Source organism: Scyliorhinus canicula, chromosome 6 (assembly GCF_902713615.1).
Source record: "Scyliorhinus canicula chromosome 6, sScyCan1.1, whole genome shotgun sequence".
NCBI classification, from domain to species: domain Eukaryota; kingdom Metazoa; phylum Chordata; class Chondrichthyes; order Carcharhiniformes; family Scyliorhinidae; genus Scyliorhinus; species Scyliorhinus canicula.
This window is the reverse complement of record NC_052151.1, coordinates 18,895,074-19,183,431: the sequence shown is the minus strand read 5'-3', so window position 1 is coordinate 19,183,431 and position 288,358 is coordinate 18,895,074. Positions and strand designations below refer to the sequence as shown.

Genomic DNA, 288,358 nt, shown 5'->3' with positions numbered 1-288,358 from the left:
ATCGCTTATTGTCACGAGTAGGCTTCAATGAAGTTACTGTGAAAAGCCCCTAGTCGCCACATTCCGGCGCCTGTCCGGGGAGGCTGGTACGGGAATCGAACCGTGCTGCTGGCCTGCTTGGTCTGCTTTAAAAGCCAGCGATTTAGCCTTGTGAGCTAAACCAGCCCCTGTTCTGCCCTACCCGGCGGGGCGGGGGGTCCCGGTGTGATGGAGTGGCGTGAACCACTCCGGCGTCGGGCCGCCCCAAAGGTACGGAGGTCTCCGCACCTTTAGGGGCCAGGCCCTTACCTTGAGGGGCTAGGCCCGCGCCGGAGCGGTTGACGCTCCGCCGGCTGGCGTGGACGGCCTTCGCCGGCCGACGTAAGTCCGCGCATGCGCCGGAGCATCAGCGGCTGCTGATGTCATCCCAGCGCTTGCGCAGGGGAGGGGGCGCAGGGGAAGGAAAAGAGTGCCCCCACGGCACAGGTCCGCCCACCGATCGGTGGGCCCCGATCGTGGGCCAGGCTACAGTGGGGGCCCCCCCCCGGGGCCAGATCGCCCCACGCCACCGCCCCCCACCACCCCCCAGGACCCCGGAGCCCGCCCGCGCCGCCTGCTCCTGCCGGTAAGGTAGGTGGTTTGATCCACGCCGGCGAGAGAGGCTTGACAGCGGCAGGACTTCGGCCCATCGCGGGCCGGAGAAACGCCGTGGGGGGGGGACACCGACCGGCACATCTGCACTGGCCCTTGGAAAGAGCACCCTACCTCCACGCTATGCTCCATGCCCATACCTCCACCCGATCCCCGTAACCCAGTAACCCCACCTAAGGGGACACTAAGGGGCAATTTAGCATGGCCAATCCACCTAACCTGCACATCTTTGGACTGTGGGAGGAAACTGGAGCACCCGGAGGAAACCCAGGCAGACACGGGGAGAAAGTACAAACTCCACACAGGCAGCCATCCGATGCTGGAATTGAACCCAGGGCCCTGGAGCTATGAGGTAGCAGTGCTAACACTGTGCCATCATGCCATCCCAGGACATCACTGCAGGAGTTCCTCGAGGTAGTGTCTTCGGCCCAACCAACTTCAGCTGCTTCATCAATGACCTGCCTTCCATCATAAGGTCAAAGTGGAGATGTTCACTGATAACTGCACGATATTCAGCACCATTCACGACTTCACAGATACCTTTTTTTTTTTTTTATAAATTTAGAGTACCCAATTATTTTTTCCAATTAAGGGGCAATTTAGCGTGGCCGATCCACCTATCCTGCACATCTTTGGGTTGTGGGGGTGAAACCCACGCAGACACGGGGAGAATGTGCAAACTCCTCACGGACAGTGACCCAGGGCCGGGATTCGAACCCGGGTCCTCAGCGCCGTAGGCAGCAATGCTAACCACTGTGCCACCGTGCTGCCCCACTTCACAGATACCTAAGCAGAGTGTGCCCATATGCAGCTTGACCTGGGCAAAATTCTGCTTTAGGCTGATAAGTGGCAAGTAACATACCTGCCACGCAGGTATGGCCATCTACAACAAGACAGTATCTAACTATCTCCCCTTGACATTCAATGATGTGGAGCAGCACCGGTGAGGGGGCGACGCCAATATTTTCCATGTAAAGCGCCACGGATCCTCCGCACTTAGTCTCAGAATCTGGCCCTATGTTTTCACACCCTTTGAGAAATAGACTTTCACAGACTCACAACTCTCTAAGAGATATAAAAAAAATGGCTCCTCATCCCTGTCTTAAATGGGTGACCCCTTATTTTTAATAGTTGTGGTAGTCACCACTGATGTATATATTGTATATATATGTGTTTTACGGTAAGGCCTCTGTACTACAGGTACAGGGGTAGATCCCTGCCTGCTGGCTCCGCCCAGTAGGCAGAGTATAAATATGTGTGCTCTCCGTACAGCAGCCATTTCGTCAGCTGCTGCAGGAGGCCACACATCTCTGTGTAATAAAGCCTTGATTACATTCTACTCTCGTCTCGTCGTGATTGATAGTGCCTCAATAGTGATCCCTAGTTCTAGATTCTCCCACAAGGGGAAACATTCTCTCCACACCCATCCTGTCAATACCCCTCGGGATCTTATGTTTCATCGAATCATAGAATCCTACAGTACAGCAGGAGGTCGGTGGGTGCACAGTGGGTAGCACTGTTGCTTCACAGCGCCAGGGTCCCAGGTTCGAATCCCGGCTTGGGTCACTGTCTGTGTGGAGTCTGCACGTTCCCCCCATGTCTGCGTGGGTTTCCTCCGGGTGCTCCGGTTTCCTCCCACAAGTAACCAAAAGACGTGCTGTTAGGTAATTTGGACATTCTGAATTCTCCCTCTGTATTCCCGAACAGACGCCGGAATGTGGCAACTAGGGGCTTTTCACAGCAACTTAATTGCAGTGTTAATGTAAGCCCACTTGTGACACTCATGAAGATTATTATTATTGTTATTATTTGGCCCACAATGTCAGCACCGACCCTCCTAAAGAGCACTCTACCTAGGACCACTCCCCACTTCTCCTCCTACCCCGACCTAACCTGCACATCTTTGGATACTAAGGGGTAACTTTGCATGGCCAATCCACCTAGCCTGCACACCTGTAGAGGAAACCGGAACACCCGGAGGAAACCCACACAGACAAAAGGAGGACGTGCAGACTCCACAAGGACAGTCATTCAAGGCCAGATTCAAACCTGGGTCCCTGGCTCTGTGAGGCAGTAGAGCTGACCACTGTGCCGTCACTTACTCAAGTCATCTCTGACTTTGCTAAACTTCAGTAGATACAAGCCTAGACTTTCCACAAATGGTGAAATTAGTCTAAAAAACCTTACCTGATCTGCTTCCAATGCATTTACATAGTTCCTAAAATAAGGACACCAATACTGTACACAATACTCCAAATGAGGTCTCACCATTGTCCTGTATAACAAGCATAACATACCTAACTGTATAATTGATTCGCCTCGCAATAACCAATGACATTCTATTAACTTCTAGGCTCTTTGAACAGCAACCTAAAACCCGCAAATACCACTTATAGTGACAGATGGAAGTCAAAAATGTGATGGACTACTCTCCACTTGCCTGGATGAGTGTAACTTGGACAAAACTCAAGAAGATTGACACCATCCAGGACAAAGCGGCCCATTTGATTGGCACCTCATCCACCATCTTCCACATTCACTCCTTTCACCACTGGCACACAGTGACAGCAATGTGTACAAGACTCACCAAAACTTCTTCAGCAGCACCTACCAAGCCTGTGACCTCTACCACCTCGAAGAACAAGGGCGGCAAATGCATGGGAATGCCCGCTTCCTGCAAGGTCCCCTTCAAGCTACTCACCATTCTAACGGGACTACGTCGCTGTTCTTTCACTGTCGCTGGGTCAAATTCCTGGAACTCCCTTCCTAAAAGCACAAGGGATGTACCTACCAGATGGGCGGTTCAAGAAATGACTCTCACTCTCACCTTCTCAAGGACATTTGGGGATGGGCAATAAATGCTGGTCATCCCAGCGACACCCAAATCCCATGAAAGAGAAAGAAAACCTGTGAATCGTGCCGGACAGTTGAGATTAACAATGTTGGACCCCAGCGAGAGCAGCAGGGTCTCGAGTGAGTGGTCAGCTAGTTCAGGATGGAGTTTGGGAAGTGGCATGTGGAGACGTGGGCAAAGCTGGTGAGTGATTGGAGGTTGGGTAAGGACATGGGAGCTGGAGGCAGTCCAGGGTGACATAAACAAACCAAGAGAATGCTGCCAATAAACCAAAGGGCTGTCAACATCATGTAAGAGAAATAGGCAGGTTAATATTGCTGCAGGTCAGCTGGAATTAAAAGCAGTTCAGGGAAGGTTCGCACGTCTGATTCCTGGAATGGAGTGGGATTATCTTATGAGGATCGTTTGGACAGCATAGCAGAGAACATACAGTGCAGAAGGAGGCCATTTGGCCCATCGAGTCTGCACCGACCCACTTAAGCCCTCACTTCCACCCTATTCCCGTAACCCAATAACACCTCCAACCTTTTGGGACACTAAGGGCAATTTAGCATGCCTAATACACCTAACCTGCACGTCTTTGGACTGTGGGAGGAAACCGGAGCACCCGGAGGAAACCCACGCAGACACGAGGAGAATGTGCAGACTCCGCACAGACAATGACCCAGCGGGGAATCGAACCTGGGACCCTGGCGCTGTGAAGCCACAGTGCTATCCATTTGTGCTACCGTGCTGCCCTGAGGTTGGCCCTTTATCCATTGGATGTGCGAAGAATGAAAGGTGATGTAATTGAAATCGATGAAATGCTGAGGGGGCTTGAAGAGGGGACACTGGAAAGACGTTTCCTCTTGTGGAAGATTCTAGAACGAGGAGACACGGTTTAACAATTAGGAGAGTTTTTTCTCTCAGGGGGTCATCAGGCCGAGGGTAGAGACTATAAGCAGACTGTTAGATTTAGCAAAAACATTGCAGTTAACATTACCTGACAAAATGCGAAAAGATGAGGTAATTGTGGCGGTGGGTAAGCATTTAAAGTTGCCTGAGATACAGTTTAACTAATTGGAAATGGCAAAAATTCAGTTACAATATAAACAAATGGAACATGAGAAAGAATTAAAGCAGCTTGAATACGAAAGAGATAGAGAGGAAAAAGAAAAGGAGAGAGAAAGAAGAAAAGAAAGAATAGCCCTAGCAGAACAAAAGGAAAGAGAAAGGGAGATACAGATCAGGGAAAAAGATAAAGAGAGAGAGTTTGAACTTCAGAAAATGGCCATGAAACATGACAGTCAGTTAAAATTGGCAGACGTAAAGGGAAAGGTACAGTTTGGTGATAGTGATGAGGATAGTGAGAAAGAGCGTCAAAGTCGAAGGCTTGGTTGGGATCTATTTAAATATGTCCAAGCATTGCCAAGATTTGACGAGAAGGAGGTAGAAGCCTTTTTCATTTAATTTGAAATGGCCACAGGACATGTGAGTATTACTGACTCAAACAAAGCTGGTAGGTAGAGCTAGTGAAGTGTTTGCATCACTACCGGAGGAGGTATCTGAACATATGAGGAGGTGAAAAAATCCATTTTAGGTGCATATGAACTAGTGCCTGAAGCTTACAGACAAAGGTTTAGAAATTTAAGGAAATAATTTGGTCAAACATACATGGAGTTTGAAAGGCCCAAACAGAGTAATTTTGATAGGTGGATAAGGGCTTTGCAAATAGACCAAACGTATGAAGGTCTCAGAGAAATTATACTTTTGGAGGAGTTTAAAAATTAAATTCCTGATGTAGTGAGAACTCAGGGGATTAAAAATGCGAGATTATCAACAGAAATGGCAGATGATTATGAATTAGTTCATAAATCAAAGCTTGGTTTCCGACATCAGTTTCAGGCTGTGAGAGATAGAAACTGGGGATATGAGAAATACTCAAGTGGTAAAAGTAAAGGTGATCTGATGGGAGATAATAAGGAGAGTGTACCTCAGACTAAAAAAGAAATCCAGGAGGGTGGAAAAGAAATGAAAAGTTTCAAATGTTTGAAATAAACTAGGCCATGTCAAGTCAGTGTTAGTGGTTGAAGAAAAGTACTGGGAAGGCTGATGTGGTAAAACAGGATAAGACAGTGGGGTTTATTAAAGTGGGAAAGGAAAGCCCAAGTGAAGCGAAAGAGGTGTAAAAGATTGTGCAGCCTGATCAAGAGGTGATTGATAAGAAGGTGCCAGATCTCTTTAAAGAATTTACTTGTGTGGGTAAAGTTTACTCATGTGTATCAGGAGGAGCAGATAAAGAAGTCACAATTTTAAGAGATACGGGAGCTAGTCAATCTTTAATGGTAAGAGATGAGGAGTTATGTAGTTTGGGAAGAATATTGCCAGAAAAGGTGGTAATATGTGGAATTCAGGGGGAGAAGAGTAGTGTTCAATTATATAAGGTAAGGTTGGAAAGTCCAGTGAAGAGTGGTGAAGTGGTAGTAGGAGTAATAGAGAAACTACCTTGTCCAGGAATGCAGTTTATCTTGGGTAATGATATAGCTGGATCACAGGTGGGATGCCTTCTGTGGTTGATAAGCCAGTGGAAAATCAGACAACTGAAGTGTTGAAGGACGAATATCCTGGGATTGTTCTGGATTGTGTAGTAACAAGGTCGCAAAGTCACAGGTTAAGACAAGAGAAGAAATCAAAGAGTGAAGATGAAGTTAAAGTGCAATTATCAGAAACAATTTTTGATCAGATGGTTGAAAAAAAACAAGAACAGGTGGAGGATGAAGTGGATATTTTTAGTTCAGGAAAATTGGCAGAGTTACAACAGAAAGATTTAGAAATAAAACGGATGTATCAGAAAACATACACGGAAGTGGAGTCTGAGTATATACCAGAGTGTTATTACCGCAAAAGTAATGTCTTGATGAGAAAATGGAGACCTTTACATATGCAGGCGGTTGAAAAGTGGGCAGAAGGCCGATAGGGTATAGAAATGAAATGTTGCGAGTTGCACATGAGGTACCAGTGAGAGGTCATTTTGGAATAAGGAAAACTCAAGCTAAAATCCAGAAACATTTTTATTGGCCTGGACTACATAAAGATGTAATTAAATTTTGTCAATCATGTCACACATGTCAAGTGATATGGAAACCTGAAGCAGTGATAAAACCAGCACCCTTAATACCCAGTCCAGCATTTGAAGAACCTTTTACAAGAGTCCTAATTGATTGCGTAGGACAGCTTCCTAAAACGAAAAGTGGGAATCAATATCTTTTGACTATAATGGATGTGTCTACTAGGTTTCCAGAGGCTATTCCAGTACGTAATATTACAGCTAAAAAGATTGTGGAAAAGTTATTTAAATTCTTTACTAGATATGGACTACCCACAGTAAATACAATCGGATCAAGGATCGAATTTTACTTCAAGGTTATTCGAAGAAGTTATGGATAGCTTAGGAATAAAACAATTTAACTCAACTGCGTACCATCCAGAATCGCAGGAAGCGTTAGAATTGCATTGAGAAAATGGAACAATCTGCTTTTATTTCCAAACTGGGTTTACTTAAAGGTTACTGGCAGGTACCTTTATCCGAAAGGGCGAAGATTTTAGCTTTTGTGACTCCAGATGGTCTATACCAATTCAAAGTTATGCCATTTGGCATGAAAAATGCTCGTTTCAGATTACCCAATTGTGCGGTATACATCGACGATCTGGTAATTTTCAGCCAGACACGGAAAGAACATTTAAAACATCGGATAGAGTTATTCGATCAACTTCAGGAGGCGGGTTTGGTGGTAAACCTAGCCAAAAGTGAATTTGGAAAAGCCCAAGTCACTTTCCTTGGCCTTATAATCGAACAGGATCAAATGGTCCAACGGGATGTGAAAACAAGTTATTGGGGAGTTTTCAATACCCTCAAGACATGTCGAAAATTTCAGTAGACTGCGGCATTTCAACAGGCATTTGACTGCCTGAAAGCTGTGATACCCAATGCTCCTGTGTTGGAGACTTACAAGGAACTCTGTGATCAGATAAAACTGAAGTATCTGACTTTGAAGAGACATGCCGAGGCGTAGAAAATGGATGGATTGTGCAGAGACCTTCGTGTTCAAAGAGGGTGTCAATCGCGAAGGATTCCAGTTGGAGGAAGAAGAACAAAAAAAAAATGGACTATATTATTATACCTGTTTGCGTGTGTTGTTTTTTTAAACTAAAACGTATATTTACTGTGTGCATTTCTTAAAGGATATAGAGAAGGTGAAAAATGTAACCATCTTGAAGTTGATGGTTTATTTTTTTTCTTGGGGGGAGGTGTCATGAGAATGTCACTTTAAGAAATGTTAGGCTGCTCATGTTACTGCAGTGATGTCAGAGTGTGGGTGGAGCTGAGCTCTGGCTCTGCTTTTTAGTTTCACTTTGAGAAAAGCTTGGGTGTGTCTGTGTCTTTTTGGTTTTGTTTCAGTGTTGGAGCTGAAGCCAGACAAAGCCGGTGTACTGCTGTTCTGTCTGCCATGAAAAGACTATCTCTTGATCATTTGGTGAATTCAAAATCATAAATGTTCTCAGTAGTGAATTTAAACCTGATGTGCTTCTGTTAAAAGGTGTTTCTTTTGTCTTCTGGATGTTGTTTGGGAATTTATTAAGGATTACTTCATGTTGTATCCTTTGGGGGTTGTATTTGAATTAATGGTTGCTAAGATGTTCACTGTATGTTTTAAAAAGGTTAACGTGAGTTCATAGACTAAACATTGTTTTGCTTTAAAATATATTTTTCCATTTCTGCTGCACCACACCTGTAGAGTGGACCATGTGCTCCCCATACCACAACCTATTAAAAGTTGTGGGTCAGGTGAACTCCATGATACACTTTGGGGTTCTCTAAACCCTGGCCCATAACAATTGCGATGTGTTGGAAGATAATGGTGTGGTGGGTGAGAAACGGGTGGGAATGCAGCAAGAGGCATTCAGGATAAGGTATCCCCCATGAGGACCACGGGGAAACGGTCATTGATCGCCCACGGGACTCATGGAGTCCTGGTTCTCCAGATAGAAGTTGGAGGCCAACCACATGGGGATCATTGTGAGCTACCATAAAAGCAGGCCCAAAACAGGGCCTGGTGTGGCTAGTCCTCTAAGCTAGAATTGTACTGGGAGTGATAAGCTATGTTATGCAGACCTTTGTCAATAAATCTATGTTTGGTTACCGCCAATCTCCTCTGAGTCATTACACTGGCGATGGGGCAGGAACCAGAGGAAGCACTTTAACCATTTGGTGAAGCGTGAACCCGCCCTTCAGGACGCCAATGGCAGTGGTGCCTTCGCCACACCAGGAACTACCCCTCGGTCTGGGGGCCCAGTTGACCGTCTCGCCATGTCCAGTCCAATAAGAGGAGGATGATTCTGGATCCGAGATGGACACAGAGGAGACCATGCCAGTGGACGATGGCGTTTCTGGAACTGAGGTCCCAGCAGCGACCATCGGCTAATCAATACACTCCACCTGACCCAAGGTGGAAACAGAGCCATGGATGACAGGGCGCAGAAGGCCTCCACTGTTGGCAGCTGAAGGGGAGCATTTGGCGGGGAGGGGTGTCATGACCCCCCACCAGGACCATTGATCTCCCCGTGGGACTCGTGGAAAATGAGGTCGGGGGCGGAGGTCAACCACCTGGGGCTTGTTGTGAGCTAACATAAAAGCAGGCCGAAAACGGCCTGGTGTAGTTAGTCCTCCCAGCAAGGATTGTACTAGGAGCGGTATTCTGACTTTTGTAAATAGTGTAAATAAATGCGGTGATTCATGAAGGCTCCGCCTTCGCAACCTTGCCCCTTGCCTGAGGTGTGGTGATCCTCAGGTTAAATCACCACCAGTCAGCTCTCCCCCTTAAAGGGGAAAGCAGCCTATGATCATCTGAAATTTTACCTTTACCTTTAAATAGATGTATGTTGATTTACCAGTCTCCTCTGAGCCACTAGAAGCACAAAGGAAACAAATAGAAATGCTGGAAATCTATAGTAACAACGGAATCTGTCTCTTAAGGCTAACTCTGCCTTTTCAGGGGATGTTAACTCTATCGTGTGTGGGACTAAAATGCAATGTGTTCATGCTTTTGAATGGGAGTCATATCCATTGGAGTAAACATTGGGAAATCCAGGGACACATGGCCTACCATTTTCCCACAGATACAAGTGGCATGGCGTCTGACAAAATTTACTTCATAGCCATAGTAAGGGGGTCTCCACACATAGGAGTAATGAAGGACTGAGTACAGTGCCACCCACACAGCATTGTAAGAAGGCACGTGACCTAGATCTAGGGCCAGTGAAGTGTTGCCAGAGACATGCTAAGACCCAGGCTGGAGATAGCTGTTTGCCTATGTCCTTTGCTGTATAACTGTGCATAATTACGAGTCTTTAGCATACGGAAGAAAATAAATTCGTCAACCAACGGCATTCCAACATGGTGCTAGCTGTGGGATCAAAAATCCTCATCCTCACAGAATTGCTGAAAGATAAGGGAAAGGACATTTTCAGCAGATTCAAAACTGAAAGAAGCTCCCAACTGAAGCTACCGATGCTGAGAACATCTGTTGGAAGTAAGCTTCAGAGAAAAGAGCCTGGAAGCTAAGAGCAGAGTGTGTTAGTCTAGTTAGAGGTATTACGGTACCTAGCAAAACTGGAACACCATTGGTGGATAATGCATGTTGTCTATTGGTCGAGACTGTATAGTAACTCCGCCCTGCAAGGCGGAGTATAAGAGCCCGTGCAGCCCCAGCAGCTCCCTTTCTGTACCTGAGCTGCTGGGGGAAACATCTACCTTATTAAAGCCTTCAGTTGTACTACAACCTCGCTTTAGTAGTCATTGATAGTGCATCACAGAGGTTTTGTTACAGTAAGAGAGTAAGTACAGTAAGTAGGGGCTGGTTTAGCTCACTGAGCTAAATCGCTGGCTTTTAAAGCAGACCAAGCAGGCCAGCAGCACGGTTCGATTCCCGTACCAGCCTCCCCGGACAGGCGCCGGAATGTGGCGACTAGGGGCTTTTCACAGTAACTTCATTGAAGCCTACTCGTGACAATAAGCGATTTTCATTTCATTCATTTCATCTTTACCATGTCTAGTTCAGAGCCCGAAATGGTGAGCTAAATCCTTTTCACTTCCAGGCTGCAGCCAGTCTTGAGAAACCCTTTTACTAATTCAGTCAGAAGCACTATTTGAACGAAACCTGTTGCTGATCCCAATCGCCTGATCCTGACCCTCAGCATGTGGCCTCCGAATTGAACAGAAAATAAAAATAAATAATGAACTTACTCAGCTATTGAGGGCCTTGCCACCATTGGAACCCTTAAACAGCAAGCCTGCTGTTCATTCAAATCTATTGCTACTCGGAACATCACATCGCTGAGTAAATCAAGTTGGCAGGCCACCTATCAACATAGCCATTTTTGAAAATTCTTCTCCACTGCCATCAAAATCCACTCCACTCCAAGCACTCCACTGCCGTCAACATCGGTCAGCACAGGAAATCCATTGTTCTGCATTGAACGGCGACACCATCTTGGAAGCTTATAGGTTCTTAAAGCTGTAACTGCACTTTTAAAATCTTCAACATGGACCACAATTCCACACTTCCAACTCCACTGGGGCTCACCCAAGGCCCAACCTAATCACCAGATTTGAGTCTTTGGAGTGCAATATTCTGATGGGGCAACATTGACCCAGACCTTCGTTAAAAAGTCTGTAGACCTGCAAGTGAAAGGCTATCTTACCCGAGACAAAGTAATCCAACTAGTTAGACTGGCTGAGCTTTGTGTACAACACAAGATAATCCGATGGGTGATTTACAAGTTGGGGCAGAAGCGAATCTTCAGTCCAGCTTATCAGGTCACAAAAATGCAGGGGAAGTCAGGAAAAGCAATTCCTAAACCACACAGTAGAGCCAGGGAGACAAATCATTCTCCTGTTTTCGGGCCCCTAATTTGAGCCCCCATCCCCTCCCCCACCCCATGCCGTCCCTTTAATCCTCCCCTTCAATCATGCATGATATATTTTCCCCTTTCCAGATCCACCAATCAATTCGCCAATCCTCGGACAGGAAGGTCCTCGGAAAGGGATAACGCCCATTCTTGGCACCTGATTGCAAATAATGGATCATTAAAATTAAGAGTTGCAACAATGCAGTGGTTAGTTTGTGTGTGCTATGTTGGTGATTCCTCCATGATGATTAAACAAACTAGAGAGTGCAAATTTTACTTTAACAGCATGGTACAATATTGTTATTTTGACAGGAAAATATCTGGTTATTTTAAACACTGTGCAGATGATAACACTGATTTTGGTCAGTCCTCCTTAATATGTTCTGCAAATTGCACCATATGGACACAGTAATGGGGTTTGCCAGTAAATGAGGAAGATTAATATTTTCGACCCAAATTAACGACACAAGGGGCGAAATTCTCTGCAACGGCTGACGCCGGCTTGGAACCTGGAGTGTTTCACGCTGGCGTTGGAGGCCGCTCCTCGCCCCCTATTCCACCCCCCCCCCCCCCCCCCCCGGTGGATAGGAGCGGCGTTGGGAGAAACTCGGCCGCCAGTCCTTGACACTTGCGTCAAGGCAGCGCGCCGAGAATGACGTGGCCAGCGGCGCCTAAGTGACGTCAGCCGCGCATGTGCAGGTTGGCCAGTGCCAACCCGCGCATGCGCGGTTGCCGTCTTCCCCTCCGCTGTCCTGCAAGATGTGGCGGCTTGATCTTGCGGAGCGGCGGAGGGGAAAGAGTACGTCTCTTAGAGACGCCGGCCTGACGATCGGTGGGCACCGATCGCGGGCCAGTCCCATCACGAGCACGCCTGTGATGCTCGTTCTTCTCTCCGCCCCCCCCCCCCTCCCATAGGCCTCACACTTACCTGTCATGCGTTGTTCACGCCGGCAGCGACCAGGTGTGGCCGCCGCCGGCGTGAACAGGTCGGGATCGTCAGGCCGCTCGGCCCATCCGGGTCAGAGAATCGCGGGTCACCGGGAAAAACGGCGACTGGCAATTCTCCGAGCGGTGTGTCGCATTTTGTGGGGGGGTGGTGGGAGAATTGCGGGGGGTGCCAGAGCGGCCCTCCCGCAATTCTCCCACCCGGCCTGAGGAGCGGAGAATCGCGCCCAAGATCTTTTATATTCTGATGAAGAAGTCGAAAACTTTCTCCTGCCTGGGTGCATCATATTATTCAACATAAGCATTTCATGTAAGGCAGGTAATTGGATTCTATTTCATTTGTGATCTCACAGGGTAGAAAGTCAAATGAAAATCGCTTATTGTCACGAGTAGGCTTCAAATGAAGTTACTGCGAAAAGCCCCTAGTCGCCACATTCCGGCACCTGTTTGGGGAGGCTGATACTGGAAATGAACCGTGCTGCTGGCCTGCCTGTGTCTGCTTTAAAAGTCAGCGATTTAGCCCAGTGTGCTAAACCAGCCCCAAATGAGTCCTGAGCAAAAAAAGTGGGATAATTGCACAACGTGGATCATCACTGTCAGTGAGAAGTGTTGGAGCCCACAGGTATCACCGTGTAACACAACCTTTAAGAGGCGAGAAGACAAGCACTGAATGGTTCTCAATTGAATCTGTGTTTTCTTGATCAGCAAGTCTGAAGACTCTGCTAATTATTGTTTCACACTGTGATACATTGTCAATATCTAATATGTAACATAATTTCATAGTTGCCGACCATATCGGGGATAGTGATCACCATAAGACCATAAGACATCGGAGCAGAATTAGGCCATTCAGCCCATCGAGTATGCTCCGCCATTCAATCATGGTGGATATTAATCATCCCCATTCTCCTGCCTTCTCCCCATAACCCCTGATCCCCTTATTAATGAGTAATTCAATTCAATTAAGATTTGCCAGGGAAAAGGACAGCGATAAAGCAGGAGTGAGCATTTTGAACTGGGGAAAGACAAATTTTGCAGAAATGAGAATGGACTTGGTTGAAGCGGACTGGGCCAGCACAGCGAGAGGATAAATCAGTGGAAAACCAGTGGGAAGCAATGAAAGGAGAATCTTAAAAGTACAAAGTAGACATGTCCCCACCAAAAATAAGAGTGGGACTGCCAAATCTAGACCCCCCCCCCCCGGTTGTTTGGAGGAATACAGGTGAAGATCAAACAGAAAAGGAAAGTGTATGATAGGCACAAAGAACTAACCACTGCAGATAGCCTAGACAGGTACAGGAAGTGCAGGGATGAAGTCAAAAAGGAAATAAGGAAATCAAAGAAAGGGCATGAGAAAAGATTAAGCAAGTAATGTTAAAGATGTTTTATCAATACATCAATGGTGAAAGGTTAGTTAAGGACACAGTGGGACCTATCAGGGATGAAGTGCAGAGGCTGTGGGAGAGGTTTGAAGTGAATATTTTGTCTCCGTGTTTGCAAAGGAAATAGATGATGCAGATATAGTAGTCCAGAAGGAACATGGTGAGGTATTGGCTGCGATAAGAACAAGGAGAGAGGAAGTATTCAAAGGGTTGGAATCCTTGAAAGTTGATAAGTTGCCAGGGCCAGATGGATTGTTTCCAAGGCTACTGAAGGAGGTCAGGGAGGAGTTAGCAGATGCTCTGAGGATGATTTTCCAATCTTCATTAGATAGAGGGGAGGTACGGGAGGACTGCAGAAATTAAAATGTAGTATTATTGGTTAAAAAGGGATCAAAGGAAATGCTAAACAATTATAGGCCAGTTAGTCTGACGTCAGTAGTGGGAGAATTAGTATAATCAATCCTGAGAGATAGGGGTAACTGTCACATAGAAAAGCATGGACTAGTTAGGGATGGTCAGCATGGATTTGTTAAAGGAACTTCTTGCCTCACAAATCTGATTGAATTCTTTGAGGAAGTGATAAGAAGGGTTGATGAAGGAAGTGCAGTAGATGTGGTGTACATGGATTTTAACAAGCTGATTGACAAAGTCCCTCATGGCAGATTGGTCAAGAAATTGAAAGCCCACGGAATACAGGGAAGTGTGGCAAACTGGGTAAAATGTTGGCTTTGTAACAGGAAACAAAGGGTGATGGTCGATGGCTGTCCTTGCAAATGGAAAGTTGTTGCAAGTGGTGTTCCACAGCGCTCGGTGTTGTGGCCCTTACTGTTCGTGTTATATATTAACGATTTGGAGTGTTAAATATTAATGATTGGACGTAAATGTGGGGAGCATGATTGGGAAATTTGCAGACGACACAAAGATTGGCCGAGTGATGGACAATGTAGAGGATAGCTATGATCTCCATAATTATGCAGATGGATTGGTGGAGTGGGCGATAATGTGGCAGATGGAATTTAACACAGAGAAGTGTGAGGTCATGCATTTAGGGAGGTCAAACAGTTGTAGGGAATATACAATAAATGGGAATAAACTAAGAGGGATAGATGAAGTGAGAGCTCTTGATGTACAGGTACACAGGTCCCTAAAGGTAGCAGTTCGAGTAGATAAGGTTGTACAGAAGGTAAATAGAATGCTGTCCGTCACTGGCAGAGGTAAAGAATATAAAAGTAAGGATATATTGTTGGAACTGTATAAGACACTGGTGAGGCCACAACTGGGGTTTTGTGGGCAGTTCTGGTCACCACATTACAGGAAGGATGTAATTGCTCTGGGGAGAGTGCAGAGGAGGTTTACAAGAATGTGTTCTAGTCAAGTACACTCTCCGTCACCTGACAGCACAGTCTAGAATGTTCCACGCTGGCAGACATTGAGCATGACCTCAGATGCGTAAGAACGTTTGGCAAAGCAAATCTCAATTTACACGCCTGGATGAAGATCCAGGTTTAAGGGACACCACACCTGGTGTCCGTTTATTTTATTAAACTTCCATGAGTGTTTAATAAAAATTTCCTATTTCCAATTCCAAGAACAGTCAACCTTCATTTGCAGCCTCACTCACTTCAGTCGAAAAGACAAAAGGCATATTTTTACACAACGTTGTTTGTGATGGACTCTCAAGGCGATTCCTGGTCCAACGTTGTCTCCGCTAAGACTGGTGTCAGCGATAAAATTCAACCTCAGCTTTCCAAAGTCAATTCCATTGAATTACTTTTGCATTAAACTGTTTGGATTCTAAACCTCTTCCATGAGGTAATCTGGAAGAACGCGGCCCAAAATTGAGAGGTCCACTGTGTCTATGCTTTAAAGAGACGACACCATCTATCAGATCCCTCCTTATCAAAGAAGTATTATCACCATGGGGACCCCTTCCCAAATGCTGACATTGCCCGGACGTTGAACAGGGTTGGCCTGGAGTCTCTCGAAATTTGAAGATTGAACTCCAAGGCACTGCCACGAGCAAGTCACAGGACCCTTTAAAAGAAATGGACGTGTGGATGGCACGCATCGCAGTGGTTAGCACTGAGACTACGGCGCTGAGGACCCAGGTTCGAATCCCGGCCCTGGGTCACTGTTCGTGTGGAGTTTACACTTTCTTCCCGTGCCTGCGTGGGTTTCACCGCATCAACCCAAAGATGTGCAGGTAAGGTGGATTGACGACGCTAAATTGCCGCTTAATTGGAAAAACAAAATTGGGTACTGTAAATTTATATTTTTTTTAAATGGTCATTTTTTTTCATTGGGCGCGATCTAATGGAAAGGTTTCTAAATGTGATGATGAACGGGAATTGCTGCAGGCTTCTTGAAGGCCAACCCGCCGACACCTCAATTAGGGCCTGTAGGGCAGCATGGTAGCACAGTGGTTAGCACTCTGGCTTCACAGCACCAGGGTCCCAGGTTCGATTCCTGGCTGGGACACTGTCCGTGCAGAGTCTGCACGTTCTCCCCGTGTCTGCGTGCTGTTAGGTAATTTGGACATTCTGAATTCGCCCTCTGTACCTGACCAAGCGCCAGAATGTGGTGACCAGGGGCTTTTCACAGTAATTTCATTGTAATGTAAGCCTACTTGTGACAATAAAGATTATTATTATAGGGGCTGGTTTAGCTCACTCGGCTAAATCGCTGGCTTTTAAAGCAGACCAAATAGGCCAGCAGCACGGTTCGATTCCCGTACCAGCCTCCCCGGACAGGGGCCGGAATGTGGCGACTAGGGACTTTTCACAGTAACTTCATTTTTTTTTTACATAGAAGTTACAGTGCAGAAGGAGGCCATTCGGCCCATCGAGTCTGCACCGGCTCCTGGAAAGAGCACCCTACCCAAGGTTAACACCTCCACCCGATCCCCATAGCCCAGTAACCCCACCCAACAGTAAGGGCAATTTTGGACACTAGGGGCAATTTATCATGGCCAATCCACCTAACCTGCACCACTTTGGACTGTGGGAGGAAACCGGAGCACCCGGAGGAAACCCACGCAGACACGGGGAGGATGTGCAGACTCCGCACAGACAGTGACCCAAGCTGGAATCGAACCTGGGACCCTGGAGCTGTGAGGCGATTGTGCTATCCACAATGCTACCGTGCTGCCCCATTCGTGACAATAAACGATTTTCATTTCATGTAATGATGCCCCGTGAGCTTCATGCCAGAAATGATTGTCCCGCCAGCTGATTCACACGGGCTGCGCCCGGCAACCCTCTGCTAAGGAGGGGGAGCAACACTTAAATCAATCCCGCGGAGCAAACCTCAGACAGCACGCAGTCATGCCACCAAGGAGATCTGCACCACGATTCGGCAACCTGGCCAGACTATTGGATGCAGTGGAGTCCATATACAATACCCTGTCTGCCAGTGCTGCCTGTGAGGTAATGGCAGCCGCCGTCAGCGCAGAGTGTGTCACCAGGAGGACTGCAACCCAGTGCCGTAAGAAGCTCAATGTTCTCCGCCAGACAACACGGGTGAGTTGGCATCAGTGCCCTGGCACCGGTTCCACCTGCCACCCCTGGTCGCCACCCCCCCCGACAACCCGGAGGTTGGCACCACACCACCTCCCTACCCCCCTACATCCCTTCCCCCCAGCACAATAACGCTCCTGCGCCCCAGCACACCCTAACAGGCACCTGCACACCCCACCCATCACCAGGCTGCCCCCTGCCATGCCCCTCCCCCCACCCCTTGATGCATGGTGTGCAGTAACAATGCCCTCTCTTTGTCCCCGCAGGAGAAGTTGGCCCAGACGGGCAGCAGGGTGCCGGATATTAGAGTCCTCACCCCTTTACGACAAATGGGCCCTGGAGGTCCTGGGGGGGGGTGGCCAAGGACAGATCTATCACCGACGTCCAGCTTGGCCTGCATCACAGAGGTGAGTGTCCACAGGCCCTCATCCAGATGACCTTTTGCACGTGTGTTGTTCATGTCAGAATAATGATCCTCCCCTCCCACTGACCACAAGTCCATTCATCTGCAGTATTTCCACCCGATAGCGCCGACCCATCCAAGCTGCACCTCTCCTCACAACCCCCCCCCACCCCCCCCCTCACAACCCCCTCTCCCCCCCCCCCCCCCCCCCCCCATCTCCTCCTTCCAAGAGAACACCGCATCCAGAGTGAAACTCATCCAGAGTGGGGTTTGAAACTTGGTAATTTGGTGCAGTGAGGTAATTCGGTGCAGAGTGTGAGGAGGTGCTTTTCAACCCTGGTAAGTGACTGGTAAGTTGTCTCTCTTTTTCTTTTCATTGTCTAATTTAATTATTTTTATTTTGAAATTCTAGTTGTTTAAGTTTACCAAGGGTTTAAGACATGGCAGGAGATCCCAGACCCGTGTCATGCTCCTCGTGTGCGATGTGGGAGCTCAGGGACACGTCCACTGTCCCTGGCTCCTTCACGTGCAAGAAGTGTGTTCAGTTGCAGCTCCTGTTAGACCGCTTGACGGCTCTGGAGCTGCGGATGGACTCACTTTGGAGCAACCGCGATGCTGAGGAGGTCGTGGATAGCACGTTTAGCGAGTTGGTCACACCGCAGGTGAAGGTTACTGAGGGAGATAGAAAATGGGTGACCAAAAGAAAGAGCAAGAGTAAGAAGGCAGTGCAGGTGTCCCCTGCGGTCATCTCCCTGCAAAACAGATATACCGCTTTGGATACTGTTGAGGGAGATGGCTCACCAGGGGAAGGCAGCAGCAGCAAGGTTCATGGCACCGTGGCTGGCTCTGCTGCGCAGCAGGGCAGGAAGAAAAATGGCAGGGCTATCGTGATAGGGGACTCGATCGTAAGGGGAATAGACAGGCGGTTCTGTGGACACAATCGAGACTCCAGGATGGTATGTTGCCTCCCTGGTGCAAGGGTCAAGGATGTCTCGGAGCGGCTGCAGGACATTCTGGGGGGGGGGGGAGGGTGAACAGCCAGCTTTCGTGGTGCACATAGGCACCAACGATATAGGTAAAAAACGGGATGAGGTCCTACAAGCCGAATTCAGGGAGTTAGGAGTTAAACTAAAAAGTAGGACCTCAAAGGTAGTAATCTCAGGATTGCTACCAGTGCCACGAGCTAGTCAGAGTAGGAATGTCAGGATAGATAGGATGAATGCGTGGCTCGAGAGATGGTGCAAGAGGGAGGGATTCAAATTCCTGGGGCATTGGGACCGGTTCTGGGGGAGGTGGGACCAGTACAAACCGGACGGTCTGCACCTGGGCAGGACTGGAACCGATGTCCTAGGGGGGTGTTTTCGAGAGCTGTTGGGAGGGTTTAAACTAATGTGGCAGGGGGATGGGAACCGATGCAGGAAGTTGGAAGGTAGAAAAACAGGGACAGAAGCAAAAGGAAGTAAGGGGAAAAGTGCAAGGCAGAGAAGACATCGTCAAAAATCTAAAAGGGCGACAGTACAAGGTACAGTGACTGAGGGGAGCTCAGTGAATAGGCCCAGTAATAACAAAATGAATAAAACTGGAGATGTTAAGATTCAAAACAGAGGTAAAAAACCAACATAAGTGTACTTTACCTGAATGCTCGTAGTATTCGGAATAAAGTAAATGAGTTGATGGCACAAATCATCGTAAATGACTATGATTTAGTGGCCATTACTGAAACATGGTTAAAGGATGGTCACGACTGGGAGTTAAATATCCGAGGGTATCAAACTATTCGGAAGGACAGAGTGGATGGTAAGGGAGGTGGTGTTGCTCTGTTATTTAAGGATGACATCCGGGCAATAGTAAGGGATGACATCGGTGCTATGGAGGATAAGGTTGAATCCATTTGGGTGGAAATCAGGAATAGTAAGGCGACAAAGTCACTGATAGGAGTAGTCTATCGGCCACCAAATAGTAACGATATGGTGGGGCAGGAAATAAACAAAGAAATAACTGATGCATGTAGAAATGGTACAGCAGTTATCATGGGGGATTTTAATCTACATGTCGATTGGTTTAACCAGGTCGGTCAAGGCAACCTTGAGGAGGAGTTTATAGAATGTATCCGCGATAGTTTCCTAGAACAGTATGTAATGGAACCCACGAGGGAACAAGCGGTCCTAGATCTTGTCCTGTGTAATGAGACAGGATTGATTCATGATCTCTTAGTTAGGGATCCTCTCGGAAGGAGCGATCACAATATGGTGGAATTTAAAATACAAATGGAGGGTGAGAAAGTAAAATCAAATACTAGTGTTTTGTGTTTAAACAAAGGAGATTACAAGGGGATGAGAGAAGAACTAGCTAAGGTAGACTGGGAGCTAAGACTTTATGGTGGAACAGTTGAAGAACAGTGGAGAACCTTCCAAGCGATTTTTCACAGTGCTCAGCAAAGGTTTATACCAACAAAAAGGAAGGACGGAAGAAAGAGGGAAAATCGACCGTGGATATCTAAGGAAATAAGGGAGAGTATCAAATTGATGGAAAAAGCATATAAAGTGGCAAAGATTGCTGGGAGATTAGAGGACTGGGAAATCTTTAGGGGGCAACAGAAAGCTACTAAAAAAGCTATAAAGAAGAGTAAGATAGAGTATGAGAGTAAACTTGCTCAGAATATAAAAACAGACAGTAAACGTTTTAACAAATATATAAGAGAAAAAAAGAGTGGCTAAGGTAAATATTGGTCCTTTAAAGGATGAGAAGGGAGTTTTAATAATGGGAAATGAGGAAATGGCTGAGGAACTGAACAGGTTTTTTGGGTCGGTCTTCACAGTGGAAGACACAAATAACATGCCAGCGACTGATAGAAATGAGGCTATGACAGGTGAGGACCTTGAGAGGATTGTTATCACTAAGGCGGGAGTGATGGGCAAGCTAATGGGGCTAAAGGTAGACAAGTCTCCTGGCCCTGATGGAATGCATCCCAGAGTGCTAAAAGAGATGGCTAGGGAAATTGCAGATGCACTAGTGATAATTTACCGAAATTCACTAAACTCTGGGATGGTCCCGGTGGATTGGAAATTAGCAAACGTGACGCCACTGTTTAAAAAAGGAGGTAGGCAGAAAGCAGGAAATTATAGGCCAGTGAGCTTAACTTCGGTAGTAGGGAAGATGCTGGAATCTATCATCAAGGAAGAAATTGCGAGGCATCTGGATAGAAATTGTCCCATTGGGCAGACGCAGCATAGGTTCGTAAAGGGCAGGTCATGCCTAACTAATATAGTGGAATTTTTTGAGGACATTACCAGTGCAGTAGATAACGGGGAGCCGATGGATGTGGTATATCTGGATTTCCAGAAAGCCTTTGACAAGGTGCCACACAAAAGGTTGCTGCATAAGATAAAGATGCATGGCATTAAGGGTAAAGTAGTAACATGGATAGAGGATTGGTTAATTAATAGAAAGCAAAGAGTTGGGATAAATGGGTGTTTCTCTGGTTGGCAATCAGTAGCTAGTGGTGTCCCTCAGGGATCCGTGTTGGGCCCACAATTGTTCACAATTTACATAGATGATTTGGAGTTGGGGACCAAGGGCAATGTGTCCAAGTTTGCAGATGGCACTAAGATGAGTGGTAAAGCGAAAAGTGCAGAGGATACTGGAAGTCTGCAGAGGGATTTGGATAGGTTAAGTGAATGGGCTAGGGTCTGGCAGATGGAATACAATGTTGACAAATGTGAGGTTATCCATTTTGGTAGGAATAACAGCAAACGGGATTATTATTTAAACGATAAAATATTAAAGCATGCCGCTGTTCAGAGAGACTTGAGTGTGCTAGTGCATGAGTCACAGAAGGTTGGTTTACAAGTGCAACAGGTGATTAAGAAGGCAAATGGAATTTTGTCCTTCATTGCTAGAGGGATGGAGTTTAAGACTAGGGAGGTTATGTTGCAATTGTATAAGGTGTTAGTGCGGCCACACCTGGAGTATTGTGTTCAGTTTTGGTCTCCTTACTTGAGAAAGGACGTACTGGCGCTGGAGGGTGTGCAGAGGAGATTCACTAGGTTAATCCCAGAGCTGAAGGGGTTGGATTATGAGGAGAGGTTGAGTAGACTGGGACTGTACTCGTTGGAATTTAGAAGGATGAGGGGGGATCTTATAGAAACATTTAAAATTATGAAGGGAATAGATAAGATAGATGTGGGCAGGTTGTTTCCACTGGCGGGTGACAGCAGAACTAGGGAAAATAGCCTCAAAATAAGGGGAAGTAGATTTAGGACTGAGTTTAGGAGGAACTTCTTCACCCAAAGGGTTGTGAATCTATGGAATTCCTTGCCCAGTGAAGCAGTTGAGGCTCCTTCATTACATGTTTTTAAGGTAAAGATAGATAGTTTTTTGAAGAATAAAGGGATTAAGGGATATGGTGTTCGGGCCGGAAAGTGGAGCTGAGTCCACAAAAGAGCAGCCATGATCTCATTGAATGGCGGAGCAGGCTCGAGGGGCCAGATGGCCTACTCCTGCTCCTAGTTCTTATGTTCTTATGAGAGCTCCAAAAATACCACTGTCGATGCATCACAACTGTCACCTCCACCCTCCGCCAGCGCACAGACACACATCTCGGTGGGCGACAGTAGTGATCAGGCTTCTGGGGCACAACCTGGTGAACACCACACAGTTGCTGATGCACATCAGGCCGAGGCAAGAACGTGCAGGAGGACATCGGTCGGAGGTCTGCCGGACCCCAGGACCCAGTTGGGTCCCGGTCAACCCGGGCAACCCGGCTAGCTCAGTCAGTAGCGCTCGGGTTTCTTAATCCCAGTGCCATGGGTTCGAGCCCCACATTGGGCGATTCAGTTAATAGCAGGGCAGCACGGTGGCACAGTGGTTAGCACTGTTGCTTCTAGGTTCCTAGGTTCGATTCCTGGCTTGGGTCTGTTCGGAATCTTCACATTCTCCCTGTGTCTGCGTGGGTTTCCCTCCGGATGCTCCGGTTTCCTCCCACAAGTCCCGAAAGACGTGCTGTTAGGTGAATTGGACATTCTGAATTCTCCCTCTGTGACCCGAACATGTGCCGGAATGTGGGGACTAGGGGCTTTTCACAGTAACTTCATTGCAGTGTTAATGTAAGCCTACTTGTGACAATGAAGATTATTATAAAAGTCTGGCTGCTCCTCGTCCTGCTCCTCAGACGAGGCCGCATGTTCCACCTCCAGCACGTCACCCCGCTGCTGTGCCAGGTTGTAAAGGGCACAGCAGACCACCGCAAAGCGTGTGGTTGTATTGCACCACCAGGAAGGTCAAGGCATTGGAACTGCATTTTAATCTGACCAATGCCCCACTCAATGATAGCCCGTGTGGCCATGTGAGCCCCGTTATAGCGGGTCCCTGCATTGGTCACCAGTCTCCGCACTTGTATCATTATCCAGGATCTAAGCGGACATCAACCTTATCAACCAAGAGCCATCTGCTTATCCTGGGGTGGCATTCAAAGATACCGGGGATCTCCGAATGCCCCAGGATGTAGCTGCCAGACACACTCCCTGGGAAAGGTGAATCCATGAGCTTGATGTTGGGGTGGTCGCACACAAGTTGAACGTTCAGAGAGTGGAACCCCTTCCTGCGAATGAAGGGCCACTCGGTGCAGGCAAGGCGACGTGTGCCATCTATTACCTCCGGACCTGGGCATCCTGGTGGAGAATCCTGCTAACCGGGCATCTTGATATGCCTGGTCCAGGTCAGAGTTTGTACAGTCACCTGCCGGCAAACAGGGCACCCGTGACTTGCCGTGAAGTGCCGCACAATTCCCTGTAGCAGTCCTGGAATGATCCGGAGGTGTAAAGGTTCCGGGCTGCGGTGACATTGATGGAGACCAGGAGCGGGTATCCTCCTCCTCCACCTGGTACCAAGTCCGTAAGGACACGGCACAGATACCGCGTCGTCCCCTTGTTGAGGCGGAGCCTCCTGTGGCATAGGCTGTCCGACATCTGCAACCTAGCCCAGCTCTTGGCTGTTTGATTATTGGTTGCTGCCCCTGCGGTGTTGAAGCCTCCAGGGTCCAGGCCTCACAGTCTGACCGGGATGCTGGGCAATAGAACCCACTGCCCCATGGCACATCTGACCATGTGATTCCATTGGGAAATGTGAAATGCTCACATTACTACCCTATTAGCGATAGCCAGAGACCACCGTGGTCGGTGGGGGCTAAAGTGGACTTCACGATCTTACCACAGACGGGGCTCTGTCCTGGGGCTGTTCGGTAAGATGACAGGCAGAAGCTGAAGTTGCTCCGGGGGGCCATGTTAGACCCACAGGCGATGGGCCCCTCTCCTCCCAACCCAGAGGCAACCCCCCACCTGCTCCAACGACTGGGACAGCAGCCCCGATGACCCCCCCCCTCCAATTTCCAAGATGGCTACTCACCTCCTCCACTCCCCGCAGCAGCAATTGCACTGGCTTCACGTTTTTAAATAGGTGCCCGCATGACCGCTCGGTGGGGAGCCGGTCAGTGCATTGTGGGGTCGGCCATGTCAGGTGACCAATAGTGTGAACCTGGGGCAGGGAGTCCACCAGGAATGTATTCAACTAGAGCTGGCAGTCACCGGCTCACCTTTGCCACTCCTGCCTTCCCTGAACTTTCAACCCAGTCAAAAAACACCAGAAAAGATGAAGCCCGTCCAAAGGTGTGAGGACTGTCAACCTGCCTTTGTATCAGTCTTGCCCTCATGGTCCTCAGCGAGGTTTATGATGAGTAGCTCGCGCAACACCAAATCCAGCTTTCAGCCTGGCCCCTCACAGAGCACATTCCCACTTTGAGATGCCATTCAAATTCCTCTCTCCCCATCTGCATCTGCAGAATCTCCTGGCCTTCGATACAAACCGAATGTGCTGAGTTAAAACTCAACACATTTCCAAAGGCCGTGATTGTGAACCTTAGCAATGCCCTCGGCCCTCTGCACTGAACACAGATTATCCGATCGTTTATCTCACTGCGGCTTGCGGAACATTGCCCAATGCAAAATGCTGCTGCACTTCCCACGTTACAACTGTGACTATCCTTCAGAAAGTACTTCATTGCCTCTGTGTTGTTGTGAAACACATTAAATTATGAGTAGTTTCTTCTCTTTTATAGTCTATCGGCTTTCTTTGTTTGGTTACGCAACCACATCTGGTAGATTCTTGGCCTGGCCCTGGTCCCTGCCCACTGCATGTTCGCCTATCATTCCATCTTTAGATAATAAACACTCAGGCATTTTTTTCTTTTACAAAAGGCCTGGGTCTAGAGTTGCCTCCTACGCCAGGAGTTAGATATGCACTTTCCCACAATGTGGCCAGGCTACAGAGCCAGTGAGTAGGCTCTTCATCAAAGGCCAAGTCGGGGTCCTCTTCAGATAAGGCGACTGAGGCGTCTTGCTATTGCCTGCCGGTTGCCAAGCAAGGCAAGGCAGAGCCAGCTGACGCAGGAGCAGCTGGGACTTGATCCAGTTGCCCCTCCATTCCGAGGAGAGCCCCATGGCCCTATGGGCACTGGTCAGGAGGAGGGGCACTGGGTGCCAACCCGGAGCGAACCTATGGAATGACGACAGCGGCCACCAGCTCCCCCGAGACCCACCCCCCTGAAAATGGTACATCTTGGAGTTAGAACCCGGAACAAGGTGGCACAGCAGAGCATGTGCCGACAGCAAGTGGGCCAGGGCCTTCGATGCCTCAAGGCCCCCTGAGGATGCCCGTCAGGAGCATCGAAGGCCACAGGATGTGGTAGGCAGCAGGCTGCCTCCTCCTCTGATGTGCATCCTGGGGACACACGTAGACACAGCGGTAGAACATGGGTAGGTCAGTGAGAGGGCACTGGGGTGAGGGGGTTTGGAGGCAAGGGGGGGAGGGTGCAATGGGAAAGGTGTTGGGAGGAGTGGGGAAGCTGGGCACCACTATCGGGAAATTTGGGCAGTCGGGGACACATATTTATAGCATTAACACTGCATTCGAGAAATATGATGCCTCTGGCACTTGGTTCCGCAATGCGGGCGAGCAACACTCGCCTGTCCCAGCGCCCAAGCCCGTGCGCCCCCCCCCCCCCCCCCCCCCCCCCCCCCCCCCAGTACACCACGTGTAGGCGATGGCTGAAAAGGAGCAGAGGCGGACAGGCAGGAGTCAGACTATGTCAGAGATTGAGGAGCATGAGCGCCCAGCTCTCCATGGGTTACCACCACCCCACTGCCCTCGATAGTGACCCTCTGACAGTGACGACTCAGTCCCAGCACCCTGGAGTGATGCTACACACTGACCCTGTGAGGGCGGAACAGTGTGTGGAGGGTTAAAGGGGGGAGAGGAGTGAGGGAATGGGAGGGGGAAGAGAGGGGGGAAGAGGTAGGGACAGGTAGGGGGAAGCCTGAGGGATGGGTGAGGAAGTGGGCGAGGGGGAAGGGGGTGGGGGAGGAGGGGAATGACGGATGAGGACATGTCTTACCTGAAGGGGGCCGAGGATGAGGGCCTCCTTTGCCCTCCGGACCCTCGTCACTGCCGCCTCGCCGCTTCATCCTCCGGACTCGTCCTCACCGGTCTCGGCCTCCAGCCCCTCCTGGTCCGGTGCCTCCTCTGAGGTGGTCACGTGTCCTCCCCCTTCACCTCCAGCATGTCGCCCCGCTGCTGTGTGAGATTATGGAGGGCACCGCAGACCACCGCAGAGCAGGTGACACCCTGGGGGGTGCAGGGGTGGGGGTGTACTGCAGGGCACCATCAGAGTGGTCAAGGCATCGGAACCACATCCTGAGGAGTCCAATGTACTGCTCAATGGCAGCCCAAGTGGCCACATGGGCCTCGTTGTACCAGGTCCCTGCTCAGACTCCGGCCTCCTTACGGCATCTTTAGCCAGGTCCTCAGAATGTATCCCTTATCCCCCAAGAACCAGCCGCCCATCCTGGGCTGGTCCTCGAAGAGGCCGGGGATGTCTGACTGCCCCAGGATGTAGCTGTCGTTCACACTCCCTGGGAAGCACGAACACACGTACGTGATCTGCACACGAACTGGATGTCCAGGGAGTGGAACCCCTTCCTGTTAATACAGGGCACTCCAGATTGCCCATTGAGTGCAAGGTGACCTGCGTGCCATCCACTGCCCCCTGGACCCGGGGCACCCTGGCGAAGGCGGAGAATCATGCTACCCTGGCGAAGGCGGAGAATCATGCTACCCTGGCGAAGGCGGAGAATCATGCTACCCTGGCGAAGGCGGAGAATCATGCTACCCTGGTGAAGGCGGAGAATCATGCTACCCTGGCGAAGGCGGAGAATCATGCTACCCTGGCGAAGGCGGAGAATCATGCTGCCCTGGCGAAGGCGGAGAATCATGCTGCCCGGGCGAAGGCGGAAAATCATGCTACCCTGGCGAAGGCGGAGAATCATGCTACCCTGGCGAAGGCGGAGAATCATGCTACCCTGGCGAAGGCGGAGAATCATGCTACCCTGGCGAAGGCGGAGAATCATGCTACCCTGGCGAAGGCGGAGAATCATGCTACCCTGGCGAAGGCGGAGAATCATGCTACCCTGGTGAAGGCGGAGAATCATGCTACCCTGGCATCCTGTTGGGCTTGTGCCAGGTTAAGTGAACATAGCTCGCTGCCCGGGCAAACAGGATATCCATGACCTCGCATTTGTGAGATGCCGTACACGTCCCCGCTCGGGCCCTGGAATGATGCAGAAGGTGCAGAAGTTCAGAGCTGCGGTGACCTTGACGGCCACTAGGAGCGGGTACCCACCTGCTCTGTTGCCAGGTCCGCGGGTACCCACCTGCTCTGTTGCCAGGTCCGTGGGTACCCACCTGCTCTGTTGCCAGGTCCGTGGGTACCCACCTGCTCTGTTACCAGGTCCGATGAGTACCCACCTGCTCTGTTGCCAGGTCCGTGGGTACCCACCTGCTCTGTTGCCAGGTCCGCGGGTACCCACATGCTCTGTTGCCAGGTCCGCGGGTACCCACCTGCTCTGTTGCCAGGTCCGTGGGTACCCACCTGCTCTGTTGCCAGGTCCGCGGGTACCCACCTGCTCTGTTGCCAGGTCCGCGGGTACCCACTTGCTCTGTTGCCAGGTCCGCGGGTACCCACCTGCTCTGTTGCCAGGTCCGCGGGTACCCACCTGCTCTGTTGCCAGGTCCGCGGGTACCCACCTGCTCTGTTGCCAGGTCCGCGGGTACCCACCTGCTCTGTTGCCAGGTCTGCGAGGACATGGCAAAGGTGCCGGACAGTCTCCTTGTTCGGGCGGAGCCTCCTGTGGCACCTGCCGTCCATTATCTGTTCGAAACACCAGCAACACCTGTACACCCTGGGCCATCGCAGGGCTTCCCCTTTGGGTCCCTCCCTGGCCTGATCGGCGGCTGGGTCCTCAGTGTGTGGGGTGGGGCTCTGTTGTGATGCTGGGCAATAACCCGCACATGGTACAGCTACCCACGGGGATCTATTTGGTATGTGTGAAGTGCTCACTTAATTACGATTGCCAATTCCCAATTAGCGACAGCCTTCAGCCGCACAGCCAGGGGCTCCACAGCACCCCCCCCCCCCACCACCACCATCACGCTGCCCTGACCAACACTGCCCCCCCCCCCTCCCCCCCAGGAGCTCCCACATCCCCCTCCGAGCACCAGGTTAGCAACCCCATTGCCCTCGGGCTCATTGCCTGTGAGTGAAGATGGCTACTCACCTCCTCGGATCCCATAGCAACCCTTCCGTCAGCTTCACGTTTCTATGGAGTACTAATCGGTACCTGCATGGCCACTTTCTGGGGAGAGGGTTAGATCATAGGAGGCCGTTAGATAGAGAGTCACTCCCGTTAATTGTATCGAGATTGGCTAAGTGGCCAAGTCTCCATGCTACGGCAGCATCCTGATTCTGGCCATCGGGAGCGGCCGGTTTGATTGCAATCGGCGGCCGGCGCAGTTCTCGATTTTGGCCTCTCCCACGATCTAACAGCCTCATCGCATTGGTGTCTGTAGGTATGGCCTCCTTCTGTGCTGTACCAATTCTGTGATCTTGTGATCTCTCAGCGAGGCATTCTTTGAGGTTGGCGATGAGCGTTCTTTCTTTACCACTGACCACAAAGCCTGGACCATATAGAGACAGAAGATAAAACTGCTCAGAGCAGCAGTGAGGTGCAGTGCCTCATTGTGGAAGAGAGAGGGCGACATTAACCATGTTTTGTTTTGCCCTCATTGCTGAACCCTGGGGCCTTGTCTAACTTCCACCAATGTACAAGTTCCGTATCTGGATTAAATTCACTTCAGCAAACGAGCATTAAATGCCACAGAAACACCCAACTAGAACGTGCTTATGGGGAAGGAATGTGTACTTATACAGAATCTTTCATGACCAAAGGACATCACAAAACAATTCACAGTCAGTGAAGTGCTTTTGAAATCCTGCCAGCCCGGTAGTGTGGCAGGTGATTTGTACACAACTAATAAACGGGAAGGTGATAATTGACCAGATTAGCGGGGGAAGTGATGATGATAGAGGGGTAGACATTGGCTCGGACATTGAACAGAGCTCACTAGCTGCTCTTCTGGGCGGGATTCTCTGACCCCCCCGCCGGGTGGGAAAATCTTCGGGGGACGGCGTGAATTCTGCCCCCGCCGTCCTCCTAATTCTCCCACGCCCCAAAAACCCGCCCGGCGTGAGTCGCGCCGCCCGCCTCTGAGAATGGCGGGGACCAGCGAGACTCAATGGCTGCTGGGGTCGCCCGGATTCTCCGACCCGCGATCGGGGCCCACCGATCCACGGGCGGGCCTGTGCCGTGGGGGCACGCTAGCCTTCTGCACCGGAGGCCGTGGTCCTCCACCATTCCCGGTGCGGAAGCTAATCCCTTTGCACATATGCGAGGGGATGACGCCAGCACGCGCTGGCGCACCTGCGCATGCGCCGACTCGTGCCGGTCGGTGGAGGCCCTTCGGCACCGTTTGGCGTGGTGCCAACCCCCTTTCCCGCCAGCTGGAGGGGCGCCAACCACTCCGGGGTGGGCCTAGGCCCTGAAGGTGCAGAGGATTCCGCACCTTTGGGGCTGCCCGACGCCAGAATGTTTCACGCCACTCCGTCCCGCCGGGACCCCCCGCCCCACCGGGTAGGGGTGAATCCCACCTATAGCGCCTTGGAGCATTGATGCCCGCTTGAGAGAGCGATCCCATCTAAACAACATCGCCTCACAGCACAGTGATCCTTCAATATTGGGCTGAGTGTGACAGCATGGATTGCTCAAATCTCTGGAGTGGAGTAAAATCATGACCTTCGGATTCAGAGACTGGAGTGCCGACGCTGCTGACAGTTTATACTGAGATTCCTCCCTTCCCCCAGCTGGAACCATTTTTTATTTGTTACTTCCACCACCAACTACCCCCCCTACCCTACTTAAGTACCATAATCCCACAAAACAGCAATGATGCCAACTCCCACAGTGCTGAGTGAGGGAGAGGGGAAGAGGGTCCGAGCGAGGGGCCCCGACCCTGGGCTAGGAGATTGACAATCCTTCCCAGTCACTGCGCCAAGGCACTGCTCAACGTCCCAGCGTCCATCACTTCATCTGCTGAAATGTAAAAACCACAGCTTGCACATCTCCAGTGCCGTTCCTGTCATCAATGTTGGTTCACAGGTGAGCTATCAAGCAAAGTTTGGCACCAAGCCATAATTGGAACAATTAGATCAAACGACTTAAAGGTTTGTTTAGGAGGCAGAGTTTAAGGGGCGTTTTAAAGAAGGAAAGTAAGTCAGAGAGTCAGCGGGGTGGAATTAAGTTTTGTAACACTTGCGCTCCACACAGTAAAACGTCCCACGGCGATGCACATGGACGTAACTTTCTTCAATGCCCTGCATGCTTTACCTTCGATCACCACCTGTGGCAGTGTTGTCCATATTCTGACAACATACTTCCAATATTGCCTTTTACATTTAAGGTCTGTGACCTCTTGTTAACAATTCACTCCTTTGTAATAATAATCTATATTATTGTCACAAGTAGGTTTACATAAACTGAACAAAGAACAAACAAGAACAAAGAGAAATAGAGCACAGGAACAGGCCCTTCGGCCCTCCAAGCCTGTCCTAGGCCAAAACCTTCAGCACTTCCTTGTGCCGTATCCCTCTATACCCATCCTATCCATGTGTTTGTCAAGATGCCTTTTGAACACTGTTAATGTATCTGCTTCCACAACCTCCCCTGGCAATGCGTTCCAGGCACTCACAACCCTCTGTGTAAAAAATGCAATGAAGTTACACATTCCGCCCCCTGTTCGGGTACACTGAGGGAGAATTCAGAATGTCCGATTCACCTAACAAGCACATCTTTCGGGACTTGTGAGAGGAAACCGGAGCAGCCAGAGGAAACCCTCGTAGACACTGGGATAGCGTACAGACTCCGCACAGACAGTGACCCAAGTCGGGTATCGAACCTGGGACCCTGACGCCGTGAAGCAACAGTGCTAACCACTCTGCTACCGTGCCACCCATTTTTAACATGTCTGCTAGATTCTTCCTAATCCCTCTCAGCTGCAGTAAATGCAGCCCCGACTTTTTTTGTTCAAATCTCTCCTCATAGTTTTTTGTCCTGTCAAACTTTGCAGAATCGCACTGGATCTAGATTATGCCTTTTCCACATCCTTGCTAAGATAGATGTCAGGACACTCGAACTGTGGTCTAACTAACATCTCACATACATCTCTTTTGATGCCTGTAAGGTGCAATGTTTTAGATTCCAACGGGCACTTTTAATGCCTTTTTCTACCTGCAAACTGCTATTAAACATCTATGTCCCTAGATGGCTCTCCTTCTCCATTGAGAACTTCACTGCCTGTTTACATGACTGTTCTCTGTACTTTCTGACAAAAACCTGCTCCTTTATGGTTAACTACAGTGGATTGCATTTGTCAGATATCTGTCCAATTCCTGAATTGCTGTATGCTCAAACACCTCTGCTGCCTCAGACTTCTCTGTAACCTCCTCCACCCCTCCAAACGTTCGAGATCTCCGCATTCTTCTGGATACCTCCACACTCATAGAACATAGAACATTACAGCGCAGTACCGGCTCATAGAACATAGAACATTACAGCGCAGTACAGGCTCTTCAGCCCGCGATGTTGCGCCGACCTGTGAAACCCCTCTAAAGCCCATCTACACTATTCCCTTATTGTCTATATGCCTATCCAATGACCAGTTGAATGCCCTTAGTGTTGGCGAGTCCACTACTGTTGCAGCCAGGGCATTCCACGCCCTTACTACTCTCTGAGTAAAGAACCTACCTCTGATATCTGTCCTATATCTATCTCCCCTCAATTTAAAGCTATGTCCCCTCGAGCTGGACCTCACCATCCGAGGAAAAAGGCTCTCACTGTCCACCCTATCTAATCCTCTGATCATTTTGTATGCCTCAATTAAGTCCCCTCTTAACCGTCTTCTCGAAGAGGTCACAAAGATGATTGATGCAGGTCGGGCAGTCAATGTTGTCTATCTGGACTTCAGTAAGGCCTTTGACAAGGTCACTCATGGTAGACTGGTACAAAAGGTGAAGTCACACAGGATCAGAGGTGAGCTGGCAAGGTGGATACAGAACTGGCTAGGTCATAGAAGGCAGAGAGTAGCAATGGAAGGGTGCTTTTCTGATTGGAGGGCTGTGACTAGTGGTGTTCCGCAGGGATCAGTGCTGGGACCTTTGCTGTTCGTAGTATATATAAATGATTTGGAGGAAAATGTAACAGGTCTGATTAGTAAGTTTGCGGATGACACAAAGGTTGGTGGAATTGCAGATAGCGATGAGGACTGTCAGAGGATACAGCAGGATTTAGATCATTTGGAGACTTGGGCGGAGAGATGGCAGATGGAGTTTAATCTGGACAAATGTGAGGTAATGCATTTTGGAAGGTCTAATGCAGGTAGGGAATATACAGGGAATGGTAGAACCCTCAAGAGTATTGACAGTCTGCGAGATCTTGGTGTCCAGATCTACAGGTCACTGAACGGGGCAACACGGGTGGAGAAGGTAGTCAAGAAGGCATACGGCATGCTTGCCTTCATTGGCCGGGGCATTGAATATAAAAAATGGCAAGTCATGTTGCAGCTGTATAGAACCTTAGTTAGACCACACTTGGAGTATAGTGTTCAATTCTGGTCACCACACTACCAGAAGGATGTGGAGGCTTTAGAGAGGGTGCAGAAGAGATTTACCAGGATGTTGCCTGGTATGGAGGGCATTAGCTATGAGGAGCGATTGAATAAACTCGGTTTGTTCTCACTGGAACAACTGAGGTTGAGGGGCGACCTGATAGAGGACTACAAACTTATAGGGGGCATAGACCGAGTGGATAGTCAGAGGCTTTTCCCCAGGGTAGAGGGGTCAATTACTAGAGGACATAGGTTTAAGGTGTGAGGGGCAAGGTTTAGAGTAGATGTGCAAGGCAAGTCTTTTACACAGAGGGTAGTGGGTGCCTGGAACCCGCTGCCGGAGGAGGTGGTTGAAGCAGGGACAATAGTGACATTTAAGGGGCATCTTGACAAATGCATGAATAGGATGGGAATAGAGGGATACGGACCCAGGAAGTGTAAAAGATTGTAGTTTAGTCAGGCAGCATGGTCGGCCCGGGCTTCGAGGGCCGAAGGGCCTGTTCCTGTGCTGTACTTTTCTTTGTTCTTTGTTCTTTGTTTTCTTTGAAAACAGCCTTAAGTCCCTCAACGTTTCCACAAAAGATCTTCCCTCCATACCAGGCAACATCCTAGTTAATCTCCTCTGCACCCTTTCCAATGCTTCCACATCCTTCCTTTAATGCAGCAACCAGAACTGTACGCAATACTCCAAATGTGGCCACACCAGAGTTTGGTACAGCTGCAACATGACCTCATGGCTCCAAAACTCAATCCCTCTACCAATAAAAGCTCACACACTGTACGCCTTCTTAACAACCCTCTCAACCTGGGTGGCAACTTTCAGGGATCTATGTACATGGGCACCGAGATCTCTCTGCTCCTCCACACTACCAAGAATCTTACCATTAGCCAAGTACTCTGTATTCCTGTTACTCCTTCCAAAATGAATCACCTCACACTTTTCTGCATTAAACTCCATTTGCCACCTCTCAGCCCAGCTCTGCAGCTTATCTATGTCCCTCTGTCACCTGCAACATCCTTCCGCACTGTCCACAACTCCACCGACTTTAGTGTCATCTGCAAATTTACTCACCCATCCTTCTACGTCCTCCTCCAGGTCATTTATAAAAATAACAAACAGCAGTGGCCCCAAAGCAGATCCTTGCGCGACCACTTCCTCCCTCCTGACAGGTACATACTTATCAAGGACACGCAGTAGCTGTTCCTTGAACAAGCTCCATATTTTAATTGTGCCCATCCCCTGCAGTTTCCTTCCCCAGCCTATGCATCCTAGTCTTGCCTCATCGCATCATAATTGCCTTTCCCCCAGCTATAACTCTTCCCCTGCGATATTTCCCTATCCCTTTCCATCGCTAAAGTAAACGTAACTGAATTGTGGTCACTATCACCAAAGTGCTCACCTACCTCCAAATCTAACACCTGTCCTGGTTCATTATCCAGTACCAAATCCAATGTGGCCTCGCCTCGCGTTGGCCTATCTACATACTGTGTCAGGAAACCCTCCTGCACACATTGGACAAAAACGGACCAATCAAAAGTACTCGATCTATACCGTTTCCAGTCAATATTTGGAAAGTTAAAGTCCCCCATAACAACTACCCTATTACTTTCGCTCCTAACCAGAATCATCTTTGCAATCCTTTTCTCCACAACGCTGGAACTTTTCGGAGGCCTATAGAAAACCCCTAACAGGGTAACCTCTCCTTTCCTGTTTCTTAACTCAGCCCATACTACCTCAGTAGACGAGTCCTCATCAAATGTCCTTTCTGCCACCGTAGTACTGTCCTTGACTAACAATGCCACCCCTCTCCCTCTTTTACCACCTTCCCAGAGCTTACTGAAACATATAAACCCCGGAACCTGCAACAACCATTCCTGTCCCTGCTCTATCCATGTCTCCGAAATGGCCACAACATCGAAGTCCCAGGTACCAACCCATGCCGCAAGCTCACCCACCTTATTCCGGATGCTCCTGGCATTGAAGCAGACACACTTTAAACCACCTTCCTGCCTGCTGGTGCACTCCTGCAAGCTTGAAACCTTACTCATGACCTCCCTACTCTCAACCTCCTGTATACTGGAGCTACAATTCAGGTTCCCACCCCCCTGCTGAATTCGTTTAAACTACTCACTACTCACTCGCCACTCATTCCCTTCATTCCACCATTGATGTCAGAGGTCTGAAGCCTGCAGGCTAGTCCAGGCCCGCCTTTCCCGCCTTTCACCAGCGGTGGATGGTGTTGAAGGTTTTGGTCAAGTAATAATAATAATAATCTTTATTAGTGTCACAAGTAGGCTTACATTAACATTGCAATGAAGTTACTGTGAAAAGCCCCCACACTCCGGCGCCTGTTCGGGTCACAGAGGGAGAATTCAGAATGTCCAATTCACGTAACAAGCACGTCTTTCGGGATTTTGTAGGAGGAAACCGGAGCAGCCGGAGGAAACCCACGCAGACACGGAGAGAACGTGCAGACTCCGCACAGACAGTGACCCAAGCCGGGAATCGAACCCGGGTCCCTGGGGCTGTGAAGCAACAGTGTTAACCACTGCTGTGGTGGGGAAGTGACGATGGGGGGGCAAGAATGGAAGGCGAGGTCTGCGGTGTGGGGGACAGTGGGAGAGATTGAATGGCAAAAGGGGATTGACAGAGTATCCGCAACTCAAAAGGCCTCTATTTACTCCAACACTCTATCTCTGTCCCCTATCATCGTCTTTGCTAGTCGTCATCAAGCAATTTCTGAAATTCCAGCACCTTCCGCAATGCCAAGGAACAAAGAACAGTACAGCACAGGAACAGGCCCTTCGGCCCTCCAAGGCTGTGCTGACCATGCTGCCTGTCTAAACTAAAATCTTCTGCACTTCGTGGGTCCGTATCCCTCTATTGCCATTCTATTCATGTATTTGTCAAGATGCTTCTTAAACGTCACAATTGTACCTTCTTCCACCACCTCCCCCATCAGCGAGTTCCAGGCACTCACCACCCTCTGTGTAAAAAACGTGCCTCGCACATCTCCTCTAAAATTTGCCCTTCACACCTTAAACCTATGACCCTAGTAAATGGCTTTTGCACCTGATAAAAAGCCTCTAACTATACAAACTGTCTATGTCCCTCATAATCTTGTAGACTTCTATCAGGTTGCCCCTCAACCTCCGTCATTCCAGTGAAAACAATCCGGGTTTGTCCAACCTCTTCTTATAGCTAATGCCCTCCATACCAGGCAGCATCCTGGTATACCTCTTCTGTACCCTCTCCAAAGCCTCCACATCCTTCTGGTAGTGTGGAACCAGAATTATACGCAATATTTGAAATGAGGCCTAACTAAGGTTCTGTACAGCTGCAGCATGACTTGCCAATTGTTATACTCAATTTATACTGAATTAACCCATTGGGTGTTGTGCTTTCTCCATCCACGCAGTTGGCCCTGATCGGTTCAGACTTCTCCCAGTGGTCATTGGGTCTCCATTATCAAGACATCAGTCCAGACTGCCGGGTCACGTGATCCAGGTGGAAGTTCGAGATGATGGACAATCGGGAAAGAATCCGTATGGACAGTGTAATTACTCCTGTCAGACTGGTTTTGGAGAGACAACGTTTTTTATTGTCCGTTTTCAGAGCAGACCTGCCCAGTCTACTGCACGAGGGCCAACCTTGCGAAAGAAAAGTGTTTATGTATAAAAAAATGAAAACATTTCCTTCTGTATTTCTGTGCAATCAGCACAGCCCCACAGATCGTCAAAAGGGTGAATTTGTCAATGCAGCTTCTAAATAATGTAAAATATAGCATAACACACACTAAATGTACTGTGGTGTATATCACATACTGTATAGATTATAATGAACATTTCCCCTTGTACATATTATAGTCAATATCAAACCCTGTATAGATTATATGAGACCAGAAGACCATAAGAAATAGGAGCAGAATGAGGCTACTCGGCCCATCGAGTTTGCTCCGCAATTCATTCATGGCTGATATTTTCTCATCCCCATTCTCCTGCCTTCTCCCCATAACCCCTGATCCCCTTATTAATCAAGAAGCTATCTATCTCTGTCTTAAAGACACTCAGTGATTTGGCCTCCACAGCCTTCTGCGGCAAAGAGTTCCACAGATTCACCACCCTCTGGCTGAAGAAATGCCTCCTCATCTCTGTTTTAAAGGATCGTCCCTTTAGTCTGAGATGGTGTCCTCTGATTCTAGTTTTTTCTACAAGTGGAAACATCCTCTCCACGTCCACCCTATCAGGCCTCGCAGTGTCCTGTAAGTTTCAATAAGATCCCCCCTCATCGTTCTAAACTCTAACGAGTCCAGACCCAGAGTCCTCAACCGTCCCTCATACAACAAGCTCTTCATTCCAGGGATCATTCTTGTGAACTTCCACTGGACCCTTTCCAAGGCCAACACATCCCAAAATGGTGCCCAAACTGCTCACAATACTCCAAATGGGGTCTGACCAGAGCATTATACTGCCTCAAAACTACATCTCTGCTCTAATAACTACTCTCTCTGTATGCACTGTACCAAATATCAAACCACATATATATATATTCAAGTATAACAGACTCCAAGGACTAAATTCTCCCCCTCGCAACACTGCAAATGCGAACCGTGATCCGCCGGAGAATCAAGCCAAAATCAAGGTCTGTGCCAGCGCCGATCCGGGAGCCATGCTCTGGTCCCTCACTAGTGGTGACCACCGGGCTAACAACTAGCTGATTAAAGCCACAGTTTGGATCTTCATCGTGTCTCGAGTCCAATTGATGGTACATCAACCTGTACCCTTGAACATTAAGTTGCCAGTCCTGTCCCTCCCTCAGCCATGATTCAGTATGACTCAAATATTCCAGTCCCACTTACCTATCCACGCCCTCCTTAGTTCATCAGTCTTACCTGTCAGCCCTCTTGCATTGAAATGGATGTAATTCAATCCAACAGGTCTTCCCCACTCCCTGCCGTGCTTCTGCCTATCATGTCTATTTAACTTGCCGTTGCCAAGTACTGCATCTCTTTTCAACCCCTCATTTGCTTCTCTACTGCTGAGGATCCCGCCCCTCTGCCAATCGAGTTTAAACCCTCCCTTGTAGCACTCGCAAATCTGCCTCCCAGGATATTGATCCCCCTCCTGTTCAGATGCAACCCGCCCCTCTTAGAAGTCACCTCTGCCCCAGAAAAGACCCCAATGATCTAAGAATCTGAATTCCTTCCCCCTGCACCAATTTTCTAGCCACGCATTCATCTGCCATATTCTCCTGTTCTTACCCTCAGTAAGACGTGGCAGTGGAAGTGTTGCCCTTTTTAATGAGTGGAATACTATCCTACCAGCATCACCAATAATGTTGCCTAATTAATTAGATATGGCAGTTATTCATGATAATATTGCTTTTCAGAGTCGCTAGGTATCAAATGATATCACCACAAGGCTTTCCCGGATATCAATCAAAGGCCAAACAACCAGTTAGTCAGTTCAAGATCAAAGATGGTTTATTTACTTCGACATTGCTTCGACATGCAACACAAAACATTACAGGTTAAACTATACCTAACAACTACAATAACCTATACTTAACTTCAGGGCAACCAGCTCTATGCAGATGGACAAGGCCTTTGTCCGGATCTTGCGTGGCTGGGTGGAAGAAGTGGCTCTGTTTCTGCTGGGCTCATCCATCTGGTAGCGATCGTTGGTCTTGAACTTGTCTGTCTGGTCGTTATGCTGCACTTGGGTTGGTATAGGCCGGATCCAAGAGAGACCGAGCACATGGCTGTGTCTCTTCTTATCCCTCTGGGATTTTGCGCTCTTTGGGGCGGTCCTTAACTTGGACCCAATAGTTCGACAGGCTTCGATCATTGCCTTCGATTTTGGCCAATAAAGGGGCGGGTGCCTTGATGGCTGGGCGTGTCCTGAGCGGTCATTGACCTTGGCTGTTTGGGCTTTCTGAGCAAAGGGAGTGGTGCCTGTTAGTCTGTATCTGTATCAGTTACCTGAGTACAGTCCATTTGTTCTGGGGAAATGGGCCATTAGAATGCAAATGGGCGGGGGTGTCGATCGCGTCTAGCTATCTGGGATGCAAATACACACACAAGCTCTGAGTCTGTCTGAGTCCTGGGTTGGCCATAATTCCCATGGTCCTTTGCAGGTGGCCATCTGCGATGGCTCCAGAAGTAATCCAGGGATTACCACCCTCAAGATCCTACTTCAAGATCAGATATCTCGCTGTTGGGTCGATTTCGGAGACATGGGTAGAGCAGGGACAGGAATGGTTGTTGCAGGTTCCAGGATTTAGATGTTTCTATAAGAACAGAGAAGATGGTAAAAGAGGGGGGATGTGGCATTGTTAATCAAGGAAAGTATTACGGCTTCCGGTTGCGGCTATGACCAGCTAAGTCGCACGTTTGGCTGCTCCTGCTACAAAGGTGTTTTCGGGCCGATTGGAGGGCCCCAACGGCGCTGTAAGGACAAATCCCGGTGGGGGAAGGATCCCTGAAGAGAACCAGACCAACTTTATGGTCGGTACCCGGAGTGGGGTGGTAAAGAGAGCAACAGCAGCTCCCAAAAAAAAGCGGGGGAAGAAGACCAAAATGGCGGCCGGTGGTGCACCCGAGGAATGGAGGAAATGGGCGGAGGAGCAGCAGGCCGCTCTCCTGCGCTTCTTTACGGAGCTGAAAATGGAGCTCTTGGAGTCAATGAATGCGACGACCACCAGGCTGATGGGAGCCCAGGCGACCCAAGAGGCGTCGATTCGGGAGCTGCAACAGGAGATGACTGCGAGGGAGGAGGAGGCCACGGTCCTCGTGGGAAAGGTAGAGGTGCACGAGGCACTCCACCTGAAATGGCAGAGCCGTTTTGAGGAGCTGGATACCCGAATGAGGCGGAAGAACCTGAGGATCTTGGGCCTGGCAGAAGGCCTGGAGGGGTCAGACCTCCCGGGATATGTAGCAGAAATGCTGAGCTCCCTGATGGGGGCAGGGGCCGTCCCTTCGCCCCTGGAGCTGGAAGAGGCCTACAGGGTCATGGCTAGGAGGCCAAGAGCAAATGAGCCCCCGAGGGCGGTGCTGGTGCGGTTCCAGCGACTTAGCGACCGTGAAAGAGTGCTGGAGTGGGCCAAGAGGGAAAGGAGCAGCAAGTGGGAGAATTCGACGGTGAGGGTCTACCAGGACTGGAGTGCGGAGGTGGCAAAGCGGCGGGCCCGGTACAACCGGACGAAGGCGGTGCTACATGCAAAACGGATCAGGTTCGGAATGCTGCAGCCAGCGCGCTTGTGGGTCACCTACAGGAACCAACACCACTATTTTGAGTCCCCAGAGGAGGCGTGGGCCTTTGTACAGGAAGAGAAACTGGACTCGAATTAGACCCAGGGGATACTTGGCGGCCGTAGCCGCTCGGGTACTTTCAGCTGAATTCTTTGTTTGGATTTTGAACTCTTGCTGTGGTTTTTCTTCTGATGTTTTTTCCCCCTTTGCCAACTTCCCTTAGTTATTGTTATTGTGGTTATTCATGGTTATTTATGGTTATTTATGCTGTTTGGTAGAGGGCGACTGTTAAGTACAATGTTATTTGTTATCTATCTGTTATTTATAATGTTAAGTTGGGGAGGCGGGACGGGGGGGAGAGCAGATCGGGGATATGGGCTCCTAGGGGGGGTTCTTTACAGGCATGGACGGGGACGGGGGTGGAACTGAAGATGGCGGGGTGGGGTGTGGCAGGGCGAAAGCGCGGGCTTTCCTCTGTTTTCCCGCGCGCGGGGCAGAGGAGGGGGGAGGGGAGGAGTGCGGGGCGTGGCTAGCAATGGCGACCTTTCCCGCGCTGGAGCGGGGCCAGGGAGGAGTGGCAAGGGGGGGGAGGCCCCCTCCCCGAGCCGGGGGGAGTCGGAGTGTGGCAGGAGCAGCCGGGTCAGCGTGAACCAGCTGACTTACGGGAGTACGATGGAGGGTACATCGCGGCTAGGAGGGGTCCTAGCCTGGGGGGGGAGGGGGGTTAGGGAGGGACACCGGGTTGCTGCTGAAAAGACCAGAAACGAGAAGTGGAGGACTGGAGAGGTGGGGGGAGGGGGACATCGCCATGGGGAGCGGGTCAGAAGGGGAGGGTCGACCCGGGGCGAGCAGGGAACAGGACATGGCTAATCGGCAGGGGAGGGGGGCGGGTCGTCCCGCGACCCGGCTGATTACTTGGAACGTGAGGGGGTTGAATGGGCCGGTCAAGAGATCAAGGGTATTCTCACACCTGAAGGGACTGAAGGCTGATGTAGCAATGTTACAGGAGACCCATTTGAAGGTAGTGGACCAGGTTCGCCTGAGAAGGGGGTGGGTGGGACAGGTGTTCCACTCTGGATTGGACGCAAAGAACCGGGGGGTGGCGATTCTGGTGGGAAAGAGGGTGTCGTTCGTGGCGGAGGAGGTGGTGGCGGATAAGGAGGGTAGGTATGTGATGGTGAAGGGTAAGCTGCAGGGGGAGAAAGTGGTGATGGTCAACGTATATGCCCCGAACTGGGATGACGCGGGTTTTATGAGGCGCCTATTGGGCCTCATTCCGGGACTGGAGGCAGGGGGCTTGATCATGGGGGGGGACTTTAACACAGTGCTGGACCCCGGGCTAGACAGATCGAGCTCAAGGACCAATAGGAGGCCGGCAGCGGCAGAAGTGCTGAGGGGGTACATGGAGCAGATGGGAGGAGTAGACCCATGGAGGTTTGGTAGGCCGAGGGCGAGGGAGTATTCCTTTTTCTCCCACGTCCATAGAGTGTACTCCAGAATCGATTTCTTCGTGTTGAGCAGGGGGCTGATCCCGAGGGTACGGGAAGCTGAGTACTCGGCCATTGCGATCTCTGATCATGCACCACATTGGGTGGATGTGGAAATGGGGGAGGCGCGGGACCAGCGCCCGCTGTGGCGGCTGGATGTGGGGCTGTTAGCGGACGACGAGGTGTGTAAAAGGGTCCGGAAGAGCATTGAGAGCTATCTGGACTTGAATGACACGGGTGAGGTGCAGGTGGGGATGGTCTGGGAGGCCCTGAAGGCAGTGATCAGGGGAGAGCTGATCTCCATAAGGGCGCACAGAGAAAGAAAGGAGAGGCAGGAGAGGGAGAGGCTGGTGGGGGAGATATTGGAAGTGGATAGGAGATATGCGGAGGCACCAGAGGAGGGGCTGCTGGGAGAACGGCGCAGCCTGCAGGTCAAGTTCGACCTGCTGACCACCAGGAAGGCAGAGACGCAGTGGAGAAGGGCACAGGGCGCGGTTTATGAGTATGGGGAAAAGGCGAGCAGGATGCTGGCACACCAGCTTCGCAAACGAGATGCGGCTAGGGAGATTGGGGGAGTGAAGGAGAGGGGCGGGAAGGTAGTGCAGAAGGGGCAAGAAGTGAACGGGGTCTTCAGGGATTTTTACAAGGAGTTGTATCGGTCTGAGCCGCCGACGAGGAGAGGGGGAATGGAGGACTTCCTAAACAAATTGAGGTTCCCAAGGGTCCAGGAGGGGCTGGTAGAAGGGCTGGGGGCGCCAATAGGGCTAGAGGAGCTAGTCAAGGGAATAGGTCAGATGCAGGCGGGGAAGGCGCCGGGGCCAGATGGGTTCCCGGTGGAATTCTATAAGAAAAATGTGGACTTGGTGGGACCGGTACTGGTACGAGCCTTTAATGAGGCGCGAGAGGGGGGGGTTCTGCCCCCGACAATGTCGCAGGCTCTGATCTCCCTGATATTGAAGCGGGATAAAGACCCCGTGCAGTGCGGGTCCTACAGGCCTATCTCGCTTCTGAACGTGGATGCCAAGTTGCTGGCAAAGATCCTGGCAGCTAGAATAGAGGATTGTGTGCCAGGGGTAATCCATGAGGACCAGACGGGGTTCGTGAAGGGGCGGCAGCTCAACACGAACGTGCGGAGATTGCTGAATGTAATTATGATGCCGGCAGTGGAGGGGGAGGCTGAGATAGTGGTAACGCTGGACGCGGAGAAGGCATTCGATAGGGTGGAGTGGGAGTACCTGTGGGAGACGTTGGAACGGTTTGGGTTTGGGGAAGGGTTTATTAAGTGGGTGAAGCTGCTCTACTCGGCCCCGACGGCGAGTGTAGTGACAAACGGGAGGAGGTCGGAGTATTTCGGGCTCCACCGAGGGACCAGGCAGGGATGTCCCCTATCCCCCCTACTTTTCGCACTGGCGATTGAACCGTTGGCGATGGCACTGAGGGGTTCAGGGGGGTGGAGAGGACTGACTAGGGGAGGGGAGGAACATCGAGTATCGCTGTATGCGGATGATCTACTGCTGTATGTGGCAGACCCAGAAGGGGGAATGCCGGAGATAATGGAACTATTAGCAGAGTTTGGGGACTTTTCGGGGTACAAACTAAATTTGGGCAAAAGCGAGGTTTTTGTGATACACCCGAGGGACCAGGGAGAGGGTATTGGGAGACTCCCCTTCAAGCGAGCAGGAAAGAGCTTTAGGTACTTAGGGGTGCAGGTGGCAAGGAACTGGGGGACCCTCCACAAGTTGAACTGTTCCAGGCTGGTGGAACAGATGGAGGAGGAATTTAAGAGGTGGGACATGGTACCGTTGTCGCTGGCGGGGAGGGTGCAGTCAATCAAAATGACGGTCCTCCCAAGGTTCTTGTTTTTATTTCAGTGCTTGCCCATCTTCCTCCCTAGGGCCTTCTTCAAAAAGGTGACGAGTAGCATCATGAGCTACGTGTGGGCGCATGGCACCCCAAGGGTGAGGAGGGTCTTTTTGGAGCGGAGTAGGGACAGTGGAGGGCTGGCACTACCCAATCTTTCGGGGTACTACTGGGCGGCAAATGTGTCAATGGTGCGCAAGTGGATGATGGAAGGGGAGGGGGCAGCTTGGAAACGAATGGAGAGGGCGTCCTGTGGCAACACAAGCCTGGGGGCCCTAGTAACGGCACCATGGCCGCTCCCCCCCACGAGGTACACCACGAGCCCGGTGGTGGCGGCCACCCTCAAGATATGGGGGCAGTGGAGGCGACATAGGGGGGAAATGGGAGGTCTGTTGGCGGCGCCAATAAGAGGGAACCATAGATTCATCCCGGGGAACATTGACGGGGGATTTCAGAGCTGGTACAGGGTGGGCATACGGCAGCTGAAGGACCTGTTTATAGAGGGGAGGTTTGCGAGCCTGGGAGGGCTGGAGGAGAAGTTTGAGCTCCCCCCGGGAAACATGTTCAGATATTTACAAGTGAAGGCATTTGCTAGACGGCAGGTGGAGGGGTTCCCCCTGCTCCCCAGTAAGGGGGCGAGTGATAGGGTGCTCTCGGGGGTCTGGGTCGGAGGGGGGAAGATATCAGACATCTACAAGATAATGCAGGAGGCGGAAGAAGCATCAGGGGAGGAGCTGAAAGCCAAGTGGGAAGGGGAGCTGGGAGAGCAGATAGAAGACGGGACGTGGGCGGATGCACTGGAGAAGGTCAATTCTTCCTCCTCGTGTGCGAGGCTGAGCCTCATTCAATTTAAGGTGCTGCATAGAGCTCACATGACGGGGACAAGGATGAGCCGGTTCTTTGGGGGTGAGGACAGGTGTGTCAGATGTCTGGGAAGCCCAGCGAACCATGTGCATATGTTCTGGGCATGTCCGGTGCTGGAAGGGTTCTGGAAGGGGGTGGCAAGGACGGTGTCGAAGGTGGTGGGGTCCAGGGTCAAACCAGGATGGGGGCTTGTGATCTTTGGGGTCGGGGTAGAACCGGGGGTACAGGAGGCTAGGGAGGCCGGAATACTGGCCTTTGCGTCCCTAGTGGCTCGACGAAGGATATTAATTCAATGGAAGGACGCGAGGCCTCCAAGCGTTGAAACTTGGATTAACGATATGGCTAGCTATATTCAGCTAGAAAGGATCAAATTTGCCCTGAGAGGGTCGGTACAGGGATTCTCCAGGCGGTGGCAACCTTTCCTTGACTTTTTAGATCAGAGATAGACGTTCGGGGTCGTGGCAGCAGCAACCCGGGGGGGGGGGGGGGGGGGGGGGGAGGGGGGGGGAGGGAGGGGGGGGGGGGGAGGGGGAGGGGAGGGGGGGGCAGCAAGGGTCGTGGGGGGACATGCACGACTGTAACGCGGGCAAGTCTGCTCGCTGCTCATGTCTGAAACTGTAGGCTGCCTTGTTTGTTAAGGTTGCCTGGGGGGGGGGGGGGGGGGAGGACTGGTGCGCGCGAGAGGGCGGGCGAGGGAGGGACATTTGCCGAGAGGGATTGTGTTGTAAATAATTTAAAAATTAGTAGGGGTAAATGTTTGTATGGAAAAACTCTTTCAATAAAAATTATTTTTAAAAAAAAAGGAAAGTATTACGGCGATAGAAAGGACGTTTGAGGACTCGTCTACTGAGGTAGTATGGGCCGAGGTTAGGAACAGGAGAGGAGAGGTCACCCTGTTGGGAGTTGTCTATAGACTTCCGAATAGTTCCAGAGATGTAGAGGAAAGGATTGCAAAGATGATTCTCGACAGGAGCGAGAGTAACAGGGTAGTTGTTATGGGGGACTTTAACTTTCCAAATATTGACTGGAAATACTATAGTTCGAGTATTATAGATGGGTCAGTTTTTGTGCAGTGTGTGCAGGAGGGTTTTCTGACACAGTATGTAGACAGGCCAACAATGGGCGAGGCCACATTGGATTTGGTACTGGGTAATGAACCCGGCCAGGTGTTAGATTTAGATGTATGTGAGCACTTTGGTGATAGTGATCACAATTCGGTTATATTTACTTTAGCAATGGGGATAGGTATATACCGCAAGGCAAGAATTATAGCTGGGGGAAAGGCAATTATGATGCTATTCGGCAAGATTTAGGATGTATAGGATGGGGAAGGAAACTGCAGGGGATGGGTACAATCGAAATGTGGAGCTTTTTCAGGGAACAGCTACTGCGTGTCCTTGATAAGTATGTACCTGTCAGGCAGGGAGGAAGTTATCGAGCAAGGGAACCGTGGTTTACTAAGGAAGTCGAAGCACTTGTCAAGAGGAAGAAGAAGTCTTATGTTAGGATGAGACATGAAGGCTCAGTTAGGGCACTTGAGAGTTACAAGTTAGCCAGGAAGAACCTAAAGGGAGAGTTAAGAAGAGCGAGGAGAGGACACGAAAAGTCGTTGGCGGATAGGATCAAGGAAAACCCTAAGGCTTTCTTTAGGTATATCAGGAACAAAAGAATGACTCGAGTAAGATTAGGGCCAATCAAGGATAGTAGTGGAAAGTTGTGTGTGGAATCAGAGGAGATAGGGGAAGCGTTAAATGGATATTTTTCGTCAGTGTTTACACTGGAGAAAGACAATGTTGTCGAGGAGAATACTCAGGTTCAGTTGACCAGCCTAGATGGAATTGAGGTTCACAAGGAGGAGGTGTTAGCAATTTTGGAAAATGTAAAAATAGATAAGTCCCCTGGGTCAGATGGGATTTATCCTAGGATTCTCTGGGAAGCTAGGGAGGAGATTGCAAAGCCTTTGTCCTTGATCTTTATGTCGTCTTTGTCGACAGGAATAGTGCCGGAAGACTGGAGGATAGCAAATGTTGTCCCCTTGTTCAAGAAGGGGAGTAGAGACAACCCTGGTAATTATAGACCTGTGAGCCTTACTTCGGTTGTGGGTAAAATGTTGGAAAAGGTTATAAGAGGTAGGGTTTATAATCCTCTTGAAAAGAACAAGTTGATTAGCGACAGTCGACACGGTTTTGTGAAGGTAGGTCATGCCTCACAAACCTTATTGAGTTTTTTGAGAAGGTGACCAAACAGGTGGATGAGGGTAAAGTGGTTGATGTGGTGTATATGGATTTCAGTAAGGCGTTTGATAAGGTTCCCCACGGTAGGCTATTGCAGAAAATAAGGAAGTATGGGATTGAAGGTGATTTAGCGGTTTGGATCAGTAATTGGCTAGCTGAAAGAAGACAGAGGGTGGTGGTTGATGGCAAATGTTTATCCTGGAGTTCAGTTACTAGTGGTGCACCGCAAGGATCTGATTTGCGGCCGCTGCTGTTTGTCATTTTTATAAATGACTTGGAAGAGGGTGTAGAAGGATGGGTTAGTAAATTTGCAGATGACACGAAGGTCGGTGGAGTTGTGGATAGTGCTGAAGGATGTTATAGGATACAGAGGGACATAGATAAGCTGCAGAGCTGGGCTGAGAGGTGGCAGATGGAGTTTAATACGGAAAAGTGTGAGGTGGTTCACTTTGGAAGGAGTAACAGGAATACAGAGTACTGGGCTAATGGCAAGATTCTTGGTAGTGTAGATGAACGGAGAGATCTCGGCATCCAGGTACATAAATCCCTGAAAGTTGCCACCCAGGTTAATAGGGCTGTTAAGAAGGCATATGGTGTGCTAGCCTTTATCAGTAGGGGGATTGAGTTTTGGAGCCACAAGGTCATGCTGCAGCTGTACATAATTCTGGTGCGGCCGCTCCTGGAGTACTGCGTGCAGTTCTGGTCACCACATTATAGGAAGGATGTGGAAGCTTTGGAAAGGGTTCAGAGGAGATTTACTTGGATGTTGCCTGGTATAGAGGGAAGTTCTTATGAGGAAAAGCTCAGGGACTTGAGGTTGTTTTCGTTAGAGAGGAGAAGGCTGAGAGGTGACTTAATAGAGACATATAAGATAGTTAGAGGGTTAGATAGGGTGGACAGTGAGAGTCTTTTTCCTCGGATGGTGATGACCAACGCGAGGGACATAGCTTTAAATTGAGGGGTGGTAGATATAGGGGCTGTTTAGCACAGGGCTAAATTGCTGGCTTTGAAAGCAGGCCAAGCAGGCCAGCAGCATGGTTCGATTCCCGTAACAGCCTCCCCGAACAGGCACCGGAATGTGGCGACTAGGGGCTTTTCACAGTAACTTCATTTGAAGCCTACTCGTGACAATAAGCGATTTTCATTTCATTTCATATAGGACAGATGTCAGAGGCAGTTTCTTTACTCAGAGAGTACTAGGGGTGTGGAACGCCCTGCCTGCAACAGTAGTAGACTCGCCAACTTTAAGGGCATTTAAGTGGTCACTGGATAGACATATGGATGAAAATGGAATAGTGTAGGTCAGATAGGCTTCAAATGGTTTCACGGGTTGGCGCAACATCGAGGGCCGAAGGGCCCGTACTGCGCTGTAGTGTTCTATGTTCTATGTTCTATATGCTTTGGCCAGATTGCACTGGGGAGCAGACACTTTTATGTAAATCTGTGAGAGAACAGTGGAACACATCTAGGTTGGAAATAGGGAGACCACAGGGTCATCATGTTCCAATATTGTAACAAAGTGGGACCAATAAATTCAGTGAACCCTGGATATCGAGGGATATATAATTCTGGATAAAGAGAAAATGGGAGGGCAGATATGCCTGTTCCACCATGACATTATTATTTGGTGGCCTATAGACTACGCCTATCAGTGACCTTTTCTCCTTACTATTTCTAATTTCCGCACAAATAGATTCAACCTTTTTCTCCATAGAACCTATATCATCTCTAACTACCGCCCTGATGTCATCCTTAAATATCAGTGTTACATGCCCTCCCTTCCCTTCCTGTCTGTCCTTTCAAATATTCTGATACCCCTGGACAATCAATCCCCAGTCGTAACAATCCTTCAACCATGGCTGCGATTCTCTGGAAAGAATTGCTAGTGAGCGGGAATTGCCGCGTGTTTCCCGGCGCTTGGCCCAGCGAGGTCGGCAACACTATTCAACGTTAATTGGTGCACCTAACAAGATCTCACGGACTTCTTGGCTCGAATGCCGGCTCGCCAGCTGATTTGCCGGGACCGTGCAGGCCAGCCCTCCCGCTAACAACATCGAGCAGCACTTAGGCTGCACTTGTTCAGCCAACCCCAGCCAGCTCACCATAATGGCGCCGAGGAGACCAGCGCCAAGATTCAGGGACGTTAACCTGGGGAGGTTCCTGGACGCAGTGGAGGCCAGGAGGGATGTCCTGTTCCCCCGAGGGGCCTGGAGGGTGAGACACAAGGGAGCCATCAGCTTGGGGAGTGTGACCAGGAGGACTGGCCTCCAGTATCGGAAGAAGGTCAACGACTTACACCGGGCAGTGCGAGTGAGTAGACACCATCCCCCCACCCCCAACCCTCCAAGGGAGGATTCCCCCAGGTGGCACCCAACCCTCCCACCATCCACCACTCTCCACCCAACACTTCAACTCTCTCTCCATCCCTACCCTTGTAGCTGTGAACCACTAACGTTGGCTAACGATGCCCTCTCTGCGTCTCCTCAGGAAAATTCCATAATCGGCAGGAGAGGGCGGTGGGGTGCCGGACTTGAGAATTCTCACCTCCCTCGAGGAGTTGGCCCTGGAGGTCACCGTGTGGCCGGGCCGAGGACAGGGTGATCACCCACACGGAGGCTGGCGGAGCCCCAGAGGTGAGGAACCACCAGGCTCCAGCTGGAGGACCTGTCAAACATTTTTTTTATTTATTTATTTTTTTAATTTAGATTAGCCAATTATTTTTTCCAATTAAGGGGCAATTTAGCGTGGCCAATCCACCTACTCTGCACATTTTTGGGTTGTGGGGGCGAAACCCACGCAGACACGGGGAGAATGTGCAAACTCCACACGGACAGTGACCCAGAGCCGGGATTGAACCTGGGACCTCAGCGCCGTGAGGCGGTTGTGCTAACCACTGCGCCACCTTGCTGCCCTGGACCTGTCAAACATGAGTAGTGATTGCCTTGCTGACCGACCCATCCCCCCCACTGACCACATGTCCATTCTCCCCCAGGTCCTCTAGCTGACGGCACCGGCCCATCCCGGGATGCCCCCTCTCCTGACTCCGAGGAGACCACCTGTGAGGAGAGCTTCAAGGATGCAACTATTATAGTCGCGGCACAGCCGTCATCCCCACCCTCCGCCAGCGCAGACACACACCTCGGTGGGACACGTTAGTGGTCAGGCTTCTGGGGCACAATCTGGAGAGCACCACACAGCTGCTGATGTACATCTGGTGGAGGCAGGAACCCCCAGGCGAGACAGCAGTCGGAGGGCTGCTGGATCCCAGGGCCCAGCTGGGTCTCAGCCTGATGCTGAGTCCCTGGCAAAGAGTTTCCCGGAGCTGATGGAGACATTAGGGAGCAGCCGGGACATTCAGAGGGAGATGTCAGCGTCACTCCAGCAGATCCATAGCCAATTGGAGAGGTCCCACAGGCTACGGGCTTGAGTTGGCGCCGGCAATGAGTGGCAAAGAGGCCAACACTGCTAGGGTAGTGGCCGCAGTGGAGAGCCTCGTGCACGGCATCTGCAACATGAGTGAAGGTGTCCAAGGTGCCGCTCGGTCAGTGATGGCCATGGCTGAGGGTCTCGGCAGTATGTCTGCTGCACTGGGAGATGTTACCCAGTACCAGGCCGACCTTAATGGGGTTCTGCGGGACATGTTCCTCTATCAGATGGGGACGGCCTTGGCGCTGCAGAGCTTGTCCCAGTTTCAGGTGGGGATGGCTGAGGCACTGCAGAGTATGGCCCAGTCACTGGGGGGATGAGGAGCATCGGCGAGGCCATCAACACAATGGTGTGGACCATGGGGAACCGCCAGGGCTGGCAGAGCCAGATGATGCAGGGGCAGCCAGGGCTCGAACCAGCTGCCCCACATTCCAGGTGAACCCCAGGATTATGGGCTCCAATCGGGAGGAGGGGGTACTGAGTGCCAATCCGGGCCCATCCCATGGGGCGGCAAGAGTGGCCACCAGCTCTCTGAGTTCCACCCCTCTGATGAGACCGTGTCTCGGGGTCCACACACGGGACAGGGCGATGTGGCTGGGCATGTGCTGTCGACAGATTAGCCGGGGCATCCTGCTGGTCAAACACAATGCAGTCTTCCGCCCGGGCATACATGGCATTCGTGACTTGCCGGATGCACCTGTGGGCTGTGGCCTGCGAGATGCCACACAGGTCCCTGCTCGAGCCCTGGAATGATCCCAAGGCGTAAAAGTTCAGGGCTGCAGTGACCTTGCTGCAGCAGGTGACCAGGGGGGCACAGTAGCACAGTGGGTAGCACTGTTGCTTCACAGCGCCATGTCCCAAATTCAATTCCTGGCTTGGGTCACTGTCTGTGTGGAGTCTGCACGTGCTACACTGTCTCCTTGTTGAGGCGACGCCTCCTGCAGCACGCGCTGTCCGTCATTTGTTCGAAGAACCAGCGCCGCCTGTCCACTCAGGGCCTTTATGGGACTCACCCTCTGGGTCCCTCCCTAGCCTAATGGGCATCCGGGTCCTCGGAGTGTGGGGGGGGAGGGGTACGGCACATAGGCCGCCACCTCGAGCATCTCCAGACGCTACTGCTGCCTTCTCCGGCATCCGGCCGCGTGGCGTAGCACCAGCACCAACATCCCTGCCATAGCGTTCAGTATCTGTTAAGAAGTGGGAGATGGTGTTCGACTAACAAACAGCAGTGGCTCCTACCCCGGGACCCTGCAATCCCCCACTGATCGCTCTCCCCTTCGCCCCTACCCGGAACGCCCTGCCTACGTACCCCAGGCTGCAGCGGGCCCCCCTCACCCGGCCCCAGACCCTGTACCCAGGACACCCGCTCACAATGTCTACTAAACTGGCCGCTGAGCCCCTCCCGGTGGCACTCACCCATCCTGTGGCCGTGGACATGTGCCCCTGTGTCCCATCTGTATCCCATCCCCTGGGTGATTGGATGTTGGCTGCTGCGTCTGTGGTGTTGTCTCCCACACTATCCAGGCATCACTGTCTGATTGGGATGCTAGACAGTGACTCCCACATGCTACATGGCCCGCCCACCCACGGGAATCTACTTGGGCTGTGTGAAGTGCTCACTTAACTACGATGGGGTATTGAACAGCATATTAAACAATTTTTTGCATAACCATTACGATGTCTCTGTCACTTCCTTCCGCAATGCGGGCTGACCCCTGGACCCTTTGCCCACCTCTCCAGACAACCCTTCGCCCTGTGGCACCCACTCACCCGCCAGGCATGGTCATGTCCCCAGAACTGTGCCCTACCCTCTGGGTGTTCAGATGTTGAGTGTGTGGCTGCCTACCACGGTGCTCAGGCACAGTGTCCAGGCAGCAAGGTGTGATTAGGATTCTAGGCAATGACTCCCACATGGCCCACCAAACACGAAAATGACTTGGGTTGTGTCAAGTGCTGACTTAGCCAGGATCGCCAATTCTCTATTAGCGACAGCCTTCAGCCCACGGCCAGAGTCCTCAGCAGTCGGTGGGGGTTATGGGTGGTCGGTGGGATAGATGGGTAGGGACAAGGGTTGCCTCAGGAACAAGTACACATGATCCAGGGGTTGGCATAGCATTGCAGTGGGCAGTTGCCCCCATTTGGAGTATTGAGCTGCCTGCAATCCTGTCCCTCTTTCAACTAGGTCTCATGGACAGCAATGGTGTTATGCCCCCATGCTTTAATTTGTGCCCTCAACTCATCTGTTCTATTCATCAGACTCCTTGCATTAAAATAAATACCATCCAATCTTGGCAAACTCCCTTGTGACTTAGCTGGTCTAGAACCTCTAAGCCGTCCTGACTCACATGATGACTCTTCAAATTTTGGTTGTGCATCTCCCCTATTGAACCTTCACTCATGATCCGACCCCCCTGATAAGTTAGTTGAAACCCTCCACAGCAGTGCTCGCAAACCTTCCTGCAAGGAAAGTGGTCCCATTTTGGTTCAGGTACAACGCATCCCCCAAAACAGTTCCAATGTCCGAGAAATCTAAAGCCTTCCCTCCAACACCATCCCTCCAGCATCATCTAGATTCACCTCCTAATTCCATACTCACTAGCACATGGCACCAGCATAATCCAGAAATTGCTCCCTTCTAGGTCCTCTTTTTGAAATCTGCTTCCTCGCTCCCTAAACTCTACTTGCAGGACCTCATTCTTTTTTCTGTTTATATTGTTGGTACCAATCTATATCACAAAACCTGTCTGTTTGTCCTCCCCCTTCAGTGTGCCCAGCAGCTGTTTGGTGAAATCCCTGATCCTGGCAAAATACCATCCTGGAGTCTGTTTTATGGCCGCAGAATTGCCGGTCTGTTCCACTTACAATTGAACCCCTGACAACAATAGACCTACTGTCCTTCCTCCTCTCCTCTTGTGCAGCAGACCCAACCATGGTACCCGTGGCTGCCACTGCTTTCCCCTGTACAGTCATCTCCCCCAACAGTGTCACAACAGAGGGAACTCCGCCACCTGCCGCCTGGTCGCCCATGATATTTCTGCCTGTTCAATCATCACCTGCTGTGTGACAACTGTAGTGACAGTCAGGGTGTATATATCAGTTAGCACCTTCTACACGTGGCTCAGAGCTAGTCTGGTCTTGTGAGTTATAGTAAGCACGCTTAGATTAGTGTCAAACCCACAGCGAACTGTGTGCACTGCTTAACAAGTTCAATAAAGCTTATTGAACCAACACTAAAATTTAGAGTCTACTTTCAAGTACAACTGCATCCAGTTGCAGTCCGTGTTACCCCAGGGTGATTAACACGACATGGTACCAGTAGTCTACTATCTTTTTAAAAAAAATTATTTTTATTCAAATTTTGACAAAATATCAATAACAGAAAATACTAAGAACAGAAAGAACAACCCCCGCCCCCCCCCCCCCCCCACCCCCCCGTATGCAAAAAATAAATTAACGCCCGACATTAGCAAAAGACAAATATACACGTCCCTTCAGGCCAAAACGTAGGGACGCCCCCCCCCCCCCCCCCCCACCCACCCTCCCAGGTCATGTGAGCCCTATGTAGTACCTTAAACTGTATGAGGCTAAGCCACGCGCAAGAAGAGGAGGAGTTCACCCTTCCTAGAGCACCCGCCCACATCCCCTCCTCAATCTCCTCACCCAGCTCCTCCTCCCATTTTCCCTTGAGCTCCTCCACCGAGGCCTCGTCTACCTCCTGCATCACTTGATACGTTGCCGAGATCCTCCCCTCTGCAACCCACACCCCCGAGAGCACCCTGTCCTGGACCCCACACGGTGGCAACAGAGGGAACCCCGCCACCTGCCGCCTGACAAATGCCCTTACCTGCATGTACCTAAAGGTGTTCCCCAGGGGGAGCCCAAACTTCCCCTCCAGCTCATCTAGACTCGCAAACTTCCCGTCTACAAACAGGTCCCTCAACCTCCTGACACCTGCCCTGTACCAACTCAGGAACCCGCCATCAATTCTCCCCGGGACAAACCGGTGGTTTCCCCGTATCGGGGACCCCATCGAGGCCCCCACCTCCCCCCTGTGCCGTCTCCATTGCCCCCAAATTTTGAGGGTAGCCGCCACCACCGGGCTTGTGGTATAACTCGTTGGAGGGAGCGGCAGCGGCGCCGTTACCAGCACCTCCAGGCTCGTGCCCACACAGGACTCCATCTCCATCCTCTTCCATGCTGCCTCTTCCCCGTCCATTACCCACTTACGCACCATCGCTGCTCTGACAGCCCAATAATACCCACAGAAGTTGGGCAGCGCCAGCCCCGCCCCTATCCCTGCCCCGCTCCAAGAACACCCTTCTCACCCTCGGGGTCCCGTACGCCCACACAAATCCCTGAAAAAGGCCTTTGGGATAAGGATGGGGAGGCACTGGAACAGGAACAGAAATCTCGGGAACACCGTCATTTTGACTGACTGCACCCTACCCGCCAGAGACAGCGGCAGCATGTCCCACCTCTTGAACTCCTCCTCCATTTGCTCCACCAGCCTTGTGAGGTTTAGCTTATGCAAGGCCCCCCCCTCTCCTGGCCACCTGGACCCCCAAGTACCTGAAGCTCCTCTTCGCCCTTTTTAGTTGGAGCCTACCAATCCCCCCCTCCTGGTCCCCCGGGTGTACCACAAACAGCTCGCTCTTCCCCAAGTTGAGCTTGTACCCCGAGAAATCCCCAAATTCCCTGAGAATCCTCATCACCTCCGGCATTCCCCCCACCGAGTCCGCCACATACAGCAACAGGTCGTCCGCATAAAGCGACACTCGGTGCTCCTCCCCACCCTGCACCAGCCCCCTCCAATCCCCCGACTCCCTCAGGCCATAGCTAGGGGTTCAATTGCCAGCGCAAAAAGCAGGGGGGACAAGGGACACCCCTGCCTCGTCCCTCGGTATAACCGAAAATACTCCGACCTCCTCCTATTCATGGCCACACTCACCATCGGGGCCTCATATAACAGCCTCACCCACCTGACAAACCCCTCCCCAAACCCGAATCTTTCCAGCACCTCCCACAAGTACCCCCACTCAACCCTATCAAAGGCCTTCTCCGCGTCCAACGCCACCACTATCTCCGCCTCCCCTTCTACCGCCGGCATCATTATAACATTCAAGAGCCTCCGTATGTTAGTATTCAGCTGCCTCCCTTTCATGAACCCCGTTTGATCCTCGTGGATAACCTGCGGCACACAGTCCTCTATCCTCGTGGCTAAAATCTTCGGCAACAGCTTGGCGTCTACATTTAAGGGTGAGATCGGCCTGTATGACCCACACTGCAGGGGATCCTTGTCCCGCTTAAGGATCAAGGAAATCAGCGCCCGAGACATCGTCGGAGGCAGAGCCCCCTCTTCCCTTGCCTCGTTGAAGGTCCTAACCAACAGGGGGCCCAACAGGTCTGCATACATCTTGTAGAATTCGACCGGGAACCCATCCGGCCCCGGCGCCTTCCCCGGCTGCATGCTCCCTATCCCTTTGACCAGCTCCTCCAGCTCAACCGGCGCCCCCAGTCCCTCCACCTGTCCCGCCTCCAGCCTCGGGAATCTCAGCCGGTCCAAAAAGCGCCCCATCCCCCCCTTCTCCGCCGGAGGTTCGGACCGATACAGTTCCTCATAAAAGTCCCTGAAGGCTCCATTAATGTCTACCCCCCTGCGCACCATATTTCCTCCCCTATCCTTAACTCCACCAATCTCCCTGGCCGAATCCCGCTTACGGAGCTGGTGCGCCAGCATCCTGCTCGCCTTCTCCCCATATTCATACACCGCTCCCTGTGCCTTCCTCCACTGAGCTTCCGCCTTTCTAGTGGTTAGCAAGTCGAACTCAGCCTGGAGACTATGCCGCTCCCTCAGCAATCCCTCCTCCGGAGCCTCCGCGTTTCTCCTGTCCATCCTCACCATTTCCCCACCAGTCTCTCCCTCTCTCTCTGCTCTCTCCTCTCCCTGTGGGTTCGAATGGAGATCATCTCCCCCCTAACCACCGCCTTCAGCGCCTCCCAGACCGTCCCCACTCGGACCTCCCCATTGTCATTGGCCTCCAGGTACCTCTCGATACATCCTCGAACCCGCCCGCCCACCTCCTCGTCCGCCAGCAGCCCCACCTCCAAGCGCCAAAGCGGGTGCTTTCCACCCTCGGGAATCTCAGCCGGTCCAAAAAGTGCCCCAGCCCCAGCTCGAGGTCCACCCAGTGCGGGGCGTGGTCAGAAATGGCTTTCACCGAATACTCAGCATCTTCCACCCTCGCAATCAGCGCCCTACTCATAATGTACTCGGGAATAGGCCTTATGCACATGGGAGAAGTATGAAAATTCCCTGGCCCTCAGCCTCGCAAACCTTCATGGGTCCACCCCTCCCATCTGGTCCATAAACCCCCTCAATACCTTAGCCGCCGCTGGCCTCCTACCCGTCCTGGACCTGAATCGATCCAGTGGTGGATCCAGCACCGTGTTGAAATCCCCCCCTCCCCATTATCAGGCCCCCCGCCTCCAAATCTGGAATCCGGCCCAACATGTGCCGCATGAAACCCGCATCGTCCCAATTCGGGGCGTATACATTGACCATCACCACCCGCTCCCCCTGCAGCTTACCGCTTACCATCACATCCCTCCCGCCGCTGTCCGCCGCCACATTCGACACCTCAAACAATACCCTCTTCCCCACCAGGATCGCCACCCCCGATTTTTTGCACCCAACCCCGAATGAAACACTTGGCCTACCCATCCCTTCCTCAATCTAACCTGATCCGCCACCTTCAGGTGCGTCTCCTGAAGCATGGCCACATCCGCCTTCAGCCCCTTCAGGTCTTCATATCTTCTACTCCACCGTGGGCATGGCGGCCTACGCGATGATTGCAGAGGAAAAAGATTACGACGCGGCCATGGATAAGCTGAAAGGACAGTTTCTTAAACCGGTAAACAGAGTATTCGCCTGACATCTGTTGGCTACCAGACAACAGCTCCCCGGTGAGGCATTAGACGATTTTTACCAGGCCCTCGCCATCCTGGGGAGGAATTGCGCCTGCCTCCAAGTTTCAGCCACGGAGCACATGGAACATCTGAGTAGAGATGCTTACATGGCTGGGATGCAGTCCCCCGCTATCCGCCAGCGGATGCTGGAAAAAGACGGCCTAATTGAGGCACGGACTCTCTCCACTTCCCTGGAGGTCGCTGACTTAAACGCTCGCGCCTATGTCCCCAGCTGTGCTGCAGCACCCTGGGCCTCCTGGCACGCTTCCCCACCGCCATCCGCCGCTCCCGACCCCCCTCAGGTCTGCGCCGCCGGATGCCCCGACAAGTCCGCGGGGCCCCGCTGCTATTTCTGTGGGTTCGCTAAACACCCTCGCCCGCGCTGCCCAGACCGCTCCGCCCTCTGTAAGAGCTGCGGGAAGAAGGGCCACTTTTCGACGGTCTGCCAGGCCAAATCGGTCGCTGCTGTACCACGCAGCGACCGGGGATCCCCCCCTCCGGGCCCTTGCCGGCCCTTCCAGCACACCGTGCCAATCTCTCCTCCCCCTCCCCGCCCCCGGGCCCCTGCGCCCGGCTTGCGCGCCTCCCCCTCTCCTCCGGGCCCTTCCAACGCACCGCGCAAATCTCTCCCCCCCGCCCCCGGGCCCCTGCGCCTGGCCTGCGCGCCTCTCTGCCCCCGCTCTCAGCCGCTCCGTTCGGCCCGCCGGCACCGCTAACCCTGCCCCCAGCAACCACGAGGGCCCAGGGGCGCCGCCATCTTGGGCCCCGGACGCCACGTCCGGGTCCTGGGCGCCGCCATCTTAGGGCGCCGACTCCACGTGCGGGTCCTGGGCGCCGCCATCTTGGGGCCCCGACTCCACGTGCGGGTCCTGGGCACCACCATCCTGGACTGGCACACAAGGTCCTGCCAGCACCCACTCGGCCGCCGACGACTACGACGATGGTTCTTCTCCACGGCTCGCGGCCATTCAACTTGACCAGTCATAGCCACGCACGCTCGCCAAAACAACGACGCTCATCTACCTTAACGGCCACGAGACGGGTTGCCTGCTGGACTCCGGGAGCACGGAAAGCTTCGTTCACCCTGCCACGGTAAGACGCTGCGCGCTCCCTGTCCATCCTGTAAAACACAAAATCGGTTTAGCCTCAGGTTCGCACTCCGTCCGCATCACCGGCTGCTGCATCGCGGACCTCACGGTCCAGGGGAAGGTATTTAAAAATTACAAATTCCTTGTCCTTCCTGACCTTTGCGCACCGGCACTCCTAGGACTGGACTTCCAGTGCAACCTGCAGAGCTTGACCTTCCAATTCGGCGGCCTATACCCCCCTCACTGTCTGCAGCCTCGCGTCCCTCAAAGTGGACTCCCTCCTTGTTTGCTAATCTCACCCCCGATTGCAAACCCGTCGCGACACGGAGCAGACGGTACAGCGCCCAGGAGCGGACCTTCAGCAGGTCCGAGGTCCAGAGTTGCTGAAGGAAGGGGTCATCGAGGCCAGCAACAGCCCCTGGCGAGCCCAAGTGCTGATGGTCCGGACTGGGGAGAAAAACCGGATGGTCATCGACTATAGCCAGACCATCAACCGGTTTACGCAACTGGACGCGTATCCTCTCCCCCGTATTTCCGCCATGGTAAACGATATCGCGAAATACAAAGTCTTCTCCACTGTGGACCTCATGTCCGCCTATCACCAGCTCCCCATCCGCGCGAGTGACCGCAAGTACACCGCGTTTGAGGCAGATGGGCGCCTCTACCACTTCCTTAGGGTTCCATTCGGTGTCACAAATGGGGTCTCGGTTTTCCAACGGGAGATGGACCGAATGGTCGACAAGCACGGATTACAGGCTACCTTCCCATACCTCGATAATGTCACCATCTGTGGCCACGACCAGCAGGACCATGACACCAACCTCCGAAAATTCCTCCAAACCGCAAAACTCCTTAACCTAACTTACAATAAGGATAAGTGCGTGTTTAGCACCGACCGTCTAGCCATCCTCGGCTACGTAGTGCGTAACGGAGTGATAGGCCCCGACCCTGAACGCATGCGCCCCCTGATGGAACTCCCTCTCTCCAATACCCTCAAATCCCTCAAACGCTGCCTGGGTTTCTTCGCTTACTACGTCCAATGGGTTCCCAATTACGCCGACAAGGCCCGTCCCCTCATTCAAACCACGACCTTCCCGCCGTCGACAGAGGCCTGCCAGGCCTTTAGCCGCATCAAAGCGGACATCGCAAAGGCCACGATGCGCGCCATCGATGAGTCCCTCCCCTTCCAGGTCGAGAGCGACGCATCAGAAGTAGCTCTGGCGGCCACCCTGAACCAAGCGGGCAGACCCGTGGCCTTCTTCTCCAGAACCCTCCAGGCTTCCGAACTCCGCCACTCCTCGGTGGAAAAGGAAGCCCAGGCCATAGTCGAAGCTGTGCGACATTGGAGGCACTATTTGGCCGGCAGGAAGTTTACCCTCCTCACAGACCAATGGTCAGTGGCCTTCATGTTTGATAATGCACAAAGGGGCAAGATTAAGAATGACAAGATCTTACGATGGCGGATTGAGTTGTCCACGTACAACTATGAGATCTTGTATCGTCCTGGGAAGCTCAATGAGCCTCCTGATGCCCTGTCCCGCGGTACCTGCGCCAGCGTGCAGATAGACCACCTCCGCTCCCTCCACGCGGACCTCTGCCATCCAGGGGTGACCCGTTTCTACCATTTCATAAAGGCCCGCAACCTGCCTTTCTCCATCGAGGAAGTCAGGACAGTAACACGTGACTGCCACATCTGCGCAGAGTGCAAACCGCACTTCTTCCGCCCCGAGCGCGCACACCTGATCAAAGCATCCCGCCCCTTCAAATGTCTCAGCATTGACTTCAAGGGGCCCCTTCCCTCTAGCAACCGCAACATTTACTTCCTGACGGTGATCGATGAATACTCCCGCTTCCCCATCGCCATTCCCTGCCCCGACATGACCACATCGACCGTCATTAAGGCCCTCCTCTCCATCTTCTCCCTGTTCGGCTACCCCGCATACATACATAGCGATCGGGGGTCCTCATTTATGAGCGACGAGCTGCGTCAATTCCTGCTCAGCAGGGGCATTGCCTCTAGCAGGACGACCAGCTATAACCCTTGGGATAACGGACAGGTCGAGCGGGAGAATGGTACCATCTGGAAGACCATACTACTGGCCCTCCGGTCCAGAGATCTCCCTATTTCCCGATGGCAAGAGGTTATCCCCGATGCCGTACATTCTATCCGCTCACTCCTCTGTACCGCAACAAATCAGACACCTCATGAACGTCTTCTTGTATTCCCCAGGAAGTTGTCCTCCGGATCCCCTCTCCCGACGTGGCTGGCCACCCCCGGACCCATCTTGCTCCGGAAGCATGTGCGGGTGCACAAGTCTGGCCCGTTGGTGGAACAAGTCCAGTTACTCCACGATAACCCGCAGTATGCGTACGTGGAGTACCCCGACGGTCGGCAGGACACGATCTCCCTCCGGGACCTGGCACCCGCCGGCGTGCGGCCTTCCCCCCCTTCACCACAGACCCCCCCCTGTTTTTTTCCTCCAGCGCCCCACCCAGGCCACCCCTTCCCCATCCATGGCGTCTCCACCACCAGCCCGGGTGACGGAGACAGTTCAAGGACCATCGCTCCCGGACTCCAGGACATCAGCGGAACCACCACCATCGGCTGAACCAATGTCACCAACTCCACTGCGGCGGTCTGCCAGGACGTCACGGGCAATGTAAAGGCTGATCGAGTCTATTTAATTTTCAACAACACCATGGACCTTGTATGGACAATATGTACTACTGTTAAATGTCTGGGCCAGTGGGAAGCCAAACCCTTTTTTCCCCTTCTCTGGCTGCTACTCATACCACCAGTTCTCCCCCCCGCCCCCCGGCTCTCGTTAATACCCCCCCCCCCCGGCTTCTTTCTCCGCAAGGGGTGAATGTGGTGGTATGATTAACATAGCTGCCTGCCATTGGTGCAGAACACTGGCTTACCATTGGCCCTGGTCGGTCATGTGCCTCTTGGTTGAGACCAGTCATGTGACGGCTCCCCGATTGGTCGAGACGCTGAGTTAACCCCGCCTCCAGGACAAAGTATAAATACCCAGTACGCCCGGCGGTTGTCCATTTACTGTAGTCGACCGCAGGGCTAACATCTAGCTTATTAAAGCCTTACTTTTGTACAGCAACTCGTCTCGCGTTCAATTGATGGTTCATCACACAGCTACAGGAGCTCCAAGACCAGGGCATCATCTCCAAAGTGATGGAACCAACTGACTGGGTCAGCTCGATGGTCTGTGTGAAGAAGCCCTCAGGAGAGTTGCGGATATGCATAGATCCCAAAGATATTAACCAGAACATAATGCGGGAACACTACCCGATCCCGAAGCGGGAGGAAATGACCAATGAGATGGCACATGCCAAATTCTTCACAAAGCCAGATGCATCGTGTGGTTTCTGCCAGATACAACTGGACAAGTCCAGCAGGAAGCTCTGCACGTTCAACACACCATTTGGCAGGTACTGTTATAACCGTATGCCGTTCGGCATTGTCTCAGCCTCTGAAATCTTTCACAGGATCATGGAGCAGATGATGGAGGGCATTGAGGGTGTGCGTGTCTATGTAGATGATGTAATCATATGGTCCACGACCCCCGAGGATCACATATCTCGTCTCAAACAAGTCTTTCGACGTGTCCATGCAAACGGCCTCAAGCTGAACAAGGCCAAGTGCTCCTTTGGCAAGTCATCCATCAGGTTCCTGGGCGACCAGATATCCCAGCAGGGTATGCAACCAGATTCAGACAAGGTCAAGGCCATTAACGTCATGAAGACCCCGGAAGCCACAAAGGCAGTACTACGCATCGTCGGAATGGTGAACTTCTGGAGAAAATTCATTCCCAACTTTGCCTCGTACACCACGGCTCTCAGGCATCTGGTGAAGAAGTCCACAGCATTCCAGTGGCTACCCACACATCAAGCAGAGTGGCTCGAATTCAAAGCAAAGCTCACCACTGCTCCGGTACTTGCGTTTTTTGACCCGGACAGGGAAACAAAAATCTCCGCGGATGCAAGCCAGGACGGCATTTGTGCGGTGCTCCTCCAGAGGGATGACTCCTCGTCCTGGGCTCCAGTTGCTTATGCGTCAAGGGCCATGACTCCTACTGAACAGAGGTAAGCCCAAATAGAATAAGAGTGCCTGGGCCTCCTAACCAGCATTGCAAAGTTCCATGACTACGTCTACGGTCTACCAACCTTCACAGTGGAGACTAACCACAGACCCTTGGTCCATAGCATTCATAAGGACTTGAATGACATGACGCCCAGGCTTCAGCTCATTCTGCTTCGACTCTGAAGGTACGATTTTGAGTTAGTATACACACCAGGCAAGGAGCTGATAATTGCGGATACCCTGTCCTGCTCCATCACCTCGCCCTGTGAACAGGTTGACTTCATCCGCCAGATTGAGGCACAGGTGCAGCTGTGTGCCAGCAACCTCCCGGCCTCAGATGAGTGATCAGTATTCGTGAAGAGACTGCCAAAGACCATCTCCTTCAGCGTGTAATGCACCACCTTGCAAATGGCTGGCAAAAAGGGCAATGCTCTCAGTTCTTTAATGTGAAGGACGACCTGACAGTCGTCGAGGGGATCCTCCTCAAGTTAGATCGTATTGTTATTCCTCACAGTCTGCAGAGCTTAGTGCTCAACCAAATCCACGAGGGACACCTAGGTGTCGAAAAGTGTAGGTGCAGGGCCCAGCAGGCTGTCTATTGGCCTGGAATCAGCCAGGACATATCCAACATGGTCCTCAATTGTGAGACCTGCCAGTGTTTCCAGCCTGCTCAGACAAAAGAAACACTCCAGCAACACGAGATCGTGACCTCTCCGTGGTCCAAGGTGGGAATCGACCTTTTTCACGCCATTGGGCGTGACTATGTGCTCATAGGGGCTGGTTTAGCTCACTGGGCTAAATCGCTGGCTTTTAAAGCAGACCAAACAGGCCAGCAGCACGGTTCAATTCCCGTACCAGCCTCCCTGGACAGGTGCCGGAATGTGGCGACTAGGGGCTTTTCACAGTAACTTCATTGAAGCCTATTCGTGACAATAAGCGATTTTCTATTTTTTCTATTTCTATTTCTATCATAGATTACTTCTCAAATTAACCGGAAGTTGTGAAGCTGTCAGGCCTCACGTCAAGGACAGTCATCAAGGCCTGCAAGGAGACATTTGCCAGGCATGGTATTCCACTCACTGTCATGAGTGACAATGGTCCCTGCTTCCACAGCCAAGAGTGGTCCAATTTCACCGTCGTACCAATTCAACCACATTACCTCAAGCCCACACTACCCGCAGTCCAACTGGAAGGTTGGGAAAGGGGTCCATATAGTGAAGCAACTGCTCTGCAAGGCTGTGGACTCTGATTCTGACTTCAACCTTTCGCTGTTGGCCTACAGGACCCCTCTGTCGACCGGTATGTCTCCGGCACAACTCCCCATGAATAGAGACCTGCAGACAACTGTTCCAGCCATACACTTACCAGACCTGGATCACCTCCCAGTGCTGCAAAAGGTGCAGCAACTCAGGAACCGGCAATAGCTGACGTACGATGCTCTGCTACCGATTTGCCTGTGCTATCTCCGGAAGATGCTGTTCGGATCCAGCTACCTGATGGAGGCTGGTCAGCTCCAGCTGTTGTTGTTCGACAGGCTACTCCCAGATCGTTTGTAGTTCGTATGGCTGATGGTTCCATTGTCAGGCGCAACAGAAGGGCACTGCGTAAAGTTGCCTGCCCACCACCAGATCCTACTTTTCCATATGTTGTTATGCCTCCTCCGGACACCTCGCACCACGAGGCCACCAATCTGGCAGCAATCCCGCCTGTCAAGACGCCGTCGACCCCACCCCCACCTCTCAGGCGATCGACAAGGATCCGAAGCAAGCCCCAAAGATTGGACTTATCGACATTTATCTTGTACATTTTGTTCTGTATCTGCACGCGAGACATCTCTTATGTATTTATTCATCCACTCACTTTCATCCACTCGCCAGTTAATGTAAACATTTCTACATGTAAATACAGTTTCATATGCTCCAAGCAACCAACATTTTTTTTTAAAAAGGGGAGATGTCATGATATGCATTCATGCACATAATGAGATCCAGACAGGCAGTGACAGACACCCAGTACAGCCAATCAACACACAGGACTGAACACAACCAATCACCAGGCAGAACACTAGAAGGTGGTCTCCCATTATAAAACACACGAGGCATCAACACTCTGCCTCTTTCCACTGGTGACAACTGTAGTGACAGTCAGGGTGTATATATCAGTTAGCACCTTCTACACGTAGCTCAGAGCTAGACTGGTCTCATGAATTATAGTAAGCATGCTTAGATTAGTAGAGTGTCAAACCCACAGCAAACTGAGTGCACTGCTTAACAAGTTCAATAAAGCATAGTGAACCAACACTAAAGTTTGGAGTCTACTTTCAAGTACAACTGCATCCAGTTGCAGTCCGTGTTACCCCCAGGGTGATTAACACTACAACCACCTCACCAAACATGTTAATCATGACTTGCTCAGCATTACAGATGCTCCACAGTGAATCCACCCTCAGCTCCAGCTCTGAAATAAGGGTCGCCAGTAGCTGTACGCGGACACACTTCTTGAAATGAAATATGAAAATCGCTTATTGTCACAATAGGCTTCAATGAAGCTACTGTGAAAAGCCCCTAGTCGCCACATTCCGGCGCCTGTTCGGGGAGGACAGTACGGGAATTGAACCTTGCTGCTGGCCTGGCTTGGTCTGCTTTAAAAGCCAGCTATTTAGCCCAGTGTGCTAAACCAGCCCCTGCACACGTCGTCACCAGGGACAACTGAAGCATCCATGATTTGCCACAAAACACAGGAGGAGCGTGTAATGGTGCAAGTTCTCCTGCCGTGATTACCCTTAATGCCCTTATTTACTCCCTTTTTTAACAGAAACTTATGCTTATATAATAATATTATTAACATACCTCCCTTATGGTCATTTTACTTCCCTTACCCTAGTTTGTTTACTTATATTACTTTATTTTTTTAATTTAGAGTACCCAATTACTTTTTTTTCCAATTAAGTGGCAATTTAGTCTGGCCAATACACCTACCCTGCACATCTTTGTGTTGTGGGGGTGAAACCCACGCAAACACGGGAAGAATGTACAAACTCCACACGGACAGTGACCCAGGGCCAGGATTGAACCTGGGACCTCTGCGCTGTGAGGCAGCAATGCTAACCACTGCACCACTGTGCTGTCCTCCTTATATTACTTTCTGACCCTGACTTACACATATTTGTGTTGTTTTTCAGTTAATCCCTTCTACCAAAAATAACACTTTTTGAAACCACAACTGCTTCTCTACAATGCTGACTGTGAGAACACTGCAAATACTGCAAGTTCACCGTTCCCAAACTGCTTCATTGCAACGCTGACTGTGAGGACACCATTCCCAGATCGCTTCACTGCAGTGCTAGCTGTGAGCACACTGTTCCAAAACTGCTTCACTGCAATGCTGACTGCAAGGACACAGTTCCCAGACTGCTTCATTACTATGCTAACTGCAAGGATACCACTCCCAGACCGCTTCTTTGCAGTGCTGACTGTGAGGACACCGTTCCCAAACTGCTTCACTGCAACGCTGACTGTGAGGACACCATTCCCAGATCGCTTCACTGCAGTTCTATCTGTGAGCACACTGTTCCAAAACTGCTTCACTGCAACGCTGACTCCAAGGACACAGTTCCCAGACTGCTTCATTACTATGCTAACTGCTAGGATACGATTCCCAGACCGCTTCACTGCAATGCTGACTGTGAGGACACCGTTCCCAAACTGCTTCACTGCAACGTTGACTGCAAGGACACAGTTCCCAGACTGCTTGACTGTGACGCTGACTACATGGACGCCCTTCCCTGACTGCTTCATTACGACGCTGACTGCAAGGACGACATTCCCTGACCGGTTCATTACGACGCTGACTGCAAGGACACAATTCCCTGACCGTTTCACTGCGACACTGTCCGCGAGAACACTCTAACCAGACCATTTCACTGCTGCGCTGACTGCGAGGACACCATTCCCAGGTCACTTCACTTCGGTGCTGACTGCAAGGACACCATTCTCAGACTGCTTCACTGCAACGATGACTGTGCGGACACCGTTCCCAGAACATTAAGTGAGATTGTCTCAAGTAGAACAGAATTTCCTCTGTTGGAGTGTGATTTTCTGGCAATATTCCTGAGGATAGACCGGGATTTCCTTGAATGGAATTGGACACCCTCAGATAGAGATTGACTCTCTTGTGCTGATCAGGTGGAATGAGATTGCCTCAGGTGCATTGAGATTCCGTCAGGGTAGCACTCCTACAGTGGGAGCCCCTCAAGAACAATAGGATTCCCTCAGGTAAAACGACATTCCCTGAGGTAAAACAGGATTCCCTCTGGTAAAATGTTCTACACATGATTCACTCACGAGATTTCCTTGGACACAAATGGATTCCCTCAGGCACAAAACAAAATACTTGCATTTATATGGCACCTTCATGACCACTGGATTTCCCGAAGCATTTTACAGACAAGGAAGTACTTTTTGCCAAATGCAGCCTCTGTTGTAATACAGGAAACAATGGGATTTCCTTGGGCATGATAGGAATCCCTGTGGTGAAATGGGATTTCTTGAGGTAAAGTAGGGGCTGGTTTATGACACTGGGCTAAATAGCTGGCTTGTAATACAGAACAAGGCAGCAGCACGGGTTCAATTCACGTACCAGCTTCCCTGAACAGGCACCGGAATGTGGCGACTAGGGGCTTTTCACAATAACGTCATTGAAGCCTACTTGTGACAATAAGCGATTATTATTAAAATGTGATTCTCTCTTGTATCATGGTGGCTGTGATAGTGTCACACTCTCAGCATGAATTATTTCTCTTGCATATAGCTGTTGGCACCGAATATCATCCATTCTGATTTACTCCACAGAAAGTTCAAATGCAATTTATGAATCCTATTAGCATATGTTATGTACTTTTCTTGTTTTTTTATATTGTGCACGGTGGTCATTTTTGAAAAAATACTTCATTCAGTCATCAGTGCCATGGCTAGCATTTATTGCCTGGCCTTGTGAAATAAATTCCCCAACTCTCATGTGGGGATTTGAACTCTCTCTGGATTATTTCCCGACTAACATAACCGCTATGTTACTGCACCCGTACATATATTATACATTACATCTATCATCAAGCCTCAGGCTAAACATCTGGAAAACAAAGGTTTTCCACCAGCCCGCCCCTGACAAAACTGTCCCCTGACCATCAAGATCCACGATGAGCAATGTGGATCATTTTCTATAACTCGGGAGCCTCCTCTCATTGAAGATGAAATGCAGCATAGAATCCAATGCGCCTGTGCAGCCTACGGATGCCTAAGGAACAGGGTGTTCAAAGACTGAGACCTCAAACTCAGCAGCAAGTCTGCATGGTCTACAGAGCAGCCGTGGTCCCAGCCCTCCTGTGTGCATCAGAAACATGGAAAATGTACAGCAGACACCTCAAATCCCGGGAGAGATATCACCAATGTGGCCTTTGTCAAATCCTGAAAATCCGCTGGCAGGATAGGTGTCCCAACGTGAGCGTCCCCTCCCAGGCCAATGTCCCCAGTATCGAGGCACTGGCCACACATGACCAGCTGCGATGGGCGGGGCGGAGTAGAGAAACAAGTGCTCTACTCCGAGCTCCGCAATGGTAAGCGATCACTAGGAGGGCAGAAGATATCCTATAAGGCCATTCTGAAACCTTCCCTAAATAAATGCAACATCCCCATAGGCATATGAGAATCACTTGCCTTAGAACACATAAAGCAGAGAAAAGGTTTCCGCGAAGACACCAATTACCTCGAGCATCGTAGGGTGGTGCACGCGGAGGCCGAGTGTAATCAGTGGAAAGAGAGCGCAGAATCCAGAGAGTCCCATTCACCCACCTCAGCAAACACCACCTGCCAAACCTGTGGCAGAGAGCACGGATCCAGGAACCGACAATTCAGCCACCATATAACCCAGCTCCCCGGAGTGGAAGCAAGTCATCCTCGACACTAACGGGCTGTCCAAGGAGACTAGTCGCGCAAATATCTTGAGTTCAAATCCCTTTACCGCAAGTTGTGAATTAATTAAATCTAGGAAGTTGTGAGCTAGAAATGGAAACAATGAACACGATAGATGCCGGATTGTGATAAAAATCCAACAGGTTTTATCAAGAGAAAGAAACATATTACTCTTTCCTGTTCTGACCAACATCAGTTACAATTCCACCAGATGCCTTTGTTTATTGGTTCATGTGCTGTAGACTTTGCTGGCAAGGTCAGTATTTATTGCCCATCCCCAATAGGTCTGAAGGATATAGTGATGAACCATTGACTTATGGTCTTACGGTCTTATAGACTTCAATAACTGGAGTTTATGTGGTTGTAGGCACACCCTCAGTATTCAGGTCTTGGATTGGCTTCCATAGCAACAGCACCAAAACAGAAGAATGGGTGCATCCAGACAGAGATGCTTATGGAGTAATTGAGGGTCAAGGAAACTGTACGACATGGGAGGAGAAATCGAGGTTCTTGGAGATAACTTCAGAAATAAAAGATATAGAGTCATAGATGTTTACAGCATGGAAACAGGCCCTTCGGCCCAGCTTGTCCATGCCGCCCAGTTTCTATCACTAAGCTAGTCTCACTTGCCCGCATTTGGCCCATATCCCTCTATACCCACCCTGCCCATGTAACTGTCTAACTAATTTTTAAAGGAAAAAATTGTATCCACCTCCACCACTGCCTCTGGCAGCTCATTCCAAATGCTCACCACCCTCTGTGTGAAGAAATTTCTCCAAGAGAGGATATATCCGAGGGTTCGCCCACTGAATCTATATGGGTAGAACTGAAAATAAGAAGGGTGAGATCACTTTGATAGGGCTGTACTGTCGGCCCCCAAATAGTCAGCAGGATGTTGAGGAGCAAATATGTAAAGAGATTACAGATAGCTGCTGGAAAAATAGGATAGTGATAGTTGGGGACTTCAACTTTCCCAACATTAACTGGGACAGAAATACTATTAGGGGTTTGGATGGAGAGAAATTTGTCGAGTGCATTCAGGAAGAATTCCTCATTCAATATGTGGATGGCCCGACCAGAGAGGGGGCAAAACCTGACCTCCTCTTGGGGAATAAGGAAGGGCAGGTGACGGAAGTGTTAGTGAGGGATCACTTTGGGACCTGTGACCATAATTCCATTAGTTTCAAGATAGCTAGGGAGAATGATAGTTCTGGCCCAAAAGTTAAAATTCTAAATTCGGCCAAGGCCAATTTTGAGGGTATTAGGCGGGAACTTTCAAAAGTTGATTGGGGGTGCCACAGTTCAATTCCCGTACCAGCCTCCCCGGACAGGCGCCCGAATGTGGCGACTAGGGGCTTTTCACAGTAACTTCATTGAAGCCTACTCGTGACAATAAGCGATTTTCATTTTTCATTTCATTTCATTTGCAGGTAAGGGGACAGCTGGAAGGTGGAAATCTTTCAAAAAGGTGTTAACAAGGGTTCAGGGTGAGCACATTCCTCTTAGAGTGATGGGTAAGGCTCGTAGAAGAAGCGAACCCTGGATGACTCGGGATATTGAGGCCATGGTCAAAAGGAAGAAGGAGGCATATGACATACATAGGCAGCTGGGATCAATTAGATCCCTTGAAGAGTATAGAACTTGTCGGAGTAGAGTTAAGAAATAAATCAGAAGGGCAGAAAAGGGGACATGAGATTGCCTTGGCAGATAAGGCAAAGGAAAATCCAAAGAGTTTTTACAAATACATAAATGGTAAAAGGGCGACTAGGGAGAGAGTAGGGCCTCTTAAGGATAAACAAGGCCATCTATATGCAGATCCACATGGGATGGGAGAGGTCCTAAATGAATATTTCTCATCAGTATTTACTGTTGAGAAAGGCCACGAATGTTAGAGAAATTTGGGAAATAAAAAGTGATGTCTTGAGGAGTGTACATATTACAGAGAAGGAGGTACTGGAGGTATTAAACCGCATCAAGATAGATAAATCCCCGGGACCTGATGAAATGCATCCCAGGACGTTGTGGGAGGCTAAGGAGGAAATTGCCAGCCCTCTAGCTGAGATAGTTAAATCATCGACAGCCACAGGAGGGGTGCCTGAAGGTTGGAGGGCAGCAAATATTGTGCCTTTGTTTAAGAAGAGCTGTATGGATAAGCCTGGGAACTACAGACCGATTAGCCTTATTTCTGTAGTGGGTAAGTTGCTAGAAGGTATTCTGAAGGACAGGGTCTACAGGGATTTAGACAGGCCAGGTCTAATTAGGGAAATTTAGCATGGCTTTGCAAGGGGAAAGTCATGTCTCACCAATTTGATTGAGTTTTTTGAAGGGGTAAGCCTTTGACAAGGAACCGCATGGTAGGTTGTTTGCGAAAATCTCATAGAATCCAGGGTGACATAGCCAATTGGACATAAAATTGGCTTGGTGACCGAGGCCAAAGGGTGGTTGTGGAGGGCTGTTTTTCAAACTGGAGGCCTGTCACCAGCGATATGCCTCAGAGATCAGTGCTGGCTCCACTGTTATTTGTTATATATATTAATGATTTGGATGAGAATGTAGGAGGCATGGTTACTAAGTTTTATGGTTAGTAAGTAAGATGACACCAAGATTGGTGGCATAGTGGATAGTGAAGATGGTGATATAAGCTTGCAACAGCAACTTCCATTTTCTTCCATCGGGCAGGAGATACAGAAGTCTAAGAACACGCACCAACAGACTCAAAAACAGCTTCTTCCCCGCTGTTACCAGACTTAAATGGCTCTCTTATGGACTGACCTCATTAACACTACACCCTGTATGCTTCATCCGATGCCGGTGCTTATGTAGTTACAATGTATATCTTGTGTTGCCCTATGATGTATTTTCTTTTATTCCCTTTTCATCCCATGTACTTAATGATCTGTTGAGCTGTTCGCAGAAAAATACTTTTCACTGTACCTCGGTACACGTGACAATAAACAAATCCAATCCAATCCAATCCAATCTTGACCAATTGGGCCAGTGGGCCGATGAATGGCAGGTGGAGTTTAATTTGGATAAATGTGAGGTGATGTATTTTGGTAGATCAAATCAGGGCAGGACCTATTCAGTTAATGGTAGGTAGTTGAGGAGAGTTACAGAACAAAGAGATCGAGGGGTACAGGTACATCGCTCCTTGTAGGTGGTGTTGCAGGTGGGCAGGGTGGTGAAGAAGGCATTCAGCATGCCAGGTTTTATTGGTCAGAATATTGGATACAGGAGTTGGGATGTCTTGTTGAAGTTGTACAAGACATTGATAAGACCACACATGGAATACTGTGTTCAGGTCTGGTCACCCTATTCTAGGAAGGATATTGTTAAACTAGAAAGAGTGCAGAAGAGATTTAGGAGGATGCAGCTAGGACTTGATGGTTTGCATTATAGGGCAGCATGGTAGCATTGTGGATAGCACAATGGCTTCACAGCTCCTGGGTCCCAGGTTCGATTCCGGCTTGGGTCTCTGTCTGTGTCGGAGTCTGCACTTCCTCCCTGTGTATGCGTGGGTTTCCTCCGGGTGCTCCGGTTTCCTCCCACAGTCCAAAGATGTGCAGGTCAGGTGGATTGGCCTTGATAAATTGCCCTTAGTGTCCAAAATTGCCCTTAGTGTTGTGTGGGGTTACTGGGTTATGGGGATAGGGTGGAGGTGTTGACCTTGGTGCTCTTTCTAAGAGCTGGTGCAGACTCGATGGGCCGAATGGCCTCCTTCTGCACTGTAAATTATATGATAAGGAGAGGCTGGATAGGCTGGGACTTTTTTCCCTGAAGCATTGGAGGCTTGGGGGCGGGGGTTCTTATAGAGGTCTAGGAAATAATTAAGGGCATAGATAAGGTAGATAGTCAACGACTTTTCCCAAAGGTGGAGGAGTGTAGAACTAGAGGGCACAGGTTTAAGGGGAGAGATACAAAAGAGACCAGAGGGGAAATGTCTTCACACAGAGGGTGGTGAGCATCTGGAACAGGTTGCCAGAAGCAGTGGTAGAGGTGGGTACAATTTTATCTTTTAAAAAGCAGTTAGACATTTATGTGGGCAGGGTGGATATAGAGGGATATGGGCCAAATGCAGTCAAGTGAGACTAGCTGTGAATAGAAACTGGATGGCATGGACAAGCTGGGCCAAAGGGTCTGTTTACATGCTGTAAACATCTATGACTCAACGACTGTCTGAACTGCCGTGATACTGTCCCTAATCAAAAACGCAACTCCCCCTCCTCTCTTACCTCCTGTTCTATCTTTTCTATACCCTGGAAAATTGAGCTGCCAGTCTTGCCCTTCCAAGTTTCAATAATAGCTATAATATCCCAGTCCCATGTACCTATCCATGGCCTGAGTCCTTGCCTGTTCGGCCTCTTGCATTGAAATAAACGCAGTTCAATCCGTTTCTCTGCCTTCCACTTTTCTCCTTACTGACTTTTGTTTCTATCCTCTATTTACTACCCTCCAACTTCCTACATAGGTTCCCATCCCCCTGCCACATTAGTTTAAACCCTCCCCAACAGCGCTAACAAACAACCCCTCTCGGACATTGGTTCCAGTCCTGCCCAGGTGTAGATGCGGAGGTAACGTGCGGGGTACATGCCATGTGTCCGCTGCACGGATGCACCACCTGGAATCTTCTTTCAAATCACAGGCTGCAATAGCAATGAGTCCAAATAGTCTCTTCAGTAGTGAATTAGTAAAAGAAAGGAATCTCTCGGGGACTACAAACTGGATATTTTAGTAGGCTGGAGAGAGTAGGCTGGAACCTGCTGAAGAATAGTCATAAACTCAAAGATCCCTTTAATTAAACAGCAGGGACCCAGTACTGAGCTACATGGAGTCAGCCATTGTGTGAAACAAGACACCCGATCCACTAAACTAGCTGCATCAGATCTCATAGTGTACACGCAATCCTCACCATCTGAGAGTCTGCGGTTTGATCACAGATAGAAACCAGTTCGATGTAACAAAAAGATAGTTGAGACTGTTTTATTTTTTTGCCTGACATTGTGCAGGTTGAAAGGCTTATATTTTTGTTTTGCAGACGTTTTGAACACAAATTAAGTGGGCCCAAGAGGTGATAATAATCAGAATACCAGAGGAAGCTACTGGTAGTCAGCTTGTTGACAAGCGGCAGCGACAGGGCATTCACAACCACCCAGATCAAGGGACAGATATGGTCAGAGAGAGAAAGAATATAAAAGAGGAGGAGCAGCTGACTGCTCTCTCTTTGAAGGGGTAATTGTAGAACAGATGTTATTAATTTGACCAAGAAAGTAAATGAGGCCTTTTGATGGTAGGGGCATGATGCGGGTAAGTGATGGCATCAAGATGGTAGGTGTTGATTTGGTGCATTGAGCGTCCAGAAAGGGATCAAAGGCAGGGATTACCGAGCTCCGACATCCGATATACTGAGAAAGCAACATGCGGAATTAGGAACCCAGAGATATAGGGGAAGCACACTTTTTTTTAATAAAAAGAGAAAACAACATGCTGGTTCCACAAACACAGACATTGCGACGTGTTTATAACAAGATTAGAATATGCTGAGGTGAAGGATGGTTCAGTGTATAAATTACTTTGTTAGGGGTGGGAGGGGGAGGTGAGGTTAGAAGGTGGTTGGAAACTATGAGGAAGAGAATGAATATGGCTTGTAGTTCAGCAGTCTGAGTTTTGCAACTAATTTGGGAGAGTTTTCTTCATTGCCCTGAAACATAAAGTATTCACTGTGATAGATTCTTGGAGGAAAATCAGTTGAGCCTGTATATGGGATCCTTCCCCAAGCAAATGTGTTCTGTGCACTACACTCAGGAAATACCTTACACTTGAGAGCAATATCTGCCCAGTCAACTTTGAAGCAAATATTGCTTTATTGACTGCACAAGTATTAAGCATTGACCATAAAAGGAACAGGTTAATTAGGATTCAAATGGTTTAACTGTAGAATAATGGATACCTGGGAGTGAGTACAGACTGGAATCTAATCGAAGGGTTCAGATGGTTTATATATAGAATAATGGATATCTGGGAGTGATTACAGACTGGAATCTAATTGAGGGGTTCAGATGGTATATATATATATATAAATAGAATAATGGATACCTGGGAGTGATGACAGACTGGAATCTAATCGAGGGGTTCAGATGGTTTATATATAGAATAATGAATACCTGGGAGTGATTACAGACTGGAATCTAATCGAGGGGTTCAGATGGTTTATATATAGAATAATGGATACCTGGGAGTGATGACAGACTGGAATTTAATCGAGGGGTTCAGATGGTTTATATATAGAATAATGGATACCTGGGAGTGATTACAGACTGGAATCTAAACGAGTGGTTCAGATGGTTTATATAGAGGATAATGGCTACTTTTATGTGATGAACATAGAACAGTACAGCACAGAACAGGCCCTTCGGCCCTCGATGTTGTGCCGAGCAATGATCACCCTACTCAAACCCATGTATCCACCCTATACCCGTAACCCAAGAACCGCGCCCCCCTTAACCTTACTTTTTAGGACACTACGGGCAATTTAGCATGGCCAATTCACCTAACCCGCACATCTTTGGACTGTGGGAGGAAACCGGAGCACCCGGAGGAAGCCCACGCAGACACGGGGAGGACGTGCAGACTCCACACAGACAGTGACCCAGCCGGGAACCGAACCTGGGGCCCTGGAGCTGTGAAGCATTTATGCTAACCACCATGCTACCGTGCTGCCCATAAATGATCACAGACTGGACTCTAATCGAGGGGTGAGATGGTTTATATATAGAATAATGAGTACCTGGGAGCAATGACAGACTGGAATCTAATCGAGGGGTTCAGATGGTTTATATATAGAATAATGGATATCTGGGAGTGATTACAGACTGGAATCTAATCGAGGGGTTCAGATGGTTCATATATAGAATAATGGATACCTGGGAGCGATTACTGACTGGAATCTAATCGAGGGGTTCAGATGGTTTATATATAGAATAATGGATACCTGGAGTGATTACAGACTGGAATCTAATTGAGGGGTGCAGATGGTTTATATATAGAATAATGGATATCTGGGAGTGATTACAGACTGGAATCTAATCAGGGGGTTCAGATGGTTTATATATAGAATAATGGATACCTGGGAGTGATTACAGACTGGAATCTAATCGAGGGGTTCAGATGCTTTATATATAGAATAATGGATATCTGGGAGTGATGACAGACTGGAATCTAATCGAGGGGTTCAGATGGTTTATATATAGAATAATGGACACTGGGGAGTGATTGCAGACTGGAATCTAATTGAGGGGTTCAGATGGTTTACATACAGAATAATGGATACCTGGGAGTGATTACAGACTGGAATCTAAACAAGGGGTTCAGATGGTTTATATATAGAATAATGGATACCTGGGAGTGATTACAGACTGGAATCTAAACGAGTGGATCAGATGGTTTATATAGAGGATAATGGATACTTTTATGTGATTACAGACTGGACTCTAATCGAGTCGTGAGATGGTTTATATGTAGAATAATGGATTAGCCCTGCTGATTCACAGCTGCTTCACAGGGAGCCGGGCCCGTTTCTGGTCTTGAATGACTTTGTGGTCAATTCCCTATGGGTTTCCTCTGGATCCGCCGGTTTCTTCCCACAGACAAAAGATATACTGGTTAGGTGAATTGGCCATGCTAAAGTTCCTCTTGGTGTCCTAAGAGTGAAGGATGGGGCTGTTTAGCACAGGGCTAAATCGCTGGCTTTGAAAGCAGACCAAGGCCGGCCAGCAGCACGGTTCAATTCCCATAACAGCCTCCCCGAACAGGCGCTGGAATGTGACGACTAGGGGCTTTTCACAGTAACTTCATTTGAAGCCTACTTGTGACAATAAGCGATTTTCATTTCATTTCATTTCGGTTAGGTGGATCCGCCATGATCAGTCCATGGTGATTTGTGGATTGTTGCGGACAACTGGTCAACTCTCAACGGTGGCTGAGACCGGACCAGAGTCGCAACTTTGTCAAGTATTTAAAGCAGTGCAGAAAGATCGATTTGTTCCAGGAGTGATAATATAAGAAACAGGGCTTGGTTGTTTTATAAACAAACGTTATTAAAACAGAAGAAAAGAAGATTTAAACCTTTAAAATTCAACCCTAACAATAACATATCACATGCAATTTATTAACTTTAACATGCTAGTTTCCATTCAACAGCACTTTACATGAACATGCAGCTCTCACTCCACTTACACAGTAAGGCAAAAGCAATACTTGCATTTAATGAAGCAATTTTTCTTGTTGGGGAAATTCTTTCAGAACCTTTTTCCAAAGTCTGTCACCATGGCAAGTTTCATGGCCTCCCTCGGTCGATTTCCAAAGCCTTCTCGTTGTATCTGTTCAAAACCGGATTATTTCGCCCTCTCTTTCTGAGCTCTGCCCAACCCCTCAAACAAAGGTTCTCCTGGAGTTTCCAGACTTGAACCCATCATTGTTATCGTGGCTGTTTGATTGCCCACTCCCATTTGTACAAAAGAACAATATAGGCATTGTTGGCCAGGCCAGCATTTATTGCCCATTCCTAATTACCCTTGAGAAGGTGGGGCTGAGCTGCCTTATTGAACTGCTGCAGTCCATATGGTGTATGAACACCCACTGTGCTGTTAGGGCAGAAGTTCCAGGATTTTGACCCTGCAACAGCGAAGGAATGGTGATATATTTCCAAGTCAGGATGGTGAGCAGCTGAGAGGGGAACCTCCAGGTGGTGGTGCTCCCAGGTGTCTTTGTCCTTGTCGATGGTAGTGGTCGTGGGTTTTGTAGGTGCTACCTCAGGAGCCTTTGTGTGTTCCTGCAGTGCCTCTTGTGGATCATGCACACTGCTGCTCCTGTAAATCGCTAGTGGAGGAAGTGAATGTTTGTGGATGAGGTGCCGATCAATTGCTCTGCTTTGCCTTGGATGGTGTACATTCTTCAGTGTTGTTGAAGCTGTACTTATCCAGGCAAGTGCAGATTATTCCATCTGTTGCTAGTTCTGGGTGAGTGTGCTTAACACTCGATTTGGCTGTTTCGTTACTTAGCTCTGGAGTCGCCAGGTATCGTTAAGATACCGCCACAAGTTTCAAGGTCAAGTTCAAAGCAATAAAACCATACACCAATTAGTAAGTTCAAACAAATGAGTTTATTATAATGCAATTATAAAATACTCATGCACACGCTAAGATGATTAACTATTCCTACCACTAAATAAACCAATACTTATCTCAAAGGGATCTGCCGGATCAGGGGACAAGGCCTCCTGCTCTGCTCTGGTCTGCAGACTTCAGGTTGGTACGGGTTAAAAAGGGGTCAGGAGTGTCTATCTCTGGTAGCGATCATTGTGAGATACTTACTTGCTGGCGGCTGCTGTCCCAAGCCTCTCCTCTCTCTCGGTCAAGGTCTTCTTTGGTAAAAGCTGGTCGAGAGGGCTGGCCAAGAGAGGAGGGCTGGTCAAGAAGGACGAACTAAGTTTGGGACCTGTCTTTTATAGGTCCTAGGGCTTCGCGCTCTTTTGGGCGGACCCTCTATCTGCTGGGGATCAATTGGATCAGTTCCCAATCGATTTGTTTGAATCCCCCAAATACTGAGGCTGTCCTTCGGCTACTGGGCGGGCCTTCAGGTGCTTTGTCTTCGAAGCCTGCTGGTGCCGGGGTGTCTGGTATCCTATACAATGTTGCAATTACTTCCCTATTTGTGTCCATTGTCCCTGGGATCGTTCCATTACCATGTTAACTGTCCCGGAGATTGCCTCATTAGTATGCGGAATGTTAGTTTCGGTGCTATCTGCTCTCTTAGCAGACAGAATACACATTGGCTTGTTGCAGCCTGCTTGTGCTGCAAACTTTGTCCATTTTAACCTGCAAGCTTTGCGTTCCTCCATTTTGTATTGAGGGAATGGCCAACTTCGGTGGCTACACGCAAGCTTTGCGTTCCTCCATTTTGTATTGAGGGAATGGCCAACTTCGGTGGCTACACATCACACCCTGACTTGTGCCCTGTAGATTTTGGACAGGCTTTGGAGAGTCAGGATGTGAATTACTCACCGCAGGGTTCTCGCCTCTGACCTGCCCTGGTTTCCATAGTATTTATATGGTTAGTCTAGTTGAGTTTCTGGTCAATGGTAACCCCCAGGATGTTGAACGTGGAGATTCAGTGATGGTAATACCATTAAATATCAAGGGGCGATGGATAGGTTCTCCCTTGTTGCAGATGGTCATTACCTGGCACTTGTGTGGCATAAATGTTACTTGCCACACCAGCCAGGATATTGTCCAGATCTTGCTGCATTTGGACATGGACTGCTTAAGTAGCTGAGCAGTTGCGAATGGTGAAATTATCCAATCATCAGCAAACATCTCCACTTCTCACCTTATGATGGAAGGAAGGTATTTGATGAAGCAGCGAAGATGGTTTACCGAAGACATTATCCTGAGGAGCTCCTGCAATGATGTCTTGGAACTGAGATGATTGACCGCCAACAACCACAACCATCTTTTTTGTGCTTGGTATGACTCCAACCAGTGGAGAGTTTTCTTCTTGATTCCCATTAACTCCACTTTTGCGAAGGTTTCTAGGGATAATATTTTCCACAATCATCTTGCATATTGACTTTGTCTATATTTAAAAGAAAATAAATTTTGAGTCTCCAATTATTTTTGATTCGCAATTAAGGGGCAATTTAGCGTGAGCAATTCCCCTACCTTGCACATCTTTGGGTTGTGGGGGTGAGACCCACACAGACACGGGAAGAATTTTCAAACTCCACACGGATAGTGACCCAGGGCCGGGATCAAACCTGGGACCTCGGCGCCCTAATGCTGCAGTGCTAAACACTGCGCCACCATGCTGCCCCAACTTGGTCTATATTTTAGGACTGAGCTTAGGAGGAACTTCTTCACCCACTAGGTTGTGAATCGATGGAATTCCTTGCCCAATGAAGCAGTTGAGGCTCCTTCATTAAATGTTTTTAAAGATAAAGATAGGTAGTTTTTTGAAGAATACAGGGATTAAGGGTTATGGTATTCTGGCCAGAAAGTGGAGCTGAGTCCACAAAAGATCAGCCATGATTTCATTGAATAGCGGAGCAGGCTCGAGGGGCCAGGTGGCCTACACCTGCTCCTAGTTCATATGTTCTTTTGTGTTTGTGGAACCCACCGAGGGGCTGTTTAGCACAGGGCTAAATTGCTGGCTTTGAAAGCAGACCAAGCAGGCCAGCAGCACGGTTTGATTCCCGTAACAGCCGCCACAAACAGGCGCTGGAATGTGGCGACTAGGTGCTTTTCACCGTAACTTCATTTGAAGCCTACTTGTGACAATAAGTGATTTTCATTTCATTTCACCTCCTCACTCACCTGATGAAGGAGCTGTGCTCCGAAAGCTAGTGATTCCAAACAAACCTATTGGGACTTCAACCTGGTGTTGTAAGATTTCTTACAGAGTTAATCTAAACCTACTTGTGACAATAAAGATTATTATTATTATGACACACTGACTTCCCAAACCGGCTGGGAAGCAAAAAAGGTGCTTGAGCAAACATCCAGATTCTTTTCACCCATTTTCAATATGGGGCAGTGCAGTAGCATAGTGGGTAGCAATGTGGCTTCACAGCATCAGGGTCCCAGGTTCGATTCCCGACTTGGGTCACTGTCTGACCAGAGTCTGCACTTTCTCCCCGTGTCTGCGTGGGTTTCCTCCGGGTGCTCCGGTTTCTTCCCACAGTCCAAAGACATAAGACCATAAGACATAGGAGCGGAAGTAAGGCCATTCGGCCCATCGAGTCCACTCCACCATTCAATCATGGTTGATTTCAACTCCATTTACCCGCTCTCTCCCCATAGCCCTTAATTCCTCGAGAAATCAAGAATTTATCAATTTCTGTCTTAAAGACACTCAACGTCCCGGCCTCCACCGCCCTCTGTGGCAATGAATTCCACAGAATTCCGCAGGTAGGTGAGATGGATTGGCCATGACAAATTGCGTCTTCATGTCCAAAACAGTTAGGAAGGGTTATTGGGTTCGGGGGAATAAAGTGGAAGTGCGGGCTTAAGTGAGTCGGTGCAGACTCGATGGGCCGAATGGCCTCCTTCTGTACTGCATGTTCGATGACAAGGTGACAGAAAAAAAATAATGTCCTGATAATTTTTCCCCAGGGTGGCACAGAACTGGTGATGGATCTTCAATGGTTGGAGGCTCCAGACCAATCCTGGAGAGTTGGTAATCCGACTATTCACATGCATCGTGTATATTACACCATTTGCAATTGTTTAACTCCAGGCAGCAAGTGCTGCTGGAGGATGGGGGAGGGCCAGGATTCGGCCTCGGCTTGGCGTCGCCCGGCAACGGTAACCAGGGAAGCGACGCTGCAGGTTTGGACGGGCGGGCGAGCAGCGGGCAGGCCGCGGGCAGACTGGGGCAGGCAACATGCTGGCCGACTACCTCAACCAGTACATGGATTATGTGGGCAGCAACGGCCTGATGCTCAGCCCCGAGCAGAGAGCCGCGCTGCAGATCTCCCTGGAGATCGCCAAGAAGAACTACAAGTTCAACCAGATCTACTTCTGGGGCAAGATCGTCGGCCTGAACGCCGACTACTTCATCATCCAGGGCGTGGAGACGGACGAGCTGATGGGCAGGAAGAGCTTGTACAGGTAAACGGGGACAGAGCAAACTGCAGGGCACGAGTAATCCCTAACCATTAAACACTAACACTAAACCCCAAACCCTAAACATTAAACACTAACACTAAACCCCAAACCTTAAACATTAAACACTAACACTAAACCCCAAACCCTAAACATTAACACTAAACCCTAAACAATAAACACTAACACTAAACCCCAAACCCTAAACATTAAACACTAACACTAAACCCCAAACCCTAAACATTATACGCTAACGCTAAACTCCAAAACCTAAACATTAAACACAAACACTAAACCCCAAACCCTAAACACTAACACTAAACCCTAAATATTAAACACTAACACTAAACCCCAAACCGTAAACATTAGACACTAACACTAAACCCTAACCATTAAACACTAAAACTAAACCCAAATCCCTAAACATCATTCACTAACACTAAACCCTAAATATTATACACTAACACTAAACCCTAAACATTATTCGCTAAAACTAAACCACAAACCCTAAACATTATTCGCTAAAACTAAACCACAAACCCTAAACATTATACACTAACACTAAACCCTAAACATTAAACACTAACACTAAACCAAAAACCCTAAACATTATACACTAACACTAAACCCTAAACATTAAACACAAACACTAAACCCAAAACCCTAAACATTATACACTAACACTAAACCGTAACCATTAAACACTAACACTAAACCCCAAACCTTAAACATTAAACACTAACACTAAACCCAAACCCTAAACACTAACACGACACCCTAAACAATAAACACTAACACTAAACCCCAAACCCTAAACATTATACGCTAACGCTAAACTCCAAAACCTAAACATTAAACACAAACACTAAACCCCAAACCCTAAACACTAACACTAAACCCTAAATATTAAACACTAACACTAAACCCCAAACCCTAAACATTAGACACTAACACTAAACCCTAACCATTAAACACTAAAACTAAACCCAAATCCCTAAACATCATTCACTAACACTAAACCCTAAATATTATACACTAACACTAAACCCTAAACATTATTCGCTAAAACTAAACCACAAACCCTAAACATTATACACTAACACTAAACCCTAAACATTAAACACTAACACTAAACCAAAAACCCTAAACATTATACACTAACACTAAACCCTAAACATTAAACACAAACACTAAACCCAAAACCCTAAACATTATACACTAACACTAAACCGTAACCATTAAACACTAACACTAAACCCTAACCATTAAACACTAACACTAAACCCAAAACCCGAAACATTATACACTTACACTAAACCCTAAACACTAACAATAAACCCCAAACCCGAAACATTATACACTAACACCACACCCTAAACATTAAACACTAACACTAAACCCAAAACCCTAAACATTATTCACTCACACTAAACCCTAAACATTATACACTAACACTAAACCCTAAACATTATTCACTAACACTGAACCCCAAACCCTAAACATTATACACTAACACTAAACCCTAAACATTAAACAGAACACAAAACCCAAAACCCTAAACAATATACACTTACACTAAACCGTAACCGTTAAACACTAACACTAAACCCAAAATCCTAACCATTAAACACTAACACTAAACCCTAAACATTAAACACTAACACAAAACCCAAAACCCTAAACAATATACACTTACACTAAACACTAACAATAAACCCCAAACCCTAAACATTATACACTAACACTAAACCCAAAACATTAAACACGAACACTAAACATTATACACTAACACCATACCCGAAACATAAAACACGAACACTAAACCCAAAACCCTAAACGTTATTCACCAACATCATACCCTAAACATTAAACACTAACACTAAACCCTAAACATTATTCACTAACACTAAACCCGAAACATTAAACACTAACACTAAACCCAAAACCCTAAACATTATACACTAACGCTAAACCCCAAACCCTAAACATTAAACACTAACACTAAACCCCAAACCCTAAACATTAAACACTAACACTAAACCCCAAACATTAAACACTAACACTAAACCCAAAACCCTAAACATTAAACACTAACACGAAACCCAAAACCCTAAACATTATACACTAACACTAAACCCTAAACATTATACACTAACACTAAACCCCAAACCCTAAACATTATACACTAACACTAAACCCCAAACCCGAAACATTTAACACTAACACTAAACCCCAAACCCCAAACATTATACACTAACACTAAACCCTAAACATTATACACTAACACTAAACCCAAAACATTAAACACTAACACTAAACCCAAAACCCTAAACATTAAACACTAACACTAAACCCAAAACCCTAAACATTATACACTAACACTAAACCCAAAACCCTAAACATTAAACACTAACACTAAACCCAAAACCCTAAACATTAAACACTAACACTAAACCCAAAACCCAAAACATTAAACACTAACAATAAACCCAAAACCTTAAACATTAAACACTAACACTAAACCCAAAACCCTAAACATTATACACTAACACTAAACCCAAAACCCTAAACATTAAACACTAACACTAAACCCAAAACCCTAAACATTATACACTAACACTAAACCCAAAACCCTAAACATTAAACACTAACACTAAACCCAAAGCCCTAAACATTAAACACTAACACTAAACCCAAAACCCAAAACATTAAACACTAACAATAAACCCAAAACCTTAAACATTAAACACTAACACTAAATCCAAAACCCTAAACATTAAACACTAACGCTAAACCCCAAACCCTAAACATTAAACACTAACGCTAAACCCCAAACCCTAATCACTAAACACCAACACTAAACCCTAAACATTAAACAGTAACACTAAACCCTAAACATTAGACACTAACACTAAACCCTAACCATTAAACACTAACACTAAACCAAAACCCTAAACATTAAACACTAACACTAAACCCCAAACATTAAACACTAACACTAAACCCAAAACCCTAAACATTAAACACTAACACTAAACCCCAAACATTAAACACTAACACTAAACCCAAAACCCTAACCATTTAAAACTAACACTAACCCAAAACCCTAAACATTAAACACTAACACTAAACCCAAACCCTAAACATTATACACTAACACTAAACCCTAAAAATTATACACTAACACTAAACCCCAAACCCTAAACATTATACACTAACACTAAACCCCAAACCCGAAACATTTAACACTAACACTAAACCAAAACCCTAAACATTAAACACTAACACTAAACCCAAAACCCTAAACATTATACACTAACGCTAAACTCCAAACCCTAAACATTAAACACTAACACTAAACCCCAAACCCTAAACATTAAACACTAACACTAAACCCCAAACATTAAACACTAACACTAAACCCAAAACCCTAAACATTAAACACTAACACTAAACCCAAAACCCTAAACATTATACACTAACACTAAACCCTAAACATTATACACTAACACTAAACCCCAAACCCTAAACATTATACACTAACACTAAACCCCAAACCCAAAACATTTAACACTAACACTAAACCCCAAACCCCAAACATTATACACTAACACTAAACCCTAAACATTATACACTAACACTAAACCCAAAACATTAAACACTAACACTAAACCCAAAACCCTAAACATTAAACACTAACACTAAACCCAAAACCCTAAACATTATACACTAACACTAAACCCAAAACCCTAAACATTAAACACTAACACTAAATCCAAAACCCTAAACATTAAACACTAACGCTAAACCCCAAACCCTAAACATTAAACACTAACGCTAAACCCCAAACCCTAATCACTAAACACCAACACTAAACCCTAAACATTAAACAGTAACACTAAACCCTAAACATTAGACACTAACACTAAACCCTAACCATTAAACACTAACACTAAACCAAAACCCTAAACATTAAACACTAACACTAAACCCCAAACCCTAAACATTAAACACTAACACTAAACCCCAAACATTAAACACTAACACTAAACCCAAAACCCTAACCATTTAAAACTAACACTAAACCCAAAACCCTAAACATTAAACACTAACACTAAACCCAAAACCCTAAACATTATACACTAACACTAAACCCTAAAAATTATACACTAACACTAAACCCCAAACCCTAAACATTATACACTAACACTAAACCCTAAACATTATACACTAACACTAAACCCAAATCCCTAAACATTAAACACTAACACTATACCCAAAACCCTAAACATTATACACTAACACTAAACCGTAACCATTAAACACTAACACTAAACCCAAAACCCTAACCATTAAACACTAACACTAAACCCAAAACCCTAAACATTATACACTAACACTAAACCCTAAACATTATACACTAACACTAAACCCTAAACATTAAACACTAACACTAAACCCTAAACATTAAACACTAACACTAAACCCCAACCCCTAAACATTATACACTAACACTAAACCCAAAACCCTAAACATTAAACACTAACACTAAACCGTAAACCCTAAACATTAAACGCTAACACTAAACCCAAAACCCTAAACATTATACACTAACACTAAACCCTAAACATTAAACACTAACACTAAACCCAAAACCCTAAACGTTATCCACTAACACTAAACCCTATACATTAAACACTAACACTAAACCCTAAACATTAAACACTAACACTAAACCCTAAACCCTAAACATTAAACACTAACACTAAACCCAAAACCCAAAACATTATACACTAACACTAAACCCAAAACATTAAACACTAACACTAAACCCATGTTTACCAATACCCTTTGTAATCGCAACAACATTAATCTTATCACCTCAAATTCTGTTTGTAGGAAAAAAAATCCAACTGCCTTAACTTTTCCTTATATCAGCTTCCCAGGTTCGATTCCCCGCTGGGTCACTGTCTGTGCAGAGTCTGTACATTCTCCTCGTGTCTGCGTGGGTTTCCTCTGGGTGCTCTGGTTTCCTCCCACGGTCCAAAGACGTGCAGGTTAGGTGGACTGGCCATGATAAATTGCCCTCAGTCACCAAAAAGGTTACGAGGTGTTATTGGGTTTCCGGGATAGGGTGAGTCTCAGATATTTATAAGGAGCTTATGGGAGCGGAGGGCACAGGGACCGAGGAACTGAAAATTAAGTGGGAGGAGGAGCTTGGTGGGGAGTTGGAGGGAAGCGTATGGGCAGACGCTCTGAGGAGGGTAAATAGAACCGCAACATGTGCTAGGCTGGGTCTGATTCAGTTCAAGATGGTTCACCGGGCCCATATGACGGTGGCCCGGATGAGCAAATTCTTTGGGCTGGAGGACAAGTGTGCTAGATGTGGGGGAGGACCAGCGAACCATGTCCACATGTTCTGGGCGTGTCCAAAACTCAGGGGATACTGGCAGGGATTTGCGGACGTCATATCCCGGGTACTGGAAACAAGGGTGGCGATGAGTCCAGAGATGGCGATTTTTGGGGTGTCGGAAGACCCCAGAGTACAGGAGGGAATAGAGGCCGACGTTGTGGATTTTTTCTTATCTGATAGCCCGGCGATGGATACTGTTGGCCTGGAGGGACTCAAAGCCCACAAAGACCGAAGTATGGTTGTCGGATATGGCAAGTTTTCTCGGCTTGGAAAAAAAATCAAGTTCGCCTTACTAGGATCACTATCAGGGTTCGCCCGGAGGTGGCAACCATTCATCGACTTCTTCGAGGGGAACTAATCGTCAGCAGAGGTGGGGGGGGGGTAGAATAGTGTAGACTAGGGGGGAAGAATAGGCAGGTCTATCTGCGAGAGTGGTACTGTTATTTGCACTATGTTTTTTGTAATTGGTATCTGCACACTAATGCATATTGTTACTGTTTACAATGCCAAAAATACCTCAATAAAATTGTCTGTTAAACAAAAATCTATCTGTCTCAGATTTAAAATTAGCAACTGATCCAGCTTCAACTGCTGTTTGTGGGAGAGAGTTCCAAATCTTTATCACCCTTTGAGTGAAGAAGTTCTCCCTGACATCTCTCCTGAACAGTCTAGCCCTAATTTTTAGACTATGCCCCCTAGTTTTAGAATCTCCAACCAGTGGAAATACTTTATCTAACCTGTCCTACCCTGTTAATGTCTTGAATACTTCGAACAGATCACCCCTTAACCTTCCACAGTCAAGCGAAAACAGGTCTATTTTGAGTAATCTCTCCTCGTAACTCAACCCCTGTAATCCAGATATAATTTTTGTAAACCTACATTGCACGCCCTCCAGGGCCAAAATATCCTTCCCAAGGTGTGGTGCCCATAACTGCTCACAGAACTCCCAAGTGGTGTCTAACCAAAGTTTTTCTTTTATAAATTTAGAGTACCCAATTCACTTTTTTTCCGATTAAGGGGCAATTTAGCGTGGCCAATCCACCTACCCTGCACATCTTTGGGTTGTGGGTGTGAAACCCACGCAAACAGGGGGAGAATGTGCAAACTCCACACGGACAGTGACCCAGAGCCCCCGGGATCGGACCTGGGACCTTGGCACTATGAGGCAGCAGTGCTAACCCACTGTGCCACCGTGCTGCCCTTTAACCAAGGTTTTGTATAGCTGCAGCTTAACCAATATTCCAATCCTCTAGATATAAAGGCTAGCGTTCCAATGGCCTTTTTGATTATTTTAAATCATAGCATCATAGAATTTACAGTGCAGAAGAAGGCCATTCTGCACTTGTTACTGGCATTTAAGGACCTACGCACCCAAGTCTCATTGGACATCCACTGTACCTAACCTCTGTCTATTTAGAAAGTACTTTCAATAAAAATGCAATAAAAGTCGCAAATTAAAAATCTAACGATGACCATGAAACCATTGTCGATTGTTATAAAAACCCATCTGGTTCACTAATATCCTTTGGGGAATAAAATCTGCCGTCCTTACCTGGTCTGGTCTTCATGTGACTCCAGACCCACAGCAATGTGGTTGACTCTTAAATGTCCTCTGAAATGGCCTAGCAAGCCACACAGCTGACGGGAATTAGGGAATGGGCAATAAATGCTGGCCTAGCCAGACACTCACACCCCCTGAACAAATTTTTAAAAAGGAAACCTTGGGATTATTACTGAATCTTAAACAGTTTGAGGTATATATAATAATTATTATTGCTGATTGTCAGAAGTAGGCTTCAATGAAGTTACTGTGAAAAACCCCTAGTCGCCACTTTCCAGCGCCTGTTCGGGGAGGTCGGTACGGGAATATATCTACCATGGCTGTAAAGAATATTAGTATACACTGACCATAATCCCTTGGTCTTTGTGGAAAATGTAAGACCAGAATGACAGATTGTTCCGATATCCCCACTTCTGACCTCATAGAATCACTACAGTGCAGCAGAAGGCTATTTGGTCCATCAAGTCTGCACTGGCCCTGCACTCTATCTAGACTCCCGCCCGCACCCTATCCCCATAACCCAGTAACCCAACATAACCTATTGGGCACTGAGGGGCAAGTTAACATGTCCAATTTACCGAATTTGCACATCTTTGGACTGCGGGAGGAAACCGGAGCACCCGGAGGAAACCCACGCAGACATGGGGAGAATGTGCAAACTCCGCACAGACAGTCACCCAAGGTCGGAATTGAAACCGGGTCCCTGGTGTTGTGAGGCAGCAGTGCTAACCACTGTTCCACCGTGCCGCCCTTTATGATGAAGCAGCTGAAGCTGTTTCAGTCTAGGACATTATTTTGATATCCCAATGTTTTTAGTAAAACAGTGTCAAAATAATACATACTACCCCAGCTCAAAAAGGTCCTGTGATAAAGCCATTTTTGATTGTAGTCTCAAACACAATCACTTATGTTTACTTGATTTCATTTCCCATATTACAATGTGTTTGAACCATTATATATGCTGATTATTTTCATCTCACCAGTCAACTTAACACACCAAAATAAAGCTCAGCTCATGTTATCAACCACAGAATATAGCCGACATGCCTCACTGATATTGGCTATTTACTACAATCTGCAATAATTTTGGGTTCAAAATTTCTAATCAGCAGTATTGTGTTGCCTGGGGGTAGGGAGGAGGTGAGTGGTGGGTATTTGTTGGTACAGCTCTTTGAAACCCAGGAACAGATGTTACCACAGAATAGTGAGTTATAGTTTCTCACTATCAGGGCTTTCATTCAATAATATTAATAATCTTTATTATTGTCACAAATAGGCTTACATTAACACTGCAATGACGTACTGCGAAAATCCTCTAGTCGCCACACTCCGGCACCTGTTCAGGTACACTGAGCGAGAATTCAAAATGTCAAATTCACCTAACAAGCACGTCTTTCGGGACTTGTGGGAGGAAACCGGAGCACCAGGAGTAAACCCATGCAGAGGCGGGGAGAACTTGCAGACTCCACACAGACAGTGACCGCAGCCGGGAATTGAACCCGGGTCCCTGATATAAGGAAAAGTTAAGGCAGTTGGATTTGTTTTCCTACAAACAGACTTTGAGGTGATAAGATTAATCTTGTTGCGATTACAAAGGGTATTGGTAAACAAGGTTCTGTGCGAATTGTTCACTTATAGCAAAGGTCTGATCACATGTGCAGTCTGAATCCTCACCATCTGACCTGAGGGAGGCAATGAATGTCTGTTCCTTAAATCAGTGACATCAAGCATATCATTGACCCCAATTTGCAACAAGTTCCATCTTATTCGCGAGATTGAAGTCGAATGTGTCGGCCTCCTGGGAATTAACTGGCTCCCCAGCGAGAAATTACACAGACGCCGTTTGGTACTCCTTTTTAAAAACATGAAGCTGGCGCAATGACGGCTGAGGGGAACCAAGGAAGTGAGTAGCCAGTTCCATTATATGGTATGCATCTCAAGGACACTGGAGGAGTTGAGGGGACTTTCGTCTGTGAGGCCTTCAAGCCATCTTTAAATATTGTGAATACCTGTAACAGGGGCAACTACAACTGCTGCCTGTCTGTCCAACCAAACAGTTCCAGGACAGAGCCCCGTTTATTGTTATATGCTGACGGTCACTTTAACTCCCTTTGACTGTGAGCAGCCTCCAGCTTCACAGCTGCAGGCTATTGCTAATAAGGACGAGTCCATGTTAGTTGCGAGAGCAATTCACAGCTGCAGATTGTGTTTGCTGCTTGCTGCTGCTTGTGGCTGCAAATCCCTGGAGGCTGCTTTTGCTGTTTCCTTTCTTCTCTGTAGCCAGAAAGAAGGCCAGTTCTTTCTAAGATACCTGGGTACTGGAACACCTGGTCCAGGGGGACGTATGAGTCCAGAAGGCAATCTGGTTTGAAACAAGAAGGCGCTGCAGGGCCTGGTGATCGACATTGATCCAAATGGACCGCCTGATGACGCCGTTGAAGAAATGCTTTCACAGCTTTTGCTGATGTTGTTGGTGTGGTGAGTGCTTCATGTAACTGGCCCTCACCGTGGGTTAAACATAATGGAAGTCAAGGATGTTCAATTGCACCTTGAGTGGAATATGTAGATACCAGGATTTGGTTCTGGTGAGATTGGGCCGTGTGGGAGGGCCGGCATAGCTGTGGCTCCTTGATGGAGAATGGCACTGATATGTGAAACAAGTAACACATTGATGGACAGATCATTTCTCCAACAACATTTTGGACATGATAACACATTCTCAGGCTTATTATCCGTTTCTGTTGAGGAACCTGTGAGGGGTGATTCTCCGATTTTGGGGCTATGTCCAGAGGATTTGTTGCCTTTTACGTGGGAAAATCCGTCAAGGCTCCAGCACCGATCCTCCGACCAGTGAGGGCTAGCAGCCTATATAAACGGCTGGAGAATGGCTGCGCATGCACACGGTGACAACCTGCAGCGGTCGCGGTGTACAACATGGCGCCGGCCATGCGCAAATCTGACCTGCCCGTGGTCCCCTGATACACACCCACCGGGCCCCCCCCCCACCCCACCAGATGCCCCAGCCCTCGCCGAGGCTCCCCTCCGCCCCCCGGCCAGCAGCACGGCTCACGCCCAACTGTTGGCGGCGTTGGACAGTCTGCAGTCGCCATGCTGGGTTCCTGACCATGAGTCAACATCAAGGGCAAAGCATCGAGGTGGGGGGGGGCCTTCAGATGACGTCCTGAGGCCGTCCCAATGGCATGCAGCATGCTCCTCGATTATGCCGTTTTGGAGGGGGTGAAGCATCTGAAAACAGGCACCACGCCCGATTTCATCATAAGAAGAGATCCTCCGCCCGATTGCCGATTACGAAGTCGCCATCGGGGAACAGAGAATCTCGCCCCATGTGTTTTGTTTTGTGAAAATGAGCTGATATAGCTTTGTATTGGTACTAATTGGAACGGTGATGTTTCTTTATTGTTTAATGGTTGACATGATATGTGGAATGTTACGTAGTTGATTTTCCAATCCTTGTTACTGTTGACTGTTTAATAAATAAAATATTATCAGGTGGTGCTGCAGGTTGTGGTTGCTGCTCGCTCCTGCTGGTAGGTGGAAATGTCTGAAGGCCTTGTGATTGTTTGCTGCTGCTTCTTTTGCCTCTGTGGCCTGCAGTAAGGAAAGGGAGGATGTAAGATGACCTGCTGCCAGTGTTGGAGAAGGGGAAGGGGTGCGTTTTCTCTCTTCTGGCATGCCTTGCATTGTTGTAACCTTCCAGTGTGACTGTCCACTGTTGAGATTCTACTGCTGGGAGCTGCAGGAGGAGGAGAGAGAGGCGGATTGATCCGAATGCAGCTGCAGCTACCTAGAGGCTGTGTGTTTGTTTGCTGCCGCCCTTTTGCTTTTGTGGCCGAGAGTAAGGAAACGGAGGATGTAAGATGACCTGCTGGACAAGTGGAACAGGAACACTTTCTCTCTTCTGGTGTGCTCTGTGTCGGTATGGTTTTTCCCTTGCTGAGGAGTCTGTTGCTGGGAGCTGCAGGAGGACGAGCGAGAGGTGGATTGTTTCGAATGAGCAACTTGACTAAAGTGTTGAAGAAACGCTTTTGCAGATTATTGGTGACTTTATTGTACTGGAGCCAGTGTGTTTTTTTGCTGCCACCACTTTTGCTTCTGTGCCTGGGGCAAGGAAAGGGATGATGTAAGATGACTTGCTGCCAGCACTGGAGAAGGGAAAAGGGTGCTCTTTCTCTCTTCTGGCATGATTTGTGCCGGTGTGACTTTCTGGTGTGATTTTTCCACTGTTCAACATTTATTGCTGGGAGCTGCAGGAGGAGATAGCATGATCCGAATGAACAACTTGGTAATGGTGTTGAAGAAATGCTTTTGCAGATTGCTCATGACTTTATTGTACTGTTGACTGTTTATCTGGTTTTCTTTGTATAAATGCACTGTAGTAGTTTTGTGTTTGGACCAATATTCTGCAGCAAAAAGGTGCTTGTGTGTGTACAGCACGGTGCCTTTTCCTTATTGGTTAATGGTTAGTGTGATATGTGGACTATTAAGTTGTTTGTTTTCATCTTTTTGTATAAAGGTATTGTTGACCGTTTAATAAAATAGGTGGTATGGTAGCACAGTGGTTAGCCCTGTTGATTCACAGCGCCAGGATCCCAGGATCAATTCCCGCTTGGGTTACTCTCTGTGCGGAGTCTGCACGTTCTCCCCGCGTCTACGTGGGTTTCCTCCGGGTGCTCTGCTTTCCTCCCACAAGTCCTGAAAGATGTGCTGTTAGGTAATTTGGACATTCTGAATTCTCCCTCTGTGTACCCGAACATGCGCTGGAATGTGGCGACTCGGGGACTTTCACAGTAACTTCATTGCAGTGTTAATGTAAGCTTATTTATGGCAATAAAGATTATTATATTATTATCAGCTTTTACATTCCTCGCTAGGTTGCCCCAGTTTATTTTCTCTCATTTTATCTTTTTCTGGTTCCTGAATTTATCCCATGGGAGCAGTGCCATTGGGAGATGCCCTAGTTTTTTACAAAAAAGCAATTCTGGGAAATACATAGCCGGTCTGTGATCACCTCAAGCGAGCGCAGGTTATTAATGTCTTGATTATTTACCAGCTTCTTTGTGATAACTGCTGGTCCAATGGTGGTGAGAGGAACATTCTCCTGAAGTTCGATTAACCTCATCTAAAAATTGAAAATGCTGTCTGTTGAATGTTTTCTTTTCTGCACAGTTCGAACTGCATGGATTGGAAATTGCTGCCTCCAGCAACAGACGAGATGATCGAGAGGTCCATGCATGTTAAAGGTCGCTTCCTGGGTGACCCTTCTCATGAGTACGATCCGATAACAGTTAAGACTGGAGACGAAGAAGCCGATTTGGAGGTTAGTGTAAGAATTTAGAATGGAATGGACAGCATTTAGAAACACTGGAAAACATTGCAAATTAGCCTTAAAGGGCTACAAGGATGACAACGATAGGAGGAGGCCTCAGAACACCCCAGGTTCCCTGCTTCGTGTCAATAGCTTGGCCATGTTGAAAGTCCAGTGACAGGTTATTTCTATGAAGCAACTGGCCACTAGTCTAAAGCATTAATGAAACAATGGGACTCGCTCGATGCCAGGGGACCCATAAATAGTGTATTGGTGCTGACGGCGAAACAGGATCTGGCAGACACAAGACTGACTCGTCACTTTTGCCTGAGATTAGCTATCATGTAGAATTATCGGTTAATGGTGGGTTAATGGGACGATAGTGCCGTTTAAGGGGCATCTTGACAAATACATGAATAGGATGGGAATAGTGGGATGCGGACCCCGGAAGTGTAGAAGATTTTAGTTTAGACGGGCAGCATGGACGGCACAGGCTTGGAGGGCCGAAGGGCCTGTTCCTGTGCTGTACCTTTCTTTGTTCTGTGTGCTTTGTAAGACAGGGAGGTGTGGGGGGCCCGTCGGACCTGCGGCTCCTCCCGTCTCAGAGCAGAGAGCGTTGGACCTGGTAAGCGGGATGAGAGAGGGGGCAGTTGCCGGGATGCCGGTCGGCATCAGGGATCCAAGTGAGCCCTCAATGAATTGCGATGTGCCTATCGAAAATGTGTCACACCTCACCCCCACTCCACATCTACCTGCAATTTAACCAGTCTTGTCTTTTGTCTTGGAGAATCACATGGTGACAAGGAGGGTCCATCTGGAGACCTTCTCCCCACTGGAACCCCACAGCTCACTGGACAACGAGGCGGGACCTGCTGGTGCCCCATCCCCCCCGGCAGGAGAGGGGCTGGAACACCTCAGCACCTCTGAAACCCCCGATCTGTTCCTGGCGCATCCGATGGGCAGCGGGCAGAACACGGTGCCACCTGTGACGCCCGGAAGATGTGCGGTGGGCCATTTGGCTTAGCGGTGGCTAGTCCGTGATCAGGCAGCCCTAGCGCATGCATTGTGCGGCCTCCTGTGACTGCCTAAGCCCGCTGCCCTGATCCTCCTGGCCCTCCTTCACATCCTGGCGTTCAACCTCTTCCTCCAGCATGTCACTCCTCCGCTGTGCAATGTTGTGGATGATACAGCAGGCCACAACGATGTGGGAGACCCTCCTCGGGCTGTATTGTAGAGCCCCACCAGAACGGTAAGGCACCTGAACTGCATCTTCAGGAGGCCGATGCACTGCTCGATAACACCCCTGATTGTTGCATGGGCATCCTTTTAGCGGTTCTCCGCTTCAGTCTGATGGCATCATCAGCCACAATCTACACAAAGTACTCTGGGTTCGACCTAACAAGCTCCTATACAATTCAAACAAGACCTTACTACTCCGGTACCCAAATTCTCTTGTGCTAAAGGCCATTAACCTTCCTGATAGTTTGCATGTTAGTCTTCAGTGACTAATGTACAAGTGTACCCAGGTACATTTTCCAATTTCTTTGCATTTTGGGAGTACTCTGCACAACTGTTCCTTCTGGCAAAGTGGATTACCTCAAAACTTTCCACATTATATTCCATCTCACACTTACTAAATCTGTCTAAATCCTCCTGTAGCTGCTTCACATCTTCCTCACAACACACATTCCCATGGTATATATTGTGAACATCTGGGGTCCAAGTACTGATCCTTGCGGCATTCCACTAGCCATGGCCTGCCAACAAGACAATGGGCCGTTTATTCCTGCCCTGTTAGTCAATCCTTAATCCATGACAGTATGCTGCCTCCTATCCCATGTGCTTTTATTTTGTTCGTCAACCTCTTGTGAGAACTTTTTCAAAAGCGTTCTGCTGGATTCTCAGTCCAGCAACGCCGGAATCACGGGGCGAAGAATCGCGCATGAGGCGTAAATCGAGGCCAGCACCGGGCGCCCAACGGAATGCCCTGCTCCAGTATCTCGACAGAGGCGTGAATGCGTTCTACACCGCAGAAAGGCGTGGGCATGCAAATTGTACAGTTAAGGCCCGTCATTAACGGGCCTGACCCGGCATTCTCTGGCCTCCGCCTTCGTCAGCTGGGAGTACGGATGGCGAGGTTCACTTGTGTAATTTCAAATCGGGAAACAGGCACCGTGGCTGACAGGGGTGAGAGAGGAGGTCCCAAAGGTGCCAACTGTGGGCTGTTAGTCCTGCCTCTGGCTGAGGGGTGTCTGCCAGGGCTAGGGTTGTAGTGGGGAGATACCAGGAGATTAGTCGGGGGCCCCGTGGTGTCCCTCTGCCCCCCCCCCCCCCCCCCCCCCGCCCCAACTGGGTACCACCCTGCTGGCGGGGCATCACGGGGATGTACAACATCAGGTACTGGGGACTTATCAACTTTAAGTCCCATTAATTTCTCCAATACGCCCTTCTTGTACTAATTTGCGTCAACTCTGTGTTCTCCCTGGTCTCTAGGAGACAGGTTACAAGCAGAAATCAGTAAGACAGAAGTGATAGACTAACTGGATGGTCATCGGGAGTTTTTGACAATATATGTGCATTTTTCTTTCAGTTGAGGGTAAAGGAGGAAGAACGCTTGACAGCTACGATTGAACAAATAAACAGAGAAGCTGCAATAATTCCTCGGGGTGCTTTTGTCAAGACACCTCTTGAACAGATCCACAAGAACAGGAGTTTTGAAGGTAAAAAGTCCTTAAAGTTCATGTTTCAATTACTGGAATGTAGTCAAACATCTGCAATAATATTTCTGCAATGCCCCATAATATTTGGAGAACAGGAGAAGGCCACTCGGCCCATTGTCTCAATGACAGTTAATAGCCGGCTATCAACAGGAACTATAATCCTGGTTCACTGTATCCTCTGCTGTATCCTTTCATTGTTTTTTCCATTTCAAATGCTTGTCCATTTTCCTTTCAAATTAGCCTTGGAGTTTCCTCAGAGCTGCTTGCATCCTGTTGTGACTGAAATTGTGCAAAGGGATGTAAAATTCCCAAGAGATAGACTCTTCCTCAACAGCCACCTGTGACAAAGCCTTCTGTGTTCTCGCTTAAAACATATTTTTTCCAACCTGCCTCTTCATTCTTCTCATGACAATTGTCAAGTTGTGCCCTTTTGATTACTGTTTACCAACTAAAAGAAACAGTGGGAGCGATTGAACATCCTTGTTATGTCCGACTGCATGATGCAACGAGGCCGTTAAATTCCGTCAGAGGCCTCTCGTGAGATTTGCTATGATGCTTGGAATGCCTCGTGAGATCTGATGAGACATTGCGACCTGGATCTTACCGTCACGGGGCGTGATCCAGATTTACATATTCAAGCAAGCAGTTAGGTTCACTGAAGTATGGCGGCACCAAATTCTCCCAAGGCCCGTGAACGAACACCAATGCCTGGGAGATTTTGCCATAGCGCCGTTTAGCACTGGTCCGCTCAAACTGGGACCAGCTGTAACTGCACCTTGGGGGGCGTCCCCCAGGCCATTGGAAGCCCCAGGAGGTCTGGCTGTGCGCAGGATAGTACCCTGGCACTCCTGGTATCCTAGCACTGCCACCCGAGACTCTGGCGCTGCCATTCAGGCATCCTGGCACTGCCGCACTGACACTGACAGGGCACCCTGGTGGCAGTGCCAAGGTGCCCGGATACCAGTTTGCCTGTGCCGAGGATCAGTCCTGGGGGTGCTCTGTCCTTATGGGGTGAAGCGGGGGGGGGCTCGAGAATCCCTGGTAAGTTGGGGGACAGGAGGCGGGTCCGGAGGCCGCGGTGGTGGGAGATCGAGGTGGGATTTTAAAATGAGCTTGTCAGTACAGGAGGCGTTCCCCACCGAGGCCCAAACAAACCCCAGTCCTGTCTGATAGCAGGCGCCATGATACACCCGCTAAATGTGCCCAAGACGAGTCTCTTTTTTTCCCCGTTATGCCGCGCCCAGTATTTTACAATTTGCTCTTCTAAAACCTATTTTCATTCTGAAAACCTGTTGTTGCATCACTCCTTAATCTTCTCTGTTCCAGTGAAAAGTGGCTGTTCTTTCCTTTAAACCATTACTACCCAGATTTGGTGTCATTCTAGTGAATCTTGGCCGAACTAGGGTATGTTTCTGATCAGTAAATTCTCACCTTAAAAATGTTTAACGCGTTCAGGTGAAGGCTTGTGATACCTTGACTAAAAGGAGCACACAAGGGAATGCTGCATGAGTGCATTAAGCACTTGGACATGAACGTCACTGATCACAAATGTTACATGTGTCAGAGAACTTGCCTCCAAGTCAGAAAGGTTTTGGGTCAGGGCCCATCGAGTTAAGCACATAATCAATGCTGCGGTACCATTTTGAAGGACTGCTGCAGTGCTCAAGGTGCTGTCCCTTGACAGGTTTTTTAACGTCTTCCTGGTGAGCCAGCACCATTTGAAGAAGAGTTGAGAATGTCCAGGTCAACTCCCATAACTAACTCCACCAAAACCAGGACTAATTATTTCTCCATCTCAGCTGTGGAAAAAAGCCGCCTCACAACACCAGGGTTCAATTCTGGTTTTGGGTGAATGTCTGTGTGGAGGTTGCACATTCTCCCCATGTTTGCATGGGCTTCTTCTGGGTGCTCCGGTTTCCTCCCACAGTCCAAAGATCTGCAGGTTAGGTGGAGTTACGGGAATCTATGATTCTAATATTATCATCAACACAAAGATTACTTGTGGCAAGAGGAAAGTAAAAGGAAGTAGACTGTTGACGCCGTCGTAAAAACTGGAGAGTTTAACAACGGCGTTATCGGACCGCTCAGTGCAGCGGCCCTCTGCCCTACAGAGGGCCAGTATGGCACTGGGGCGACTCACGCCACTCCAGCTGCCGATACCGGCGTCAAACGGTCACCAAGGGTCTGCGCATGCGCGCTGTGACTGGCGCGAACGCATGCATGTGCGGGAGCTTCCTACTCTGTGCTGGCCCCGACGCAACATGGCGTAGGGCTACAGGGGCTGGCGCGGAGTAAAAGAGGCCCCCACCAGGAGAGGCCGGCCCACTGATCGGTAGGCCCCAATCGCGGGCCAGGCCATGGTGGAGGCACCCCTCCGGGGATCGGACCCCCACTTCTCCCCCCCAACAGGCCCCCCCCCCCCCCCCCCCCCCCCCCCCGCAGAATGGACGCCGAGGTCCTACTGAGTAAGACCACATATGAACGGCGCCGGCGGGACTTGGGGTTTCTTGGCGGCCACTCGGCCCATCCCGGGCGGAGAATCGCCGGGGTGGCTGAATAGAGCTGCCGCCGACCAGTGCTGCGCCGACCGCGCTGGCACCAATGGCGCCAGTTTGCTGGTCAGCGGAGAATCGGTGGACCGGCACCGCGCAAATCTCGCCCGACCCAGCGTTTCTCCGACCCGGCCCCGGGGTGAGAGAACCCGGCCCCCCATTTGCTGTTTCACACGATCTTGAAAACTTCCAAAAGATTCTAAGATGAGACATCAGGATGCAATTACCTGTTATAAAAAATAATGGCCAAGGCAGGCATGATAATCAAATTCTTCTGGCATATACAGTCAGTAGGCCTTTTAAGAACCATTTCACCAAACCGGAAAGAACACGAGGAGGCAGGAATGTTCTACTGAAAGGCTACAAGAAAGCTGTTTCGCTCACTCTTAAAAGTTGTGCACATACTTTGCAAAGTAACCATCCTGAGAAGAGGAAGTTACTGTAAACCGATATATTTTGGGAATAAAACGTGGACACCTGCTCCGTGCAAATATACCTGAGAAATCAACTGAACAAAATGGCTGCAATGTGGAATCACCGCATCGAGACCACCCAAAGGGCAGTTAACTGGATATTCTTTTGATTGTTTAACTTGTTCACAAACTGTAACGAAATGTGTGTGACGTGTGAGTGGTTGCAATTTACCTAGTTTTATATAATTACGCAAATAATGTCAATAAACATATCATGTTCTGAGTTTAATCTCAGAAAAGCTGTCTGGCTAGTTCTTTACAATCTGAAAGTGTACTTAATGAGACTCATTCAGTATTGGCAAAGCACATCCTTGCAAAATTCATAGAAAGAAACTATGTTCCAATCAAACTTGGAGTAGGATAATAGGAGAGTCATTTTTACCCCTTCTTAGGTGGCTGGAACACAGGTGAAAAATACAATGGGCGGGATTCTCTGATCTTGATGCTAAGTGTTGACGCCGCTGTAAACGCCGTCGCGTTTTACGATGGTGTCAACAGGCCCCCAGGAGCAGGTATTCCGAGCCCTACAGGAGGCCAGCCACTCCAGCTGCCGATACCGGCCTCAAATGGGCGCCGCGGGTTTGCGCATGCGCGTTGCGACTGGCGCGATTGCATGCATGCGCGGTGGCTTCCTTCTTTGCGCCGGCCCCGACGTAACAGGGCTACAGGGGCCGACGCAGAGCAAAAGAGGCCCTCAGCCCAAGAGGCTGGCCTGCCGATCGGTAGGCCCCGATAATGGGGCCCCCCTCCGCCCCCACCAGGCCACCCCGAAAGGATGCACACCGAGATCCCGACGGGTAAGACCACACGTGGACGGCGGAGGTTGAGGGGCGACCTGATAGAGGTCTACAAAATTATGAGGGGCATAGAGAGAGTGGATAGTCAGATATTTTTTCCCAGGGTAGAGGGGTCAATTACTAGGGGTTATAGGTTTAAGGTGCGAGGGGCAAGGTTTAGAGGAGATGTACAAGGCAAGTTTTTTACACAGAGGGTAGTGGGTGACTGGAACTCGCTGCCGGAGGAGGTGATGGAAGCAGGGACTATAGTCACGTTTAAGGGGCACCTTGACAAATACATGAATAGGATGGGAATAGAGGGATACGGACTCCGGAAGTGCAGAAGATTTTAGTTCAGACGGGCAGCATGGTCGGCGCAGGCTTGGAGGGCCAAAGGGCCTGTTCCTGTGTTGTACTTTTCTTTGTTCTTTGAATTCGGGACTATAAAAGCTGTGCAATTTTCTGAGTGGCAGCCCCCATCGTCCCTGTTTTAAAACCAGACAGCTCAGCTGAGAATCTGCGGGAACAACAAGCTTACAATTAATCAAGTGGCCCAACTTGACAAATATCCAATTCCCGAATAGATGACCTTTATAAGAACATAAGAACTAGGAGCAGGAGTAGGCCATCTGGCCCCTCGAGCCTGCTCCGCCATTCAATGAGATCATGGCTGATCTTTTGTGGACTCAGCTCCACTTTCCGCCCGAACACCACAACCCTTAATCTCTTTATTCTTCAAAAACTATCTATCTTTATCTTAAAAACAGTTAACGAAGGAGTCTCAACTGCTTCACTGGGCAAGGAATTCCATAGATTCACAACCCTTTGGGTGAATAAGTTCCTCCTAAACTCAGTTCTAAATCTACTTCCCCTTATTTTGAGGCTATGGCCCCTGTTCTGCTTTCACCCGCCAGTGGAAACAACCTGCCCGCATCTATCCTATCTATTCCCTTCATAATTTTATATGTTTCTATAAGATCCCCCCTCATCCTTCTAAATTCCAACGAGTACGGTCCCAGTCTACTCAAGTTCTCCTCGTAATCCAACCCCTTCAGCTCTGGAATTAACCGAGTGAATCTCCTCTACACACCCTCCAGTGCCAGTACGTCCTTTCTCAGGTAAGGAAACCAAAACTGAACACAATACTCCCGGTGTGGCCTCACTAACACCTTATACAATTGCAGCATAACCTCCCTAGTCTTAATCTCCATCCCTCCAGCAATGAAGGACAAAATTCCATTTGCCTTCTTAATCACCTGTTGCACCTGCAAACCAACTTTTCGCGACTCATGCACTTGCGACTTATGAGAAGTTAGCAGGGGGGCCTAACATACATAAAACTTGACTGAAGTCATGCTTATTTGCAATTAGAACTGGAAGAGGATTACTGGAGGTATTTGACCATTAGTATGCCAAAGGCATTTTTCAGTACACCCGGTGACCTTTTGGTATCTCTTCCGCCTGTGCAATCTTGCAACATACAATGGAAAAACTATTCCAAGACATTTTAGTGACAGGAACGGCACACAAAGAGCACCGAGCCCGCTTAGAAGAAGTTCTGGGAAGATTCAGAGATGCAGGCATCAGATTGAAGCAAAAAACATCCCAGGGCAACGAGGTCACATACTTAGGGTTCAAAGTCGACACAAAAGGCCTGCATCCCTTTGAGGACAAGGTGAGGGCCATAAAAGTACCTGTGCGAACAAATGTCTCCGAGCTTAAGTCATTTTTAGGGATGGTAAACTACTATGGTTGGTTCTTCCCCAATTTGGCAACTACGTTGGCACCGCTCCACCTCCTTATATCACTGGATTGGGAAAGAAGCACATTAAATAGGCTTGTTGGTTCATTTCGATCTAAGTAGTCAAATCATCTTACCTGTGACACTTTGGCTTATGGCATAAGTGCGGTCCTGTCCCAAAGGATGGAGGACATCTCAGAGAGGCCCATCGCCTATGCTTCCAAAACTCTCACTGATGCCAAACAGAAGTGCACACAGATTGAAAAAGATGGCCTCTCGGTAATTTACGGTGTCAATAAGTTTCACTAGTACCTATACGGCCGCCGCTTCACCATCATAACACACTACAAGCCACTGCTGGGACTCCTGGGAGACCAAGCCAATTCCTTTGATCAATTCCACCCAGTGGTGGGTTTTGTTCTTGGCCGCCTATAACTACATTTTCCAGCATTGACCAGGGATGCAGATCTCAAACAGCGATACCCTCATTCGACTCCCGCGTCCCCAGAATCTCACACCACCTTTCCGTCCCACAAGAGATTGCCCTGGCATTAAACATTCTGGACACCTTGCCGGTTTCGTCAGCCCACATTAAGACCTGAACTCAACGCGATCCACTCCTTTCCAAAGTTAAACGAATTGTCCTGATTGGGTGGCATCATGATAATTCAAATCAGCTTAGGCTGCATCTCATCAATAAAGATGAACTCAGTTGTGACGACAGAGGTCTTGGGGGCCCGGGTGGTGATACCACCTTCGTAAGTCAGCCACACGGCAAAAGCTGCACAGCATATATCCCTGACCAAAGATGAAAATGTTGGCCAGGACCTACATATGGTGGCCCAGCATCGATAAAGATATTAGGCGGAATTCTCTGGCGGGCGATGCCGAAATCGGGAAGCGCGATTGGACGGAGAATCGGTTCCGGTGCTGTAATCGGGCGGACGCCAATTTGATGCCAAATCGCAATTCTCAGTCACCTCGACCGAGGCGCTAAGGCGTTCCGGAACGCACGTAGATTAAACACCGTTTGCATCTCATTAGCGGGCCTGACCCGGTATTCTCTGTTGCCGCTGCAATTCTCCACCGCTGATGGTTCCCAACAGCGCGGTTCACTTGTGCTTTTAAAAACGACAAACGACATTGTGGCTGATGAGGGAAACAGTGGTGGTGGGACACAGAGAGGCACAACTGCGGGGTGCCGGGCCGCACACTAGCCGGGCTGGCTGGGCTGGGGGGGGGCTCTGCCAGGGCTGGGGGGAGGGGAGTGATGACGGAGGAACATGTCGAGTAGCCAGGTGACCCTCCAAGGGACTGGAGTGTCCAGGCACGGACCGCCATTACCGTGGCCTGCAAGGCAGCCATCTTGTTGCATACCCCACTGACCATCCACCTTAGCCCCTGGTTCTGCAGAGTGACACTGGCTGTATGGGTTAGGGTTAGGGAGCCACGGAGCGTAATGCTGGCAAAGGCAGTGTCTGCCGAAAGTACCCTTGGCATCAGGGATGGGTGCCAGGGCCAGAGTTCCCCACAGTGCTGGGCATCAAGGGGGCCAGGGGTGGGGGGATGGAGGAGAGACATGCGGGGGCAGTGGCCGTGGTGCCAACCAGGGTCACCATGTAGTTTGATGGACCTGATTGGGCACGGGGGTACGCACCATGCTAAACTGAAATGAAATGAAAATTGCTTATTGTCACGAGTAGGCTTCAATGAAGTTACTGTGAAAAGCCCCTAGTCGCAACATTCCGGCGCCTGTCCGGGGAGGCTGGTACGGGAATCGAACCATGCTGCTGGCCTGCTTGGTCTGCTTTAAAAGCCAACGATTTAGCCCAGTGAGCTAAACCAGCCCCTGACCTTTTGACCTTTCACCCCCTGCAGACAATGGATATTGGAATTCAACCAGCAATGGTGGCCTTTCTGCTAGTCGCCGCAGCCCTGGGGAATGCCTTGCAGCTGTGAGCTGGAGCTGCTTGAGGAGGAGGAAGGTGGTGCTGCTCAAGGAGGAGTAAGCTGCAGCAGTGGAGCCTGCCCTGGCGGAACAGGAGGCAGCCGCCCAGGATGGAGAACCAGCCGCCCAACAGGCCAAGGAGGAGGAGGTGCAAAGGATGCTCCGCATGAGGCCTCGTGAGTACCGGCAGAGCTTGTTATACAAGGATCTGCTGGACTGGGCATGCCATCGTAGACTCCAGCTGAGCAGGGGGAACAGTGCGATATATCTGCTAGATCATGGCGCACCTGGCTCCCTGGTGGAATGGGGGGGCGGGGAAACCCGCTCCCGATGTCCATTAAGGTTACTGTCCCCCTGAACCTTTATGCCACGTGTTCCTTCCAGATGCCGTGGGGACCTGTTGGGGATTTCACAGACCTCGGTGCGCAGGTGCATCCTCGCCATCACGGAGGCCCTATATGCCCAGTCGGCACAATGTATGCATGTCAATATGGACTGAGCCCAGCAGGATGCCCGGGCATCGGGGTTCACAGCCATCACCGACATGCTCCAGGCCCAGGGGGTGATCAACGGGATGCATGTCCCCCTCCGAGCACCTGCAGGTGACAGGCCGCTCTACACAAACCGAAAGGGGTTCCACTCGATGAATGTGCAGCTAATTTGTGACTGTCAATTGCACATCATGCACGTTTCTGCCCGATACCCAGGCAGAATGCACAAGGCCTTTATCCTGGCACACGCGACAATTCCTGACATGTTCAAGATGCCCCACGGCTGGGGCTTGGCTTCTGGGCGACAGTGGTTATCTGCTGCGGTCATGGCTTATGGCGCCTATCCGAAGGCTACAGATCAACGCTGAGACCCTCCACAACGACGCTCATGCAGCAACCAAGAGCGTGATTGAGCAGTGCTTTAGCCTCCTGAGGATGCGGTTCAGTTGCCTGGGTTGGAAGAGCCCTCCAGTATGACATTAAGGGGATCGCCCATATAATGGCGGCCTGCTGCGTCCTCCACAACATTGCACAGCAGAGGTGCCTGAGGAGGCAGATGAGTACCAGTCCTTGTCTGACAAGGAGGATGTTGGGGAGGGCGAGGATGGACAGTATATGGGGCCCAGGCAGGCACAGGGGAGGCCGCATGACGTGTGCGCCAGGACCAAAGCGTACGGGACGCTCTGATTGCCTCCAGGTTAATCGACTTGGTGGAAGGGGGAACTGGGCAGGGATATGGACCTCCTCCCCCTCCCGGCCCACACATGCAATCCACTCCGTTATACATATCTGTCGCACTACAGGGAGGGGGCCCTGCATTGGCAGTAACTCCGGGTCTTGTCCATGGGATGGAGGATAATGACAACCTGCTCTGCGATGAGCTCTGGTGCTCTGCATTGTTTGACATTTGACACTTGCCCCTGGCAGTACTTTAAGAACATAATAACCTAGGAACACAAGATCTAGGAGCAGGAGTAGGTCATCTGGCCCCTCGAGCCTGCTCCGTATTCAGTAAGATCATGGTTGATCTTTTTGGAGACTCAACTCCATTTACCCGCCTGCTCTCCGTAACCCTTAATTCCTTTACTGTTCAAAAATCTATCTATCTTTGCCTTAAAAATATTTAATGAGGTAGCCTCAACTGCTTCACTGGCAGAAAATTCCACAGAGTCACAACCTTTCGGGTGAAGAAGTTCCTCCTCAACTCAGTCCTAAATCTGCTCTCCCTTATTTTGAGGCTCTGACCCTTGGTTCTCGTTTCACCCGCCAGTGGGAACAACCTCCGCGCTTCTCTCTTATCTATTCCCTTCGTAATTTTATATGTTTCTATAAGATTCCCCCTCATTCTTCTAAATTCCAATGAGTATAGTCCCAGTCTACTTAGTCTCTCCTCATAAACTAATCCTCTCAACTCTGGAATCAACCTAGTGAATCTCCTCTGCATCCCCTCCAGTGCCGGTACATACTTTCTCAAGTAAGACCAAAACTGTACACAGTACTCCAGCTGCGGCCTCACCAGCACCCTATACAGCTGCAACATAACCTCCCTGCTTTTAAACTGCATCCCTCCAGCAATGAAGGACAACATTCCATTTGCCTTCTTAATTACCTGCTGTACCTGCAAATCAAATTTTTGGGATTCATGCACAAGGACCCTCTGCACAGCAACATGCTGCAATTTTATACCATGCAATAATAGTCCATTTTGCTGTTATTCCTACCAAAAGGGAAGACCTCACATATCAACATTGAACTCCATCTGTCATACCCTTACCCACTCACTTAAACTATCTATATTCCGCTGCAGACTTTCAGTGTCCTCTGCGCACTTGGCTCTACCACTCACCTTAGTGTCATCTGCGAACTTTGACACGTTACACTTTGTCCCCAACTCCAGATCATCTATGTAAATTGGGAACAATTGCAGAGCCAACACTGATCCCTGAGGGACGTCACTAGCCACTGATTGCCAACCAGAAAAACACCCATTATGCCCACTCTTTGCTTTCTGTTCGTTAACCAATCCTCTAATACATTACCCGTAATCACGCGCTCGTAATTTCCTCAAAGAATTGCAATAAATTAGTAAAACCTGCCTGCTACCTGCTCATTGTCCTCCAGGTGCAATGACTTTTAAGTCTTCAGCTCCATGATTTGGCCTGAGTCTGGCCCTTTCTTGCCCCAGCAACTTTCTGCAGTTCTATGTGGCGGCCCATGATGGTTGTTATTTGTTACAATCCCAGCCGCTGTTCCTACTAGACAAGTCAGATCCCTGAGTGAAATCTGGCTTGATAGATCTTGACTTTTCTTTTCCAAACCGTCGAACAAATTCACAGGGGTCTGCTGGTATACCTATTAAAACAAGAAAAGTGAACTACATTACGCCAGGCAGAAAGGCTGGAAAGATCTCAATACAGATATAGAATCATTACAGTCCAGACGGAAGCCAATTGGCCCTCGAGTCTGCACCGGCCCTCCAAAAGAGCACCACACATAGGCCCACTCCACCGCCCTATCGCTGTAACCCCACCTAACCTGCACATCTTTGGGCTGTGGGAGGAAACTGGAGCACCTGGAGGCAACCCACGCAGACACGGGGAGAAAGTACAAACTCCACACAGACAGTGACCCAAGGCTGGAATTGAACCCTGGCCCCGTCCCTGCGTTTGCGCAGATCGGTCTTTTTCAGCGCGATGAATTTCTAACTGCGCCATAGCTTGAACAGAGGAAAAATCTTTTTTACTTTGATTCAACATTTCGGCACTTCTATTTTTAGATTCTTTCCTCACATGGGGCATTATAATCGAATCTTCCAGCCTTATTTTTTATTTCTTTTGCAGTTGTTTACGGAGCTTTTCATTTCTTTGAAGTTCACAATTCTGATCAAATTTTTTTATGACTATTGCAAAGTTATTTTTTTCAACTTCATTCTCAAAGTGGAATGAGTTGTACACTTCTAGCCTGTTGTCCAGCCATTAGTAGCAATAAAGCAGTTTTACGCTTATCACTGGCAGTTTGGAGGTTGGAGGATGAGAGATACAGATCAAACCCATAGAACAGTACAGCACAGAACAGGCCCTTCGGCCCTCGATGTTGTGCCGAGCCATGATCACCCCACTTAAACCCACGTAACCCGTATACCCGTAACCCAACAATCCCCCCCATTAACCTTACACTACGGGCAATTTAGCATGGCCAATCCACCTAACCCGCACATCTTTGGACTGTGGGAGGAAACCGGAGCACCCGGAGGAAACCCACGCACACACGGGGAGGACGTGCAGACTCCACACAGACAGTGACCCAGCCGGGAATCGAACCTGGGACCCTGGAGCTGTGAAGCATTGATGCTAACCACCATGCTACCGTGAGGCTGCATGATCTCAATACAGACCCTTGTCTGAATATTTTCCAGTTTACATCTACATTTTGATTCAATGACGGTAGGGGGACAGCGATATATTTCCAAGTCATAATGATGTGTGATTAGGAGGAGAACTTGGACCTATGCACTAGTGGTGCTCCCTTGTGCCTGTTGCCCATGTTGCTCTAAGTGATACAGGTCATGGTTTGGAAGTGTAGTCAAAGGAGCCCTGGAAAATATGGAAGATGTTAATAATGATTCCAGATCTTGTATACCCAGGAGAAAGGCAGGATGTATTTATTTTGAATATTATAATGTCCTTTAATGTTGCTTCCCAGTACCATTTCGTCCCTTAGAGATGCCACCCACCCTATATCATTTCCTGAGAAAAGGTTTAAAGTCTAAAATACGTAGAAAAACTGCCATTTAACCCCTCAAACCTATTTTAGCCACAAACTATATCTGATTACATTGTCAGGAATTCTCACCTCTATCACTTTCTGTCCAGCTGCCAAGTGGATGCAATGGGGGATGAAATTTGTTTGGCTCTAGTTCTGGTGACATTATGCAGACCATGTCTATGGGAATCTATGGGAAGACTATGGGAATCACGGTAGCATTGTGGATAGCACAATCGCTCCACAGCTCCAGGGACCCAGGTTCGATTCCGGCTTGGGTCACTGTCTGTGCGGAGTCTGCACATCCTCCCCGTGTGTGCGTGGGTTTCCTCCGGGTGCTCCGGTTTCCTCCCACAGTCCAAAGATGTGCGGGTTAGGTAGATTGGCCATGATAAATTGCCCTTAGTGTCCAAAATTGCCCTTAGTGTTGGGTGGGGTTACTGGGTTATGGGGATAGGGTGGAGGTGTTGACCTTGGGTAGGGGGTAGGGTGCCCTTTCCAAGAGCCTGTGCAGACTCGATGGGCCGAATGGCCTCCTTCTGCACTGTAAATCTATGTATGTCAATTCCTGGGGCAGGTAGCTCTGCCAGCTCCTAGCTGTGTGATCCACATCAGTTACTTCAATTATATCAATAGAACAGGCTTAGGGACTGCCTAAGACCGGGGAATCAGCATATATCTGCTTTGCACCACCAGAAAGACACCCAGATCCCTTTGTATATCCATACTTGCCAATATATCACCATTTAAATAATACTCATCCTTTTTGTTTTCACATCAAAGTGTATAACTCCACATTTAGCCACATTGTACTGCATCTGCCATTTCTTTGCCCATTCCTCAACTTGTCTAAATCGCCTTGAAGTCTCCTTGCATCCTCCTCACAACTCACAGTTCTGCCCAGTTTTATATTGTCAGCAAACGTGTAAATGTTAGATTTATTTCCCTCATCCAGGCCATTAATATATATCATGAACAGCTGGAATCCAAGCACTGATCCCTGCGGTACCCCACAAGTCACTCAGAAAAAAATCCCCATTTATTCCTACTCTCTGTCGTCTGTCTTTAAACCAATTCTCGATCCATGTCAATACATTACTCCCTATCCTATGTGCTCTAATTCTGCCCACTAACCTATTATGAGGGACCTGATCAAAAGTCTTCTGCAAGTCTAAATACACCACATCCACTGGTTCTCCCTCATCTATTCTACTAATTACATCTTCAAAAACTCCAATAGATTTGTTAAGCATGATTTGCCTTTCTATAAACCCATGCTGGCTCTGTCTAATGCCGTTAATGTTTTCCAAATGTGATGTTATCACATCCCTAGCATCTTCCACATTATTGATTTCAGACTAACTGGTCTCTAAAGGGGCTGGTTTAGCTCACTGGGCTAAATCGCTGGCTTTTAAATCAGACCAAGCAGGCCAGCAGCACGGTTTGATTCCCGTACCAGCCTCCCCGGACAGGCGCTGGAATGTGGTGACTAGGGGCTTTTCACAGTAACTTTATTTGAAGCCTACTTGTGACAATAAGCGATTTTCATTTCATTTTCATAATGATTCTCCTTTTATTTTCTGTATCTCCCTTTTTAAATAGAATCATAGAACCATGGAATCCCTACAGTGCGAAGGAGGCCATTCAGCCCATCAATTCTGCACTGGCCCTCTGAAGGAGCACCCTACCAGCACCCCCCCTCCACCTCCCCCCCCCCCCACCCCTCCCCCTCCCCCTCCCGCCAAACGCAAACCATCTTTTCTTGGACACTAAGGGGCAATTTAAAATGGCCAATCAACCTAATCTGCACATCTTTTGCACCCGCAGGAAACCCACACAGAAACGGAGAGAACGTGCAAACTCCACACAGAGAGTTACCGGAGTGTGGTTTCATTCCTCACTATTGCATTGATTTCCTCCATTACTATCAATGCTCCCCCACCTCCTTTCCCTCTGTCCTTCCTAAGTAATGAATACCACTGGATGGTCAGTTATCATTGAGACACAAAGCCTTTCGACTTTTCTTTTTAACCTTGTTGGTCATCTTAACGTTACTTTGCATTCTGGCCCCATTGATTTTCATCCTTGTTTCTTCTGCCATACACTTTTGCTTCTTACATTTGTCTTTTGTTTCTATCCTTATTTCTCCCTCCTCTGCCTCCCTGATCAGATTCCCATCCCTCTGCCATTCTAGTTTAAACCCTCCCGACAGCACTAGCAAACAACACCTCCCCAGGACTCCTGAGGACATTGGTCCAGGTCCTGCCCTGATCCCTCTGGCTTGCACCTGTCCCACCTTCCCCAGAACCGGTACCAATGTCCCAGACATCTGATTCCCTTTCTCCAACACCATTTCTGCAGCCACGTATTTATCTGGTATATCCTGTTATTTTTACTCTTATTGAGTTATCCAATGATAAAAGCTATCATGATCCTTTAGACCATTGAACGCTTCTTGATGGCATTCTCAGTTTAATGACATTCTCTGCTCTGAATTTGACCTCAGGTTTGCCAGTAACTGAGGCTGGGAAGTTGCAATCCTATCTTCACTTCACCATGCCGCTCAAGCTGAAGCTGAAGTCGATATTGTCACAAGCCAATCTGGAGGAATCCATTGATTTTCTGAATTCTCTTGAAGACGACGAATTGAAAGGTAAGTCACTGGACGTTTTTCCAGAACTCTGGAGCTAAATGGTGCAATTGTCCTTTGAAATTGTTTCCACTGTCTTTTGAAGAAGAGAGTTCCGCGGCCTCACGATCCCCTGAGAGAAAATAAATTCTCACCTCTGGCTTAAATGAATGACCCATTATTTTTGGATAGCTGTTGAAAGCTGCTGGAGAGACCTCTGCTTCCACAGAGTTGAGCAAAGGCGGGCTGGCCTTCCCCACAAGCAATCCGGAATGAGGGGCGCTCTAGCTCACCTCCCAATAAGTAACCTTCAACCGAGAATTGACAGTGCTAGTTGCTGACCGTTAGCAATTTGCCTGGTAATGTGGATGTTGTTTGCTTTAATACACAACTCGGAAGAGAATCAGAATGTTCCAGTGCTAATGCAAGAAATCTTGGCAGTGTAGTGGGTTGTTAGTAGAATCGTAACCATTTCAACTTTGCAGAAGGTTGTATCAGCCATTCTACCTGTGCTAGTGCTGACTGCTCCCAGAAACCAGTGAATCTCATTTCCTGACCGATTCCTGCACCCATTCATATTTTCTTCTCTACATGTTTATCTGATCCTCCTCGACTTGCCGTCATTAGGCACATGTGGCCAAATATTACACATTCTAATCAATAGATGAAATTTCTTCTAATTTTGCCTCTTTACCCCTCCAGTAATACATTTATGTCCCCTTATTAATGATACCAGGTTAAAGTCCAACAGATTTGTTTCAAACACGAGCTATCGGAGCGCAGCTCCTTCCTCAGGTGCGCTCCGAAAGCTCGTGTTTGAAACAAACCTGTTGGACTTTAACCTGGTGTTGTAAGACTTCTTACTGTGCTCACCCCAGTCCAACGCCGGCATCTCCACATCATGTTAATGATAGACTGACTAGTGGAAATAATCTTTCACTATTTACCCCACTAAACTATTTCATATGCCCAGAAATTCCTTTAAAAGAGCAGATGCCAGGAAATTTGACCTATGATTTTGAACAATTCTTTTAGATTTCCGCCTCTTTCTGCTCCAATAAATACAACTCCATTTTGTTCCAACTCCCTTGCTTTTGGGCATTGTGTGAATCATCGTAACTCCCTTGCATCAATGATATAATCTAATCCACAAATGCTGAGAGCTCTGTGTGCTGACTAGAAGCTAGCTATGAAAAGTAATGGACTAATGCAGGCAGCATGACAGAACAGGTCTCCAGAGATAGCAAGCCAACTCCAAATGCTGCAAATCAGCAAACGAGACAGAAAATGTGATGTAGATCAGCCAGCACCTGAAAGATAGCAGGCAGCTTGATGTTGCAAGTAGGAATCTGTCGGAATAGCTTTGACGAATAGCCCCACTTTGAACATTAACCTGCCTTTTCAGACCCTGATGGAGGTTAATGTATGTCCCCAATATTTCACAGTTTTCCAAACAGAATGTAATGCCTGCCAAGGACACCTGACTTTGTATCACATCATGAAAAAGTCTGATCGGCCCAAAGATGATTGATGCAGGTAGGGCAGTGGATGTTGTCGATATGGACTTCAGTAAGGCCTTTGACAAGGTCCCTCATGGCAGACTGGTACAAAGGTGAAGTCACACGGGATCAGAGGTGAGCTGGCAAGATGGATACAGAACTGGCTAGGTCATAGAAGGCAGAGAGTAGCAATGGAAGGGTGCTTTTCTGATTGGAGGGCTGTGACTAGTGGTGTTCCGCAGGGATCAGTGCTGGGACCTTTGCTGTTCGTAGTATATATAAATGATTTGGAGGAAAATGTAACTGGTCTGATTAGTAAGTTTGCAGACGACACAAAGATTGGTGGAATTGCGGATAGCAATGAGGACTGTCAGAGGATACAGCAGGATTTAGATCATTTGGAGACTTGGGCGGAGAGAGGGTAGATGAAGTGTAATCCGGACAAATGTGAGGTAATGCATTTTGGAAGGTCTAATACAGGGAGGGAATATACAGTGAATGGTAGAACCCTCAAGAGTATTTACAGTCAGAGAGATCTCGGTGTACAGGTCCACAGGTCACTGAAAGGGGCAACACAGGTGGAGAAGGTAGTCAAGAAGACATACAGCATGCTTGCCTTCATTGGCCGGGGCATTGAGTATAAAAATTGGCAAGTCATGTTCCAGCTGTATAGAACCTTAGTTAGGCCACACTTGGAGTAGTGTCCAATTCTGGTTGCCACACTACCAGAAGGATATGGGGGCTTTAGAAGGGTGCAGAAGAGATTTACAGGATGTTGCCTGGTATGGAGGGCATTAGTTAGGAGGAGCAGTTGAATAAACTCGGTTTGTTCTCACTGGAACGACGGAGGCTGAGGGGCGACCTGATAGAGGTCTACAAAATTATGAGGGGCATAACAGAGTGGATAGTCAGCGACTTTTTCCCAGGGTAGAGGGGTCAATTACTGGGAGGCATAGGTTTAAGGTGCGAGGTGCAAGGTTTAGAGTAGATGTTCGAGGCAAGTGTTTTACACAGAGGGTAGTGGGTGCCTGGAACTCGCTGCCGGAGGAGGTGGTGGAAGCAGGTACGATAGTGCCGTTTAAGGGGCATCTTGACAAATACATGAATAGGATTAGAAAAATGGGATGCGGACCCCGGAAGTGTAGAAGATTTTAGTTTAGACGGGCAGCATGGTCGGCACAGGCTTGGAGGGCCGAAGGGCCTGTTCCTGTGCTGTACTTTTCCTTGTTCTTTGTTTATTATGCCTGTGCCAGCGCATAGAGCACCCCAATTAGTCACCCTTCCCTGCTCTTTCCCCATAGCCCTGCAATTTTGTGCCCTGCAAGTATTTATCCGCTCTGCTTCATACCGTCTTCTAACCCGTGAGCTCAGCTTCGCCAGCTTCAGGTGCGCTTGGTTTAAGTCACTGAAACCCATGGTGAGGACGGAACGGAATTCCTTTCAGCCTCTGCCTGGAACCAGCATCAGGAGGCCCAAAACCCTTTCCGGTTTTAATGGAGCCGCTAAGCAATGGATGCCAAATGGGCACATGTCAATTGTGGCGAGGCAGACAAATCCAGGCTGCACCTCGGCTGTGCTGGCTGTAAGGTCAAAATTGAGGGAGCGCAGCTAAACCCAAAAAGGGAAAGCACAGACAGATAGTAGTGCGTTGCTGTCAGAAGGAGCACTCCGGAAGGGGCCCAGTTGAAGAATAGCCACCAGGAACCCCTTTGAGGAGGGCTAGTCGGGCCCTTGCCTGATCAGTTAAAAATGGGCTTCAAAAATACAACCAAAGTCTTAAAACAGTGTAGGATCCTCCTCCCTAAAACAGAAGGGTGCGTTGTGCGCCTGTTTGCAGACCAGCTGAAAACCATATCAGATGGGCATTGGGCATTGAAGAGGTGACCACAGTTACATCTCAATCCTCATCTCTGATTTCACTCCTTGTGTCACCCTCATCAGTGTTTCTTGTTTGTCCATCATTGCCTGGAGCAGCAACTGCTGGTTTTCTTACACTGCTTGCTAAATATCTCAGCTGCTAAATCACTTCATTCCTATTCCCTGGCTTCAAAATCCATCTGTCATCCATTGATTGTCCCCTTCCTCTTAAATTTGAGCCATTCTGCATGAGCACTGGAAGTTGTCTGAGGTGTTCAGTTGCAACAGTCACTAAATGGTTTTTGCAGTCTCCTGACTCTTCTCAATTTTCACAGGAGCTTCACACAAAGCCCCCGATAAGGCTTACTACAGTAAAGACACGGGGCAGCATGGTGGCGCAGTGGTTAACACTGCTGCCTCACAGTGCTGAGGACCTGGGTTCTATCTCGGCCCCAGGTCACTGTCCGTGTGGAGTTTGGACATTCTCCCCGTGTCTGTGTGGGTCTCACTCAGAATTGGGTACTCTAAAATTAAAAAAAAACTATATTAAAGACACGATATTAATGGAATTTGTTGCTGTTGACCTTGGGGGCAATGTGACAGTGCAGAATTGTGATATATTCGGTGTCACATGGTCCTATTTCTCAGCAGAGGCCACTACATTATTCCTACTACCCCTTTTTCAGTAATGTTCACATTTACCATAACAGAGCCTAAGATGAAAATTAACATCTTTACAATTCCCTTTTGCCATTTCACAGTTTAATTTCTTTCACAATTTTCTACTTAAAAAGCGAACCATCTCATGGGACGTGTACGAGGGATGGTCAGTGACAGGGGAACAAATTCAACATAATTCACTGACAGAGCCAATGTGAATTGTCAGTTTGAATTGCAAGTGCTCATTAATCACTGCATTTTGTTTGCTTCAATCTCAGCTTTATTGGGGTTGCGGGGGTGGGGAAGGGGTAGGGGGGAACAACTCAGTCACAGGGGAACTGTTTACAGGAAAGTGTCAGGAGAGCAGGGCATTGAACTGTACTCTGGCTTTTATGTACTGCCTCTCCCAGTCCCTCTCACTGGGCCCACGAACAGGCTTGTATTTGCAGGATTTTAACACGAGTCAGAAGATGCACAGTTTAAACGGCATGATTGAGGGCATTGCTATTAATGATTGATGATGATGCTAGTTCATATTACAAGCCACGAGATTCCTTGGAGTAGCTGCCATAATGTGATGGGGTCGTAGTGATGGTGGAATGTAAGGTCGATGGCGAGGCCCAGCAGGTTTGCTCAATTCTATTGGTTTTGGGTCGAGAGAGGAATATCGGCCAGAAACTCTGGGGAACTCCCGATCCTTCAAGTTCCACCATCAGATTGTCATGATCCATCTGAACTGTGGGAGCAGGCAGATCAGTTTAACATTTTCTGCAAAGGCAAAATCTCTGACAGTTTCCTCAACCCTCCTGCAATGTGTCATCTTAGATGGTGTACTGAAGCCCCGAATAAAGCTTGAATCTATGCCCTGCTAACTTGGGAGACAAAAATGCTGCTGACCGAGCCAAGCTGACACTTGAAATTGTACCCTTGTCCCCTATTTCATTCGAGAAATTACTCTAGGTAATACAGTGGTTAATTGTATTACATTCAGCTAATACTTCAAACATTTGAAGTATCGTTCATGGATTCTATCTGCAGTAATTTCTAAGCTGTAATTAAACTTTAATTTAACCTGAGGGTCACCACATCTCAGCCACTGGCCAAGGTTGAGAAGGCGGGGCCTTCATAAATAATCTCAGCCGGTACCGGAATTGAACCTGCGCTGTTGGTCTCACTCTGCATCATGAACCAGCTGTCCAGCCAACTGAGCTAAACCGGCCCCTAACGCTAGTGTTGTAGATGGAGGCAAAGACTCCACGAGAGGCCAGGCTGACAGGGTACAACTCATTTTATTCCTCACTAGTCACAATAATCCACTCTCCACACCCCACAGGGACTGCTTTCCCCAACTGCTTCCTGGTCGGGGTTCATATTCTGTGGGGAGCTCCTCGAATTAGAAGGAAGCTCTGTCCCCTAGTCACTTGAGCGGCTCCCACTCTGAGGTGTTGGAGGGGAATCTTTCTCTGATTTCCTGCTGCTTCTGGTTGTAACCCTGCTATCGGACCTGGTGTGTTATTCTGTATGCTGGCTGCCTTTTTCGGACTTTGAAGCCTGGATTGCGACAGGGATGAATGGTGCTACGACTGGTTGGATGGAGGAGAAGTTCATTGCAGAGGAAAGAGAGGATAGACTTTGCCTATCTGCAGTTGCCACGCCTGAGACTCGTACTTGTTACTGGCTGCCTTTCTTCTTACCAGCTGGGAGCAGAGCACAGGGAGGATTTTGGTTGGCCTGCTGCCGGATTGAAAGTGGAGGAGAACTGACTCACTTTTGCAGTTTTGGACTGGACGGTGTCTGGAGTCCAGATGATGGAACTGTGAGAGCAGCAGGTCAATGGCTCAATTGACTATGACAATTGACTATTGGTTTTGTTTTATTGATGGGGGTTTGTATGGATATGATTGTACTTTTGTTGTGTATTATTGTTTTGTGCCTAGCAGCTGGGTGCTCGCCAGTTGCGGCCCTCCTGCTTCTGTGCATTGGGGGTTGAGGGGTCCTTCCTAATGCTAGTGAGGGGGAGGGATGTTCCCTCTCTCTCCTGAACTGCGCACTGCCTGCTCTTTTTTGGTGGAGTGAGCTGCTTGCGTGCGCCTCCTCACCGACGTGAGGTGTTGCTGGTGCCAGGGAAGGGTGGGGGAGGGGAGCGTGCGCTGGCTTGAGTGCTGGCGGCTTTACCTTGTACTTAATTGTTTGTTGAGTTTCTTGTGAGTGCTCTGTATTTTGTCTTGTTATTTTTATATAGGGAGTTCTTTCCCTATCTCTTCTACCAAGCCCTGTATCAGTGTGTCCTTTTCCGGTGGGCTGCGCTGTTCGTTTGGGCACCTTTCCACTGATGTGGGGCTGCCGTTAGGCTGGGCATTAATGTGTCCTTTTCCGGTGGTCTGTGCTGCTCATTTTGGCCCCTTTCCTACGATGTGGGGCTACTGTTGGTGAGAGTGGGGGGGCGGGCGCAGAAGTGGCCATATGCTGGCTTTGCAGCTGGTGATTTGTCCACAGGAACTGTTTTGGGTTAAACTGTGTCTCCTGCTGGGAGGGGAGAATGTGTTTTCTCTCTCTCCCTCACGCCGTGCCCTGCACCGGTGGGTTATTTTCTGGTGATCCGTGCTGCTTATCTGGGAGCCTTTCTGCTGATGTGGACTACCGTAGGGGCTGATGAGGGGTGGGGGGTTGTAGGTGGTTGGTGTGCGCCGGTTTGAGAGCTGGTGATTTGGGGTTTTTTTTGGTGTCTTGTAACTTTTTTTGCATATTACTGATTTCCGTGACTGTATTTAGCATGTTGCTGATTCTTCTGTGTTCTTGAGTTGTCATTAAACTTAAAATATCTGTAGGAGAGGAAGTGGATGTCATACAGCTCTAGGGTATCGTAACACCTAGTACAGTGGTTAGTTTAGTAATCCAGAGGCCTGGACTAATGATCTGGAGAGGTGAGTTCAAATCCCACCATGACAGCTGGGAAATTTAAATCCAATGAATTAAAACATCTGGAATTGGTGTCGGTAATGGCGAACATGAGGTAACTATGGATTATTGTAAAAATCTATGTCATTCACGACTGTCCTTCAGGGAAGGAAGATATTTGATTCCAAAACCACAACAATTTAACTGTTCTTTACAATGGCCGAGCAAGCCGCTCGATTGTCAAGATTGTCTTTGCCATCTTTACAAGGGCAATAGGATGGACAATAAATGCCGGCCTTACCGGCAACAACCACATCCCAGAGTGAGTTTTAAAAAAGTTAAATACAGCTGAGGAAGGTGACCAGAGCTGTCTAGTTCATTCACCCAGCAAGTATCCAAGTGTCCAAATAACTCCAGAGATTTGGGAGGGGTGGAGGGATTCTGCCTTCTGCCCCCACTTTCAGCAGATGGGAAAGCAGGAGGGGAGCGGAGATTCCAACACGAGGCCCAAAATGGATTTTTTGCTGGCGACATTTCCAGATGAGATTGTCCCTGCCTCCACTAATGATGTCATTCCCACCATGTAAGGTCAGGAACCCCAATAGCATAGATTTACGTGCCATTAGCAGGCCCCCCGCTGTATCATCATCCCCTGAAGTAAAAAACTCACCACTATTCTTAGAATTCCCCCATACCAAAAAGGGTCAATCAGACATTCTAAATGGTGAACAGGGATTCTCACTCCCTGACTCCTATGCAGACTTAGGTGGGTGCTATTCAGCTCAATCTATATTTTCAAGTTATCCACCTGTATAAACCAGATCGTCATAGAAGAATTTTATCTACTTACCACCTAGTAGCCTTGATCCTGGGTCCTGCGTTGCTAAGTAAGTAGAGTAGACTTTGTATTAACCACTGTTTCAGGTTAAAATTTAAGTTATTTTATTATATGTTTTCTTTTACAAGATTAAATCACTGTCTTTACAGAAAAGTAAAAGGATCTTGCTTATGGATTCTCCTGGTTGATTGAAAAGACCTTCAGGTCCACCTTGACAATCTCTCTTCTTTAGCTTTTGGTCTTCCTCAGATGGATTCGCTGTTCCGCTCGGTTTCTGTGCTGTATCCTTCCCATGTACCGAGGGCAGCTATGAGAGCTGACTCTGCTGGGTGTCCCATTTTTTATATTCCCCTTCGCAGTTATTAAGTTTCTATGACATTATGATAAAGTACCTTTATTTTACTCTTGATTGTACAAGGTACCTTTAATCTGAATTATTTCTAACACGAATATGTATTCATATTGAGCATGACTTCAGCTCATCGAACACTGATTACATTATTTCCCTTGTGATGTTCAAAAGTGCTTTGATCCTAGAGGGGTGTTACATCTAGTTCCTGACACTTCGAAAGTTGCTTTATTACCAAATAGCGCACCCAGCTCAGAACTCTGGCTCCGATTTGGGGCTAACATGTGTTCCCGGGGACACGTTGTCTCCAGCTTCCCATATTCACCTGGTGTCAGCAGACTTTCACACCTAAACATTTGTCACCCAATTCAACTGAAGATCCTAGCAATTCTTTTTTAGCTGCTTACTAAAATAATTAACTTCAAAGAAGGTGCGAAATATTGCATTTTTCCATATAACTAAAAGTTCAATCTGCTGTGACTTAAAAGACATGCATCAGTTTTACAGCTTGAACAGTCACAAGCTGTTTTCTTAACGCCTGTTTGATAAAGGCTATCTGCATTTCAAAACCTTCTTTTGCAGCTACTGTTAACCCTTTGTGGGATTTTCCCCTACATTCTCTCATGTAACCTTAGGTTAGGTATTGCCAGACTTCCATGTTTCAAATGACATATTTTCCCATTTTTACATTTACCCCCCCCCCCCCCCCCCCCCCCCCCCCCCCCCCCCCCCTTCCGCACCTCTGTAGGGATTTCTCCCTCTTCCAACATGATGTCATGTCAGAGGGGTTTTGGGAAATGGGGATGGAGAACAGAACCCACCAGAGGAGCACAGGTAAGTGTGGACCCCCGGGGTCACAGAGGAGAGGGCACTGCTGTGGGGGGTTAGGGACACAGTCATTGGGGATGTTCAGGCTGGAGGAGTTAGTGCCCTGGGGGAGTCCCGTGTCAGCAGGAGACTGTACCCTGGCACTCCCCCTGGCACCCGGACACCCTGTCAGTGCCAACTGGCAATGCCAGGGTGCCAGGTTGGGATTGCCAAAAATTTGGTCCTGAGGTGGCTGTGCTCATAAAAGGGGCATCATACAGGTTGGGGGTGTGAAAGGGGGGTGTCCTGAAAGTAAAGGGGCTGATAGGGAGGGCCCTCAGCAACCCCATAGCAGCAGGTTGTACCCACTTGGGGGGGGGGGGGGGGGGGGGGGCTGCGGTAATGACCATGTCTGCGTGGGGTGGCATTGTCTGTGGGTGCAGGGTCCCTCAAGGTCCCTAGAGGGTCCCTCAAGCTCACTTTGAGATCGGCGTACCCTTAAAGAATGGAGCCTCGATCTCTGGGGAGCTGGCCTCACCGGCGAGTCCAGCTCTGCACTGCTGAAAGAATTTCTAAGTGTGGGCTAGACCGGTGAGAAACTCCCCTCTCCCGATGGCAAGTTCCGGATCTCAGCAGAAATGTCAAGAATGTCATAAACCCTAATTTGCATTCATTTCAATCTCATTAACGAGATTGAAGTCGAATACAGCGGCCTCCCTGGAATTATCGGACTCCCTAGTGGGACTGGTTTCTCCGATCTTATGACAGAGTCCCCTCGCCGTCGTGAACGCCGTCAAGTTTCACGATGGCGCGAAACGGCCCCGATCGTGATCAACACAGGCCCCGGAAATGGGCTGGGAGCGGGGACGCGAGGAACACGGGGGGGGGGGGGGGGGGGGGGGGGGCTGGCGCGAAAGCAGCGTCGTCACGCGCGACGCCCGAATGACGCCGCGCAGCATCTTAAAGGGGGCGATCCGCGCACGGAAGGACCCAAGAGGAGGAGAGATGGCTGAGCCCCGAAGAGCCGCCCCGAGATTCCGGGACACGGACCTGGACACCCTCCTCGATGAGGTGGAACTATGAAGGGCCATCCTCTGCCCAAGACGTGGGCATCGCCAGCCGCCCAGCACAGTGAGGATGCCTCCGGGTCACAACCAACCCCCCCCCCCCCCCTCCATGTCCCTCATCAACCCCCCACGGGCACGAGGGATCGCGGTGCTCATTTGGGTCGAGTACAACGTTGTTCATCCCCCTCCCCTCCCGCGATGGGGAGGGGAGGGGGATGAACAACGTTGTACTCGACCCAAATGAGCACCGCGACCCCCTGGAGAGATGCCATGGTGTGGCTCCCACTGTCCCCCCGCCCAGCATTAATGTAGCCTATATCTGAATGCCCTGATGATACCCGCCTAATTGTGATGCTCTATCGATGCCCCCCCCCCAACAGGACAAGAGAGCTCACAACCACCGTGAGCGTCTTGAGAACCGGAGGGGGTCCGCCTGTGCTGCACCCCCTGACAGTGGTTGAGCAGAGGGCACTGGACCTCGCTGGGGGATCCGCCACCCGGGAGGTCGCGCAATGCGAGGTTGAATGCGCAGAAGCAAGTGAGACAACCCTGCTTGCCCCCCCACCCCAGCCCATCATCGCCCCCCTCACATTCTGGCCACTGCACCCCCAATCCCCTCTCCCCTCACACCCTGGCCACTGCACCCCTCATCCCCTCCCCCTCACACCCTGGCCACTGTATCCCCTCCCCCCTCACACCCTGGCCACTGTACCCCCGATCCCCTCCCCCCTCACACTCAGGCCACTGCAACCCCCATCCCCTCCCCCCTCACACCCTGGCCACTGCACCCCTCATCCCCTCCCCCTCACACCCTGGCCACTGTATCCCCTCCCCCCTCACACCCTGGCCACTGTACCCCCGATCCCCTCCCCCCTCACACTCAGGCCACTGCAACCCCCATCCCCTCCCCCCTCACACTCTGGCCACTGCACCCCCCATCCCCTCCCCCTCACACTCTGTCCCCACCACCACCGTACACCCGGCGTTGTGTGTTTAATGAACCCCGTATCATTGTGTTCCCCAGGGCCAGCCGTCGAACGTCCAGGGTAATCTCGGCCAAGACACAGCCGATCATCTGCAACGTTAACCGCACCCAGGGACGCACGCCAGAGGGTGGCAGGAGGTCGGCCAGGAGGGCCATCCTCTCATTCCGGGACTCTGGAGGCGGACGCACAGAGGACGGACAGAGACAATACTGAGGGCCACAGGATGGACAGTGACGATAGTGATGGCTGTTCATTGCCCGAAGGTAGGGCCATGAGCCACGACAGTGACGGGGACAGGACGGAGACAGTGGACGTTTACACACAGAGGACGGCCACACAGTCGACGGAGTCACCCAGAGCGGAACATGACATGGGCCGCGTGCGCCCTGCGCCGGGCCATGAGGGGGACCAGGACACACCGAACTTCTTTACAGACGATGACCTAGAGCTTGCGGCACTGCTGTCTCCCACACCATCCACCATCCCAGAGACACTCACCTCGGTTGGGCAAATAAGTGATGAGGCTCCCGGGTCACGGTCTGGTGTGCACTACACAGCCGAGCCGGTACAGCAGGTGGAGTCTGGAGCAGCCGAGGGGCTGGACTGTCAGAGGGCAGCCCAGGCCCAGCATCCAGCTGCCGCTCAGATGGTTCCCGCGTTCCTGGATGGACTTGACCCACCCAGATACCCGATGCACGTGGAAACCCAGGGACTCAATAACGGAATGAGGACCACCTTCCAGCAGCTGCAGACGCTGTTGGAGGAGTCAAACCGCGTCCAGCAGGGATTGGTGCCGCTCATCGCAGCCACCCAGGCCGACACCGCACGCAATGGGCGAAACGGATTTGGCCATTGGTCAGGTTCTGTAAGGCATTGGGCTTCACGTGCACGCGTCATCCATGGCCCAGGAGAGGGCTGCCCTCTCACAGGCAGCCATGCGCCAGAGCCAAAACGACATTGCCGCCGCACTCCGGGCCCTGGCCAAGTCTCACCACACCATGGCACAGTCCCAGCAGTCAGTCGCGGAGAGCATCGACCGCCTGGTGCACGTGCTGGATGGTCTAGCGCATTCACAGGTTGAGGGCGCACAGTCCCTGGCAGGAATGTCGCACTCCCTGGGCTCCGTCTCTGCGAACATTCGGACCCTGGTCGATACCGCTGCAGGCCTCCAGGACTGGCAGCACCAGGTGTCGGTGGGGTGACGGGGCATGTCTCCGATCGCACCTCCGTCCCACAGTGAGGCCCGGGGGCAACCGGGCTCCCTGAGGGAGGAGGAGGTTCTGGGGCACGTCCCAGTAACTCCAGCAAGGGGGGTCCCTGAACATTCGGCCTCCCCCCGTTCCGTCCCTGGCGCATCTGGTGGGCAGCAGGCAGGACAGGGTGGGACCACGTCATCCAGCACGCCCGCCAAGCAGCCTGGCCCATCGAAGCCGGGTCGCCCCAGGAAACGCGTACCGATGGGGAGTCATGTCGCAGGGCGTGATTCTCAGCAGTCCGCCTCCACTCACGCTGTACCATCTGGGGAGACACCTAGACGTAGTGGTAGGGCCCGGAAGGCAGAGAAGTTAGTTAGACACATAGTAAATTGGCACGGGTGCAGGGCACAGTTTAGTTGTCGGGGTTAGGGCATCTGTATGTTAATTTCACAATTAAACTCACTGTTGCACCTAACTTGTTAGACTTTGTGCGATGTCCGGTGCCACGGGGCTCGTGAGGGTGACCGAGTGTCGCTGGGGTTGACGAGCGGTTCAACGTCGGTGCCGGGTGTGCTGTCCCTTTCTCTCCCCCCACCCCCCCACAGTCGGACACCGTAGTCCTCGGCACTCTGACGCCAGCTACCCCACACAGGCACAGAGAGCAGTGGGGGCATGGAATGCACTGCCTGTGGAAGTAGTTGAGTCGGAAACATTATAAAACATAGAACATAGAACAGTACAGCACAGAACAGGCCCTTCAGCCCTCAATGTTGTGCCGAGCCATGATCACCCTACTCAAACCCACGTATCCACCCTATACCCGTAACCCAACAACCCCCCCCTTAACCTTACTTTTATTAGGACACTACGGGCAATTTAGCATGGCCAATCCACCTAACCCGCACATCTTTGGACTGTGGGAGGAAACCGGAACACCCGGAGGAAACCCACGCACACAGGGGGAGGACGTGCAGACTCCACACAGACAGTGACCCAGCCGGGAATCGAACCTGGGACCCTGGAGCTGTGAAGCATTTATGCTAACCACCATGCTACCCTGCTGCCCCCAGGGGCCTTAGGGACCTTCAAGTGGCAATTGGATAGGTACATGGATTACGGTAGAATGATGGGTTTAGATTAATTTGTTCTTAATCTAGGACAAAAGTTCGGCACAATATCGTGGGCTGAAGGGCCTGTTCTGTGCTGTATTTTCTATGTTCTATTTTCTATGTGTGACTGTCCAATGTACCTGACTGCCAAACCTTTCTCAAACACTTCTTTGTGATTAGTGCCTGAGGAAGACAAGAACTGCCTCGCAGGTCTCTCTCATCTCTCCTCCATTCCTGGTTTTCATTTGGTATCAAACCCCACTTCCCCTGAGGGTAATTTGGCACCGTTTTTACAATGTTTATACTCTAGTTCATCTGATACCATTGCTAATGAAGCATAAATCTTAATTGGTGCTTAATATACCCTCAAAAGATTGAGAATATTGAATCATGCCCAGTTTCTGAAACATTGTAATCGGGAAGCCCAGGGGAGCACTTTATGTGCAAAGTATTTTCTCCGTAACCCTTGCTCTCCCTGCCCCCCCCCCCCTCCCCCCCCCCCCACCCCCGCCCTATTTGCATTATAAATATATGGATGAGAAATAACTCCGTCCAAGTGGATGGCTCCAAAATGGCCCTCAGCCTTGCCCAAACTCACTCCTACTGTGTCTAGTGAAGCTGCCTTGAGACACCTCCTTTCAGTGATGGAAGGCTTGATGGCAAGGCACCCACGTTTGTCAGCATAACAGCTGAGGGCTGAAATTAATTCTTGTTAATTATGTTTTCAATAATTTTTGTGAAGTCGAATTGAAAAAAATTCTTATTAAAATCAGCAGCAGGAGAAGTTTCTGCCCCCACATTGTCATTTAGTGGCTTTGTGAAGCCTTTAACATGAACAACATGTTTTTTTATTCACGATTTTGGCAATCCCGTTTTACCCTTCATTTTGCTTTAAATCAGTCCTATTACAGATAATTGGCAAAAGAACCAGGGGAAAAATTCTCTGCTCCCGCGATAAATCGGGAAGGCCGTCATGAACTCGGCCGAGTTTCACGACGGCCTCGGAGGCCGCTCCTCGCACCTAATTCACCCCCACCCAGGGGGCTAGGAACGGCGCTCCGTACCTCTCGGCCGCCGGGCCTTGACGCTTGCGTCAAGGCGGCGCGCCGAGAATGACGCGACGGCGGCGCCTATGTGATGTCAGCCGCGCATGCGCAGGTTGGCCAGCTCCAACCCGCGCATGTGCGGCTGACGTCACGACGGCTGGCGGCTCAAACCCGCGCATGCGCGGTTGCCGTCTTCCCCTCCGCTGCCCCGCAAGACAAGACGGCTTGATCTTGCGGCGCGGCGGACGGGAAAGATTGCGTCGCTTTGAGACGCCGGCCCGACGATCGGTGGGCACCGGTCACGGGCCAGTCCCCTCCCGAGCACGGCCGTGGTGCTCACTCCCCTCTCCACCCTCTACAAGCTTCAAACGGCACTTTGGCGCCCATGTTCACGATGGCAGCGACCAGGTGTGGTTGCTGCCGGTGTGAACAGGTCGGGGAGGGCAGGCCGCTCGGCCCATCCGGGCCTAAGAATCGCCAGTCGCCGTGAAAAACGGCGAGCGGCGATTCTTCCGAGCGGTGGGTGGGAGAATCGCAGGGGGTGCCAGGGGGGCGTATCGTGAGTCGCCCGGCCCTCCCGCGATTCTCCCACCCGGTGTGGGGAGCGGAGAATTCCACACCAGATGTGAGATGGAGAATTTCTTTTGCTCAGTGAGTTATTGTCAGCTGGAATGCTCTGCCTGAACGGTGATGGAAGCAGATTCAATAATGATTTTCAGAAGGGAATTTGATAAATACTTTAAGGGGAATAAAGCACCAGGGCTGTATGCAAAGAAAAGGGTAGTGGGGCTAATTGGAATCACCCACATAGCCCGTGGTGCTAAGTTCCCAGTGGGCAGGCTGCAGCAATAGTGGTCCATGTCTGGCCACCCTGAGCCCATGGCCCACCTCATGGCCATCCCCCGCTACTCCTCCGGCCCTGGTGCACGGCCCCCGGCCAACGGCAGAACTGTCAACAGACTATAGCGATGTTGGACACTGTTTGTACCCCCCTCCCGCACCCTCAGCAGCCACAGCGCCTACTTCCTGATTTGGAAATATCACAAGTGAACCTCGCCGTGGGTAATTCCTCCTAGCGAAGGGAGAGCATGGCAGGAGGCATAGAAAATGTCAGGTCGGGCCTGTGATATACCAATGGCCTTTACTGTATAGAATCCATGCCCATGCCGGCTTGTGGTGTAGAACGCATTCGCATCGCCGTTGTGGGACCGGAGCATGGCATTCCACTGTCACCAACCTCGATTTTCAGCTGGCGCCGAATTCTCTGGACAATCATGTTTCCCAATTCCGGTTCGGCTGACGGAGAATCCCAGCCAATATTTTTAATTTCTCTGTTTCCAAATGCAGGATGTAGTTCTGTTAAGATTAGGTTTTTTATCGTATCTTGAATTGGATAATGATATTAGTTTAAATGAACTTGACTGAGGTACGTCATTCATCTCTGCTGCCTGGTGCCAACTCTCTCCTGGTGTACTCCTGGAGGATTTATCATTTGACCTGCCACCCTTTCCCATCCATCCCTCATTTGTTGCCCTTCCTGCAGCCAATTGGAAAGGGAACAGACTAAATTCACATTACTCATAAAACGTACAAGCCTTTTTTTCCCCCCCACATCTGCGATATAGTTTTGCAAGTGACAAATTAAAGTGGTCAAACATGATTTACTTTAAATCATTGAATTTACAATGCAAAAGGAGGCATTCGGCCCATCGAGTCTGCCCCAGTTCTTGGAAAGAGCACCCTACCCAAGCCCACACCTCCACCCTATCCCCATAACCCAGTAACCCCATCCATACTAAGGGAAATTTTGGACACTAAGGGCAATTTAGCATGGCCAATCCACTTAACCTGCACATCTTTGGACTGTGGGAGGAAACCGGAGCACCCGGAGGAAACCCACGCACACACGGGGAGAATGGGCAGACTCCGCACAGACAGTGACCCAAGCCGGGAATCGAACCTGGGACCCTGGAGCTGTGAAGCAGTTGTACTAACCACAATGCTACCGTGCTGCCCAATGACACAATGACATTTCTCCTGGGTTGTTCGCAGCCATGTCCTGAAGAATAATCTTCGTGGAGAACTCCGGGTTAATTCTGGAGAGTCGACAACTCGATTTTTGCTTCGAAGAGGTGACATTGGACCCTTGAACCAAATGGGGAAAGATGGTTGTGTGTTCTTCTCCGCGTGGCAGCAATGTGACCTACCCAGGCTTTACTGGACTTAACCCTCACCTTGGAATTCCTTCTCTCAGCAAGTTGGGGAAAGGTGGTAGGTGGGACTTGGGAATTATCTGTGTAACCCTCAAATCAGTAAGCCTAACAGCTGGGAGCACTTTGAGCAAGAATGACTCCCTTTGAACTTTCCTTTATCCTTTAACTATGACCCTCTGAACTCTCATTACCTCCTTGTTTTTATTTATACAGTAATGTGTGAATTGGACTGTGGTGACCCTTCCATGTTTAATCTTAATTACCTCAGCCCTTCGTCTCAAGACTTTGTTATTTTTAATTGTCTCCTTCTCAGTGTTGACGCTGGCAATAACAGCATTCGAGGACTGATTTTTCTTTCTTCTCTATCCTGCTAATGATCTGCAGCAAATCTGCAGCAAACGCAGAGTCTAATGATTCAACAACAAAATGCTTTGGACTTGCTTTGACCCTCACGGTTCCTGCGTCTTTTCAGTGTTGTTGATTTTAGGATTGTGTAGCATTGATGTTTTACAAAGCAAAGGGATGGGAGGTGTCTGAGCCAAGCATTTTGCAACTCTGCTGTTAACATTTAATAGAATGCACTCTGCTTTGAGATGGAACAAACTACAGATAATGCTGGAAATGCACAGCAGGTCAGTCAGCATCTCAAAGAGGAAGGCAGAGTAATGTTACAGACTTGTGACCATGGGCTTCATTCTGTCTGTAAGAACATAGAAAATCGAAGCAGGAGTAGACCATTCAGCCCTTTGAACCTGTTCCGGCTGAGATCATGGCTGAGATCATGGCTGATCTCCTACCTCAACACCTCCTCCTCCTCCTTTTCCTGAAAATCAACATTTTCCCTTGATATATTTAATATCTAGAATTCTATCAATCTCCATCTTCAACATTCTCAATGACTGAGCGTGGAAAGCTCTCTGGGATTGAGAATGCCAATGATGCATCACCATCTGCGAAATTTCTTCTCTTCCCTTGGGTCTGAAACGGCCTGCCCCTTTTTCTGAGTCTGTGTCCCCTGTTTCTAGAAACTCAGCCAGGGGACCCATCCTGCCTGCATTTCCCTCGTTGAGCCTTGTAACAATTTTGTATTTTACAATGCGATCACCTCATTGTTGGTAGTTAAGATTGCTTTTAAATACTTTTCCCCGCTTTACTCCTCCCTAGGGTAGTCAACTTAGAGGTTTCAATAGACAATAACCCTTGCTCCGATTGCTCCATTCTCTCTCTCCCAGTGTTAGTCACCTGATGTTCTAACCCGCCCGAGACCTACAGAGACGGATCAATTAGCCTCCCTGTGAGCCACGTTGAAAAGGAACTTTCCCACTAAGGGGGGTGGGGGGGGGGGGGGGGGGGTGGGTTCATTAGCGGAGTAAAAGCCGGCCGAGATGAGAGCCGAGCATGTGTAGTTTTGGCTAGGACCTGAAGTGTACTGTGTGCATAGTCTGCTTTGTAATAAAGCTGTTTCTTTAAGCCTCTCGTTTGGACTCCCCTGTGGCCATTAAACCTTAGAAATCATCCTCATAGGGCCATAAGAAACGAGCAGGGGTATACCATTCAACTCCTAGCGCCTGCTCTGCCATTCAATAAGATCATGACTCATTTGATTGTTCCCACTTTCCTGCCTTCCCCCATAACCCTTGACTCCCGTGTAGATCTAAAGCTGTCAAATGTAGCGTTGTTGATATATTCAGTGTTTCAGTCTGTATTGATATCTGCAGGTGAATTCCAAAGACTGTTGACTCTCTGAGAGAAGAAATTCCTCCTAATCTCCATCCTAAATAGGAGGCCCCATATTTTTAAACTGTACCCCCTGCATCCAGATTTCCCCATGAGGGGCAACATCCTTTCAGCATTTTCATGGCTGCCTTGACAATTAGAAATTGATCAGATTATTAATGACTTAATTGAATGAACCTTGTCTGCCAAACAGCAGTTTTCCCTCCAACCCACACATTTGTATAACTGGAAAAATGAAACACACCATGGCCGGAATTCTCCCCGACCCGGCGGGGCGGGGGGTCCCGGCGTGTTGGAGTGGCGTGTACCACTCTGGCGTCGGGCCGCCCCAAAGGTGTGGAAGTCTCGCAGACCCCGGCGGGGGGTCGGAGAATCCCGCCCCATGTTATCACTGCTCTGATGATTTTTCTCTTTGGTTGAGTCCTGAAGATGAATCCTTAATTCCTGTAGTCTCCAGGACAATCTTGGAGAGTTGAAGATGCTGTTCCCCTTTCCTGATCTTTCTGGACAGAGTCCAAGTTGATGCCAGCCATCCTTCTGTACCTGACAGAAGAAGTCATTCTTCAAGACTGATGGTAGGTCACCCAGAGGGAACATATTGGAGATCACACATAGACACATAGACACTGTCCAGCAGAGGTCACTGGGCATGGATCAAGGCAGGAATTTAGCCTGTTTATTTTCACCTCTCCACCTCCACCCACTCTTCCCAACCATAACTCTGCTGAATTAGCTGATGTCAGCAAGGATGGGATTTGAGATTATGGGGAGGATTTTATGGCCAAATGTGTGTGGGGGGGGGGGGGGGGGGGGGGGGGGGGGGTTAATTTTCTAATGCAGGTTGTCATACCGGTTTCCTGATGCTGTTCCAATAGTCAGTGATTTTGCAAAGGTGGGACGAAAGCAATGACTAGTTAAACCTGTTAACCAGTTTGTTGGCGTCTCATTAAGGCTAATCTGCCATTTTTGTTGGAAGGCACAGGTCCACACTGGATCTAGAACAGGCCAAGAAGGAGGCAACAACGGCCATGCCATTCAATCACATGGATCCATAAACGTCATCCACTGGGACACAATGTCCATTGTGTGAGCTGAACTCGCAAAACTGTGTGTGCTCAGCCAGTTGAATGGTACACATTCCAGGTACTGAAAGGCCAAAAGAGGCATGTCCATTGTGGGTTGTGGGTGCAGCAGAATGCAAGCTGAACATGGGTGAAGGGACTCTGAGATAGGGACAAGTAGTGATGAGGAGCAGCTTTCTCAGGAGCAGATGCAGAATCCTGGGCATGAGGAGGGCAAAGAAATGTGCAGGAAGGAACAAAGGACATAACCTCACCATCGAGTGTGCCACTAAAGAACAAGCTAGCTAGACAGATCAAATAATTACTGCTGCATTAGACAGCACCTTTCTAGGCAGATGGTAACTGAGATGTATGTCCTTGCTGACAAAGACCACTGGCTTTTCTGTGTTGCTTGCTCATTCCCACCAGTAGCTGTTAAAGTCACTGGGTTGGATTCTCCGATCTGGAGACTAAAGTACTGACGCCAGCGTAAACAATGTTGACTTTCACGACAGGAAATTCGGCGCCAACCCCTCACCAATTCTGGTACCAGCGAGGGGCTAGCACCGGCGCCGACTGAAACACCTGCATCTCGTGACAAAAACGGGTGGAGAATGGCCGGGTCCCGGGGAGCGCATGCGCATGGCTGATGACCTGCACCAGTCACGCCGTGCAACATGGCACCGGCTGTGCTCTAAACCTAACCTGCCGACTGCGACCCCACAAGCCACCCCCTAGTTCCCCCGCCCCCATCCCCCCACCCCTGGCCACCCCCTTTTCCCCCCAGCCCTGACAGACGTCCCCCTGGACAGCGGCATTGATCCCGGCCGAGTGTGGCGGCGCTTCACACAGCATGCCGGCTCGGACCACACATGTCCCACGCGGTCGGGAACTCGCCCCATTGGGACGGAACATCACGAGTCGGCCGGCCGATGAGGCTCCAACGGCGTTGCAACTGACGCCAGTTTGGAGGGGCAGAGATTCGGAAACCCGCATCAAACCAGCACCAGCACCGATCCAGCGCGGAATCGATTCTCCTCCCGATCGCCGATTACGATTTTGGAGTCAGGAAACAGTGAATCCCGCCCACTGTGTCCACAAACTGCTTCACATCTGGATTGTTCCATGGGGCAGTAATGGATCTTGGTGGTATCTTGAGAGTAGAAGCGCACCATTCCTAGGTAATTGAGCCCTATTTGTGAAAGTTGGGCAGTTCATACAATTGCAAACAGATTGGGCCTCACAGACGCAAACGGCAGTAGAATTTGCCTCTAAAGCTAAATTCCCCCATGTGCAGCAGAATGGTGAATTAATTCCTCCATGTAGCCATCAAAGTGCTGAGTCAGAGTTAGAGAAATTCATCTGCAGAAAGATGAATACTCCATCAATATTCAGCTGGTCTGCGACTTTATGGATATATACATTCGCTATCCTTATTGTGAGACTTGAGTTGGAATAATAGACAGTGTGATGTGGGCAAGTTGCATGAGTGGGAAAATGAATGGCAGATGCAGTCTAATTTGGAGAAATACAAGGTTATCCACTTCGGTAGCAAAAATGGGAAGGCAGACTATTATTTGAATGGTCATAAATTAGGAGAGGGGAATGTGCAACAAGACCTAGGTGTCCTTGTGCACCAGTCACTGAAGATAAGCATGCAGGTGCAGCAGGGGGTAAAGAAGGCAAATGACATGCTGGCCTTCATTACAAGAGGATTGGAGTTTAGAGGAGATGTGCGAGGCAAGTTTTTTACATAGAAGATAGTGGGTGCTTGGAACTCGCTGCTGGGGAGGTGGTGGAAACAGATACAATAGCGACGTTTAAGAGGCATCTTGACGAATATATGAATAGGATGGGAATAGAGGGATACGGACCCTGGAAGAACAGAAGGTTTTAGTTTAGACAGGCATCATGATCAATGCAGGCTTGGAGGGAGAAGGGGACGGTGCTGAAGGGCCTGTTCTTGTGCTGTACCTTTCTTTGTCCTTTGTTCTAACTGCTACACTTGAAGCCATCTGTTCATAAGGAGTACCATCAGGAAGGCCATTGGTATCTGAAGATGGGGTTCTGGTTCCTGGGCCTTTTGGGTGATGCCCTGCAATACACTCCTGCAAGCGTCTCTCTTATGATGGTGGTCTGCTGCCCTCTCCATAAAATGGCACTCGAGAAAGGTGTGGACTTTGAAGAGATGAAGTGCTAGATCATCACAGTTCATCAGAAGATGAGGAAGGTTTTAATTTCTTTATTATTTCATGGGACATTGGCATCTTTGGCAAGGCCAGCATTTGTGGTCCATCCCTAATTGCCCTTGAGCCTGAGTGGTTTGCTGCAGCATTTCAGAGGCCAAGAGGAAGAAAGAGGAGGAGGAAGATACAGAGCCGAATATTGGTTGTGCTGTGAGGTGACTGCAGCACGAAGACAAGTGCATCTTCCACCAGTGCAGTCAGGATAAGAAACTGGGCACTCTGTCATCCTCCTGTGCACACCACTGTCCAGCATTATGGGCCCTCTTCTTCTGCATGGACAAAAGATGCTGGCCCCTCATCAATTCCAGTGGTGCAATTAAATAAGATGCTACATCTGTCAATTCTGCCAGCTCTTCAGTAGTGCTAGGGATTTGAGCTTTGCCGAGGGATGTACATTTCTCTCATGTTCAGTTTTCTATCCATTTCAGTCCCCTGCACTTGAATTTTACATGCTAAACTCGTTTGGGACTGGCTTCCACAGTACTGGCTGCTGTCATCCCTTTCAATCAAGCCCAACTTCTCAGTTTCCCCCTCCTTACCTAGCCTGCCACTGCCACTAGACCCACATTCTCACTAAGTAGTGCCAATCCCCATCAAAATTGTGATCATGGCTACTTTTCCCGGAGCAGGATCGGGACTCAGAAATGGTGCTGATATTGGGAGTCCCAACCCCAAATGGATAATCTCTCGCACCCTAACTCCTGTCGCACTGGAGCTAAACTTATTGGTGTATATGGGATAGCTATGGGAATAGAAACGGGAAAAATGAAAGGGAAGGGAGGGGTTACAAAAGAGCAAGAAAATAAACAACCCTCTCAGGACATGCCACAGTAATTCACAGCCAATATGTACTTTTCAACTGCTCTCTGTTGATATATAGGAAAACTACATGGTGCGATTAGGTCAGGAAGATACATTTTAAAGTATTAAAAGTTATATTGAGGCCTGTAGTTCTTTATCCAAAGAGTCATTAGCCTATGGATAAACATTCAGAGTATAGAACTTGTATCCGTAGAATCCCCGCAGTGCAGAAGGAGGCCATTCGGCCCATCAAGTCTGCACCAACCCTCTGAAAGAGCACGCTACCTAGGTCCTCTCCCCTGCCCTATCCCTGTAACCCCACCAAACGTTTGGACAGAAAGGGGCAATTGGCATGGTCAACCCCCTAACCTGCACATCTTTGGACTATGGGAGGAAACCGGAGCACCCGGAGGAAACCTATGCAGACAAGGGGAGAAAGTGAAGACTCCGCACAGACAGTCATCCGAGGCCCGATTCCAACCTGGGTCCCTGGCACTGTGAGGCAACAGTGTTAACCACTGTGCCACCGTGCCACCCCCTGTGCTACCATGTCACCATTTGGTAGGGGAAGAAAAACCATTTGACCCATTATGTCGTCACTGGGCGACAAACAGCCATCAGATTTATCCCAATTTCCTGAGTACATAGAACATAGAACAGTACAGCACAGAACAGGCCCTTCGGCCCTCGATGTTGTGCCGAGCAATGATCACCCTACTTAAACCCACGTAACCCGTATACCCGTAATCCAACAATCCCCCCATTAACCTTACACTATGGGCAATTTAGCATGGCCAATCCACCTAACCCGCACATCTTTGGACTGTGGGAGGAAACCGGAGCACCCGGAGGAAACCCACGCACACACGGGGAGGACGTGCAGACTCCACACAGACAGTGACCCAGCCGGGAATCGAACCTGGGACCCTGGAGCTGTGAAGCATTGATGCTAACCACCATGCTACCGTGAGGCCCCTAACCACCATGCTACCGTGAGTAGTGGAAGCAAACTCTGGAATCTTGTAAGAAATAATTGGATCATGAAATGCAACAATTCAATGGCTTATCTGGATGCATGAATTAAAATGGGAATTTATTCTCCCTCGTTATCAAAGCTTGTACGTTGCTATCTTACTGTGGGATTTACTGGATTTAAGAGGCTGCACTGACTGGAACAAGAGATATCCTAACGGTGCCGGGAACCCTTTTTTTGGCGGGTTGTGGGATATTTTTCATTCTGAAATTGTTTTGTTTTGAACGGCAGAACATAGAAATTTTCTGAGCAAGATGTCTTGATTATTTTTGGCAGCACAACACATGCTGACTTGGCAGGAAGAATGTAAGTGTAAAATTGCAGGAATTTCTGAATTTCAGTTTCCGAAGCAACTGGATCCATTCATCAATGGAAGCAGCAAGTTCAGGGCTGGCCACAGTGGAAGACAAGGGAGCCAAATGAAAGGAATTCCTGAAAGGAGTACTGTGAAATCAGGATATGCCTATTACTGCATACTTTGAATTTGAAATGATACAGAGCAATATTAGTTCCCAATGTATGCAAATAATTCAATGTAAGGGGCTCGATTCTTTGCACCCCGATGGCAAAATTGTGTTTGGCGACAGGGCAGAGAATCCTTTTTCTCGCACGAAATTGGGACCAGTGCCCGTTGCGCGATTCTCCGCCCCCCCCCCGAAAAGCGGTGTACTCGGGGAGTACGCCGCACCGAGGATCCACCACCTCAGGCCATTGCCTGAGGCACGCCCCCCCATTCTCCGTCTTCGACCGGCCGAATTCCCGACGGCGTATTTCTAATGTGGTCCTGCCATTCGGGAAACTCGCAACGCGGCTGTGGACTCGGTCCCTGTCCGCCATAGTCGGAGTGGGCCGATTGGAGGTCAGGGGCAATGTGTGCAGGCGGTCCGGTTCGGGCGAGTGGCCAATGCGGGGCACTATTTTGGTGGTCCAGGTCCATGGGCTGAGTCCGCTATGGAGCACGGCGCCGCCGCTGGAGGATGCATGTGCAGCCTCTGACCTGGAAATGCGGGGGACCGTATCGGCAGCTGGATCTGCGCGCTCCACGACAGCTGCCTGCTAGTCCCCTGCAAGGCTGTAAATTTGTGGGGCGAGATTCTACGCAAATGCGGAGAATCGTAAAGGCTGCCGTGGGACAGGCCGTGACCCACGGCAGCCTTCACGGCCACTTCCGGGGCCGATTCTCCCCCCCGGGCGGGGCTAGGAGCGTGGCCCCGTGCGTCACGGTGGCGCGGCCTTGACGACGGTCGTCAAGGCCGCACACCAAGCGTCACGGCGGCTGACGCGGTCGATGATGTCAGCCGCGCATGCGCAGGTTGGACAACGGCAACCCGCGCATGCGCAGTTGGCGTCTTTCTCCTCAGCCGCCCGGCAAGACGTGGCGGCTTGATCTTGCCGGGCGGCGGAGGGGAAAGCGTGCGTCTGTTTTGGACACTGGCCCGACGATCGGTGGGCACCGATCTGGGGCCTGTCCCCTCCCGAGTACAGTCGTGGTGCTCCCGTGCCAATCGGGCCTCTAGATGCCGCAAACGGGCATCTGGCACCCGTTTCACGACGGCAGCGAGCAGGTGTGTTTGCTGCCGTGGTGAAACGGGCGTGAAGGGCCGGCCGCTCGGCCCATCGGCCTCGGAGAATCGCCGCTCGCTGTAGAAAACGGCGAGCGGCGATTCGTGGCGTGGGTCGGGCGTGGTGGGGGGAGAATAGCAGGAGGGCGTGAGAAATGTCAGGAGGCCCTCCCGCTATGCTCCCACCCGGCGTGGGGGACAGAGAATCGCGCCCGTGGCCTTTTGATGGCAGTTTTCCTGGAATAAAAGACCACAGTCCCAAAACTGAGAATCCAGCCCAAGATGCCTTCTGCTATTTGGGTGAAGTGTTAACTGTTTGAAGTGAATACCAGTTGCATTTGATAGAATTCTAGAACCTGCTGTCTAGAAGGAGGTGACTTGGCCCATCATGCCAGTTCTTTGAAAGAGCAACACCAATTCACCTCATTCTTTTCTCCATAGCTGTGCATTTCTATTCTTTCTAAATATTTATCAAATTCCTTATTGAAAGTTACTATTGAGTTTGCTTCCATTATCCTTTCAACAATGCATTCAAAATCATAACAACACACTAATCTGGAGTACTGTGTACAGTGCCAGTCTCCTTATCTGAGGACAGATTTAAATGCGATAGAAACAGTTCAGAGGATTACCAGACTAATACCAGGAATGAGTGGGTTGTTTTATGCGGAAAGGTTGGAAAGCTTAGGAGCGATTTGATTGAAACCTTTAAGATCCTGAGGGTTATCGACAGGATGGATGTGGAGAGAATGTTTCTTCTTATAGGAGAATCTAGAACTGAGGGGTCACTGTTTCAAAATAAGGGGTTGCTCATCTTAAGGTGGAGATGAGGAGAATTTTGTTCCTTTCAGTAGGTCATGAGTCTCTGTAACTCTCTTCCTCAAAAGGCAGTGGAAACAGAATATGAATATGTCTAAGGCAGAACTAGGTAGATTCTTGATTAACAAGGGGGCAAAAAGTTATCGGGGGTGAGGGCAGCACGGCGGCGCAGTGGGTAGCACTGCTGCCTCACGGCACCAAGGTCCCAGGTTCGATCCCAGTCCTGGGACACTGTCTGTGTGAAGTTTACACATTCTCCCCCACAAGCCAAAAATGTTCAAGCTAGGTGGATTGGCCACGCTAAATTGTCCCTTACTTGGAAAAAAAAAATTAATTGGGTACTCTAAATTTTAAAAAAAGGTTATCGGGGTGGGCAAGAATGTGGGATTGAGGTTATAATCAGACCAGTCATGACCTTATTGAATGGCGGAGGCGGAGTAGGCTCGAGGGGCCGAGTGGCCTACTCCTGCTCCCAATTTGTATATCTGTATGTAAAACATTCTCCTTCTTTCTCCTGTTTTTGTTTATTCTATGAATATGTTACTATTTCTATTTCATCTTCTAATACCACATATAGTGATTTGATGTGATTGGGTACAGAGGAGATTTACCAGGGTGTTGTCTGGGCTGGAGAGATTAGGTAGAGTTTGCATTCCTTGGAGCAGATGAAACTGAGGGGGGACATGATTGAAATGTATAAAATTGTGAGGGGCATAGAGAGAGTGGAAACCCTTCCCCTTGGAGGAGGGATCAATAACCAGGGAGCAGAGATTTAAGGTAAGGGGCATGGGGTTTAGAGGGGATTTGAGGAAAAACCTTTTCACCCAGAGGATAGTGGAAGTTTGGAATCACTGTCTTAAAGGGTGGTGGAGTAAGAGACCCTCATAACATATGGACACTGTGGGCGCAATTCTCCGACCCCCAGTACGGGTGGGAGAATCGCGGCAGTGCTGGGCGATACCCGCTACGCCGCCCTGGCACCCGCACGCGATTCTCCCACCCCCCCCAAAAAGGCATTTCATGACAGGCCGCTCGGAGAATCGCCGCTCACCATTTGTACCGGGCGAGCAGCGATTCTCCGGCCCGGATGGGCCGAGCGGCCTGCCCAATCCGACGGGTTCACGCCGGCGCCAACCACACCTGGCCGCTACCAGCGTGAACAGCACGCGAACGCTGCATGTGCGGCCTGTGGGGGGGTGGGGGGCGGAGGATCGAGCACCAGGGGGGCGCTCAGTAGAGGTCTGGCCCGCGATCGGCGGGCCGGCGTCTCTAAAGGACGCACTCTTTTCCTCCGCCGCCCCGCAAGATCAATCCTCCATGTCTTGCGGGGCGCCCGCGGGGAGGACGAATGCAACCGCGCATGCACGGGTGACGTCATTTACGCGACGCCGGCCGTATAATTGACATGGCGCCACTCCTAGCCCCCTGGGGGTGGAAGAATAGGGGGCGAGGAGCGGCCTCCGACGCCGGAGTGAAACACTCCGGTTTTCACTCTGGCGTCGGCATTTAGCCTCCCGACGGGAGAATTTCACCCTGTAAGTCTACGGCCATAGTAGACTGCAAAAACACTCGATCTTGTCTGATCTCGGAAGCTACGCAGACTCAGGCCTGGTTAGTACTTGGTTGGGAGACCGCCTGGGAATACCTTGTGCAATAGTATGGGACGGTGCGTGGCACAATGGTTAGCACTGCTGCCTCATAGCGCCAGGGACCCAGGTTCGATTCTGACCTTGGGAAACTGTCTGTGTGGAGTTTGCACTTTCTCCCCGTGTCTGCATGGGTTTTCTCCCGGTGCTCCGGTTTCCTCTCACAGTCCAAAGATATGCAAATTAGGTGGATTGGCCATGAAAAAATTACTCTTTAGGATGCGGTTGCAGGAATTGGACCGGGGTTTGGGCCTAGGTAGTGTGGTTGTTCAAAGGATTGGTGCAGGCTTGATGGGCCGAATGGTCTCCTTATGCACTGTAGGGATTCTATGATTCTATGTACATTCTTCTTTCCATTCACCAAATAAAATAAATGACCAAACTCTGGGATAAATTAAAATTGCAGCTCCTTAAAGGGATTCAAAGTAAACAGAATCTCAAAGGATACTTAAAACATCAAATCAAAATGTGATTAAAGGGGTTGGTAAAGCACCCCAGTCCCCTCGATTCCCATCTGGCATGGAAGGCCTTTCCAGGGACATCGCTGTGAACATAGCCATGAAAGAGGGGTGTGGATAGTGTGCATGTGTGTGCACTGTTTAATCATAGACCAAGAGACCACACCAATGTACTCCAACCATCAATCACTGCAGCTTGGTAATAATCCTCAATAATTTTGTTCGGTGTGCAACATGGTGATTCTCATCTCATATCACAATGAAGCTCTATTTTCCTGAGAAAACAGGCGGCAGGAAGCATCTGAGAGAAACTCCCCTGGTATCCTGGCCAGCATATTCCTATCTCAATCAAAACATTGACTTGCCATTCATTTTATTACCATTTGAGGGACCTCACAAACTTGGCTCCTGTGGTTTTACAGGGTGGGAAGGAATGTGTTCATGACTTTCAGGCATTATCCCCCACCTCACCATGATAGCATCCCTTAACTACATGAGTGAAAGAGATAGAAAGAGAAGATGCAGAAATGCTGCATTTATAAACATATCATTAAGATGCCCCAAAAGCCTAGTTGACAAGAAATTACCTTTTGAAATGTATGGCGCGATTTTGCCACCCTCTTGCACACGGCGTCGATCTAGTTGCATTGGGAGCATCACGGGAGAGGCCCAAATGGGGTTTTGCACCGGGTGCAAAACCGCTCAAGTCACCTGACCCACAGCATCTGGGGCGTGATCCAGATTACGATATTTAAATAAGTCATCAGGCTCAACCGGATGGCAATGTGGAGACCAGGCCTGATGGCCACTTCAGGAGTCTTGGAGGCCATTGGAGCCCCCCCCCCCCCCCCCCCCCGGTAGATAGAGACAGGGCACGGCAGTACCTTGACACTCCCCTGGCACACAGGCACACCAGCAGGTTGGCACTAAGGGTTGGGGCCTGAGGGGGCCATGCCCATAAAAGGGGGGTAAAGGGGGGGGTTATGAAGGGTGGGGAGGTAAAAGGGGATATGAAAGGGTGTCATGAAGATTGAGGGGGGTCCTGAAAGGGGGTTTGCCCTCAGCAACCCAGTAGCAGGTGTGCTCACTTGGATGGGGAGAGTGGGGGAGGGGGTTGATGGGGGGGGGGGGGGGGGGGGGTGGTATTCATGGGTGGGGTGTGTGGGGGAGCCTCAAGCTCACTTAGAGATCGGGGCACCTTTACAAAATGGCTCTTTGATCTCTGAGGAGCCGGTCTCGTCAGTGAGTTCAGCTCCTTACTGCTGAAAAAGTTTAGAAGTGTGGGCTAGATCGGCCAGAAATTCCCCAAGGCCCAATAAAAGGGCTAAGTATGAGTGAGCCCAGGTCTGGATCTCACCCAAACAAAACAGCGGGAAACACCCGCCATAACCCCCCAAAATATGGAAAACCGTGCCTGAAACCACCCATGGATAATACCCCCCCCCCACTCTGTAGTCGCACATGGTACAGCCCCTCCTGTCCCAGTATTGGCGCCAGTGCCCTATATTCAGGTAACAACGGATGATCAGAGAATTACTTCTCTATCAGATCAAGTTCATATGATTCAAAATCTTCTTCGGTTGTCAGCTGCAAGACCCATGCTAAGATTCCACAGTCAGAATAAGTGACTATCCCTCCTAACATTGCAGAGAAAAGCCATCCTTTTATTGCCAGAGACAACTGCTCCATACCTTCCCATCACCCAGTCAGGTTATGGCTTGTTTCCTTTAAACCAGACTTTATAAAATGGAGGCACATCTGAACATTTCTCCCCTGAACCCCCCCCCCCCCCCCCCCCCCCCATCCATCCCCCTACTCCTCTCACACACACACACACCACACATCTTTCAGGATCAATATTAATAGGTTCACCAGACAAATTGATGCAATGAACTTTAACACATTGTAAAAGTCAGCTGCAACTTCTCAATTTGTTACTTCCCCAATAATTTCAATTCAAGGTCCATAGGGCCGGGCCAATAAAAATGTGTTGGTGCTTTTATTTCAACTTTAAATGTCAGGTTGCTCCAAGGAGAGAGTATTTTGTAGAACAATTTCCGTGTAAAAGGCTTATTATCAACGTGTCCATCTGCTAATGGCAATAATCCATTATGTTTGAGACTGGAATAGAGACCTTGAGCTGATTAAATAAATCCCTTGCCGGTGCCTCACTCTTCAATCAATGCACTGTTTTACAGCAGCACAATAAATATCCTGTGCACAATGTACTCAGGTGCACCTCATCCCTCCCACAGCAAAATAAAACTCTTAATGTGCAGGCTAGTGGCAGAGGCCACTGATTTGTGAGAATTATTTTATATTTTATTACCACGCATGCAATTTGACCAATGTATCAATTTTAGTGTGGGGACACGTTTCAGAAAATCTCTCCAGAGATTGAGTGCTTTTCAGTCTGATTAAGAGTTTGCAGTGCCAGGGTTTTATTATACAAATCGACAGGTGCAACTTTGATGGTTTCATGTTGTGAAATCTTTTTTTGAAATGAAGCACAAAGCAGTAATTCAGATTTCAGGAAGGTGCATGGACCACAAGCATCACTCTCCCAGAAATTACAAATGATGCCTGTTTTCACCAAATGGCTTTTTAACACAGCATTTGGTCGTGTTTTAATTCTTTCCAGTCAGATGGCCTGGTTTCCATTCCAGCTGCGCCCCAGGTCAGCTCTCAATTCTCAGGGCCAATTCTCTGTACCAGCGCTGCTGCTGGGGAGTGTCACCCATTAGAGTATCGTAGGCTGCGACTCACGATTTGGACAAAAAGCACTAAACCCTCGTCTCTCCCCTCCCTGAACTCTCTGGCGAACATCCTTCCCTCAACCACTGGCAAAAACAATCACTTGCCGCAGTGATATTTATGGGATCTTGCTATGCCAATAATAAATGCTACCTTTGACCAAGTAGCATGACACTGCACAGGCGGCCACATGGCCACTTGAAAGAGCCGCCCAAATAATCCCACACTGTTCCCCATGGCCGAGCAGATTTTTCTATTTCCAGGATTTATCCAAGTTCCTTTTGAAAGTTAGTATTGAATCTGCTTCCATCACCCTTTCAGGTGGTGCGTTCCAGATCATAACAAGTGGCTGCTGAAACAAATGTTGCAGCACGTCACCTGTGGTTCTTTCGTCAATCACCTTAAATCTGAATTGCCTCGTTCACAAACTTTCTGCCACTGGACATAGTTTTTCCTCATTTACTCCATCAATGCCTTCAAGATTCAGAAAGCCTCTGTCAAATATCTTCACCTTTCCTGCATTACGGTGAACAAATGCAGTTACTCTCTAGGTATCTAAAGATTCAAGTAAATCTCCTCTGCATTCTCTCAAAGGCCTTAACATTGGTCCTCAAGTGTGATCTCCGGAGATGGCCACATTAGCTAGAGCCTAACCTGTGCATTATAATGATGCAACATAACGCCTTGTTTTTGTCCTCTATAGGGCTTCTCTCATGGCGTGTTTGAAGTAGGAAGGGCTTTAAACCAGGCAGGAGTGTGGTGGGCGTACACCCCGCCATCATTCTGTCTCTGACAAAATTTTCCGGGGCAGGAAGGTGCAATCTTGTAGTACCACCACCAATTGAGGCCCTTAAGTGGACAATTAATGATCAATTAAGAAATATAGGAGCAGGAGTGGGCCATTCAGTCCCTCGAATCTGCTCTGCCATTTAGCTGGCCTTCTTCCTGCAATATCCTGTATCCCTTGATTTCTTTAGTATCTAGAAATATATCGACCTGTGCTTTGAACATACTCAATGACTGAGCCTCCACACCCCTCTGCAGTCGAGAATTGCCTCCGACTGAAAAAATTCCTCCTCATCTTGGTCTTTAATGAAGACTGTATTCTCTGCTTCTAGACCACACCACCTAGGTGAAACAACCTTCCTGCATCTACCCAGTTGAGCACTGTAAGAATGTTTTACACTTCAGTAAGATCACCTCTCATTCTTCTAAATTCTGCAGAATACATACCCAGCCTCCTCAATGTTTTCTCACCGGACAATCCCAGCATCCCAGGATTAGTCTGGCAAACCTTGGTTGTACTTCCTCTATGGTCAGTATATCCTTCCTTAGGTAAGGAGACCAAAACAGCACACATTACTCCAGGTGTGGTCTCACCAAGGCTCCATACAATTGCAGCAAGGCTTCCTTACTCCTGTACTCAAATTCTCTGGCAATAAAAGCTAACATACTGTTTGCCTTTCAATTGCATATTGCATCTGTGTGTCCGCGTTGCACCCGTGTGTGCATGTTGTACCTGTGTGTGCGTGTTGCACCTGTGTGTGCGTGTTGCACCTGTGTGTGCGTGTTATACCTGTGTGTCAGCTTTCAGTGACATATGAACAAGAACACCCAGGTCCTTTTGAACATCAATATTTCCCAATCTCGCACCATTTAAGAAATACTGTGCATTTCTATCCACATTATACTCCATCTGCTATCTTCTTGCCTGCTCACTTAGTCTGTATAAATTTCATTGATGCCTCTTTGTATTCTCCTCAGAATTCACATTCACACCAAGTTTTCATCATCAGCAACTTGGAAATATGACATTTGGCCCCAGCTCCAAATCATTGATATAGGTTGTGAACAACTGGACCCAAGCACAAATCCTTGTTTTACCACGAGTCACAACCTGCCAACCTGAGAGTGACCTGTTTACCCCTCTGATGTACCATCAATTGAACGCGAGACGAGTTGCTGAACCAAAGTATGGCTTTAATATACTAGATGTTAAGCCCTGCGGTCGATTACAGTAGAAGGACGACCGCCGGGAATACTGGGTATTTATACCCCGCCCTGGAGGTGGGGTTAACTCAGCCTCTCGACCAATCGGGGAGCCGCCACATGACTGGTCTCAACCAACCAGTCGAGAGGCACATGACCCACCACACCCTCCTTTCTGATTTCAGTCAGGTTAGCAATCCTCAATCCATGCACTATATTACCCCTAACCTGTGAGCTTTAATTTTGTTCAGTAAACTCCTTTGGGAACTTATCAAAAGCTTTTTGAAAATCCAAATGCACCACATCTACTGGTTCTCCCTTATCTATCCTGTGAGTAACATTCTCAGAAACCTCAACAAGTTTGTCAAATACGACTTTCATCAATCCACGTTGACTCTGCTCAATCCCACCATAATAAGAGCCTCATCTCGCCTTTGTTGGTATTGACCCAGCGGATGGGCCTGTCGTCACTCATGGAGCAGGGTAAGCAAACCTGTGCGGGCTGATTGTGTTCTCTTTGGGGGTGGGGAAAGATGAGGGGACAAGGGGGTTGATGGACCCTCACTCAAGTACACTCAGTGCCTGATTACGAGATTCAGCATCAGGAATGAGGGTGGGCCAGCTGAGAGACATCTCCCTACCCTTTTTGCTAGCTTCTCTCCTTTATTCCCTGCAGCCCCCACCCTGCAAAACCCCTTCGCACCATTACCTATCTCTGACCTGAGCCTCGGTAGGTGTCGTTCTAACAGCAGCACCGTCTCCTTAATGATGCTGGTGGGCAAAAGATCTGCTGGCCTCTGATTGACCAGCAGTCCGTGGGTGAAAGTTCCCCCCCCCCGCCGCCCACTGGTCCTTGATCCTGGAAAGAGCCTACGGTAGTCACTAAGAGTCACTGAATTCTTGCAGGAGACATTGCAGGCCTGTTGTAGGCAAAACCTCCACCTTCATAAAATTCTACCTATATTTCAACTAATAGGATCCTGCATGCTTTTTTAACAGCATTCTTAACTTATCCTGCCACCTTAAAAAATATGGGGATTTACTCTCCAGTAATGTTCATTGTAAACTGCTTTGGTGAAATCACTGGGGCATAGGTCTTCACAGGGAACAAACAGGTCTCACACTAACAAAGTTCCCTTTCAGATGTCGGCATACGCAGCCATATGTCAGTCTTAAAGAGACTACAATGCAAAATGCTGCACTCAGCACTGCACTCAGCAAACAGTAGTTAGAGGGAAGATTCCTCCAAAGAGCCTGCATCCCTTCAACATTGTGTCATTTACCTAAACTCCAACCAATCAAAATGATTCACACACACTTCTCTTTCATCTGCCTAATGTCTGTCCATCTCCCCGTTGTGCCTAAACCCTTCTGAAGTCTGTTGCTACCCACCTCGCTGCTTCCTACCTTTCTGAGTTTTGTCATCTGTAATCCTTGAAAGTGTGTCCATATTCCCAAGTCCAGGTCAGTATTACATATAAAACAGTTGTACTGCAAAGCAAAAGTATGTGGTTCTTCTGAATGAAATAAGATACTCTGTAAAGTTGCCCTTTTTTAGCAGCCAGAGTTTGATTACCCCGATAGAGGGATCCTATTGAAACATTAACCTACCTTTTCTCTTTCTTAACCTGATTAATAGATGGCTACTTTCAAAGTCACAGTAAATAAAGAAAATTTAAATCACAGACTCACCACTTACCCGTAATATCTGAATATTACAACCACTTTCCCTGAAAATCTTTGTGATGCACCCTTGCAATGGTCTCTGACTTTTCTCCACTTCAACCATCACAACAAATTTAAATTTTTCCTGATATAGAATCATAAAATGGTTACAGCACAGAAAGAAGCTAAATGCCAGCCTTTTGAAAATCCATATAGACTACATTCACTGGTTCTCCCTTATCTATCCTGCGAGTAACAACCTCAAAAAGCTCCCAATAGGTTTCTCAAAGAGAATTGTTTTCCATTCATATATCCATGGTGTGTTTCCGCTGGATCCCTGCAAGAACAGCTCAGCTGGTCCTACTCTTATGCACTGGTAATCTTTTCTCTTTGAATACTTATGCAATTCGTTTTTGCAATCCTGACTGAATCTGCCACCACCTCACTCTCAGGCAGTGCCTTCAGATTCTGATGTTTAAAAAGGTTTTCAATGCGTCACTGTTGGAACCTTTGGCCAATCACCTTAAACCCTCTGGTTCTCAGGCTTATAGGAATGTTTTTCTCTCTCTAAAGAGAGAATGTCAGAGAGATCTGGGCGTGAGATCTAGACCCTTCATAATTTTGGACATCTCTCTCGAATCTCCTCTCAATCTTCTTTTCTCGAAGGTGCAGAGCCCCGGCTTCTCAATTTTTGCAAATCTTTTCAGAACCTCTCTAATATCCTTTCTAAAGTGCATTATCCACAATTGGATGACAAAGCAGTTTTATAAAGTTTCAGCATAACTCCTTTGTTTTTGAATTCAATGCCTCCATTAATAAAGGCTAGAATTCTGTGTGCCTTTTTAACTTTTTTAACAATCTGTCCTGCCACCTTCAATGATTTATGCAGGTCCCTTTGTTCCTGCACTATCTTTAGAATTGTATCCTTGATTTTATATTGGCTCTCCTCATTCTTCCTACCAAAATGAATACTTTTTACACTTCTCTAAATTTCATCTGCCACTTCACTGCCCAGTTCTGCAGTCTGCCTCTGCCCTTTTGATGTTTGCAATATTTCCAAGCTTTGTATCATTCACAAGTTTTGAAATTGTCTCCTGTACGTCAAAACCTAGGTCATTCATATAGATCAAGAAAAACCATGGTCTGAACACCAACCCCCAGGCGAATCCCAGTATGTATCTGCCTCCATTCCAAAAATCAACCCTTCACCACCACTACTCTGTTTCCTGTCACTCAGCCAACTTCACATCCATGCTGCCCCTGTCCTCTTTATTCCATGATCTTCCTCTTGGCTGACAAGCCTGCTATGTGGCACTTTTATAAAAGGCTTTATGGAAGTACATGTATATCTCATGAATTGAATTACCCTCATCAATTCTCTCTGTTACCTCATCAAAAAATTCAAGCCATTTAGCTAAACACACAATTTTCCATTACAAATCTGTGCAGACGTTTCTTAATGAATCTACACTTATCTAAGTGACTGTTCATTTTGTCCCAAATTATAATTTCTAAAGGCTTTTCCAGCACCACGGTTAAACTGACTCTTGTTTGGTTGCTGGGCTTGTCCTTACACACTTCTGTAACATCTGTCATCCTCCATCTTTTTGGCATCACCCCTGTATCTAAGGGATTGGAAAATTATGGCCAGTACCTTGTGCTTCCATAACATTCACCCTTACTTTCCGTAACATCCTTGAGTGCATCCCATCTGGTCCTGGTGACTTGTCAACTTTCAGTGGCACCAGTCTCTTATACTTTCTACTTGTTCCTCTTATTTATTTTTTCTTCAATTCCCCTCCAAAATTTCTATATTGAGCCTCAAATGCATTGTGACAAGAACAGAACACGGACCTCTACACCATGTTTGTAGACCTGACTGAGGCTTCTGCCACAGTCAGCCACGAGGGCCTTTGGAAGATAATGGAGAAGTTTGGTTGCCCTGAGGTTCAGCAGTTCGATGAGGCACGCAATTGCGTAGTGGTGTTGTCACCTGGACTAGTAATCCAGAGACCCAGGCACTCTGGGGATTCAGGTTCAAATCCCACCACGACAGATGGTGAAATTTGAGTTCAATAAAAATCTGGAATTAAAAGTTTAATGATGACCATGAAACCTTTGTCGATTGTCGTAAAAACCCATCTGGTTCACTCATGTCCTTTAGGAAAGGAAATCTACCGTCATTACCTGGTCTGATCTAGAGCAATGTTGTTGACTCTGAAATGGCTGAGCAAGCCACTAGTTCAAGGGCAATTACGGATGGGCAATAAACACATTGTGCATTTCCCGGATGATGGTGCATCTCTGAACCAGTCACTAATAGAGTTAAACAGGGTTGCCAACTGGCACCAACTTTCTTCAGAATGTTTTAATCCATCACGGTCTCTGATGCCTTCCATGATGGTTATGCTGGCATCAAATTTCGATTTTGCAAGGATAGGAAGCTCAATCTGAGACCATTCCAGGCAAAGGTCCAGGTCTCCAGGTTCATACATTGTGATCTCCTGTGTGCAGCAGCTGCAAGTTCAGAGTTGGACAAGCCTTACAGCATGAACTTGTTCTTCAATGCATGCAACACCTTCAGCTTTACGATGAGCATGAAGCAAACTAAAATAATGTACCAGCCTGCTCCAGGAAAGCCTTAGATAGAGGCCAAGCTTTCAATCCATAACCAGAATCTGTCATCAGTGGTTAAATTCACTGACCTTGCCAACACATGCTCTCAAACACTCAATATAATACTAATCATCTTTATTAGTGTCACAAGTAGGCTTAGATTAATACTGCAATTAAGTTACTGTGAAACTCCCCTAGTCGCCACACCCCTGCGCCCGTTCGGTTACACAGAGGGAGAATTCAGAATGTCCAAATTACCTAACATCACGCCTTTCAGGACTTGTGGGAGGAAACCGGAGCACCCGGAGGAAACCCACACAGACACAGGACCAAACGTGCAGACTCCACACAGACAGTGACCCAAGCCGGGAATCGAACCCTGGTCCCTAGCGCTGTGAAGCAACAGTGCTAACCACTGTGCTACCATGCGGCCCATAAAAGAGTTGTGTTACATTGGCCGGGAATTGACAACAAGGCAAGTACAAGAATTTATATTTCGGAAGGATGTGAAGGCAAGTTTCTTTACTCAGAGAGTGGTTAGGGTGTGGAATGGACTGCCTGCTGTGATAGTGGAGTCGGACACTTTAGAAACTTTCAAGCGGTTATTGGATAGGCACATGGAGCACACCAGAATGACAGGGAGTGGGATAGCTTGATTTTGGTTTCGGAAAATGCTCGGCACAACATCGAGGGCCGAAGGGCCTGTTCTGTGCTGTACTGTTCTATGTTCTATGTTAATTGGGAGGGTTCAGAAAGATTTTGCGAGAATGGTTGCAGGGTTAAGGAACTTCAGTTATGACAGTAGATTGGAGAAGTTAAGATCATTTTCCTTGCAGAAAAGGTTGAGAGGAGATCTTACAAAGGTATTCACAAGCATGAGGGGTCCAGGTTGCGTAGATAGGGAGAAACCATTTCACTCATGAAAAGGTCAAGAATGAAAGGGCACAGGTTTAAAGGGCACAGGTTTCCCATAAGGGAAAACATCCTCTCAGCATCTACCCTGTCAAACCCTCTGAGAATGCTTTATGTCTCACTCAGGTCATCTCTCACTCTTCGAAACTCCAATGAGTACAGGCCCAACCTACAATCTTTTCCAATAAGAAAATCCCTCCATACCCAGGTTCAACCTAGTGAACCTTCTCAGGACTGCCTCCAATGCCAGCATATCTTTCCTTAGAGAGAGGACTAAAACTGTTCATAGTGTTCCAGATGTGGTCTAACTAGTAAAGTCACCATAGTCCAGATGACCATAGGCTGCTTTCCCCATTGAAGGAAGAGCTGACTGGTGGTGATTTAATCTGAGGATCACCACACCTCAGGCGGGGGAAAGCTTGAATAACCTCAGCCAGTATGGGAATTGAACCCATGCTGCTGGCCTTACTCTGCATCACAAACTAGCTGTCCAGCCAACTGAGCTAAACTGGCCTCCAGTCCCATGTCTAGATTTAGCAAGACTCCCTTATTTTATACTCCCATTCCCTTTGAAATAAAGGCCAATATTCCATTTGCTTTCCCAAATACCTGCTGAACGTGCATGCTACCTTTTTGTGATTTATGCATGAGGACCCCACAATCCCTCTGTGCTGCAACTTTCTGCAGTCTTTCTCCATTTAAATAATATTCAGCTCCTTTATTCTTCCTACCAAAGTGCATAACATTTTCCTATATTATCTTCCACCTGCCACGTTTTTGCCCATTTACCTACCCCGGGTTTATCCCTAACCACTTACCTTCCCTCCTATGTTTGTGTCATCCATCCGCAAACTTGGCAATAGTATATGCACATTGTGACCCCAGCATGGATCGCTGTGAAACTCCACTAATTACAGGTTGCCGTCCTGAATTTGCCCCTCTCATCCCAACTCTCTGTCTTCTATCAGTTAGCCAATTCTCTATCCATGCTAATATACTACCCCCAACACCATGAGCTCTTATTAAGTAGCCTTTTGTGTGTGGTACCTTATCAAACACTTTTAGGAAATCCAAGTATGTTACATCCACTGGTTCCCCTTCATCTATCCTGCTTGTTAGCACCTCAATGAATTCTAATAAATTTGTCAGACATGAAATTATGCGGAATCATTACATACTTTATAATGGACTCTAACATTTTCCCAGTGACAGAAGTTAAGCTAACTGTCCTACAGTTACTTGTTTTTCATCTCCCTCATTTTTTGAATAAATGTGTTACATTGCCAGTTTCCAAACCTCTGGGACCTTTCCAGAATGTAAGGATTCTTGGAAGATTACTACCAGTGCATCCACTATCTCTGTAACTACTCCCTTTAATATCCTGGGATGCAACCCATTAGACGCAGGGGGTTGATCAGCCTCTAGCCCCATTAGTTTCCCGAGTACTTTTTCCCCAATGATAGTTATTGCATTTCTTTCCTTCCTCCTTCTGCCACTTGGTAATTTTGTATTTTTTGAATGTTATTGGTGTCTTCCACCATGAAGTAAACAAAGGGGCCACATGGTGTCACATTGGTTAGCACTGTTGCCTCACAGCGCCAGGGACCCCGGGTTCAATTCCCAACTCAGATGACTGTCCATGTGGGGTTTGCACGTTCTCCCTTGTCTGCGTGTTTCCTCTGGTGCTTTGGTTTCCTCCCACAGTCTAAAGATATGCAGGTTGGGTGGATTGGCCATGCTAAATTGTCCATGGCGGGGCGGTGGGGGAGGGGGGGGGGTGGATTATGGAGATAGGGTGGAGTTTGGTCCTAGGTAGGGTGCTCTTTCAAAAGGGTCAATGCAGACTCGATGAGCTGAATGGCCTCCTTCTGCACTGTAGGGATTCTATGATTCTATGAAGTTCTCTGCCACCTCCTGGTTCCTCATTATTGTTTTCCAGGCTGATTCTCTCAGGGGCTGATGTGCCCTCGGGCCTCTCTCTTCCTTTTTTATATTTAAAGTAGCTCTTGCTGTCTGTTTTTATATTACGTCCTAGTTTACCCTCATAATTTATCTTCTTGTTTATTAAGTTTTGGTCATCATTTGTTGGTTTTTCAAACTTTCCTAATCCTCTAGTTTACCCCTAATATTTGCCACATTATGTTTCTTTCTTTCATTTTGATACCATCCTTCACTTCCTTGGTTAACCATGGTTGATTTATCTCTTGTCAGAATCCTTCTCCCCTACTGGAATATGTCCTTGCTGTTAGTCATGAACTATTTTCAGAAATGTCTGCCATTGCTGATCAACTGTCTTTCCTGATTAAACTCTTTTCCCAGTCCACTCCAGTCAACTTTGCCAACATTCCTTAATAATTGCTCCTATCAAAGTGTGGCAGTTGCTGCTGACCCGAGTTTCTCACTCTCAAATTGAATGCCAAGTTCTACCATGTTATGGTAACTTTCCTAGCAGATCTATTACTCTGAGATTGTTTATTAAACCTGCCTCATTACACATTACTAGATCCAAAATATCCAGATCCCTGGTTGGATCCACAACATATTGTTCTGGGAAACTGTCCCGAATACATTCTGGGAATTCTACCTCATGGCTACCTTTGCTAATTTGATTTTCTCAATCTACATGAAGAATAACGTAACCCATGATTAAAGTACTGCCTTTTTTGTAACCTTAGGCTTACTGCCTTCGGCGAAGATAAATATTGGTCCTTTAGAGGATGAGAAGGGAGATTCAATAATGGGAGATGAGGAAATGGCTGAGGAACTGAACAGGTTTTTTGGGTCGGAAATTAGCAAACGTGACACCGCTGTTTAAAAAACGAGGTAGGCAGAAAGCAGGGAATTATAGGCCAGTTAGCTTAACTTCGGTAGTAGGAAAGATGCTGGAATGTATCAAGGAAGAAATAACGAGACATCTGGATAGAAATTGTCCCATTGGGCAGACGCAGCATGGGTTCATAAAGGGCAGGTCGTGCCTAACTAATATAGTGGCATTTTTTTGAGGACATTACCAGAGGGGTAGATAACGGAGCCAACGGATGTGGATTTCCAGAAAGCTTTTGACAAGGTGCCACACAAAAGGTTGCTGCATAAGATAAAGATGCATGGCATTAAGGGTAAAGTAGTAGCATGGATAGAGGATTGGTTAATTAATAGAAAGCAAAGAGTGGGGATTAATGGGTGTTTCTCTGGTTGGCAATCAGTAGCTAGTGGTGTCCCTCAGGGTTCAGTGTTGGGCCTACAATTGTTCACAATTTACATAGATGATTTGGAGTTGGGGACCAAGAGCAATGTGTCCAAGTTTGCAGACGACACTGAGATGAGTGGTAAAGCAAAAAGTGCAGAGGATACCGGTGATCTGCAGAGAGGATTTGGACAGGTTAAGTGAATGGGCTAGGGTCTGGCAGATGGAATACAATGTTGACAAATGTGAGGTTATTCATTTTGGTAGGAATAACAGCAAAAAGGATTATTATTTAAATGATAAAATATTAAAACATGCTGCTATGCAGAGGGACCTGGGTGTGCTAGTGCGTGAGTCGCAAAAAGTTGGTTTACAGGTGCAACAGGTGATTAAGAAGGCAAATGGAATTTTGTCCTTCATTGCTAGAGGGATAGAGTTTAAGACTAGGGAGGTTATGCTGCAATTGTATAAGGTGTTAGTGAGGCCACACCTGGAGTATTGTGTTCAGTTTTGGTCTCCTTACCTGAGAAAGGACGCACTAGCGCTGGAGGGTGTGCAAGGAGATTCACTAGGTTAATCCCAGAGTTGAGGGTGTTGGATTGCGAGGAGAGGTTGAGTAGACTGGGACTGTACTCGTTGGAATTTAGAAGGATGTGGGGGGATCTTAAAGAAACATATAAAATTATGAAGGGAATAGATAGGATAGATGCTGGCAGGTTGTTTCCACTGGAGGGTGAAAGCAGAACTAGGGGACATAGCCTCAAAATAAGGGGAAGTAGATTTAAGGCTGAGTTTAAAAGGAACTTCTTCACCCAAAGGGTTGTGAATCTATGGAATTCCCTGCCCAGTGAAGCAGCTGAGGCTCCTTCATTAAATGTTTTCAAGATAAAGAAAGATCGTTTTTTTGGAGAATAAAGGAATAAAGGGTTATGGTGTTCGGGCCGGAAAGTGGAGCTCATAGAACAGTACAGCACAGAACAGGCCCTTCGGCCCTCGATGTTGTGCCGAGCATTGTCCGAAACCAAAATCAAGCTATTTCAGTCCACAAAAGATCAGCCACGCTCTCATTGAATGGCCAAATGGCCTGCTCCTGCTGCTAGTCCTTATGTTCTTACCTAACCTCATTATCTCCTGATTTGTTCTCTATCCTACAGTTTAGCTACTGTTCGGGGGCATGTAGACTACTCCCACCAGTGTCTTCTTCCCATTGTTATTTCCGACTTCCACCCATATGGATTCTACATCTTCTGATCCAAGATCAATTCTTGCCATTGTACATATTCCATCTTGTACTAACAAAGCTACCCCACTCCCCTTTCCTTTCTGCTGTCCTTATGAAAAGTCACATACCTCTGAATATTTAGTTCCCAGTTTTAATCTCCTTGTAAGCATGTCTCTGTAATGGCTGCAAGATCATACCCATTAACCTCAATTTATATTGTTAATTCATTTATTTTGTGACCGATGCTACGTGCTTTTAAGTAAACAGCCATTCACCTTGCCTTGATTTCATTTTTTTCTCTTTTTGACCCTATTTGTTGCTTTTTTTATGTGTCTGACCATGCCCCACACTGGGTGGATTTACGGGTGAACAAGGAGGGGGGTCAGCGCCCGCAATGGAGATTCGATATAGGACTGTTAGCGGTGGTTAGGGGGGAGCTAATTTTGATACGGGCTTCTAGGAAGAAGGTGGAACGGGCAGAGACAGATAGGTTGGTTAAGGAGATAGAAGGTGGATAGAAGGTATTCTGGCACCCTGGAATCTGGGTTGTTGAAGGAGTGGCAGAAGCTGCAGATGGAGTTTGGGCTGTTAGCTACATGGAAGGCGATGGGGCAGTTGAGGAAGGTGAGAGGGACGATATGTGAGTATGGTGAGAAGGCCAGTAGGATGCTAGCACAACAGCTAAGAAAAATGGAGGTGGCCAGGGAGATAGGAAGAGTGAAGGACAGAGGAGGAAACATGGTACTGGACCCAACGGGGGTGAATGGGGTGTTTAAGGAGTTTTACAGTCATTGTATGAATTGGAGCCTACAACTAGGCTAGAGGGGATGAGGCAGTTCTTGGAAAGGTTGAAGTTTCCGAAGGTGGAGGAAGGGTTAGTGGAGGGTTATTGGGCCGGCTGCTGGTGAGGGCATTTAATGAGGCAAGGGAGCAGCATGTTCTGCCCCCAACAAGGCATACGGCATGCTTGCCTTCATTGGCCGGGGCATTGAGTATAAGAATTGGCAAGTCATGTTGCAGCTGTATAGAACCTTAGTTAGGCCACACTTGGAGTATAATGTTCAATTCTGGTCGCCACACTACCAGAAGGATGTGGAGGCTTTAGAGAGGGTGCAGAAGAGATTTACAGGATGTTGCCTGGTATGGAGGGCATTAGCTATGAGGAGCAATTGAATAAACTCGGTTTGTTCTCACTGGAACGACGGAGGCTGAGGGGCGACCTGATAGAGGTCTACAAAATTATGAGGGGCATAGACAGAGTGGATAGTTAGAGGCTTTTCCCCAGGGTAGTGGGGTCAATTACTAGATGGCATAGCTTTAAGGTGCGAGGGGCAAGGTTTAGAGTACATGTACGAGGCAAGTGTTTTGCACAGAGGGTAGTGGGTGCCTGGAACTCGCTGCCGGAGGAGCGGGGACGATAGTGACATTTAAGGGGCATCTTGACAAATACATGAATAGGATGGGAATAGAGGGATACGGACCCCGGAAGTGCAGAAGATTGTAGTTTAGTCGGGCAGCATGGTCGGCATGGGCTTGGAGGGCCGAAGGGCCTGTTCCTGTGCTGTACTTTTCTTTGTTCTTTGTTCTTAACAATATCACAGGCCTCGATTTCATTGATTCTGAAGCGGGAAAAGGACCCAGAGCAATGTGGGTCATACAAACCAATCTCCCCATTAAATGTTGATACAAAATTGTTGGCCAAAATCCTGTCCTCGTGGATAGAGGACTGTGTTCTGGGGGTGATAGGGGAAGACCAGACAGGGTTTGTTAGGCAGTTAATGGCCAATGTTAGAAGGCTCCTGAATATGATCATGATGCCCTCCGAGGGGAGGGAAGCGGAGGTGGTGGTCACTATGGACGCGGAGAAGGCCTTCGACCGGATGGAATGGAAATATCTGTGGGAGGTCCTGGGATAGTTCGGCTTTGGGCAGGGCTTCATTGACTGGGTTCGGTTGCTGTACCAAGCACCGGTGGCGAGCGTGCGGACGAACTGGGTGAGCTTGGACTATTTTAGATTGCACCGGGGGACGAGGCAAGGATGTCCGCTCCCCCCACTGTTGTTTGGCTTGGCTATAGAGCAATTGGCGATGGCGCTGAGAGTGTCAAAGGACTGGAAGGGGCTAGTCCGGGGTTGTGTGGAACACAGGGTCTCGCTATATGCAGACGACATCCTCCTATATATTTCTGACCCGCTTGGGGGAATGGGGGAGATTATGTGGATTATGCGAATTTGTCCGGTTCTCGGGGTACAAGTTGAATATGAGTAAAAGTGAGGTTTGTGTGATCCAAGCGAGGGGGCAGGAGAGGAGACCGGAGGAGTTGCCGTTTAAGGTAGTGGGAGGTAGTTTTTGTTACCTGGGTATTCAGGAAGCACGGAGATGGGAGCAGCTACACAAATTAAACCTGGACCGATTAGTGGAACAAATGAAGGAGGACGTCTGGAGTGGGACATGCTCCCGTTGTCACTGGCGGGCAGAGTACAGACCGTAAAGATGACGGTTCTCCCAAGATTTTTGTTTGTTGTTCAGTGTCTCCCTATTTTTATTCAAAAAGCCTTTGTTAAGCGGGTGAACAGGGTGATATCTGGGTTTGTGTGGGTGGGTAAAACCCCACAAGTAAAGAAAGTGTTGCTGGAGCGGAGCACGGGGGGGGGTTGTGCACTGCCGAACCTGAAGAACTACTACTGGGCAGCAAATATAGCCATGATTAGGAAGTGATTAGGGAGGGGTCGGTGTGGAAGCGGTTGGAGGCGGCATCATGTAGGGGCACAAGTTTGGGGGCATTGGTAACGGCACCTCTGCCGTTCTCTCCGGCCCGGTACTCCACAAGCCCAGTGGTAGTGGTGGCCCTGAGAGTCTGGGGGCAATGGCAGAAGCATATGGGAGTAGAGCGAGCGTCGGTGTGGGCTCCAATCTGTGGTAATCACCGGTTTGTGCCGGGGAAGATGGATGGGGGGTTTCGGAGGTGGCAGAGAGCGGGTAGTGAGAGGTGGGAGATCTGTTTATTGATGGGAGCTTTCCGAGTCTGGAGGATCTGGAAGTGGTTTGAATTGTCGGGAGGGAATGGGTTCCAGTATCTCCAGGTAAGGGACTTTGTGTGAAGGCAGGTTTTTACCTATCCGCTCCTTCCGCCACAGGGGATACAGGACGAGGTAGTTTCTCGAACGGGGATGGGGGAGGGGAAGGTATCGGAAATTTACAAAGAACTTATGGAGTGGGAGGAAACACAGATAGGTGAAACAAAACACAAATGGGAAGATGAGTTGGGTAAGGAGCTAGAGGCATGTCTGTGGGAGGATGCCCTGAGCAGAGTCAATATGTCCTCATCATGTGCCAGGCTCAGCCTGATACATTCAAGGTGGTTCACCGGGCACACAGGACGGTGGCCCGGATGAGTAGGTTTTTTGGGGTAGAGGACAGGCGTGGGCGATGTGCAGGAGGGCCTGCAAATCATGTCCACATGTTTTGGGCATGCCCGAAGCTTAGGGGATTCTGGCAGGGACTTGCTATGTCATGTCCAGGCTGTTAAAGGTCAGGGTGGCACCGAGTCCAGAGCTGGCGATTTTTGGAGTGTCGGAAGACTAGGGAGTCCAGGAGGCGAGAGAGGCTGATATCTTGCCCTTTGCCTCTTGGTAGCCCGCAGACGGACCTTACTAGCGTGGAGGGACCCAAAGCCCCCCAAAACAGGGGTATGTAGGTCAGTGACAAGGCTGGGAAAATTAAGTTCGCCCTGAGAGGTTCATCATTGGGTTCGTTCGGAGGCGGCAGCCATTTATCGACTTCTTCGGAGAAAATGGAACCGTCAGCAAATTCAGTAAAGGGGGCTGGGGGTTAGAGAGTGGGGGGGGGGGGGGGCTTAGGGGGGAAGGAATTAGACTATGTGGGTCTAGCTTGGGCAAGAACTGTGGGAGATGGAGGGGTGTGTTACGCGTTGAACTATGTTTTTATCTATACTTGTGTCTTTTATTATAAAACCATGAATGCCTTAATAAAATGTTTTAAAAAAAAATCTAAATCTGAATAATATCCAAGGCTATGGCCCTGCTCTCTGTGTAAGAGATTTTCAAATACTAAGGCCGCTGAGAGAAGAGGTTCTTCCTCATCGCCGCCTTCAATGGGAGACCCCTTATTTTTAAACTATACACTCTCATTCAAGATTTTCCATTTAATGTCTATCCTCTCAGCTCCTTCAGAATCTAATATTCCAATATGATCACCACTATTTCCTCAAGTAAGGAGACCATGGGCTGGATTCTCCGTTTCAGGGAATATGTCCCCACGCCGTCGTGAAAACTGTGGTCTTTTAGGCCAGGAAAACTGGTGTCAAAAGGCCACAAATTCACAGCCTTGCAGGGGGCTAGCAGGCAGCTGTCGTGGAGCTCGCAGCTCCAGCTGCCAATATGACCTCCCGCACTTCCGGGTCAGAGGATGCGCATGCGCACGGCGGTGGCCTCCAGCGGCCACACCGTGCTCCAACGTGGACCATGGACCTGGACAGTGGAAATAGTGCCTCCGATCTGCCGCACACCCGACCCAGACCGCCCGCTCAATAAAGGCCCAGTCCCGTATGAGGCCCCGCCCTGCCCTCCGATCGACCTGCCCCCGACTGTGGCGGCCATGGACTGAGTTCGCAGCCGCCACGCCAGTATTCCGAATGGCAGGACCATGTGTCGTCCACGCCATCGGGAATTCGACCAGTCAGGGGCGGAGAATAGCGGGGGGGGCCTCTGGTAATGGCCTTCGGTGGTGGATACGCGGCGCAATGTACTCCCCAAGTGCGTCATTTTTCAGGGGAATGGCTGAACTGGCGTCTTTCCCAATTTCAGGCGTGAAACTGAATTCTCTGCCTCGGCACCGAATCCGATTTCGGCGTTGGGGTGCGGAGAATCCAGCCCCAAAACTGTCCTCCGTTCTTGAGAAAAAAAAACAATATTCTATTTGCCTTCTGAACAATTTGTTCTACCAGCATGCAATTCTGGTGAAAGATGCTCAGATTCCTTTGTACTGCAGCATTCTCTCTCCATTTAAATACTTGTCTATTCTTCCTACCAACTTGGATACCTCAATTTTTCCACATTATACTCCATAAAAAACATCCTATCTGGCTGCACCTGTTTTGGGCCAGGGTTTAGAGAACCCCAAAGTGTAGCATGGAGTTCACCTGACCCACAACTTTCAATAGATTGTGGTATGGGAAGCACACGGCCCACTCTACAGGTGTGGTACAGCAGAAATCAAAACGTCTTTTTTAAAGCAAAACAATGTTTATTCTATGAATTCAAGTTAACCTTTCTAAAACATACAGTGAACATCTTCGCAACCATTAATTCAAATACAACCACCAAAGAATACAACACTAAGTAATGTTTACGCTGTCCTTTTAACATCCAGAAGACTGACAAAAACATAACCTTTAACTGAAGCACATCAGCTTAAAGTCACTACTGAGAACATTTATACTTCTGAATTCACCAAATGATCAAGAGATAGTCTTTTCATGGCAGACAGAACAACAGTACACCTGCTTTGTCTGGTTTCAGATCCAACACTGAAAACAAAACCAAAAAGACACAGACACACCCAAGCTTTTCTCAAAGTGAAATTAAAAAAAGAGCCAGAACCTAGCTCCACCCACACTCTGACATCACTGCAGTAAAATGAGCAGCCAAACATTTCTTAAGTGACATTCTCATGACACATCACAGCCTGGTCTGGCAACTGCTCAGCACAAGACCACTAGAAACTTCAGAGAGTCGAGAAGACAGCCCAGTCCATCACACGAACCTGCCTCCCATCCATAGACTCCATCTACACCTCCCACTGCCTGGGGAAAGAGAGCAGCATAATCAAAAACCCCTCCCACCCGGCTTACGCACTCTTCCAACTTCTTCCATCGGGCAGGAGATACAAAAGTCTGAGAACACGCACGAGCAGACTCAAAAACAGCTTCTTCCCCACTGTCACCAGACTCCTAAATGACCCTCTTATGGACTGACCTGATTAACACTACACCCCTATATGCTTCATCCGATGCTGGTGTTATCTAGTTACATTGTCCACCCTGTGTTGCCCTATTATGTATTTTCTTTTATTACCTTTTCTTCCCATGTACTTAATGATCTGTTGAGCTGCTCGGAGAAAAATACTTTTCACTGTACCTCAGTACACGTGACAATAAACAATTCCAATCCAATCCATCTGCTAAATGTTTGACGGCTCACTTAACCGACCTATGACACTTTGCAGATTCTTCACAACTTGATTTCCGACTAATTTTATATCATCATCACATTATGGCGGCAATGTAGTATTCCCTTCATCATTAACTTCCTCGTTGGATAGAAGCATACTGAGAAAATTCCCATTAAAACACTTAAAAATCTCTTTCCCTTCTTTGTCTTATCTACTATTACTATCCCAAAGTCCCACATTATTACCACTCTAGCCTTTGCACCTCTTGGTAATTCCCCGACAAATTTATTCTTCTATCTATATATTTCCCACTGGTTGATGTCCAATAGAATAAACCCAATAGAGTAATTTAAAAAATTTTTTTAGAGTACCCAATTCATTTTTTCCAATTAAGGGGCAATTTAGTGTGTTCAATCCACCGAACTTGCACATATTTGGGTTGTGGGGGCGAAACTCACACAAGCACGGTGAGTGACCCAGAACTGGGATCGAACCTGGGACTTCGGCGTCGTGGGTCTGCAGTGCTACCAACACACCACCGTGCTGCCCAACCCAATAGAGTAATGCTACCTCTGCTGTTTCTTGCCCAGAACCAAATAGATTCAATCTTGGCACCTAAGGGATTCTAATATTCTTCTTAATCACTATACATATATATTTATTTTAATCTTTATTGTCACAAGTAGGCTTACATTAACACTGCAATGAAGTTACTGTGAAAATCCCCGAGTCGCCACATTCCGACACCTGTTCAGGTTCACAGAGGGAGAATTCAGAATGTCCAATTCACCTAACAGCACGTCTTTCGGGACTTGTGGGAGGAAACCAGAGCACCCGAACCCACACAGAGACAGGGAGAATGTGCAGACTCCAGAGTGACCCAAGCCGGAATCTGGGACCCTGGAGCTGTGAAGGAACAGTGCTGACCATTGTGATGTGCTGCCCATTATAGCCACCTATTCTCCTTTGTTTCCTTCCCATCTTTCCTGAACATTGTATCGGAAATGTTGGTCTTCCCCTTTTTTGAACGATCTCCTCCTGTAAAACACCTCAAAGTATTTGGTTCTGGAAGGAGCACTGTAGAGTCAGCCACAGCACGGTATTACCTGAAGAATGTGTATTGACACAGTCCTACTGAATTGTGTATTTTTGACTGCTTCGATTTTTACTTCTGTTGCTTTGTACTAATTATGGTGCCTTTTCCCTTCGAGTTGCTGACACTTTGGATCAGGACAAAGCATCAGGAAAGCCTAATCTCTGACTAGACAGGAGATTAACAAACGTGTGTCCTTGGCTTTGCAGTGTTCTGGAGTCTGCAATATGAGAGGGGGAGCAAGTTGGTCATTCTTCGAAACCTCCTGTGGATCGGCTTCACTTTCTTCCACGTGCCAGAGACTTCCCAGCATGGCTATATCTACGTGGGAATGGGCGAGAGGAACATAGACTTCCCATTCATGATATGATACTCCAATCAATCCAAAAACGCAATGAAATGAAAACTCAATGAAACAAATCCAAGTCACCCCACTCATTTTAATTGATTAATTTCAAATTACACTTGCTGTATTAATTACGTAAACATTTCAAGTAATTAATGAAATATCACTATTTTAATAAATGTTATCCAAAAACCCCTCCGTGTGCTGCAAATGATTTGGTTGTTTATAAAATGTGCAGAAGTATTTTGGGACTTCAATCAGTCAGCCCACACCATTGTCCTTTTCAGTGTTTGAGGTAACAGGGTTTTTTCCCATAGACAATATTATTCTTCAGTATTGGGTCTCCCACAGGCATGCGAACCTTACACCACTTGAGGCCTTTCTTCCAAATCGGCTTCACCGTGTCAATTGACCATCGAGTGAGGTATCTATGTAAAAAAAAAACACAAGTGAGTTTTAACATTTATACTTGCAGAAGCTTCATCGTGTTGCTCAAGGTGAGACTGAATACGGTGAAGTGTGATGTTTTTAGAAGTGCGACATTTACAGAGAGTGCACATTACAAGCAACAGTTATGGATAAAAACACATTTTATGGTTGCGTCAGTAGCCTACAGATGCCATGAAACTCAGCAAGTTTACAAACGAGTGGCTGCTGAGCGGTGCAGAGACCAGTTTTGGTTTAGAATCTATGCTGTGTTAGCTCCTCTCAGCCAGGACAGCATTCGGTGGTCAATGACTAAAGCTTATTGCCACTTGTGGTCAAAACTAGCAGATGAATAACCAGTGTTCCATCGAGGTGCTTGTGTGTGCGGCCGCCTGCCACCTCTGGAACAGTGAGGAACAATGACATGGAGTACAATCGTAGAATCCCTACAGTGCAGAAGGAGGCCATTTGACCCATCTGAAAGAAACTGACCCTCTGAAAGAGTACCCTACCTAAGATCATTCCCCTGTCCTTTCTCCGTAATCCCGAACGCTGAACCCAGGCACTAAGAGGCAAATTTAATGTGACCAATCCACCCAACCTGCACATCTTTGGACTGTAGGAGGGAACTCCGGAGCACCCGGAGGAAACCCACGCAGACACGGGGAGAACCTGAAAACTCCGCACAGTCACCCAAGGCCAGAATTGATCCCAGGCCCCCAGCGTTGTGATAGTCCCCAGTGCTGTGATAACCCCCCGCAGTGCTAACATCGTGCCGCCCATGACGCAAGGACATAAAAAGTTAATGAAGAATTAAAAGCCAGCCAGCTGTGTGGCCAGTTGGGAATGGAGGTAACAGTCAGGTCCAATCCTGTCCTCAGGTTATGTTCACACACGAGAGTGAGCAAGAACAGAACGCTGATATAGTCCTTCCGCAATAATCAAAGGAAACAAGGCCAAATTTATTGCCGCAATTGCTGCTGCTGATGAGGGCAACCAGGAAGCACAAAGCCTAACCATTCCTGGTCACGTGACCAATTGAGGCAGCAGGAGACAGCTATCCCATGAATTTTATGGAGTACCAGGCAATATATGTTTGAATGGCTGATAAATCAACAAGTTACGCAGTGGCACCATACACTGCAGTCATTAATGACTGTTTTTCAAAATACCTTCCGCATCACAGTAAAATGAGTCATTAATAACTGCTGTGAAAGTAACTTCCTTTTTTAAAAAGTGGGTAACCTTTAGGAGTTCATTAATGCGGCTTATGAAAGATTTTAAGTGTCAAGAATAACATGACAGCAGCTGGTTAATTCCCCCAGTCTGCAATAAAGTGTTTTTAATACACTTAACCAATGCTTGACGTAACTAGTCTAATACTGCAAAGAGAGGGGAACAATATATCACATGTCAATAATAACTGCTGCAATTTATTTAAAAACACAAAAATATCTCTGTCTACAAAGTTAATGATGTTCTTCATGTTAAGACATGTTCCTCTTGCAACCAGCTGCTGTCTGCTTGAATAAATCAGACTGAAATGATCTATCCTCAGCTGATAGCACTCCTGCTCGAGTCAAGGTTATTCCAGGTTAACAACCTCTCTCTAAATGTCGGAAAGACAAGGAACTAATCATCGACTTCAGGAAGCGCAGCACGACAACCCCCCCCCCCCCCCCCCCCCCCCCCCCCCGCCCCCCTGTCTACATCAATGGCTCCGAAGTGGAGATGGTCGATAGCTTTAGGTTCCTGGGGGGGTCACCATCACCAACAGTCTGTCCTGGTCAACTCACGTTGATGCAACAGTCAAGAAAGCCCAACAACATCTCTACTTCCTACAGAAGCTAAAGAAATTAGGCATGTCTGCATCGACTCTCACAAACTTCTACAGATGTGCGATAGAGAGCATCCTATCCGGCTGCATCACAGCCTGGTATGGCAACTGCTCGGTCCAAGATCACAAGAAACTGCAGAGTGTGGTGAACTCAGCCCAGCGCATCACACAAACTTGCCACCCCTACATTGATTCTGTATACACCTCTCGCTGCCTCAGGAAGGCAGACAGCATTGTCAGAGACCCCTCCCACCCAGGTATTGCCTTCTTCCAGACCCTTCCATCAGGCAGAAGGTACAGAAGTCTGAAGACCCGCACATCCAGACATAGGAACAGCTTCTTCCCCACAGCTACTAGACTCCTCAACGATTCCCCCTCGGACTGATCTGTTCCCTGTAAGAACACTATTCACGACGCCCTATGCTGCTCTTGCTCATGTATTTGTTTTGTTAGGCCCTTGTTCTGCACTGTAACCAATCACGATTGTTGATGTACCATTAGTCAATGTTCTCAGTCGCTTATTCTTTTTGTCTGCGATGTACGTACTGTGTCCATTCCCTTGGCTGCAGAAAAATACTTTTCACTGTACTTCAGTACATGTGACAATAAATCAATGAATCAATCCAGTGGAAGACCCAACCACACCCACTTTTGGAGGTATCAATCTTCAAATCACAAAATTCAAGCCATATTACAGATATATGGAATTCCCCCGCGAAACGTCTGCCTCTCCTCCCTAAAACTTGCCTCTCACTGGTCCGAAAACAGACTTGTGTAAAGCACCACTGGAGGTCTCATTCTGTTCAAAGGCTCTATAAAAATGCAAGCAGCTGCTGCCTTCTACCCTACACCGCATGGACTGCAGCAGTCCAAGAAGGTGGCTCACTCTCACCTTCTCATGGGCAAGTGGGGATGGGGGAATAAAATTGCTGTCCGAGCCAACAACCCTCATGTCCCACGAAAGAATTTTTAAAAATCCATTGGCAGTGTTTGAGTTGGTTATTCATCCAATTGGTGTGCGTGGAATCTTGCCTTGCCAGTACGGCCCACACAAGAAGTCACCGTGCTGTAAGTATCGCTGCAGTTCAAGACATCGAATGGTGTGTTCATCGCCGTGTGAAGGTAAGTCTTTATTTTTAAAAGTCGCGAACAGTTAGGTCATGTGCCTGGGCAGGATTTCATCGACAGAAGCGGTCAGATCTGTAACATCAACACCAAGAGGTGCTTTTGTACAGTTCTGGTCTTGTTGGAATTCTGTAAGCTGGGTCTTAATGCCTCACCCAAATAAATCCTCCTCTCTTACCCTGGGGGCAGACTCCTAGACTTTGTGGTCTATACGTCTGGTAACAGGATAAAAAAAACAGGATTTAGTTGTGCAAATGCCCAGAGCTGGAATGCAGTCCCTAATATCCATAATTAAAGCATCCCCAGACTACCTCATCAAATCTCAAAAACCTATATCGCTTTCTGCATATCTGACCCTGGGTCTTTGGGCCCTTGGCCTGTTAAATGTTTCTGATTCCAATTATTAATCTCACAAATTAGGCCCAATAACACGGGACAAGACTTCAATGAGCTGACTCCTTACTGAGGAAGGAGTCTGCGTCATTGCTAATCAGGATGTCATTTAATTGCCTACACTGGTTTTTGTGCATCTTTTATAACGCACAAAGCACCAGTCACTGCAAATTTAATAAATTGGGTTCAATGGCTGATGGAAGAACATCTGCATTTGTGGATGAGAAAAGAAACATTCTCAGTGGACTTAGATGGCATCCTGACAATGAATACTACTTCACCCTAATGTTGTATGATTCAAATTGATCTCTCCAAGCATGACCCAAAGCTGGAAGTGAGCAGCCTGTAATTGCATCAGCGAGATATTTTTCATGTGAACACTTCAACATCTTCATTCGTGCTTGGCTAAATTCCTAGTGAGAAGAGTGCTCTCGCCGAACCCTTTCCCACATTGGAGGCCCAGTCTAAATCTATACAAATTCCTCCAGATCCTGCTAAGTTAATATTAGAACCCCAGAATGAGACAGGCCAGAAGGCCATTCGGCCTATCCTGTCTGTGCCAGCTCTTTGAAGGAGTTGTCTAATTAATCCAACATCCCAGCACTTTTCGGACGGTCCGCAAGTTCTGCCTTTTCAAGCATTTGTCCAATTCCCTTTTGGAAATTATTTGATCTGCTTCCCCCACCCTTTCAGCAGCTAGTGGATTTCAAGTCTGAACACCTCGCTGGGTCAAAAGATTTCTCATTTCCTCCCTGGGTTTTCCCGTACCAGCCTCCCCGGACAGGTGCCGGAATGTGGTGACTAGGGGCTTTTCACAGTAACTTCACTGAAGCCTACTCGTGACAATAAGCGATTTTCATTTCATTTTTCATTTCTTTGACTACAATCTTCAACCCTTGTCCTCTGGTTACCATTGTTTCCTATCACTGGAGGCAGGCTGACTCCATCACAACCACTCACAAATACAAATACCTGTACCAAATCCTCCAACCTTACTCAGGAGAAGAAAAACAGCCTTTCCAGTCTCTATATAACTAATGTCCCTCATCCCTGGCACCATTCCAATTAATTCTCTGCACCCCTTCAAGGTCTGGGCAATTCTTCCCAAAGTGTGCAGCCTAATTCATAAAGGCCAGGTACAACTTTTACTTTCTGCCTCTGTTTTAAAAAATCAAGACTCTGATACGTGTTTTTTCAGAGGCTCCTCAACATGCTTTAGAAAGACGGAGGTTGAGGGGTGACCTGATAAAGGTCTATAAGATTATCACGAGCATGGATAGAGTGGATGGGCAGGCACTCTTTCCCAGGGTGGAGGGGTCAGTCACCAGGGGGCATAGGTTTAAGGTCCATTGCGAGGTTAAGGAGATGTGCGAGGCAGGCTTTTTGCGCAGAAGGTGGTAAGTGTCTGGAACGCGTTGCCAGGGGAGGTTGTGGAAGCAGATACATTAACGGCGTTCAAAGGGCATCTTGACAAACACATGGATAGGATGGGTATAGAGGGATACGGCACAAGGAAGTGCTGAGGGTTTTGGCCAAGGTCGGTACGGTACAGGCTTGGAGGGCCGAAGGGCCTGTTCGTTCCTGTGCTGTATTGTTCTTTGTTTTGTTCTTTGTGCCCTGTCGCCTCCAAAGAAACCACAGAAGGAAATCCTAGATATGTACAGTGCGGAAGGAGGCCATTGTATCTGCAGCAATCGACAAGTAACCATCCAACCCAACCCCACTTTCAAGCTCTTAGTCTGTGGCCTTGTAGGTTCAGGCATTTCAATGTCCAATACTTCTGGAATGTTACAAGGTTTAAACTCTTTCAGGCATCCACCACCCAAAAAAATTCCCTGTTAAATTCCACGGTAGCATAGTTCCAGGATTCCCGGCTGGGTCACTGTCTGTGTGGAGTCTGCACGTTCTCCCCGTGTGTGCTCCGGTTTCCTCCCACAGTCCAAAGATGTGCAGGTTAGGTGGATTGGCCATGCTAAATTGCCCTTAGTGTCCAAAATTTCCCTTAGTGTTGGTTGAGTGGGGATACTGGGTTATGGGGATAGGATGGTGTGGGCATGGGTAGGGTGCAGACTCAATGGGCCGAATGGTCTCCTTCTGCACTGTAAATTCTATGATTCTAAACAACCTCCCTCTCACCCTACTTCTGCATTCACTGGCCGAGGACTCCTCAACTAAGGGGAATAGGGTCATCCTATCCACTTTATCTTCAGTACCTCATAATTGTGCACATTTCAGGTCTCACCTCAGACTCCTCGGGTCTAAAGAAAACCACCCTGGCCTCTCCAATTCCTCATAACTAAAATTCTCCAGTCTGTGCAACATCTCCATAAATCTTAAATATAAAACAGAAAGTGCTGGAACAAATCAGGTCTGGCAGCATCTGTGAAGAGAGAAACATTTAGAGACCAATATGCTTCTTCTTCGGGACTCCAAAACATTAACTCGGTTTTCCTCTCCACAGGTGCTGTCAATCAGACCTACTGAGTTCCCACCGGCATTTTCTGTTTTTATAAATAACAAAATGTATTGATGGGCTTTGCAGTTTGATTTTTAGACACTTGAAAATAGTTTGCAGAATGAGCACCTGGATGAGCACTTGGCTCATAACATTCAAGGCTGTGGACCAAGTGCTGGCAAATGGGATTAGGTTTGTAGATACGGGTGGCACATTAGCACAGTGGTTAGCACTGTTGCTTCACAGCTCCAGGTTCCCAGGTTCGATTCCCGCTTCGATCACTGTCTGCGGAGTCTGCACGTTCTCCCCATGTCTGCGTGGGTTTCCTCCAGGTGCTCCGGTTTCCTCCCACAAGTCCCGGAAGACGTGCTGTTAGGTCAATTGGACATTCTGAATTCTCCCTCTGTGTACCCGAACTGGCGCCGGAGTGTAGCAACTGGGGGCTTTTCACAGTAACTTCATTGCAGTGTTAATGTAAGCCTACTTGTGACAATAAAATTATTATAATAAAAGTGATGCCTGCAATGGGTGTTTCCAAAAAATCAGTAGTTAACTAGATATCTACTTTGATATATTGTCTGCACATTGTGCAGTACTCTGCCATGTGTGCTCGCCCCCTCGGTGAGATAACCAGCCTCGCTGGGCTGTGTGGCAACCACATTCCACTGAGCCCTGTCAAGCCTCTACAGATCCCAGTTTGAGAACTGTTCCTTAAATCGTCTCTGTGAGGGTGGGAGTAGACAGTGAAACTTCACCACTACATTTCAGCTTCAGGACCTGGATTAAACACCTTGCGCAAGTCAATGGGGAAAAAGGCATCCCTCTTGACTGCCAGTGCTACACAAAAAACTGTAAACCACCAGTTCAGTCATGAGACTGGGCCAACAAACACTAACAAGTAGCTGATGTAAGAAAGGGAAGGATCATACTGGGGCTCTTTCAGAGTTGGGGCTAAGCACATTACAGGGACAGAGGAGGTTTTCCCCTTCCCCCGCCCCCCCCCCAGTTGACTGCGTTACTCAGAACACTTAACAGTGATGGGAAAGTGTTCCATTTATCAGTATCAACATCCCTCGCAGATTGGCAGGTTATGACAGAAATACTCAAACCCACTGTGCAAAGTTAGCAGCTTTCTCTTTCCTATTTGTCTTTCCATCCTACACCGAGCAAGGCAACTGTGTTGACCTGAAAGTAGCCCATGGAGTTGTGGGCACTGAGGAAATAATGCATTAAATGGCTGACAGGGGAGGGTTTGAACTCTTTTTTTTTTTAAATGGAACTGATTTGTTATGGTGCTCCAGAGAGAACTATTCCCCCAGGCCACTGAATGGTCCTTTTCCCCTTCACAAGAGGCGGAAGCTGCTGAAAGCAGTTTGAGCTTGTCCTGAAGAAAGAGAAACTTCATAGAACAATAAACAACTTTGCATTTTCCTTTTCCCCCGCAACATTATAAAAACCCAACAGCCATTTTCCCAAAATGAGATGATGGTATGTTTAGTCGCAGTATTAAATGTACTGGAAAACACTTTTTCAAATCATTTGCTTCAGGAAACAGCAACCTTTCCACTTCGTTGAATTTTGTTGTTCTTACACGGATTCTGGCTGGGCATGGCACTTAAATCCTGTCTAATGCCAAACCTTCTTTCCCCATTCATTTCAAACAGAAAGTTCGAGATTTTCTTCTAAAACAAAAATCATTCTTGAATGACGTGGAAGTTATTGCAAGGGCGGCATATTTGTTGTCCATCCCCCAATTCAGGGGTTCCCAAGCCATGGATTGCGACGGTGTGAGCATCAGCAAACTGATTTGGCACGTGGAGCGGAAACTCAAAGCGCTAAGATCGGTCTTGGGGCCCCTTTCAATGTGCACCATTATTTTTGCCTGTGGGTGTGGCCAAATCCAGTGAGTTCTGACACCAACATGCCTGCAAAATGGTAGGTGTCTTACTAATTATTGTGCCCGTATCCCAACTGTCTAGACCTCACTCGGCTCAACAACTTATCTCCAGCCCCCCCCAATCTTCACTCTGGGGTTGCACCATTAAAATGGGGTCACAGCAGAAGCAAGTTTGCCAAGCACTGCCCAAGAGCCCTTGAGAAGATGGTGGTGAGCTGCTTTCTTCTTGATCCACTGTTGCCTGTGTGACCAAGGAACTATTGCTGCCCGTGTGTTATTATGAAGTGCTCCCACAGTACGAAGATAAGGAGCTCCAAGATTTTGATCTAGTAACAATGGAGCAATGGTGAGACACGTCCAAGTCCAAGATGGAGTGTGACTTGGAGGGGGAAGAGGGAGACAGGAGTATTCCCATGCACCTTCTGTCCATGTGGTTCTAGGTGGCAGAGGTCATGGGGTTTGAGAGGTATTGCCAAAGAAGCCTTTGATTTCGTCATCTCCCAAAGTCAATGGATTCTGAGGAGGCACAGCCATACTCTGGCTCTTATCCGCATCATTTATGAAAGTCGCTATAGTCCCCCAATGAGAAGGTTATCTATGGATAACCTCTGCCAGTACGGGAACTGAACCATTATGTTGGCATCTCTACACATCCAGTCAACTGAGCTAACCGGCCCCCAGGTATCATTTATAATGCAGAGTGCCAACAGGTTATGTGGCTGTGATGGGTATGGCATCAATAGAGTCTGATCCTGCCCTCCACCACCAGGGGCTGTTTAGCACAGAGCTAAATCGCTGGCTTTGAAAGCAGACCAAGCAGGCCAGCAGCACGGTTTGATTCCCGTAACAGCCACCCCGAACAGGCGCCGGAATGTGGCGACTAGGGGCGTTTCACAGTAACTTCATTGAAGCTTACTCGTGACAATAAGCGATTTTCATATGCCTATTGCAGTGAGGGGGCATCAGTGGTAATCAGCAATAGGACCTGGTTAATATCTGTCCTCCCTAACCTAGGTGCGTAAAGATTAAACAAAAGTGTCCCTATGAGTGGCCCATGGGACACCAGTTAGCACAGTACAGGCTGGACCTGCAAGGTTCCTGGCTCTCAATTCCACAGTGGCTGCTCGCTTTACTCAATGGGGTTAATGGAAATCAGAGACTTTGGTACCCAGATGTAAAATGAATAGTGATGTTTGTCATTAGCTCTTTTATATCCTGAACCAGCAGAGCCTCATTTTAGTGTTTCATCGGACACATTCCTTGGGCCATTCAATGTTCCCCTGGTATTGCACCAAACTGCCAGCCCCAATTTTGGGCAAGTCCTACTGTGGTGTTTTAACTCACCATCTTCTGGCTCAGCAACAACATAGAACATAGAACATAGAACAGTACAGCACAGAACAGGCCCTTCGGCCCTCAATGTTGTGCCGAGCCATGATCACCCTACTCAAACCCACTTATCCACCCTATACCCGTAACCCAACAACGCCCCCCCCCCCCTAAACCTTACTTTTATTAGGACACTAAGGGCAATTTAGCATGGCCAATCCACCTAACCCGCACATCTTTGGACTGTGGGAGGAAACCGGAGCACCCGGAGGAAACCCACGCACACAGGGGGAGGACGTGCAGACTCCACACAGACAGTGACCCGGCCGGGAATCGAACCTGGGACCCTGGAGCTGTGAAGCATTTATGCTAACCACCATGCCACCGTTAATATGCCGCCTTTACCAGAGTATTGCTTCACAGAAGCAATCATCAAACATTTTTTAAAAACCTGACTGATCAGCTGGCCAAAAAGTGGCAAATGGAATTCAATCCAGAGTAGTGTAGACTCGATGGGCCGAATGGCCTCCTTCTGCATTGTGTGTTCTATGTTCTAAGTGTGAGGTGAAATGAGGCAAAGGACCCACAGCAAATGGAGGATATGAGGGGTGTAGTGAAAGTGAGGAACTTTGGAATGAATGTCACAGATCGTTAAGGTGGTGAAGAAGACACAGGGAACCCTTTTCTTTATTAGCCAAGGCACAGAATATAAGTGCAGGGAGGTGATGCTGGAACTATTAGTTCGGTCACGATCCGAGTGCTGTGCCCCCTTATTACAGAAAAGATCTAATTGAATGAGAGACTGTTCGGAGGAGATTTACCAGGATATCGCCAGGACTGGAAACTTGCAGCTTTGAGGGAAGATTGGATAGGCTGGGGTTGTTCTCCGTGCAACAGAGGAGGCCGAAGAGAGATCTGATTGAGATGTACAGAATTGTCAGGGGGCTGGATAGAGTGGGTGGGAAGGGCCTGATTACTTTAGCAGAGCGGTCGGTGACTAGGGAGCATAGATTTAAAGTGTTTGTGGGGCTCCGATACTCACTGCCTGAAAGGGCAGTAGAGACAGGAACCCTCAACCCATTTAAAAGGATTTACACCTCAAGTGCTGTAACCTGCAGGATTCCAGATCACATGCTGGAAAGTGGGAGGAGGCTGGGTGCCCCGTTTCTCAGCCTGTGCAGACACGATGGGCCGAGTGGCCTCTTCCTGTGCCACAAGCCACATAACGAGGGGACCAAACCAAGAGGTGGGTTTTCAAAAAACATAAAGGATGTGAGAGAGGGCATGATGTCCAGGAGCAGAATTCCAGGGCTTCCTAGGTTTGGCAAAGGAGCAGTGAGGAAAGTTAGAGATGGACAAGAGGCCAGAATTGCAGAGTTTGTGGATGGTTGCAGGCCAGAGGAGGTTAACAGAGATAGGATGGGATTGGGTCATGACAAGATAGGAGCCTCAGAACGTGAATTTTTAATTTGAGTTGTTAAGAGGCAAGAGAACAACCACTAAGCCTGAACTGGAAGAACATTGAATATACAGGCGGCACGGTAGCACAGTGGTTAGCACTGTTGTTTCACAGCACTAGGGTCTCAGGTTAGATTCCCGGCTTGGGTCATTGTCTGTGCGGAGCCTGCACATTATTCCCGTGTCTGTGTGGGTTTCCTCCGGGTGCTCCGGTTTCCTCCCACAGTCCAAAGATGTGCAGGTTAGGTAGACTGGCTATGCTAAATTGCTATTAGTGTCCCAAAAACTGTTAGGTACGTTTACTAGGTTACGCAATAGGGTGGAGGTGTTGGCTTAAGTAGGGTGTTCTTTCCAAGGGCTGGTGCAGACTCAATGGGCCGAATGACCTCCTTCTGCACTGTTAATTCTATGAATACAGTTTCTATCCGTCATGTACAGAGGAAATGCAAGCCTGAAATTGGCAAATGCCGCTGTACTTGTCAAAACAAAGGACAGTCATTGACACTAGTCGCTGACATACTAATTCACGTCACTTGTTTCTACTTCCAACTGTGTAAAATGGTTGGTTCAGTGATTTGAATTCGAATCGCTCATGGCTTTTAAGCTCCATACTACTCCAGCTGCAAAGAATGTCAAGTATTCAGAGTCTGCTTCGGCCTGTGGCGCATACGAGAGGACCAGGTTGACGTCAAACAGGAAAAGTGAAGGGCGAGTGCTTAAGTAACAGCCTAGAGCACGCTACAAAAATGTGTTTAAGAAAGCAAAACATTTAGCTTCCTCTTTTTGTACTATGGGGTTCACACTTTCAGTGGCTGCTGACGTATTTCTATCAACCACTGCCACAAACGACAGGGCCAAGCTGTGTTTCAAAGCTAATACATCATGCAGAGATGGGAGAAAGAGCGAGGAGGGGAGCGAGCAAGTATCCTGGAAGGTATCTTCCAACTGGAGTTCCTGACTCTACCCCTGCATGTTGAAGTCATACGGCCTTTCTGAATGGACAGCAATAGTTTCATGGATGAACCCTAAAAATGACTACTGTAGTGTGAAACACTTTTCCACTTCCCAGTACAGGTACAATGGGCCGATTGGCCTTCTGCTGTGCAGCATCTATGACCGGCCACAGAACCTACTGGTAAAACTGAGCCAACTTGCACATTTTAGAAAAGCCAGCAGTTGTGACGCTAAAATCAGCATTATCCTTGAGGAAATGAAGGGAAAAAAAGAGTTAGCGCTCCTACTCTTAATCACTAACTGTGGGAGGAAACCGGAGCACCAGGAGGAGAATGTACAAACTCCACACAGTGGCCCAAGGCTGGAATTGAACCCGGGTCCCTGGTGCAGTGAGGCAGCAGGCCACCGTGCTGCCCATTTTACAGGGCATGCTCACGGCAGGCACAGCTCAAGTTAAGCACAGGTTGGTACTGTTGGTGCCTGAAGAAAACTCACGCCTGGCCTGGCACAGTTGGCACTGTAAACTACGAGTAAAATTGGAACTGAAGCAATATCGATCATTAAATTTCACATGGCTGGGATGGTTTGGGAAACAGTGCAATTTCAAAGCTGCGTCTCTCTGGTCACTCAATGAAAACAAGTGAGCTTTATTAATGACCACAATTACAGGAACAGAGAAAACAAGGTGCTGGCGTCAAAAGCAAAATACTGCAGGTGCTGGAAATATGAAATAAAAACAGAAAATGTGGGCCAGACTCAGCAAGTCTGACAGCATCTGTGGAGCGAGAAAAAGACTTAATGTTTCAGGTCTTCCATCACAGAAACATAATAGGCTTTAAACAAATGGTCATTCTTAGCGTTTGGGTGAACTTCACAAGGTACCGAAAGATGAGGAAGGTTAATTCAGCGGGCTACAATACTTGCTCCATATAAATGCATTTGGAGTGTTGGTTATTCTGTACAAAGAACTTCCATGCTTCTCAATTTGCGGTTTCCAACTTTGAAGCCATGCTCCCTTGACCTATTCTCACAGTATCATTACACAACTACAATCCCAGAAATGCCAGGGTCATGTAAATTGGGATTCTGGGATTGCAGACCGCAGCAATGTCCTTGAAGCAGTAATTCAACAAGGCGACAGCGTCATCAGGAAGGAAAGAGGAGTTTGTACGTGAGGGGGGGGGGGGGTAGAGGAAGCAAATCCACCCCCTCCCCATTCCTCCGTCAGGTTCTTCTCCACACAGCAGTGCTGAATAAACCGTACGCCATAAGATTACAGGCAATCCCCTTGCAGTCAAATAACTGCTGCATTTCAGAGCTGCCGGCCACTGGACTAAAGTCAGACACTGAAAGAAACTTCACCAACTCAACCTCCCACCTGTCTACGCTCAACAGATCAATGATTTACAGCATCAGGAACATCTGCCCCGTTCATTCATTTCAGTGTAGAGTTGGCCAGGCTCGTTTCCAGGAATGTAACCATTCTTTACATCTCACCCGCCCAGAATCCCCAAAGGGCCTTCCAAAACGAAGAATCTCCACACACAGCCCTTTCTCATTCCCTGCAAACTGTCCCACCCTGAGCTCCTCAAAAGCCTCCGTTTGCCTGGAAGGTGGTAATTCATCAGCGCAATTAGAAATTTACATGAACTCCCCTTCCAGACTCTACTCTACGTGATTACTTGTGACTTGCTAGATATCCCTGCCGATCGATTGCCCAGGAATTTTACTGGAGCCTGTGTTGTTCGCCATACATATCAGAAACTTGGATAAAGCAGTAAATTGTTGCACATCCACACGGCACCATGTTGGGCGAGACAGTTATAGAAAGGACAGGACGTTACAAAGGGAGATAGACAAGTCTACGTGAGTGAGAAAAGTTCGGGCAGATAGAATTCTCAATCCATTCACCGGTGGAAAGTTTCTCACTATCTCCCCTGTCCAGACCCCTCATGATTTTGAAAACCTCTCTCAAATCTCCCTTCAACTTCCTCTTCTCCCAAGGGAAATGGCCCCAACCTCTCTGACCTATCCTCGTCACTGAATTACCTCATCTCTGGAATAATTCTTGTGAATCTTTTCTGCAATCTCTCCAATGCATCACTTCTTTCCTAGAATGTGGGAGTGAGAACTGGAGCCAATACTCCCACTGAGACTCAAGTAGTGTCCTATACAGGATCAACATGATGCCTAGCTCTTGTATTCTCTGCCAGTATTAAGAGCCTAACACTATATTCTCTATTAACCGTTCTCTCCAATTGTCCTGTCACCTTCAATGACTTACGTACATATACACCCAGGTCCCACTGCTCCTGTACCCTCTTTAGAATTGTACCCATTATTTTTTATTGTCTTCTCATGTTCTTCCTACCAAAATGAATCACCTCACATTTCTCCTCTTTCAACTTCATCTGCCGCCTGTCTGCTCACTCCACTGCCCATGTCCTTCTGAAGTCTTATTCTTCTCCCATTTCACAATGCTTTCAAGTTTTGTATCAGCTGCAAATTTTGATATTGTGCCCTGCACACCAAAGTCCAGATCAATGACAGATATCAGGAAGAGTAAGATCATCTTAAAGTTGGAGCCAGGTCATTTCGGAGTACAATTAGGTTGAACCTTTCCCACACAAAAGCACATAGAGAATCTCTCTCCCACAGACGTCTGTGGATGTGAAGTTAGTTGGAAATTTTAAGACTGATGAATAGGTTTTTGTTTGAAGTGGCATTCATGGATATGGAGTAAATCTGGGTAAATTGAGTTAAGGTACAGGTCAGCCAGGATCTGATTGAATGACAAAAGTCTCCAAGTCTGAATAGCATATTCCTGTTCCTATCTGTACGTTATTCAGACATTAGTTAAAGAATCAGCTTAGCTCAATCACCCACACGTTCACCTTTGGATCAGACAGTTTAGTCCCACAATGTAACTTCAACCCATGGTCAAATGGATAATTCAGCTCGGTACTGAGAGAATGCTGCATTGTCAGAAATACCATCCTCTGGGTCTGTTTTTTTCAATGTATTAATTCACAGGATGTGGGCTTCGTTAGACCACCATTTGTTGCCCATTCCGAAAGACCCTCGAAAAGGTAGTGGTGAGCTGCCTTCATGAACTGCTGCAATCAATGTGGTGTAGGTGCATGCAGAGTGCTGTTAGGGAGCGGGTTCCAGTATTTCGATCCAGTGACAGTAAAGGAACGGTGATATATTTCCAAGTCAGGATGGTGTGTGACTTGGAGGGGAGCGCCCAGGTGGTAGTGTTCCCCAGTACCTGCTGCCCGAGTCCTCCTGGGGTGGAGGTTGAGAGTTTGGAAGGTACCGAAGGCGCCTTGGTGAGTTTCTGCAGTGCATCTTGTAGATGGCACACTTTACTGCCACTGTGCATCAGTGGTGGAGGGATTGCACGTTTGAGGTGGTGTATTAATGAATGGGCTGCTTTTTCCTGGATGGTGTAAAATTTTCTCAGTGTTGTTAGAGCCACATTCGACCAGTAATTGGAGAGTATTCCATCCAACTCTTCACTTGTATCATGTAGATGGTGAATAGGCTTTGAGTAGTCATTCTGCTTAGAATGAAGAAAGCCACCCAGTCAGATGTGAAGCGAAATCCCCGTTCCTCATGCGCTGGGAGAAGAGCAGTTCACCTGTACACTCCTGGCAGGGATGTAGTGCAGTGACTCAGACTAGACGTGGAATCACAGACAAATGATGGATTGAGGGTTGCAGAATCACGGGGGACTAGACGGGTCTGGCCCAAATAAAACCTGGAGCCAAGCCAAAGAAGATAATAAGTACAAGGTGCCCCACAAGAGTCGAGCTACACAGAGTGTTCCATGTCATCAGATAATGTCAGGTTCACATACCATACTCTCCCTTTTTCAAAATGAGAACAATCTGTATTGAAATGTCCACATATATTGACTTAGTGCATCTGGTAAAATATCCTATTGGATTTCAATGCATTAAAGCACCAAGAGGCAACTGCTGACTCATTTTATAGGCACTCCAAGGTCAAAAATACACGAGACATATTTTACCTCATGTACACTGTAAATCATTCCAATCCTCTCTGCCTAGTTAAATGAAGCATGGCTGGCATGTGTGTTTCTCAAGCACAACAGGGGGATTAGTATCGACAAGCGTGCTCAGGATTTTGCACCTAGACTAATGGTGTAATACTGTGCCACAGAGAAATAAAATAGGACATGTTCAGCTTTTGGAATGACCAACTGTGTAACAGAGCAGGGAGGAGCATTGGGTGGTTAATGAGTTAAAAGGCCCAGTGCAGACTGGAGAGATAATTCTCTAAACCGGAAGGAGCCGGGCGAGAGGGAGGCGAGTTATTCGCCGCAGGATTCCAAGCCACTAGCCCGCTCGTGTAGCCACAGTACTGAAATGGCTAGTCCAGTAACCTCCAGGATGTTGATAGCAGAGGATTCAGCGATGGTAATGCCATTGAATGTTTACTACAGATCCTCATGACCACCTGTCCAGCCACTTTCAGGGATCTGCAAACATGCACTCCAAGATCCCTCTGTTCCTCAGGATCTTGCCATTTATTGGGCATTCCTTTACCTTCCCCAAGTGCATTACTTCACACTTCTCTGGAGTGAATTATATTTGCCAAGTTCCGCCCTCCTGACTAGTGCATTGATATTCTCCCCATTATCTCTAACTGTGAGATGGTAGCTATACGGTCGGCTGGAGAAGGAGGCCACATACTGTTTGGAAAATAAGTCTTCAAAAAATGTAAAGGACCACAGAGATCTGGAGGGTAGTACAGACCTCCATATCAGAAAAAAGACAGAGGCCTGGAGAAAGAGAACAAAGAACAATACAGCACAGGAACAGGCCCTTCGGCCCTCCATCCCTGTACCGGTCATGATACCAACCTTGGCCAAAACCCTCAGCACTTCCTTGTGCCGTATCCCTCTACATCCATGTTTGTCAAGATGTCTTTTGAATGCCGTTAATGTATCTGTTTCCACAACCTCCCCTGGCAACGTGTTCCAGGCACTCATCATCCTCTGTGAAGACCACCTGCCTCGCACATCTTCTCTGAACTTTACCCCATGGACCTTAAACCTATGCCCCCTGGTGACTGATCCTTCCACCCTGGGAAAGAGTTCCTGCCCATCCACTCTATCCATGCTCCCCATAATCTTGTCGATCTCCATCAGCTCACCCCTCAACCTCAGTCGTTATATTGAAAACAGTCTGAGTCTATTCAGCCTCCCCACATAGCTACACCCTCCAGACCTGATAAACCTCCTCTGCACACTCTCCAAACCCTCCGCATCCTTTTGGTAGTGCATGAAAAAAGGAAAAAGTGTTTGGATGATACCAGCACCGAGTGGTTATACCAATCAGGAAGGTTGAACAGGCTGGGGATCATTTTTCGAGGGAGAAGGCCGAGGGCTGACCTGTCTTTGAAGGTTATGAAAGGGTTTGATAAGGCAGACGGTGTAACGATGTTTCGACTTGCTGGCGAAACTAGAACGCGATGTCATAAATATAAGATTCGTCAGTAATAAACCCAAATGAGGAATTCCGGAGAAACCTCTTTATTCGGAGGGGTGAGAAGGTGGAACTCTGTGCCAGAAGGAGCAGTTGAGATGAATAATCACAGATGCATTAAAGGAGAAGCTAGATAGGCCCATCAGGAAGAAAGGAAAAGAATTTGCTGACAGGCTTAGAAGAAGAGTGGTGGGAGAGGTTTAATTAACACCAGCATCGAGTTACTTGGCCCGATGGCCTGTTTCTGGACTGTAAGTACTCTGCAGTACAATGTGAGCAGCTATCACCACCATTTTGGGTCAATCATTTAACATATGCTCTGTTGGTCCTTATTCAATGAATTTTAGCTGAGAGAGGGGGATAGAATACAAGCAGGCATCACACGTGATCAAGATCATCTGCCTATCAATAGCAATCTTTCAAGAAACCTAAACTCGGCTTAGGTGTCAGTTGCAATTCAGGGTTCACGCTATTGCTCGAATCAGAAGGTTGTGGGCCAAAGTCCCATTTGAGAGACTTGAGCTCGTAATTCAGCCTGAATGAAATGAAATTTGCTTATTGTCACAAGTAGGCTTCAAACAAAGTTACTGTGAAACGCCCCTAGTCGCCACATTCCAGCGCCTGTTCGGGGAGGCTGTTACGGGAATTGAACCGTGCTGCTGGCTTGCCTTCGGTCTGCTCTCAAAGCCAGCGAATTAGCCCTGTGCTAAACAGCCTGACAATCCAATGCAATATATTGAGAGAGCGATGAATGCTTGGAGGCACAGTCTTTCAGATGAGATTCTAAACCAAAGCCCTGCTTGCTCTCTGAAATCGCCGTAAAGGATCTGGTGGCACTATTTTGCGGAGGAGTCTGATGAATGTAAAAAATTGTTGATTTTATATTTGTTGCAGTAATGTTATTAAAAGAAGCGGGTTTCAAATGCATTCAGCCAGTATGTCTGCTAAAGCAGAGATTAATGGGTCATAAAAGTGAGATAATCCTTGATTTTGTAGGGGGAATGTTCTGCTGATAGATTCAAGAAGTGTTTATTTGTTTACAGATAGGTGGCTAATGTTTTGGTTTGGATGCCCCTGGGATGTAGATAATTCATGCAGGATATTGTATTTGATCCTGGCTAACCAGGTCATGGGCCATCTTGTAGAAGGAGACAGAAGTAGGCCTCATGCGTGATGTAATTAAGGGGAGATGCCAGGTCTGTAGTTTCAGTTTGCCATAGGATTTTAGGCTGCCAATAATTGTTTTTCAGTTCGCTCCTGAAAGGTTCTCGCCAAGGGCTCTGCACAGAAAAAAAGAGTGTAAACCTAATTGTTAACTTTATTTCTAAGTCATATTTGAACATTCTGGAGGGGGAGAGTGAACAGCCAGTGCTCGTGATACACATTAGTACAAATGACAGGTAAAACAAAGGGATGAAGTCCTAAATGCAGAATATCGGGAGCTAGCAGGTAAGTTGAAAAGTAGGGCCTCGAAAGATAGTAATCTAAGGATTACTACCAGTCTCATGCGTCAGTCAAAGCAGAAATAGCAGGACATATCAGATGAATAAGGGCTGAAGAGATGTTGCGAAGGGGAGGTTTCAGATTCCTGGGACATTGGGACCGGTTCTGGGAAGGTGGAATCAGTACAAACTGGACGGGTTAACCTTGGGCAGAACCGGGACTGATGGCCGAGGGGGAGTATTTGCTGGAGTGGCAGTGGAAGTGGATGGGAACCTATGCAAGGAATCAGAGGTGGGGAGAACACGGACATGAAAAAATGGCAGAAAGGGGAATAAGAAAAGTGATAAGAGAGAAATCAAGGGCCAGATTCAAAAAGGGTGATATTGAAAAATAACGGGAACGGGGTAAAGAATGTTAAAAAGGCAAGCCTTATGGCTCTGTGCCTTAATGTGTGGAGCATTTGCAATAAAGTGGATTAATTAATCGCGCGATAGCTGTAAATGGGTATGATATCGTCGGGATTACGGAGACATGGCTGCAGGGTGATCAGGGATGGGAATTGAGCATCCAGGGGTATTTAGACAAAAAAGAAAAGGCGGTGGAGTTGCATTGTTGGTTAAAGAGGAAATTAACGCAATAGAGAGGAAAGATATGATAGCTCCATGTGGAATCTGTATGGGTAGAGCTGAGAAACACCAAGGGGAAAAAAACATTTGTGGGGGTTGTATATATGCCGTAGAGGAGTAATTCCTGGAGTGTGTACAGGATGGTTTTCTAGACCAACGCATTAAGGAACCAACTTGAGAACAGGCCATTGTAGAGTGGGTATTGTGTAATGAGATAGGGATAATTGGCGATCCAGTTGTGCGAGGCCCCTCGGGGATAAGCGACCATAATATAAAATTCTTCTTTAAGGTGGAGAGTGGCAAGGTTGATTCTGAGACGAGGGGCGGGATTTACTGACCAATCCGCCGGGCGTTTTTCGGCGGCGGAGGCAGCCCGCCAGTGGAATTTTCTGGTCCGCCGTTGTCACAGGATTTCCTGTTGACTGCACCCCTCATCGCCGGCAAATCCGTGCGTCATCGGTGGAATGGGAATATCCCACCAGCGTGAGCAGCCGGTAAATTCCGCCCTTGGGTCCTGAATCTAAATAAAGGAAGCTATGATGATGTGAGGCACGAGTTGGCTATGATGGATTGTGGAATGTTACTTAAAGGGATGATGGTGGATAGGCAATCGAAAACATTCAAAAAGCTCACGGGTGAACTGCAACAATTGTTCATTCCTGTCTGGCGCAAAATAAAATGGGAAAGGTGGCCAAACTATGCCTTACAAGGGAAACTAGAGATGTTGTTAGATTCAACGAAGAGGCAACCAGAAAAAAACCCAGCAGACCTGAAGATCCGGAGAAATTTAGAATTCAGCAAAGGAGGAGCAAGAGATTGATTAAGAAGTGAAAATAGAGTACGAGAGTAAGCTTGCGGGGAACACAAAAACTGTCTGTAAAAGGATGTGAGGAGAAAAAGATTGGTGAAGACAAATGTAGCCCCCTTAGCGAGAAACAGGAGTATTTATAATGGGAACAAAGAAATGGGTGAACAACTTAGATAAATTCTCTGGTTTTGTCTTCACAAAGGAAGACACAAATAACATACCAGAAATATTGGGGAAATGAAGGATTGTGAGTAGGGCGAACTGAATGAAATCAATAAGAGTAGGAAAATGGTTTGGGGAAAATGGATGGGATTGAATTTTGATAAATGCCGAAGGTCTGATAATCTACACCCCAGAGTACTTACTCTACAAATATTGGATCCATTAGTAGTTATCTTCCAAGTTTCAATAGACTCTAAAACAGTCCCTGCAAATTAGAGGGTAGCTAACGTAACCCCAGAATTAAAAAAGGGAGGTAGTGAGAAAACAGAGAATTATAGACCAGTAAGCTTGACGGCGATAGTGGGGAAAATGCTCAAGTCCATTATAAAAGATTTAATAGCACAGCACTTGGAAAATAGTGACAGGAATGGATAGAATCAGCATGGATTGATGAAGGGGAAATCATGCTTGACAAATCTATTGGAATTCTTTAAGAATGTAACTAGTAGAGTTGACATGAGGGAGCCAATGGATGTGGTGTATTTGGACTTTCAGAAGGCTTTTGGCAAAGTCCCACATATGAGGTTAGTGTATAAAATGAAAGCACATGGGGTTGGGAGTAGTGTACTGAGATGGATAGAAAACTGGTTGGCAGACAGGAACCAAAGAGAAGCAATAAATGGGTCTTTTCTCAAAATGGCAGGCAGCGATCAGCGGGAGACCACAGGAACCAGTGCCAGGACCCCAGCTATTCATAATGTATATTAATGATTTTGACGAGAGAGCTAAATTTATCACCAAATTTGTAGATGATACCAAGTCGATGAGAGGGGGAGCTGTGAGGAGGATGCAGATACCTTAGTGTGAGTTGGACAAGTTGAGTGAGTGGACAAATGAATGGCAGATGTGGTATAATGTGGATAAATGTGCGGTAATCCACTCTGGTAGCAAAAACAGAAGGTAGATTATCAGAATGGCTATAGATTGATCGAAGGGCATGTGTAATGAGATTTAGATGTCCTTGTACACCAGTCGCTGAAGGTAAGCATGCAGTCCAGCAGGAAGTAAAGAAGGCAAATGGTATATTGGCATTCATAGCAAGAGGATTCGATGATAGGCGTGGAGATGTATTGCTCCAATCATATGGGGCCTTGGTGTGAGACCACACCTGGAATACTGTGTGCCATTCTGGTCTCCTTATCTGAGGAAGGATGTTCGTGCCTAGAGGGAGTGCAATGAAGCTTTACCATTCCGATTCCTGGGATGATGGGACTGACGAATGAAGAAATAGGAGTTGGTTAGGATGATATTCACCGGCATTTAGAAGATTGAGGGGGGTTTCTCATAGAAACCTATAAAATTCTAACAGGACTAGACAGGGTAGATGCAGGAAGGATGTTCCCAATGGTGGGGAAGTCAGGAACCTGCAATCACAGTCTGAGGATACAGGGTAGACCATCTAGGACTGAGATGAGGAGAAATTTCTTCAGCCAGGTAGTGCTGAGCCTTGTGGAATTCTCTACCACAGAAGGCAGTTGAGACCAAAACCTGGTATATTTTCAAGGAGAAGTTTGATATCGCTCTTGGGGCTAAATGGATCAAAGGATATGGGGGGAAAGCAGGAACAGGTTACAGAGTTGGACGATAAGTCATGATCATAATGAAAGGTGCAGCAGACTCAGAAGGCCAAATGGCCTCCTCCTGCTTCTATTTGCTGTGTTTCAATGTTTGTGGGAGCTTGCTGTGTCCAAATTGGCTTCTGGGTCTCCGAAATTAGAAGTGACTACACTTCAAAACCATTTCACTGGTTGGGAAATGCTTGGGAACATTCAAGGCACAATGTAAGTGCGAGTCTGTCTATTCTTTCTCCGGGATCCCTATCCTTTGTAATTCCCAAACAAGCATATCATCAGTGGTTGTGCTTTCTCCAAACCAGAAAAACTGGAAATAAAATTTAATCAATAAAGGGAATCAAGGGGTTAGGTGGGAAAGTGGATTTGAGGATTATCAGATAAGATACGATCTCATTAAATGGCAGAGCAGATTCGATGGACTGAATGGCCTACTTTTGCTCCCACATCTTATGATCCCCCCCCCCCCCAAATATGGGACAGTTTAGCGTGGCCAATCCACCAACTCTGCACATCTTTGGGGTGTGGGAGTGAGACCCACGCAGACACGGGGAGAATGTGCGAGCGCCACACGGACATTGATCCGGGGACGGGATCAAACCCGGGACCGTGGCGCCATGAGGCTGCAGTGCTAACCACTGTGCCACTTATGGTCTTATAGCCATCAGGGAAGCTCTGTAATTAGATTCTGCAGGAGAAGCTGGCTAAGATTTTCCTAATGCGTGCGTATGACAGAAGTGTAAGGGAATTATGTGACCTTCCTCCAGCGGCGTTTTGTGATGCTGGTTAAATCACTGGTATGTCACCAGTTTCATGTTACATCATCAATAAATGTGGAATGGGAAAACGGCCTTGCAGCCAAATTGATCCCATTCCTTCCACCAATCATGAGCTCAGTTCAAGGTTCGGCAGCCCTGCTCCCTACCTCGCAAAAGATGAATCAATAAATCTCCTGTCAGACTCGCAGCTCATCTTTCAGCAGCTGCCTCCTTTGGCATGGCATTTCCCTGGTCTCACTAACTCAGCAATCATCATGGTCCACACAGCACCACAACTGTCTTCATTATCAACAGCAAATTGCACCTTAATGCATCATTAGTGCATCTTTAATGCAGCAACAATGCCTTAAGGTGCTCCACAGGTGCATTGTCAAAACAGGTGGTCAAGGTAGTCAGCTTTGAGAAGCAGAACCCTTGGTTCGGATACCTGTAAGTATGAATGACAACTTGTATTTAGATTGCATCTTTAACCAGATCAAACATCCCGAGCCGCTTCACACAGAGCAATAGAACTAAATATTACATCCAGACACGAGGCGATATATGGGCAGATGATCCAAAAGCTTAAGACGAAGAGAGAGATTTGAGGAGTGTCTTCAAGGAGGAAAGAGAGTGGAGAGGCTTAGGAAGGGGATTCCAGAGCTTAGAGCCCCAAGGCAGCTGACGGCACGGTCACCAATGATGGAGCAGTTACAATTGGTGACGCTCAAGGGGCCAGCATTAGAGAAGGGCAGATAGCTCGAAGCTCTGTGGGGCTTAAGGGGGCTGTAGAATAGGGAGGGGCATGGCTACGGAGGGATTCGAAAACAAGGGTGAGAATTTTAAAATCGAGATGTTGCTCGACTAGGAACCAATGTTGGTCAGCAAGCACAGGGGCGATAGGTGAACAAGACTTGGTGCAAGTTGGGGACATGGGCAGTAGAGTTTTGGATGATCTCAAGTTTACTAAGAGCCCAGCCAACAGTGTATTGGAATGGTTGTGTCTGGCGATAACGAAGATATGGATGACAGTTTCAGCAGCAGATCAGCTCAGACAGAAATGAAGTCGAAGGATATTATGAAGGTGGAAAAGGGTGGTCTTAGTGATGGCACGAATGTGTGTTCAGAAGCTCATCTCGGGTCAAACCTGAATACAAGGTTACGAATAGTCTGTTGATCGAGAGTGGGATGGAGTCAATAGCTGGGGGAGGGAGTTTGGAGCCGAGACGCAAAGGCAAGGGGGACAGCACCAGAGGAGAGAGAGAGACCCATTGACAACATCATCTAACATCAGGGCTAAAGGGGGAAACTGGTGAGGAATCTTCCTACAATTACAGTCCAAAGATGTGCGGGTTAGGTGGATTGGCCATGCTAAATTGCCCGTAGTGTCCTAATAAAAGTAAGGTTAAGGGGAGGGGGGGTTGTTGGGTTACGGGTATAGGCTGGATACGTGGGTTTGAGTAGGGTGATCATGGCTCGGCACAACATTGAGGGCCGAAGGGCCTGTTCTGTGCTGTACTGTTCTATGTTCTAATTTAATTGGAAGGAATTTCTGCTCATCCAGTGCTGGATGTTGGATAACAGACTGGGATGCAAGAGCAAGGAGCAGGAATAGACAGTTCAGACCCTCAAGCCTGCTCCACCATTCAATACGATCACAGCTGATCTCATCTCGGCCTCAACTCCACCTTCTTGCCCATTCCCATCATCCCGCTACTAATTACTGTGAGTCACTTTGGCTCACTGAACTCTGGCTTCCGCATGAATGATTTCAAATTCCATTTTCAAAAGTCACCCTTTCAAATCTTCTTGTAAATGATGCTTTCTCTCCGCTGTTTCCACCAGGTTCCACTTTCAGGTTTCACACCTCCTTTCAGGTTTCCTTTCAGACAAAGGCTTTTCTACAAACTCCGAGGTCCAGCCACTGATTTCCACAATTATTTCAAATAATCTCTCCCAAAGTATAGTTGTTTAGCGCTACTGCAGATATCTTTCTGGCTTCTTACAATCAAATGCCTTTTCAACTCTGCGATTTACTGAACAGTAATCTGTTCTGAACAAAGAACAAAGAAAAGTACAGCACAGGAAAAGGCCCTTCGGCCCTCCAAACCCGTGCCGACATTGCTGCCCGACTAAACTACAATCTTCTTCACTTCCTTGGTCCGAATCTCTCTATTCCCATCCTATTCATGCATTTATCAAGGTGCCCCTTAAATGTCACTATCGTCCCTGCTTCCACCACCTCCTCCGGCAGAGAGTTCCAGGCACCCACTACCCTCTGTTTAAAAAAAACTTGCCTCGTACATCTCCTCTAAACCTTGTCCCTCGCACCTTAAACCTATGCCCTCTAGTAATTGACCCCTCTACCCTGGGGAAAAGCGTCTGACGATCCACTCTGTCTATGCCCCTCATAATTTTGTAGACCTCTATCAGGTAGCCCCTCAACCTCCGTCGTTCCAATGAGAACAAACCATGTTTATTCAACCGCTCCTCATAGCTAATGCCCTCCATACCAGGCAACATCCTGGTAAATCTCATCTGCACCCTATCTAACACCTCCACATCCTTCTGGTAGTGTGGCAACCAGAATTGAACACTATACTCCAAGTGTGGCCTAACTAAGGTTCTATACAGCTGCAACATGACTTGCCAATTTTTATACTCAATGCCCAATGAAGGCAAGCATGCTGTATGCCTTCTTGACTACCTTCTCCACCTGTGTTGCCCCTTTCAGTGACCTGTGGACCTGTACACCTGGATCTCTCTGACTTTCAATACTCTTGAGGGTTCTACCATTCACTGTATATTCCCTACCTGCATTAGACCTTCCAAAATGCATTACCTCATATTTGTCCGGATTAAACTCCATCTGCCATCTCTCCACCCAAGTCTCCAAACGATCTAAATCCTGCTGTATCCTCTGACAGTCCTCATCGCTATCCGCAATTCCACTAACCTTTGTGTTGTCTGCAAACTTACTAATCAGACAAGTTACATTTTCCTCCAAATCATTTATATATACTACGAACTGCAAAGGTCCCAGCACTGATCCCTGGGGAACACCACTAGTCACAGCCCTCCAATTAGAAAAGCACCCTTCCATTGCTACCCTCCGCCTTCTATGACCTAGCCAGTTCTGTATCCACCTTGCCAGCTCACCCCTAATCCTGTGTGACTTCACCTTTTGTACCAGTCTACCATGAGGGACCTTGTCAAAGGCCTTACTGAAGTCCATATAGACAACATCCACTGCCCTACCTGCATCAATCATCTTTGCGACTTCTTTGAAAAATTCTATCAAGTTAGTGAGACACACCCAACGGAATGTGGGTCATACAGACCCATCTCACTGCTGAATGCAGATGCCAAAATACTGGCCAAAATCCTAGCCAAAAGGCTAGAAGACTGTGTACCCGAGGTGGTCACAGAGGACCAGACGGGTTTCGTCAAAGGTAGACAGCTTACCTCGAACATCAGGCGCCTGCTGAACATGATAATAACCCCCTCCGGGGAGAGAACACAAGAGGTGATCGTCTCCCTAGACGCAGAAAAGGCCTTCGACAGAGTTGAATGGAAATACCTCATAGAGGTACTGGAGCGGTTCGGGCTTGGAACAGGGTTCAGCTCCTGGGTAAGGCTCCTATACAGCTCTCCCTTGGCGAGCGTACGGACCAACAATACCAACTCCCGATACTTCCAACTGCACACGGGCACCAGACAAGGATGCCCACTGTCCCCGCTGCTGTTCGCCCTAGCAATCGAACCGCTAGCAATCGCGCTCAGAGCAGCAAAAAGCTGGAGGGGGATCCGAAGGGGCGGCAGAGAGCACAGAGTCTCACTCTATGTAGATGACCTGCTCCTCTACATTTCAGACCTACAGAGCAGCATGGACGGAGTCATCGCGCTCCTGAAAGAGTTTGGAGCCTTCTCGGGCTACAAACTCAACATGAGCAAAAGCGAGATCTTCCCGGTACACCCACAAGGGGGGAGGGGGGGCAGCACTAACGGGGCAGCCGTTCAAACAAGCCCAACACAAATTCCGCTACCTGGGGATCCAAATAGCCCATGACTGGAAAGGGATCCATAAATGGAACCTCACCAGCCTGACGGAGGAAGTTAAAAAGGACCTGCAAAGATGGAACACACTCCCGCTCTCCCTCGCGGGGAGAGTTCAGACGATCAAAATGAACGTACTGCCCAGGTTCCTTTTCCTGTTTAGATCCATTCCGATCTACATCCCCAAGGCCTTTTTCAAAGCGCTGGACAAATTAATCATGGCTTTCGTTTGGGGGGGGGGGGGGGGGGGGGGGGGTAAAAATGCTAGGATCCCGAAGAAGGTCCTACAAAAAACAAAATCCGGGGGGGGGCTAGCCCTCCCAAACCTACAATTCTACCACTGGGCGGCGACGGCCGAGCGAATAAGGGGATGGATCAAGGAGCCAGAAGCCGAGTGGGTGCGCGCGGAGGAGGCCTCCTACATGGGGACCTCCCTCCGGGCCCTCGCCACGGCAGCACTCCCATCCCCACCCAAAAAACACTCCAGCATCCCGGTGGTGATAGCCACCCTCCAATCCTGGAACCAACTACGGCAGCAATTTGGCCTGACCAAAATGTCGGACAAAGCTCCCATCTGCAACAACCATAGGTTCACACCAGCACTGGCTGATGCCACCTTCACAAGGTGGGGGCAGGAGGGAGGGACACTGACAGTCAGGGACCTATACACGGACGGCAGGATCGCAACACTGGACGAACTGACAGAGAAATTCCAGCTAGCCAGGGGGAACGAGCTAAGGTATCTGCAGCTTAAAAACTTCCTACGAAAGGAGACAAGGACGTACCCACAACCACCATGACAGACACTACTGGAAGAACTACTGGATGCAAGCATACTAGACAAAGGAAACTGTAGTGACATGTATGACCGACTGATAGAAAGGGCCGACACCGTACTGGACGAGAAAGAAATGGGAGGACGACCTGGGGATTGAGATAGGGTGGGGACTCTGGAGCGAAGCACTGCATAAGGTCAACTCCACCTCCACGTGCGCAAGGCTCAGCCTGACGCAGCTAAAAGTGGTACATAGAGCCCACTTAACAAGAACCCGTATGAGTAGGTTCTTCCCGGAGTTGGAGGATAGATGTGAACGGTGCCAAGTAGGCCCAGCCAACCATGCCCACATGTTCTGGTCTTGCCCCAGACTTGTGGAGTACTGGACAGCCTTCTTCGAGGCGATGTCGAATGTGGTGGGGGTGAGGGTGGAGCCATGCCCGATAGTGGCGGTCTTCGGGGTTTCAGACCAGCCAGATCTATTCCTGGGGAGGAGGGCAGACGCCCTTGCCTTTGCCTCCCTGATCACCCGCCATAGAATCCTGTTCGGCTGGCGGTCAGCAGCACCACCCAGAGCTGCAGACTGGCTGTCCGACCTCTCGGAATCTCTCCAAATGGAGAAAATCAAATTTGCCATCCGAGGGTCAGACGACGGCTTCCACAGAACGTGGGAGCCATTCACGCGACTGTTCCGGGAACTGTTTGTGGCCAACGAACAAGAGGAAGAATAGCCGGGTGGCCAAGAATCAGGGGAAAGTAGCCAAGAATCAGGGGAAAGTAGCCAAGAATCAGGGGAAAGTAGCCAAAGCATGAAAGGGAGAGACAGACCAGGAGGGTGGGGGGGCGGGGGGGGGGGGGGGGAGACAGCTAAACCTGAGGAAAGAAAGGTGAACCACGGGGTGGGGTGGGGGTGTGGAGAGGGCAGAGATAGGGAACAAGAGAGGAGAACCAGGGAGGTGGGGGAAGTCAGGGAAATGAGAGCCGGAAGGAAGGCACGGGATACAAAAATGAGCCTGGCATCTCCAGGAGCAGGGAACGAGGAGAATAAAGACGGAAGGCGGGAGGAACGGCAGAAGCGGAGGCGAGCGCGAGACGGCACCAAGATCTGTCCGGGAGAAGCGAGCGACAACAACACGAAACACGGCCGAGTATCGCCCACTGTAATTATCTCTCCGTCACCCGAATGTATATTTGCCTCCCCAATCCCCCCCCCGCAAACAGTCGCCCAGTTATGTGTTGTAAATCATTTTGCCAGGTGTACAGAGTTGCTGCTGTTGAGCTGGTGCACAATACCCTACCAGTTATTCTATTTTATTTTTTATTGTATTTTCTTTTACTATGTACTATCTTCTTTTCTTTGGTATGTTTGGGTGTGCCCTTCTCTTCTATATATGTGTATTATATATGTTACTTATCCTGTGTACATAACGGTAAATATACCTTGTTCAAAAACCCAATAAAAAATATTTATTAAAAAAAAGTTAGTGAGACACGACCTCCTGTTCACAAAACCGTGCTGCCTCTCACTAATACGTCCATTTGCTTCCAAATGGGAGTAGATCCTGTCTCGAAGAATTCTCTACAGTAATTTCTCTGCCACTTCCAGTTTCCTCTGTCCCGTTAACTCAAAACTTCTTGGAAACTTCTCTTCATTTCTCCAGTTTCCTCATCTAGCTGGACTTTAGGTATACGGCATCTGTTTTCTTCATCGTTTCTCCATAGTATGGCTTTTCTTCTAGGAAGGGTCAAATAAAACACGGAGGCGGTGATCATTCTCGTTCAACCTCAGGTAGCCCAAGGGAATGGGATAAGAAGCCAAGAATCAAGATTTTGGCGGGTTGATGCCAATGGATTTGATTGGGGTAGGTTTAGCACAGGGCTAAAGAGCTGGCTTTGAAAGCAGACCAAGGCAGGCCAGCAGCGTGGGTTCAATTCCCGTACCAGCCTCCCCAAACAGGCCCCGGAATGTGGCGACTAGGGGCTTTTCACAGTAACTTCATTTGGAGCCTACTTGTGACAATAAGCAATTTTAATTTCATTTCCTTTCCAATATTTATCTGGACAACATTTCTGCTCACCCAACACTGGGCCAAACCAGAGACAGTGGGGGCGGGGGGGGGGTTAATGGTGAGGTTCTGCTGCGTGTCGTCAGTGCACATGTGGCACATGATGTTGGGGGTCTGGACAGTGTCACTGAGAATCAGCATAGATGAGAAACAGGGGCGAGGTCAGATCTTTGGGTAAATTCCAGAGACGGCACTTTGTTGTGAGAACTAGAAGACAATCCGTTTCAGGAGATCCTCTGGCCGAAAGTGGACAGACAAAAATGGAACAAGGCGAGGGCAGACCCATTCAGCTGGATAACATTTTAGTCAGTGCCTTTGTAAGAGCCATGGGAAAATAATTGGAGAGTCATTGAAAAAGATAAAGGAGGGCTCAGGAGCTTCCTCAATGATCGATTGATTCATTGATTTGATTTATTGTCACATGTACCGAAGTACAGTGAAAAGTATTTTTCTGTGGCCGAGGAACGTACACAGCACGTACATAGTAGACACAGGAATAATCAACATTGACAAAGGGTACATCAACAAATAATGATTGGTTACAGTGCGGAACAAGGGGCCAAACAAAGCAAACACAAGAGCAAGAGCAGCATAGGGCGTCATGAATAGTGTTCTTACAGGGAACAGATCAGTCCGAGGGGGAGTCGTTGAGGAGTCTTGGAGCTATGGGGAAGAAGCTGTTCCTATGTCTGGATGAGCGAGTTTATCCGGTGAGTATCAGAGAGAACCGAAAAATCCCAGGTCTGGTCTACATTTTCTGCTGGCTTTAGTTCGGATGGTAGTATGGCACTTTAATTGGTCTCAATGTCAAAAGCATTGGTGAGAGAAAACCGCCGAGGCTCTGCAGAGTCCAGCTGGAAGCACCAGATGTGGCCTTTGGATAAGTTGGTCCTTAATCGCTGACATTCATAGTCAAGGTTCACAAATGAACAATGTATATGTGAGGGCCTACATCCCAACAAGGATTCAACACCTGCAGAGCAGGACAGTAACACGGAAGACTCCCAGGAAGGACGGGTAAAATACAAAGTGAAGTACTTCAACATTCAGAAAGTCAAACCAGGTGGAACAAACTGAAGAGCAGCACAAATCTGGACAGAAATTGGGCTGAGGGAAAGAGGGGCTGCTGCTGTTTTTTTTAAAAAAAGGTTATTAAATACAAGAAGCCATTATCAGCAAAATAGAAAACAGCAGAAGCGATTTTAGCTTTCAGCAGTTTGAAAGCTTAAGAGTGTGAAATGACAAGCCTGTTAACTTGATATTTGTAGTCGGGAGGGCAAGTACTGTAATCTGTGGAACTGACGGATCGCCACTGGGAGTAATGGCAATAAATCCAAGCGAATATGGACCAACCTACAATGCAACAGCAGCTGAAAGTCATGGGGTTTATGTACAAACACTGACAACCGGAAAACCTTGTCCAGACTACAGTAAGCAGGCATCGGGTTCCGGAAGATCTTGGTGATTTTAGATGATTGAAATCCGGGTAATTAATTAGTAGCCGTTCATGTTCCTCTCAAATTTCTCAAGGAGATTCCTACACGGACCTCCGCCAGATGGATGTTCCCTTATACACGAGCAAGTTACAAACCTCTATCGCCTTCCGGGTAGCTGGAAAACTCCAAGAATGTTGGCCAAGTGAGATAGGGCAGCTCCCAGCCAGCCTCCACCGGTGTGGGGGGGGGGGGGGGGGGCACCCCACAGCACAAACGGTCAATACAGAAGCAAATTCCCTTCCTTTAGAGACATCACAATGCTGGTTGGGATTCAGGTACAGAAGGTAATACACTGGTACCTCAGATGGCACCTTTACAAGTTTAGGTTTAGTGCATGTTGCTGGGCCAAACAGAGGGAGCTTTACTTTGCTTTTATCTACAATATGCATACATCGAACCCATCTGACCTGGTAATAATTGACTCTCATCACTGGATGGATACATAGAACAGTACAGCACAGAACAGGCCCTTCGGCCCTCGATGTTGTGCCGAGCTTTGTCCGAAACCAAGATCAAGCTATCCCACTCCCTGTCATTCTGGTGTGCTCCATGTGCCTATCCAATAACCACTTGAAAGTTCCTAAAGTGTCCGACTCCACTGTCACAGCAGGCAGTCCATGCCATAGAATCTTCTATTTAGAATGATGATTTTATGGTGCCGTTGTCTTCCAGGGCAGAAAATTTTACGAGGGAGCGTCATCTATAATAAGGATTTTCATAAAGCAATCGAGGCAACAGTTTTACTGAAGTTGGCCCTGGCTTTGTGTAAGAACGTAAAGCAGACACCCTATCACCAACAATTCAATGAAGAGGTTTTGTAATCCCCAGGGCCAGCATCCCTCACCTGAATGGTATCACTGGGGGAATGGGAACAGGGGGGAAAAAACCTTTTGGAGAAAATAAAAGTTGCATTGGATAGTGCAAAGATTCTCACTTCAACATTGAATTTTGCCCCAAGTCACCAATGTTGTTTCGTCCTCTGCAACAGGAGCTTTCCAATGCCAAGAAAATCTAGACATGGAAAGTCATTACACAGACAGCCAAGGTCTGAGATATTGCGATAAGATTAAAAACACTTAAGTTAGCAAAGGAATGATATATGCACACAACAATGTCATTTAACATGAAGGCAGCACTTTGTACAAGCTGGACCTAATACACACTAATATTTCTATTAATTGGACATGGTCAGAGCCTGCAGCTGAAAGCAACTCTCTATGTCAACAAGCACCTTGGAACCACTGAGCTGACGCAAACCATATATCACAAGACATGACAAGACTGTTCCTCAGAAGTCTTTCATTTTTCTTGACACAGCAGCAGTGAACCAGATAACTGGGTGAAAATCGATTGCAGAGTTAAATATGGAAACAGGTAGATTGGGCCACAGGAATAAACTTTGGGAGCATGTTTCCTCATTCAGCTGCACCACAGAAAGGGAACCACTGTGCAAAGATAAAAATACATCAAAGAGTTGAAAACTCACATTGCAGTATTACCAGGCCTGTAGACTGGCACCAAAGCGTGACATTAAAAATACATATTTTGCCTTTCCGATAGCCTTTTCTCCTCTCTTTGCTCCCCATTAGTTTTCACCTTTTTTACTTAAGTCACCCACTGAGATAAACACCATAGACTCCAGGGGTTGAGGCAGCTGCTGATTTAGCCTCTCTGGGAGAGAGGCTCTCAGCTCGGTCCTATCCTTACAAGTCAAGGTTGAAAAATTAGTGGCGTTCTGGCCCGAGTCAGAAGAGAGTGGGTTCAAGAAGCACTACGGCACCTGCACTATATCACAAGGCTGAAATTCCAGGGCATTACCGCGAAAATGCAGCATTGCAGGAGGTGCAGATTTGAAGTGCGGTCTGAAGCCCAGGCTCTAATTACCTCATTGTAAGAGCAGGGAGAATTCCTCTTGGTTTTCTGACAACATGTCTCCCTCAAACAAAACCATTAAAACTAGTAACTGCTTATTCGTCTCATTGTCGTCTGTGGTACCTTGCTGTACGTAAAATGGCTGCCACCACCATATGGTGCGCCTCACCATATCTCACAGGAAATGCATTGTACAAACATACATCAATAAAAGCAAATGAATGCTCCATTGTGGTTTAAAAAACATGTGAAGGCCTGGAGTGGGAAACTGAATAGTCACACTAGAATCGCAGATTGGCCATCTGTGCTTGATGGGCTGAATGGCCTTATCCTCGGCTGAATTTTCTCATCTTTTCAAACCCATGCCACCCTTTAGTAATGGAATCTCTTCCCATAGGCATGGGGCTGGATTCACCGATTTGGTGGCTAAGTTCCAACGCCAGATGGGAAAATATCTGGTGCCAAACCCTCACCAATCCTGCAATCCGTGGCCGTGCATGTGCACGCGACATCCTGCAAGGGTCGCGCAGTAGAACATGGTACCGGCCACGCGCGGACACGACCTGCCAAATACTGCCTTTCTGGCCATCCCCTGGCCTCCCCCCACCAGTCCCCCAAGCCCTCGCAGAAGCCCCCAGCCAGCAAGACGGCTCCCGGCCGACAGTGACCACAAATCAACCCAGCCATAGGGAATTCGCACATCGGAGGCAACGAATCACAAGAGGCCCCGGAGAATAGAGGGTCAGGCCCGCTAATGATATGCCAACGGTGTGTCAACGGCGCGTGGCGAGCAACGCATTTACGGCATTTTCGGGGTGCCGGAGGATCCCGATTTGGCGTCAAATTGGCACTTTCCGCGATTTTGGCGGCGGAGGCTATTCTCCACCCAATCGCGTTCACAACTTCAGCGTCGGCCGACGGTGGATCATACCCATGGGGTAGAGGGGGAGGGATGTGGGGGGAAGGCAGCTGTATTCTCCATTAAAAATTCCCTCCAAACCTACAAATCTGCTGAAATCATCTGAAGCAATAAAATAATCTCCAGTTTCTGCCCCAGTTTAGCTTGAAGTCTGCTGATTTTTTTTATCCCCAAAGACAAATACCGTCGAGACAAAGAGCATTGTGGTTATGTAAGCATCGGCAGGCAGCTGACTGCATCCACAAGTTGTTTTCTGTCCACAAAATAGTGACATGTGGTCCAGCAGGACAACAACAGCAAGAAACTATAATTTCACTTCAAAAGAAAAGCAAGGGCGAGGAAAAAAAAGTAACGCTGTTAATATCAATCGTCATTGGCAGAGAAAATAAGTATTACTGAGTAGGGCATAGAGGATTCACCCTTCAGGCTTTGCAGAGGGAGATGTGAACAACTTAAAAGTTTAATAAGAAGAAAGACCAGTGTTAAGCTGATACCAAGGGACATAAGAGATTACATGGCTGGCCATTTTCACAAACGCATAATTTAGCTTTTAAACAGTAAACAGGAAATCGGTCCCCTTTGAAAAGAACTGACATTTCTGAAAGGTTGTTTTGTTCTTTTCAACTCAAGAAAACTAAGCAAAGGCTCATGGTGCAGGATGCCTGCTAATAATAATAATAATCTTTATACATGTCACAAGTAGGCTGACATTAACACTGCAATGAAGTTACTGTGAAAAGCCCCGGAGCCTGTTCAGGTACAGAGAGGGAGAATTCAGAATGTCCAAATTACCTAACAGCACATCTTTCGGGACTTGTGGGAGGAAACCGGAGCACCCGGAGGAAACCCACGCAGACACGGGGAGGATGTGCAGACTCCGCCCAGACAGTGACCCAAGCCGGGAATCGAACCTGGGACCCTGGAGCTGTGAAGCAACAGTGCTAACCACTGTGCTACCGTGCTGGCCTGGGAAGCTATTGGAAAGGATGCAAACTGCAGGAAGGAGCTGAGGAATTCCATAGTTTGTGAGATCCTGGAAAAGAACGATTTATAGACGAGGGAGCTTGCGGAGTAAACCATGATTTTAACACCGTAATGCGAGAGCATGGTACAGTGGGAGCTTAGGCAAATGAGAGAGAAAAGCTCAAAATACCCATCGTGAGCTTTGGTGTTTACAAACTTCAGCAGTTACAGAGCAAAAAAAACCAACCTGTATTTATATCATGTCCCCCAAAACTCTTCACAATGAACTACACTGGGGTGGAATTCAGTGAACTAATGTTGTAGCTATTCTCCACACAGCAGGATCCCTTAAATAACAATTAGATTAATAATTAAGTTTGTGGCGGAGTTGGGTGAAGATTGTTGACCAAGACACAAAAGCAGAACCCTCATCTTGTCTTTTAGGCGGTACAGTCGGACAGTGGTTAGCACTGTTGCTTCACAGAGCCAGGGTCCCAGGTTCGATTCCCGGCTTGGGTCACTGTCTGGGCGGAGTCTGCACATCCTCCCCGTGTCTGCGTGGGTTTCCTCCGGGTGCTCCGGTTTCCTCCCACAGTTCCTGAAAGACGTGCTGTTAGGTAATTTGGACATTCTGAATTCTCCCTCTGTGACCCGAACAGGTGCCGAAGTGTGGCGACTAGGGGCTTTTCACAGTAACTTCACTGCGGTGTTAATGTAAGACTACTTGTAACAATAAAGATTATTTAACAAATAGTAGCCTCATGGGGTCTGTAACATCTACTTGAAGGAGAGAGTGGCAGAATGGGCATTGTTTAACACTGTAATCAAAGGACTGATTCCTCATGGTTGGGACACTGTCTGTGCTCAGGACCCTAGAGTGGAACGTGAACCCATAATCTTCTGCCTCAGAAGCAAAAGTTTTTTGCCACATTAACCAAGCTGTAAGTTACTTGATGGAACAAATAAATGCATATTTATGCTAATAACAGAAGGAGAACAGCGCACGACACAACTAATCAATCCTAAACAGAGGCTCATCATTCATTTTCTTCTTCTCGAGGGAAAGAAATGCTACTGAGTGGCGGGGCTTTCCTTGTGTACCTTCAGCAAGATAAGGGGACCTCTTGGCCCTTTCGTCAAACTCACCTCACCAACACCAACACCTCCCCACCCCACCCAGTGTAAAGTTTTGACAGCAGTGGCATAGACTGAAGTTAGGAGCTTCACACTCTGAATTTTTGTTGCAGATCCATTTGAACAACATGCAATTAATAACTGTTTGGCCAAGCTGCTGACTGTTTTCAACCATTTGCACTGAAAGTGACTTGCTTTGAACACATTCTCTTCTCCACAGTCTAAATAATGCTCACAAAAATCATCCTGTGGGATTTCTGCAAATAGATAAATTCAAATGAGGAAAAGCCTACACACTAGGTTTAATGGTGCTTGGGATTGCTCCCCCAGGGAGGGAACATTTCCTTTCCAACATCTCACTATCGCTGTTTAACGTTTAAAAATCTCTCCCTTCTGGCATCTCTGTGGCTCATTTGAAGCAAACATATAACTTAAGACTGCGTGCATTTGTGCAATGACTTCAATATTAAACTGCACACTGTGGATGCTACCGGCAAATCTCAGTTAACTTCTCTTGGAGACAATAAACAAACTGAAAAATGCACATACATAACACATACACACAGGAGAGCACCCATTTACTCATAAGCAGATCTGATTAAGTTCAGAACTATGGCTGAAGGCAACGTTGCAAGTTAAGGCAAAGAATGTGATAGTTATCAAAAAGAAATACAGATCTTATTTTAACACAGATTGATCTTGTGGTGGCAAAGCAGCTGAATGCAAGGCAATGTTTCAAGCTTTAACCCTTAATCGGACACTTGGCGAGTCTGTCACCAAAGAATACAGTTGTTCCGATCTTTTCCTTCCAATCGTCTAGGACTGATCATATTGTAAATCTCGTGGACAAGCCCATCAGCACTCTTTGATTTCGCATTGATTTCAAGGACTAATCCTACAGCAGCTACTTCGCCGGTGGAAACACGCAAATTTTCAAATTAAATTGCTGGTTCCAAAACGTGGCGGGTGTGCAATTGGTGTTGAAGTTAACTTTAATGCCAGAAAAGTCAGAATAGGGAAATACCCTAGCCCTGGCCTTGTGCCGTGGTCCACTTTCGCTCCTATCACCCCACATGCCATTTCTGAACTCGTCTCATCCAGTAGACCTACATCCTCTCTCCCCTTGATTCCATTCCCACTAAATTGCTGACTGTACAACCTCACCTTTGGGGGTCACGGAGTGTCTTTAAAACAGAGATAGATAGGTTCTTGATTAATAAGGAGATCAGAGGTTATGGGGAAAAGGCAAGAGAATAGGGATGCGAAAAGTATCAGTCATGATTGAATGGCGAAGCAAACCCGCTGGGCCGAGTGGCCTAATTCTGCTCCCATGTCTTATGGTCTTATGGGTCCATGACTTGTTATGTTGTAAAGGCTTCTCCATCCTTAGGCACTATTACCGCCTTGCCTCCTGAAAAAAACCCACACTTCATTCTTGTGTCTTTGCAAACGATTGCTCCATTTCAAATCCCCCTTTACTCTCCAAAATCCTTAATTGTGGCTTTACCCTCAAGTTGCATAACCATCTCTCTCACAATATTCCAATCACATTACTTCCAAATAGGACCTATCTAAAGTCAAGAATAGGCATTCTGTGTCTTGGATCATGGTGCACTATCACCTCGGCATCTGTCAACCATGCCATCCTCAAGATACAGAACTCTTAATGTTGTTTTCTACCTCTTTTCCTTTACTCGAAGTCAATCTCTAAGGACAATAGAGCCACTGGTTGTTTCTGCCTTTTTTGCTTGCAGTTTTTCTGCCTTTTGTTTCTCACCCAGTTTCCATCTCCTCCAACTCCCTACTCGGGTACCTATCTCCCTGCCGTGCTAGTTTAAAGTCCCCCCCCCCCCCCCCCCCCCCACCACCACCACAAGTAAACACCCCTGCAAGGATCTTAATCCCGCTCTTGTTGAGGTGTTCCAACAGGTCCCACCTTCCCCAGATTCTCTCGTGGTGCCTCACGAATCTGAAACCTCCTACACCACCTCTCTAGCCATGCATTCATCCTACCTATCTATTTCTGCTCTCACTGGCACATAGCACCGGGAGCAATCTTTGGAGGCCCCGCTTCTTATTAATCACCCACCTCCCTGTATTCAGCTTTCAGGAGCTCAGCCCTTTATTTACCGATGTAATTGATACCAGTGTGCATTACAACCACTGGCTCTTCACGCTTCCCCTCCAAAATGTTCTGCAGCCACTCTGTGACATCCTGGACCCGAGCACCAGGGAAGCAACATACCATCTTGGAATCAATTTTGTGGCCACAGAAACGATATCAGTTCCCCTTGCAGTTGAATCCTTCATCACTATCGCCCTACTCCTCTTCCCCCCTGTCTGCACAGTTGAGCCACCCGTGGCGTTACGAATCTGACTTTCACTACATTCCCCAGAGAAGTCACTACCCCAACAGTATCCAAAGCAGCGTATCTGTTTGAGGGATATGGCCCCAGGGGACTCCTGCAGTCTGCCTGGCAGTCACCCATTTCCTTCCGTTTATGCAGACTTAAGTGTGGGGTGTGACTACCTCTCGTGCTCATACCATCCACAAAAACCTCAGCCTCATTGATGCTCCAGAGTGACTCCAGCTCCGATGCATGGATTTCCAGTAGCTGTAGCTGGAGACACTTCTATAAGTCTCACAACACCAGGTTAAAGTCCAACAGGTTTATTTTAAATCACAAGCTTTCGGAGCGTAGCTCCTTCATCAGGTGAACTGGAGGCAGGTTCACAATCACAGAATATAATTACAGATTGGAATGTGATTATCTTGCAATTGTCTCTCTTATATATGCTGTGGATTGTGAACCTGCCTCCAATTCACCAGATGAAGGAGCAGCGCTCCGAATGACTATGGGGTATCGTGAATGACGATGATTTAGTGGCCATTACTGAAACATGGTTAAAGGATGGTCACGACTGGGTATTAAATATCCAAGGGTATCAAACTATATGGAAGGACAGAGTGGATGGTCAGGGGGGTGGTGTAACTCTGTTATTTAAGGATGACATCCGGGCAATAGTAAGGGATGACATTGGTGCTCTGGGGGATAAGGTTGAATCCATTTGGGTGGAAATCAGGAATAGTAAGGCGCAAAAGTCACTGAAAGGAGTAATCTATAGGCCACCAAATAGTAACATTATGGTGGGGCAGGCAATAAACGAAGAAAAAACGGATGCATGTAGAAATGGTACAGTAGTTATCAAGGGGGATTTTAATCAACATGTCGATTGGTTTAACCAGGTCGGTCAAGGCAGCCTTGAGGAGGAGTTTATAGAATGTATCCGCGATACTTTCCTGGAACAGTATGTAATGGAACCTAAGGGAATAAGCGGTCCTAGATCTGGTCCTGTGTAATGAAACAGGATTGATTAATGATCTCATAGTTAAGGATCCTCTCAGAAGGAGTGATCGCAATATGGTGGAATTTAAAATACAGATGGAGGGTGAGAAGGTAAAATTAAACACCAGTGTTTTGTGCTTAAACAAAGGAGATTACAATGGGGTCAGAGAAGAGCTAGCTAAGGTAGACTAGGAGTAAAGACTTTGTGGTGAAACAGTTGAGCAGTGGAGAACCTTCCAAGCGATTTTTCATAGTGCTCAGCAAAGGTTTATACCAACAAAAAGGAAGGACGGTAGAAAGAGGAAAAATCGACCATGGATATCTAAGGAAATAAGGGAGAGTATCAAATTGAAGGAAAACGCATACAAAGTGGCAAAGATTAGTGGGAGACTAGAGGACTGGGAAATCTTTAGGAGGCAACAGAAAGCTACTAAAAAAGCTATAAAGAAGAGTAAGATAGATTATGAGAGTAAACTTGCTCAGAATATAAAAACAGATAATAAAAGTTTCTACAAATATATAAAACAAAAAAAGAGTGGCTGAGGTAAATATTGGTCCTTTAGAGGATGAGAAGGGAGATTTAATAATGGGAGATGAGGAAATGGCTGAGGAACTGAACAGGTTTTTTGGATCGGTCTTCTCAGTGGAAGACACAAATAACATGCCAGTGATTGATAGAAATGAGGCTATGACAGGCGAGAACCTTGAGATGATTGTTATCACTAAGGAGGTAGTGACGGGCAAGCTAATGGGGCTAAAAGTAGACAAGTCTCCTGGCCCTGATGGAATGCAACCCAGAGTGCTAAAAGAGATGGCTAGGGAAATTGCAAATGCATTAGTGATAATTTACAGAAATTCACTAGACTCTGGGGTGGACCCGGCGGATTGGAAATTAGCAAACGTGACACCACTGTTTATAAAAGGAGGTAGGCAGAAAGTGGGTAATTATAGGCCAGTCAGATTAACTTTGGTAGTAGGGAAGATGTTGGAATCTATCATCAAGGAAGAAATAGCGAGGCATCTGGATCAAAATTGTCCCATTGGGCAGACGCAGCATGGGTTCATAAAGGGCAAGTTGTGCCTAAATAATTTAGTGGAACTTTTTGAGGACATTACCAGAGCGGTAGATAACGGGGAGCCAATGGATGTGGTATATCTGGATTTCCAGAAAGCCTTTGATAAGGTGCCACACAAAAGACTGCTGCATAAGATAAAGATGCATGGCATTAAGGATAAAGTAGTAGCATGGATAGAGGATTGGTTAATTAATAGAAAGCAAAGAGTGGGGAATAATGGGTGTTTCTCTGGTTGGCAATCAGTAACTAGTGGTGTCCCTCAGGGTTCAGTGTTGGGACCACAATTGTTCACGATTTACATAGATGATTTGGAGTTGGCGACAGAGTGCAATGAGTCCAAGTTTGCAGACGACACTAAGATGAGTGGTAAAGCAAAAAGTGCAGAGGATATCGGAAGTCTGCAGAGGGATTTGGATAGGTTAAGTGAATGGGCTAGGGTCTGGCACATGGAATACAATGTTGACAAATGTGAGGTTTTCATTTTGGTAGGAATAACAGCAAAAGGGATTATTATTTAAACGATAAAATATTAAAACATGCGGCTGTGCAGAGACCTGGGTGTGCTAGTGGATGAGTCGCAAAAAGTTAGTTTACAGGTGATTAAAGAAGGAAAATGGAGTTTTGTCCTTCATTGCTAGAGGGATGGAGTTTAAGACTAGGGAGGTTATGCTGCAATTGGATAAGGTGTTAGTGCGGCCACACCTGGAGTATTGTGTTCAGTTTTGGTCTCCTTACCTGAGAAAGGAAGTACTGGAGCTGGAGGGTGTGCAGAGGAGATTCACTAGGTTAATCCCAGAGCTGAAGGAGTTGGATTACGAGGAGAGGTTGAGTAGACCGGGACTGTACTCGTTGGAATTTAGAAGGATGAGGGGGGATCTTACAGAAACATATAAAAATTATGAAGGGAATAGATAGGATAAGTGCAGGCAGGTTGTTTCCGCTGGCGGGTGAAAGCAGAACAGGGGCCATAGCCTCAAAATAAGGGGAAGTAGATTTAGGACTGAGTTTAGGAGGAACTTCTTCACCCAAAGGGTTGTGGATCTATGGAATTCCTTGCCCAGTGAAGCAGTTGAGGCTCCTTCATTAAATATTTTTAAGATAAAGATAGACAGTTTCTTGAAGAATAAAGGGATTAAGGGTTATGGTGTTCAGGCCGGAAAGTGGAGCTGAGTCCACAAAAGATCAGCCATGATCTCATTGAATGGGGGAGCAGGCTCGAGGGGCCAGATGGCCTACTCAAGATTCAAGCTAAAACTGCAGAGGGATTTGGATAGGTTAAGTGAATGAGCTAGGGTCTGGCACATGGAATACAATGTTGACAAATGTGAGGTTATTCATTTTGGTAGGAATAACAGCAAAAGGGATTATTATTTAAACGATAAAATATTAAAACATGCTGCTGTGCAGAGATCCTTTAAAACAGAGATGAGGAGGAATTTCTTCAGCCAGACGGTGGTGAATCTGTGGAACTCTTTGCCACAGAAAACTGTGGAGGACAAGTCACTGAGTGCGTTTAAGACAGAGATAGATAGGTTCTTGATTAAATAAGGGTTACGGAGAGAAGGCAGGGAAATGGGGGTGAGAAACACATCAGCCATGATTGAATGGCAGAGCAGATGGGCCGAATGGTCTAATTCTGCTCCTGTATTGTATGGTCTTATTAAGTCCGGTTAATAGATATAAAGATATTCATCTTTATATAAATGCTGGTTTAATACTTTGTAAGCCAGTGCCAAAAAGGTTTTAAACATTCCAACGGAACTATAAAAGAAAGTGATTATGTTCTTAAAATTATCAAGGTGTCGTCTCGTGATACAGAAGCTTGGGCTGGAATCTTTTGGTATCCATATTATTTCCAGGACCTGACCCTTATCCACCCAGGCACAATCTTACAGTTGACGGCCAATTAATAGGCTGCCCCTCCAGGAACCCTGTCTAATTAGAAATGGCGGTCCGGGTCCGGAGTCAGGAGGACCATTCCACACGGTCTTGGAAGATAGCCAATAACATTGTGGCCGCTGCCGAGGAGTCATGAGCAGGAACAGTGCATTGGAGAAGCCTTCAGTGAGGGAAGAGCAGCTACCATCATATCAGCTGTAGTAGTTGTGGAGACACCAGACTCCCTGAGCTGGCGACAAAGGCATGCCCTTTGATTTGGGATATACAAGCATTGAGAATTACAACTGTTCCGCAGCTCGGACCAGTCGTGTGAAGCTGCCCCCAGTGCACTGCTGGGCTTCTCATCGAATGGGTGGCCTGTGCAGTGTCTGCAAATTTGCCTCCCTCGATGGAAGCGGCTGTTAGTTGCTGCCTTAACTCGCTTGATTGCCAGAGAGCCTCCTGCAGGCAAGTGGCCGGTTCAACTCCCAGCCTGTTCCTGGGAAATTCGCCTGGGGGCACGAACACAGCAGGAAGCCCACTCTACTTTCTGTGTTCCAAATTTCCATGCTCCCCCAACCCCACCACCTCCACAGGGCTGGTAAGGTTCTGGCCAGGAGTTCAATATCCAGCTACGGCAACTGGGGAAATGTAAAATTCAGTGAATTAAATAAATCTGGAATAAAAGCTTGCATCAGTAATCAGTCATAGAGATTTACAGCAAAGCAAGAGGCCCTTTGGCCCATGATGTCCGAGCCGGCCATCAAGCACCTATCTATTCTAATCCCATATTCCAGCACTTGGCCCATAGCCTTGTCGCTGTGGTGTTTCTAGTGCTCGTCTAAATACTTCTTAAACGTTGTGATGGTAACCACAAAATTATCTTCAACTGTCAAACAAACCCATCTAGTTCACTAATGTTCTTCAGGGAAAAGGATTCACCACCCTTACCTGGTCAGGCCTATGTATAACTCCAGACCCACAGTGATGTGACTGACTGTTAACTGTATTCTAAAATGGCGTTGCAAGCCACTACTACGAAGCATAATGAGAACCACACTCAACAGCTCAAGGAAGTGCTCCTTACCACCCCTCAAGGGCAACTGAGGGCGGCACGGTAGCTAGCACTGTTGCTTCACAGTGCCAGGGTCCCAGGTTCGATTCCCACTTGGGCCACTGTCTGTGTGGAGCCTGCATGTTCTTAACGTGTCTGCGTGGGTTTCCTCCGGGCGCTCTGCTTTCCTCCCACAAGTCCCGAAAGACGCGATTGTTATGTGAATTGGACATTCAGAATTCTCCCTCCGTATACGCGAACAGGCGCCGGAATGTGGTGACTCGGGGATTTTCACAGGAACTTCATTGCAGTTGTAAGACTACTTGTGAGAATAATAAAGATTATTATTACAGGGCAGCACGGTGGCTCAGCGGGTTAGCCCTGCTGTCTCACGGCGCCGAGGTCCCAGGTTCGATCCCGGCTCTGGCTCACTGTCCGTGTGGAGTTTGCACATTCTCCCTGTGTCTGCGTGGGTTCCACCCCCACAACCCAAAGATGTGCAGGGTAGGTGGATTGGCCACGCTAAATTGCCCCTTAATTGGAAAAAATGAATTGGGGACTCTAAAATTTATTTTTTTTAAAATAAAGATTATTATTATAAGGATGGGCAGTCTTGCCTGTGACAACCACCCACATCCCGCAAATGATTTTTAAAAGTTTACGGATACTCCAGAGCCACTTCAAGCTATCTTGTCATGAGTGGTGATGAAGGAGAAAACTTCAAGGATATCAGAAATCTGATGGGGAGATAATAACTGGCAACAAGTTCAGCAGCCTCTGAAACAGTGCAGAGAATGAATGGGACTCTGGGCCTCCACCTGAAACACTGAAGTGTTATTTCTGTTCCAGCAGGCAGTAAGCCTCCATTAGCATTGCCTATAGATTTTTTTTCCCCATCACCCACACAAAAGTTTGAAGGAATTACTCCCTAACCCTGCGCACCCCCCTCGCCCGCACACACACAATGGTTGGTATGGAGTACTTTACTGTGGATGGCTATTGACATGGTGCCAATCACTTGAGGGAATTCGGAAAACAAGAAGAAAATATATTCAAGGTTACAAGGAAATGAATCATAATTCTGACAGTAGACTAACAGGGAAACATGGAGCCAAATGGCCTCCTTATGCTTCTTATTTTATCATCAAGTTAAGTGAAAATAAATTACATTTATAACAATTACTCCCCCCCCCCCCCCCCCCCGCCATGCTTCCCTACAAGGGGAGGGCCATAGGCAAAGACAGATCTGAATGGATGATAACTCCGTCGACTGTTTTTGTGCTGCCTTGCTGGCCCGTTTCAGAGTTACACACGCAAAACGCCACGGAAGGGTTTAATATACACCTCATGAAAAATCAGTCCAAGACTTGACCTTGGCAGAAAATAACACATCAGTCTCATGCAACCTCAGCTTCAATCGAACTTCTAAGATACAAGAAGCCAGAGCTGACACAAAGTCTGGTAAAGCGAGTGAAAATGCAAGGCGCTTACCGAGAAATACAAATCAGTACCCAAAGCACAGAGCTGAAAAAAAGATGATGCCGTCCAGGACAAAATAAAAACACTGCCCCCTGCCACTGGCATTTTGATCGTATAGACACAACATGAGGCCAGCCAGGAGGTGCCTGCTGGGTAAGGATATTCCATTGGCGTGTGGACAATACAAGCAACAATGCTCCAACTGGAAAACTACAAACCACCCAAGTGCTACCTCCAGCAGATTACAAAAAGCATGTTATGAAATATATCTGTCAGGCCTGAAGGCATGTACATTGCATGTTATCCTTCAGCAACTGAAACTGTGTGGGAGGGGATAGGGTGGCGGAAACAATACACATTTATATCCCCGAGAGCTGGCATCCTCCGGAAGTGTTCATTGCCATTTGACTAGGGCAGCCACCCAAAGCACCTGGGGACACCTGCTCCTGCCGCGCTTTCCTCCCGGAGGACAAAATAGATTTTGTCATTCGATCGAAGAATTCAACAATAAAATGGTGGAAAGTTGCCTGCAGAAGCCAGCACACGGATTGGGAATAGGTCACATACACTATTGCTGCATTAACCGTCCAATACCTTCAATCTCCCACGAGTTACACTAAACTGGAGACAAAGGGTTTGATTAAATGGCCTTGTCGTGTCCGACTTGGTGACACAATGAGGCTGTTGAATCTAGTGAGATTCGCGACGCTTGAAACGCATCGCGGGATTTAACGAGATTGCGCAAGACGGAAACACGAGATGTCGCAATCTGGATCACGTCCTTGCCGGGGAATCCAGATGAACATATTTAAGTGAGCCACTGGGGAACTAACGGCCTCGCCTGGAAGACCTCACCAGAGGGCAGTTTAGCCACTGGTTTCCACAAATGTTCACCAGGCGTAAGGGCACCTGGGGTGGTCTCCTAGATCATTAGAGACCACTGGGAGGTCGGGTTCTGGGCAGAGCGTTACCCTGGCACTCCCGCTGGCACCTGGGCACCTTGGTGCTGCCAGCCTGGTGCCTTGGCACTGTCACACGGTGCCAGAGTGGCACTGCTAGAGTGCCCAGATGACAGCCAAGGTACCAGGCTGGCAGTGCGAAGGTGCCTGGGTGACAGGTTGTCCGCGTCAGGGATAGGGCACGTGGGTGCCTTGAAGAGGTGGAGTGTGGGAGACAACACAAAGGTTGGTGGAATTGCGGATAGCGATGAGGACTGTCAGAGGATAAGGAGATTCCTTCCACATCACCAAATAATTGCTCAATGAAAGAATCCCACGGGTCTTGACAGTGTTGTCTTTTGTGCTTCTTTTAACCCAAACAATCCTTTTCCTTCGCATCTCAAGTAAAAACACTTACCTGTTTAAGTGGGGCTTCTGTTTTTTTGGAACATGACCTTCTGGTAGGGCAGGTCTGTGGTCTGGCAAAAAGCCTAAAAAAAAGAGCAATTAGTGACACTCTGGTAACTATAGCAGCAGCTGTCTTTTATAGACTGTAACAGTTATATGTTCATACACTAGTAAAGTTCCCACACACACACACAATCTCAAAACAGAGCTGTAAAACCCAGCCAACAACATATACAAAAAACCCCTGCCAGCGTCTCCCTTTTTTGAAACACAATCATTTCCGCTTCAGTGACAATTGGTTCCTAAGCTAACTTTAAATCACAGGCTGAGTGATCATGATTTGAATCTTAGCTCTTCCCCTGTCAAAATCACTGGTAATGTTACAGCAGTTATCTTTTGTGTTACACTAAACCATGCATGTACATGTCAATGACAAACTAAAGACTCTGAAAACTTCACACTTTGGAGCATCACACACACACAGCAATTATAAGATGTAGAGGATGAAGGATTTGGCGTGTGTAGAACATAAATTAATTTGTAGTTACAAAATGGAAGTGAAGGGTGTCGAGGCATCATGTGATGATAACAAGCCAGACAGACGGAGAAAGGAAGATAGACTTATATACTTCAGTACCATCTTGCATGGCCATAGGACATCCCATACAACCAATCACGTCTTCTGAAGCTATAATGTAGGAAATACTTCAGCTAACACGTGCACAGTAAAAGTATGACAAACAAATAAATAAATGACCAGGCAACTGGTTTTAGTGATGCTGGTTGGACTCGACACCAGAGGAGTACAGTCAAACTCTTCATCGAGCTGCTGCTGTGGGATCTTTTACATTACCTGATAAGGCAGATAGTGCCTCAGTTTGACACGTCAGCATCTCCGGCAGTGCTGCCCTCCCTCTGTGCTGCACTGGAATGTCAGCCTGAGATTTTTGAGCTCAAGTCTCTGGATCTTTCGACTCTGCAGAGATCCGAGTGCTACCCATTGAGCAGGTGCATCAGGAATGTCCAGCGCTGACGCTCGACCGGAGGATTCAAGTCAGCTACTTTCAGAAAGGATGATAGCACGAAGCAAATTGACATCTGAGGTAAGAAGGAGTTTGGGGTCAGACGTGCGCTGGGCACACTTGACTCTCAGGTGTTGGGTCACTGACGGACAACTTAACAGATCGAAGAAACAAGGGTTTTGCTGAAAACTGTGCACTTTACAAAAACATGACATCAACACAGAGTGTTCTGGCATGAGGCGGAAAATGAATTAAGACAGGGCTCCCGTAGAAAATGCTGTATTGAATAGTTCCCTCAAAGTAGCCATTGTAGAAGCATTTTTATTTAACATTTCACGGCTCAAGTAGTCTTTATATCCCAGGAGGCATGTCATCTGAGGAAGGAGCTGTGCTCCGAAAGCTAGCGATTTGAAACAAGCCTGTTGGACTTTAACCTGGTGCTGTAAGACTTCTTCCTCTGGGACAGAGAATTCAACAATTTCAAGTTTAAAAAAATTATTTCACTGGATGTGGACCTCGCTGGTGTTATGACGGAGGGGGAAAAAAAATCATGGTATTACACACAGAAATATATTACACACAGAAATATAAAGACCCGAGTTTGATATTTGTAAATGGACACAAACCCCATGATGGCGGAGAATGTATAGGTAGCCACGGACAGGACTGGCTGCAGGGTGCTTCTCTGAGGAGCAATGGAACCCCACCCTGTGTTCCCAGACAAAGTACTTCTAAAAGCATCCAAAGACTCATTACCAGCTCCGGTAAAGGCAAGGGCCATCATCTAAAAGACGCTCGGTGTAACTGCCTGCCGAGACTGACTAGTGGATTCTAAGTCCAGTTGAAATACACAAAGAAGGGGTTAAAAAGACATGCTTGCTTCCCTGCCTGCGTCTGTCCTGCTGGTGTGGCTTAGTGTGTGTGCTGTGAGGAAAAGCAGCTGGATGTTTCCCAAACTGAGGGTGTGCGACACAGTACCAGAAGCAGTGCCCCTGAAAAAAGAAAATAACCATCTTTTGCAGGAATCTCTAAAAACTCTCTCTCTCTGACTGTGGAAGTCAACCAGCCAGAAAAGGGATTGTAGCTGGAAAAAAGAACTGAAGTATCTCGACCAAACCACAGGACACCCGAATCGGAGAATCAACTATTCGCCAGTCACCTGTACTGGAATCAATTTGTAATGGCCGCAACACTTCTTCATCTACTCAAGGACTGTTCCATATAACGTCTTATTAATATTTACTACTATTGGACTCAATTCTTACTTCTAATCTGTATGAATATAGAATTTTACCATTTCTCCTTATCTTTTTGGTAGTTTGAAAATATTACTCTATCTTAACTCAAGGAAGCTGGTAAAATTGGCTCCTTTTTAAACTCTGTCTGGAAGAGTTAAACAAGGGAAGGAAATCTTGTTGGATTAAAGCTGGTTCCTATGAGCAGAGAGTGGATTGAATAAAGGCATCAAGCCAGTCATTCCTTCTCACCTCGGTTTGTAATAATTTGGGGGGTATCCCAGACAGACGATGACGAATCGAGGAGTCTCGCCCAGATCAATAACTTTTAGGGAACCTCACCTGGAGGTGATCACAACACTGACTAGGCCAGCATTTGTTGCCCATCCCAAGGGAGCCCCATGATGTGAATTAGCACAAAGTCCAGGACAACATTCCAGTGCAGTACTGAGGGAGTGCTGCACCATCAGAGATACCATCTTCCCAATGAGATGTTCGACTAGATCCCACAACACTATTTTGAGGAAGAGCAGGGGAATTCTCCCCAACGTCGTCGACAATGTTTATACCTCAACTAACATCACTTTCTCCCCGTGTCTGCGCGGGATCCTCCGGGTGCTTCGGTTTCCTCCCACAGTCCAAAGATGTGGTGGATTGGCCATGCTAAATTGTCCCTAGTGTCCAAAAAAGTTAGGTGGGGTTACGGGGATAGGGTGGAGGTGTGGGCTTAAGTAGGGTGCTCTTTCTAAGGGCCAGTGCAGACTCGAAGGGCCAAATGGCCTCCTTCTGCGCAGAACATTCTCTGATTCAAAGTTGTGTGCAAATTGCTTGCTGTAGTTCCAAATATTACAATACTGGCTACATATTCAAAAAACTTCACTGCTTGTGAAGTACTTTTGAGATACCCAGAGAAATTAAAAGGTACTATGCAAACCTTATTCCTTTTTCCCTTTAATAGTTAAGGTTTCGAGTTAGCCACAAATGTACCAAGAAGACTTGGAAGCCCCTTTTCCTTTGTTGTCATAAGAGCTTCCTCTAGAGGGCATGTTTCACCCGTTTTTGGATCAATTCTGCATGTTTATTCAGCAAGAGAACACGCTCAGCAAGGTCTTTTCTGGTCTAGGTGAGTTGGGGACAGGGGTTTCAGACATTCCTGTATTAGCAGAATAGGCACAGAGGTCACGGGTTTTAAAAGCTTTCCATCATCTCTGCACCACTCCCCTCCCCATCCCCACTTCCTTACTGCCAGATTCTCAAACAAAGAATCGAAACAGAAAACGTGCTGGTAGATCCTGAAGGAAAAGACCCCTACATCAGAGTTTCAGTTTAAAAGGTGAACTCACTCTCTCATTTCTCTTGTCACGTCTTTACATGAAGAAAGAAAAAGTGCAAACATGTTTGCAAATTGAAACAGAAAAATTGGCAACCGTGCAGCGACGAAAACTCCGAAATATAAAACATGCTGGAGGAATTAAATATTTACAAAACCTCCCATTCCCATCCCAATAAATAACATTCACTTGTTTTCATACGGATACAGTATTGTTATACACCCTCAACACAGAATTTACAGGACAGCGTAAAGGCAAGCTGCTTGTGCCTATCTGAATAGTCATTTAATGCCATCCAGATTCTGGATCCTGGAGGGCAGCATGGTAGCACAGTGGGTAGCATTGTTGCTTCACAGCGCCAGGGTCCCAGGTTCGATTCCCAGCTTGGGGCACTGTCTGTGCGGAGTCTGCATGTTCTCCCCTTGTCTGCGTGGGTTTCCTCCGGGTGCTCCGGTTTCCTCCCACAAGTCCTGAAAGACGTGCTGTTAGGTGAATTGGACATTCTGAATTCTTCCTGTGTGTACCCGAATAGGCGCCGGAATGTGGTAATTAGGGGCTTTTCATAGTAACTTAATTGCAGTGTTAATGTCAACCTAGTTGCGAAATAAAGATTATTATTCAACAAAATATGGTAGGGATTGTGAAGATCCAGTATGAAGTCAAAGTAATGGATCTTGGCTGCATCACTTTGGTTATGTGCGTCTTCCTTGGCATGAACCCATCTTCCCTCAATAGGAGTGTGTGGTTTGCTCGAAGAGTTGGATTACTCTCCAAGAGGTCTGGGATGCTTGATGCCTACACAAATCAAAGCTGAAACTGTGCAGCACACACTTGGGACTAATGCAAACAAACCTATCCCGTACTTACACCATTTTCCGTTCTTTATTCTTCGTTCCATGGTGTTTGGGCACTGCGCGTCTATAATTGGCCTTGGAGACGATGGTGGCGGGCCGCCTTCTGAGAATTCTGCAGCCCACCTGGCTGTAGGTACACCCAAAGTGCTGTTAGGGTGAGAGTCCCAGGATTTTGAACCAGCAACAGTGAGGGAACGGCGATTTAGTTGCAAGTCAGGATGGTGTTTGGTTTGGAGGGGTACTTCCCGATTGGGCTGCTCCTATGCATCTGCCGACTTCGTCCTTCCTTCCCCTCACTCCATGCTCAAATTTTTAACATTCAATTTTGTCAACTTTTTTTGACTGGTCAGCCAGCATTCTTCCATCTGTGATGGCTTGCTGCAAGAACTTCATTTCAGATGGGGTGACTTCAAGATTAACAAGGCAGAGGAATACAGAAGGAACGGTAGGACGCGAGGAAGTAGAAGACCAGAGGGACCATGAGGTGCATGTCCAAAGATCCTCGAATGCAGGAGGACTGGAAGATAAAGTGGTTAAGGTGGCATATGGGATACTTGCCTTTATTAGCCAAGGCATAGAATGTAAGAGAAAAGAACAAAGAAAAGTTCAGCACAGGAACAGGCCCTTTGGCCCTCCAAGCCTGCACTGACCATGCTGCCCGTCGAAACTAAAATCTTTTGCACTTCCGGGGTCCGTGTCCCTCTATTCCCATCCTATTCATGTATTTGTCAAGCTGCCCCTTAAACGTCACTATCGTCCCTACTTCCAACATCTCCTCCGGCAGCGAATTCCAGGCACCCACTCCCCTCTGTGTAAAAATACTTGCCTCGTACATCTCCTCTAAACCTTGCCCCTCTAAACTTAACCCTAACCCGAACCTATGCCCCCTAGTAATTGACCCCTCTACCCTGGGGAAAAGTCTCCGACTATCCACTCTGTCTATGCCCCTCATAATTTTGTAGACCTCTATCAGGTCACCCCTCAACCTCCATCGTTCCAGTGAGAACAAACCAAGTTTATTCAACTCTCCTCATAGCTAATGCCCTCCATACCAGGCAACATCCTGGTAAATCTCTTCTGCACCCTCTCTAAAGCCTCCACATCCTTCTGGTAGTGTGGCGACCAGAATTGAACACTACACTCCAAGTGTGGCCTAACTAAGGTTCTATACAGCTGCAACATGACTTGCCATTTTTTATACTCAATGCCCCGGCCAATGAAGGCAAGCATGCCTTATGCCTTCTTGACTACCTTCTCCACCTGTGCTGTCCGTATGCCTTCTTGACTACCTTCTCCACCTGTGTTGTCCCTTCCAGTGACCTGTGGATCTGTACACCTAGATCTCTCTGACTGTCAATATGCTTGAGGGTTCTACCATTCACTGTATATTCCCTACCTGCATTAGACCTTCCAAAATGCATTACCTCACATTTGTCCGGATTAAACTCCATCTGCCATCTCTCCGCCCAAGTCTCCAAACGATCTAAATCCTGCTGTATCCTCTGACAGTCCTCATCGCTATCCGCAATTCCAGCAACCTTTGTGTCGTCTGCAAACTTACTAATCAGACCAGTTACATTTTCCTCCAAATCATTTATATATACTACGAACAGCAAAGTTCCCAGCACTGATCCCTGCGGAACACCAATAGTCACAGTCCTCCAATCAGAAAAGCACCCTTCCATTGCTACTCTCTGCCTTCTATGACCTAGCCAGTTCTGTATCCATCTTGGAAGCTCACCCCTGATCCCGTGTGACTTCACCTTTTGTACCAGTCTGCCATGAGGGACCTTGTCAAGGGCCTTACTGAAGTCCATGTAGACAACATCCATCAATCGTCTTTGTGACAGCCTCGAAAAACTCTATAAAGTTAGTGAGACACATCCTCCCCTTCACAAAACCGTGCTGCCACTCGCTAATACGTCCACTTGCTTCTAAATGGGAGTAGATCCTGTCTCAAAGAATTCTTTCCAGTAATTTCTCTACCACTGACGTAAGGCTCACCTGCCTGTAGTTCCCTGGATTATCCTTGCTACCCTTCTTAAACAAAGGAACAACATTGGCTATTCTCCAGTCCTCCGGGACATCAGACTCAACATCCACCAATTCCTTCTCTTTGGTGAATACTGATGCAAAGTATTAATTTAATACCTCGCCCATTTCCTCTGGCTCCACACATAGATTCCCTCGCCTGTCCTTCTGTGGGCCAACCCTTTCCCTGGCTACCCTCTTGCTTTTTATGTATGTGTAAAAAGCCTTGGGATTTTCCTTAACCCTATTTGCCAAAGGAGGTTATGATGGAGCTGGTTAGGCTTCAGCTAGAGTACTGTGCACAGTTCTGATCGCCACACTATAGAGAGGAGGTCATTGCACTAGAAAGGGTGCAGAGGAGATTCACCAGGATGTTGCCTGGGCTGTAGCGTTTTCGCTGTGAAGAGAGACTGGATAGGCTGGAGTTGTTTCCTTAGAGCAGAGAAGGCCGAGGGGGGACCTGATTGAGGTGTACAAAATTATGAGGGGCATAGACAGGGCAGATAGGAGTAACTTTTCCCCTCAGATGAGGTCTCAATAACCAGGGGGTATAGAATTAAGATAAGGGGTAGGAGATTTGGGGACAAATCTTTTCACCCAAAGGGTGTTGGTAATCTGGAGCTCATTGCCTGAAAGGGTGATGGAGGCCGGAACCGTCCAACTTTTAAAAAAATATTTAGATGAGCACGTGAAAGGTCACAGCATACAAGGCCACAGACCAAGTGCTAGAAACTGGGATTGGAATAGATAGGTTTGATGGCCGCAACAGACATGACAGGCCAAAGGGCCTCTTTCTGTAAAACTCAATGACGATATGGAGCACCTTTGCTGATGGTTAAAATGGCCAAGCCTCAGGAGGAAGGTTCTGCTAAAAATGCTGCACATGAAGCTACAAAGTGTCTTTCTGCCTTGTTATTTTCGGCATTGATGTCTGTTGCCAACCTGCTGTAGCCAGTGTTCATCATAGTGTTACACGGCAGTCCACGGGTAGTGTTGACATTTTGGCCTGTCATCAGCTAGTGACTCCCAGGTATGGGCATCGACGTTTTGGGCCTTTATGTCACATTTGCAAGCATCCCTGGAGTGGAGCTATGGGCGTCCCAATTGTAGACCGGCTCCGGCTATTCCATCACACATTACCCTCTGTAAGGCAGAGCTTCACAGTTTGTACGCAACCAGAGGTGCATTTGGTGACTCGGGCAAGTCCACAGGACGATCACATTTCTGATTCTTGTTTAAGGTCCCTGACTTTGATTTGCAGGAATCAAGCTGTAAAGGTGGACAACATTACTTCCAGTAAAGATGCCTCTTGCTAAATACTCAAAATTCTGCAAACTGTGACACAAGCCTGTTCGATGTTTACTTTATTAAACAGCACAGGAAGTGCTCATTCAGACATCCGGCTCCCCAAAGGATCCTTCCAGTCTGAAAGCTATTGTGGGCTTTGTTTCCACTATTTCTGGTAGGGCATTCCATGTCTGGAGCATCACCGTTTTCAAAAACAACTCCTAGAATGTCCCTTTGTCATTTTTGGTAATGATATTAAATTTACAGCCTTTAGTCACTGACTCAATAACCAGTGGTAATAACATTACCCAATTTAGTCCATCAATTCCTCTCAGCTTTGAATACCCTGATCTTAACCTTCTTTGTTCTCATGCAGATCCCAGATTTCCCTTGTCCCTCTTCATTATTCAAGTCTCTGAGCATCTACCCTGTCAAGCATACTCAGAATAATTTTTTGTTAGTTAGATCACACTCAAATCTCTTGAGCATATAGGCTAATTCTACGTAATCTCTCCACATCGGCCAACCCTCTCCTGTCTGGAATTAATCTTGTGTGTGCTCACTGCACCCCCGCATGACAAGTATATTCTTCCCCGTGTACGGAGACCAAAACTGTGCACAGTACTCCAGGTGCAGTCTCCCCAAAACCCTGCACTCTTGCAGCAAGACTTCTTTACTCTAATTCCCTTAATAAAGGCCATCATTCCTTCCCAATTGCTTGCTGTAACTGTGGAGGGCCTGGACCTAGAGGTTCCATTCAGGACTGTGGGTGGCACAGTGGTTAGCACTGCTGCTTCACAGCTCCAGGGTCCCAGGTTCAATTCCGGCCTCGGGTGACTGTGTGGAGTTTGCACCTTCTATCCATGTGTGCGTGGGTTTCCTCCGGGTGCTCTGGTTTCCTCCCACAGTCCAAAGATGTACAAGTTCGGTGGATTGGCCATGATAAATTGCCCTTGGTGTCCAAAACGTCAGGTGGGGTTACTGGGATAGAGTGGGGATGTAGGCTTAAGTGGGGTGCTTTTTCCAAGGGCCAGTGCAAACTCGTTGGGCCTCCTTCTGCATTGTAGGTTCTATGAGATGAAGAGAAATGTCTTCGCCCAGAGGGTTGTGAATCTTTGGAATTCCTAGCCCAGAAGGCGGGGGTGCTCAGTATTTGAGTATATTCAAGGCTGAACTTAAGGGAATCATGTGATGTGGTGATCGGGGTTTGGGGAGTTGAGTGGAGGTCAGCCATGATCTTACTGAATGATGGAACGATCTCAAGGGGCGGAATGGCCTACTCTGGCCATTTCTTGTGTTCTAAATTAGGCAACTCCCCTCTGAAACATTTGAGATTTTCCAATGCCAGCGCAAAATGATTGTGGTCTCTCAGTGAACCCCTGCGTCCAGACCATACAAGTTGCTCACTGACGAGCTTAAATAACGTATCATTGTGGCTACAACATCCGATATTTATGGTAACCCTGCCAGGTGCAAATAAAATACAACTAAAAAAGCTCCACGACAGGTGTTCTGCCCTTTGTGGGTGGGAACTACAACACAGATTATATCGTGATATCCAATTACAAATGCAGCTAATATTTCCACTGAGGACTACAAATGGGTTCAGATGCGAAACGATAAGAGGCATGGGAGGTTACTGAACCATGCTAGTATGGCAGTGCCAATTTACTCACAACTAGCTTTCATTTGGCACTGAATGCCAAGCCAGTTGTCATGATACCTGTCGGATCCTCGGTCAGTCTTACCTCATATTGTTTAAACAATGTAAAGAAATTAAGATTTATATATTTTATACAAAGTAACATTTATTTTTAACTTCTGCTGAATGCAGATTCCTCTTCCCATTGTATCCCTTTCTAGATGAATGAATAAAGACTCTCTGCTCTTCATTCGGAATATTGTTGATGCTGACAAAGCTTTACCCACTCTCAGTTACCCTGTGTGGGTGTCAGTTGTAGCTGGTGGCTGGCTCCTTCATGATTCATAGCAATTGTCTTTGCAATGGGTGGCTGGCTATGCCAGTTCAGTGGAAATGAAAAGCTAAAACATTCGCAGGTTGAAGCCAGTGATTCCTGGTGGTTGTTATCTTTCAATCCTGCTGTCATCCTTATGAATCTTCTTTTGCACTTTCTTCAGTGTCTCTATCTCCATCTCCCCAATGACACTGAATGACGCCGAGACAAGAATTGTTCAATTGACTCTCACTTTTCGAATTGGCCGACTTCCAACATTCTCAACAATCTTACGCCACATGATCTTCATGAAAACGTAAATTTCTCTGTCCCAATTTACATAATACCCAGGCGGCATGGTAGCACACATGGGCAGCACGTTACAGGGTGGTTTGCACTGTTGCTTCACAGCTGCAGGGTCGCAGGTTCGATTCCCAGCTTGGGTCACTGTCTATGCCGAGTCTGCACGTTCTCCCCGTGTCTGCGTGGGTTTCCTCCGGGTGCTCTGGTTTCCTCCCACAGTCCAAGATGTGCAGGTTATGTGGACTGGCCATGTTACATTGCCCTCCAAAAAAGGTTGGGTGGGGTTGCTGGGTTACGGGGATAGGATGGAGGTGTGGGCTTGGGTGGGGTGCTCTTTCCAGGGGCTGGTGCAGACTCGATGGGCTGAATCATCTTCTGCACTGTAAATTCTATGATCCTTGGTTAGGAATTTATTGCTGGTCCTCAGGACCACCCTGGACAGAGAGCCCACCCTTTCCGGAGTTGAAACAGTAACTATTTATCCCTGAAATTTCACCGAGCTTTTACCCGAGTTGACCGTCACTATTCTAATCTTCATTCTGATGCTATGTTGCCATGACTCCTATTCTGGCTTTCAAGGTTTATCTCTATAGCTGATGGAGCTTCGTGATTCAAGTGGCTTTGGGATTGAGCCCGCTCCTTAAAGTCATTGAGTAAAGCCTTGTTATGGCTATTCGTCCACTGACTTGTTCTATCCTATCGCGTTCGAAAATAAACTCTCAAATACAGCAAACAAATGTTTCAAATCTGTCATAAGGATACACAACCAGGCTACATAACACGTCTCCTCCTCAGACCCGAGTCATTGGACAAGGGAGTCAGGCATCTAACTTCCCTTCACAGGGCTCCAGTCACATTGATACGGAAACAGCCATTTAACTGCCCTCTACAGACTGAAGTCACAGGGCTAGGCAGCCAGCTGCACAAGATGGGGAAGATGATTTAGAGAGAGAAAAAAAATAATGTGCGGACGTGTTACAAATCATGACTTCAATGACCACTCCAACTAACGAACGTGCTGGGAAGTCATGCAGCAAAGTAATAACAATATTAAAGAAATAAGAGAGGACAAGCAAACACACGTGTGTCCACTTTAATTTGAAGTCAAACAATGCTTCTGGAAGCACTTTTGCCTTAAACGCCCATTATCTTGAGCCCTGGCAGGCAATGCTGTTTACCCAAGTAACTATAGTCACTGATTTTCAGACCTGCATTGGTCTTCTTCTTCAGATGGTTAAGAATGAGATGTACCTTGTGTCAACAGAAGAGAAACAGGAAATTACCTTCTGTACTGCAGCTAGGCACTGTACAATTTTATGAATTGTACATTATGTTCCACAGGCCTTTGTTGTATCACCATATCAAGGCAATGCCCTTTTGTTTGTTCAGTTGGGTTGTGAAAGTGCTCCACTTGCCAGCTACGTGCCTAGCCAAGTGGTGCCATACTTCGTTCACAGAATGACCCTGACATAACATGATCGGTCATTGGTTAACAGGTAACTTTTCCGATAGCAACGGTGCACGGGTGGGAGTGAAAAAAATAAAATATAGAACTCAATATTTCTCTCATGATCTGATACATGGTAAGTGCTGGACAGCAATGTCACCTATACACAGCGGGATCATGAGCTTCGTGTTAAATTACTAACAGGAATAGCAGCAGTGGGTTGGGGGAAAGAGGGGGTAGTGTTCAAAAATTGGGCAGGAGGAAGAGATTTAAACCAAAAGATGTTTCATAAGTTACATTTCAAATCAAAGATGAATCTAAATAGAACTTAGAACAGTACAGCACAGAACAGGCCCTTCGGCTCTCAATGTTGTGCCGAGCAATGATCACCCTACTCAAACCCACGTATCCACCCTCTACCCGTAACCCAACAACCCCCCCCTTAACCTTACTTTTTAGGACACTACGGGCAATTTATCATGGCCAATCCACCTAACCCGCACATCTTTGGACTGTGGGAGGAAACCGGAGCACCCGGAGGAAACCCACGCACACACGGGGAGGACGTGCAGACTCCACACAGACAGTGACCCAGCCGGGAATCGAACCTGGGACCCTGGAGCTGTGAAGCATTTATGCTAACCACCATGCTGCCCCATAATGTACTAAAACAATGGCAGGCTTTCATTTGTCCAACCAACGGTGCCTTAGTGCTTCATTGGCGAACACAGCAGCCATTAATGCAGAACAAGATCCCACAGATAGCAATGACATGAATTTTCCTTTTGGGAGTCCTGGTCGAGGGAGGATTGCTGGGCAGGAGGCTACAGGATGGAGAGATTCAGGTTTTTTAAACGAATAGTGCAAGGGGAAATTTTCAACATCCACCTCGGTCACTTGTACAAGCTTTAGTACAGGAGTGCGGTGGGAAGGGCCACCTCTGGGATTTACAATCAAACTCTCTAAATGGACCAAATGCATCCCTCCTTTGACTTATTAAAGGATTGAAATGAGGGCAAGAGAGGGCAGTTTTGCTCAGAAAAGCAATAAAGGGGTTGGTGTGAGGGATTATGGCACATGACTGGCACCTATTGCTGACATAAAGATAAATTTGCAGCACGGTGGTACAGTGGTTAGCACTGCTGGCTCACAGCTCCAGGGTCCCCGGTTCAATTCCGGCCTCGGGTGACTGTCTGAGTGGAGTTTGCACTTTCTCCGGTTGGCTCCAGTTTCCTCCCACAGTCCAAAGGCGTGCAGGTTAGGTGGATTGGCCATGCTAAATTTCCCCTAGTTTCCAAACGGTTACGTGGGGTTACTGGTTTAGAGATAGGGTGGAGGCGTAGGGTGCTCTTTCCAAGGGCCGGTGCAGACTCGATAGGGCGAATAGCATCCTTATGCACTGTAAATTCTATGAAATACAGACAAGGAAGGCCATTTGGTCCTTCTACTGTTGCCTTTCATAGATACCTACAATCCATCCATCACAACATTCAATTTGCTCTTTAGTGGGCCTTACTAACCCAACCTGAAGACCTTTCAGATACAGATCACTCTTTTAATGACAAAGTGCTTCTTGAAATTTTTATAAAAATCTTTCTTGTCACAAGTAGGCTTACATTTACATTGCAATGAAGTTACTGTGAAAAGCCCCTAGTCGCCACATTCCGGAGACTGTTCGGGTACACAGAAGGAGAATTCAGAATGGCCAATAATTGGAAAGCAGCAATCCACAGGGAACAATGTGCAATCGTGAACAGCGGCCACAGTGGAACCAGAGGCCTACTTGCTCACTATAGAGAGGAACAGCAGAGTTGCTCACAAGAAAGTGAGGCAAAACACACACACACTCGCACAAACCCAAATACGCGCACGCACACAGGATTTACCTGCTCGATGGGCCATCTTCACACAGATTTCAATCTTTTTATGCTCTTCGAAGCAGAGACCTGTGATCCGACGTGGTAACATCCCTCCATCTGACCGAATGAACTGGCTAAGCATCAGCACGTCCTAGTGGGAAGCAACAAGAGACAGTAGCTGACTCCTAACCAGGCAGCACAAAGTGATTGAGGGGGTTGGGGAAAGGGGGTGCATGCACTTAACAGGAAGAATAGGCCATTCAGCCCCTTGAGCCAATTCCACCACTGAATTGGATCAAGGATCTTAACCTGCCTTGCTGCCATAACCAGTAACACCCTCGCCAAACAAAAATCCAACAATCTTGGTTTTGGCCTTTTCAACTGACCTGTTGTACCAACTCTTTAGGGGAACTCGTTGCAGATAGCCATAATCCATTGCAGGAAATGGATTTGTGCTGCACGGTAACAGTGGTTAGCACAGTTGTTTCACAGCTCCAGGTTCGATTCCCGACTTGGGTCACCGTCTGTGCGGAGTCTGCACGTTCTCCCCGTGGCTGCGTGGGTTTCCTCCGGGTGATCCGGTTTCCTCCCACAGTCCAAAGATGTGCAGCTTAGTTGTATTGGCAATGATAGAAATAGAAATAGAGAAATACAGCACAGAACAGGCCCTTCGGCCCACGATGTTGTGCCGAACTTTTGTCCGAGGTTAATCATAGAATTTTGGACACTAAGGGCAATTTATCATGGCCAATCCATCCAACCTGCACATCTTTGGACTGTGGGAGGAAACCGGAGTACCCGGAGGAAACCCACGCAGACACGGGGAGGATGTGCAGACACCACACAGATAGTGACCCAAGTCGAAATGGAACTTGGGACCCTGGAGCTGTGAAGCAATTGTGCTATCCACAATGCTACTATGCTGCCCTTAAAGAAGAAATTAATCTATACTCCATTATTCTACCCTAATCCATGTACCTATCCAATAGCCGCTTGAAGGTCCCTAACGTTTCCGACTCAACTACTACCACAGGCAGTGCATTCCATGCCCCCACTACTCTCTGGGTAAAGAACCTACCTCTGACATCCCCCCTATATCTTCCACCATAAATGGTCTTTAATGTCAAAAAGATTGGGTGGGATTACTGGGTTACGGGAATAGGGTGGAGGTGTGGGCTTTAGTGGGGAGCTCTTCCCTAATGGCCGGTGCGGACTCGATAGGCCAAATAGCCTCCTTCTGCACTGTAAATTCTATGATTCTATGAAAGAGTGCCTTCCCGACTTCATAACTGAGCTCTAACTTTTAGATTATGCTCTCAGGTACCGGGGAAGTACAGACATCTGGGGTAATAGATACTGAACTTTTGCCTTGAATCAAGGCACAGTTCATTATAGTTACACAACAGATTGTCACCTCAACAAACTGAAGGACATGGCTTGAGGAGGATGGTGACAGCCTGTGTTTCTAACCAAGAAGCCGGTGAAATAATCTCTCCTCTCCTAGATTTGGAGACCAGCTCACACACTGTCCAGCCTCTGCTCTGCCTCTTTCCATCTTGCTGCAGGTTAGATCTGGGACTTACTGGAGATAGGAACTGAATTAACATGTATCTCACTCTTATGGAATTCAACAATTGTGCTGCAACATTCAGTTCCACTCCACGGAGAAAAAAAATTTGTGGGGCAACTGTGAATTAAAAATGTCCCAGTGGCACCTTGACAAATTCTCTAAATAAAGGATTTACACGGAAAGCTTTTAATGTCAATTAATAAAATGTTGCTATATCGATGCAATTAGGAAAGACCTGCTTTTCCCCTAGCTGAGGGGTCGTGCTCGAGAGAGAGAGCACAATGTAGCCCTTAGATTGCGGGAGAGGCCAAATTCGAGAACCGCGACGGGCGGAGATCAGTTTCCGATCTAACCGGCCCGCTCCCGTTGGCGAAATCAGGATGCCGCCTCGGAACCAATAATCACCCCTTAAAGCCAATCTCCATACAATTAACAGGAGCGACTCCCCCTATCTAACAGCCTCCTGTGATCTAACCACCTCCCCAGCAGGTGGTCACCCAGGGCGCCGATTAATACACCGTTTTAAAAACGTGAAGCTGGCACAGTGACTGCTGTGGGAATACCAGGAGGTGAGTAGCCATCTTTGCTCCCGGGCAATGAAGCACTGGGGTTGCTTCCAGGACCACAATGTCCTGGGGGGGGGGGGTTGGTGGTGGCCCCGCATTGCGCAAGAAAGTGACAGAGGCGTTATATTTCCCAGGTGCAACGGTTTTTAATGTTGTACATATGTGTGCCCAAATGTGCCGCTCCCCCTTTCCCCACCCCCCCAACTCCTCCCCTTCCTCCCTTTTCATTTCCGCCGTGAAGCCCACGAGGACTCGTTAAATGACCCAATTAACGTTCGATGCCAGTGATGACCTTACTGTCTCGAGCGTCGGGAAGCTCGCGGCAGTTCCAGCTCACTACCACATTTAAGAGATTTTTTCCCATTAAATCGCGCCCTGGGTTTCACTGCCCGAATTGGTGGCTGAGGCTGAAATGGTCAACTCATTTAAAAGGTACCTGGGTCTGCATCTAAAACGTTGTAACCTGCCAGGCTACGGACCAGGTGCTGGAAAGTGGGATTAAAATTTTTGGCCGACGCACACGCACAATGGGCTGAATGGCCTCTTTCTGCACCAGATATTTTCTATGATTCTATTCACCTTTTCCCAACTCCTTCCCTCAACTACCTTCCCTTGGACGAACGACAGGATCATCCAGTGTGTGCAAATCAGATTTTTGCATCACTCCAGTTGAACCAAGCTCAAGTCAAACTGATGATGTACTTTGCCTTTCCAGGTTGGCTCATTTGCCACTGATTTGTAGCTCTCTCCAACAGAGAAGTCTGCCTACAACCAAAAGACAGTCCCCCCCCAAACTGTTTTTGGTGGCCAGCAAGTTAAATCCATTGAAAGATATGTGACGTCGAATTACAGAATGGGAGGTTGGACAGGAAAGTGGAGTTGAGGACACAATCAGGTGAGGCATGATCTTGTCAAATGGCGGAGTCGGCTTAAGGGGCCAAATTACCTGCTCCTGATCCGAATTCGTATTGTGCAGCCCTCCTCCAGCATGAGGGAGAGCCACTTCCATTCCCCATCCAAAAGTAGCAATTGGCAGAGCAGCACGCTGGCGTAGTGGGTAGCACTGCTGCCTACAGCGCCAGAGGACCCGGCTTCGATCCCAGCCCGGGTCACTGTCTGTGTGGAGTTTGCACAGTCTCCCCTTTTCAACCCCATGACCCAAAGATGTGCAGGGTCGGTGGATGCTAAATTGCCCCTTAATTGGAAAAAAAAAATTGGGCACTCTAAAAAAAATTTTTAAAGTAGCAATTACCATCCCGAAAAAGACGACTTGCCAAATCAGCCAATTAGTGTTGACTTCACAGCAATATCGAGGCATTTACAGCCATACTTTCGCCCACTCAATTCATCACCTTCCTCTCTCCGTCAAACCTGGCCCACAATCAGCAACCAACACCCTTAATTACATTTCCTGAACCCAGCCAATTTTCTTTCTTTCGATATGTTTGTGACCCTCTTTATTGTTCCAGGCCTTCTGAGCTCCACTACCAGCCCACCGCCGCCTGGAGTTCAGTGACACGGCAGCTTAGCAGACCTCTGAGAAAGCAAATTCCTCACACTTTTATGCTACATACCGACACCTGTCTCTGCAAGCTCGCTGACCAGCTCTCCAATTCTTTTTTTTTTTTAATTAGACAATTTCGTAGCTCAGTCAGTAAAATACTAATTTAATTTGAAAGCCAAGGGAAGTCCGGCACCCGATATTTGAGCAAGGAAACAGCTCCCATTGTTCACTGCATTTACTTTGCATTCAGGGCTGCCACATTCTTGAGAACGAGCCAACCCTCAGCTGGAGGAGAAATTTCTAAAGACCCCCAAAATTCCAGAATTGGAGGTAAATATTGATTATCCAGCTGAGCCTTTCTTCAAGTGTAACAATAGCTTAAACAGGTGAAGGGAATTTGGGGGAGGGGAGGGAAGTGGGGGGTGAATCTTTAATCCGTAAATAAAGCGACAATTGGCTTATTCGAGGTGTTTGAACCGGATCCTGTTTCAGGACCACACTGAGAACTGCACCGACTTTGGGCAGCCGGTTTCTGCAGGCACGTTAGACTCTTGCACAAATACATCGGCTCCTTCTGTTTACACTCTCAAGATTAGGCTCCTAATCCCTCGGCTATAGAAGGTTAAGAGGTGATCTAATTAAACTGCTTAATACGACTGAAAGAGCAGATCGAGTAGATGAGAGAAACCATTTCTTCTGGCGATCGGAGACCGGGGAAGGGGCGGAAATCTTAACAATAGAGCCAGGCTGTTCAGGTTTGATCCAGGAATCTCTGCTTCACACAAAAGGTAACGAAAACCTGGAAAGCTTTCCCCGCCAATAAAGTTGTTGAATTCGGGGAGCAATTGACTTGAGATTTTTGCTAGGTTATTACAGGGTATTAAAGGTTACAAAATCAAGGCAGGCAAATGGGGTTGAGGCGGTAGATTAGTTACGATCGCATTAGGGGGTAGCATGGTAGCACAGTGGTTAGCACAGTTGTTTCACAGCTCCAGGGTCTCCGGTTCGATTCCCGGCTTGGGTCACTGTCTGTGGGGAGTCTGCACGTTCTCCCCGTGTCTGCGTGGGTTTCCTCCGGGTGCTTCAGTTTCCTCCCACAGTCCAAAGACATGCGGGTTAGGTGGATTGGCCATGATAAATTGCCCTGAAGTGTCCAAAAAGGTTAAGTTGGGTTACGGGGATAAGGTGGAGGTGTGGGTTTGAGTAGGGTGCCCTTTCCAAGACCGGTGCAGACTCGATGGGCCGAATGGCCTCCTTCTGCACTGTAGATTGTATGATTCCACCAAATAGTAAAAGATGGGCTGAACTGTTGTAAAGCTGCCGTGGCCTGATGGCAGGATCAGATTTATGATGCTGCTGAGACAGGTGAGCTGGGCCCGTTTCTGTTACACAGAGCAGCCGCCACTTAAAGCACTCATTGTAGGGCAAAAGACACCCCCCAACCCCGCCCCAGTGCATTAGCGCACTGCATGGTCAGCTCTGAAATATTCACTCATTCCCAGTCTCATAGATTGAAAGTTGGTCGTCAGCTACATAAATTCGGAGTGAAACGAATTTGGGCCATCTCAGCTCCTGTCGGAACTTGATCTCGTGCAAACGGGAAACCTTTTCAAGTATCAATGTGCGCAATGTTCAAATAATACTTGCCCTAATATCGAACTGTTTTGAAATTTTTTGGCATGTAGTAACTTGTTACGTTGACGAAAGAGCTTGTTGGAATTGTTGCAGCTTTAGTCTTTCGCGGAGAACTGAACAAACCCCGGCCATGGATTCAGGTTCTGGATTGGCTTCCTCCAGGTTGGCTGATGAAGAGTTCCAACATCTGTTCCAGCAGCAAAGTAGGTGCAAGGTATTTGAAGTGGCCACCAAGCTTGTGCACCTTGTTTCAGCACACCCGTTGTCACGACACCAAAGTTCTTTTTGCCACTCGGAACCACAAGACCATAGCCGTCTACAGCACAGAAGGAGATCATTCAGACCGGTGTTCGTTCACCCCTCCCCCTGGGCCTATTCTACAGACAAAGTGAACCCTCTCTGCTCTCTGACTCAAGTCTACAATACCGACTCTGGGTTTGATTTGCCCCCATCTGGAATCCAAGACAAAGGCGCATTAGGGTCACTCGACTCTCACCACAGTCTGTGATATTGGCTCAACTATGGCTCAGTTGGTCGTACACAGAAATCCCAGCCAAAAAAAAGTGTGTAGGCTAACGTCTTGCCCCAGAGACTTGAGCATGAGACCCATGTGCAATACTGAGGGAGGACTAGACCAGTAAGGGGTTCAGGGGTTATGGGGAGAAGGCAGGAGGATGGGGATGACAAACATATCAGCCATGATTGAATGGTGGAGCAGATCCGAGGGGCCGAATGGCCTAATTCTGCTCCTATATCTTATGGACCGCCGGAGTTGCTTCACAGATGGAAAACTCTTTAGCCTCAGTCACCTACCCATGCAGAAAATTCTCCTTCGGCCGCTGGTCAGCACTACACCCTCAGGAAATGTCACCCACAAGAGGACAAAAAAATGATTTACTGCTTGTTCATCTCAAGGCTGGTCCTGGTAGAGACACACTCCACAATTACTGCTCCCGCAGTCCACGAGGCGAATTACAGTCAATGACAAACCGGCCATGAGGTGGCAAAGCGTGGACGAAGGTCAAAGGCAGATGGGCTGCACGGAGATAGACGGGGAGGGTGCAAGCAGTGTTTTGTGACTGAGAGGATATGGAAGTTCCTCTCAAGCTATCCCTCCGCATAAAGAGAACAAGACTCGCTTTCCCGCAGTGACTCACCTCAGGATGACCCCTAGCATTTCAGAACCAGTTCAATCAAAAATACGAAACTTGATGGTGGCAAATTTGGAAAATGGGGTGGCAGGGTCCCAAAACCAAACAGCAACAGGATTAATAACAGCTGATACTGGAAAAAAAACTCAGCGGGTCTGGCAGCAACTCTGGAGAGAGAAAATAGAGTTTTGAGTGCGTATGAGGTTTTTCAGAGCTCTGAAGAGTCATTGTCCATCAAGGGTGGCACGGTGGCACGTGGGTAGCACTGTCGCTTCACAGCGCCAGGAACCCAGGTGCGATTCTGAGCTTGGGTCACTGTCTGTGCGAAGTCTGTACGTTCTCCCTGTGTCTGCGTGGGTTTCCTCCGGGTGCTCCGGTTTCCTCCCACAAGTCGCGAAAGATGTGCGGTTGGGTGAATTGGACATTCTGAAATCTCCCTCTGTGTACCCGAACAGGCACCGGAATGTGGCGACTAGGGGATTTTCACAGTAACTTCATTGCAGTGTTAATGTCAGCCTAGTTGTGACAATAAAGATTATTATTAGAATTGTTACCCCTTTCCCTCTCCACAGATGCTGGCCGTCCTGCTGAGTATTTCCAGCATTTTCTGCTTTTATTTCAGATTTCCCTACCTCCGCAGTTCTTTGCTTTTATTAAATCGGCTTTAGGATTTGGTTAAGGGAACAATATTGGTCTGGACACCTCTCCAGCTCTTCTTCAAGTAATGGCATGGGATCTTTTACATCCACCCAATAAGGCAAGTGGGGTGAAAGGCAGCACCTCCCAACAGTACAGCACTCCGTTGGCACTGCTGTGGCAGGTCAGCCTAGATTACGTGCCCACGTCCCACACTCTGATGGATACATTATGCAGCAGGCAACAGCGAAGTGAAGGCTGCAGAACCATTGAACGGGAAAAGCCAGTCGCTAATAAGTCACTGAGCTGGAGCCAAGAAACAAATTATACTATTCTACTCCACGAGTACTGAGTGTACTTTTCCAACACACCCAGGTGCTTGCTAAAAGGAAAGCACAAAAAGCTTCCTGCTGTATGAGCACGCAGTGCAGCACGGCACGTATCACATTCAACAGGTCCCAGTACCCCACATTCAGCCATTACTAAACTATACCATTATCAGCCGACAATTCCAGGGCTGATCCCAATCTCTGTTCAATGCTATATACATGATATGCAAGACATAATCTCCCATTCTGTACAGCAGGAGAAACACAAGTTACCAACTACCCAAAGTCCTGACACACAATATTCTGTGGGAGTGTTTGTGTTATCAATGAATGCTCTCAATAGATGTAACAATCGTCTTTATTATTGTCACAACTAGGCTTACATTAACACTGTAATGAAGTTACTGTGAAAATCCCCTAGTCACCACACTTCGGCACCTGTTTGGGTACACAGAGGGAGAATTCAGAACGTCCAATTCACCTAACTTCGGGACTTGAGGGAGGAAACCCAAGCAGACACAGGTAAGAACGTGCAGACTCCGCAGACAGTGACCCAATCCGGGAATCGAACCTGGGACCCAGGCGCTGTGAAGCAACAGTGCTAACTACTGTGCTACTGTGCCGCCCCCAACAACAGTAACTAAATCAAGCTTTCGAAGATGCTTCACAGGGACATTACCAGGAGGCATTAGACACCAAGCCACATCAGGATTTATAAAGACAAATGATCAAAGGCTTGGTCAAAGAGCAGGCAGAGAAATGGAAAGGCAGAATGGTTTCAGGACAGAATTCCAGAACCTGGGGTAGCTCAATGCACTGCAGGAAAAGACAGACTTGTACTTATCTAAAATCTAAGGGGATTCTCCCAATGGGCGGCTAAGTGCCGACACCGGAGTAAAATTGGGAGTGTTTTACTCCGGCATCTGTTCCCGGGACCCCACTCTACAACCCAGAGGGGGCTAGGACGGCGCTGGAGCGACTCCTCCGCCTCAGCTGCCGATCCCCGCCTGAACCCAGTGTCGCGGGGTCTGTGCATGCACAGTTGAGCCGCCGCCAACTAGCGCAAGCGAGGTTGGGCCGGCGCCAACTAACGCAAGCGCAGTGGCCTTCTTCCCCACGGTGGCCCCGTCGCCAAATGGCCAGGTGGGCCCCGATCGCAGGCCAGGCACTACGGAGGCGCGCCCCCCCCCCGGTCGGACCCCCCCTGCCCCTACACAGGCTGCACCCGGACCCTTCAACGCCAAGGTCCCACCGGCTCAGAGGGTGTTAGAACGGCACCGGCGGGAGTCAGCTTTTTGTTGACGGCCTCTCAGCCCATCCGGCCCGGACTATCGGCGCATACCCCGATCGGCGCCGCGCTGCCCATGCTGGCGCCAATTCTCCGCATTGCAGAGAACTACGTCCCGGCGTCGGGGCGGTGTGGCGCGATTCGCACGGCAGAGCTCCGATTCTCCGACTCGGCGAGGGGCGGAGAATTCCGCCCAAGCTTCCTTAAAGCTAACACAGAGAGTGGTCGATGTAATTTAGCATTTTGTATTGTCACTAGTTGAAGGAGGAGTGTTCAGGATACCGGGCAGACACGTTCCCCTTACCACTGTCACCGTACCTTTCAGCATCTGCACGAGCAGGGCCTCAGATTAACTCAGAATTAATTCAGCACTTCTGTTTTACCTCACAGTATCAGCGCTGAGTGAACGCCGCATTCTTAGTCATGATGGGCGTAATCCAGAGACCCAGGGCAATGCTCTGGGGATCCGGCTTTGAATCCCACCACTGCAGATGGTGAAATTTGGATTAAATAAAAATTTGGAATTAAAAGTCTAAAGATGACCATGAAATCATTGTTGATTGTCATAAAAACTCATCTGGTTCACAAATGTCCTTCAGGGAAGAAAATCTGTTGTCCTTACCTGGTCTGGCCCACATGTGACTCCAGATCCACAGCAATGTGGTTGGCTCTCAACTGCCCCCTCAAGGGCAATTAAGGATGGGCAATAAATGTTGGCACAGCCAGCAACACCTACATCTCACGAACAAATAGAAAAGTGCTGTTAGGTTGGAAAATCAATTCTGATTGGCCGAGGCAAAAGCAACAGGGACAATAGGATGCTCAGGCTCTAGCGTAATTCAACAAAAAAAACCAATTAGCATCTTTTGTCTCCTGTAGCTTAAATTGTGGTGATCGTTTGGATTGGATTGGATTTGTTTATTGTCACGTGTACAGAGGTACAGTGAAAAGTATTTTTCTGCGAGCAGCTTAACGGATCATTTAGTACATGGGAAGAAAAGGGAATTTAAAAAAATACATAATAGGGCAACACAAGATATACAGTGCAACTACATAAGCACTGGCATCAGGTGAAGCATACAGGGCGTAGTGTTAATGAGGTCAGTCAATAAGAGGGTCATTTAGGAGTCTGGTGACAGTGGGGAAGAAGCTGTTTTTGAGTCTGTTCATGCGTGTTCTCAGACTTCTGTATCTCTTGCCCGATGGAAGAAGTTGGAAGAGTGAGTAAGCCGGGTGAGAGGGATCTTTGATTATGCTGCCCGCTTTCCCCCGGCAACGGGAGGTGTAGATGGAGTCAATGGATGGGAGGTAGGTTCGTGCGATGGACTGGGTGGTATTCAAGACTCACCGAAATTTCTTGCGGTCCTGGGCCGAGTAGTTGCCATACCAGGCTGTGATGCAGCCCGATAGGATGCTTTCTATGGTGCATCTGTAAAGGGTTAATGTGGACATGCCGCATTTCCTTAGTTTCCTGAGGAAGTATAGGCGCTGTTGTGCTTTCTTGGTGGTAGCGTCGACGTGGGTGGACCAGGACAGATTTTTGGAGATGTGCACCCCTAGGAATTTGAAACTGCTAACCAACTCCACCTCGGCCCCATTGATGCTGACAGGGGTGTGTACAGTACTTTGCTTCCTGAAGTCAATGACCAGTTCTTTAGTTTTGCTGGCATTGAGGGAGAGATTGTTGTCGCTACACCACTCCACCAGGGTCTCTATCTCCCTCCTGTATTCTGACTCGTCGTTATTCGAGATCCGGCTCACTATGGTCGTATCATCAACAAACTTGTAGATGGAATTGGAACCAAGTTTTGCCACGCAGTCATGTGTGTACAGGGAGTAGAGTAGGGGCTAAGTACGCAGCCATGCGGGGGCCCGGTATTGAGGACTATTGTGGAGGAGGTGTTGGTGTTCGTTCTTACTGATTGTGGTCTGTTGGTCAGAAAATCGAGGATCCAGTTGCAGAGTGGAGAGCCAAGTCCTAGGTTTTGGAGCTTTGATATGTGCTTGGCTGGGATTATGGTGTTGAAGGCGGAGATGTAGTCAATAAAGAGGAGTCTGATGTAGGAGTCTGATGTAGGAGTCCTTGTTTTCGCAATGCTCTAGGAAGGAGTGTAGGGCCAGGGAAATGGCATCTGATGTGGACCGGTTGCGACGGTATGCGAATTGCAGTGGATCAAGGCGTTCCGGGAGTATGGAGGGGATGCGCTTCATGATCAACCTCTCGAAGCACTTCATTATAACTGACGTCGGGGCCACCGGGCGGTAGTCATCGAGGCACGTTGCCTGGTTCTTCTTCAGTACCGACCGATATGATGGTGGTCTTCTTGAAGCAGGTGGGGACCTCGGAGTGGAGTAGGGACAGGTTAAGTTGTCTGAATACCTCTGCCAGCTGGTCTGCGCAGGCTCTGAGTGCACGACCTGGGATCCCGTCCGGGCCCGTCGCCTTCTAAGGTTTCACTTTCAGGAAGGCCGATCTGACTTTGGAAGCTGTGATGGTGGGTATGGATGAATTATGGGCTGCTGGGGCACTCGACAGCGGATTGTTGGTTACCTGCTCGATCCGAGCATAGAATGCATTGAGTTCATCGGGGAGGGGTGCGCTGCTGCCAGAGATACTGCTCGGCTTCGCTTTGTAGCCCGTTATGTTGTTTAGTCCTTGCCACAACCGCCGAGAGTCTGTCTGTGACTCTAGCTTGGTTTGATATTCTCTCTTGGCATCTCGGGTGGCTTTGCGGAGGTCACACCTGGATTTCTTGTATGTTTCTTGTTTGGAATTTGGTCTCTCTTTAAAGCAATTTTCGCCACCCATTTACCACCAACGTGCAAAGTTAGGAACAAAGCAGAAGTTGTGTTGTGTGTCCATGCTCAATAGCTTGAGATTGCCTGAAGTCATTTCACATCACAGCTTACTATGTATTCCTTGGTTAATTAATCACAGCGCAGTAACAGGTCATGCAGCACAACTAGCTTAAACTGGTGTTTAGACTCCACAGGAATCTCCTCCCACTCAGCCCCTGACCTCATTACAGCCTTGGATCAAACATGGACAAAAGAGCCGAATGCCAGAGGTGAGGTGAGAGTGACTGCCCTTGACATCAAGGCAGCAATTGACCGCGAATGGCATCAAGGAGCCCAAGCTTAACTGGAGTCAATGGGAATCAGGGGGAAAACTCTCCGCTGGTTGGAGTCATACCCGGCACAAAGGAAGATTTTTGTGGTGGCTGGAGGACAATCAGCTCAGCTTCAGGAAGCCACTTCAGGAGTTCCTCAGGGTAGTGTCCTAGGTCCAACCATCTTCAGCTGCTTCATCAATGGCCTCCATTCCATTATAAGATCAGAAGTGGGGATGTTTGCAGATGACTGCACAATGTTCAGCACCATTCGTGACTCCTCACATAATGAAGCAGTCCATGTCCAAACACAGCAAGACCTGGACAATATCCAAGCTTGGGCTGACAAGGGGCAAGTTACATTTGCACCACACAAGTGCTAGGTAATGACCATCTCCTACAAGAGAGGATCTAACCACTGCTCCTTGACATTCAATGGCAACACCATTTCTGAATCCCCCAGTCGCCATCCTGGGGGGTTACCATTGATCGGAAATGGAATTGGACTCGCCACATTAATACTGTGGCGACCAGGGCAGATCAAATCGAGGAATCCTATGGCGAGTAACTCACCTCCTGACCCGCTAAAGCCTGTCCACCATCAACAAGGCACAAGTCAGGAATGTAATGGAATACTCTCCACCTGCCTGGATGAGTGCAGCTCCAACAACACTACCGTGGGCAGCACGGTAGCACAGTTGCTTCACAGCTCCAGGGACCCATGTTCGATTCCCAATCTCTGTGCAGAGTCTGTACGTTCTCTCCGTGCCTGCGTGGATTTCCTCCCACAGTCCAAAAATGTGCAGGTTAGGTGGCTTGGCCATGCTAAATTGCCCCTTAGTGTCCAAAACGGTTATGTGGGGTTACTGGGTTACAGGGATAGGGCGGACGTGTGGGCTTAACTAGGGTGCTCTTTCCAAGGGGCGGTGCAAACTCGATGGGCCGAATGGCCTCCTTCTGCACAGTAAATTCTATGATTCTAAGTTCGACACAATCCAGGAAAAAACAACCCGCTCGATTGCTCCCCCTTCGACAAACATTCAAACCCTCCACTATTGACAAACAGTGGTAGCCGTGTACACCATCTACAAGGTGCACTCTAGTATCTCACCAAGGTTCCTTAGACAGCACCTTCCAAACCACGACCACTACCATCTAGAAGGACAAGAGCAGCAGATGCCTGGGAACCCCACCACCTGGAGATTCCCCTCCAAGTCACACACCACCCTGACTTGGAAATATATCGCCGTTCCTTCACGGTTGTTGGATCAAATTCCTGGAATTCTCCCCGAACAACATGTGGGTGTGCCTCCACCTCAGGGACGGCAGCGGTTCAAGAAGGCAACTCACCACCACCTTCTGAATGGCAACTAGGAATGGGCAATAAATGCTGGCCTAACCGGCAACGTCCACATCCTGTAAAATTAATTATTAAAAACTTTATCTAACCCCATCTTCATATCTTTCTATATCTTTCGCCTCATTTACTGATCTAACTTTCCTTTCAAGACATAGGTGTTATTCGTTTCAAATGCTCCAAAATGCAGAGCGCTCCACTTTCTAATCACTCTCTGGGTGATGGTAAAAATGAAAGGTATTCATTAAAATATTACACAAATGGATAATTCTGAAAATGCAGTCTACTTACTGTGTGGTTATATTTGTGTTTCAGGTTCCACCTGCAGATTGGACACTGCCCTGAAGGATTTGGAGGTTCAGAAGACACTGGAGAAGTCTCGACTTTCTTTCCTTCAATCTGAAAGCAGGATCAATGAGTGTGACCATCAAGACGGTGAATATAACAGTTCTACTGGTCAGTAACGATGCTCAGTTCAAAGGCCCGCTCCAATACAACTGAAATTTGCCCAACCACAAAGGTGTCGCAATATTGCTTAAGGAGTCAATTACTGCACTAAGGAGGGAGGATATGTAAGCAGGCTCCTCAACTGAGGCCATACGAGTGGAACGTAAAAATCAAAAAGGGCAGAATCTCGATGCTGGGTGTGTACTGGAGGCCCCATAACAATCAGGGACAAATAGGAGGGCAGATATGTAGACAAATCGGAGTAAAGTATGAAAATAATACAGTAATAATAGTATGTGATTTTAACACCCCAATATTAATTTTGATGGGCAAAGTGTGAAAGGCTGTAAGGATCGGAATTCTTAAAGTGTATCCAGGAGAGCTTTTTGAGCCTGCACCTCGAAAGTCCGACAAGAGAGGGGGGACGGTACTTGACCTAATTTTATGAAACGAAGCCAGGCAGGTGGTCGAGGTGTCAGTGGGGCAACATTCTCGTGATAGTGACCACAACTCGGTAAGGGAGGTATGATCAGTATTTCGCAGATAACGCAAAAATTAGTGGTGCGGTAAATAGCGAGGAGGAAAGCTTTAGATTACAGGATGATACAGACGGGCTGGTCAGAACAGTGGCAAATGGAATTTAACTCTGAAAAGTGAGAGGCGATGCATTTTGGGAGGACTAACAAGGCGAGGGAATGCAGAATAAATGGTAGGACACTAGGAAGTACAAAAGACCAGAGGGACCTTGGAGTGCATGTCTAAAGATCCCTGAATGCAACAGGACAGGCAGCGAATATGGTTAAAAAGGCATATGGGATACTTGTCTTTATGAGCTGAGGCATAGAACATGAGAGCGAGGAGGTTATGAGATGTATAAAACGCTCGTTGGACCATAGCTAGAGTATTGTGTGAAGTTCTGGTCACCACACTATAGGAAAGGTGTGATTGCACTAAAAAGATACAGAGGAAATTCACCAGGATGTTGATTGGGCTGGAGCGTTTCAACTATGAAAAAAGACTGGGTAGGCTGGGGTGCTTTCCTTAGACCAGAGAAGGCCGAGGGGCCTCAACGAGATGTACAAAATTATGAGGGATATAGACAGGGTAGATGGAGGGATATAGATGGGTAGAGGGGTCAATAACCAGGAGGCATAGATTTACAGTAAGGAGCAGATTTAGACAGGATTTGAGAAAAAATATTTCCACCCAGAGGGAACCCACTGCCTGAAAGGGCGGTCATGTCCAGAGCCCTCAAAACATTTATGAAATGAAAATGAAATGAAAATCGCTTATTGTCACGAGTAGGCTTCAATGAAGTTACTGTGAAAAGCCCTGTTAAGAAGCATTTAGATGAGCAGTTGCAACACCCTAGTGTACAAGACTACAAGCCAAGTGCTGGAACTAGATAGGTGTTTGATCGCCGGCACAGACACGATAGGCCACTTTCTGTGCTGTAAAACTCTATAACTCTACAATGTGGGGAAAATGTGAAATTATCCCATTTGACAAGAAGAATAAAAAAAGCATATTATCTAAATGAGAGATTGCAGAGTTCTGAGGTGCAGAGGGATCGGGATGACTTGAATCGCAGAAGGCTAGAATGCACGTACTGCAAGGAATTAAGAAAGCTAATAGAATGTTATCATTTTAAATGCGATAGACAGCATGGTTTTGTGAAGAGGACTCTTTCCCAGGGTGGAGGGGTCAGTCACCAGGGGGCATAGGTTTAAGGTCCGTGGGGCAAAGTTTAGAGGAGATGTGCGAGGCAGGTTTTTACGCCGAGGGTGGTGAGTGCCTGGAACGCGCTGCCAGGGCAGTCTGTGGAAGCAGATGCATTAACGGCATTCAAAGGGCATCGTGACAAACACATGGATAGGATGGGTATAGAGGGGTACGGCACAAGGAAGAGCTGAGGGTTTTGGCAAAGGTTGGTATCATGACCAGTACAAGCTTGGAGGGCCAAAGGGCCTGTTCCTGTGCTGTATTGTTCTTTGTATATTGCGAGGGGAATTGAACACAAGAGTAGGGAGGTTCTGCCTCAGTTGTACAGAGCGCGAGTGAGACTACATTTGGAATACTGTGTACAGTATCGGTCATCTAAGGAAAGGCAGTTCAAAGAAGATTTAGAACATAGAACATAGAACATAGAACAGTACAGCACAGAACAGGCCCTTCGGCCCTCGATGTTGTGCAAGATTTACCAGACAAATGCCAGGAATGGGCAAGTTATCTTACGAGGAAAAATTGGACATGCTAGGCTGGTGTCCTCTGGAGTTTAGAAGAGCAAGAAGAAACTTGATTTTTATTCTATTCATTTTAAGAGATGTCGGGGTCACTGGTTGGGCCAATATTTATTGCCCATCCATAGTTGCCCTTGAAAAGGTGGTCGTGAGCTGCCTGCCTTGTACTGCTACAATCTTCTGTGGTGTAGGTACACCCATTGTGCTGTAAGGGAGGGAGTTCCAGAATTTTGACCGAACGACAGTGAAGGAACGGCAATATATTGCAACGTCAGGATGGTCAGTAACTTGGAGGGGATGCCCCAGGTGGTGAGGTTCCCAGGTATCTGCTGATCTTGTCCTTCTGGATGGTCATGGTCGTGGGTTTAGAAGGTGCTGTTTAAGGAACCCTGGTGAGTTATTGCAGTGCATCTTGTACATGGTACACACGGCTGCCACTGTTCGTCGGTAGTGGAGGGATTGAATGTTTGTGGAAGGAGGAACATTCAAGTGGGCTGCTTTGTCCTGGATGGTGTTGAGCTTCTTGAGTATTGTTGGAGTTGCACTAATCCAGACAAGTGGAGAGTATTCCATCACAGTCCTGACTTGTGATTGTAGATGGTGGACAGGCTTTGGAAAGTCAGGTGGTGAGTTCCTAGCTGCAGGGTTCCTCGCCTCTAACCTGATCTCACAGCCATTTATATGGCTAGGCCAGTTCAGTTTCTGGTCAATCCCCAGCATCCTAGTAGTGGGGGATCAGCGATGGTAATGCATGGGGCGATGGTTAGATTCTCTCTTGTTGGAGATGGTCATTACCTGGCACTTGCATGGCGTGAATGTAACTTGCCACTTGTCAGCCTAAGTCTGGATATTGTCCAGGTCTTGCTGAATTTGGACATGGACTGCTTCATTATCTGAGGAGTTGCGAATGGTGCTGAATGTTGTGCAGCCACCCGCAAACATCCCTACATCTGACCTTATGACGGAAGGAAGGTCAATGATGAAACAGCTGACAATGGTTGGTCTAGGGACACTAAACCAAGCTCCTGCAGTGAAGTCTGAGTGGGGCGGCATGGTAGCACAGTGGTTCGCCTCACAGTGGCAGGGACCCAGGTTCGATTCCGGCCTTGGGCGACTGTCCATGGAGTTTGCATGTTCTCCCCATGTCTAGGTGGGTTTCCTCCGGGTTTCTCCCACAGTCAAAAGATGTGCAGGTTAGGTAGATTTGCCATGCTAAATTGCTCCGTAGTATCTAAAAGATTAGGTGGGGTTAAGGGATAAGGTGGGGGCATGGGCCTAGGTAGGGTGCTCTTTCAATGGGCTTAATGGCCTTCTTCTGCACTGTAGCATTTCTATGAACGAATGAATGACCTCCAACAGCCACAATCATATTCCATTGTGCCCGGTGACAGGTTTTCCCCCGATTCCCATTGACTCCAGTTTAGCTTGGGCTCCTTGTGGCTGTACTCGGTCAAATGTTGCCATTATGTCAAGGGCAGTCACTCTCATTTCACCTGTGGTGTTCAGCTCTTTAGTCCATTTTGTACCAAGGCTGTACTGAGGTCAGGAGCCGAGTGACCCTGACGAAACCCAAACTAAGCGTCAGTGAGCAGTTTATTGCTAAGCAAATGCTACTTGATTGCGCTGTTGATGACCCCCTTCTATCACTTTACTGATGAGCGAGAGTAGACTGATGGGGCAATAATTGACTGGGTTGGATCTGTCCTGCTTTTTGTGTGCAGGACATACCTGGGCAATTTTCCACATTGCCATCAGATGCCTGTGTATGAGAGTTAACAGAATGGCCCTATATTCTCTGGAATTTGCTTGGCTAGGGGCATGGCAAGTTCTGTAGCACAAGTCTTCCGTATAATTGCCAAAATGTCAAGGCCTATAGTCTTTACAACGTTTCTTGGAAAGAGCGATTTATTGAGTCCTACTTCCCTCCTCTTTCCCCACAGCCGTTCCAATATTTTGGTTTCAAGTCAATATCCAACTTCCCGTTGAAAGTTACAACTGAATTGGCTTCCAACACTTCTTCCTCACAGTGCATTCCAGGTCAGAAGAGCGACAAAGATAATTATCCTCCTACCGTCTGGTTGCGTTGCCAATTCTCTTAAATCTATTTCCTCTGGTTAGTGCTCCTACTACCAGCTGAAACAACGGTGAAAGCGCCTCATAATTTTGAAGACTTCCACTGAGTCTCACCTTAACCTTTCCTGGTCCATGGAAAAGAGGAGGGAGACGCCCGAGAGCAAGTTCTCCTCCCTCACTCCCTCGACAATGCATTTTCACCTTAATTTTATGAAAAGGTTGAGGGACTTTTAAACAACATGCACTTGTCCAACGCCAGCATCTCCGCATCAAAAAATGCACTTGGGCCATGCAGCTCTCTCAGACTCCAGACCAGAACATAAAAATGTGATCATTAGTCAGACAATCCTCCTCTCAGTGCGCCTCTTCAATCTATCTTTCTTCACCCCAACATTCTTTGCACTTGCCCTTAATTTTATCCATATCCATCATTGGAGTTACTGCTTCTCTATCTCAGTCCTTCAAACCTTTACAAACACTGTGCTTACGTTCTCTAGAATCATAGACTCCCAACAGTGCAGAAGGAGGCCATTCGGCCCATTGAGTTAAAAATAAAAAAATAAAAAAAATAAAAATCGCTTATTGTCACGAGTAGGCTTCAAATGAAGTTACTGTGACAAGCCCCTAGTCGCCACATTCCGGCACCTGTTCGGGGAGGCTGTTACGGGAAAAGTTTACATCGGTCCTCTGAAAGAGCACCCTCCCCAGGCCCACACCATCATTCCCATAACCCCATCTAACCTTTTGGACACCAAGGGACAATTTAGAATGGCCAATCCACCGAACCTGCACATCTTTGGACTGTGGGAGGAAACCGGAGCACCCGGAGGAAACCCACACAGACATGGGGAGAATGTGCAAACTCCACAGAGACAGTCGTCTGAGGCCGGAATTGAACCTGGGACCCTGGCGCTGTGAAGCAGCGGTGCTAACCACTGGGATGAGAGGGATGTCCTATGAGGAGAGAGTTAGTAGAATGGCCCGATTTTCTCTGGAAGAATGAGCGCTAATCTCATTGAAACTTTGTTCGCGAGGTGGTGGCATAGTGACATTGTCCATCAACCCAGAGACCCTGGGTAATGTTTTGGGGACCGGAGTTCGAATTCCACTCTGCAGTTGGCGGAATTTGAATTCAATAAAAATCGGGAATTAAAAAGTCTAAATGATGACCATGAAACCATTGCCGATCATCGTAAAAACCCAGCTGGTTCACAAACGTTCTTTAGGGAAGGAAATTTGCCGTCCTTACCTGGTCTGGCCTACATGTGTTTCCAGACCCACAGCAAGGTGGCTGACTGCCTCTGAAATGGCCCAGCAAGCCACTCAGTGCAAAGGGCCATTTGGGATGGGCAATAAAGGTCTGGCGTCGCCAGTGACGGCCACAACCCGTAAATGATTTTTTCAAAAACCATAAAATTCTTGAAAGTTTCCTCAGGGCCGAGGGGCTGCTTCCTCTGGCTAGAGTAACTAGGGCTTACAGTCTCAGGGTAAGGGGTCTGTCATTGAGGCCTGAGATGAGGAGAATTTTCTGCATCGTGAACCTTTGGAATTCTATGCCTTAGGGGATGTGGATGTGCAATCAGTGAGTATACTCAAGACTCAGACATGGATTTTTGGGCACTTAAGGGAATCAGCAAAATGGGGATAGGACAGGAAAATGGGGATTTGATAGAAGCATAATCTTAGTGAACAGCAGAACAGGCCTACTCCTGATCATATTTCTTAAATCCTTTGACTGGCTTCTCCGTCGGCAGGATCTTCCGGTTCTCCAGCAGCGCACTCACGCCCGCAGAGGTGAAATGGGAAACCCCATTGGCCGGCTGACGGGACGGAAGATCCCGCCCCTTATGTTTCTTGCATCTTCAGGTGATTTGAAATGAAGACTGCTTCCAGGATTCATTCAATCCAGGAATCTGAATAGTACAGCTCTTTAACCTTCCTTGGATTCCCCCCACCCCATTTCAATCTGTGTTCATAAGTTCATAAGATATAGGAGCAGAATTTGGTCTTTCGGCCCATCGAGTCATTCTATCATGACTGATATGTTCCTCATCTGCTACACAATGTTATAGACCAAGAGCTGGATTGCGAAATCAGCCAGAGCATCTCCTCCCTGGAACACATGATCTATGAGCGGGAATAGGCAATTTAGCCTCCCAAGCCTAACACCTTCAATGTGATCATGGCTGATCCCATCCTGGCCTCAACACCACCCTCCTGCCCTTTCTCCACAACCCTTCAACCCATTACCGATTAAAAATCTGTCCAACTCCTCCTTAAATTTACTCACTGTCCCAGCATCCACCGCACTCTGGGACAGCGAATTCCACAGATTCACACCCTTTGGGAGAAGTAGTTTTTCCTCAAATCGGTTTTAAATTTGCTACCTCTTGTTTTAAGATTATGACCTCTCATTCAAGAATGCCCCACAAGAGGAAGCATCAATTCCACGTCTGCTTTATCCATAACTTTGACGTCTTGTATACCACAATTTGATCTCCCGTCATTCTTCAAAACTCTAGAGAGCATAGGCCTAAACTGTTCAATCTCTCCTCATACGACGAACCCCTCATCTCTGGAATCAACCTAGTGAACCTCCTCTGAACCACCTCCAATGCAGCGACACCTTTCCTCAAATAAGGGACCAAATGTCTGATCCTTCACCTGAGTTTCCCAATTGAAAAGAAAACACAACATGTTGGCCTCCTCCCCTAAAACTGGACATTATACGCAGACAGTGATTTTTTTTCATTTGGAGGCTCCGTTCTACGGTGATTGACTGTCTACAGGTCCCACTGTTCAGTCATTGCAATCTTTTAGATTGGATGAGGCACTGAGGTATCTGTACTCACCATTATGGTCTGTCCATCCTGGACTCTTGTAACTGTAAAGCAAGGAAGGGAACATTGTGTGAAAATCAATATCCATTATACAGAAACAACATAGGCACACTTTTAGCTCACAGGGCTAATCGCTGGATTTGAAAGCAAACCAAGGCAAGCCAGCAGCACGGTTCGATTCCCGTAACAGCCTCCCCGAACAGGCGCCGGAATGTGGCGACTAGGGGCTTTTCACAGTAACTTCATTTGAAGCCTATTCGTGACAATAAGCGATTTTCATTTCATTTCATTTCACATATCATACACCCAAGGCTCTTTACAGAAATACTAATGGCAAAATAAGTCAGATATAAAACTCCAAAACAAAAGACCATCTCTTCATAATGCTCTTATATTTGCCGGTGAAACTTCTTTAAAAATGAACTGAAATCACACTTAGACCCATCAAGTTCCTCCAGATGAGAAGCTGATTGAAACATTAAGAAAAACTTTGATGTGAGGACATGTTCCCTCTATTTATCAGATGGAATTCCTTTTCTGGGTTTCTTCCAGACTTGTGCTACCTTGCTTTCATTCTGAGGGCCATGCTACTCTTAAACCAGCCGATAGCAGCTATAGAGCCCACAGCATTGAATCAGGCCAATCAGCCCAATAACACAAGCCTCCTCCCACCCCTCTTCATCCAACCCTAACTGCACACCTTTATGCCCCATTCTCGTTCATGTGCTTATTGCAACCTGCACAAGCCTTTTTAACTGTTTACGTCCATTAGATTTGTAACAACCAAAGTGATCTTATTCAGCTTTGACAAAGCGTCATCTGGACACAAAACGTCAGCTCTTTTCTCTCCCTACAGAGGCTGCCAGACCCGCTGAGATTTTCCAGCATTTTCTCTTTGGTTCTTTATTGTATGCTTTATTAACCACAGGGAGAATGGAACTAGGCAAGTTGTTCTTTCAGAGAGCTAGTGCAGTCAATACTGTAACAATTCTAAGACAGGGATACATGAAGATGGGAGTATAACGACCCATATAAAAGCAAAATAATGCAGATGCTGGAAATCTGAAATACAAACAGAAAACGCTGGATAAACTCAGCAGATCGGGCAGCATCTGTGGAGAGAGAAACAGAGTTAATGTTTCGGAACGAAATGATCCTTCTATTGTTTCTCTCCAAGATACTGCCAGAGTTCATAGAATCTACAGTGCAGAAGGAGGCCACTCGGCCCATCGAGTCTGCACCGGCCCCTGGAAAAAGAAACCCTACCCAAGCCAACACCTATCCCCGCAACCCAGCAACCCCACCCCTTTTTGGACACAAAGAGCAATTTATCATGGCCAATCCACCTAACCTGCACATCTTTGGACTGTGGGAGGTAACGGGAGCACCCGGAGGAAACCCACGCAGACACGGGGAGAACATGTAAACTCCACACAGACAGTGAACCAAGCCGGGAATCGGCTGTGAAGCAACAATGCTAACCACAGTGCCACCCATCCAGTTTCTCCAGCATTTTCTGTTATCATAATATAATTGCCTGCATGGTTCCCATAAACTGCAAATTCAATGCATGAGCACCTGGTCTGAGGACTGGGTGGGTGGAGGATCCAAGTCTATTCACACTCATGAATTATCTAGTCCCATCGACCTGTCAATCAAATGGCTGCTGCGCCGCCTGGGCGCGCACTGCCCCGCTGTCAATCAAAGAGCGCCCCGCTGTCAATTAAAGAGCGCCCCGCCCCCTACTCCATCGCCCCGCCCCCTACGCCATCGCCCCGCCCATTCACGCTCGAGCTGCCGGCCCTCGCCTGCTCCCCGCTCCGCCGCCGCACTCACTTTCCCTCAGGCCTCGGGCTGGCACTAGCCCCGCCGGAGCGAGCTGCAGCCACGTTCCGCTGGCGGTGTCTGGTGGAAAGCGCTGGCCGGAGACCCAGAGACGGGAAACCTTAGCCATCCAGCATACAGAGCGCAAAGTCCTGATGGCCGCCATTTTGCAACAGCGGGGCGGGGGGAACATAGTCACCCAGCACTTCCGGTTCCGGCTGTCAATCAAAGCCAGACTCAGCCCAGCAGCCTATCTTCCATTCTTCACACTTGTACCAATTTCACATATTGCCCTTTTTAAATTATAAAACACAATTCTTTTTAACTGGCTTATTCACCTGTAGCCAAATCCAACACTGAAGAGAGGGAAGAGAATGAGGCAGGAAATTCGACGTGTAAATTAATTGAAAATCTGAAGAAGTCTAATGTCTCCTTATCACAGACAGAACCCTTTCTGTTTGGAAGCCTTGTTAAAAGAAAATTCCAGTGAAAATGTCAAAGAAAAACAGACAACTTCTGAATAGGACAAAGGGTATTTGATGTGTGTGTGGAATGTTTTCCAGGGCAATTGAACTAAGTGCAGGAGTTGATAGATGGCAAACCTACTAATTAAATTGAGTAGATTTCCAATATAAATAATTCTCAAGGTTAAAGTTTGAAAACAATTTATACAACAACTTAGGCTATAAATATATAAACCATAAATAAACAGAATAAATGTCTTCTAATATACACCTTAATGTAGTTTATACATAATGTCATCTTTCATACAATAAAACATCCCAAGGTGCCTCACAGAGCATATGATGAATAACTCACCACCTGACTTCCTGAAGCATCCACCTCAAGGCACAAGTCATGAGTGTGATGGAATACTAACCACTTGCCTGGATGATCACAGCTTAAAAACACTCAAGAAGCTTGACAGCCAGGATAAAGCAGCCTCCTTAATTGGCGCCCCATCCACAAACATTAACTCCCTCACGGCCACACAAGTGACAGCAGGATGAACAGGAAATCACCAAGGCTCCTTGGGTAGCACCTTCCAAATCCGCCACCTGTACTACCTCGAAGGACAAGTGCAGCAGATGCATGGGAACACCACCACCTGCAAATTCCTTTCCAAGTCACACATCATTCGACTTGTTACTTTCTCACCTTTCCTTCACTGTCACTGGGTCAAAATTCTGGAACTCCTTTCCTATACGTACACCACATGGACGGTAATGGTTCAAGAAGGCAGCTCACCACCACCTTCTCAAAGGCAATCAGGGCTGGACAATTAATGTTGGCCTAGCCAGTCAAGTCCACACCCCAGGAAAGAATTTTTAAAATTAGCATTATCAATCAAAATTTAACACCGAGTTCTAATGAGATATTTACACAGATCGCTGAAAGCTTGTTCAAAGAGGTAGGTTTTAGGGAGGAAATAAAGATGTAGAAGTTTAGGGAGAGAATTACAAACATTAGGACCGAGGCAGCTGAAGGAATGGCAACCAAAAGTGAAGAGAGTAAAATCGATGATACTAAAGAGGGCAGAATTGGAGGAGGGCAGATATTTCACAGTCATCCTTCATTACTGTTCTGAGCAGTTTGTTTGTTTCCTTCCATGAACATTAACTAGGAGGTAAATATGTTGACAGTTTGTAATAAATATGGTATTGTTTTCAAAGAACAGCATATGTCAAAACAGGCAAAGTTTTCAAAGCATAAAGAGTTACTGTCAGCTTTATCTTAATTCTCAGGATGTGGGTGGCTCTGACAATGATGTGACATTGCGTGTCTCTTGGCAGTTGGGTGGGAAAAAGCACTTCAAAGAACATTATGAGCCAACTGCAAAGTATGAGACTCCAGTTCAATTAAAAATCTCCAATCCAATTAAAAAAAGTTAAAACTTGCATCTTTCACAAATTCAAGATATCCCAAAGTCAATTAAGTGCTTCTGAATTGTTATATTCTTTTCCAAGGTAGCCCCCTGGGCCCAAGGATGACTTGCTTCCACAATAAAATTGAGTTCTCAGGTGACCGAGGAGTACAATCCGCGACCGACAGTTTCTGCCACAGGTGGGGCAGACCGATTAGGTGAGCGTGTGGGTAGACTGCCCCCCTCAATGCCATGCGCTCCTTTTTCACTGACGATACTGGGCTCTGGCTTGCTCTCGGCAACGAAACTCAAGATATTCAGCTCCTTACTGGATGCTCCACTTCGGATGGTCTTGGACTGGCGATTCCCAGGTGTCAGCCTTCATGAGGCTCGCTTGCCATGTCGAAGCTCCAAGCTTGTTTCAGGAGTCTGATGTTGGCATGCGGACGATGTGACACACCCAGTGGGTCAATACCTCAATGCTGGGGATGTTGGCCTGAGCAAAGACACTGACACTGATGCGCCTATCCTGCCAATGGATTTTGCAGGATTTTGCAGAGGCAGCACTATTGATACTTCTCCAGAGAATTTGAGGTGCCTGCAGTACATGGTCCACATCTCTGAGCCAGATAGAAGAGTAGATATCACTTTGCAGACCATGAGCTTGATATATAGAACATACAGTGCAGAAGGAGGTCATTCGGCCCATCGTGTCTGCACCGACCCACTTAAGCCCTCACTTCCACCCATAACCCAAGAACCCCTCCTAACCTTTTTGGACACTAAGGGCAATTTAGCATTGCCAATCCACCTAACCTGCACATCTTTGGACTGTGGGAGGAAACCGGAGCACCCAGAGGAAACGCACGCAGACACTGGGAGAACGTGCAGACTCAGCAGAGACGGTGACCCAGCGGGGAATTGAACCTGGGACCCTGGCGCTGTGAAGCCACAGTGCTAGCCACGTGTGCTGCCCGTGATGCAGGGTCTGAGATCCTGGCCTTCAAACACCTTAGCCAGCTGGAGGCTGCACTAGCACAATGAGGTGGTGTTGAACGTCATTGTCGAAGTCAGCACTTGTTGTCAATGGACCACAAGATGCAGGAGCAGAAGTAGGCCACTTGGCCCATTGAGTCTCCTCCGCCATTCAACAAGATTATGACTGATCTGATGTGATCATGACTGATCTGAAAGCTCCACTTTCCTGCCTTATTCCCATAACCCCTTATTCCCTTACTGATTAAAAAAGTCTTTCTCAGCCTTGGCCCAGCCTTTACAACTCTGCGGTGAAGAGTTCCACAGATTCACTACCCTCAGAGAAGAAACTCTCCCTCGTGTCTTAAATGTGCGACCCCTTTGCCGGAGATGGTTCAAATTCTATTTGTAAAGAATTGTACATTCTTTTAAATCAACCAATATCTGGAATTGAAAGCTAGTTTCAATAATCATTCACTTGAGGAAGGAGCAGTGCTCCGAAAGCTAATGATTTGAAACAAATCTGGTGTTGTAAGACTTCTTACTGTGCTCACCCCAGTCCAATGCTGGCATCTCCACATCAATAATGATGACAATGAAGCGACTGGGTAGGATTCTCCGGTCCTCCAGCCACGTGGTTTTTAGCTGCGCGCGGTTGGCTGGTGACGGGATTCCATCCCTCTGCCGCTTATCAATGGGATTTTCCATTGAAACCACCCCACGCCACCGGGAAACTCGCTGGCAGTGGGAAATGTGAATCCCAACGACCCGAGAATTCCAGTCATTATTGTTCAAACCTAATTAGTTCACTGATGTCCTTTGGAGAAGGAAATCTGGCGCTCTTATCTGGTCTGGCCCACACGTGATTCTGGACCCGCAGCAATGACTCTTCACTGCCCTCTGGGATGTGCCCGGAGGAAACCCACGGAGACACGGGGAGAACGTGCCGACTCCGCACAGTCACCCGAGACCGCAATTGAACCTGGGACACTGGCGCTGTGAGGCAACAGTGCTAACCACTGTGCCGCCGTGCCACATGACACCATCAAACCTGTATTCTTGACAAGTCATTGTTTCAGTTCGCTTGCATTATCTGTGTAATATACCACTTTTCTGATTAAGGCCAGAAGATAAATAGAGTCAGCCATGTAGCTGCTTGTGTATCATTCAGCTGGATGCCCTTGTTGGAGAACTATGTGAATAAATGGCATGTGGAATGTTTTACATGCATTTCGTGGAAATTAATAACAACCGTTGTCGACATTAGTGCCAATCATGTCCAAACCTTAGCGTATTTTGCATAGCGAATGGCCTGTGATTACCTGTCCTCATGACATGCACATGTGTTCAAACGGTAATACTGTCCTGCGTAATTTGTTACTCTGAGGATTGACCAGGGGCATCACCATGCCTGTACCAATATCTCTTTCACAGTTGCTAAATCTGTCAGCTGCTTTCCTGCCTAATTATTTAATCCAGTCATGGTTGATATCTCTCAGTGTGCGTGCCTCTCAGCAAGGGGACTGTTATCACTTAACTAGACTGCGCCCAACTGAAGACAATGCCAAGCTTCATAATACTTTACATTGTGCCTCAAGCTGGGTCACACTGTGGAATGACCATAACGCAGGACAACTAGACTTCATTTTAAAACGATTCTTTCAAGGGACAAGGCCAGTACTTTTTGCCCATCCCTAATTGTCCTATTAGTGACGATCCTCTTTGGTATGTAATGCAGTGACAGAGTTAAATATCTAACAGGCACCACTGCATTCCACCACCAGAGACAGATTGATGTTTTAAAAAATCATTTATGGCATGACTGTCAAGCATTAATTGCCCATCCCTAATTGCTCTTATAGAATCGTATAATTTACAGCGCAGAAGGAGGCCATTCGGCCCATCGAGTCGGCACCGGCCCTTGGAAAGAGCATCCAAGCCAAGACCACACCTCCTCCCTATCCCCATAACCCAGTAACCCCACTTAACCTTTTAGACACTTAGGGCAATTTAACATGGCCAATCCCGTAACAGCCTCCCCGAACAGGCGCCGGAATGTGGCGACTAGGGGCTTTTCACAGTAACTTCATTGGAAGCCTACTCGTGACAATAAGCGATTTTCATTTTCATTTTTCACCTGATCCGCACATCTTTGGAGGAAACTGGAGCACCCGGAGGAAACCCATGCACACATGGGGAGAATGTGCAGACTCCACACAGGCAGTGACTCTTGAGCTGAGTAGTTTGATAGACCATTCTGGAGGGCATTCGTGAGTCAATCAAATGTGGATCTGGAGTCCAGACCAGGTAAGGATGGCAGATTTCCTGCCCTAAATGGCATCTGACCTAAAGGTCACCATTTGAGCTTCTATTGAATTCAAATTTCACCATCTGCCATGGTGGGATTTGAACCTGGGTCCCCAGAGCAATACCCTAACTCTCTGGATTACTAATCCAGTGACAATGCCACTGTTCTACCGCTCCCCTCTTCAAAAGCTCTGTCTTTTTTGTGGAATGCCATTATCAAGATGGTGGAAGGCGAACCATGCATCAGGTGCAACAGTGGGCAGCACTCCGGTTGCTTAGTCAGAAGGTTGTGAGTTCAAGTCCCATTTAGGGAACTTTTAAAAAAATTTAGAGTACCCAATTTTTTTTTCCTAACTAAGGGGCAATTTAGCGTGGCCAATCCAACTACCCTGCACATCTTTGGGTTATGGGGGTGAGACCCAAGCCGACAAGGGGAGAATGTGAGGCAGCAGTGCATCACTATGCTGTCCTCCAGTTTGGGGACTTAAGCATAAAACTTAGCTCACACTTTAGTGCAGTGCTGAGGTGAATCAAATATATCTTCAGCTGAAATGTCAAACCCAGGTCCCTGTCTGTTCTCTCACACTGATTGTATAAAGCCCGACAGCACTGTTTGAAAGAGCAGGGGAGTTCTCCTCAGTGTCCTAGCCAATAATTATTCCTCAAAGCAATGTTATTTATCATTGTTGTATTGCTGTTTTGTGGGGTCCTGCTGTGCACAAATTCATTGCACTATTTGCTATATTACAGCAGTGACTTCACTTAAATCATCGGCTCTAAAGTGTTTTGGGATGTTATAATATCTTGATAGGTGCTACATAAGAATCGTAAAGGTGGAGGACCTCAGGGAATTGATATGCGAGCTTTGGGCCTAGGTACCTGAAGACACAGCGGCCTAAGAAGGAGTAATGAAATTTGGGCATAGGTTGAGTGCGGTGGGATTATATTTTCACTCGTAGGCACTGTTTTATTTTCAGATCCAAATGCGTTTTGACAACTTTCATTTTCGTGAGTTTACAGTTGCTGCCACTGTTATATCTGTCGTGTCAGGTATACTGGTATAACACAGGCTGCAACTGAATGCAGCTTAGATGAAAAAAATACTCCAGACCTTGAAGTTAGTTCAATCAGGTTTATTGAACTAATAGCACAGTTCTCTGTGAGTTTGACTCTGCGAATTTAAGTGTGGTTACTCTGTCTGACTGAGCCAGACTAGCTCTTAGCCACGTGGTGGAGGTGTGAGATTGTAACAACACCCTTGACTGACTCTCTAGATGTTCATCAGTGGAAAGAGGCAGAGTGTGAGTGCCTCGTGTCTTTTATAGTCAGATCCCACTCCTGAGTGTCCTGCCTGCTTATTGGTGATGTCCTGTTCTCTGTGTCCATTAGCTGCTTGTCTGTATATCATTATGTGTGTCTGCATATCATGACAATATCGACAAAAAAACAGCCCACTTGTTTTCACTGGGTTAACCACTGAGAGGAGCAGTGACGGCGACTTTAAAATGCCCTCAGCAAATGTGGGCAAGGATGAGGGTTCCTGTTTCTCCAATCGAGCACAGAACCATAGAATCCCTACAGTGGAGAAGGAGGCCATTCAGCCCATCGGGTCTGCACCGGCCCTCTGAAACATCACCCTACCTAGACTACGCTGCCCTATTCCATTACCCCAATCTAACCTGCACATCTTTGGACTGTGGGAGGAAACCGGAGCACCCGGAGGAAACCCACACAGACACAGGGAGAACGTGCCAACTCCGCACAGACAGTGACCCAAGCCGGGAATTGAACCTGGGTCCCTGGCGCTGTGAGGCAGCAGTGCTAACCACCGTGCCCCCGTGCCACCCCATGACTAAATCGTCGACCAATACACATTCACGCCTGATAAACAGCAATTCAGCTAAGAGAGCCTGAGGAAAGGAATGAGAATGGGAAAGTTACATTTAAAAAAAGCTGTGGGCCACAAATAAAGCTGCCTCAGCTTGTTCACTTGACACTAGAAACAAATTTTAACTGGAAAAGGCTATTTAGGCCACAAGCTTTGTTCTTTATTGCACAGAGACTAGGTTCCCGTGACACTGCGCTGTTTAGCTGGATTAAACCTGATGTCTAAGGTTATCCTAAACTACAATGGCTTCCTTCTTTTCCAGGATGACGGATCGAAACAAAAAGTGTAGGATTACCCAGCAATCAAAGTTGGCTTAAGTCACAGACATGAAGCATTTATTCCTGTGAAAGTGCTGCACATTGCTGTTCTTGGTAAGAACCAGACCCCCTTGGACAAGTTAACAAATTGCAGGACGGCTGTGAAAGAGGAGTCGGTGGGGGGAAATATATCAAGGTGTCAGGGCACATATGTGTTTATAGATATAATAGTTCACCTTACTGTTGAGGTTTTTCTGTCTCCCCATGGCAGGATCTTTATTACATTTTTGAGCTGAATTTGAAAGTCGTCGTGTGATAGCCAACTTCCTTATTGAGGCCATTGTTATTTTGTTGAACGTTTGTGTAACATTTATCGGGTCATAAACTAGATTGCGTGTTTATATGCCATTACAGCATCCACCAATTTAACACATTAACACGTTAGCTATAACGTTGCAGATCTCTGCCCTCTCACCATCCTCAGTAAAAAGCAATGTATGGGGGCTTGAGGAGTGTCGGGGGGGGGGGGGGGGGGGGGGGGGGGGGGGGGAGTGTTCTTTCCTATGAGTGGAGGTCAAAGTGATAAAGTGTCCTATTTCTGCCCGAGACCAGGGGTTAATTGAGATTCACCAGCCGTTGCGTGGTAAATTCTCAGAGAAAGAAATTCCCCTCCAATTAAATTTTTAAGGGTTTTATTTTACACAGGCCTGTGTTTACAGATTGCTGATTTAATTTGCCATTTTATTTTTTTTTCCTCATTCCATTAACTCCCAAAAGCATTGACTCCTGCTCAGGTTACAAGCGAGCAAACAAAATTGACAGGCAGGAAAAGGCCAGCCGCTCCACTAGGCCTGTCCCACATCTTGATGGCTGGAGCATCATGACAGAACAGCTTACCCCTCCTTTCCATCACCGCCTCTCCACCAGAAACTCCCGTCCCCGCAGAGGCACGAAAGGAGGCAGATACCAGTGGGGTTATAGGATGCCTGCTGCCCTCAGGAACCTCATCCAAGTCACATTCATCTGTGAGTGTTGGCTGTGATTCATGGAGGCCATCTGGTCAGTTTATTACTGCTCCTGCCAGTGCATGCTGTCGCAGGTGGTAGCAGGTCTTGCCTCTGCGACTGGAGCATGTGGGTTCAAGTCCCACTCCCGAGGTTTGAGTACAGAATCCAAGCTGACACTTGAATGCAGTGCTGAGGGGCTGCTGCACAACTGGAGGTTCTGTTTTAGTTTTGGATGGGCTGTTAAACCGAGGCCTACTCTTCCCTCGCAAGTGGCCACAAAGGACTCCTTGGCACTATTTCATAGCCGGGTCTGGGAATTCTCCCCAGTGTGCTGGACAATATTTACCCCTCAATCAACATCACTAAACTGATGATTTGGTCTCTATCATATTGCTACTTGCGGGAGCTTGCTGTGCGCAAATTGGTTGTCGCGTTTTCTACAATACAAGAGTGTCTACGCTTCAGAAGTACTTAATCGGCTGTCAAGTTTTTGGGCATTCTGAGGTGGTGAAAGACCTCAAGAGAAATGCTTCTTTTTTTAAATCACCCAATATCTGCAAATGCCCACTCTAACAGGAGTCACTGGTCACGAGTGGGAAGCATAGCTTATTCTTCCATTCTCCACGTTGGCACTGAGGCCCATTCTGTGTATCGCAGCACCATCATGGCTCAGATTGACTAACTCAGTGCAAACTGAGAATGGAACTCTTCCAGTTTCTAAAGCAGGGTGGTAGATACAGCCACGGAGCCATTGGTCTGGTTCAGTGTGTTAATATTCTGAGTTCTGGGCACACTGTGGACAATTGTCGCATTCCCATTCTTGCAGCTGAAGAAGAGTGAATTTAACACCAGAAGCAGGTGAAAACGGGCACCCTGCTAACCTGCGTAGCTAAGTGCTAACACCAGGAAGTACTTTTACTCATTGAACCATTAATAAAGACTTAAATAGTTTCTGCCCCATGTCCATATATATTTACTTGAATGGTACCAGGGTTGAGGGACTTGTGGAGAGAATGGAGAAGTTGGATTTTTCTCCTTACAGCAGAGATGGTTAAGAAGAGAATAAAATGTTCTCTTCAAAATGATAAGGGATTTTGATCAAATAGATTTTTATAATAATAATCTTTAATAGTGTCACAAGCAGGCTTACATTAACACTGCAATGAAATTACTGTGAAAATCCCCTCGTCATAGAATCATAGAATTTACAGTGCAGAAGGAGGCCATTTGGCCCATCGAGTTTGCACCGGCCCTTGGAAAGAGCACTCTACCTAAGCCCACACCTCCACCCTATTCCCGTAACCCAGTAACCCCTCCCAACCCTTTGGACACTAAGGGCAATTTAGCATGGCCAATCCACCTAACCTGCACATCTTTGGACTGTGGGAGGAAACTGGAGCACCTGGGAGGAAACCCACGCAGACACGGGGGGAACGTGCAGACTCCACACAGACAGTGACCCAAGCTGGCAATTGAATCCGGGACCCTGGAGCTGTGAATGTAAGCCTACTTGTGACAATAAAGATTATTAATATAATTATTAATATGAGAGTTCAATATTTACCTCCATGTTTGAAGTGAATGGAGCACAGTGCACTTGGCAGACAATAAGGATATTGGGACACTAAAGAGTCAGCACCAAAATATGTATCGTTACTAAAGTTCATTTCTAGTACTCAGGCATCCTGGGGATAGTAGGGGATACCTACTGTACTCTCCTGGTCTGACAGATAGGCAGAAATGCTTCATACTGTCAGACTGCTATTCAGAGTAAGCCACACATTGTTTTGTTACAAGAAGTAAATTTACACAGAACCAAGTTAAATCAGCAGATTACAAAATGAAGTTGGGGCTTAACCTTTGCAGAGAATTACACCAAATTTACAGCACAGAAACATTTAGCCCAACATGTCTATGGTGATGTTTATGCTCCACCCAAGCCTCCACCTATCCCATTTAAGCTAACCCTATCAGCAGATCCTTCAATTCCTTTCTCCTTCTTGTACTTATCTAACTTTCCCTTCAATGCATCTGTACTATTTGCCTCAACTACTCCTTGTGGTAGCAAATTCCACATTGCAACCATTCTCCTGAATTTCACATTGGATTTATGAATGATTGCCTTATATTTATGGCCCCTATCTTGGATTCTCTGCAAGTGGAAACGTCTTCTTTATGTCTAACCTGTCAACTCCTTTTATCATTTTAAAGGCTCCAATTATGTCACTCCCAGCCAGGCTCCAGCATATTCAGCATTTTCTCACAGTTATAACCTCTCAGTTCTGGCATCATCCTTGTAAATCTTTTTATCACCTTCTCCAGTGCCTCTATATCATTTTTTTTTGTCATCAGGAGACCTGACTGTTTCCAGTACTCAAAGTGTAATCTAACCAAGGTTCGCTGATAGTGTAGCATAACTTGCCTGTGTAGTGGAAGCGCAAACAACATCACGGGTCTTACACCCCCAGGACTCAAACCACGCTCACGAATATAATTGAAAAGAACACGGAAAAGAAAAAGAAAAGATATTTGCAGCCCTGAGGGACTGTTTAGTTCTAAGCCAGCGTTGATGTGTTGGACAATATGTCTCAGAGGCAAAGACATACTGTTCGACGATGAAGAATCAGCAGATTTCAAATCAGTATTGCCAAATATTGACTCTAACAATGTTTTACAGTCTCTGGGCTGATTCAGGAAAGAAGATCAGGCTATATTTAGTGAAAATAGTGTATCACATTGTCCATATAAACCTTGCAAGATCTCAAGTTCAGTCCGCAAATGTAGAGTCAGCTGATTTTGCCTGCTCTGCCATAGCAACAGTAGCACCATTAGCACATGCCTGCCTTGCCCCCTAGAGCAGTAGTTGGGGAAGGGTGGATCCGATCCTGATCACTCTCCATTGACCTCTATATTCTAGCTGATTAGGTAGGATTAAGCAGGTACTCTGATGGTTCCCATGGAGGAGCAACCGAGTGGCATTCAGCTTCAAGGCTCGTATGTGACCACTAGTCATATAACATAAGAACATAAGAACTAGGAGCAGGAGTAGGCCATCTGGCCCCTCGAGCCTGCTCCGCCATTTAATGAGATCATGGCTGATCTTTTGTGGACTCAGCTCCACTTTCCGGCCCGAACACCATAACCCTTAATCCCTTTATTCTTCAAAAAACTATCTATCTTTACCTTAAAAACATGTAATGAAGGAGCCTCAACTGCTTCACTGGGCAAGGAATTCCATATATTCACAACCCTTTGGGTGAAGAAGTTCCTCCTAAATTCAGTCCTAAATCTACTTCCCCTTATTTTGAGGCTATATCCCCTAGTTCTGCTGTCACCCGCCAGTGGAAACAACCTGCCCGCATCTATCCTATCTATTCCTGCCTTTTATGAACCCATGCTGCATCTGCCCAATGGGACAATTTCTATCCAGATGCCTCGCAATTTCTTCCTTGATGATAGATTCCAGCATCTTCCCTACTACCGAAGTTAAGCTCACTGGCCTATAATTTCCTGCTTTCTGCCTACTTCCTTTTTTAAACAGTGGCGTCACGTTTGCTAATTTCCAATCCACCGGGACCACCCCAGAGTGTAGTGAATTTCGGTAAATTATCACTAGTGCTAATATTGAGCAAGTTAGCACAACTCTGCTGTGGCCTGTGGAATTGTACCTGAGTGAGAACACTGGACAATGGGTGCAGCCCATTCTGAAAACTGGACTGGAGTAATTACCCCCAGGTCCTGCAGATGCTTCAACTGCACCTCTGCTTTGTGCCGTCGAACAGTGGTTTGCAAACTCTTTTTCCAGTCACCCATTTTTACCAACCGGCCAACCTTTGGGACCCATTCCGGCTGGCCGTCGTGACTCACGCCGGCCAGCCATCTTGACCCACCATTTTTGCGTACCTTTAATGCGACAGGTGAGCCTGCCTGGTCCTCACGATCCCACTTGCTTTGTCATTCAATGTTACATTTCTGTATGGGTTATTCAGCAGAGGCCCTGGAGCTCACACCAGCACTGTTTTTGCCGTGGATTCTCCTGAGAAGCTCTCTCCAGCAGATTTAGCCATGAGATCCTGGCCTGTTTGTGTCTCTGGCCCTCTCTTCCCTCTTACAAAACCATCCATTTTAAATTTTTCAGTCCTGTTGCTTGTTTGCTGCTGACAAAATGGCGGAATCGCAATCGCGCCCAGAGCACGTGACGTCAGTGTTCGGGATGCACGAACTGCTCTCTGCCTCGCTTCAGGCAGGAAGACTGAATTGATTTTTAAAAAAAGTCTTCTCCTGGGTCAGCGCACTGAGTCATGCACACTGATGAGCGGGCACACACACGCAGCATGGCTGGCATGCTGAGAGCCGGTCGCGGCCGGCATTTTTAAAAGCCGGGTTGTGCATTAATTCTCGCGGACAGGAACACCGCGATGGATGGCTCCCTGACCCTCCCGACATCTGTCCGCGACCCCCCCACTTTGAAAATGACTGGTGTGGAACAGAATTCTGACATAAAAACATTTTGGTGTAGCTCTGGCTCTACAACGATCTTTGTCTTCACACCGTTGCTGCACCCTAACTCTCTCTGGAAATCCTCATGGATTTTCTGTAGAAGCTCCTGGAAAATCCCGTTGGAGAAAAATATTTCTTTTTGTTTTGAAAAACATTCTATTTCAGGTATTTCTCAAATATTTACATAACGAAGAAGAAAACAAAAAAAAAAACCGTGGCAACAGCAAGCAATTAAAACATTCTTACACACCCCGAACCCTCGCCACCACCTCCACTCTGCCCTCTGCCACCAGCCCCCTCCCTTTTTTAACTTTTAACCCAATCGGGTCCTCCCCGATCACTGACGACTCAATACTCCTTAAAGAAGTCGATGAGCAGCTTCCCCCTCGAGGTGAATCCCTCCTCTACCCCGAACGGCAAACTTGATCTTCTCTAAGTGCAGAAGCTCTGCCAAATCACCCAGCCACGCCACAACTATTAATGGTACGATGCAGGTATGGATGCCGTCCCCAATACCTTCATTGCCTCTCCAGTGTAGGTGGCTAAGGCGGCCAATGTACTGCTGAACTTCACAGCCTGCAGTCCTCCCTGCAGAGGCGTAAATGTCTGCTCACCCACTACTGTTGCAGCAAACTCCACACGACAGTCACCCGGGATTGAACCCGGGTCCTCAGCGCCGTGAGGCAGCAGTGCTAATCACTGCGCCACCGTGCTGCCAAGATTGTATACTTCTGAAGTTTCTTCAGGGTTTTCACCAAGCTTGTTGTCTGGAGTTGCCATTGTTTATTTTCTGGAAACTTGAATTGGACTGACTGCCTCTGCTTACAGACGGTCTTTCTTATTACATTGGAAACAGCTGAATTCTTTGTACCTGCATTTGTCCTTGGAGTGTTCTCCCCCACAGTGGTAATAAACCTTTCAGCTCTGTGACTTCCGGTCACTTTTCTTCTTTTCATGCTCTGATGTTACCTCGCTTTGGGAACGTCTAATGGCCGCCGCTTCCTGCCTCTGTCTGCACGCTTTGAAATTCGAAAGCGCTTTGCTCAGCACTCTCCGTCCCTTGTGTAATGTTCTTTGATTGGGCCGATGTGAACAAAGAACATTAGACTTTGTTTTATAAACTAAGCTATTTATTACTAACACAACATTAACGAAAAACAAAAATGTCTACGATAAATTGATGTTACCATCAATTCACTCGGAACACGATTGGAAGTAAACTGTGGTTTTAATAGACTTACAACTGAGCCTGCCTGCGACCAGAAGAACTGAGGGCAGACTCACATGGCTGCAGCACTTTATACTTCCGGTAGTGGGAGGGGCCATGGGCGGAGCCGAGGGTGGAGCCCTGTACAAGCTCCTCATCTCCCCCTGTGGGTAGAGCCGCGCAACGGCTCACAGACAGAGCCCACAAGGACACAATACAATACAGTGTGAATTACATTCACCACATGAATATATTTGGAAATAAATGTCGAACACTAACTTGTATTAAGATACAGCTGAGCTGCTCTAATCTGCGGCTGCACGGTGGTGCAAGTGGTTAGCACTGCAGCCTCACGGCACCGAGGTGCCAGGTTCGATCCTGGCTCTGAGTCACCGTCTGTGTGCAGTTTGCACATTCTCCCCGTGTCTGCGTGGGTTTCACCCCCACAACCCAGAGATGTGCAGGGTAGGTGGATTGGCCACACTAAATTGCCCCTTAATTGGATACACTAAATTTATAATAAAAAATAATCTGCGACTGCTATCAACGCCTTACAAATGCCTTCTGAAGGAACACCTGGTGCATCCGGGTCCTGGGACGCCGTACTCGCCCCGCCTGCTGGTCGGATGCTAGAACTATAACAGTAAAACATATCATTTATAATGCACACGCAGATCATAGATTTTACAGGATGATGAACTGCTCATATTATATACAGATGATAGTTTACATATCATCACAGCTTGAGCCAAATCAACCTCCTTTTCTTAGAATATCTTGGTTTCTGCCAGTGGCTGGTTCAGCTCAGTAGGCTAGACAGCTGGTTTGCGATGCAGAACAAGGTCAGCCACGTGGGTTCAATTCCCAGCTTACCCAAACAGGCACTGGAATGTGGTGACTAGGGGCTTTTCACAGTAACGTCATACTTGTGACAATAAAAGGTTATTATTATTATAACCTTTCCTGAATATTGTTGATCCCACAGTTGTTCATCCCACAGACCAACCAGTCATGCAGCATGTCACCGAGAGAACAACCAAATTGAGGACATTCAGACATTTGTGGAAGTCTGGCTATGAAAGCAGGTACCGTTTCACCGGGAGCTCTGACACTTATATCTCTGAGTAGCTGAGGCTACAAGGGAGAGAGCTGATTGGTAAGTAGTGGATACAGTTGGTAAGTATTTACAACTGTTATCACTTATAGTTTGAAAATATGTTCTGTGATTTATAATCTGTAAGGGCTATAATTGCTAGTAACGAGGATAAAGAAAGAAGGGCCATAGAGAATTGGGTATAATCTAACGTTCAGCATCTTCCAAAACTTTAATTTAAAGGGTCAAGTCAGGGCAGGAGAACTCAAAGCCTTGGTTTGCTCCTCTTGCTCCATGTGGGAAGCTGGGAACATTTCTAGTGCCCGGGACCAGCATGTGTGTCGGAAGTGTCTCTGGTTACAACTCCTGGAGGCCTGGGTTTCGGAGTTGGAGCGGCAGCAGCTGGGAACATTGTGAAGCAGCCGCGTGTGTCGTGGATAGCACGTATAGGGATGTGGTCACACCGCAGACTCAAACTCCACAGGCAGAAAGGGAATAGGTGACCACCAGGCAGAACAAGAGAGCTAAGCAAGCAGTGCAGGAATCTCCTGTGGCCATTCCCCTGCAAAACAGATATACCATTTTCGACACTGTTGAGGGGAATGGTCTCTCAGGGAAAAACAGCAACAGCCAAATTTGTGGCACCACAGTTGGTTCTGCTGCAGAGAGGACAGGTAAAACATGTGAGAATGCAATATTTATAGGGGATTCGATTATAAGGAGAATAGATAAGCATTTCTGTGGCCGCAAACCAACTCCAGGATGGTAGACTGCCTCCCTGGTGCTAGGGTCAGGGATGTCTAGGAGCAGTTACAGGACATTCTGGAGGGGGAGGGTGAACAGCCAGTGGTTATGGTATACATCAGTACCAATGACATAGGTTAAAAAAAGGGGGAGGTCCTAAAAGCAGAATATAGGGAGTTTGGAAGAAAATGGAGAAGTTTAGAACAGTACAGCACAGAACAGGCCCTTCGGCCCTCGATGTTGTGCCGAGCAATGATCACCCTACTTAAACCCACGTAACCCGTATACCCGTAACCCAACAATCCCCCCATTAACCTTACACTACGGGCAATTTAGCATGGCCAATCCACCTAACCCGCACATCTTTGGACTGTGGGAGGAAACCGGAGCACCCGGAGGAAACCCACGCACACACGGGGAGGACGTGCAGACTCCACACAGACAGTGACCCAGCTGGGAATCGAAGGTAGTGAACCTCTAAGGTAGTGGTAGATTACTACCAATGCCACGTGCTAGTCAGTGTAGAAATAGCAGGATATATCGGATGAATGTGTGGCTGAAGAGATGGTGTAAGGGGGAAGGTTTCAGACTCCTGAGTATTGGGACTGGATCTGGGGGAGGTGGGACCTGTACAAACTTGACAGGTTACACCTGGGCAGGACCGGGACTGGTGTCCCAGGAGGAGTATTTGCTAGAGAGGTTGGATGGCAGGGGGATAGGAACCTATGCAAGAAGTCAGAGGAGGGGCAAACAAGGACAAAAACAAAAGACAGAAAGGGGAATACGAAAAGTGATCCGCAGAGAAACCAAGGGCCAGATTCAAACAGGGCCACAGTGAAAAATGTTGGGACAAATAATGTTGCAATGACAAGCTGAAAGGCTTTGTGTCTTATCGGGCGGAGCACTCGCAGTAAAGCTGATGAACTAATCGTGCAAATAGACATAAACGGGGTACGTTATAATCAGGATCATGGAGACATGGCTGCAGATGAACAGGGATGGGAACTGAATATCCAGGGGCACTCAGTATTTAGGAAGGGCTGACAAAAAGCAAAAGGCAGTGGAGTTGCTTTGCTGGTTAAAGAGGGAATTAACACAATAGTGAGGAAGGATATTAGCTCTGACAATGTGGAATCTGTATGGGTAGAGCTGAGAAACATCAAGGGGCAAAAAACATAAGTGGGCGTCGTATATAGACCCCCAAACTGCAGTGGTGATGTTGGGAATGGCATTAAATAGGAAATTAGAGACACATGCGATGAAGGAACTGTTGTAATTATGGGAGATTTTAATCTGCATATAGATTGGGCAAATCAAATTAGCCACAATACTAGGAGGAGGAATTCTTTGGAGTGTATGCTGATGGTTTTCTGAACCAATACATTGAGGAACCAATAAGAGATTTTGTGAGGGCCACAGAGAATCCAAGAAAGGGCCACAGAGAAATTTGTAGAGTCAAAAGAAAATAACTTTATTTTCAATTTTATATATACAGCAGCAGTAGTACTTCACCACTGCTTTTCTCCTGTACCTGGTACCACACTGGCCAGCTCTATTTATGCAGGTAAAATGCCAATGACCCCCCCCCCCCCCCCCCTCACCCCGCCCCCACTGGGGAGCTCATACTCCTTAAAAGTTATGGGATACTCAATAGTCCCCAGCCAATAGTATTCATAGATGCATTGAAAAGTATATATTTGGGGTCGGGGAATCCAGTTCGCCCGACAGTTAAGAATCATCCAATCCAGTAACAAAGAATGTGCTAACTTTCCGTTTGGTTTGAGAGGGTGGTGTTGATGGACAGTGTCCAGTGTTCAATGGCAGGAGCGTGGGGTAGGTGGTTGGACCGTGGAGCATCGTGTGAAGATACTTTCAGGAATGTATCCATGTGTCCGGAGTTGGCATCTTAATGGCATGGGGGTGATGGGAAATTAAGACTGAGCATGAGGTCAGCATGTTGCCAATGGAATGTATGTCGGCTTGGAGTTCATGAAAGGTGGCAAAGCCAGGTATGGAGCCAACGAAACAGTGAATGAAGATTCAAGAGGACTTTCATCATTACTGCATCAGCAAACTAACCATCACCTCTATCTGGAGACAGGAATGGAATCTGGTGGAGCTGCTGGCTGGAGGTGCAGCGAGACCTCTGTGTTGCTTCTTTTCCAGAACGCCCGCCTCATCTTGCGCCACTCAAGCACGTTGTAACACAGCAGTAGGCCAACCCCTGGAATCAAGGACCCACAGGAGGGGGTGGGGGGGGGGGGGGGGGGGGGCTGCGGGAGGCAGGCGGGTGGGGGGGGGCTGAAGTTCTGCCCGCTGAGCTGCCAGCCTCTGGCTACAAGCTCCTCTGAAGTCAGCAGTGCCACTGAGGAGGCGGTCGGTGCTACCCATGCTGTACCCACTCAAGGATTGAGGAGGGATTCAGGCACAGTTGGGTGATAACAGGGGTAGGTCACAGTGGGGGGGGGGGGGGGGGGTTACGGAAGAGGGGGAGGGTGGATTGTCTGTAAGGGGGTGGTTTTTAATGGGGTCCTCCCTTCCCAATACCGTGTCCCTTGATCAGACATTGAGTGCCATTGAAAAAGGCAGCCACATGTCACCTCACCACCCTTGCCAACCAATCAGCAGCCTTTTCTCATACAGTAAACCCTCTCAACCTGATGAGGGTAAGACAAACAGCTTCGACAAAATGTCTTTTAATAATAATCGTTTATTGTCACAAGTAGGCTTCAATGAAGTTACTGTGAAAAGCCCCTCGTCGTCACATTCCGGCACCTGTTCAGGGAGGCCGGTACGGGAATTGAACCTGTGCTGCTGGACCTTGTTCTGCATTACAGGCCAGCTGTTTAGCCCACTGTGCTAAACCAGCCCCTAATGCGATTCGGAACAATAATCCAAATTATTTTTAAGCTTGCTTAGGCTAGAGAACAGTAACTCGCTTAGTATATAAGGGGTTAAGTGCAAGACCGGCGAGTTGGATGCATGCAGTCGTAATAAAGAACCCTTTTGCACCTTCCTTGAAACTACGGTAACCAGTAACAATTAGCAGGGAAACTGCTCTTTGTGACTTTTTTTATTGTACAGCTGTTATTGTTACTTAATTTGAAGGCAATGGAGCCAGAATATAAGCGTCTGCTGCAAAGATGTTGGTGGCTTGCTCATGAAGGGGAGGTGGAAGCGCATGGTTGTTGTCAAAGGGCCTTTGTCTGGCCACAGGATTGCCCCTGGACCAATTGACTTTGCCAGCTGTTTTGTAAAGGGCGGTTTGATCTATTTGAGGAACAAAGTGAGAAATTAATCTTTGTTACGGCTTTAAAACCTTTCTCGACTTCGATTCTCTCCTCTTCTGATGGTAACCACTTGCAGCTATCTAGCGCATTTTAACATCGGAAATTCCCTCATAGGTGCTTTGCAGGAGCGGGAAGTGGGAAAATGTTGACACCGAGGGAAAGAAGGAGACATGATTTAACCGCCAGTTCTTCGGTCGGTAGCATCCGCACCACTGAGACAGAGGAGTGTGTTCAATTCCCACTCCAGTGATCCGAGCACATCATCCCGGCTGGCATTGCCGTGTAATACTGAGGGAGTGCTGCACTGTTGGAGGTGTGGGCTTTCTGATCAAGTGTTAAACCGAGGCCCAGTCTGCTCTCTTAAGGTGGATGTAAAACATCCCATAGCAGTATTTCGAAGAAGGGCGGTGCCATTATCCCTGGTCCCTCGGCAACATTTATCCACCAATCGAACAGCACAAAATCAAAGGTCCGGATTCTGCATTTCCCCCAGTGTGACACGATACAAATGTACAGCATGTGAAGAGTCAATCTATGTTAAGCCTAGCCACTATAGGGAGCTATGAGACAGTACTATAAATGGCACTGGCTCTTAAACAAAGTGGAGGAGATTAGACTGGAGTTTAGGAAGATAAGAGGCTCCGCACCGTGATTTTGGCGCGGGGGCGGAGAATCCATTTTTACATGGGGATTGGGGCCGGCGCTGCTCCCATGGATTACGCGACGTGGTTGGGGGGAGGGCATTGACAGAGCCCCCCCCCCCCCCCCCCCAGTGATTCTCCAGGCAAAACTGTCCGAGTTCCCGACGGCATGGTTATAACCATGTATCGCTGGTCGGGAACCTCGGGTGGTGGCTGTGGGCTCAGTCCGCGGCCGCGATGGTGGGGGGGGGAGGCGGGGGGATCGAGCAGCGGAGGGGGGCTTCATGCACGGACACCCGACCGGAAGGGCGGGGGTCTGTATCCACAGCCAGTGCTGCAAGACCCGCTCCGGAGTCCTACCAGCCCCCTGCAGGTAGGAGAATCGCTCTTGACTTGTTGAAGGAAAGTCAAGCGTGATTCCGCTGGCATGGGGACATTGGCCCATGTTTGGAGTATCCAGCCCAAGATTCATAGTGTATTGCAAAGGAGTTAGTTAAAATATAATAGTTACAATTAGTAGATAGAGATAGAGTTAGTGAGTGTAGTTTAATTCTTACATGTATCTTTGTTATTCAGAATAAGTGTGAAACTCACATTTAGTCGTGTTAACAAAATTAGTTTAGTTCTTCAAAAGAGCTTTGTGAGTCTTTGTGATCACTCCGCCTTCCATCCTGGAAACCCCTCACAAAGATCACCACACCCAGCCCTGTGTTTCTCGGTGGTTCCCTGGAGGTGGCATACTGTCTTCCCACTGCTCACAATGGGATTTCCCATTGAAGCCATCCCTTCTCGCCAGCAAACATGTGGGCGGGGTTCCGCTGCCAGCGGGAAATTGCAATGGCCGGCGAACTCTGGCTCGAGTATCACTATTGTCAGTTCGAGCTTGCTGTTCACACAATAGCGGCTGGAGATCCAACAGGGCTGCTGTTAGATAGTGGCAGCTCACTGAGGGTGTGTGAGATCAGGGTTCTCACTGAGGGTGTGTGAGATCGGGGTTCTCACTGAGTGTGTATGAGATTGGGGTTCTCATAGAGGGTGTGTGAGATCGGGGTTCTCACTGAGGGTGTGTGAGATCGGGGTTCTCACAGAGGGTGTGTGAGATCGGGGTGCTCACTGAGGGTGTGTGAGATCGGGGTTCTCACTGAGGGTGTGTGAGATCGGCGTTCTCACTGAAAGTACGTGAGATTGGGGTTCTACGTGAGGGTGTGTGAGATCGTGGTTCTCACTGAGGGTGTGTGAGATCGGGGTTCTCACTGAGTGTGTATGAGATCGGTGTTCTCACTGAGGGTGTGTGAGATCGGGGTTCTCACTGAGGGTGTGTGAGATTGGGGTTCTCACTGAGGGTGTGTGAGATCGGGGTTCTCACAGAGGGTGTGTGAGATCGGGGTTCTCACTGAGGGTGTGTGAGATCGGGGTTCTCACTGAGGGTGTGTGAGATCGGGGTTCTCACTGAGGGTGTGTGAGATTGGGGTTCTCACTGAGGGTGTGTGAGATCGGGGTTCTCACTGAGGGTGTGTGAGATCGGGGTTCTCACTGAGGGTGTATCAGATCGGGGTTCTCACTGAGTGTGTATCAGATCGGGGTTCTCACTGAGGGTGTGTGAGATCGGGGTTCTCACTGAGGGTGTGTGAGATCGGGGTTGTTATTGAGGGTGTGTGAGATCGGGGTTCTCACTGAGTGTGTATCAGATCGGGGTTCTCACTGAGGGTGTGTGAGATCGGGGTTCTCACTGAGGGTGTGTGAGATCGGGGTTGTTATTGAGGGTGTGTGAGATCGGGGTGCTCACTGAGGGTGTGTGAGATCGGGGTTCCCACTGAGGGTGTGTGAGATCGGGGTTCTCACTGAGGGTGTGTGAGATCGGGGTTCTCACTGAGGGTGTGTGAGATCGGCGTTCTCACTGAGGGTGTATGAGATTGGGGTTCTCACTGAGGGTGTGTGAGATCGGGTTCTCACTGAGGGTGTGTGAGATCGGGGTTCTCACTGAGTGTGTGTGAGATCGGGGTTCTCACTGAGTGTGTATCAGATCGGGGTTCTCACTGAGTGTGTATCAGATCGGGGTTCTCACTGAGGGTGTGTGAGATCGGGGTTCTCACTGAGGGTGTGTGAGATCGGGGTTGTTATTGAGGGTGTGTGAGATCGGGGTGCTCACTGAGGGTGTGTGAGATCGGGGTTCCCACTGAGGGTGTGTGAGATCGGGGTTCTCACTGAGGGTGTGTGAGATCGGGGTTCTCACTGAGGGTGTGTGAGATCGGCGTTCTCACTGAGGGTGTGTGAGATCGGGGTTCACACTGAGGGTATGTGAGATCGGGGTTCTGACTGAGGGTGTGTGAGATCGGGGTTCTCACTGAGAGTGTGTGAGATCGGGGTTCTCACTGAGGGTGTGTGAGATCGGGGTTCTCACTGAGGGTGTGTGAGATCGGCGTTCTCACTGAGGGTGTGTGAGATCGGGGTTCTCACTGAGGGTGTGTGAGATCGGGGTTCTCACTGAGGGTGTGTGAGATCGGGGTTCTACGTGAGGGTGTGTGAGATCGGGGTTCTCACTGAGGGTGTGTGAGATCGGGGTTCTACGTGAGGGTGTGTGAGATCGGGGTTCTCACTGAGGGTGTGTGAGATCGGGGTTATCACTGAGGGTGTGTGAGATCGGGGTTCTCACTGAGGGTGTGTGAGATCGGGGTTCACATTGAGGGTGTGTGAGATCGGGGTTCTCACTGAGGGTGGGTGAGATCGGGGTTCTCATTGAGCGTGTGTGAGATCGGGGTTCTCACTGAGGGTGTGTGAGATCGGGGTTGTTATTGAGGGTGTGTGAGATTGGGGTTGTCACTGAGGGTGTGTGAGATCGGGGTTCTCACTGAGGGTGTGTGAGATCGGGGTTCTCACTGAGGGTGTGTGAGATCGGGGTTCTCACTGAGAGTGTGTGAGATCGAGGTTCTCACTGAGGGTGTGTGAGATTGGGGTTCTCACTGAGGGTGTGTGAGATCCAATCACTGGCGCTATGAAGCCACAGTGCTATCCATGTTTGCTACTGTGCTGAGCTGTTGTGGGTCAGCAAACATCTATGAAACAAGAGGAACCCCGGACTGTTCATTCCCAGATAATGATAAAGGGTGACAAACGTTTAGACGATGCTTGGTTTTCTGTGTAACACTATGCAGCCCCAATGTGCCCTCCCCCCCCCCATCCCCCCCGTCCCCCCGTCCCCCGTCCCTCCCCCCCCCCGTCCCCCGTCCCCCTACGGAACCCCCCACCCCGTGGCCTGCTCAGTCTCATGGCCTGCCTGCCAGCTCTTGTGACAGAAACATTGTGGGGGTGGTGATAATATTTCGAACTTGTTTACATACTTACTGTCAGCTCTGTCCGCACCTAGTTATTCACGACACCGCATCGAGTTATACTTTGTTAAAGCAACGACTGTTTATGGCCCGACGCCATTAGCAGATTAGCCACAATTTATGACAGGCTGTGGACAGAGACTGGGCCCTCACTGAGGAGCAGGCGGCAATCTCTCTGCAGGACCAGGAAATCATCCCCCTATCAGGTTTGTGTTGACTGAGCCAATTGTCGCCAGGCAGCCAATCGGGGTGCAGATATCATCAAGATGTCCTCCAACAGCCCAGCCCAATTAACAGCCTGAAAGTCTTCTCCGACTTTCATATTTTCATAACTAATAAATTAAAGTGTTCAAAGGAAATTTTAACGACACCATTATTTTAATTTCTTGATGAGTTTTGTCCTTGATTTTGCTCGGAACAGTATTTGAGGAAACCCTGGGTTGGCAGCCCTGTTTGGTCAAGAAGGAGCAAACTGAGCCGGCATTGCCACTCTCCCCCTTCTCAACTTCCATTCTTGCTGGCGAGGGCCATCGACAAAATGCACTGCAGTAACTCACCAAGGTTCCTTTGACAGCACCTTCCAAACCTGCTCCGACTACCGACCAGAAGGACAAGCACAACAGGTGCATGGCAACGCCACCACCCGTAAGTTCACCTCCAAGCCACACACCATTGTGACTGGGAAATGTATCATGGTTCCTTCTCTGTCGCAGGGTCCAATTCTGTAACTCCCTCCCTAATAGCACTGTGGGTGTACCTTTATCACACGGACTGCAACCGGTCAAGAATGTGGCTCACCCCACCTTCTCAAGGACAATCAATGCCAGCGACTCTGCCTGGGCAATGCCATCCAGGGCTCAGTGCCATGAAACGATACCTGTGCATGACCTTTCCCCCCCCTCTCCCTGAGCCAAGCACTCACCTGAACTCCACTGGCGGGTTCTGCTTGCCAGGTGCACACTGTGGGAGACCTGTCATCAGCGTTCCCTCACATTGAAGTGAATGGACAATCTATCCAGGATGGTGATCTCGGGTAAAGGCCTGATAATTACAGTTAAATGTATTCCAATGAAAATCCCAACGTTGGCGGGGACAGTCGGAACGGGAACTCCTGCTGCCGTAAACTGGGCTGGATTCTCTGCTCCGTGACGGCGGTAACCCGAATGGCGATTGGGCGGAGAATGGGCCGTCCGGCAAAAACCGAGGTTGGCGCCCGGCGCCATGCTCCAGTCCCTGCTCGCGGTGGAAACGGGGGTTTGAGCCCCGCAAGGTGTTAGCGCCCGGCCGGGGCATGCAACACCGGCATTTGAATCAACTTAGCGCATTGGGCCTCAGCGATGCTCTGCCCCTCTCAGCCCCTCTCAGGCGGAAGTTACGGGTGTGCCAGGGCTGCTGAGGGGGAGAGAGAAAAAGTGTTCAAAATTATAACGATTGCTGGGCGGTGGGGGAGCGCGGAGGTGCCTGGCTGGGCGGTAGAGTAGCAGGGAACAACTTCCTGACAGCTCCGTGGATTCGGGGTGTCCCCCTCCGGATCGGGGAACATAGAACATACAGAGCAGAAGGAGGCCATTCAGCCCATCGAGTCTGCACCGAACCACTCAAGCCCTCACTTCCACCATATACCTGTGACCCAATAACCCCTTCTAACCTTTTTGGTGACTAAGAGCAATTTAGCATGGCCAATCCACCTAACCTGCACGTCTTTGGACTGTGGGAGGAAACCGGAGCACCCGGAGGAAACTCATGCGGACACGGGGAGAATGTGCAGACTCCGCACAGACAGTGACCCAGCCGGGAATCGAACCTGGGACCCTGGCGGTGTGAAACCACAGTGCTATCCACTTGTGCTACCGTGCTGCCTCAGGGCTGTAGGACCTGCCCATACACACGCCTCTAACATGGAGGTGTTTGATGGCACATCATGACCCTCTCCCCCGCACAAACCAGGTGCCACCCTGCTGGCAGGATAAGATACAGCTCACCCAATGAGGGCGCTCACAGGAACCCCCACGAAGGAAGCAGGACAAGGGCCACAGAGCCTATTGCTGATATGGGTACGCGGCAACCACTGATACCCTTGTTGACAGGGACGGTAGGTATAGAGGCTCCCTGGTACCACTCACTGCTGGGGACAGGGGTGCAGTGTGGAAGGCAACATTTTGGGGGGATGGATATGGGTGGGTTTGGGGAGGATATGTAGAGGGTGGAGCTGAAGCGTAACTGGGCAAGGGAATACTCACCTTGCTAACATGTCTTCTCTTTCCCCCCCTTCAGTGAATGAATTTCAGGTACAGCCAGGAATGTTTGCTATCTACCTGGCCGCAGCTTCCATTATAGATGCACAGCTGCAGGACGTACATGCCATAATATACATCCAGGTATATGATGGAGTGCAGACAGGCAGTGATTGACACACAGGATGACCAATGAGCACACAGAACACAGCAGCCAATCACCAGACAGGACACGGCCACTATAAAGCCAGAGGGCACCAGTTTTCCCGCTCCCTCGGGATCCAGCCTCTGAGACAGTCAGAGCCCGTGAGCAGCAACTAGTACAAACACCATGTGGTAGTAAGACAGTCTGGTCAGGTAGCCTCAGGTCTCCAGTCAACTCAGCATCGTGTCAACCCACAGTTAAGCATGTATTATAGTTAGTTGATCAATAAAACCGTGTTGCATTTCTTCAAGTGTTGGAAGCCTGTCTCTCTCTCTACACTGCATCAAGCGCAGTCCACATAGAACCAGCTTATCCAACACATGATGGTACCAGTGGGTAATGCTGAAGTTTGACGGACCTTCCCTGAGATAATTTGCCTTTGACCAGCGATCAGCCATTCGGTAACATGGACAGCGTCCGCCCTCCCCCTCCCCAGCTCCGCATCGCCGGCAACCTCGGTGCCAACTGGAAGATATTCAAACAGAAGTTCCAGCTCTATCTTGAAGCCACTGACCTCGAGGATGCATCGGATGCCAGGAAGATCGCACTCTTCCTTTCTACAGCCGGGGACCACGCTATCCACATCTACAACTCCTTCACATTTGCTGAAGGCGAAGACAAGATGAAGTTTAAAACAGTCCTGCTGAAGTTCGACACCCACTGTGACTTCGAGGTCAATGAGAGCTTTGAACGGTATGTTTTCCAGCAGAGGCTTCAGGGGAAGGATGAACCTTTTCAGTCATTTTTAACCCATCTCCGCATTCTCGCGCAGTCATGCAACTATGACTCAAAACTGATTCCATGATCCGGGATCAGATCGTTTTCGGGGTCCACTCCGATTCCCTTCGCCGGCAGCTCCTAAAAGTTAAGCAGCTCACCCTCACCATCGCGATCGAGACCTGCGTTCTCCACGAGCACGCCAACAACCGATACTCCCACATCAGAGCGGCAGAAACGGCAAAGCTTAACCCCCACGAGGCAGAACGGGTGCAGGCCATCAAACAAATGCAGGGCCTGAGTCTGGATGAGAGTGGCCATTTTGCGCGCTTTTCCTGGACTCCAGCACATGCACACCACGACCGAGGGGACGGCGAGACCGACGATCAGCCCGCGCAAGTGCGCATGTTGTTCGACTGCAGTGCGCATGCGCGGTGTCGCACGGAATGTTCAGATGTCGGCGTCATGACGTGTTCCAATTGTGGCTCCGCCCACTTAAAGCGGCAATGTCCGGCAAAATCTCGACGGTGTCTCCAGTGTGGCAAGCTTGGCCACTACGCAGCCCTTTGCAGATCTGCTCCACTGCCCAGCACACAGCGATCCCAGCCACAGCGCAGGAGCATCCGATCAGTACAACAGCCCGTGACAGACTCCAACCCCGACGGTCTACCAGATCCCGACGCTGAGGGCCTCAAATCCCCATTCCGGGTGGGCATCATCACCAAGCATGCGCTGCCTCTCTCAACGATGGTGAAACAATTCCCAATCCTGAGCATTGATCCGGACGACGAGTGGTGTGCCACCCTTACTGTTTACAAGGCTGGCATATGCTTCAAGCTGGACACCAGCGCATTGGCAAACCTCATTTCAAAATCTGACCTCGACACCATCCGTGTCAAACCAAGTATTCTTCCACCGGCCTACCAGCTCCTTAACTACAATGGCAGTGCCATTGCTGCCAGTGGCTCATGCCAGCTTGCGGTGTCCAATAGGTCATTGAAAGCAATGCTGCGATTTGAAATCGTAGGAACCAATAGAGCTTCCCTGCTCGGTGCTCGGGCCTGTAAACTCCTGACCTTATTGCAGCGGGTTCACACCATGGCGTCCGCACAGGCAACAGCCTCGCCTGATGATAGCTTCCAGGCTCAACTCGATGACATCATAGCGCAATAACATAGCGTGTTCGAAGGTATGGGCACACTCCCTTACCGATACAAAATCCTATTGAAGCCAAATGCCACCCCTGTGGTTCACGCACCACGTTGGGTGCCGGCACCCCTCAAGGACCACATCCAGCAGCAGCTGCATCATTTCAAAGGTCACGGGACCCACAGACTGGGTTAGCTCCATGGTTTGCGTCAAGAAGCTGTCAGGAGAACGTCGAATCTGTATCGACCCCAAAGATTTGAACCGTAACATCATGAGGGAACACTACCCAATACCTAAACGAGAAGAGCTAACCAGCGAGATGGCTCATGCCAAATTCTTCACGAAGCTGGATGCCTCCAAGGGGTTTTGGCAAATACAGCTGGATGCGCCGAGTCGCAAGCTGTGCACATTCAACACCCCGTTCGGTCGCTACTGTTACATAAGAACATAAGAACATAAGAACTAGGAGCAGGAGTAGGCCATCTGGCCCCTCGAGCCTGCTCCGCCATTCAATGAGATCATGGCTGATCTTTTGTGGACTCAGCTCCACTTTCCGGCCCGAACACCATAACCCTTAATCCCTTTATTCTTCAAAAAACTATCTATCTTTACCTTAAAAACATGTAATGAAGGAGTCTCAACTGCTTCACTGGGCAAGGAATTCCATAGATTCACAACCCTTTGGGTGAAGAAGTTCCTCCTAAACTCAGTCCTAAATCTACTTCCCCTTATTTTGAGGCTATGTCCCCTAGTTCTGCTTTCACCCGCCAGTGGAAACAACCTGCCCGCATCTATCCTATCTATTCCCTTCATCATTTTAAATGTTTCGATAAGATCCCCCCTCATCCTTCTAAATTCCAACGAGTACAGTCCCAGTCTACTCAACCTCTCCTCATAATCCAACCCCTTCAGCTCTGGGATTAACCTAGTGAATCTCCTCTGCACACCCTCCAGCGCCAGTACGTCCTTTCTCAAGTAAGGAGACCAAAACTGAACACAATACTCCAGGTGTGGCCTCACTAACACCTTATACAATTGCAACATAACCTCCCTAGTCTTAAACTCCATCCCTCTAGCAATGAAGGACAAAATTCCATTTGCCTTCTTAATCACCTATTGCACCTGTAAACCAACGTTCTGTGACTCATGCACTAGCACACCCAGGTCTCTCTGCACACCGGCATGCTTTAATATTTTATCGTTTAAATAATAATCCCGTTTGCTGTTATTCCTACCAAAATGGATAACCTCACATTTGTCAACATTGTATTCTTTCTGCCAGACCCTAGCCCATTCACTTAACCTATCCAAACCCCTCTGCAGACTTCCAGTATCCTCTGCACTTTTCGCTTTACCACTCATCTTAGTGTCATCTGCAAACTTGGACACATTGCCCTTGGTCCCCAACTCCAAATCATCTATGTAAATTGTGAACAATTGTGGGCCCAACACGGATCCCTGAGGGACACCACTAGCTACTGATTGCCAACCAGAGAAACACCCATTAATCCCCACTCTTTGCTTTCTATTAATTAACCAATCCTCTATCCATGCTACTGCTTTACCCTTAATGCCATGCATCTTTATCTTATGCAGCAACCTTTTGTGTGGCACCTTGTCAAAGGCTTTCTGGAAATCCAGATATACCACATCCATTGGCTCCCCGTTATCTACTGCACTGGTAATGTCCTCAAAAAATTCCACTAAATTAGTTAGGCATGACCTGCCCTTTATGAACCCATGCTGCGTCTGCCCAATGGGACAATTTCTATCCAGATGCCTCGCTATTTCTTCCTTGATGATAGATTCCAGCATCTTCCCTACTACCGAAGTTAAGCTCACTGGCCTATAATTTCCTGCTTTCTGCCTACTTCCTTTTTTAAACAGTGGTGTCACGTTTGCTAATTTCCAATCCACCGGGACCTCCCCAGAGTCTAGTGAATTTTGGTAAATTATCACTAGTGCGTCTGCAATTTCCCTAGCCATCTCTTTTAGCACTCTGGGATGCATTCCATTAAGGCCAGGAATCTTGTCTACCTTTAGCCCCATTAGCTTGCCCATCACTACCTCCTTAGTGATAACAATCCTCTCAAGGTCCTCACCTGTCATAGCCTCATTTCTATCAGTCGCTGGCATGTTATTTGTGTCTTCCACTGTGAAGACCGATCCAAAAAACCTGTTCAGTTCCTCAGCCATTTCCTCATTTCTCATTATTAAAACTCCCTTCTCATCCTCTAAAGGACCAATATTTACCTTAGCCACTCTTTTTTGTTTTATATATTTGTAAAAACTTTTACTGTCTGTTTTTATATTCTGAGCAAGTTTACTCTCATCCTCTATCTTACTCTTCTTTATAGCTTTTTTAGTAGCTTTCTGTTGTCCTCTAAAGATTTCCCAGTCCTTTAATCTCCCAGCAATCTTTGCCACTTTATATGCTTTTTCCTTCAATTTGATACTCTCCCTTATTTCCTTAGATATCCATGGTCGATTTTCCCTCTTTCTACCGTCCTTCCTTTTTGTTGGTATAAACCTTTGCTGAGCACTGTGAAAAATCGCTTGGAAGGTTCTCCACTGTTCCTCAACTGTTCCACCATAAAGTCTTTGTTCCCAGTCTACCTTAGCTAGTTCTTCTCTCATCCCCTTGTAATCTCCTTTGTTTAAACACAAAACACTAGCATTTGATTTTACTTTCTCACCCTCCATCTGTATTTTAAATTCCACCATATTGTGATCGCTCCTTCCGAGAGGATCCCTAACTATGAGATCATGAATCAATCCTGTCTCATTACACAGGACAAGATTTAGGACCGCTTGTTCCCTCGTAGGTTCCATTCCATACTGTTCTAGGAAACTATCGCGGATACATTCTATAAACTCCTCCTCAAGGTTGCCTTGACCGACCTGGTTAAACCAATCGACATGTAGATTAAAATCCCCCATGATAACTGCTGTACCATTTCTACATGCATCAGTTATTTCTTTGTTTATTACCTGCCCCACCATAATGTTACTATTTGGTGGCCGATAGACTACTCCTATCAGTTACTTTTTCGCCTTACTATTCCTGATTTCCACCCAACTGGATTCAACCTTATCCTCCATATCACCGATGTTATCCCTTACTATTGCCTGGATGTCATCCTTAAATAACAGAGCAACACCACCTCCCTTACCATCCAATCTGTTACAACCGAATGCCCTTTGGCATCATCTCCGCCTCAGAGGTGTTCCACCGCGTAATGGAACAAATGATGGAGGGCATCGAGGGGGTGCGAGTGTCCGTCGACGATGTCATTATCTGGTCTACAACTCCTCAGCAGCTCATCGATCGCCTCAAGTGGGTGTTCCACAGGATCCACGAGCATGGCCTCTGACTCAACAGAGCCAAATGCTCATTCAGTCAATCAGAAATCAAATTCCTTGGCACGGCGTGCAGCCAGATGCAGACAAGGTTTTGGCGATCAACGCTATGAAGATCCCGGTGGACAAGAAGGCGGTCCTCCACTTTCTAGGGATGGTCAACTTCCTTGGGAAGTTCATCCCCAACTTGGCGTCACACACCACAGCCCTCCACCATCTCGTAGAAAAAACGGCGGACTTCCAGTGGCTACCCGCTCATGAGCAAGAGTGAGTGAGCTCAGGGCGTAAGTCACCAAGGCCCCGCCAAGGAAAGGAAAATATCCACCGACGCCAGCCAGGATGGCATTGGGGCAGTGCTCCTCCAAAGGGATGACTCCTCCTCCTGGGCCCCAGTTGCATATGCCTCTAGAACCACGACGCCCACTGAGCAACGATACGCTCAGTTTGAAAAAGAATGCCTGGGCCTCCTTACAGGGGTCGACCAGTTCCAGATTATGTGTATGGCCTCCCCAAATGCACGGTTGAGACTGACCACAGGCCATTGGTTCACATCATCCAAAAAGACCTCAATGATATGACGCCACATTCACAACGCATCCTCCTCAAGCTCCATCGCTACGATTTCGACCTGGTGTACACCCCGGGCAAAGAGCTCATTGTGGCCGATGCACTCTCCAGATCTATCACCACGCCGTGTGAGCAGACTGACTTTGTCTGTCAAATAGACGCGCAGGTGCAATTTTGTGCCTCCAACTTTCCGGCCACTGATGAGAGGGTCGTGCAAATTTGTGAGGAGACGGCCAGGGATCCTCTGCTCCAGCGGGTCATGCGGCACCTCACGGATAGTTGACAAAAGGGGCAGTGTCCCCAGTTTTATAATGTCAATGACGATCTAACGGTAGTAGACGGCATCTTTATGAAGCTTGACAGAATTGCGATCCCACAGAGCATGCGAGATTTGGTCCTCAGCTAAATCCACGAGGGTCACCTGGGGGTCGAAAAATGTCGCCGCCGAGCCCAAGAGGCAGTATACTGGCCAGGTATCAGCCAAGATGTCGCCAATACAGTCTTCAATTGCCCGCCGTGGCAACGATTCCAGCTGGCTCAGCCTAAAGAGACTCTACAGCCGCATGAAATGGTGACCTCCCCATGGTCCAAAGTTGGTGTTGACCTGTTCCATGCATAGGGGCGTGACTATGTCCTCCTAGTGGACTACTTTTCCAACTACCCCGAAGTGGTCAAACTGTCTGACCTCACGTCAGCAACGATAATCAAGGCATGCAAGGAAACCTTTGCCCGGCATGGAATCCCACTCACGGTGATGAGTGACAACAGCCCCTGCTTCTTCAGTCAGGAGTGGTCAGATTTTGCCCGGCTGTACAACTTTCGGCACGTCACATCCAGCCCCCACTACCCCCAGTTGAATGGGAAGGCCGAAAAAGGGGTCCACATCGTTAAAAGACTGTTGTGCAAAGCTGCTGACTCGGGTTCTGGTTTCAACCTGGCGCTGTTGGCCTATAGAGCGACCTCTCTGTCCACTGGGCTGTCCCAAGCACAGCTCCTCATGAACCACACGCTGCGAACGACGGTGCCAGCTATCCACATTCCGGACCTTGACAACTTCCCGGTCATACAGAGGATGCAGCAGTCTCGGGCCCAATTCAAGTCGGCGTACGATGCCCATGCCACAGATCTCCCTGAACTGGTCCCTACTTTTTTTTTAAATTTAGTGTACCCAATCATTTTTCCAATTAAGGGGCAATTAGCGTGGCCAATACACCTACTCTGCTCGTTTTTGGGTTGTGGGGGCGAAACCCACGCAGACATGGGGAGAATGTGCAAACTCCACACGGACAGTGACCCAGAGCCGGGATCGAATCTGGGACCTCAGCGCCGTGAGGCGGTTGTGCTAACCACTAGGCCACCGTGCTGCCCTAACTGGTCCCTACTGACCGAGTTCGTGTTCAGCTGCCTGACGGTGGCTGGTCCGCCACGGCTGTGGTGGTCAAGCAAGTGGCCCCGAGGTCGTTCCTCGTTCGCATGCCTGACGGCTCCTTTCTTCGGCGTAACAGGCAGGCACTCCGCAGACTTCCACGCCCGCCACCCGACCGTGATGTCCCGCCTCGCACACTGCTTCCTCAGGGTGCGCCCTTCCACAAGGCCACCGATCTGCCAGTTATTCTACCGACCTCTACGACCACCGCATTGGAGGCAGTTCCGCCCATTCAGGTGCAGGCGTCCCCTAACCCACCCTTGAGGCGGTCAACCAGAATTCGCCGCCCGCCAGCGACTGAATTTATACACTTTATTACTGCATTACCTTGTTCTCTCATCGTTTTGACATCTGGACACATTGTTTTTTTCTTGTGTGTTATCTGCCCTCTATCTGCACTACACACCTTCCCATGTATATACATTAACACATTCTGTATATAGTCAGGTTCCTGTATACATATTCATTGTTTATTGACCTGAAGACATATTTTTTTTTAAAAGGGGGGGAGATGTCATAATATACATCCAGGTATATGATGGAGTGCAGACAGGCAGTGATTGACACACAGGATGACCAGTGAGCACACAGAACACAGCAGCCAATCACCAGACAGGACACGACCACTATAAAGCCAGAGGGCACCAGTTTTCCCGCTCTCTCGGGATCCAGCCTCTGAGACAGCCAGAGCCCGTGAGCAGCAACTAGAACATCCACCATGTGGTAGTCAGTTAGTCTGGTCAGGTTAGCCTCAGGTCTCCAGTCAACTCAGCATAGTGTCAACCCACAGTTAAAGTATGTATTATAGTTAAGAGTTCAATAAAACCGTGTTGTATTTCTTCAAGTGTTGGAAGCCTGTTTCTCTCTACACTACATCAAACTCAGTCCACGTAGACCCAGCTTACCCAACACATCAGTACAGGGCCTTCTTGGGGAGGACCCTGCACAAGAGGAGCCTGGACAAGTGGAGCAGAGGCCAGGCACTGAGGTTTGAGTGCCGGCCGTCTAACAGCCTGAGGAGGAGGTGTGAAGGAGGTGTCACGTCTCGGCACCTGTACACTGTCAGCACCTGTTCTTCGAGGAGATGCTGGTCTGTGTGTGCTGCCGCTAACTCCAGCACAACATGAGACTGTGCGCCACCTGTGCCAGATAGTAGCGCACCTGGCATTGTGGGGGTATGAAGGAGGATGCCTGCTCCCAGTGGCCATCAAGGTGATCGTCGCCCTGAACTTATATATCTCTGAATCTTTCCAGGGGCCGAGCAGGGACCTGTCTGGGATCTCTCAGATATCTGTAAACAGGTGTATCTGCACTGTGACAGATTCCCTATGTGGCTGGGCAGCAGACTGTATAAACTTCAGTCTGTACCAGGCACACCAAGATGCCCGGCAGCACCATCACTGGCATGCCCCAGGTCCAGGGGGTGATTGATGGGGCACATGTCCCCTTACGCGCAGTGGCTCGGCAAGATGTGTCCTTCATTAATCGGAAGGGCGTCCACTCCCGGAATGTGCAGTTGATGTGCAACCACCAGCTGCACATCATGTCCGTCTGTGTCCAATTCTCAGGCAGCATGCTGTAGCCCTCTAAAATGGACACCAGTATACAAAATGGAGAACCGCAAAGAATACAGGGAAAAACAGCCATAGTAAGGACACACAGCTTGCAGAAGCATTTAGCATTTTGCACGTACAAAACCGGTTTCAAGGCAGGTGCAGAGACTCAGCCAAAGGTGCAAATAGGAAAGCGATCTGCATACTAATGAGATGATACCGGCCCAGTCCCAGATACAATAGAAACATTTTAAGTATCAATCGATACTTTTCTATAGCTACCCAGCCAGGGTGGCGCCAGAGAAACCAGAACAATGACCCCTAGGGACCGCCCCAGCCATTGAGAAAACGACCCCAGGATAGGGGAGTTCAAAACGTATCGATCGGGAAAGACCCAATCGATGAGGGAACCACCCCAAGGGGGACTGAACCTCTTGGGACCTATAAAAAGAAGGTCAAGCACATGATTCGGTCTGTTGCTTCCAGACTCCGGCCCGGATCTGTTGCTCCCAGACTCCGGCCCAGATCTGTTGCTTCCAGACTCCGGCCCGGATCTGTTGCTTTGAGACTCCGGCCCAGATCTGTTGCTTCCAGACTCCGGCCCAGATCTGTTGCATCCTGACTCCGACCCCAGCCTCCAGATCCTGTCTTTCATCACCGGCCGTTGAGCATCAGCCATCTTTCAGTAAGTGCCAAACAACGATCGCTACGTGACCCAGGCATTGCTTATACTCTTGCCGACTATTAGTGAACAGAAGGTGCAGTCCAGAAAGGAACAAAGGCCTTGTCCCCTGACCTTGCTGGTTCCTACTTAGATAAGTATTTAGTCGTTTAATAGTAGAAATAAGTATTAGTCTTTTATTGTGTGCATGAGTGTTTATTATATCTGTTATAATAAACACTAATTGTTTAGACTTACTGATCGGTGTTTAGACTTATTGCTTTGAACTTGACCTTGATAACTTGTGACGGTGTCTCTGACGGCACCTGGCGACTCCTGAGCATAGATACAGATACAGAGCCAAACCAGTGTTAAGCACATGTCCTTTAAATGGAGGCGTGTTAATCACACTAACAGTAGAACGAGCAACAATGCGTGACCCATACATCCTGGCGCACTCGTCGGTTCCTGGTACCTACAAGGCTCTCCCTCAGGTGAGGGGTTTGCCCCTGAGCGACCCGCAAGCCCCAGATTGATGCCGAGACTCATTATAACAACTTCCATGCAGCATTCAGGAGCGTCATTGAGTGGTGTAACAAAACACTCCAGACCTCTGCAAAAGGGTCTCTAACATCGTGCTGGCCTGCTGTGTCCTGGGCAACATTGCACAGTACAGAAGAGACATACTGGAGGAGGACAGCCAGAAAGAACTAGCATGGAGTCGGGATGGTAGGGCAGGTGGCAGGACATGTGCTCTGAGGACAACCTCATCACCTCCCAATTTGCCGTCTCAGAGGCCTGGTCACTGACATCTCCGCCGCCATGTCACACTTCTCCACACTCACCCCCCAATCACCTCCAAATGGTGCCCTCTCCCCCATAGCCTCTCAAAGTCTCCCCGTCCCTCCTCCCTTCCCTCAATCTTCCCTGTCCCTCCTCCCTTCGCTCCACCTCCCCTGTCCCTCCACCTCCTCTGTCCCTCCACCTCCCCTGTCCCTCATCCCTTCCCTCCACCTCCCCTGTCCCTCCACCTCCTCTGTCCCTCCACCACCCCTGTCTTTCATCCCTTCCCTCCACCTCCCCTGTCCCTCCTCCCTTCCCTCCACCTCCCCATCCCTCCACATCCCCTGTCCCTCCTCCCTTCCCTCCACCTCCCCTGTCCCTCCACCTCCCCTGTCCCTCCTCCTTTCCCTCCACCTCCCCTGTCCCTCCACCTCCCCTGTCCCTCATCCCTTCCCTCCACCTCCCCTGTCCCTCCACCTCCTCTGTCCCTCCACCTCCCCTGTCCCTCATCCCTTCCCTCCACCTCCCCTGTCCCTCCTCCCTTCCCTCCACCTCCCCATCCCTCCACATCCCCTGTCCCTCCTCCCTTCCCTCCACCTCCCCTGTCCCTCCACCTCCCCTGTCCCTCCTCCCTTCCCTCCACCTCCCCTGTCCCTCCACCTCCCCTGTCCCTCATCCCTTCCCTCCACCTCCCCTGTCCCTCCTCCCTTCCCTCCACCTCCCCGTCCCTCCACCTCCCCTGTCCCTCCTCCCTTCCCTCCACCTCCTCTGTCCCTCCACCTCCTCTGTCCCTCTTCCCTTCCCTCCACCACCTCTGTCCCTCCACCTCCTCTGTCCCTCCTCCCTTTCCTCCACCTCCTCTGTCCCTCCACCTCCCCTGTCCCTCCTCCCTTCCCTCCACCTCCTCTGTCCCTCCACCTCCCCTGTCCCTCCTCCCTTCCCTCCACCTCCCCTGTCCCTCCACCTCCCCTGTCCCTCATCCCTTCCCTCCACCTCCCCTGTCCCTCCTCCCTTCCCTCCACCTCCCCGTCCCTCCACCTCCCCTGTCCCTCCTCCCTTCCCTCCACCTCCTCTGTCCCTCCACCTCCTCTGTCCCTCTTCCCTTCCCTCCACCTCCTCTGTCCCTCCACCTCCTCTGTCCCTCCTCCCTTTCCTCCACCTCCTCTGTCCCTCCACCTCCCCTGTCCCTCCTCCCTTCCCTCCACCTCCTCTGTCCCTCCACCTCCTCTGTCCCTCCTCCCATCCCTCCACCTCTTCTGTCCCTCCACCTCCTCTTTCCCTCCTCCCTTCCCTCAATCTTCCCTGTACCTCCTCCCTTCCCTCAATCTTCCCTGTCCCTCCACCTCCCCTGTTCCTCCTCCCTTCCCTCCACCTCTTCTGTCCCTCCACCTCCTCTTTACCTCCTCCCTTCCCTCAATCTTCCCTGTCCCTCCTCCCTTTCCTCAATCTTCCCTGTCCCTCCACCTCCCCTGTCCCTCCTCCCTCCCTCCACCTCCCCTTCCCCCTCCCTTCCCTCCACCTCGCCTGTCCCTCTTCCCTTCCCTCAAACGCTGCCTGGGTTTCTTCGCTTACTGATGTGCCATCAATTGTACGAGAGGCGAGTGCTTTACAAAAGTCAGGCTTTAATAAACTAGAACACAGCTCTGCGATCGTCTGCAATGGAATGGACGATCGCCGGGCGTTTGTCTATTTATACCTCTGTAATGGAGACGTGGTTAACTCAGCCTCTCGGCCAATCGGTCAAGAGGCACATGACCGACCAGGGCCAATGGTAAGCCGGTGTTCTGCCCCAATGGCAGACAGGTATGCAAATCATATCATCACACTTACTACGCCCAATGGGTTCCCAACTACGCTGACAAGGCCCGTCCCCTCATTCAAACCACGACCTTCCCACCGTCGACAGAGGCCTGCCAGGCCTTTAGCCGCATCAAAGCGGACATCGCAAAGGCCATGATGCGCGCCATCGACGAGTCCCTCCCCTTCCAGGTCGAGAGCGACGCATCAGAAGTAGGGACAGAAGAAGGAGGGACGGGGAGGAGGAGGGAGGGAGGAGGGACAGGGGAGGTGGAGGGAGGGGAGGAGAAGCCACCCTGAACCAAGCGGGCAGACCCGTGGCCTTCTTCTCCAGAACCCTCCAGGCTTCCGAACACCGCCACCCCTCTGTGGAAAAGGAAAACCCAGGCCGTAGTCGAAGCGGTGCGACATTGGAGGCACTATTTGGCCGGCAGGAGGTTTACCCTCCTCACAGACCAACGGTCAGTAGCCTTCATGTTTGATAATGCACAAAGGGGCAAGATTAAGAATGACAAGATCTTACAGTGGCGGATCGAGTTGTCCACGTACAACTATGAGATCTACTATCGTCCTGGGAAGCTCAATGAGCCTCCTGATGCCCTGTCCCGCGGTACCTGCGCCAGCGTGCAGATAGACCGCCTCCGCTCCCTCCACGCGGACCTCTGCCATCCAGGGGTGACCCGTCTCTACCATTTCATAAAGGCCCGCACCTGCCTTTCTCCATCGTGGAAGTCAGGACAGTAACCCGTGACTGCCACATCTGCGCCGAGTGCAAACCGCACTTCTACCTCCCCGAGCGCGCGCATCTGATCAAAGCATCCCACCCCTTCGAACGTCTTAGCATTGACTTCAAGGGGCCCCTTCCCTCTAACAACCGCAACTTTTACTTCCTGGTAGTAATCGACGAATTCTCCCGCTTCCCATTCGCCATTCCCTGCCCCGACATGGCCACATTGACCGTCATTAAGGCCCTCCTCTCCATCTTCTCCCTGTTCGGCTACCCCGCATACATACATAGAGATCGGGGGTCCTCCTTTATGAGCGACGAGCTGCGTCAATTCCTGCTCAGCAGGGGCATTGCCTCTAGCAGGACGACCAGCTATAACCCTTGGGATAACGGACAGGTCGAGCGGGAGAATGGTACCATCTGGAATACCATACTACTGGCCCTCCCGTCCAGAGATCTCCCTATTTCCCGATGGCAAGAGGTTATCCCCGATGCCCTACATTCTATCCGCTCACTCCTCTGTACCACAACTAATCAGACACCTCATGAACGTCTTCTTGTTTTCCCCAGGAAGTCGTCTTCCGGATCCCCTCTCCCGACGTGGCTGGCCACCCCCGGACCCATCTTGCTCCGGAAGCATGTGCGAGTGCACATGTTCGACCCGTTGGTGGAACAAGTCCAGTTACTCCACGCTAACCCGCAGTATGCGTACGTGGAGTACCCCGATGGTCAGCAGGACACGGTCTCCCTCCGGGACCTGGCACCCGCCGGCGTGCGGCCTTCCCCCCCTTCACCATAGCCCCCCCCCTGTTTTTTTCCCCCCAGCGCCCCACCCAGTCCACCCCTTCCCCATCCATGGCGTCTCCACAGCCAGCTCGGGTGACGGAGACAGTTCAAGGACCATCGCTCCCGGACTCCAGGACATCAGCGGAACCACCACCATCGGCTGAACTGACGTCACCTACTCCACTGCGGCGGTCTGCCAGAACGTCACGGGCCACGAAAAGACTGATCGAATTGATCTAAATTTCAACAGCTCCATGGACTTTGTTGGGACTTTGCTAATTGTCTGGGCCAGTGGGAAGCCAAAAATGTAATAAAAGAAAAGGAGAGAAAATTTTTGTTCTCCCGGCTGCTACTCATACCACCAGCTCCCCCCCCCCCCCCCCCCCCCCCCACCGCCCCCGGCTCTCGTTGATACCCTCCCCCCCCGGCTTCTTTCTCCGCAAGGGGTGAATGTGGTGGTATGATTTGCATAGCTGTCTGCCATTGGTGCAGAACACCGGCTTACCATGCCTCTCGACCGATTGGTTGAGACCAGTCATGTGACGGCTCTCCGATTGGTCGAGAGGCTGAGTTAACCACGCCTCCATACCGAGGTATAAATAGTCAGAACGCCCGGCGGTCGTCCATTTATTGTAGTCGGCCGCAGGGCTAAGTTCTAGCTTATTAAAACCTAACTTTTGTACAGCAACTCGTCTCATGTGCAATTGATGGCACATCACTCCCTCCCTCCTCCCTTCCCTCCATCTTCCCTGTCCCTCCTCCCTTCCCTCCATCTTCCCTGTCCCTCCTCCCTCCCTCCACCTTCCCTGTCCCTCCTCCCCTCTCTCCACCTTCCCTGTCCCTCCTCCCTTCCCTCCATCTCCCCTGTCCCTCCTCCCTTCCCTCCACCTCCCCTGTCACTCCTCCCTTCCCTCCATCTCCCCTGTCCCTCCTCCCTTCCCGTCTCCCTCCCTGCCCCTCCTCCCTTCCCTCCACCTCCCCTGTCCCTCCTCCCTTCCCTCCATCTCCCCTGTCCCTCCTCCCTTCCCTCCACCTCTCCTGTCACTCCTCCCTTCCCTCCATCTCCCCTGTCCCTCCTCCCTTCCCTTCTCCCTCCCTGCCCCTACTCCCTTCCCTCCACCTCCCCTGCCCCTGTATACTCAGCCTGGTAGATCCCTACCGGGTCCCTCACCTGTCAGTGCCTCACTGGACGACCTTTTATACAAAGGTTAATAAAGATCCCCCGCCCCTAACAGGGGAGCTCGTACTCCGCATTGACCACGGGGAACCTAATTATTGACACCCCGTAGACCCTGTGTGGGCTAACACACCACCAACCCTGCTCCCCTGCCCCCCTCTCCAAAGGTGCTACCAGCGTCACAACAGGGTGTTGGCCTGGTCAGCCAGTATCAGCGGGTCTTGTCCATGGGACGGAGTATGATGATGACTCGCTGTGGCATAATTTGACAAAGTCTGACTCCTGCCTTCAGGATCACATTCCACTGTCCACCCGGATGTTCCCTGCCTGTGTGCTGGCCATTCCATCTCACGGGCTAACATATCCTCTGTGGGGGGTGGGGTGGGGGGCCGTTTATGGAGATGGTGAGTGGTGACGGGTCACTCACTGGGTAAGCTGCCCTACAAAGCGGCCTCACACCTCTGACCCCGTTCCCTGCCACCTCTAAGGATGACCCCAGGAGGAATGTTCAGTTGTCCTGGGAGCCCTGCCCCATGCCATCCTCCAACACCCACACCACCAACTTCCCACATTCCCCAGCTGGCACACCCTCTACACCCAGCCCAGCCCATCCCTCACACCCTTCAGACAGAGGGGTGAGGTAGGTTGCAATGTTGGTGAAAAGGTGTTTAATAGTGACTGTATACATTATTGTGCCCTGACCTCCACCTCTAACCTATGTGCTGTGCCCGTGTGAAAGTAACTAGTGTTTAACTTCCTTATTTTACATGACCTACCGCTCCAACTAGGTATGACCACAGACAGCACCTCTGAGTGGAGACGGCCTGCTGCATTTCTTGCCCTCTGACCTGAGATGTCTTTGGCGGCCATCCTGTGGAGGGCCTGGACCTTGATGGGCCCGGTTGACATTTGGGTGTCACAGGTGATGAGGTGCCACCCTGTTCTGCCCGCTGCCCATCAGATGTGCCAGTGTCAGGTGGGAAGTGTTGAGGTGTTCCAGCACCTCCCATGCGGGAGGCAGCAGCATGGGCCCCATCACTTCCTCCTCCCTCGGGGTGCTCGATAGTCCCCGGCTCTGGAGAGAGCTCGGAAGGTCCCATCGTCGCAGCGCTGAGAAACACTGCGCTAACTATCGGGACTCTGTTTCAGTTCGTGGCCTCAGCAGGGAACACCTCGCTAAGGCCGCAATTAGTCCCGTTTCCTGCACTGAGAAGCTGTGTTTCTCCGCCCCCTGGACCCCCCCCCCCATGCACCCCATGCATGACAAAACCCCCAAAGTTCCAACTCACCTACAAGGGGGTCCTCTCCCCCCCCACCCCCCCACGCACCCCCAACCACACCTCACCTCACACGTGCAGGGCACCTCCAGGCCCGATCCCCACCATGGGGAAAATGCCAGCCTGGCACCCTGGCAGTGTCCCTGCCAGCAAGCAGTGCCACCTAAGCACCTTGGCAGTGCCAGGCTGACACCCATTGTCAATTGTCATAAAAGCCCATCTGATCACTAATGGCCTCTAGGGAAGGAAATCTGCCGTCCTTACCCAGTCTGGCCTACATGTGACTCCAGACCCACAGCAATGTGGTTGACTCTTAACTGCCCCCTCAAGCACAGCCAGCGATGCCCACCCCCCAAAAGTGAGCCACCACTTTCCCACAGACCACTCCTTCCCAGGATTTCACCGTGTCCCTTGCCTTGTAGGATCACCATCAGACCAGGCCTGGTAGTCCGGGGTACCTTCCCCCCCCCCCCCCCCCCCCCCCCCCGCTCCCACCAGCCACAGACCCAGAACACCCCGAGGGCCAGTCCGGGGATGACTTCCCCGCCCTGCATTCGCCTGCACCCTCCCCCATCGCAGAAACTCTCTCCTCGGTGCGACATTTTAGTGAAGAGGCTCCTGGGTCACCGTCTGGTGCACACGTCACACATGCTGCAGCACATCAGGTGGAGGTAGGGACACCCGGTGGAGCGGTCAGTCGGAAGGCTGCTCGATCCCAGGACCCAGCTGTAGTCTGGGCAGGTATTGTACCTCTGCAAAGTCTGATCCCATTATTGGTGGAGCTGCTGATGCAGAGCCAGAATCTACAGGGCGGACCGTCAGGTACTTTCCAGCCTGCAGGTGCAGTTGGTGGAGTCCAAACACCTTCAGGTGTAGGAGATCGTGCCGGCAATATGCGGTACCCACGGTAACACAGAATGGGTGGCGAACGCAGTGGAAGCCTTGGGTCAAAAAATTACAGCTATGGGTCAAGACGTCCGAGGCTTGGGACACACTGTGCGGTCAATGGCTGAGACTCAGGACAGGGAAGTGTCACAATATCCACTCATTTATATAATGAGATGCAGACAGGCAATGATTGACACACAGGATGACCAATGAACACACAACACAAAACAATCAATCACCAGATAGGACACCACCACTATAAAGCCCACAGGGCATTAAGACTCTCCCTCTCTCAGGACCCAGCTACTGAGACAGTCAGAGTGCACAAGCTAGTGAGCACTATCACCATGCGGTAGCTAGTAAGTCTGGTCAAGCCAGTAAGAGGTCATCAGTTGGATTAGCAAAGTTTCAACCCACAGCTGAACATGTACAGCAGTCCATGTGGTGGTATGATTAGCATAGCTGCCTGTCATTGATGCAGAACACCGGCTTACCATTGGCCCTGGTCGGTGATGTGCCTCTCGACCGGTTGGTTGAGACTAGTCATGTGACGGCTCCCCGATTGGTCGAGAGGCTGAGTTAACCCCGCCTCCAGGGCAGGTTATAAATACCCAGTACTCCCGGCGGTCGTCCTTATACTGTAATCGACCGCAGGGCTAACATCTAGCAGATTAAAGCCATACTTTTGTTCAGCAACTCGTCTCGCGTTCAATTGATGGTACATCAATTTAATCTGCTAGAAGTTTGAAGATGGAGCTCCGGATCAAGCCTGAATGCCTCCGCATCAGCCCGCAATCTCCGAACGCATCGGAAATCTTCAAGCATTGGCTGGCGTGTTTTGCTGGCTATCTGGCGACTGCAAGCAGCCCCCCCACCACGGCACAGAAGCTTCATATTCTCCATTCCAGCGTGGGCATGGCGGCCTACGCGATGATAGGGGAAGTAAAGGAATACGACATGGCCATGGACAAGCTAAAAGGACAATTTCTTAAGCCGGTAAACCGAGTGTTCGCCCGACATCTGCTGGCTACCAGACAACAGTTCCCCGGTGAGTCCTTAGACGATTTTTACCGGGCCCTCGCTGTCCTGGGGAGGAATTGCTCCTGCCTCCAAGTTTCAGCCACTGAGCACATGAAACTTTTGATCAGAGATGCTAACGTGGCTGGGTTGCAGTCCGCCGCTATCCGCCAGCGGATGCTGGAGAAAGATAACCTCAGCCTAACTGAGGCACGGACTCTCTCCACCTCCCTGGAGGTGGCCGACTTAAACGCCCACGCCTATGTCCCCAGCCGCACTGCAGCGCCCTGGGCCTCCTGGCACGCTTCCCCACCGCCATCCGCCGCCCCTGACCCCCCTCAGGCCTGCGCCGCGGAACGCCCCGACAAGTCCGCGGGGCCCCGCTGCTATTTCTGTGGGCTTGCCAAACACCCCCGCCCGCGCTGCCCGGCCCGTTCCGCCCTCTGTAAGAGCTGCGGGATAAAGGGCCATTTTTCGTCGGTCTGCCAGGCCAAATCGGTCGCTGCTGTGCCGCGCAGCGACCGGGGATCTCCTCCTCCGGGCCCTTCCGGGCCCTTCCAGCGCACCGCGCCAATCTCCCCCCCACCCCCGGCCCCCGGCGCCCGGCCTGCGCGCCTCTCTGCCCCTGCTCTCAGCCGCTCCGATCGGCCCGCCGGCACCGCTAACCCCGCCCCCAGCAACCACAAGGGTCCTGCGGGCGCCGCCATCTTGGGGCCCCGGACGCCACGTGCGGGTCCTGGGCGCCGCCATCTTGGGGCTCCGACCCCACGTGCGGGTCCTGGGCGCCGCCATCTTGGGGCCCCGACTCCACGTGCGGGTCCTGGGCGCCGCCATCTTGGGGCCCCGACTCCACGTGCAGGTCCTGGGTGCCGCCATCTTGGGGCCCCGACTCCACGTGCGGGTCCTGGGCGCCGCCATCTTGTGGCCCCGACTCCACGTGCGGGTCCTGGGCGCCGCCATCCTGGACTGGCACACAAGGTCCTGCCAGCACCCACTTGGCTGCCGCCGCCGCCGACTATGGATCTTCTCCACGGCTCGCGGCCATTCAGCTCGACCAGTCATGTCCACGCACGCTCGCCAAGACGACGACATAAATCCACCTCAACGGGCACGAGACGGGCTGCCTGCTGGACTCCGGGAGCACGGAAAGCTTCGTACACCCTGACATGGTAAGACGCCGTGCGCTCCCTGTCCACCCTGTAAAACACAAAATCGGGTTAGCCTCAGGTTCGCAATCCGTCCGCATCACCGGGTGCTGCATCGCGGACCTTACAGTCCAGGGGAAGGTTTTTAAAAATTATAAACTCCTTATCTTCCCCGACGCTCCTAGGACTGGACTTCCAGTGCAACCTGCAGAGCTTGACCTTTCAATTCGGCGGCCCTATACCCCCCCCCTCACTGTCTGCAGCCTCGCGTCCCTCAAAGTGGGACCCCCCTCCTTGTTTGCTAATCTCACCCCCGATTGCAAACCCGTCGCCACACGGAGCAGATGGTACAGCACCCAGGACCGGACCTTCATCAAGTCCGAGGTCCATAGGTTGCTGAAGGAAGGGGTCATCGAGGCCAGCAACAGTCCCTGGCGAGCCCAAGTGCTGGTGGTCCGGACTGGGGAGAAAAACCAGATGGTCATCGACTACAGCCAGACCATCAACCGGTTTACGCAACTGGACGCGCATCCTCTCCCCCGTATTTCCGCCATGGTAAACGAGATTGCGAAATACAAAGTCTTCTCCACGGTGGACCTCAAGTCCGCTTATCACCAGCTCCCCATCCGCGCGAGTGACCGCAAATACACCGCGTTCGAGGCTGATGGGCGCCTCTACCACTTCCTCAGGGTTCCATTCAGTGTCACAAATGGGGTCTCGGTCTTCCAACGGGAGATGGACCGAATGGTCGACAAGTACAGATTACGGGCTACCTTCCCGTATCTCGATAACGTCACCATCTGTGGCCACAACCAACAGGACCATGACGCCAACCTCTGAAAATCCCTCCAAACCGCAAAACTCCTTAACCTAACTTACAATAAGGATAAGTGCGTGTTTAGCACCGACTGTCTAGCCATCCTCGGCTACGTAGTGCGTAACGGAGTGATAGGCCCCGACCCTGAACGCATGCGCCCCCTGATGGAACTCCCTCTCCCCAATACCCTCAAATCCCTCAAACGCTGCCTGGGTTTCTTCGCTTACTACGCCCAATGGGTTCCCAATTACGCAGACAAGGCCCGTCCCCTCATTCAGTCCACGACCTTCCCGCCATCGTTAGAGGCCTGCCAGGCCTTTAGCCGCATCAAAGCGGACATCGCAAAGGCCACGATGTGTGCCATCGACGAGTCCCTCCCCTTCCAGGTCGAGAGCGACGCATCAGAAGTAGCTCTGGCGGCCACCCTGAACCAAGCGGGCAGACCTGTGGCCTTCTTCTCCAGAACCCTCCAGGCTTCCGAACTCCGCCACTCCTCAGTGGAAAAGAAAGCCCAGGCCATAGTCGAAGCTGTGCGACATTGGAGGCACTATTTGGCCGGCAGGAAGTTTACCCTCCTCACAGACAAACGGTCAGTGTCCTTCATGTTGGATAATGCACAGAGGGGCAAGATTAAGAATGACAAGATCTTGCGGTGGCGGATCGAGTTGTCCATGTACAACTACGATATCTTGTATCGTCCTGGGAAGCTGAATGAGCCTCCTGATGCCCTGTCCCGCGGTACCTGCGCCAGCGCGCAGATAGACCGCCTCCGCTCCCTCCACGCAGACCTCTGCCATCCAGGGGTGACCCGTTTCTATCATTTCATAAAGACCCGCAACCTGCCCTACTCCATCGAGGAAGTCAGGAC

At 48.5% G+C, this 288,358-nt stretch overlaps 2 protein-coding genes and 1 long non-coding RNA gene across 6 annotated transcripts; 2 read left to right on the top strand and 1 right to left on the bottom strand.

Moving 5' to 3' along the window:
* The first annotated feature begins 80,376 nt into the window (after positions 1 to 80,376).
* Positions 80,377 to 160,124, top strand: rsph9 (radial spoke head component 9). Of its 2 annotated transcripts, none has more exons than XM_038799018.1 (5): positions 80,377 to 80,683; positions 92,839 to 92,989; positions 95,568 to 95,697; positions 109,947 to 110,093; positions 159,702 to 159,836. In XM_038799018.1, the coding sequence occupies exons 1-5, from the start codon at positions 80,457 to 80,459 to the stop codon at positions 159,749 to 159,751; spliced, it is 705 nt and encodes a 234-aa protein (XP_038654946.1). In that variant the 5' UTR covers positions 80,377 to 80,456; the 3' UTR covers positions 159,752 to 159,836. The 2 variants fall into 2 exon arrangements, with proteins under 2 accessions (XP_038654946.1, XP_038654945.1); XM_038799017.1 differs by having other exon boundaries at positions 80,457 to 80,683; positions 159,793 to 160,124.
* Positions 160,004 to 242,322, bottom strand: mrps18a (mitochondrial ribosomal protein S18A). Of its 2 annotated transcripts, none has more exons than XM_038799019.1 (6): positions 242,115 to 242,322; positions 240,291 to 240,322; positions 232,970 to 233,077; positions 219,560 to 219,683; positions 206,219 to 206,291; positions 160,004 to 160,357 (listed from the first exon to the last, which is right to left on the bottom strand). In XM_038799019.1, exons 1-6 carry the CDS (start codon positions 242,293 to 242,295, stop codon positions 160,213 to 160,215), a joined length of 663 nt encoding a protein of 220 aa, XP_038654947.1. In that variant the 5' UTR covers positions 242,296 to 242,322; the 3' UTR covers positions 160,004 to 160,212. The 2 variants fall into 2 exon arrangements, with proteins under 2 accessions (XP_038654947.1, XP_038654948.1); XM_038799020.1 differs by lacking the exon at positions 242,115 to 242,322 and adding an exon at positions 241,761 to 241,806.
* Positions 233,000 to 257,379, top strand: LOC119967016. Of its 2 annotated transcripts, none has more exons than XR_005460900.1 (3): positions 233,000 to 233,113; positions 249,399 to 249,507; positions 257,108 to 257,379. It is a non-coding gene; the product is annotated as an uncharacterized LOC119967016 (long non-coding RNA). The 2 variants fall into 2 exon arrangements; XR_005460899.1 differs by having other exon boundaries at positions 233,056 to 233,134.
* Positions 257,380 to 288,358: the final 30,979 nt, after the last annotated feature.

Coding starts and splice junctions, on each gene's coding strand:
- rsph9 (XM_038799017.1), top strand. CDS start 80,457: ATGCTGGCCGACTACCTCAACCAGTACATGGATTATGTGGGCAGCAAC. Junction 80,684..92,838: donor GGCAGGAAGAGCTTGTACAG/GTAAACGGGGAC, acceptor TTTTCTGCACAG/TTCGAACTGCATGGATTGGA. Junction 92,990..95,567: donor ACGAAGAAGCCGATTTGGAG/GTTAGTGTAAGA, acceptor TTTTTCTTTCAG/TTGAGGGTAAAGGAGGAAGA.
- mrps18a (XM_038799019.1), bottom strand. CDS start 242,295: ATGTTCCCCCCGCCCCGCTGTTGCAAAATGGCGGCCATCAGGACTTTG. Junction 240,323..242,114: donor AGCCCGAGGCCTGAGGGAAA/GTGAGTGCGGCG, acceptor CTTGCTTTACAG/TTACAAGAGTCCAGGATGGA. Junction 233,078..240,290: donor AGGATGGACAGACCATAATG/GTGAGTACAGAT, acceptor TCCTGCTTTCAG/ATTGAAGGAAAGAAAGTCGA.